The sequence below is a fragment of the Ochotona princeps genome, chromosome 15, assembly GCF_030435755.1.
Source record: "Ochotona princeps isolate mOchPri1 chromosome 15, mOchPri1.hap1, whole genome shotgun sequence".
In the NCBI taxonomy this organism is placed as follows: Eukaryota; Metazoa; Chordata; class Mammalia; order Lagomorpha; family Ochotonidae; genus Ochotona; species Ochotona princeps.
In genome coordinates, this window is record NC_080846.1 from 3,160,308 (window position 1) to 3,436,452 (window position 276,145).

At 59.7% G+C, this 276,145-nt stretch overlaps 8 protein-coding genes across 12 annotated transcripts in view; 5 read left to right on the forward strand and 3 right to left on the reverse strand.

The window, feature by feature from the left end:
- The window catches only part of EFCAB6 (EF-hand calcium binding domain 6), an 85,442-nt gene extending 60,229 nt beyond the window's left edge, over positions 1-25,213 (forward strand). For both annotated transcript variants that reach the window (XM_058673641.1, XM_058673642.1), the window contains 8 exons: positions 442-640; positions 1,804-1,995; positions 14,370-14,597; positions 19,509-19,739; positions 21,662-21,830; positions 23,253-23,437; positions 23,686-23,835; positions 24,874-25,213. In XM_058673641.1, coding sequence (XP_058529624.1) covers positions 442-640; positions 1,804-1,995; positions 14,370-14,597; positions 19,509-19,739; positions 21,662-21,830; positions 23,253-23,437; positions 23,686-23,835; positions 24,874-24,996 — 1,477 coding nt within the window. In that variant the 3' untranslated portion in view covers positions 24,997-25,213. The remainder of the gene's footprint in view (positions 1-441; positions 641-1,803; positions 1,996-14,369; positions 14,598-19,508; positions 19,740-21,661; positions 21,831-23,252; positions 23,438-23,685; positions 23,836-24,873) is intronic.
- Positions 25,214-27,591: 2,378 nt separating this feature from the next.
- Positions 27,592-77,958, reverse strand: MPPED1 (metallophosphoesterase domain containing 1). Of its 2 annotated transcripts, none has more exons than XM_058673391.1 (7): positions 77,705-77,958; positions 66,764-67,074; positions 62,376-62,557; positions 38,640-38,865; positions 29,993-30,108; positions 28,847-28,960; positions 27,592-28,137 (listed from the first exon to the last, which is right to left on the reverse strand). In XM_058673391.1, the coding sequence occupies exons 2-7, from the start codon at positions 66,985-66,987 to the stop codon at positions 28,019-28,021; spliced, it is 981 nt and encodes a 326-aa protein (XP_058529374.1). In that variant the 5' UTR covers positions 66,988-67,074; positions 77,705-77,958; the 3' UTR covers positions 27,592-28,018. The 2 variants fall into 2 exon arrangements, with proteins under 2 accessions (XP_058529374.1, XP_058529375.1); XM_058673392.1 differs by having other exon boundaries at positions 66,764-67,093.
- A 32,699-nt stretch (positions 77,959-110,657) lies between these two features.
- Positions 110,658-196,706, forward strand: SCUBE1 (signal peptide, CUB domain and EGF like domain containing 1). 3 transcript variants are annotated; one of them, XM_004589440.2, is made up of 23 exons: positions 110,658-110,825; positions 113,558-113,689; positions 125,024-125,152; positions 144,456-144,590; positions 158,648-158,773; positions 162,723-162,839; positions 165,459-165,548; positions 174,715-174,831; positions 179,485-179,607; positions 181,042-181,158; positions 182,194-182,316; positions 184,341-184,457; positions 184,660-184,764; positions 185,537-185,653; positions 186,573-186,710; positions 187,626-187,829; positions 188,413-188,574; positions 189,675-189,842; positions 190,425-190,586; positions 191,805-192,002; positions 193,312-193,464; positions 193,837-193,916; positions 196,386-196,706. In XM_004589440.2, exons 1-23 carry the CDS (start codon positions 110,738-110,740, stop codon positions 196,536-196,538), a joined length of 3,054 nt encoding a protein of 1,017 aa, XP_004589497.2. In that variant the 5' UTR covers positions 110,658-110,737; the 3' UTR covers positions 196,539-196,706. The 3 variants fall into 3 exon arrangements, with proteins under 3 accessions (XP_004589497.2, XP_004589498.2, XP_004589499.2); XM_004589441.2 differs by lacking the exon at positions 165,459-165,548 and having other exon boundaries at positions 110,659-110,825; XM_004589442.2 differs by lacking the exons at positions 158,648-158,773; positions 162,723-162,839; positions 165,459-165,548 and having other exon boundaries at positions 110,660-110,825.
- Positions 196,707-203,372: 6,666 nt separating this feature from the next.
- TTLL12 (tubulin tyrosine ligase like 12) lies at positions 203,373-212,555 on the forward strand. Its single transcript, XM_058673514.1, has 14 exons — positions 203,373-203,621; positions 205,079-205,248; positions 205,803-206,001; positions 206,442-206,601; positions 206,682-206,815; positions 207,454-207,530; positions 208,689-208,805; positions 208,899-209,093; positions 209,263-209,374; positions 209,676-209,827; positions 210,420-210,501; positions 211,541-211,609; positions 211,713-211,851; positions 212,120-212,555. The coding sequence occupies exons 1-14, from the start codon at positions 203,460-203,462 to the stop codon at positions 212,269-212,271; spliced, it is 1,920 nt and encodes a 639-aa protein (XP_058529497.1). The 5' UTR covers positions 203,373-203,459; the 3' UTR covers positions 212,272-212,555.
- Positions 212,556-214,654: 2,099 nt separating this feature from the next.
- TSPO (translocator protein) lies at positions 214,655-222,080 on the reverse strand. Its single transcript, XM_058673587.1, has 4 exons — positions 221,937-222,080; positions 216,330-216,539; positions 215,310-215,448; positions 214,655-215,063 (listed from the first exon to the last, which is right to left on the reverse strand). The coding sequence occupies exons 2-4, from the start codon at positions 216,509-216,511 to the stop codon at positions 214,875-214,877; spliced, it is 510 nt and encodes a 169-aa protein (XP_058529570.1). The 5' UTR covers positions 216,512-216,539; positions 221,937-222,080; the 3' UTR covers positions 214,655-214,874.
- A 2,143-nt stretch (positions 222,081-224,223) lies between these two features.
- Positions 224,224-230,942, forward strand: MCAT (malonyl-CoA-acyl carrier protein transacylase). Its single transcript, XM_004589724.2, has 4 exons — positions 224,224-224,662; positions 224,845-224,932; positions 227,886-228,103; positions 230,247-230,942. Exons 1-4 carry the CDS (start codon positions 224,267-224,269, stop codon positions 230,688-230,690), a joined length of 1,146 nt encoding a protein of 381 aa, XP_004589781.2. The 5' UTR covers positions 224,224-224,266; the 3' UTR covers positions 230,691-230,942.
- Positions 230,943-234,315: 3,373 nt separating this feature from the next.
- BIK (BCL2 interacting killer) lies at positions 234,316-238,526 on the reverse strand. Its single transcript, XM_058673727.1, has 5 exons — positions 238,445-238,526; positions 236,912-237,068; positions 235,480-235,578; positions 235,021-235,132; positions 234,316-234,758 (listed from the first exon to the last, which is right to left on the reverse strand). The coding sequence occupies exons 1-5, from the start codon at positions 238,524-238,526 to the stop codon at positions 234,690-234,692; spliced, it is 519 nt and encodes a 172-aa protein (XP_058529710.1). The 3' UTR covers positions 234,316-234,689.
- A 21,050-nt stretch (positions 238,527-259,576) lies between these two features.
- Positions 259,577-276,145, forward strand: part of TTLL1 (TTL family tubulin polyglutamylase complex subunit L1) — a 16,810-nt gene continuing 241 nt past the window's right edge. Inside the window, exons 1-9 of the mRNA XM_004589445.2 lie at positions 259,577-259,693; positions 262,603-262,811; positions 263,891-264,071; positions 265,033-265,167; positions 265,714-265,822; positions 269,998-270,141; positions 271,709-271,795; positions 272,055-272,218; positions 276,119-276,145. The exon at positions 276,119-276,145 is cut by the window's right edge and continues 241 nt beyond it. Of these exons, the coding sequence (XP_004589502.1) occupies positions 259,581-259,693; positions 262,603-262,811; positions 263,891-264,071; positions 265,033-265,167; positions 265,714-265,822; positions 269,998-270,141; positions 271,709-271,795; positions 272,055-272,218; positions 276,119-276,145 (1,169 nt within the window). The 5' untranslated portion in view covers positions 259,577-259,580. The remainder of the gene's footprint in view (positions 259,694-262,602; positions 262,812-263,890; positions 264,072-265,032; positions 265,168-265,713; positions 265,823-269,997; positions 270,142-271,708; positions 271,796-272,054; positions 272,219-276,118) is intronic.

Genomic DNA, 276,145 nt, shown 5'->3' on the forward strand with positions numbered 1-276,145 from the left:
GGCTTGTCCAGTATCGGAGCTCATTGGCCCAGACACACCAACAGTACGGGGGATGATTCCTTGACATTATCATTCTCCTGTACTACTTCTGTGCTCAGCAGATCTATTTGTTGAATGGCTAAGTGATTTTTCAAAATAAGAGTTAATACTCTAGGGGGTGGCGTTACAGCCTAATGGCTCAAGTCACTGCCTGCAATGCTGGCATCCCAGAAAGAGTGCTGGTTCATGCCTGCTCCTGCTAACGATGCACCTGTCAGAGCAGCAGAAGGTGGCTGAGGTGCTGGGGCCCTGCACCCAGTGTGGGAGACCGGGCTGGAGTGGCAGGCTCCTGGCTTCAGCCCGGCCCAGCCCAGCCATCTGGGGACTGAAGCACTGGGTGGGAAGACTTCTGTGTCTGCCTTTCAAATAAAATGAGATGATGTTCCTCTCTCCTGGGACAAGCTGGGGAGTGAGCTGGCAGGACCGTTCCATCAACCATGCCGACTTCCTGGGAGCGTTGGAGAGCAGCAAGCTGAGGCCAGAGCCACCACCCATGGAGAAAGGCCAGGGTGAGCCACCCGACTTCTCCACAGTGGCCCTCTCGGACGTAGTGAGGAACATCCAGGAAGTAGTGGGCGCTTCCCAGGCGGCCCTGTCACAGGTAAGGGAAACGTCCCAGCTCTCGTGTCTTCCCTGGGCTCCCGCAGCCACAGGCTGATACGTGCACAGCACTCTGCAGGTGTGCAGGTGTGCGTGTAAGGGACGCCAGGCATGAGGGCGTCCGTGGAGGCAGGACTCTCCACGGGAGAGGATCGTGGTGTGCCCTGGGGGCCGTGCGCGCTGCAGCCTGCCATGGCACAGAGGATTAAGTCACCCCCGTGCTCAATCCAGGTGTCAGTTCAAGTCCTGCCAGCTCCACTTCCGATCCACCTCCCTGCTAATGTACCTGGTAAAGGAGCAGAGGATGGCCCACATGCTTGAGCCTCTGCCTTCCACGTGTCCAGCCCAGCAGCTGCAGCCGTCTGTGGAGTGAATCAATTGATGGGAGATCTCTTTCTCTCTCCCTCTCTCTCTTTCTCTCTGTAAAATTGCCTTTGCCTTTCAAATAAAATCTTAAAAAAAAATACGCAGAGCCCCATATTTGAAGAGCCCAGCTTCCACAGCCCCCCCCCCACACACTTTTCCTGCAAACCACCAAGAGCTCAAAGCTGCCCAGCTGCCCAGGGCCAATGCACTTGTCCATGTGCCACCACCTGAGTGGGCCCAGGGCGGGCCCAATTAGCCCTGAATGAAAATTAACCATGAGGTGACTTGGTTTGGAGTCTGCAGGCATGTTAAATTCTTATTTTTTTTTAAAAAAAAGATCTTAATCTACCACTTGATACAGATCTAGTGCAATAAAAATGAATGGTTTTGTTCCCGACAGATGGGGGGAAATGTGCTTGCTTTTTATAGCACGTTTTGCACTTTTTCAGTTTGACTGCAAGCTGCTGGTTCTACACTGGGTACCCCAGCCCCTCCAGCATTGAGGGCTGGGGAGGAGGAGTCTTCCAGGGCTGTGGGTGTGGGGTGAGACCAGCGGGGGTCTGTCCCCGAGTCAGGCCAGGACGGCAGCCTGTGGTCTGGCCACTGCCAGGTGCCCAGGCTCTCAGACCCTGCCCAGAGCCAGCTGGGTGGGTCCCTCGGCTACAGTGGCTTTGGTCAGCGATGTGGCCATCCCTACACGGCTCTCATGTGAGCAGAAACACAGTGTATGGAAAATGCGGCAGGTGCATAGGCCATGCTGTGCACCTGCTACCTTGTCATTACTTGTCTGTTGTCTAGGCCTTTGCTGCGCTGGACGCAGAGGACACAGGGTTTTTGAAAGCCATGGAGTTCGGGGACGTGCTCAAGGCGTTCTGCCCCAAGCTGACGGACAGCCAATACCACTACTTGCTGAGGAAGCTGAGGCTCCACCTGACGCCCCACATCCACTGGAAGTACTTCCTGGAGAACTTCGGCTCCTTCCTGGAGGAGGTAAGGAGTGGTCACGCAGGAGCATGGCTCCGGGAGAAATTCAGCTGCTGCCTGGAGGGGGTACGGAATGACCTGCAGGGGGCGTTGCTCGGCAGAACCAAACTGAGACCCTGCGTTTCCAAATGGCCGGTGTGTTGAGACCACATCAGACACCCTGGCAATCACCTCCGGCCATCAGCTCGCTCTGGAGGAGGGATGGATGGCTCATCTCCACATGGGGCACTAGAAGATGTGCCCTTGACTTTGTCGAAAAGATTTTACTTTATTGGAGATTATTTTATTTATTTGAAAGAGAGAGATGGAAAGACAGAGAGGTCTTCTACACGCTGGCTCACTCCCCAAATAGCCACAGTGGTCAGTAGTGGGCTAGACCAACACCAGGAGCCAGGAGCTTCCTCCCGGTCTCCCACGCAGGTGCAGGGCCCCAAGCACTTGGGCCATCTTCTGCTGCTTTCCCGGACATTAGCACGGATCTGGATGGGAAGTAGAGCAGCTGGAACCCAAACAGGTACTCACAGGGATATCTTCATTGCAGGTGGAGGCCTTACTCTCCCTACCACCATGCTAGCCCCTTGCCTCATTTTTAAAGATGTGGGCACTCTTGTCTGGTTGGTTTGAGTTGTAAGCAGTCTTAGCTCCTGGAAGAGCCTATGACATCTGGAGACATGAACCACCTGGTGTGGAGGCCTGGGCTGTGGGTGGGTGGGGCCTGGAGCAGGTGCACCTGTTCCCAGGGTTCTAACAGGAGACTCTGTGCAGAGGGGACAGCCGTGAGGGCAGTGACGGTGGCCTGAAGGAGTCTGGCCTGCAAATGTCCAGGCCAGGGCACTTTCCTCCGAGGATGATCAAGCCACTTGCTCCTGGGCCGTCCCTCACCACTGAATGCAGATACCTGATGTCTTAGCAACAGTCATGGTCACGGTGCAACCATTCCTGGAGCCTCCGGTCGGCACCGCATACAGGGTGCTGTGCTGAGTGACAAAGCTCCCTCCTGTACAGGAATGGCCACAATGTGGGACTGACACATGAGGATGGGCCGGCATGTGGCCAGCCTCACTGCACTGGACCCTCCTGCAGCTCCTGGTGCTCTGACAGAGTGACCGGTGACCATCACAGTCACAGGGCCTCTGTGGCTTGTCACAAGGCCTCTGTGGCTTGTCCCGGGGATTCTGGGAGGTGAGTGCAGGGCAGGATGTGCAGTGTTCATGGAGGGCCAGCCCCTGCCTGAGGCCGGGGCGTCTGTTCCCCGTGTGATGGGTGAGGACCCCACATGCAGACCCTGTGTTGGTGCACCCTGGGAGTCCAGCGCCCACCTCAGCGTCTAGACCCTGTGCCTTTTTGGCCTCTGTCAGATTGCCATTCGTGTTCTAGAATGTTGCATCTCTGTGAACTTCATACAAATGGCACCGTCTTGAACGCTGCCTTTAGCACTCTGCTGCCCATGTGCCTGTGAGCACTTCAGGCCTGTCCCTCTGCGGGACTCGCTGCATCTGTCTAAGCCGTCGTGAAGCTCGTCTCTTGGGTGGCGATCTGCAGACAGGACCCGCGCCAGTGTGGCCAGTGGCGTGGCGAATGGCCTCCTACTCCCGGCAGGCATGTCCCCCCAGGCGCCCGCTTGGCTTGCTTTCCACCCCTAGTTTCCGCCAACCCACTCTTGTCGACAACTGCACTTTGGGATGATTTTAAAAGAAAATATATTCATTGCAGTCCAGCTAGAAAAAAGGCAAGGGAGGCAGTCATCCTGAACCAACCCGGATGATGGGCACAGCCTCAACTGCTCTTCGTGAGCACCCGCCATGCCCCAGCCCCGCACGCAGCTTACCACTGCTAAACTGGGGGGAGCGGGTGGGCTAGGAGCCAGACGACCGGGCCGGGCTGAGGGCCAGGGGCTGCGTGTGCACGGGTGCGTGTTGCAAGTCACGCTTTCTGGTTGCAGTGAGCAAGCTGGAGTGATGCCGTGTGTGTGTGTGTGTGTGTGTGTGTGTGTGTGTGTGTGTGTGTGTGTGTGTGTGTGCGTGCGTGTGCCTTCTTACCTGTCTATCAGTCAGGGTTTCCCAAGCATGAGTTACAACAGCTTCAAGGTCGCGGTGATGCTGGTTGTTGAAGTGGCCAGGTTCTGCCCTGCCCAGCTTTTGCCTGTTTGTATGTAAATCTACTCACATTTGGGAATTTTTTTTTCTTAAAGAAATAAACCAAGAAATAAAATAACTTGTGGGGGAGTCTCCCAAGTAAGGAGTATATTTTATTGACTTTGAACGCATCCCTTTGGCGTGTTTTTTCAGAGTATTGTTTTCCTATTGGGCTGAATGACGTGAGGTCACCGTTCTTAGTCATCTGAAGCTTAGCGGGGCAGGGTTTGAGCTGGTGTTTGCAGAAGTCGTCCCTGCCCAGTGTTTGGGAGGCGCTGGCCAGTGGGGCGGAAGGAAAAGCTGACCTCAGCACTGTGATGCACGTGTCCCTGGTCTCGCCAGGGGTGGTCCCTGGGGATCGGGCCCAGAACGCACCAAGGGTATGTCCAGCCAAGGCTTGCCAGGGCCTCACAGGCCCCTGCGGTCTCCTTCCTGGCAAAGTGAAGCACATGTGGGCTGTTGGGCAAGAGGTGGAGAGTGCACCTGTTCAGCCCTCGTGCTGCTCCCCAGCACAGCCCGAGTGGCTGCCGCTCCAGGTGCGTCCTCAGGGCTGCTCACTGCCCTGGTGGCCGAGGAGGATTTAGCTGTGTCCTGCAGTAGACCCGGGTACACCCTCTCTCTCCGAAGCAAAGGTTTCATTTGCTGTGCGTCATGGGATCCCGCTCTTTCTTCTCTGCATTCCCTTTTGTGTCCTGTGGACCCACACTGATCAGGCCCCGCGTGGGTGCCTCCCAGGAGCCTCCTTTATATCCAGGGAGACGGAGGCTGTGGCGAGCTGGATTGTAGGTTCAGGGCCATTTAATTGTTGTTTTCCTCTCCACTTGGCATTCTTGGCCCAGCCTCCCTGGATTGATTGATAGCAGGCTGAGCCACGGACAGACGGGAGCTGAGAACCCCAGTAGCCATGGAGAGGGCCTGGCCCAGGCCTTGCACCCCTGAAGAGTGTCTAGCCGACTGTCAGCCTGGGACATGCCTCCAGGGCTCCCAAGTGGGTTTATTGGCCCCAATTTTTTAATATTTATTTTTATTGGAAAGGCAGATTTTACAGAGGGAAGGAGAGTCAGAGAGAAAGCTCTTCCATCTGCTCCCCAAATGGACACATTGGCCAGAGATGAGCTGAGTTGAAGCCAGGAGCCAGGAGCCTCGTCTGGCTCTCCACACAGCTGCAGGGTCCCAAGGAGTCGGGGCATCCCCCACTTCTTTCTCAGGCCATAAATTGGGAGCTGGATAGGAAGTGGAGCAGTGAGGACACAAATCAGCACCCTTACAGGATGCTGCCACTGCAAGGTGGAGAATTAGCTGCTGGAGACAGCGCCTAAAGGCCCAGACTCTTGAGCCGCCTTCCACTGCCTTTCCAGTCACATTAGTGGGGAGCTTGGGAACAGAGCAGCTGGGCCTGCAGCCTGTCTGTCACATGTGGCTTAGCCTGCTCGCTGTGTCCCAGCACCAGCCCCTTGTGGTGGAGAAATCTGCACTCTTGTGTTTTTGGTGGAGTCTCTCTATTGGAAAAGAAGTGACAAACAACTGGACCATTCATGCACCACCTTAACACTGAATGGGAAACTACCAGGGTGTCGTTCAGACGGCCGGGCCTCTCTGGGCACAGGAGGCGTGCCGGGCTCCATCCCTGGCCAAACCGGCTGAGTTCTTGGGCAGGGAGGATTGTGGCCCAGGCCAGGTCCAAGTCCCTGGCTGGATTGGAAGGACGCAGAGGGCAGAGGACTGTCCCTCCCAGTCTGTCCTCACCAGCGTCACCTGCTTCTGCGTCCCAGGTGGCCACGCCCCACCGTGAGAAAGTGTTGGAGCTCAGCTCCCAGCAGGTGCTGCGGCAGGGCACTGCATTCTGACTCCTGCCTGCTGCCTTCAGGCATGGGGATTCCTCTCTGAGGGGAGGCTGTAGAGCTTCCTGAGCCTTAGGAGATTCCCTGGGTGCACCACACTCAGGTCTGAGGACTGGTCTTGGGGGGCACAGAGAGTAGTGAGCCTCTGGGGAAGTCAGTGTGACCGTGGTCTTCCAGGGAGTGAGGCGTTTGCCCACGGCACCTGCAACCCATCATGCACCCCTGGTCCAAGGTGAGAAACACCTGTACAGCAGAAAGGGAGGAACGAGGTTGAGACAGAAGTGCTGCCTGGCAGATGGAGGGAGGAGAGCACCGCTCCCGAGTGGTGGGGTCTCCTGCCCACGGGCAGAGGCAGTGTCCACGTTCGTGTCCTCGGCAAACCTTGCTGCACTTGGAAGAGACGTTCCGCATGCAGAGTACTCTGTGCTGGGTACAGAGAATATCGCCACATGTTGAGAAAATCACTCCTGTTCCGCGTGTCTGACAGCTTCAAGCACAAATCTCCATGTCCTCCCTGAATGGAAAAAGACCGCTCTGAGCGAGGAGGTTTTCAAGAAAACAGAGCAGAGACGGGCCTGGAGAATCCCTGCACTTCATCGCCATGGAGATGATGGTGTTCCACAAGGAGACACCTCCTTCTTCAAAGCACAGCGATTCCTTTATCGCGCTCAAGCAGGCCGAGAACCAGCAAGACATGCCTGTGCTTGGTGTGCGTGATGCACGCGTGGCCCATGGAGCCACTGAGCTCAGCGTTAAGGGACTCGCAGGGGGTTTCTCTGCCGAGAGAACCAAAGAACATCATTTCTCGGGCACGCCTCGTGTTTGTCATCACTCACGAGCGCTGTGTGTATGTTGGTGGCCACCAGTGTTGTTTCCATTTTTCTCCTCTCCTGCTGTGGATACAATGATGTGTGTGTTCTTGTACCCGTGGTGGAGAAAGGCGGAGGCCAGGGCTCCAAGATCATGGGCAGTCCATGAGGTACATCGCCCCAAGATTGTCGCCACTGCCATTTACTCCCGCTCCAAATGGACACAAAAGCCACGTCCTCTCCCTGTGGTTTCCAGGATCCTAGATCCCGGTCACCCCTTGCCAACCTGCTGATGGCAGTGCTTGCCACCTGCTGTGCTGTGGGCCTCTGGGGCTGGGCGAGGCCTGAGGGGCACCTTGAGCTCTGGCTGGGCACTCCAGACAGCCTTGGTGACTGTTCAGAGCAAGCGGGTCGCACCTCTGCTAGTGCTGACGCCCAGGTTTGAGTGATCCAAGCCAATGAGCTAAAAGGAAGGAGCCAGCCACCTCTGCTTGTCCTTTATGGCCAGGCAGATGTTGTCCAGAGAGTGGCCACCAGGCTGTGGGCATGTGCCACAAGCTGTGCCTGGCTCCAGGCACTTTCCAGCTAGGAGGCTGCTGAGCTTCCTAGCAGCCCCTTAAGATGTGGCTGCCGCACCGGAGCCAGGCACGGGGCCTTCCACGGCACATTCGGCATCTATGCCGCCCGCTCGAGCCCGCTGCCCTGGCTGCGAGTCGGGGGCTCAGTAGTGATGTGATTTGTGGTGTAGTTATCGAAGCAGTCACTTGGGTCATTTTACAGACGGCTTCACCTGGCGGTTATTGCATCAGTAAAGGGGTGGAAAGGCGGCAGGGTGCTCTCCTTTTATTTCCCTGCTCCAGGAGGATTTGGGAATCGGATGTTTCCTGGACTCTTGCCCAGAGCCCTGGGGAATGCTGCGATGCGTCTGGAAGGAGGTAGTGGAGTGGCAGCCCAGGCAGGTGCCGGGCGAGGGGCTTCCGGGGGCACTGGGCCTGCACCCCACCTCAGGCAGCACCAGAGTCCATGTCGGGGCGGGGAGGGCCACTGGCAGGCAGCTGGACTTCTCTCTGCTTGCCTCCACCCTGTGAGTGTCCCAGAGCAGCAGCTTCTCCAGGGTGGAAACTGGGGGTTGATGGCTGTTCTGTTGCTGCCACCTGGAACAGCACCTTGAGCACAGGGTGGCACAGTCAGGAGCCCTTGTGTGGTTGTAAGCAAGTGTCCTCCCCCTCCCCAGAAAGCTGGCTGCACCTCTGGGGTCTTGGAGCAGCTGCCTCCTCAGGCAAGCCACATGCTAGATTCTCCGTGCCAACCCAGAGACTGTGCCCACAGCTGGGTGTGTGGCAGCATCAGTCCTCAGAACCCGCCATGGAGGCCTGGCACACCTAGCACACCCCGACACACACACACACATTCAGGGCCTCCACTTTAATCTCCTCAGGGTTTGTAGATGCATCTTTTTTGACAGGCGGTTTTACTACTATTGATATTTTTAGCATTCATTTATTCACTGTAAATACAAATGGAGATACAGTACAATTAATTTCTTTGCTAATCATAATATTTGATCGAGGGAAGCAGTTTTTCAATTTCTCACAGTAATTACCCAACAGGTTCACTGAGGGGAGGGCGCTCCGGTGTCCTGCTGCCTGACCAGGGGATTCACTGAAGGGAGGGCGCTCGGACATTGGGTATCCTGCCACCTGCTCAGCAGCGTCTGTCCTGGTCTCCCGGGGGCTGTAGCACAGAACTTTGGGGGTGACTCACACCGTGTGCCCACTGGTTGTGCTGCGTCCACACACGGGTGCATCCATGTGATCCGGCAGGTAGACAGGACCACCCCCACCCCCAAAGAGGAACTCAATGGCTCCTTCCCTTCCACTGCTTAGGGGTCAGAGAAGCAGCGTGGTGCCCCTCGGCTGCAGCGGCGGCACGTGGTGGTGGCTGCTGCTGCTTAACATGCAAGCCCAGAACCACAGGGGCGAGGGCAGAAGCAGGTAGCCAGCTCTCTACCCGTGGCACAGCTGGTAGCCAGCTCTCTACCCGTGGCACAGCTGGGCACAGCTCTGGTGGCCTGGCCGGCACCTGTCCACTCCCCACCTCTCTCTCTGGACATCCTCCCTAGACCTGTCTCATGGCCACTGCTGCTAGCCCGGATGTGCAGGCATATCCAACCTCCCTGGGCACGTCCTGTAGACAGCTCAGGATATTTTCACGCAACAGTGTTTGCGCCTGACGCTACCATAGCGGGTCAGGGGCTTTGGAGCCTCCGGAGTTTGGATTTTGAGATTGGCTTTCCTCACAGGCCAGGTCACGTGGTGCAACCTAGCCTCATGGCACCCAGCAGTCGCCAGGGCAGCCACTCAGAAGAGGCCTGGCCAACTGAGGTGCTCAATGTGTGAGAGTTTTGGTGTACTATGGGAGGCCCTGCCGTGTGTCAGGGCATGTGTGTGCTTTGACAGCAGACATTGAGCCAAAACCAAGGTCAAGGGTAGAGAAAGGCCCTGGGTCTCTTGCATATAGGGGACCTCGAGAGCTGAGGGCGTGAGGGCTTGGGTGCCTTCACTGGCGGGGCAGTGTGTGTGTGGTACCCCCTGCCTGCCTCTCCCACCACTGCCTCCGTTCACACACGCTCTCCCCTCTTGGCTGCGGAAGTCGTCGAGGATGTGATGTGTGACATGGTGGCAAAGCGCTGCTGTCCACCAGCTGGCTGAAGAGAGAACAGCGTGGGTGCAGCCATCAGTGGGCCACTTTCAGTGGGCAGGGACGGACCTCAGCCGGCCCCAGCCTAGCCCACTGCCTGGCGCAGCTAGCTCAGCTCTCCCTTTGTGTGGGGGCTGCAGCCTGGGCTTAGGCTAGGCACGAAAGCCTGTGGTTCTGAGCCTCGTCCCTGCATTCCCGACAGTGGAGCCTCACACATCTGCCCCTCACGGAGACATGCTGGAGGGTCCTGGGCGTGGCACGGAGCTGCTCCTCCTCACACACTCACAGCATGAGACCCCAAAGCACAGAAGGGCTAGACGCGAGCTGGAAGTCCCAGCATAGCACTGGCCACCAGGGCCCTGCCAGGCTGTGCTCACACGGCCATGCAGAGCTGCACCGGGCTGGATTGGACTGGACTGGACCAGCCTTTGAGGGAGTCAGCCAATTCTAGGCCTCAGGCTACAGGAGGGAGCAGAGCTGAGGGGCAGGGCTGTGGGGGGCACAGTGAGGACCCCGAGGTAAGCTCTGGGGTAATCCTGACATCCTGGAGAGTTGGAGCCCCAGGCTCAGCCTGCGTCCCACCTCATGCCGCATCTCCTGCTCCCTGGGCAGGTGTGACTGTGATGCCCATGGGCACACTTGCCCAGCACGTGGCATCATAGTTTTGGGGGCCTTTGGTTGTTTATTTCCTGTTTCAGGGCTTTGTGTTTCATCTTATCGTGTTGTCTCCTTTGCCCACGTTCTGGTGCGGCCTCAGTGGGGCCCAGGCATTTTCTTTTGGGGTCCGTAGTGTCACTTTCTCTGCCACACTTATTGGCTCCGTGAACACCTTCTAATAAAGAACATGAAGTGAGTGAGTTGCTCTCCGGCTGGGCCAGGCCTGGAGCTGCAAAGACACCACGGCTTGCTCCCCCTGCTTCTGGAGGCAGCCAGGTGGGACAGGGGTCTGCTGAGGGCAGGCGGGAGGTGCTAGTGTGGCACAGCTCATGTGGACGAAAGTGGGCACCCAACGCCTCTTGTCTGCTCGTTCCACAGCTGGCGTTTCTGTCCCAAGAGGGCCTTTTGTGTGAAGTGAGTATTGGAAGGTGTGTTTGCATCCGAAGAGCCCGGCGTCTCTTCTGATTGGCAGCAGCATTTCTTCTAGTTACATGGAAAGAGCGTGATTTTTCTCCCCCTGCTCAACATGGAGCAATCATGTGCACCACACAGGGGACGCAGAAGCGCCATTGCGGGGGCCCTTTGTTCCTTCTGTCACTGGAGCGAGGCCGGTGGAGGCCTGTGCCATGGCGTAGCCTCCCAGCCAAGCAGAACGGGAGCTGGGACAGGGGCTGCAAGGCTGGACATCTAGCTTGGAGTTGGCCAGTGGTCTCTGTCGAGGAACCAGATGCTGCTTCTGGGTCTCCCACATGCATGCAGGGGCCTAAAAACTCACACATCCTTTACTGCTCGCTCTTATGCATATCAGCAGGGGGCTAGGTCACCTCCAAGGGCCACCACGAGACTGTCCCCGTTGCTACGGGTCCCAGACAGCCTCAGGGGAGCTTCGCCTGCGGCTCATCAGAGAGACTGCCTGGGGTAGGAGCTGGGAGAGCTGCAGAGAGGTGGTGGTGGAAGAGCAGGTGAGGACAGAGCCCCCTCCCCAGTGTTTGGGGGGGGTCAGAAAGTGTGGAGCGGGAGGACGGCTCTTGGCGTGCAGGCGACCACCCTGGTGTGGCGGTGTTTGTGTTGAACATGGCACCCCTTTGCACGTCCTTGGTGCTGTGGCATGCAGATCAGCGATGTCACAGGGCAGGCCCGATGATGTCGCAGCTCGGCCACAGTGGCCCTCACGCTGCCATGACACTGACAGGCCCCCTGGCGTCATGGCCTGGCCACGGGAGAGGCCACGTGGCCACCTCTCTAGGCTCGTGTCTGCTTCCAACCCCAGCTCCACAACCTTGACCACACCATGTCTCTGGCAAGTTTTAGCACCGGTGGGGAGGGGGGTCAGAGCCCTTCTCTCACTTGAATTTTCAATGTCAGTGTTAATATCGCTGCACCTAGCAATCCCCCCACATATCTACTGAGGTTTTCTTTATTGGAGTTTTATTGTAACCGGAGAGAGGTTTAATCTTTTGAAATTAAGTCTTTGTATCCAAGAACATACCCTGTGTCTCCAGTTCATCCCAGCCTTGTTTTAATAACTGCAATAAGATATATATAGATTTCTGTGTATAGATGTGGTGCCGGGTGTATGGGCCGTATCCCCCGGCGTCTGGTAGCTTCATTGTTCCTGTGGGCGGGTGTATTTCACAGCATCTGGTTTGGGTGGAAGGCTCGTGCTGCTCTTGTACATGTTGATGCTGGACCTGGGTGCCGTCTGGAAGCAACTCCCCAAGATGTGCTGGTCATACAGTCGTACCTTCGAGTAAGAGCAAGTGTTGGCTTTCAGCAGTGGGATTGTTTGTTTCAATTTCTTGCTTTATTTAAAAAATCAGATTCTGTAGCAATGTGGCCAGCAGGGGTGGCAGCCCATTTTGTACCTGCGTTCAGTGGTTTAATAGTTTCCCTGCTTCACATGAGGTTTTCAGTCTCTGGTTGAGACTCAGGCTTCGGGTGTTTGTTTTATCTCTATATGGTTTATACATTCCACACCGTTCCGTTCCGTTCCGTTCCGTCCTGTTCTGTTCTGTTGTCAGCCAGAATGGCAGCATTACTCTGCCCAGTGTCATCCTAAAACCTACTAAACAATTCTCACATTGTAGTGTGGAATTTTTGCACCAAAGACCATAAATTATTTCAGTTTTTCTTAATGAAAGGTATATTTATTTCAAAGGCAGAGTTAGAGACAGAAACAGAGATCTTCCATCTGCAGTGTCACTCCCTAAATGGTACAATGGCTCAGGACGGGCCAGACTAGTGCCAGGAGCCAGGGGCTTCTACCAGGTCTCCTGCGTGGGTGCACAGGTCCAAGCACTTGGGACATGTGCCATGGCCTTCCCAGACACATCGGCAGGGAGCTGGATCAGAAGTGGAGCAGACTGGGCACCAGCTCATGCCCATATGGGATGCTGGCTTCTCAGGCAGAAGTTTACATGCTATGACACATCACTGCCCCCTATTTTTCTTCCAGTATATTTTCTTCATCATAACACACAGTGGACTTGGGACCTGGTGATTCTCTTTCTGGAATATTCTGCTCTTGTAAAATCCCTCTGTTCCTTAAGGACTGCTTGATGGCGGCCCAGGCTTGACCTCTCTGGAGAGGTAGGCCATGACTCTTGTAAGAGCCTCCACCTGGGGCCTGGAAGATGTGACACGTGCAGGATGGTGTGGGACCAAGGCTCACCTCATATTCTCTCGATGCCCACATCCTTTAGAAGCAGCGCCCCACCCACCCCCAGGGACGGGTGGGACTTGGTCCTGCCAAGTGCATTTCCAGCTGTTTGGATTCTAGAAAAATGCATGACACATCTCAGGAACATCACTTTTCTATTCACCTTGCAGATACTCCCTGTTAATCTGGGTGTGGCCGCTGCGATGGCGGGCTGACGTCTGGTCTGGGGTGTGTGTGTCCCTAGGGTGATCCCCGCAGCATCTAGTGTCTGCCGCAAGCTCATAGAGTACACAGACTGCCCTGCCCAAATGGCTGCTGGCACACGAGGACATTGCTGTGGGACCACTTCCTGTCTGTTATGGCCCAGCGGGGAGTTGAGGGCTGGAGGGGGGAGATGTGGCAGAACAGGAAGTGAGGTGACCAGAGCCACCAGCACATCCCAGAAGTTCTGAGAGATACAGGGCATCTCTGGTACACCGTCATTCCTGAATGCCCATGTTGCCTGTCCTCTGAGGCTGTCGCAGAGTCCCTTGTCCCTTCTCACATGCCAGGAGGTGACCTGAAGATGTAGGGACCTCAGACCCAGCTTTAGGTGCAGCCCCACCCTCTCCCCCGACCTTGCAGGGGGCCCAGGACTCAGCTACCCCTACCAACTTCATCCCTTGAGCCCCCAGTCTCCCAGGCCTGGATTTCAGTCTCCCCTGCACCCCTGCCTGCCTAGCCCCAGGATAAACTCGAAGCCCTTCATCATTTCCAAAACGGCTTTTCCTTGCTTGCTATTCCTGGTGTGCTGGTCTGATCACCAGCAGGCACTGAAGCTGGGGTGCAGTTGCCTTGGGCCCCTCACAGCTCTGCTTTCCACAAGCGTCCTGCCTGCAGAACCCCTCTTTATGCAGGCCACTTCTTCCTTACCCCAGGAAGTCGCTAAGCCCCAACCGAGGTGCTGGTCCCTCACTGGACACTTCAGCACCATGGACAACACCATAGGGCCTGGAAGCAGCTGGTTTGTGTTGGGAGAGATTAGGGGATACCTGTCTAAACTCGCCAGAATTCAGCCCTGTGGGTCTCAGAAAATGCCAGGCTCAGGATTGCTGAACCACCATCAAGACCCCCGTCAAAAAAAAGCCTTCCACACCGCACCTGCTGCAAGCAACCTGACTGAACTGGTGCTGGGACTCGGTCAGCAGGCCTAGGCACCATGCCATTGGGGGATACACAGAGGAGAGTCCACGGCACACCCTGCCCAGGACCAGGCTCCTGTTGAGCAGCCCCACCTCTCAGAGGCATTGCCCTGACCCAGTAAGACGAGCCCTGTGGCCAGGAACAGCCTCTGTCAGCCCTGTTTGACCTGCTGGTGGCTCCTGTAGATTTTATCGTGTGTGTGTGTATCTGCAATTTGGGATCCCGTTGGTTCTGTCAGTGTGGGTTCTTTGGGATCCTTTAGGTTTGCTGCTGTGTATGTCATGGCACATTTGTCTCCTGGTCTCATCAAGTGGGGCCTCTGTACAATGGTTCTGGGGTCAAAAGGAATCCATGTTGGTCACGTCTTCGATGGATTGATCCATTGTGTTTCGTGCAGACGGCTGATGAGTGGGCAGAGAAGATGCCCAAAGGCCCGCCGCCCCCCGTCCCAAGGGACCCGAGCATCAGAGAGACCCTGGTGCGGCTCCACAAAGCGGTGGCTGCCTGCGTCCATGCCATCACCCAGGAGTTTGAGAACTTTGACACCATGAAGACCAGCACTGTCTCCAGGGATGAGTTCCGGGCTGTGTGCACTCGCCACATCCAGATCCTGACGGACGAGCAGGTGAGGTGCATGATGGGTCCCCGGGCCTGGGCGGGACCCACGGGTGTGGCACACGATGGGTTGGTCCCTGGGTCCAGGCGGGACCTGAGGGCAGTCCCCACCCACTGCTCCCCAAGCAGGAGAGGCTTACGATAGTTCTGAACTATAAACTGCTGGCAGTTTTATCTGTTTTGTGGTTTGGAAATCTTAAAAACTGTTGAGGCAGAAACTTGGAATTGCCTGCCTATAAGGGTACAAATGGTGTCACTTTTACTTTGAAAATCCACTTAAACTCCAGCTGTCCCTCTGCCTCTGCTTCTCTTGGGCGGGGCTTGTGTGACCCAGCCAGGTGGCCAGCCTCTCCCCACCCCAGGGCAGGGAATGTGGCCCCTGGAAGATGCTGGCCGGGCTCCTTCCCCTTCTCCTTGCACTTTCTGGGATGCTGGTGGCACCTTCCTGTGCCCTGGGCCACTGTCCCAAGCCAGGGTCATGCCCTCGCCAAGGCCTCTTGACTTAACACAGCCCCTCCTAAGACCCTCCCCATCAAAGGCCCCTCTCCCTCCCAAGCTGGGGCTCCCTGGAGTCTCCTTCCCCATCCTCCCTCTGCTGAAAAGAACTTGGTTCTTTCTTAGCCTGAAAGCTCTGACAACCTGCTGGCCTGGGCCTCTGGGCCTCAGGGGACCTTCCACAATGGGATCCGGATTGTTGCCACCACACCCCACCCCCTCTAACCTCCCACCACTTAGCAACTCATTTCTGGGCAACAGGAGTTCAGATAAAATAATAGTAGTAGTAGTAGTAATTCAAGAAGACATCCGAATCCTAGCAAAGCAGCACCATCTACTTCCTCTAGTACTGGGCAAGCCCGGTCCCAGGAACTCCCTGCACGTGCTGGGTGGCAGTGTTGCCCTTTCCCCTCCAAAGCTGGCCTCACTCCGATGGAGCTGGGCACTGAAGCCCAGCACTGGTGGAGCCGGAGCCAGTGGCTTGGCAGGCACAGGGGCGCCATTGTTGGGCGCACTTTCAGAAGCACTGAGCAGCCAAGCCGTGGACCTATGGCACCAGCATGTAGCTAACTCCTGCTCTCCACCCCGTCCCTCCTGCCGTGGTTTGAGGTGACCACAGGCTCTTCACTTCAGCTCTTCTTCCTTTTCCATTACGAGCATCTGAAGCAGCATGATGTGATCATAATTAAGTCGTACAAGTTCTTGGGAACATTTGCGATCCGGTGTGTTGTTTGTATAACCATGTCATCTCTGGTGTGTGGAATGTGCAGCCTGTGGTTATGACTGTCAGGTGAGGAGCTCCATGTGCAGTGATTAGAATCAGTGTGACAGGGCCATCCCCAGAGACTGTCTTCTTGTCTGCTTGGTCTGCCAGTTGCCAAGAGGTAGGCTGCAGTTTCCCACTCTGATGGTAGATTCCACATTGTTTGGAAATTGTGTGCATTTTCATTGCCTATTTTTTAAAAGATCTTAAAGTGCATGCATATTTAACCTCTTATATTCTCCTAGTAAATTGAGCCTTTTATCACTTTGTAATTTCCTTCTTTATGCATGCAGTATAGTTTTTGGCTCAATGTCTATACTTAAGGTTAGTTTAACCACCCCGGATTTCTAATTTATTCTGTTTACTTCCAACTTAAAAAAAAATTCTTTGGCCTTTAATGTTTTTGAATACATTGTTCTAAACAGCCATGTAATGAGATTTTTACAAACCCAACCTAATGCTGTTTGCCTTTGATGTGGATATTTGGCTCATTTATATTTATTGTTATTCATGTGCATTAATTTTGTGATACACCATTGTGTTTTCCACCTAACAGTTTTTATATTTTAAAATCCCTTTTTTGGATTGAGCATCCATCTCAGACCGGAGTCATTCCTTACCCTTTGGGCTTGTCTCCTAGAATCTCTTTCTCCATGACGGACATTCCTCAGCCACAGTGTGTCAGTGGTAAACCACCTAAGCTTTTCCCTCTCAGAAAGCCCTGATTCTTATTCTGTGGTGGTTTAATAAAGTTATTTTTCTGTGCGGGACTGTAAGTTGGCAGCGGTTTCTTCCCAGCACTTCAGCAGCGCCATCCTAACATCCTCTGGCTTCCATGGACAGTGCTTGCAGGGCCATGTCTTTCCTTGGTGTCCTGTGGGATGCCTCTGGGGCCCCAGGTGCCCCAGGCATGTATGCTCACAGCCTCTCCGGGGAGCAGGCGCCATCCTGAGGTTCACCATCTCGCTCAGCTGTGCGTAGGGCATTGCTTCATCTATATATCGATTGTTTTAGTCTGCTGAGTGTTCAGGTGGGTTTATTTTAATTTCAAGGAATTCTATTCACCTGCCATTTCAGATCTGCTGATTCTGACCTTTGCTCCATGTTTGTTTCATTATTAATTTCCACTACTGTATTTTATGCATTGCTTTTTGTTCTTTATTTTTTAAGATTCATTTATTTGTTTGAAAGGCAGTTATAGAGAGAGAGAGACCAAAGGGAGACAGATCTTCCATCATTAGCCCATTCCCCAGATGCTCACAGTGGCTGGGACTGAGAACAAAACCAGGAGCCAGGGGCCAGGGCCAGGGCCAGGAGCCAGGGCCAGGGCCAGGGGCCAGGAACCAGGAGCCAGGGGCCAGGAGCCAGGGCCAGGGCCAGGAGCCAGGGCCAGGGGCCAGGAGCCAGGGCCAGGGCCAGGAGCCAGGGCCAGGGACCAGGGGCCAGGAGCCAGGGCCAGGAGCCAGGGCCAGGGGCCAGGGGCCAGGGCCAGGGCCAGGATCCCCCTACCCCATCCAGTTCTCCCGTGTGGAGTGCAGGGGACCAGCAGCCTCCCAGGATACATTAGCAGCAGGGTAGAATCGTTAGCTGGAGTGGGGCAGACACCCCATCCCTAATGTGTGACACAGGTGTGCTTACTGTGTCCTCGCTGCCAGGTCCAGTGGCCACCCCTGGGTGGACCTCCAGGGGTGTGTCCCCCACCTGCTAAAGTTAATAGCTTGTCTGGCCTGTGATGGTCTCCTGTACTTCCGGTGGACTCTACAAAGCACTTAAAAGGGGTGTGTGTGTGCACAAGTGTGCATTTAAGACTCATTTTAATTGAAAAGATGACATAGGGAAGCAAAGACAGAGATCCTCCATCTGCCAGTTCACTTCCCAAGTGGCTGCTCTGGCCAGAGCTGGGTCAGCCTAAAACTAGAAACCAGGAGCTTCTTCCAGGTCTCCCCTGTGGGTGCAGGGGCCCAAGGACTTGAGCCATCCTCCGCTGCTCTCCAGGGCCATACGCAGGAATCTGGATTGAAAGTGCATCCGGCACCCATATGGGATGCCAGTGCCACAGTCAGGTTATTAGCCTGTTCCACTACCACACCAGCCCCTAGAAGTATGTTTTAAAGAGCACTTATTGGGACTGGCATTCAATGCAGGGGAATGTGTGTACCAGTCCTGGCCCCACTTCCAATCCAGCTTCCAGCTGGCAATGAGCCACAGATGGTCCCAGGGTGTGGCTCACTGCTGCTCTTGTGGGAGGCTCAGATGGAGTCTCAGCCCGGGTGGCCGAGATGGGGCTGAGGCCCTGAGGAGGAGGAGTTTGGGAGGTCAGTCACCCAGCTTGCCAAGAATGACCACAGAGGTGGCGACAGATGGGTACACAGGAGCCTGCAGGATGTGGTGTTCCAGGTAAGGAGGTCCCAGCTCTCCTGTGCCCGAGTTACCTGGCCTGTGGGTGACCCAGCAGCTTCATGGGGGATCTTCAAGGAATAGCAGGCTTCACTGAGAGCCCAGAGTTTCCAAGGAAGCTTGGCAGATGTGGGGTTTGCCACTCGGGAGGGGTCCCAGAGGGCCACCATGGAAAGATATGGTTGAGGGGGGCCCTGCTATGCAGAGCAACCCGCGAGGGGCTTGCTCACAGAGCAAGCAGGCAGAGCAGCTGCTTGGCCGCTTGGCCCTGGGGCATGGGTGCCCTGAAGCCAGTTCTAGAAGTTTCTAGAAGTTTCCAAGCCTGCAGTGACTGGCAGCCCCAGAGGAAGGAGGACTGTTCTCATGGCCCATTGGAGCCTGCAGCCCTGAGTGTAGGCCTTCTATCTATTTCGAAAAATCTCTCGCAGTTTTAGCAGAAATTCTAAAACAGAGATGCATTCTCGGTGCCTCTTGCCCCCACCCCCGCATGAAGCACCGGGAACCATTCATTCCCTATGCGTCCCTCACCACATGAGGGAGCAGAGGGTAGGTCCTTCTGTCCCCACGTCATCCTGGCAGCCAGGCCTGGAACTGGACCCCATTGTGTCAAAGAACGACATGGAGTCAAACCAGGAAGCCAGTCCCCGTTCTCCTGGACTTGCGATGGCGCAGAGCAGCCCGCCAGGGGCACCCAAGTCCCCAGCCCCATCCATGCCGCGATGCAGCCAGCGGCCTCACAGCCACCATGCTGAGCCCACAGACACCTCCTGGGCGTGCCACACACCTCCCCTCTCATCTAGCAAGATAGATGTGTTTTTTGTTTTTTGTTTTGCCTGAGGGTGAAATAAATAATCCCATGGCTGTGGGCTGTGTGAGCTGGCGAGCCCCTGCCAGAGTACAGGTGCACCCACAGGGATGAGAGGCGCGGATCCGGGACCCCCCACCCCACGCAGGGTGAAGGTGGGCCAGGGTAGGTTCTCCTCTCCTGCAGTATCCACGCTGCGGCTCCCGAGCCCTCGCTGTGGCTAATGACATGATTTCCTGTCCTGAAACAGCTCACACAGGACCCAATCCAATCAAGAACTATCAGGCAGAAGCCATGAATAAATCCTCTTGCTTTGCCTTCCCAGTCTTCCAGAGGCTTCTGTCCCATGGGGAGCCCCCGTGGTGTGTGTGTGTGTGTGTGTGTGTGTGTCTGACACCTTGGACCCCAGCCCTGGGTCCCACCTCCCCACCTGGCCGCTCACGCACCTGCTTCCCCTCCAGTTTGACAGGCTCTGGAGCGAGATGCCCGTCAACGCCAAGGGCAGGCTCAAGTACCTGGACTTCCTGAACCGGTTCAGCTCGGAGCAAGTGTCCACCCCAGCCGCCACGGGTGACTCAACCAGGGCCCAGAGAGGCAGCAGCGTCCCCGAGAGCTGGGAAGGAACCGGAGTGGCCGCATCTTCGCCCACCCGGGACCCGAGAGCGGGAGTGCGGTCACAGTGCCACTCGGGCGTGAGTCCTCACCCCGCCCAGACCCACAGACCACCCACCTCTGGTTCCCGGGGTACAGATGAGGAGGACAAGGCTGGGCGAGGTGCAGGCAGGGACCACTGCGGGTCCTGGGTGCCTGCTGCCCCATGGGGGTAGACAGGAAGGGAGGGGTGTTCGGGGGCTAGAAAGGAGGTAGGGGAGGGAGGGATAAAAGGGGTGGAGGGCAGGAGGGGGTAGAAGGCTTGGTGGGCAGTGCTGTGGGCAGATGCGACATGCGGTGGTGGTGCAGGCAGAAGGCAGCAGGCGTGGGCAGTGCTGGTGGCAGAAGGCAGCATGCATGGGTAGTGCCGTGGACAAAAACGCAGCAGACGTGGGCAGTACTGTGGACAGAAGGCAGCAGGGGTGGGCTGTACTGTGGACAGAAGACAGCAGGCGTGGGCTGTACTGTGGACAGGAGGCAGCAGGCGTGGGCTGTACTGTGGACAGAAGGCAGCAGGCGTGGGCTGTACTGTGGACAGAAGGCAGCAGGGGTGGGCTGTACTGTGGACAGGAGGCAGCAGGGGTGGGCTGTAGCATGGGCAGAATTTGGCCACTCTGCGTGGTGCCTTGGGTCTTTGGAAGGCTCGTGCCTGGGGCAGACAGCTGTGGGTAATGGTGATGCACCCATTTCACTGTGGAGTGAGCGAGGCTCCTGGAGGTGACCCCAAGGCCCCTCTGACCACAAGCCCCGGCCTGGAGCTGGCACAGAGGGAGGCAGCCAGGTTCACTGAAGCCCTGGGCAGTGTCCCCAGGACAAGTGGCCACGCATACACACGGGCCACTCAGAGCTCAACATGACCCTCTGCCCAGCACGCACAGCCCTTTCCCGCCTGCTGTGCCCTGGGTGTTTCCTGCTGAGTCCCTGCTCCCGTGCAGTGGATGTCCTGGGGGCGATGTGGGCTGGTTTTCAATCCAGGGTCTTGCCCCTCACAGAGGTGGTAATTGTAAGCAGAGATACAGCCCTGTGCCCAGGTAGGAAGGGGTTTATTTCACAGACTGGCATGCCCCACATGCGGTGTTCCTTCCTGAGTGGGCCAGCAGGTTGCTCAGCAAGAGAGAGTTGGGGTGACAGGGCTACCCCCCACCCTCAGCCTCTTCTCTAAGACAGGGGTTGGACCTTAGCGTGCACAAAGCTTTAGGGGTACCTCCATGGGTGGTCCCAGAAGAGACACAGGTGTGACCTGGCTCAGCACTGTGAAGGCTCCACCTTGCACAGGCCTGCTGCTCCGCCTGCTGGGGGCAGGCAAGCCCAGCAAACACAAGGAGGATGCAGCGAGTTGAAAGGTGGGGCAGGGGCACCCCAAGGCAGCCTCAGGCCAGTCCCTGGGACCTGGGTCTTTGTCCCCTGCCGCAGCAAGCAGAAGGACCAGTGTCCCTCGACAGGTGGCTAGGAACACCTGGGCAGGCTTGGAGGGGCTCCAAAGTGGGGGACCCGGAGGCAGAAGGGGAAGTGTCAGTGGACGCTGAGGTGAGCTGACAGAGGAAGGGGGCTCAGGAGGCCCCGTGGAAGCTGGCACCGCAGAGTGCTGAGGGAGAAGTCGGCCCAGCTAATGACCCTCCATGGCATCCAGGGGGCATATGCAGTCCAGCCAGAACTGGCTTGTCCCTGGTGTCTGTGTTGGCCCCTTTTGATGACTAGACTTCGTCCGGTGAGAATTACATCATCACTTCATACACACACGACACAGGCACGCACACATGAACACATACATGTTTGAACACACATGTAGACAGCCACAGAGCAGTCACCTGGCTGTCAGCGTTGCTGCCAGGACAGCCTGCCAGGGGGAATAGGAGCCACCAGCTCTTTCACGTTGGTTCCAAGCTGCCGCCTCAAGGCCTGGCCATCCGTGGAAGGTGCTGGCTTTGGGCAGGTGGCAGCCATGCCCTTGTCCTGCCCACAGGCGGCCCCGAGTGCAGTGGCCACGCCGGACTCCCCCCCGCTACAGAACTGTGAGCCCATCGAGAGCAAACTGCGGAAGAAGCTGCATGGCTGCTGGCGGGAGCTGCTGCGGGAGTGCAAGGAGCGGGACGTGAATAGGCACGGCGAGATCACCGCAGCTGACTTCCTGGGTGCGTGGGTGCACCCACCCTCCAGCTGCAGCAAGGGAGTTGGAAACGAGGGAGCCAGCTGGGAACTGGGGATCAGATGGTGGGCAGGGGGCACGGAGTCCCCACCCCCAAGAGAGAAGTCTCCTGCCTGCACCCCCGCCACCAGAAGGCAGAGCTGGCGGTGGCCGCTGAGCAGGGTGCGAGAGGTGGTAGCAGAGGACACCCTCCACGTGACCCCTGCTCTGTGTTGGGGATTCACTTGGCGCCCCTGTGCCGCTCTGATGAGCTTCAGCCCGTTCAGTGCAGGCTGCCTCGCTCTGTAGCATCGAACCCCTCAGGCCCCTGCAAACCCCTCTGAAGGGGAGGGGTCTTCCCGAGAGCCCCCCACCAGCATCAGTCACCTGTAGCACAACCAGGGCTGAATGTGCTTAAGGAAAAGCCTCAGAGTAACAGGCAGAGAATACGGGAGGCAGTGTGACCCAAGCGCATCCCACCGACTTTGCTGATCTCCTGGGAGCCACCAGCCTGGCAGGGTCTGCAGGGCAGAGCTCCACACAGCGGAAACCACGCACCAGGAAGCCGCCCTGCATGTCCACCCACTGCCTACGGCCCCAGGTCATCCTCAGAGCCCTGGCTGCTCCCAGCTGTGGGTTCCCCTGCAGCTCTCCCTGCCAGTTTGGTCTGCAGGTGCTGCTCTGAGCAGTCAGCCTCCCCACTCCCACCCCGGCCCTTGTTGGCCTTGATGGGCAGGTATGCCTCCCGAACCCCACGCTTTGCTGCATGAAATGTGTGTTTGGGGTTGTGCACGCACAGGCCATCACTTCAAGGGCTGTGATGGTTCGCTGGCAGGGGAGAGGAGTTGGCACGAGGCCCGAACTGGGGTGAGTGTCGGGGGCAGACAGGCTTGGGCCTCATGGCTGCCTGGACACCACCCCCCTACTAAAGTGGCCAGCCTGTGATCCTCGTGGACAGCCAGACAGCCCTCAGCTTGCATGCACACCTCGCAGAGGGATTCCCGGGCCCCCACAACGCGTGCTCTGTGTGTGTTGCCATCTCTGCAGATGGCCATGGCCTTGGGGCTCAGGACCAGTTGACCACCAGCTGGGCAGAGGGCCCATCAGAGTCCCCTTTGCAGGGTGACCCCTCCCCCTGCCACCTCACACCAGCCAGTCCCCGCCCTGTCTGTGGGACCACCCCCACACCTCCTTATCCTCTGCCCCGTGTTTGACCAGGGTGGTGCAGGTGGCCCGCACCAGGGTCCGTCCCAGGGACACTTGATGTCTTGGGAATTCTGGGAAGCAGGGACACGGCCAAGGCACAGCAGCCAGCATCTCAGCAAGTGAACACGCCAGTGAATGAGTGCAGGGTGGGAGTGACTGAAGCGAGTGAGCGGGCAGCCAGCCCTCCGCCCGCTGCCGCCCTGAGCCGCCCCTCCCACCGCAGCACTGGCCGACAGCTTCGGCCTGGACCTCAACACGGAGGAGAGCCACCGGCTGCTGCTCAAGTACGACCTGCACGGCCACGGCCGCTTCGCCTACCCTGCCTTTCTGCAGAGCTGCGTGCTGCTGCTGCAGGCCAAGGAGACCTCGCTGCTGCAGCGCCTCAGGATCCAGAACGCGCACAAGATGGTGGGCGCGCCCGCTGCCCTGCCCACTGAGCACCCCACTGCACCCCTGCTGCCTGCCCTGCCCACTACCCACCCAGCTCCCTACCCTGCCCACTGCACACCCCACTGCCTGCCCTGCCCAATGCATACCCACTGCACGCCCCCAGCCCACAGCAAGGCCCAGCTTGGCTCGGTGTGCCCTGGTCCCTTGTGGCCAGGGGTTGTGGGGGACAGGGCCAGGCACTCACCCTCCCCCTCGGTACATTGCAGAAAGAAGCGGGTGCGGAGACAGCCTCCTTCTACTCAGCCCTGCTGCGCATCCAGCCCCAGATCCTGCACTGCTGGCGGCCGATGAGGCGCACATTCAAGGCCTACGACGAGAGCGGCTCAGGGCTCCTCAGCGTGGCCGACTTCAGGAAGGTAAGCACTGCTCTGCCAGAGCCCCCTCCTCCCTGGGACCCCCGAGCGGGCAAAGCCTGAGGCCACTTGCCTCACCTGCAGAGCTTCCAGAAGCCCCTACTGGCCACTCCCCAGAGCCACCAGGGCTCAGCCTGCCAGCAGCCCAGAGGGCACCTGCTCCTGAGCACTGCACAATGTGGCTACACAGTGAGCCTGGGGCCCTGCCACACACAGTGGGCCTGTAGCCTGGGGCCTGGCCGCCATGCCATGTGCACACAGCTCTCCTGTCTCCATGGTTTGCCCTGGGCCTTTGGCATTGGGCATCCCAGCCAAGGTTCTCTACCCTCTAGGTGGCCTCCCCAGAGCTCAGAGGGATCCGATGGGCACAGCCACAGGCAGCCTCAGCTCTCTCTGCTGCTTTTTTCCCACCAGGCTGGCAGCGGGGATCCTCCTGACCCTCTTAGAAGCCAATTGTAACACGCAGCCTAGGCATGAGACGGTTGTTTTGCCACTAGGTTGAGCTGTGAGTTTGGGCAGAGTAACAGCAGCTCGCTCAGGAGGCAGGATGGCCAGAGCTGACCTCACACCTGGACCAAGGCCCCCTCACAGTACAAGGTGGCTGCTGGAACTCCAGCAGCTGTACCATATCCCAGGCACAGCAGAGGGCTTGGAGAGGAGGTGTTCTGGAAAGTGCATGTAGCATTCCCATTTGGAATCCACTGGCCAGGGATCCTGGGGGTGGTCCTGGGTAGTCAGGCCTGGAGGACAACCGGGACTGTGTCACAGAGGAGGAAGGGCAGGCCCTGCTGCTAAGTGTCCAGCGGGCCTTGCCACTGTACTGTCCCAGCAGCTCTGTGTCCCGTCCCAGCTGCCCTGGCAGGTCCACCTCAGGCCTCCCACCAGGCCGAGACCCCACGGCTAGGTCTCCCCTGCAGCCCTCTCCACCTGCTCTCAGGTGCACTCGGGCTGGGGGGGTGTTCGACTCCCCTCTGGGAGGACAGGGTTGGGGTCCCCTTGCTGGCAGCAGGCCCAGTGCCCTCCAGCCCCTCCCCCACACAGGTGCTGCGGCAGTATAGCATCAACCTGTCAGAGGAGGAGTTCTTCCACATCTTGGAGTACTACGACAAGGCGCTCTCCTCCAAGATCTCTTACAACGACTTCCTGCGTGCCTTCCTGCAGTAGCCCCTCCCTCAGCCCTGGTGGGACACCCCTGCCGAGGGGTTTCAGAGACCTCTGGCAATGAGCCCGGAGACCAGGAGACCCAGGAGCACCTGCAAGTCCTACCTTGGCAGGCTCCAGCACCGGTTTTCCCCAGCTCCTGCAGGTGGCTGTGGGCAGCCCCCACCTGCAATGCAGGCCCCTCACTCGTTCTGAGCAAATAAAATGGTCTTTGTCGCAATGGCCCCTGAGGAAGGGGTTGCTGGTGGCACAGAGCCCCTGGAGTCTGGGGGTGTCTGCCACGGCTGCTGGCTGGGCATGGCCCTGAAGAGCCACAGTGCCCAGGCAGTGCCTCCTTCCCCATCGCCAGTTGGAAGCAGGCACCTGCTCCCTGCCATACTGCTCCACAAGGCTGGGCTTTGGCTGCTGGGTATGGGCTCTGCCCACCTGGCCCTGGCCCTGGCTCTGACCTCCTCCCACATTCAGCCAGGCCCTGAGGAGCAGGTCAGCAATGGGGACCTGTGACAGTGGCCCAAGAGCAGTCTCCTCCTTGGAAAAGGCTGGTCTGATGGCTCCAAGAAGTCAGGGATGGCCATTGTCCCTGCCCCCAGCCATGGGGCAGTGGTTGGTCATGTCCTGGTGAGTCCCCAGAGGGGCTTGGAACCAGATGGAGGATGCGGGTCTAGAAGGAGATGATGGCACAGCCTGGTCAAGGCAGGCAGCGTGGCCGTGCGGCAGGTGCACGGCCCAGAGGTGGTCCCTTCGTTGGGGACATGTCCAGCTGTGTCAGAGTCACACGAGCTCCGGCTGCACAGCCAGGGTGTGAGCTCCAGGTATGGGTTTGCCCGGCCACCTGTGGGGCAGCAGGGCACTCATGGGTAGACCAGGGTGACCCCTATGAGGTAGGGGCCTGGCCCTGTGAACCCACCCAGGCCCTGCGCAACAACCCAGGCTTCATGGAATGAGGAAGTGGGGTGCAGAAGCCCCATTCCAGGAGCCCCTGTCCGCTTGTAGATCAGCTGCGCAGGTCCCAGAGATGTCTCCCTGCCACCCCGCAGGAATCTCACTATATGTCCAGCCACTCCCCACCAACCCAGGCACCTCGAGCCAGACAAGTAGGCCAGGGCCCCCATGTGGCTGAGGTGCCTGGCTTTCTGGCTGCTGCTGGTGGGGCTGTGCCCCCAGAATGAAGGAGCCCCACCCCCAGCCAGGAGAGCCCTGGGTTGGTTGAGCCTGGGACAGGCCAGGCAGGTAGGTGAGGCCCAGGCCAGCTGCCGCACAGGACCACTGCAGGTTGGGTTCTCCCCAGGAGTTTTGGTGAGCCCAGAGCGAGGACTCACAGCGCAGGCCCAGGCAGCTCTAACTGGCCGCCTCCTGCGGCAGATAAAAGGGACCACACTCTACCTGGGGAGAGCCGGTCGGGGAGGGTGACATGGACCCTCCACACGCACCCCCCTGCCCCACTCCCTGAACACTGCATGCCCCATCCATCATGTACACTGTACTCTCCATTTGGGATCTGCTCCCCAGAGACGCCCCCCACCACCCCCGCATCCTTCCTCTCCCCGCAGGGCAATCCCGAGTCCAGCAGTGCACATGCGGCGTGTGGATGCAGGCGCGTCTCTGCAGGGCACGCACCCTCCTGTGTGGCCAGCCCTCCCTGCACCAGCCCCGTGCTGAATCTTCTGTGAGACAAGCCGGGTGCTTGATGCACGGAAGCAGGTGCCACCATATCACTGCGACGTCCAGGCCCAGCCAGGCCTGTGCCTCTCGGAAGCCCTCCCTGACCACCTCGTATGCTGTACTTGTCCCCCGGGACCAGGTCTGAGCCTGTCTACCCCCTGTTGGGTAGGCTCCAGGAACCTGCCAAAGTGCACTGTGAGTTTGCCACCACTTCCCAGTCCAGGGCACACCCACAAGGGTGTCCACTGACCGTGCAGCAGGGGGATGGATGCATGGATGATGAACAGGTGGGTGGAGAGGTGGTGTGTGAGCAGATGGTGGAGGATGGATGAACGGAATGATCCCTGCCCCTGCCCAGCTAGAAGCCGCCCAGCCCCACCCACAGCACCCAAGACCCAGGGAGGTGCCTCTGGCTCTTTGTACAAAGACTTTATTGTCTGACATGCTGGACAAAAGCCTCAAAGCCCAGGCCGGAGCAGGCTGCCGCCGCCGTGACGTGGCCCACGCCTCCTGGGGAGTTTTGCAATTTCTCTTTGCCACATAAAAAAAATACACCGTCTCCTGGAGCTCCCCTAGGAAAGCAGTTTGTAAAGTCTGCAGTCTGGATTGCGTGGAAACCAGCAGAAGGGCCGTGCGTCTCCCAGGCCACCACCCCCCCATCCCAGCCCACACCCCGCGTGGCCCCAGCTGGAGCCGAGGCACCCCGGAAGCAGCCCAGCTGGCACCAGCCCCTGCCTGTGGGGCCAGCACCCTTAGGCACGCTCCTCCCTCTTCTGGCCTCAGCAGGGACGGCAGCGCCCCCATGGCTGGGGTCCTCAGAAATGAGATGTCTGCAAAAGCGTGCAGAAGGCTGGGTCCCCAGCAGGAGCACAGTGAGTAGGGGACGTAAAACCTGGTGGGGGGGCCACAATGGGGTTAGGGGTCACGCTCTTGAAAAGCAAACTCCGGGGATGGGGGGAGAGGCCACAAGGGCAAGGCTTTAACCATAGAGTGGGACTCTGCCTCTCCCTGTGGCTTCCGCAGGCAACCCCACCAAGGGCATGTGACTGCTCAGTCCTGGGCGCCCCCAGCAGGTGTGGCCCCCATTCCTGAGACGCCCCTAAGGGAGATCCCAAGACCCAGCGGTCCAGGCCAGGAAGGTGTCAGGCGCACAAGTCAGTCACTGCCCAAGCAAGACGGGGCCGCAGGCGGCAGGGCCCTTGGCAAGGACACGCAGCATGGAGCAGTGCCGGGTGCACGGGGTCGCAGGGCACTGCCAGACCATCCTGAGGCCTCACCATGGTGGCCAGCCAGGCAGGCAGGTGGGTGGTGGGGCTCGGTGCTCTTGGCCACGCAGGTGCAGCTGAGGTGGACGGGCAGGCAGTCAGGAGCTACGGGGCGTAGGCAGGTCGATGACAATGGGCGGGTTCACGGGCTGGTAGTTGACGGTGCACACAGACGCGTTCACGTAGGTGGTGGTCCCATCCGCCATGACACCATATCCTGGAGAGGAAGCACCTGTCAGGCCAGGACCTGCCCAGCACTAGGGTGCCACGGGCTGGAACCCTGCAGCTCGGCCTCCTGTGTGGTACCACTACCAAGCCTGCTGCAGAGACCACGTGTGCACGGCCTGCTACATGGAAGGCACACGCCCTCAGCATCGTCTTCCTCACTGCCCATCTTCATCACCACCACCACCATCCTCCTCTGCACATGGTGCTACATCACTATCACCCTGGCCATCTCTGCCACACATTGGTCGTCATTAGCATCGTCACTCTTAACTGCTGTCCCTGTGTCTCCCTCAGGGAACCATCCCAAAGAAGAAAAAGCAGGCTTGGCTGCAGCTGTGTGGGGCCTCCCAGGGAAAGCCTGCAGGGTTCAAGGGCCCGGCAGGACAGGGTAACCTTCCCCACGACGGCCACTCAGCCCAGGGTGCACATCATCTAATCCACCACCAAAGCATCTCAGGCAGGCCTGCTGTGTTTATTAAGCACCTACTGTGTGCCAAGCCCTGGAGACAAAGGCAACAAGATGGGGCCGCCAGCCTCAGGGGCCCAGTGTCCTCTGCACAGAGCTCCTGCCCATCCCCCATGGCTGTTCCTGGAGCTGCTAAGGTCTCAGGATTGGCCTTTGTCTTCCTCACAGCCCGGGTGCAGGTCAAAATCAGGTGAGGCAGGAGGTGCCCCTGCCCTGCCCGCTGGACACTGACCTTCGTGGATGTGGCCGAAGACGTGCAGCCGTGGCTGCACGCGCCTCTGCACTGTGTTCAACAGCTCCACACAGCCTACACGCTGCATCTTCTTAGGGACCCAGTCCAGGAAGCCTGTGTGAAAGATGGCATGGGCAGTGATGGTGCCCAGAGGGCCAGGCCAGGGCACAGGTCCCTCCACCCCAGCCCTGCACTGCCTCCCTCTGCAAGTGCCAGGCACCGACGTGCACTGGAGCCCAGCCTGCAGCCCAGGAGCTGGACTTGTGCCCAGGTGGCTCAGGATGGACACAGTATCATGCTCTTGGCATGCACCTGCACTGGCCATCTGGCAGCCACCTGTGGGCACCAACAGGCTCCAGGCGCTTGGTCCTGCTCTGCTTGGGTAGGTGGATCAGGGGATCGGGACTTCTGATCTGGAGCTCAGGGGCTGCGATGCCAACTTAAAGCTGAGAGACATGAGGAAGAGGAGGAGCAGGCCCGGGGCCACCTCTGCTGCCCCAGCTGGCACTCGACCTCCCTGTGGCCCCTCTGCATCCAGCAGAGAGAGGGGCTGGGCGAGGCCCCTGGCCAGTTTCCAGAGTGTGTGCTGGGCTGTGGGGAGGGACCCTGGGGTAGTGCAGCACACGGGGCTCCCCATGCAGAGCCAGGCTGGGTATGCTCAGTGTCGTGGGGCGGGTGCCAGGAGTGCAGGGGTAGGCGGCAGGGGAACGGAAGCACACATGCAGGGCAGGGAATCCTCACCCAGGTGGCGGGCACTGAGGGGGACATGGTCCTCGTGAGGTGATGGGGACCCCCTGCTGGCTCTGCATGCTGCCGGGCCAAGAGCCTGGGTGACAGGCTTGGGATGAGCAGCTCCAGCAGGGTCAAGAGCTCCTTTTTGTTGTAACTATAGAGAGACAGCACCGGCTCACTCCCCAGGTGCCTGTCACAGCTGGGATGTGGCCAGGCCATAGCCTGAAACTCAGTCCAGATCCCCCACGTGGCAGCCGCAGGAGCCTGACCATTCGAGCCATCACTGCTGCTCCAGGCTGCTGGCATGGGGAGCCGAGCTGGACTTCTCGCAGGGGCTGCCTCCCCACCCAGCGTCCCCTCCCTCAGCCCACAGGGCCCCCCAGAATGTGAGAGGCTGGGCCATGCCTTCCTTACCCAGCGGCGGTCCGTGTGTGACCAGCACGTCCACGCCTTCGGGGATAAGGTTCCACTTGTCCAGCAGGGCCTGGCCCCGAGGCAGGTTGAAGCCCCAGCCGTAAAACCAGGGCTGCCTGTGAAGGGGACAGCAGCTGGTTCAGAAGGGGGCGCCCTGGAGACAGCCCTCTCCTGGGGAAGGGGCCCGCCAGGCCAGGGACCCTGCTGCTCCCCATGCCCTCCCCATGCCCTCCTCTGCCCAGCTCAGCCCTGAACAGCCACGGTGCATGCGTGCCACACGTGCCTCTCGATGGCTCCCTGGCTGAAGAGGAGCTGCTGGGATTCCCTGAGGTCACACTGTGACCCTGGCGTCCCCTGAGCTGGGGTCTCCGTCACTTGCCACCATAACCTCAGAATCCTCCATGCATGTGCAACCCCATAGCAATGGTGCCTTCAGCACCTGCACTGCCCACGTCCACCAGTAACCCTTCCTCAGCACCCCTGCGTGGGCATGGAAGCTGCCACCCTTGTGCCCATGGCAATGATACCAGGAGCTGGGGCCTTGGGGTGAGGGAGGGGCATGGTTTTGAAGGAGGAGCTTCGCACCTTCCTGAAGCGGGTCCCTCCTCCATGGGGGGACATGGTGCTGTGTGAGCAGGAAGACCCAGCCAGGCTCCCGACTCATTAGCATGTGGGGTCTCAGACACCATCCCGACCAGCCTCCCTCCCAGGCTGAGGCCAGCACAGCTGCCACCAGGACCGTGGGAGTCACTTTCCCCCCAAAGCAGCCCCTTTACCCTGAGGACCTGCAACCCTGACCTTATTCTGGAACAGGGTCTTTGTGCTGAGCTCGGGTAAGGCAAGGTCACAGCCAGCCTGGTGTCCACCTGAGCACAGACGCGGGCAGGAGCAGGGACCGACCCAGGCGCCCTATGGCCACCACCAGTGAACCCCCAGGGCTGGCAGGAGGACAGGGCTGTGCTCTGTGATGGCGATGCCCAGTGCCTTAATGCAGCCATGGCCTCCCCTTCCAGCCCCCCAAGGCCAGGCTGGCCCCAAGGGGTGTCCTCTGTCCTGGGGCTGGGGAAATTGAGGCCAGGGATTGGGGACGAGGTGCCACCAGCCCGTTCTCGTCACCACTCCCCTGCACTGTCCTTACACGCACCCCTACACCCTTCTGAGCTCCCTTGGAGCCCAAGAGTTAAACCTGGGACCCAGGCAGATTAGTAGGTGCAAGCCCAAGTAGGAAGGGGACCTGTGTGGCCTGGGTTCCCGCCCAAGCCACCTGTGTCGGCTGCTGTGCTTTTCAAACATCTAACCAAGCACTTGCAAGGCAGGCGAGCCCTCGCTGGTATGGGGAGGAGGCTTGTGCCTGCGAGTGGCCACAGAAGTGGGGCTTTTGAGAGAGACACGTTCCCTGCCCCCAGATCCCTAGACCGAGCCCCAGGGGAGGCTTCCTCCAGGGCTGCTCGTCTGCAGACTTCAGGGAAGCACAGCGCTGGATTGCCCAGAGAGGGTGGTTCACTTCTCAGAGTCACACAGCAGTCCCTGGGGGTGGAGGGAGGAAGTGGGGGGTGGGGAACCCAGCTCCACCAGGCAGCTGGTGCGAGCAGCTCCCACAGCCCAGCCCCTCCCTGTCCCCGTCACCCACTATGTCTAGCTGCCTCCGGGCAGGACGGGAAAGGGCAGGGAAGGTGGCAGCAGACATGGCCCTGGGTCAGTCACTTCACGTCCCCAAGCCTCAGGCCCCTCCCCTGTGACATGGGGTGATGAGGTCGCGGCCCCCAGCACTTGGCCCGTGGGGGCAGGGAGAACCTGGCCTGATGTGCGGTGAGAGGACAGCCCCCCCAGAATCCCAGCCACCCCCAGCGGAGCAGATAGGGGCAAGTTTCCCAAGCTGCCCCAGAGTGGAGGTTGGGGCAGCAGTCCCCAGGATTGGGGCAGTCCAGTAGGTGGCTGCACCCTTTGCCACCAAAGGGGGAGGAGAGGAGGGTCCTTCCCCTGGGGAGCCCACCACACCCCAGGCTGGTGATGATGTGACCCCTCCCGTCGGGCGAGATCCAGCACCATGGGATTGTCCTGGGGTTCAGAGCCGGGCTCTCCAGAGCAGCCCTGACCCAGCATCTCCCCTGCATGCGGAGGGCTCCCTGGCTGTGGCTGTCCTGAGAGCTGTCCTGTTCCAGCCTGGCCTGCCCGCCTGCCCTGGGAGGCGGTGGGTGGAGCAGGATCCCCACGAGCCTGGGAGGCGGCTCTTGCAGCCGCGTCCCCATCTTCCCGCTCTGAAGGAACCATTGGAATAATTTCCTTACAGGATGATGGTTACCGTGGCAACCGGAGCAAATTTTCCTTTTCTGAAGCAGATGTCTCATTTAGCTGAAAATTAGAATGTGAACAAACCCCTGGGAAAAATTAATTCAAACTTTAACAGAGCGCTGAATGCAATGCGAGCGCAGCGGTTAACCCCTTAACAGCTTCCCATGCGCCCGGGGCAGCCCTCAGACCTGGCCCATTAAAGCCCTCCCCAAGGCCCACCGGAAGCTCACGCAGGCTCCCCGACAGCACCTGTGGAATACACCGGAAGCAGGGCCTCCCCCAGGCCAGAGGAATCAGCCTGGGGTACACTCCTCCCCCACTGCTCCTCATTTCCAGGGCTGCTAGGATCTGGGATGAGGCAGCCTTGAGGGTGCCCAGGTGGGATGGAGGGTCCAGTGGTGTGGCCATGCCAGAGTGGGGAGAGCAGGTGGAAGGGGCACCCTCAGACAGATGCAGCTCGCCCCCAGCCACACCAAGGGCCAACGGCCAGCGCAACCCCATAGTATAGGCATAGAGAGTGAGGGGCATGTGGGCAGAAATCAGGCTGCCCTGTGTGGCCATGGCTGCCTCAGGATGCCCTGCTGGTCTCCCCAAACCCACTGCAATATTGGGGTCCCATCTCGGAGAGCAGGGCTCAGCAGAGAGGCCAGAGGCCAGCAGCGTGTCCAAGGACATTCATGGGCGGTCCAGCCAGCGACCATCGAACAACCACTCGGGGTGCCATGGCTTCTCCCCACTTCCCATCCTTCTGAGTTTGACTAGACAGAGCTGGCATCTCTCATGAGCCCAACTCCCTCATCATCCATGGTGCGGAGCCGGCTCAGTGCGGCTTGCTCGAAGTGTTCAGACGCCCCGCCCCGCCCCCACAGCAGGCAGGGGAGGAAGTTACGTGTCAGCCCCTCCCCTCCTCACCCTCTTGGCACAACCCTCACCCCAAAAGCCCTGACAGTCCCTTGTTCACAGACAAGGACACCAACCCTGCCCATCAGCTGAGCCTCCCACCAGCATGCCCAGCCAGGGTTAACATGCCCATTTCACAGATGTGACCTCAGAGTCAATCCCCAATCCAAGATGGGTGTGGGGCTTCTGTCCTTGGGCCTGGGACAGGGGGCAGGGGAGTAGTGCTCAGTGGTGCCACCTCCGATGCCCACAGCCCTGCGGGAGCCCCTGGTGAGACCTGCCTGGGCCAGGAGCTCTTGCACCACCGCTGAACACAGCACTGGGACCTCTACCTTGTACACCGTAGGTTGGGGCAGAGACACAGCCCAGCCTGGGCTGTCAGGTGAGCCTGGCCTGGGGCCCCCAGTGCTGGTCAAATGCTCTCAACCCCAACCCCACAGAGCCGGGGTTTCCAGGAACCACTGCCAGGGTCTTGGGTAAGGATCCCACTGCAGGCTCCCAGGCCCAGCAGCAGGGAAACTCAAGCGTTACTCAAGCTGTGCCAAGACCAGGCCCTGCCTCCAGGGCCATCCCAGCTTCCGCTGCTACCTGTCCGCTCTGCCTGCATCCCTCTGAGCGGCTGGGCACAGGCATGGGGCAGGGCGCAGAGGTGTACGGGGGAGGGCAGGTCCACCTGCAGCCACAAGGCACAAGGTTGCTCGCTGCAGGGCAGGGCCGCACTAGGCCCGGAATCCTGTCCGTCAGCACAGCACGGGCCTCACTGCAGCAGCAAGGCGAGTGGAGCCGCGGAGCAGGGTCCCTGTCACTCCCGTCTAAACCCCCAGACACGGAGAACCACTCGTCTTTTGTTTGCTGGGCTTGTGCGGCGGTGGGGCGGGGCAGGGGGAGGCCACTGATGCTCTCAGACATCCATCCCATGTAGCAGACCATGTATGTGTGCCAGGGCCCTCCATATGGAGTGTCCCCGAGACCGGGGGACAGAAGACCAGGCTGGGAGAGGACAGAAGTGTGTGCATGTGTGTACATGTGTGGGACGTGCTGTGTGAATGTGTGCACGTGTGCAGCTGTACTTATGTGCATGTTAGCATGCGTGTGCCTGACGAGCATGTGTGTCCAAGCGCATGGATCTGTGTGCTGTGAGGAGGTGAGTGTGCTGGGCACTGCATGCTTGTGTATACTGTGTGTGTGCTGGAGTACACACCGTGTGTGCACGTACAATGTGAAGGTGTGTGGCACAGTGGCACTCAGGCCTAGGAGCCCAGTAGCCCAAATCTGTTCCCTTCCGGGGTCTGCAGCCCAACTGGGGTCACCAGGCGCCAGGCCCAGGATGCCAGCCAGGACACCCCAGCTGCAGAATACCACTGCCTCTCCCTGGGCACATGATGCCCAGGGCTTGCCATCTGTCCTGGACAGGTGATGTGGAACAGTCCCTGAGAGTCCTCTGGGCACCACGCCGTGATCCCTGGGAACCTGCAAGGAACAGGGAACCTCACTAGAGGGGTGTTGCTGCAGCCTGTGCCACCGGGGACAGAACCCAGCGGCTGTGCACAAGGGGGCTGCGAGAAGAACCTGGGCGCTAATCACAGGGCCAGGCTCCTCCACCAGGGGGCGCAAGACCCTGAGTGCCAGCCTCAAGTCACGGGGTGTCCTCCTATCTGACCCTGGACTGGCCTGGAACCACCAAGCCAGGAACCCCGCCTCCGCAGCCTGAAGCACATGCCAAAGGGCACCCCTCAAAACTGGCCTAGCCCTAACACCCCAGAAACGCCAAGGAAGCCGGGGCGGCTTAACTGAGGCAAAGCCAGGCCCTGGGGACCGGGTCAGGAAGGGCAGGCAGGAATCCCCCCACCCAGGGGCCACTCTAGGGACCTCGCCCATAACTGGGGAGTCTCCCATTTCCAGAGCAGGGGTTCAGGCCAGCCTCCCACCACTCGCCAGGTCCGCTGGGGGCAGCCATCAGGACAGAGCCCCTCACCCAGCCCCAGGCCCGGCCACCCCGTATCCAAGTTCACTGTCTCAGCAGGTTTCAATTCCTTCTTTCAAAATACCAGGAGCGATGGGGCCAGATGGACTAGCTGCATGCCAATTTCACCCTCTCCCTCACTTTTTTTTTTCCTCCAAATCAAGGCCGTTCTCAGTTAAATGAGAACAAAAAATGCATCCAGAACCCATAAATGCACGCGGTATGGATGTGGGTTTGTTAACTCTTGGGATGCTGCCACAGCTCCGCTCTGCGTCTCTCCCACGGCGGCCTCAGGGCTGCTTGCAGCAAAGGCCCCACGCTGCGGCTGCACCACGAGGGACCAGCAAGGACCGACTGAGCCCTTCACAGCCCACCGTGCCCTGCGAGTGGGGGCAGAGACAGGAGGGTGGCAGCACACCCAGCCTTGCTGAGGGCTTCTGCCCTCCTGGCATGCCTGGACCAGGCTGGGGACAGCAGACCAAATGGGGAGCCCAGTACGCAGGAAGCAGCGGGAGCCTGGATCAAAGGCCTGCTAGCAGCCCAGGACGAGGCCACAGGAAGAACGGCAACTTCTGGGATTCCCACTGCCTGGCACACAGCCGATCATTTATTCATTCAACAAACATTTGTGCTGAGCCAGACACTGTGCTAGGTACCAGAGTGAAGGGCCCTGGCCTCAGGGGGCCTCCAATGTCCTAGAGGGACAAAGGGAAGAAGCAGATTGCTGGCCGGCTGGGGACACAGGTGGCAGTGCAGAGCCACAAGGGTAGCAACTATACACTGTGCTGTGCAGAATAAGCCCACAGTGGGATCCCTGCCTCACACCATAGCACAGCCACTGGACCCAACACGGTGACAATGAAGGCGCGACACAGAAGCCCCACCCCCCCTGCCCCGGCCTCAGGGGGGCAACGGACACTAGACAGACCCACGGCCAGGCCAGAGAGTGTGGTATGGTCACCCAGGGGGCCAGGCCAGTGCACGGAACTGCGGCAGGGCTTACGGTGTGTAATGCTGTGTGACCTAACACATGGCACACCACTGCTGGTGTGTGCATGTGGCATGTGTGTGAACATACATGTACACATACTCTGTGTGTGCAGGAAAGCATGTATGTGGTGTGAACATGAATGTGAATGTATATACATGCGAGTATTCGACAGCATGTGTGGATGCGTGTGTAGACTTGTATACATGCTATGAACATGTGTGTGGGCTCTGTGTGTGTATGTGCAGCAGTACGCACCTCGGTGCTCCATACTAGAACGTCCGGCGCCTGGTGGTTAGCTCAGCCAGCTGCGTGCCCGGCAGAGCACCCACCTCCATTCCCAGCCCCAACCCCACGCAGCAGGGCTGACCAGGGCCGCATTCCCGCATTTGGAGAGGCCCAGCCAGGGGGAGCTCTGTCTCTCTCATCCCTTTCTCTCCCTCTCTGCCTCCCTGCCTCTCCTACAGTCCATGGTGGATAACAGACGCTGCTCTCGGGAGCTGTTGCAGGGACTGAACAAGAGCACACACCAAAACCTCGCACTGGCGCTGACCTTCTGGTCCAGGGCGTCCTGGCAGTGGGTGCCAGCGCCTGGACAGCAGAGCTAGACCCTCCCCCTGGGGTGCAGGTACATCACCTCCACTGTAGCCTTGGGGCCCGGAGGCTGAGGGGACAGGCCTCTAGGGCATGGCGACACTGAGCAGTTAGGCTCCTGTCATTTGCCCACCACAGCCTGCAGGGTGCTGTGCACGGGCAGGCTCCCGGGACTCTGCCCATGGGTCCCCGTGCACAGGTGACCTCCAGCTGTGGGCAGAGGAACCATGCCTGCTGACATGGCGGGAGGTGGAGGGTGCGAGAAGACACCTGCCCCTGCCCCAGGGGGCCTGTGCCTGCTTAGTGCTCCTGCCTGGCAGGCCCACTAAGGCCACCCATCAGCTCCCGCTGCCCTTGTCACAGCCTGGCTCGTCACATCTAAAGCCACAAGGACCAGACCTGCACTTTGGCCCAGGTACCCTGAGCTTGCCCAGAGCTGCAGCTCCTGCTGTCCCTGACCTCGGCCCGCAGGTGCAGCTTTGCCTGAACCCCACACACAGCACCGCAGCACCCCACATGCCAGCCAATATGCTGGGGGCAGGGGACAGAAAGAGGGAAATCCCAGCCATCTGAGCTTCAGCATGATCCTTGTCAGCTGTGCCACCTGCCTCTGCCACACGCCATATGCCAGGGCGGCTGGTGCCGCAGAGCTGCGTGCCTGGTCCGGACTTGGCAGACAGTTGAGGGGCACAGCCTCTAAACCCTTCGCCTCTCTCCCAGCTCAGCCCTCACCCTGTGTCAGAACTAGCAGCCATGTTGGGAAGGCCTGTGACTGCGAGTGGCTTCCTGTAGCAGCCCCCAGGGGGAAGACCGCCACCGAGGCGCCCTGTCCACCAAGGGGACCCTCGCAGGGCAGCGTCCCCCTGCTCCAAACACCTCCATTCACCTGCCCGCCCCTCGGCTTGTCGAGGGTCCGCAGCCTCTCGCTGAGGAGGGGGGCCTGACAGCCACGCAGGTTGAGTTGCACAGCACTGCTCAGAATCCGTTTCCTGGCACCACGGAAGCAGGCGCCATCAGCTTGCACAGTAGGAAGCTCAGTGAAGGCCATGCAGCCCACAAGCCCGGGCTCCCCAGCCACGCCCGGCTCCCCACCCCGAGGCGCCCGAGGCACTCCACAGCCTGCATGGAGGAGGGAACCCGGCTGCCGGTGAGCTGTGGGCACTGGGGCTGCTGGCGACCCCAGGCATGAGTCGCTGGGTCCTCTCCTGCTCCTCCTCTCCTCCTGTGGAGACTACGCCCCCTCTAACAGGGAGCCCTCCTGGATCTCCCCAAGCCCCCTGGGCTCAGCTCTCCGTCCTGAAGCCACTCGCTCTCATGCGCATACCCCTTGTTGCCCGGCCCACCCACCTGCTGGCTGTCCAGGCCCACCAGAGCCAGCTGCTCTGGGGGAGTCATGAGCGATTCAGGGTGGCCCCTGTCAGCCTTGTTCTCCGCACCCACAATCCTGTGTCCCACATCCTGGGCTCCTAGCCAGGCCATGTGGGAAGGACAGACGGGAACCTGAGAGAGCTGACACCTCAGCCTGGGGCCGCCTCCCCACCCCACGGACGCCCACTGAGGATCAGGACACATCCTCCCGGGAGCTGTCTGGGACCCGGCCACACTGGCACGGACCCGACCCCTTCCCTACACCCAGCGCCCTGTGGGCCTGCAAGGGCCAGTCAACATGTCCATCTGCGTAATGGGATGAAACCAACCCTGAGCAAGGATTAGCAGTGACATTGTTGGAGCCTTTAGTTCATGGGGAATTGTCCAGAAATCATTCGCTGCCATGGCCACTATCACAACGACATGATCATCATCGTGGCATCCACCATTGTCACCATCAGGCCAACGCCACTCTCACCAACACTGTCCTCACCACCTCCCTCCCAGGGGCCCCCACAACGCAGGCCCCCCCGGACACTCACCAGGGGGCGCCGTAGACCCGGAAGCCACGCACCGTGACCTCCGAGTCCTGCAGGTAGACGCAGTTGGTGAGCAGCGACTGCACGTTCTCATAGTTCTCTGGCTTCAGCTTGGACACGGACGGGAAGTAATAGAAGTCCTGCTTGATGAGGTCGGCCATGAACTCCTGGTCGAAGGTCAGCTCGTGGTTGCCCGCGATCACGATCTTATATTCGTAAGGCAGGCTGCCTGCAGGGGCGACACACACACACACACACACACACACACACACACACACACACACGCTGGCACTGGACTCCATTGCACCTGCTTCAGAGCCCTCTGTGGGGACAGAATTCCAGAAGCCCCACAGCTCCCCACCCGAGGCGGGCCTGTCTCCTGGACACTGAGGCTCCCACACGGGAGCAGACCAGGGCAAGGCAATGATGCTGCTGGCCACAGGACACATGCCCTTCAGCGTCCGGCACGCACCACCACTTTCCAATTTAATCACAATCAAGAACCCCTCCAGGCACTCCTGCTCACAGCCCTTCTGGCTATGACCTGCACAAGCCACCCAGCCACGTGTCCAGCAGGATCTCCACACCGGTGGGCTGCAGGTGTGCCCCCTCCTCTGCAGGTGTGAGATGACACGCTGGCCACGAGGTCTCGGCCCCGATGTGAGCCTCCCAGGGAAACAGAGCACAAACACCTGCCCTGCCAGTGTCTCCCCACGTGACAGAGGACAGAACGTGGGGACACACAGCGACTTTTATGTTAGGAAAGAAGGGGCCGGCCTGCGGCGCAGAGGGTTACCCCACCGCTGCAGCTCCAGCATCCACACAAGCATCGTGCCGGTCTGGTTGATCTGGGGCAGTTCCCTGCAAATACCCCTGGCAAAGCAGGGGCTGCGTGCGTGTGGAGCCCCTGAGCCCACATGGGAGGGCCAGAGGAAGCTCCAGGCTCCTGGCTTTGTCCTGGCCCAGCCCCAGCTTTTGTGGCCATCTGGGGAGTGAGCCAGACACTGCTCTCTCTGAAACTCTTGCCTTTCAAATAAATGTTTTTTGAAAAGTCAGCTTCTCCGGGCCAACTTGCCCACAGATATATTTTGTTTGGCACATTTTTATTTAATTTAATTGTTGCCAGTGTTAAAAATTTGAAAGATGCCCAATCAAACTTCATCCTTTCTGCTTCTAAAATAAATAAAACATAGCATTTGGCCATCCTGGCCCAAGCGGGAAAAGCTGAGTGATGTGTCATCTGTGGGCAGGATGAACATATCCACTTTGCCACAATCTCCACTGGCCCCTGCTGTCCCCCACCTGTCCACTTCACTGCTAGAGGGATTGCCCACCCCTGGGCAGTGTCGGGCCCTGAGTGTTGAGGGACTGCCCACCCCTGGGCGGTGTCGGGCCCTGAGTGTTGAGGGACTGCCCACCCCTGGGCGGTGTCGGGCCCTGAGTGTTGAGGGACTGCCCACCCCTGGGCGGTGTCGGGCCCTGAGTGTCGAGGGATTGCCCACCCCTGGGCAGTGTCGGGCCCTGAGCCTCGCACTTGTGCCAGCCACAGAAGGAAAGGGACCAAGTTCCTGGCATGTGGTGCTCCCTGCTGGTCCGGGGGGGTGGGCTCATCATGCCCATCCCCCTCACTGCCCCTCACCACAGCCTTCCTATTGGGCCAGGCTCAGGGGTTCCTACTCTCTGCTTGGGGTGTGTGGGCTGGCACAACTGGGAGACCCACTGGAGGACAGAGCAGAGGCCCGGCCCTTCCATGGAGCCACCTGTGTGTGCCCATGTATGGGACCCTCTAAGGTAGCTGAGGACAGTAAAGCTGAGAGCCCCCTACCCTACTGGGGGAGAAGTGACCTGGGCAGGGGTCCCCCCAGACAGTGTGGTAGAGCCCACTGCCTTGGTGGGGGGAGGCCCACTTCACAGCACCCACCCATCCCCTCCAAGAGCCCCCCAAGTGGGGGCTGCAGTTGCTGTCCACATCTTCTCTCTAACTGACCGCAGGCGTATCTGGACACAGGAGCACCCAGCCCCACGCCACCACTGCATCTTTCAGGCGCTGCCTCGGACCTGGGGACTCGCCAGCCGCACAGAGCCCACGTTCAGGCTTGAGCCACCTCCATGACCTACAGAGTCCACACGCGGGCCTGAGCCGCCTCCACCATCCACAGAGTCCACACGCCGGCCTGAGCCGCCTCCACCACCCACAGAGTCCACGCGCGGGCCTGAGCCGCCTCCACCACCCACAGAGTCCACGCGCGGGCCTGAGCCGCCTCCATGACCCACAGAGTCCACGTTCAGGCCTGAGCCGCCTCCGTGACTCTCAGAGTCCACGCACAGGCCTGAGCCGCCTCCATGACCTACAGAGTCCACACGCGGGCCTGAGCAGCCTCCACCACCCACAGAGTCCACGCATGGCCCTGAGCCGCCTCCACCACTCACAGAGTCCACGCGCGGGCCTGAGCCGCCTCCACCACCCACAGAATCCACGTGCGGGCCTGAGCCACCTCCATGACCCACAAGGACTAATATCCTTGTTTCATGCCTGGCAATGGGCTGCCCTGGTTACACAGGTCAACAACTCAGCCATCAATAGCCTTAGTGCCAGAGGGACGCCAGCCAGCCAGACCCTGCGGTAGCATCCCAGCTTAGCACACTGGGGCTCAGCAGGTGGGCAGGGCACACGCATATCCCAGACAGAGCATGCCAGTAGGGGTGGGGAGGGGGCTGCACGGGGGTGGAGGGGCAGACGGGCACATGTGTGCTTACCCACCAACACAGCTAAGTATCCCAGTGCCCAGCAGGAAGCGAGCTCACCCTATCCTCAGAAGCTGGTCCCTGTTCTAACTCACTTGCTCGGGTCAGCTCTCCAAGGCCTGGCTGGGCCTAAGCTGTGACGCAGCCCCTTGCTGAGGCTCTGTGGGGTACCCAAAGGTCGGGTGACAAGTCAGTCAGAGATCAGAGAGGGGAAGGGACTTGCCCAAGGCCACACAGCAGACAGAGGACGCCAAGCCTGGGAACCCCAGCCTCCCGCCAGGCTCTGGAAACAGGCTGACCTACAGCCATGGGCTGGCCAGGTAAGGCCAGTCTGGATGGCTGGGCCAGGGAGCCATTCTCCCAACCTCAGACGGGGTACCAGCTCTTCGACCCCAGATCCCTCCTTGCAGGACTGGCAGACACTGCTTCGTGTGGGATTCTGTGTGAGAAGGCGGGGCTGCCTTCCCAGCTGGGATCCTCGCAGATTCTCAGTGACTCAGAGCTCAGGGAGGGGAAGGATGGGGGTCTGCTCTGTGCTTTGATCCCTCACTTGCCCCATTGCCCCAGCAACCCAAGCTGCAGGAAGCCCATGCAAACCCGGCTGAGCAAGATGGACCCAGTTGGAGCCGGCTGCATCTCACTGCCCAGCCCCAGCAGGTGCCTCCCAAGCAGGTCCCTCCCGTGCATACGCCAAGCCTGCGCGTGCTCCCTCCGCACAGCGCCATCCATTAAACCCAACCAGCTCTGCGCCTGTGCAGTCCGGCAGGGCACCCACACTCTCCAAACACAGGAGCTGCAATCAGACAAATGCCCACTTAACGGCTCCTTCCGCCCAGAACGCAGCCAAGTGGAGGGAATAAGAAGCCGGTGGAACCCAGTCAGATGGCGTGTCTAGTACATCGTTGATTGGTCTGTGTTCAGAGCCACAGGCACCTGGGAGCAGCAGGTGCTCTGGGATAGCCTGGGAGCTGGGGAGGGTCGTCCAAGTGCACCCGAACCTCAGTGGAGCGCTGGTGTCAGAGGCAGGCAGCCAGGGGGAGCCACAGGTACACACCCGTGGCCCTGCACCAGCACGCCCCTGTACCTGGCAGGGAGCAGCCACTGCAGTGACGCTCGGCTCAGGTGAGAAGCAGGAGGGTGGAGACGGGGGACACCCATCCCTCCCGCCCTCAGCAGGCACCCAGAAGTAGGGCTAGGGCCACTGTGACAGGCCCCTGGGTCCAAGGGGACAGGCTCGCCTGTCTCCCAGGAGTTCGACTCTGCCCACCCAGTGCCCGGGGACCACACCTTGCAGGCCCAGGCTAGCAGACCCTGCCCCCGTCATGGCAGCTCTGCGCATCCAGCGTGGGAGGCTTCTGGATGCTGGCCGCCCACATCTAAAAGGCAAATGTGATTCCTCTTCTGTTCAGTCCTAATAGCCCAAATGTTTAAGTTGGGAACATTTGCTTTCCCTGGGCAATGTTTGAGCAACAGGCACACCCAGTCCCGACCGTCTGCAACTGCTGGTCTCTGCCACCTCCGCAGGGCACATGTGCCTAGGGCTGGACGCACCAAGATCTTCCGCTCCTAAGAAACAGGGCTGCTGGGAGTCACAGGGATTTGGGGACCTACTACCTGGGAAGCCACCGCAGGCCCCTTAGTGTCCCTCAGAGAGACCCCAGCTGGCAGCCATCCCCCTGGGAAACCCGCTCAGAGTTCCAGGCTTCTGTGTTGGCTCAGCCCAGCCCAACCCCGGCAGCCGCTGTGGCCATTTGGGGAGTGAACAAGGAAACACAAGATCTCCCTCCAACTTTTCACTCTGCCTTTCAAATACATTTAAAAAATCAATCTTTAAAAAAAAAAAAAGAGGCCAGGTTAGACTCAGGTCACTCCCAACTCACTGTGCATTGGGGAGCCAGGCCAGACCCCTCAGGCTCTGTGTACCCCTCTTCAACAAAAGGAGGTGAGGACCACACCCCTGGCAGGTGTGTGCAAGGCTGTGGACAGGGCCCCCTGGCAGGACCCACAGGCACTGCTTAATGGAATGGGCCCAGGCAAGCAGGGCGAGAGGGAGGGGCAGGACAAGCCTACGACCGGAGGGTTGGGAGCTGGGGAGAGGCCCAGCTTGAGGCTGCGAGGAATGGCAGGCCCAGGAGCCAGTGGGGGGCTGGAAGGACCCAGGCCTCCCCTTGTACCTGCCCCATTCTCCCGAGAGGGAGGGGCTCTCCACAAAGCCTCAGCAGGAGGGGAGGCGGGAGGCAGACCACTGGAGCCACAGGAAGCTGAAACAGCAGCTCAGAACTCCTCGGTCCCCCTACTCGGCAATCAGCTCCGTGGACCAGGCTGGGACAGACAGCGGGAAAGCGGGTGAAGATGGGTCTTGGAGGAGAACCAAGAGGCCAGCATCAGAGCTCACCACCTAAATGGGAGGCTCCCGGGACTGCAGCCAAACCCACATGGCACACTACATACCATATACACACACTACACATGTGTCCCATACACTATACACTACACGCATGTGCCACATACCACACACTACACACTGCGTATACTGCATACATACAGTGCACGTGTGTCCCACATACTACACACATGTCCTACATACCACATACTATACACACCACACACTACATGTAGCATGCACCACGAATGTCTTGCACTATGCTACACACTACATGCTATACACATCGCACACACACTCAACACACTCCATATATACCATCAGCTACACACATCACACATGTACGGCACACACCTGCACAACCCCACAATCCCATGTCCTGCACACACACAGTACACAGAGAGGACTCAGAAACACCCAGATGCCTACGTCCCCCATACACAGACACACACACACACACGTGTCTCAGAGAAAAAAGAACCCAAACTGAAAGAGGTAGAAGCCAAACAAAAAAAATGAAACCAGAGAAAGGGGGGCTGAGGCAGCAAAGAGAAATCTGGCCCTCGGTGAGATGAGAGGCCACTGCCCCCATGTGTCCCAGAGCACCACCATCTAACAGACACTCTGGGAAACAGGCAAGAACGGAGCAGGCTTTAAGGTCAGAGCTATGACGCCGCCCCAGGGGACACACGGAAGAAACCAAGAGGCCCGGTCCCAAGTCCAGCCCTGGGCCACACGCTGCAGAAGATGACAGACTGGGAAAACCAAGAGGACCCAGGGAGGTCCTACCTCGCGCTTGTTCTGCCAACTGGGTCACGGTCAGGACAGATGGCAAGGCAGGAAACCCAGCTGGGCCACTCCTCCGCGGTTGCAAGAGCTGTGGTCACTCACTCAAGCACGGGGCCTGGGAAGCCGTGGAGGCCATCCCAGCTGCCAGGAGTCAAGGAGACACCTCTTGTGCCGCTTCTAATCCCCACACAAAGTGTCACTGGCAGGTGAAGACAGGTAAGTGCCTGCCGAGACAGGTGGAAGTTGGCACAGAGAGGTGGGGATTCAAACCCAGGTCCACCAGGGCCTGTGAGTTCTCCCTGTCTGCCTCTAACCCAATACTCCAGGATGGTCCAAATTCGAAACTTTCTGAGAACTAACACAAAGCCACAAATGGAAAGATCCACATCACGACACAATGATGCACGGATCGCTGAGAACAGGAGGACGTTTGGGGAAACTTGTGAGATAACCATATCAAAAAATAATCTGGATACAGAAAAACTGGAAGCCATACACAGCTTTCCACCATATGCAATTTTTACAAATTCCCAAAGCACCCTTGTCTGTGTGGCATTTCCAAAAGGGCTTGCCCCAAGATCAATATATCTTTGAGCCTCATTTTTGAAAGCAAAATTTTTAACTGTGCGAGGTACCCTCCAGTCCTAAAATGACTTCAGGCTACATGCATAAGATATACATGAATTCATGCTTGGACTGGGGTCTCCTTTCCTGTATAGCTCACATATGTTCAAATGCTCCAAGATGATGTTACAACTGCTTCCAGTCCCAAGCAGTGCGAGTCGCTGGGAGCGCCAGCATGTCGGGGAGTCACAGGTTTGAGACACAGAAGATCTCTTCCCAACTAGTGGCAGACAGCCAAGCTGATGGAACAGAAACATGAGTGACCACACAGGACCAAGAGCACAGACTCCTGACCTGGCCCAGAAATGTCACCAAGAGCAAGAGCTAGGGCGAAGGGGCTGATTTCCTTAGCTGGAAAACTGCTTTAAAATATCCAATTCCAGGCCTGGCACGATGACTTAGTGACTAAATCCTTGCTTTGCAATCACCAGGATCCCATATGGGTGCCAGTTCATGTCCTGGGTGCTCCATTTCCCATCCAGCTCCTGGCTTGTGGCCTGGGAAAGCAGCGGAGGACAGCCCAAACCCTTGGGACCCTGCATACATGTGCAAGACGTGGAGGAAGCTCCTGGCTTCAGATCAGTTCAGCTCTGTCCATTGCAGCTTGGGGAGTGAACCAGCAGATGGAAGGTTTTTCTCTCTGTCTCTTCTTCTCTATATAAATCTACACATCCAATAAAAATAAATAAATCTCTTTTCAAAAATCCAGCCTCAGGGACAGCATTGTGGGATGGAAGGTTAAGCCTCCCATAGAAGCACCTGTGTGAGCCCCAGCCACTCCACTTCTGATCCAGCTCCCTGTTAATGCACCCAGAAAGGGAGAGGAAGGTGAGCCAAGTGCTCAGGCCCCAGTCACTTATGTAGGGAACCTAGAAGAAGCTCCTGGCTTCGGCCTGGACCAGTCCCAGCCATGGCAGTCGTTAGGGCAATGAATGAGTGGAAGATCTCTCTTTCTCTCTCTTACTTACTCACCCTCTCTGTAACTCTTTGAAATAATATTTTTAAAAGCTCAGTTTCAAGGGCCAGCACTGTGACATGGTAGGCTAAGCCTTCACCTGTGACACTGGTATCCCAGATGAGCAATAGTTCAAGTCCCGGCTGCACCACTTCTCGTCTAGCTCCCTGCTCATGGCCCGGGAAAGAAGCAGAGGATGGCCCAGGTTCTTGGGCACTTACACCCTCATGGGAGACCCAGAAGCTGCTCCTGGTTCCTAGATTCAGGCTGGCCCACCTCCGGCCATTGCAGTCATTTGGGGAAGTAAACCAGTGGACGGAAGACTTCTCTGTCTCTGCTTCTCTGTAATCCTTCTTTTCAAATAAAAATGTAAAGACTTTGTTTTATTTGCGAAAATGACAATCTGGAACAAGGAGGCATGGTTGATTAAGGAAAAAAAAGTTGCTACATACTCTTCCAGAGGAAACTCATATAGTGAACTCACTAAGCTATGTCTTTGGATCACTAGAAATACATTCAAGGACTGAAGGAAGCTACATATAAAGAAGTCAAGGAAATTATTAGGACGATGCTCTGTCAAAAAGAGACTATAAGGAGACTTGCAAAAAAAGAAGCAGCAAGTTCTTCCATTTGTATCATGCAAAGTGTAACCAACTGACAATTTCATCACAGTCTCAGCAGGTGGTACCTTGCACGAGGAATAAGTTCAGAGTATCCAGTCTCGAAGGAATGAGAGAGAGAGAGAAACCGCTTCAGCCCAGCTTCAGGGATCCAAAGAAACCACAAAGCCAACCCCACGCACAACAGGAGTCCCAGAAGGAGAAGAACAGAGGGGTGCAAAGAATATAAGTCAAATCCACACATCCACGAAACTGGACTAACTCGAAGCAGGATCAATCCAGGGAGACCCACAGTTACACTAATCCTAACCCAACTGCCGAGAAGCAGGAAGAAACAATTTACTCATCACACACTACAAATCCTAAGCGTAGACTGACGGCTGACTTCTTCCCAGCCACCATGGAAGCCAGCAAGCAGTGGCACAAAATGGGAACCTTCCGATAAGACAGCCGACTAGGCATTCTACATCGAGCCAAACTGTCTCTCAAGCCCTTCTCAGATAGCCCCAAACCAACAAGATCCATTGCCAGCAGGAACTGATTCTGAGAACTATGAGGGGCATTTCAAGCTGAAATGAGTGGGCACCAGACGGTCACTCAAGTCCACAGGAAGCAGCAAGCAGAACTATCCAGAAAAATACAAAAGACAGCATGAATGTATGACTGTCTTACTCGAAGAGAAAATCACAGAAACAGTCATGGATACATAACTATGTGACTTTTATGATGACAGTGTAAGCGAGAGGAGAGGCCATGGAGTCTGTTACAGCACACTTCCCTGTGATAACAACACTAAACTGCTATTCATGCAAAATAGATCGTTACAAAGTAAAAAGGTACATTACAACCCATAGTTAGGGAAATGGCTAAGGAAACAAAAATGAGAAGAAATTATCTTCTATTACTGTGTAAACAGAAAGATTTGCTTCCAGACTGAGAGTGAAGCCTAGGACAGGACCCCGCTCTGTGTAACTCATGTTACTCCCACACCTACTCACGGTAAAGTCGAATCTCTAAATTGGGCAATACTAAGAGATGAACAGTAATAACAAGCAGTGAAATAGAACAGTTTTAACAATACCCCATAATAGAAGTCACACGTACAGAGTCTCTCTCTAGTTCGCTTTCCTTGTGATGTCCATGGGATAACATTCGGTGTGGTGGGTGAGGCCCATGATAATGCTGTTACACTGCCACTGACCTAGACAGCGAGCCAGAGCGGTGCTAGCTAACCACAGGTCACCCTTCTCGCTGACACCATAAGAAGGTGCCAGAGAGGACCAAGCTGCAGGAACTCGCTAGGAGGCAATCAGAGAAGACCGGAGGAACAAAAAGACAACACAGAGCCACGTGGCAGACATGCAACTGCCCATTCAGGCCTTATGGGAAACATCCAGTCCTGCCATGGAGAGGCAGAAATGAGCAGGCTGCTTACAGGAAATATACGAGACAGCCAAAGACGCAGAAGTAAGGGGAGAGGTGACATGCCCCAGGCCACCACCCAAGACGGCTGGGTGACGGTGCCAGCATCAAGCAGGATTGTGACTACAGAAGAGGCAGAATATTCTATCAAGACAAAATTCCAAGTCCCTGGATGGCTCCCCTGGTCATTGACACAAAAGAGCTTGAGAAGAATGAACACCAGCCTTGGCAAACTCTTGCCCAAATACCAGAGGTGGCAAGACTTTCCAACTTGCTCCACCAGACCCTGACACCAGATGCCTCCCCGGAAACCGGAAAACCCACACAGAGTCCCATTCCTCTTGAATACAAGGGCAGAACCCTGAGTCCAAGACCAGTGAACCAAGTGCAGCCACCTGCACGGCCACCCTGTGGTGTGAGCCTGAGACCAGCGACTCAAGCACGGCCACCTGCATGGCCACCTGCACAGCCACACTGTGGTGTGAGCCTGAGACCAGCGACCCAAGCACGGCCACCTGCACGGCCACCTGCACGGCCACACTGTGGTGTGAGTCTGAGACCAGCGACCCAAGCACGGCCACCTGCACAGCCACACTGTGGTGTGAGCCTGAGACCAGCGACCCAAGCACGGCCACCTGCACGGCCACCTGCACGGCCACACTGTGGTGTGAGCCTGAGACCAGCGACCCAAGCACGGCCACCTGCACAGCCACACTGTGGTGTGAGTCTGAGACCGGCGACCCAAGCACGGCCACCTGCACGGCCACCTGCATGGCCACACTGTGGTGTGAGCCTGAGACCAGCAACCCAAGCACGGCCACCTGCACGGCCACCTGCATGGCCACACTGTGGTGTGAGCCTGAGACCAGCAACCCAAGCACAGCCACCTGCACGGCCACACTGTGGTGTGAGCCTGAGACCAGCGACCCAAGCACGGCCACCTGCACGGCCACCTGCATGGCCACACTGTGGTGTGAGCCTGAGACCAGCAACCCAAGCACGGCCACCTGCACGGCCACACTGTGGTGCGGCAGAGACGAAGCCCTCTTCCTGTAACCTGCAGACAAGGACTCCCACTCCCTGCCCCACCGTGCGGCTTCTCCAGACTGAGGAGACAGCCTCAGAAGGAATGTGCCTGCACACACGCACATGGTGGGCTCCAGGCCTCCAGCACTCTGGGACAAATTGCTGTTTCTTTGAGTCACCCTCCGTGGTAATCTCAGCAACAAATACAATCTCCACATGGAAGACAGCTTACTCCAGGAACCTGAACACAGATTTCCACATGGAAGGAACCAGCGCTATGCTGGAGCCAACATGCTGCTGTTATAACGGCGGCATCCCATGTGGGCACAGGTTCAAGTCCCTGCTGCTCCACTTTCAATTCAGCTTCCTAAGGAGCCTGGGGAAGCAGTGGAGGACGGCCCAAGGATTTGAACCCTGCACCCATGTGACTGCCTGGATGGAGTCCCTGGCTTCTGGCTTCAGATCAACACAGCTCTCTGGCTCCGGCAGCCATTTTGGGGAGTGAACCTGAGGACAGAAGACCTCTCTGTCTCCTCCCCCTTCTCTGTAATTTCAAATAAGTAAACAAATCTCCAAAAAATTTTTCATAAAACAGGGAAATAGAAGAGTTTATAAATGATTTTAAAATACATGAATACGGTTAGATTTAATATTATAATCATCTTGATTATGAAAAGCAGAGTTTACATAGAGAAATCTTCCACTAGTTCACTCTACAAAGAGTCCCAACAGCAGGGGCTGGTCCTGAACTCCATCCAGGTCTCTCATTGGGTGGCCCATGAACTTGGGTCACCTTGTACTGCCTTCACGGGTGCTCAGCGGACAGCTAGATTGGAAGTGGAGCAGTCAGGACTTGGACTGGTGCTCCTAGAGGGTCCTAGCACTGCAGGTGGCAACCTATCCTTCTCTACCACCATGCCAGCCCCTGACATCATTATTTTAATCCTAAACAGTTCCATGGTCAAGTCTGGTATTGCTTCTCTGTCACATCACCATAAAGCAGAAGTGGGGAATGTCCTCCGCACTGCCCACGTGAGGCCCACGAAATCACTCAGTCTGGCCCTGCCAAGGCCACAGCAGGTAGGATTAGAAGTTCAATACATCCACAGCAGACTGGTTTTTGAGCCAATCATTCCATGTGGCTGTGAATAATGCTCTAAAGATCCAAAAGGCCCCTGGCAGAAAAAAAGAAACTCCCAGGCCTGCTACAGCAAAGGTCCATCTCCAATACATCTTAGACGTGAACAGCCAGCACTCCTCCAGCAGTCCCGCTGACAAAGGAGCGGGTGGACACACAGCAGCTGGGGTCGGGGGCATCCTGGCCTGCATGAGGAAATCCTGGCGCGTGCTATGGCACAGGTGACCCTAGAGGGCACGCTCAGGGAAGCTTGGCACAGGGCAAATGTTGTGTGACTCTACTTCTGGGAGGAAATTGGGATGATCCAAGGACGCACACAGAAAGGGTGGGTGTCAGGTGCAAGGGCAGGGGAGCAGCCAGCGCCCAGCGGCATCGCAGCCCCGGCCTGGGAAGACGAGAAGCTCTGGAGGTGGACGGTGGCAACAGCTGCACGACTTGCGTGTACTCAACCACAGCATCCTTCACACAGGTGAAACAGGGTGGGTGTTGTGGGGCGGAGGAGCCACCGTCTGCCAACCTGACATGCCATGTCATGGTGCCCACCGTACTTCTGACCCAGCTCAATGTTAAGCATCCTGGTGGCAGCCCAAGTGTTGGGCCCCTGCCATCCAGGATGGAGTTCCTGGCTTCTGGCTTCAGCCCAGGTTGGCTGTTACATGCATCTGGGGAGTGAGCCAGCTGATAGAAGAGCTCTCTCACTGCCATTCTGCCTTTAGGTAGACAATAAATGGGTTAAAATGGTAATAGCATGGCTGGCACTGTGGCCTGGCAGGTTAAGCAGCATCTACAACACTGGCCTCCCATGTGGGTACCAGTTCAAGTCCCAGCTGCTGCACTGCTGAGCCTGCTCCTTGCTAATGCGTCTGGGGAAGCAGCAGCAGAAGGCCTGAGCGTCTGGATCCCTGCACCTTGTGGGAGACCTGGATGAAGCTCCTGGCTCCTGGCTTCAGCCTGGCCCAGCTTGGCTATTATAGCCATCTGGGAAATGAACCAGAAGATGGAAAATCTCTCTCTCTCTAATTCTATCAAATAAATAAATCTTTTATTAAACAAAAAAATGGTGGTGGTGTGTGATGTGGCTAATTTAAATGTGTGATTTGAGCTGACCCAGTGGGGCTTGAGACCCTGAGAGCCATGCCCAGCACTAAGACAGTTCCCGGGGCAGCCTCCGGAGCTGATACTGCCCAGCACGTGCAGACAATGAACAGAATCGATTCCTTGCAAACACCCGCAGTGCTTTCTCCTTCCGCCCCCGCCCTGCCCCAGGGAGTGGTGATAGGGCTGGAGTCACAGTGGACAGCCTCTCACCAGCGACCCAGGTAGGGGAAAGCGCACCCGGCCCCTGCCCACCCTGGGCAGACAAAGGAGAGGAGGAGAGGCAGGTTGGGCGGAATGGGGGAGCCGGAGCAGAGGCCCTGTCCGGCAGGTGGGAGGGTCTGAGCCACACAGGATGCAGCAGGGACCCTTGGACAGCTCCCCTAGGAGGTGGGGGGAAGGGGATGGCGGTGACAGCTGTGTCAATGAACAGACCAGTCCTCACGAACACCCATGTGACAAACGTTTGGAAAGCAACTATTTTGAGAGGCTGGGATGTTCCCAAAGAAAGCCCGGCTTTGTCAGCTTCCCCTTCAGTGTCGGTGCTGTCAAACCAGCCCGGAATTAGCTCGGCAAGGCCTCTGCCAGCTCTCAGATCTTCATTTGCATGGAGCACCCTGGGAAAGGTGTGAAATTCCTCTTCTTAAGAAAAATCAAAGTAACAAACCTATACACTTTAGAAAATCTGCCTTTCTTTGAAAACACATCTCAAAGAACTACATCCTAACTTTTAAATGTGCAATTAAAAAAAATAGTAAAAACTAAAGAGACAGGCATCCTTGGGTAACATTAATAATGGTAATTAAAGCCACATGCACTGAGCGAATGTGAGCACCTGCCTTGTGCGGGGCACTTGGGTGGGTTCAGGACATCAGCAGTCCAGCAACGGCCATGATGACAACAGCTCCATCTCCGGGCCGTGCACTGAGTCCAAATAGCCCGCTTTCTCGCACAGCTCACTTGCTCGGGGTCAGCTCCCTTTACTGACTCAAGAACCAAGGCTTGGTGAGGGAGCCATGAACATGAAACCAGGGTCCCACCTGCACCATCTCTGACCTCACAGGAGCCCCAGCACCCAAGGGCACTGCCCCCAGCTTGCAGAAGACAAGAACAAGGGTGCTACAGTGCTGCAAGGGGTCTGACCTCTCCTTCCCACTGGCCCAGCACCACAGTCATGGCCACATCACAGCTCCCTCCGAAACCCAGACAAGCCCTGTGATGACACAGACACTGAAGGGACCACAGGGCACATGGCACACAGAATGGAAGCGAGGGCTCCATCTTCCCAGGACCTGTCTTCAGACCAGCTCTGTCTTTGTAAACTGCAGCCACCTGACCGGGCCTTACTGACCAGCAGCTTCGTGCCTTCTGCTTCGTTCTCTCCTCTCAACCCCATAGAGCTCACTGCAATCTCTGCTACACTAAGACCCCCTACCCAAGGTCACACATGGAGAAAGCAAAGGGACCCGGGTTAAGTGCAGTACCAAGTCCGAGCTGTGTGTGTGTGCCCCTCGCCTGTTCACTCCCTTGCCTGCTAACGAGTGGCTGCAGGAGGTCCAGGGTCAGGATTAAGACAGGCAGAGGCGCAGGCAGCACACCCACAGGGACACCCACAGATGAACACCTTTAACCAACCAATAATGGCTGGCACAGGACAAAGTGGGTGCTCTCCATGGTGCTGAATTTCTTGTCTCCGCCAAGTCACTCAAGATCCCTGTGCTCCAGACCTGGGCAGCCTCGGGAAGCTGTGTCTCCCACTCTGGACCTGGCATGCTCCCCCTGTAAAGTGGGGGCCACATTACACAGGACACAGCCATTTGCCCAAGGGAAGAATGAGACGACAACGTGGCTGGGTCTTTAAGTTGAGAAGCGTGATGTGCTAAATGCCCCGTCAACTTGCTAACCCCCATGTGATCTGCGTACAAGGCTTGGAGCAAAACATATTTTCTAAAAATGAAGTTCAGGATGTTGGAAATTCTCATATCTGAGCAGCCATGGAGCATGACTTGGGTTTTGCTCCTTCAGGCCAAGTAGTGTACCTTTGGACCATGGATTTCAGAACTGTCTGGGAGAAAAATGGGCAGGGCTTTCCAGACATACAAAGGGGCAGTTCCATGTGGAGAAGGTGACTTTGGGCTTTAAGCCAAGTCTTAACAGCTTCAAAGACGATGAGTTAGAATCCAACTCCCCTTGGCTGCAAGAGCTCCCATCAGCTGGCTCACTCCCAAACACCCACAATGAATGGCCAGGGTGGGCAAGAACTAAAGCTGGGAGTTGAGACTTCAACCCAGGTCTCCTACCTGGGTGACAGGGACCCAGTGACTTGAGTCATTACTGCTGCCTCCCAGGGTCTGGCAGGGAGAAATCAACCCAGGCTGCACTCTGATGTGGGCTTCTAGCACCTTCCCCACCAGGCCAAACGCCTGCTCCTCTCTGGCTATTTAATTTCAAATGGGTTACAATGAATTCAAGCACAGAGGCCAGCTTCTGAGTGACACTCCCTACACTCAACAGGAGGGGAAGATGTGACAGCCACCGGGCTGGGCAGCCATGGCCACAGCATAGCCAGTCTGTGCCATGGCTGCCCCGCCACTACCCTGGAGCTGCATAAGATCTTACATAACCTCCAAGAAAACCTGCAAGGTATGCCTGGAGGCTGCTGGGGATATGGCCGAGGAGAAGTTGGCCAAAGATTTTGATGAAAAGCCACCAGAAGTGAATGAAACACAGGCAGAGATGGGGCGGGAGCTATACTGTGCTTCCTCCAAAACCCAACACAAGGACCTTGCCAGACGCCATCAGGATGTGGGAAGCACACCTCTAACAGAGGCTTGGCACACTTCACAGAGAAGGAGCAAGTGAGCCAGCTGCAGTGTCAGTGTGGGTATCACTCCAGTCAGGCACCGCAGGGCTGAACTGGGCCACCCGAGCACTGAGCGTTCTCACTGGATGACCAGAGACTGACCAGAATGGCTCAGAAATCACACATAAGAGACTAGCACTGTGGCGAGCATGTGAAACCTCTAGCTGCAGCACTGGCATCCCATAATGGACCAGATCATGTCCTGGCTGCGCCACTTCCGATCCAGCTCCCTGCTCATGAGCTGAGAAAGCAGCAGAGGATGGGCCAAGTGCTTGGGTCCCTGCACCCACATGGGCAACCAGAGAGAAGCTCTAGCTCCTGACTCCATCCTGACCCGGCTCCAGCCCTCTGGGGAGTGAGCCAATGGATGGAAGGCCTCTACCTCTCCTAGTGCTCTCTCTAACTCTGCCTTTCAAATAAAAGCAGCAGCAGAAAAGCTAGGATAGCCACGAGACCAGCTGGAATGTCCCCAGGGCAGCCTGGCACACCCAAGTGAAAACCTGAGCAGAAGTTGAAAGCTTCTCTGTTCAATGCCCAGAAAAGTGACAGCTCACAAGCTGCCGCTCTTCAGCGCCATCCTGCTGAAGCTGGCATCCCGGGAGGCCCGGTCTATTATAAATTCTTGTACACGCATCCAGCTTCCCACAGGACAAGCGCTCCGACCCAGAGATAAAAGCTGACCATGCAGCCACGGTGTGGGAGAGAGGAGGAGACGCAGGGCCATAAGACCACTGACACACCAAGGTGTAGGTGTGATCTAGGACTGTTTGAAGCAGTGGACAGCATTCAGCCATCAACGCGTCGGACAAGAGGGCCGTGCCCCAGGAGTCTGGCAGAAACGCAGTCTCAGTCCCTGGACAGTGGTCCAAGGTTCTCCCTCCCTCATGGTCTCAGCAGGACTGGTGGTGAGGAGCGCTAGGAGGGAGATGCCCCGGGGAAGGGACAGCCTGTAGGGACAGTGGTGACACCGACTGGCTCTGCCCCCTACATGGCCACCACAGAGCTCCTGATGAAATCCAGGTGCGGGAGGCTGGCAGGGGAAACGGGCACGGGCAGGGAGAGGCTGGGGAAGTTGATGTGCATAGAGTGACAGAATATTTTAGCTCCGTGCTGGCCAGGATTTCCTGGCTGGCTGAGTGTTCCTATGCCGGAAGAAAATCTAGGATGAGGATGACATTTTAGAAGCCCACAGGCTCCTCACACACGCAACTCCATCTCCCGGTGTTTGCGAAGAAAGCACCGCGCCAGCCAGAGCTTGCTATCCTCCTTGGCTCTTGAACAGCCAGCCAGCTACTTCTCCAACGGCCCCACAGCCTTGAACTTGAAGGAGCACAGGCACCCTTCAGCTCCACACTCCCTAGGGAAGCCCAGACAATCCTCAGACCACCCATGTGGTGCTCCCACCCTCCTGCCTGGGAGAAGGCACCTTCCGAACCCTACCACAGAGAAAGATACCCACACTTGTGGGCGGCAGTGAGGCACAAGACAACTGGATACTCGGGTGGCCCTCGGCGGCCACGTCCCCCTGCTCCGTCTCCATCACGGCCTCATTTCCATCGCTCCAGGCAAGTCCTGAAGATCGCACTCCCACCTGCTGTATCCGGGTACCTGGCTCGGAACGTTGAACCAAGGAGGAGTCCCTCCCTCACGATTTACTGCGGGAAGGGTCGAGTACAGGCAACAGAAAGGGGCCCCTGTCCCTGCGCCCTGGCTGGCCTGTGCTGCTGCTGCCCCTGCCCTGGCCAAGCTTTGCTGCATGTTCCGGGCACTTCAACAGCTACTTCCTGCAGGAGGCAAACCGTCTCCATATTCAGCCCCAGACCCCACCGGGCCTCATTTACTCCACTCGCTCCAGCTCCCATCCTCACACCTGCCTCCACCTGGCCCCACCCCCACACCGCAGACACAGAGCCATTCTTGGGGCAGCAACGGAAGCAGTGATTAACTTTAGACTGTGTTAAGTCTGCATTAAACATTCATGAGTAACCAGTAAACAAATCAAGAGCGAATGTAGAATTTTCAAACCAATAGAGAGGAAACAAAGAAACTTGTATCAATGTACAAGACGGCAGTGTGGGGGTGGGGAATCACAGCGCCAGAGGACCGGCAGAGGGACGCGCTCACCTACCCGCAAACACGGAGCAGCCTCCCACACTGCCATCCGATGCCAGAGTCCCCAGCCAGGGCCTCCTGTGCAGCCGTGAGGCAGCGAAAGCCAGACTTCGGGGGTCCTCGCAGCTGAGTGAGATGAACGCCCCCACATATAAAGGACGTGGAGGGCAGCTGAGGGGTAACAGCTCTTGGCAGGGGAGGCATTCGCGGCAATCAGAGCCATCAGTCCTGCAGTTCGGCTCTTTTCACTTTGGCTGCCAGGCAGCTCAGATCCCCCCCCATCTCCACCGCCAGACCCAAGATGAAACGAAAAACTCCACATGGAGAACAAGATACAGAAAACGAAACCATGCAGGAATTTCCAGAGCCCAGGCTTCCAGAGATGTACCCTGACCTTGTTCAAACAGTTTAAAAACTGTCTCTCATTAAAAGATTTAGAATAGCAGATATGTAGAATGATGAAAAATGCCCCTGTAAAACATGTGTGAAACATAAATACACACACATTCACATGTAAACACATGAACACACATGCACATACAAACGTGTACATAAGACATGTGCATGTGTGTGCACACATGCTTACACGCACGGACACACAGAAACATTGCACAATACGCTCACATGTGTATGTGCACAAGAACACAGAAACACATTACACATGTATTACATCCATGCACATGACCGTGTACATGAACATGTGAGCTCACTTGTGTGCACACAGCTCACCAACAGTGTGCACACACGAGGACACAGACACACCAACAGTGCACATGTACAAGCCAGAGGTCTCATTTCATTTCCCAACCTCCTTCGCTGTAAACAGATAATTAGCACTTAAGCACACCTTTCAAGGGGCTTTACATTAACATGAAAATGCTGTAATTACAGCTGGCCAAAACCACTTGACTACCACTTAGATTCTTCATCTTTATTAGAAGTTAATTTTCTCCCTTTTAGCCCCTAAAACATGGCCTGGGCTTGTGGGGGATTTGTTGGAGGAAGGATGTGGAAAATTAGTTTCTTCCACGGCCTGCAGCCTTCGGCTGCCTTGCTCATTGCCCTGGATCCAAGCCCAGCCTCATGCACTCTTGGCGACCACTCTGCCGGTCAGCCCCCAGCCCGCTGGCCATTGTGACTTCATGTCACCCAAGTCCCGCCACACTGGCCCATCCCATGGGTGCCAGAAAGAACACAAGTGCTCACAACCAGAATGGGCAAATATCTCATCCTGAGCCCACTCCAGCACAGCAACAGGACCACCCAGACTGAATGTGGCACCTGCTGGTGAGCGAGCAAGCCAGCCCTTCCAAGCCCACTGCACCCAGCCACGGGGCCTCAAACAGCGGTGCTCTGGTGGTTTGGATCACAGCGGTCACACCCCAAAGTGCATGTTTTCTTAACCGGCACCCAACCTGTGCCAGGCTGGGGGACATGGGGGATATGGCGGCAGCAAGCCCCTCCCCTCTGCAAACCCTGGGAACTTCTCCTCCAGCCCCGTGGTTCCCCGGCCCCCCACCTTGGCCACCTCCAGTTCAATCACAGCTTCCCAGCCCTTGTGACACCCACTCCAGACCCAGGCCGGACTCCAGCTCTGCCCCGCCCTGCCAGCCCAGACTCCGCAGGCCGCTCTCAGCTGTGGACCCTTGGCTCAACCCCTCTCCAAGGTGCCTGCCCAGCCACATTTCATCAACAAGTACCCCACCCCACCTCTGCATTCACTATCACTGCCCCTTTCACAGAGCTGACTCAGTGACCCCAGCCCTAACACAACCCTGCCAGGGCCCCGGGCCCACTAGGTATCACTCTGTGCCCACCTACAAGCCACCCCAGCAAGCTGCAGCCCCATCTCACCACCTGGCCTCAGAAGCACAGCTTGCCACAGGCAGCAGACAAGGTCCTGATGGCCGAGGCCAAGGGTCAAGAGAATGACACAGCGCTGGGCAGGGAGAGGGAGGAAGGCCACAGGTGGCGCTATGCTGACGGCCAGAACCAGCAGTGGCCTCAGAGCCCAGTCTGGTGGACCAAGCTGTGAGGCGCCGCAGCGCAGCGTGGAGGTGGGAGGCTCGGAGATTTACTGTAAGTAAAGAAATGAGAGCCAAGCAGGGCCCTGTACCCATCGGGTACCGAGAGCCGGGGACTGCAGCACCTGAGCTGGAATTCCCATGTCAGAGGGCAGCAGCCAAGGCAGCAGCCAGAGCCAGGGGTGCATGGGGGCGGGCGAGCCCAGCTGTATCTGAAATCATTTCCCCCACAAACCATCATGGTTTCTGTACCTGCTGCTGCCACCAGGGAAAAGGGAGGCCCATGCCTGCTCCTCGCTTCCCCAAGGCATACTCCATGCCCCGCTACCAGGACCACCCCCAGTGGCCCCCAGGCCTTCAAGAAGCCCAGAGGCAGAGAACCTGTGGGGATTGCATTCTCCCTCCCCACTCCTCCCCTCCTTCCTCACAGACTTTAATTAAGGGTTTCCTTGCAAAAGACCTCGCTCTACTTAACGAAATCCTTGGCCCCCTTTCATATTGTCTCTTACACTGTTTTGTGCTACGGCGCCAGCAAAAAGTTAATTATAACTTCAGAACACTCACTGCAGGCCCCTGGCTTCCTCTCTGCCGGATTCTGCCAGGGGAGGTGCCGCTGAAGTAACTGGTTCACCTGTGGCTTCCTGCACCATGCCACACGTTCTGCTACACCCACCTGGCACCTCCAGGCCAGCTGAGGACTAGGTTCACAGAACCCCGGCAGGTTGACCAGCCTGGGCGCCCACAGGCCTCGGCAGATGCGGAAAAAGGGAGTGTAGGCGACAGCAGGTGGGATGACAGAACCACAGAAGAAGTCGACACCAGCCTTGGGCACTACCAAACAGGCACAGGAGCTTGGCAGGGAGAGTCCCAAACACCACCCCGCAGGCTAGGGTCAAGGCCTCACGCCGGAGGCTGCCCTGTAGCCAGCAGCATCCTCGGCAGTGGGTTGCTAGTGGGGGCCCAGCCTCTCCCCTGGCCCCTCATGTCCTCCTCCAGGAATGCCCCCACAGTCACTGGCACATCTGGCCTCTCTGACAGCAGCCAGATCACCTGCTCCACTCAGCTCTGGCCTGCGGCTCAGGACTCCTCCTGCACCCCCAAAGGTCCCTGGCGGCCATAGTGAGGGCTCACAGCAGCCTGCCTCACAGCCTTCCCCTCCACAAGCCCCCAGGCCCTGCCCTGCACCATGGAGGTGGGCACGCCAATGCCCGGAGGAAGAGCTGTGGGTGCCCATGGGGAAGAGGCATCATAGGGCTGGACAGGATGCTGCTGGGGACAGCATTCCCCGTGACGTGGATGACAAGTGTGGCCACCAGTGTGGCAAGAACCGAACAACCTTGGTAACCGACCAGCTGGCCCTCGCCAGTGGCACCCCCAGGCAGCTTTCACCAGGAAGGCAGACCCAGATGGGCCCAAGTGAGCAAAACAGCGGTAGCGCACACAGCCCTGGTGGGAGGGGTGGGCAGCGAACAGGGCATGGGGCCGAGCCCCCAATCACCTGCCCATTCTTGTGGAATTGTCATGCCCTTACCCATGTGTTTCTCTCCTCCTCCCTGTCTAGAATGGTCTTACAGGATTTTCCACGAGATGAATAACCTGGAAGCAGATGCGGTGAATGTCCAATCTGCCAGTTGAGGGGAGAGGGGCTAGGCCCAGGGAGCTCTGGGTGGGTGGGGCCCCAGGCTGGGGAGAGGCTCCCAGGCACCCTGGGCTCAGAGCTGGATGGCACTGGGGTAGCCCTGAGGTCAGTGCTGCTCTGAGTCCGCTCCTGCAGGCTACACCTACTGCAGACACCCCTGAGCCCAACTTCCCTTTAAAAATGCTACTGTGGTGTTTACCAGGACATAAACTTGCCCTTTAAAAACCAGGCTCTCTCTGGCTCTATGCCTAATTCATTAGTTTTTTAAAAACCATACGTGGTGGGCATCCTGCTTCGTGGTTCCAAAGGCTGCGTTCCATATGCAAGGGCTGGGGTTCCACCCCCGGCTCCAGCTCCAGCAATAGTCCAGGCTCTGGGTGTCAGCCTGGCTCCGTCCCCAGGCATCAGAGGCAGCTGGAGGGTGAACCAGCAGAGGGCAGATGTCTGTCAGCCTCTTAGGTAAAATTGTTTAAAAATCAGAGAGAGAGAAAGAGAGAGAGAGCCATACACTAGAAAATAAGCCCCCATGATCCAGACGTCAGCTCTGGAACAGTGTGGATCCTGTGTGCCTACTGCCCTCCGACGAGCTTTCTAAGAACTCCCATCACTCAGACCCCGTCCTGAAGCCTTCTTCCTGGTCCACGAGGCCACGGGCACTGCCCTGCCCCCATCCAACACCTGGGCTCCTTGCTCCCACTCTGGGCTTTGCAGTAGCTTCAGGACAAACCGCCTCCTCCTTCTCATCCTCAGCCCTACCCAAGGACACCTCCTCAAGGAGGCCCTCCGAGCAGCTACCGCCACTCTACCTGGTGGGCCCCTGTGAACGCCTCCTGCTCCCTCCAGCGTCCACATGGCCTCATGTGCACCTGTGCACCCCCACTCTCACTTTGGGCCTGCTTCCTGTTGTGCTGCGAGCAGACTGCAGGTGGTTATTCCTCAGCATCTTGATTCCCTACAGACTCAGCCTCAAGGCCTTGGGTCCCCTCCTGTGGGAGCAGCCATCACCCCGTCCCCTCCTGCGGGACCAGCCATCACCCCGTCCCCTCCTGCGGGACCAGCCATCACCCTGTCCCTTCCCTGGAAGCCCCGATTTGCCACGTGGGAGCAGTGACGATGACTGACACAGCACTCTACAAAATTCTACCAGAACTGCTGGGGCAGGCAGGACCTGTGGGAGCTCCTTCACAGTCCCTCAAATGCCCAGCTCTCTACTGATTTGCAGGAAAGCAGCAGAGGATGGCCCGAGGGCTTCACCCCTGCACACACATGGGAGGCTCGATGCAGCTCCAGGCACCTGCCATTGGCTTGGTCCAACCTTGGCTGCTCAGTGGCTACTTTGGGAGTGAACCAGTGGGTGATATTTCTCCTCACCCTCTTTCTGTGTCACTTTGCCTTCCAAATACACACACACAAAAAAAATCTTCTTTAAGATTTATGTATTTTTATGGCAAAATCAGATATACAGAGAGGAGAGACAGAGAGGAAGATCTTCCGTCCATGCTGTCCACACACAGCATCACATGATCAGTTAGGTAAGAGGAGCCCAGGGTCAGAAACCCGAATTCTCCCCCATCAAACGGGACAGCCCCAAGACTCAGCGGACAAGCAACACTGCAACCCCAGTGCTTAGCCTGGCGATGCTGCTGCCTGCCTTGGGAACGTACCAGGCAGAGCCCCACAGCTCATATCCGGGGCCCCACAGAGCAAGGACAGGCAGGCATTCCCTCCCGCCCCGGCCTCCATGTGAGGCAACCAAGCCCAGCACTGCAGGTACACTGCCTCGTCTGAAAACTCCATGTTTGAAGTTCTGAGCCTGTCGAACTCTGCCCCCGCGAGCAATGCCAGCCTCCACCAGCCCTCTGCTTGCACAGGGAGAGCAGCCACACGGGCACCCACGCACCCCAGCATGACAGCTGGCCTGCCCCCTCCCTGGCAAAGGCAGCTGAGCAGCGGTGGTGGGTGGCCGAGTTGGTTCATGCAGCCAAGTACCCACCCTGACTCTGCCATCTGCAGCCATTCACTCCATCATGCCACTCATTCATTCATCAGCTGCCACGCGCAGACAGGGCAGCCCCCAGCCGAGTCCCTCCGGGAGGGTCTCCCAGGTTCCCCAGCTCCCACAAACAAGAAGTCACAGCTGCAGCAGGTGTAGAAGGGAGGATAGGGGGTGGGACGGGGAGGGCCCAGGGAAGGCTCCCCTCTGAAACTGCGGAGAAACACCCGGGAGGGGACCTGGCAAGGACAGAGGGAGCACCGCTGGGCCAAGGCACAGCCCAATGAGGCCCTGGGTGGGCGGGGACCTACCGAGCCACTCGTTGAACTTCTTCACCTCGCTCGGCAGCCCCAGCTCCGTGAAGTCTCCGGCGTGGATGAGCACGTCTCCGTAGGGCATCTGGATGGGATCTGTCCTCGAGTGGGTGTCAGACACGCAGACAAAGCGGGTGTAGCCAGGCGGCTTTGGAGCATCATGAGGCACCGGGTCCACCCTGTAGGGAGTGAGGCCCCTGTGGGTCACGGGGTCACAGAGCCCAGGGGAAGCAGCCACCATGTCAGCCCCAATCGGATCCAACCCCACAGGGACCGAGCACCCAGACTCCCTGCCTCACTAGCCCTCCAGGGGATGGTAAGGGAAGGGGCAGGTGCAGGATCCAGGCAGCATTGCTGGGAACATGGGGTACAGAGGCACCCCTGGGGCACAACCACTCACGGCATCCCAGGTATTTGCAACCACTTGCTAAGCACAATGATTCAGAGACTTCTGGGGGCACTGTTGCAGGTCCTGGTGCCCAGGAGCCCTTCACGGCCCACAGGGGTCCCCACCCCACTCCTGCTGGGACCCCCATGGTGACATTTCCCCAAGACGCCCCTCCAGACAAGCGTGTGCTGGAGGAGTTTTCATGTTTAAATCTAATTATGCGGCAAACCGAGAACCGTGGCGCATTGGTTACATAAATACTTTTAAAGACATCTTTCTAATTATCCTTTTTTTTTTCAGACAATATACTTCGAAGAAATTTAATTAACACCTTCTGAGAGCCACGGGTTCGGCATGCTAATGTACAGGAAGTATTAGGGCACAGCGCCTGCAGAGCCCGCCTGCCTTACCCCAGGCCACAAGAGGAGGGGCACCTGGGCCCTTCCTCCGGGTGGCTAAGCCGGGTGGAGCCCACCAGGAGGATGCTGGACCCGGCGGAGGCAAGGACCATCCAGGCAGGTGCCCAGAGCACCTCCGCATCTCTCCAGGGATTCGTACCTTCACTCGTCCTTTCCACACACCTGAATCCCCACTGGGCCCCAACTCTGAGCTCAGACCTGTCCTGCCCTAGGGCCTGCAGGAAGCCTCAGACAGAGTGGAAGCTGGACTCTCCCTCCCGGCCATTCTCCTCTTCCCTGGACCCCCATACCCCCTTCTCAACCACAGTCTCACAGGCAGCTGGCTGGGGCTCCACCCACACACCTTGCTCACGCCCATACAACGGATTGGACCAAGGGCCGCTAGCTGAGCCCGGCCTATTGGCTGGCATGGGCCCCAGGGAGCCTATCACATTCATTCATTCATTAACTCCTCCCCCCCACACACACACACTTGTTTTGAAGATGGCACTAGGTAGCAAAGACCCAGGCAGAGAGGCGGAGACAGAAGGAGGGACGGGGCCAGCAGACCAGCCCTGGAGCCCAAACGTCCCAGCCTCTCTACTGAGCCAGCCACAGGTGCCCCTGCAGCCGCCGCCCACCAGCTCCCAACAGCACACCTGGTGAGGGTGTTGGGCCAACTGGGCCAACCTGCTGCTGGAGCCAGGGCTCTTTAATTAAGTGTACTCTGGTTGCCTCCACCCTGAGGCTTGGGAGCCTGCAGAACATGCAAACCCAGCAATCCCAGAGGAAGAATCGACTCACCTCTCCAGGCAGGGCCATCTGCTGTGTGGATTCTAACAAACGCTCAACCTTGAAATCCCACGGGGTGGCCATGAGGCCTCCCGGGAACAGGAGCTCGGTGTGTGAGGCTCCTCCAGGCACTGCTCACGACACCCATGCAGGCTAGGGACCCGCCCTTTGTATCGGGGGGCACACCACGCAGAGATGACCCAGCTGCCGTGGAGGAGTGTGGCTCAAGTTTGAAGGCAGGCTTAGGGTCTGGAATTCACACCAGCTGGCCTCTTGGCAGAGTCTGGGTCCCTATTTCCCACTTCCTGTATGTGGGAAACCTGGAGAGGCCCTTGGTTCCTCGCTTCAAGCTGACCAGCGCTGGGCGTTGTGCTCATCTGGGGAGTGAGCCAGCAATTGAAATATGTCTCTCTCTGTGTAACTCTTTCAAAATAAGTAAGTCTTTTAAAATAAAGTTAGTCCCCTGGGCCCAGCACAGTGTCCTAGCAGCTAAAGTCCTCGCCTTGCACACCCGGGACCCCAGATGGGTGCTGGTTCTAATCCCGGCAGCCCCACTTCCCATCCAGCTCCCTGCTTGTGGCCTGGGAGAGCAGCCAAGGATGGCCCAAAGCCTTGGGACCCTGCACCCACATGGGAGACTTGGAAGAGACTCTGGGCTCCTGGCTCTGGATTGGTTCAGCTCCAGCCGTTGTGTCTGCTTGGGGAGTGAACCAGCAGACAGAAAATCTTCCTCTCTGTCTTTTCTCTCTCTCTCTCTCTCTCTCTCTCTCTCTATATATATATATATATATATATATATATATATATATACACATATATATACACATATATACATATATATGACTTTGCAATAAAAATAAATACATCTTTAAAAAAATAAAATAAAATAAAGTTAGTCCCCTGGCTCAAGGTCCTGGCTGAAGAGTGAACTTGAACCCAAGTCTTCATAAACTTGGGCACATGACCTCGGTATCTTGGGTTGAGCAGTGTGGCTGTTTCCCAGGGACTCTGCAAGGACCAGAGAGGGGCCCAGACAGCAAAGCTCCCTGTCTCCTGGAGGAAGATCTCATCCACATAAAGCTTCTACCTGCTGAGGTGGCTTGGAAGCCTGAACCCCATCAGCAGCACTCCCAGGCCAGCCTAGCACTGGGTCCCCCCACAGGCAGCGCGGTGGCAGGAACGGTACAGGATTGAGGACGTCACCCCCAGGTCCCAGACCCTCACTGGTATCTGGGCTGGCACCTAGGCTGGGTGACCCCCTCTCCTCCTGCTCCTTGACCCTCCCAGGCTGCAGGTCAGCTGTGCAGTGGGGGATGGGGCAGGGGTGGGGCTATGAAGACTGGTTAGGTTCCTATCACATCCAAGACCCTACAGTGTCCCCCCATCTCTGCTCACCTCCCTCTATCCTTCTTCCCTTCACTTCCATCCTGACAAGCCTCAACTTATACACGGGCATCGCAGGCAAACCCCGTGACCCTGTTCCCAACGACTTGGGTACCTGGGAGGCACCACTCACCCCTTCCGTTCGCTGGGAGATGAGGGCCAGGCAGGGAGAGCATCCTCCCTGCAGACTCCCCCACTGCACCCCTGCACCCCTGACCCTGCAGCTGCTTTTGCTGGCCCCCTCACTTAGCTCAAGGCATTGCTGGTTCCCTGAGTGTGAGACGGCACCCCTAGGAAGCCCTCCCTGATCTTCTGCGACCTTCCTGATCCCTGTCCTTACCACATTCTTGACCCTGGTCTTCCCTTCTTCCCATTCGCTGGGCCAGGCCCCAGAGACAAAGCTCTGTGCTGGTGAAGGCCAGGGACGCCCAGGGCGTCACTGAGGAGGCAAGGCACAAGCGTGATAGCGCAGAGCAGCCCGAGAAAGGCAAGGGGCCGACTGGGTACAGAGTCAGCTGGATGAGAGAGCTGCTAGGCAGACACCTTCCCCCCCGACCCCTGGCACTGCCCCTGTATAGGCCCCATGTGCTAGCTGAGTGCCCACAGGCCAGCAGGCAGGTGCGCAGGCGGCTCTAATCACACCAGCCTTGGCCGCGGCCTGGCACAAGTTCACAATACAGACTGCCCACTGCCCGCCCGGCCTGTAGTTCAGCAGCCTAGGCCTGAGGCGGTTGGTCGACAGCCTGGACTCAAAGCACTTGCTGGTCATGTGCACCTGACAGGGTCCTGGGACCCACCCAGGGCCTTGCCCTTCCTGTGGTAAGGCTGAAGGGGACACCGGGAGAGTGAGGAGGTGGGGTCCTCCCACAGCGCAGGTCCAGCGCTCTGCTCTCCTCCACCCTGTGCCTGGGGGCCGGAGGAGAGCCAGGGAGGAGCAGGAGTAGGGGCCTGCTGTTGGCGTCGCTCCAAGGGGGTGCCCAACCCATGTATGCGCCCCTCCCAGGCCCTGCCAGCACAGCCCCAAGGGGCACGTGATCTCCGAAGGCTCTGGGAAAGCCTGCTTCCCCACTGGCTGGCACAGAGCCTGGCAAGCCGCGGAGCCAAGGCGAGACCATCAGACCCAGACTGTGGTCCCAGCCAGGCAAGGACAGACGAGCCTGCAGTATCTCCCTTCCTCTCTCTGGGACTCTCCCTCCACCCTCCAACACTGAGTTAAGGCCATCATGCTGGGGTCACCACCCCAAAGAGCCCAGGGTTGGCGGGAGGGGGCAACTGAACCCCACCCCACAAAGTTACAACATGGCAGAGCAGACTCAGGGCCTCCACATCTGGCCTTCCCCTAGCCAGTCAATACCCACTCCTCAGGTTGCCCACCTGGCTGTCCCGGCCCCCACCCCAGCTGTCCCAGCACCCCCCCCACTTACATCTGCACGTGCGGTGGCTGGAAGCGGCCCTGGTTGATGTTGTAGAAGGTGAAGGCCTGGGTGGGGTTGGAGCTGTACTCGTCCACCTCGACCAGGAGCCGGCTGTGCTGGTGGCGCCGGGCGCTCATCACGTGCGACTGGGAGAAGGCCATGCCCAGGCCGCAGGGCAGGAGGGCCAGGGCCTCGGCCTTCAGGACGCCGGCATCCCACCTAGGGTGCCACATGGGCCTGGGCGGGCTTCCCGGGCATTGCCCACTGCCGCCTTCTCCACCACTGCTGCCGCCCGGCCCCCCGCCAGACCTGCAAACAGCCTGGGGAGACGGAGCAGAACTGTGCGACAGTTAATCTGTTTGGGATTTGCTTTATTTAATGTCAGATGAAGATTTAGAAAGAAGGAGAGGGCTGGGAGGGGCGGGGGGGGCGGAACCGGGGGGGGGTGGCGGTGGGGAAGGAGAAGAAAAAAAAACATAGTCGTACAGCTCAAAAACTCATTACAAATCTTTCCAACTCAGCAGTTTGATGAATATACTTCGATGAAAGAAAAGAGAAGGGAGAGGGGGCAGGGAGCAGAGATAAATAAATAAATAAGAACCCGTCCACCCCAGTGCAGTTGGTCGGTGGCAGCGGCGGCAGGCAGCAACCAGTATGCCAAAAGATTTCAAACTTTCTTTTTTCTCTCTTTTTTTTTTTTCCTTCAACGAGATCCTCCTGCCCTACGGCGGAGGGGGTGGGGGCAGGCAGACAATGATGGGTGTTTTGTAAACAGGCTAAGTTAGGCTTCTCAGCAGTGGAGAGGCGACCCAGTCCCCCCTCCATGCCGACCCCTCCCCGGGCACACCCACCGGGCCCCAGGCCCACACTCCAGCAAGCCCAAGCAGGTGCCGGTGAAAATTCATTCCTCGGCATCAGATTTTGCCTAAAGAGAAGGGACTTCCCCATCCGCCTCGCTGGCCTCCTCCACCACCCGGAGCTTCACAGAAACGAAGCAAACCCTCATGCAAGAGGCCTCCCCACCCCTAACCAGGACCTGGAGTTTCTCATTCCACTCGGCCCGGCCCTGGGGTGGAGTGCTCCCCGCTGGCTGCCAGCTAAGTCCCACAGCACCTTGCAAATGCAGGTGGCAGGCGAGACCCGGCACTGCCCCTCACAAGGCCACCAGGCCCACAGGGTTCCCAGTTCCTTCCCATAGTGATTGCAGCTTAAATGACATGACTCCATACGAGTGTGTGTGTGTGTGTGTGTGTGTGTGTGTGTTCAGTCTGTGGCCCTCCAGAGCCCCCTGATGATTCCATTTGCATTGTATTTAACCAAGGAGAAAATAATGTCATTTGAACTAGCCCTGGACAGTCACATCCCAATCATGTTAAGGGAAGAAAAAAAAAATTCCCTCTGCTTTGCGCATGGAAGAATCGACACAGTCAGAAAACAAATTAGATTAGGAAAATGACAAAAAATTAGAGACTGGAGAACATTTTAATTATGTGCAAAGCAGAAATGGGTTATTAATTTTTTCAAGAATCTCCAGCATCCCCCACAGAAGCTAAAATCAGAGTGATGCCCTCCTGCAATCCCCTCCCAAGATCACACCTAAAGCCCCAGTACGAGGTCCTCACCCTGAGCACATGAGAACAAGTCATCCTCTTACACACCAGTGTGTTCCTGGATGAGTGTGAGGGCCCCCCGGCCGCGCACAGGAGGCCTCTGGGGTAGGGGAGTCCTGGGTCTGCCGTGCAGCAGGCCCACTCCCAGCATGTCCACGTGGCTGCTGCCTGGCTCCTGGAAGCCCCCGAGGGAGGCTCCAGGGTACCAGATGCCCACAGCTCTGCCAGCCAGGATCCAGCCAGGGAGGCAGCACTGTGTGAGCTCAGGTCATCTCCCAAGCTTCCACTCGCAGAAACGGCTTTGACCAGATCAGTGCCACCCACCAAGGCCTCTGATGGAGGAATTCCCATCTCTCCCATGCAACAAATGCCAAGGTGCCTCAGACACGGAAAGTTTCAGTAAGGCACGGTGAGGACAGAGCTGAGCCCTGCCCAGCGCCTGAGTCCCGCCTCCTCCACCTGGAGCCCCCTGCCTCCTTCTGGCTGCTGGCACCAACTCTCTTCTCTGCCAAGCTGCAGCCTCCAGGGGACCTCAGGCCAGGATTCCGTATTGCTTGCTCACTCTGCCAGCCCAGGACCCCTGAGCGAATGGCTTCACCTCCCGGAGGCTCTGTTTTCTGGTTGACAGGGCGTCAAAGAGTGGAGAAGGTGAAGCGAGGTGACTGGTGCAGCACTGTTCTTGGAGCCCAGCAACCATAGCTGCTGACTCTGAGCATTCTCACGTTATTATCCACTCAAGATGTGTCCCTGATACTTCTCAAACACTGAATTGCTGAGCCATGGATGGATGAAGGGAGACAAGGAAGATGGAGAGAGTGTGAGGATGGAGAGAGGGAGGGATGCAGAGACAGATAAACCAAGGATGTCTCTTTCTGGCCGTCTTGAACTGATGGAGGGTGGGTGCTAAGAGAACTCAACTGTGGACCGAAAATTTGCCACCCTCTGCCCTTCCTTATTCAGGAGGCAGCCAGGACGGGCACAGCCCTTGTGAAAGGTGAGTCCCAGGAGCCTGTGCCCACCCCTGGCCCAGAAAGCAGGTGCCGCCCGCCCGTGGCACCGAAGGACTCAGGCGGCAGAGGCAAGGCAAGCAACACAGTGTCCCGGAGGCGCTCGGAGACGCTCGGCAGCGCAACGCCGCATTTCACATAAAGGAGGATCCAACGGGGCCTGCTCGGAGAAACCAGGCACACTGGGAACACAGAGGCTTCTTTTAATACCCATTTAATATTTATAGAGCCGCAGCAACACGGCAGCCACCATGCGGAAATGCGGCAGCTTCAGCAGTACAGACATCTGCTGGGGGGTGGGGGGGCGGAGAGCTTCCCAAACAGACGGCTTTCCCAGGAAGCACGGATGCCCCCCTTCCCACACTGCCCACAGGCCAGCGCACCGGGACCTGTGGCCAACCGGCCAGCCAGCCAGACGCCTGGGTTTCCAGCCTAGCTCTCTGTGCCATTCTGGTGGGGAGCTGCAGGTGCATGTCTGAGAGCGGAGAACAGAGCAGCAGCACGAAGGGGGGCTGGGACGAATGCACTGCAACACTGCTTATCCTACAGAGACCGCCAGGAGGAAGCAACCAAGCCCCACCCCTCAAGGAATAAGGGACAGGGTGGGAGGATCACAGTAAACAGAAAAGACCCCCTCTGAGCAGACTCCCCCAGCACCACAACATGTTGATGGGAAACTGAAATTAAGAGGCGCATTTATTTTGGTGCAAAAAAAAGAAAAACCAATGTATGCAATGCTGTGTGCATATGCACCTGCAGGAAGACGCTGCAGGGTGATGTGGCTAGGCGGGGATGGACGGGGCAGAGGAAGCAGCAGTGCAAAGGCCAGAAGGCGGCACCGACACAGCGCAGCTGCTTGCCGTCCCTGCTGCTTGCTCGCTCGGGGGCTGTGGGCTTGACTGCAGGAGGGAGCAAGTCTGCAATTCAGCCTCAGAGGCTGCTCTGTTGTGGATTGCTGGGCAAGTGGCTTAACCTCTGTGTCGGCTTTCTCCTTGGCGAGTGTTCTCAAGGTTACACACGGGATAGAGAGAACCTCACGCCTGCCCCTCCAGACAGCCCAGCCTGAGGAAGTTCCAGGTCTCCCTGGCCCAGTACCAGCTCAGAAATTGCCTCCATTTGTTCCTGAAGTATTTTTATTATTATTATTATTATTATTATTATTATTATTATTGTTATGATTAAAGGCAGAAAAAAAACCAGAAAACTCCCACCTGCTGGTTCCTTCCTCTGAGTGTATGTTACAGGAAGTTGGAATCAGGAGGGAAGTACAGCCAGGACTCGAACCTAGGCACCCAATGTCAGGGGCAGGTGCTGCAGTGGGAGCCATAACAGCTGCACCAGGTGGACCCCACCCTCCCAACACTATCTGGGATCCGGTGCATTGGCTCAACTCGCTAATCCTCCACCTGCAAGTGCCAGGATCCCAGATGGGCTCCGGTTCCTGTCCCGGCTGCTCCACTTCCCATTCAGCTCCCTGCCTGTGGCCTGAGAAAACAGTAGAGGATGGACCAGACTTGGGACCCAGAAGAAGTTCCTGGTTTCTGGTTTCAGGTGGGCTCAGTTCTAATCGTTGTGGCCTCAGGGGAGTAACGTAGCGAATGAAAGATCTTTGTCTCTCCCTCTCTCTGTAAATCTGCCTTCACAATAAAAATAAATAAACCTTAAAAAAAGATTCCCTCTTGAAGGCCCTCACCGGACAGTCGCTGGGTGCAGGAAATCCTGTCAGGCTGCGCTCGGGAGGACCCGGATGTTGCTGTGGGGCGCCATGGTGGAGGTGATGAGGGGGAGAGCTGATGTCTCAGTAAGCAGCATGCCGGGAGGGGATGGCCCCAGCCTTGTCCTGCCTTCTGCTGTGGTGGCCTCTGTCACCAGGCCACACCGCACCTCCTCGGGCACATCTACCACCACCGGGGGAGGCCCTGCTCCTGGAGTGGGCTTCAGGGGCAGCCAGGCCGGACCCTCCAGCCTCCCTCTCACTCCCCAGGCCCAGCTGCAGCACGGGGGTTAGCAGGGAACCTCCCTGGTACAAGGGGAGCTCTGTGCCCTGCCCCGCTCCGCTCCCCACTCACAGTCGCATCTGTCCACTCTGTCCAGGGCCTGGGAGCCATCTTCCTGGACCTCCCAGGAACCCGCATCTGACCCAGCCCGCATGCACGGCAGAAGAACAAACGGCCTGTAAAGTCATCCCAGCTGAGCAAATGAGTGAGGCTGCACTGCTTCTGCGTCTCACAACTGGGGTCTCAGAGACCCGTTAACTTCCCAGGGTCTCAGTGTGGCCCACAAGAAGCAGGCAGAGGCAGAAGCCCCGCTGCCTGCCCCCACCCAGGCTGCCAGGAGGAGCAAGGCCCAGCACACAGCAGGTGCTTCTCTGCTGAGTGGCAGAAGCTCCCCAAGGAACATTCTAGGCCTCAGCATTCTCAGGTGATCAAGCCCTGTCGTGCCCCCACCCCGGGATTCCTGTCTCCTCTTCCCTGGCCCTGTTTGGTGATGATTTTGCTCCTGGAACACAGCTGCTAAATGTGCCTGATCGTCCGTGGCTAGGTACCCAGGGCACATGTCACCCTGCCCCACCATCGGATGTCTGAGCGTACTGGGCAGTCCCAGACATCACTACTCTTCCACTGGACAAGCCCTCACTCCAGACTCTAACTACACAGACACAAAATAATACCTCAAAGGACTTGGGACCCATGCGAGCTACCAGCCAGACTGGAGGGCATCCTCAGAGCTCTGTCACATCTGACAGCGAACAGCCGACAGCCAACAGTGAACAGTCGACAGCTCGCAGTGGACAGCCGAAGCAGACAGCCAATAGCCAACAGCCCACAGCAGACAGCCAAAGCAGACAGCCAACAGTGGATAGCCGACAGCTCACAATGAACAGCTGAAGCAGACAGCCACCAGTGGACAGCCCACAGCAGACAGCCCACAGCAGAGCAGTCTGCAGGCCCCCGCTCAGGAAGGAGACACTGGGAAAGGGCTTGTTTGACAAGTGTCTCAGCAGCAGGTGCATTTTTGCAGAGACAATGCCTGGGTCACTAAAGCAGCCCAGGCCTGTCCCAAGGACACTTAGGAATGTCTGTACCACCCAAACCAAGGGCTGCTTCATCCAAGGTTTGAGGCACCCACCTTCATCCCACCCAGGACCCCAGTGTCACCTCCAGCTCTCAAAACCAGCAGGGCAGGATCCTTGATGGCACAGTCAGTGCCAAAGCCACCGTCGCTTCTTCTCTGTTCGCTGAGAGACCAGAACAAAACCGTGCTGTCCCCAAACTCCGTGACAACCAGGAAGGCACAGGCACAGCTGCTCGCTCAAGCCCCAGGACAGACATCACGTGCAACAGCCTTCAGGCTCCCAGCCTCTCCCCCAGCTCAGCCAGAAGCGGGGCTCAGAGCCTCGCACAGAGGAAGGCTTTTGTGGCTGTGTGGGGACATTGTCCCACCTGGCATTCCAGACCCCTGAGCACAACACAATGACAAGAGACTAAAATGGGGGTGTGGACCTAGGGGGTTCCTTTCACAAGTCACGCATCCCCATGAACTCAAAACATCCCCGCCGGATTGTGTCTGCTCTCCTGGTCTAGCCTGCACCTGAAAACATGCAACTGACTGAGTCGGTAGTTTGAAATGTCATAAAGGATAAAATAAATACAAATAAATAGCAAAAGAATGCAAAGTGAAGGGCCAGGAGCAAACAGCCCAGGAGGGGCAAAGAACCCAGACGTAGGCCTGCCATGAAGGAGGAGGAGGGAGCGAGGACGCAGCCAAGGCCGGGCCTCCTGTTTCAGCACCCCGAGTTTGCAGGGAGAACGCTGGCCTGCAGCTGGGATGAGCGGCACAGCTGAACAAGCAGATGAGCTGGGAGGGATGAAGGAATCCACCAAGATGGGGAAAGGAGACATATTCCCTGAAAAAAAGGATCACCCACAAGTGACTTTAAAGCATTTACCACTTAAAAACCTTTTAGCGGGGCCCCATTTGAATGATAACTACAGGATTTTAAATTACATTTTCTAATTCCTCACCACGGCAGCCCCCGGCCCGGCACTCACTGCCACCTCATTTTCCAATTATGTACTTTGTGATTTTAGAACGACAAAGAGTGCTACTCCCCGTAAATAGCTGCTCACTTATTCCTTGCATTTGAAGATAGGCAGGTGACGGCTCATCCGGCCTCTCTTTGGACCCTCAGTCTCCTGTGTTCCCATTACACAGGAGGAGGCGTGGGTCCCCAAGAAAGCCCCGGAGCCTGGACTAATGCAGGGCTCCTTGCCCTCAATGCCTGTAACCACTGAGCAGGGCAATGATGGCACAAGTGAGCTGATTTTTCTCCCTTCTGCAGCATGAATTTCATATTCAAGCACTCGAGGTACCCATGCTCAGTGGGGTCGGAATGGAAAGCTGCCCAGATCGGCTGCCAATCAGTGCCCAGGCCACCCACGCCCAAAAGCAAGTACACAGTCCCAGTCGGCATTCACCAGCCCCTTTCATGGACACCTTGGGGTCACACCCTCCAGAGTTTCCTGGGCCTCGGGGAGCGGGGAAGAGGCGGAGGGTCGTCGTGGCTCAGCCTTCCAGTGCAATGTGCCAAGAAAGTAAATGCAGATTTACAGTTCTGGTGGAAATCTATTAAACAGATGTCGCTGAAGCATCATCAAGTCGGCTCTATGGTAATGCTACACTTAAGTCTGAGATTGGGGCTTTGCCATTTTTATGATCAGCTCGAGAATGTCTTTTCTGATCTTGCAGAAATCTGCAATTAAGGATTAACCCCCCTACAACACACAAAAGTATGATCAATTAAATACCGCGTCTGAATGACAAACTCACAAAAGCCCGTGTTCTGCTCCCTACCTGCTGGTATGCAGGCAGCACTCGGAGTGCATGAGGGGTACAGGCGACCAGCATTTTGCTTTTCCCATAAATACAGCAAGCCCCTCCTTTCCACCCCCCGCAAAAAAAAGCCCAGGTTGATACGCAGGGACAAGGCAAGGTGGCTGGTCGGGCAGCCACAGCCTGCGAGCTGCAGTATTGTCTCAGAAAAGCAAGAAGAATGAAGTGGAGGGAAACCGTAAGTGTGTTGGAAATTGGAAGCAGGCATCATTTCTCCTTCAAGTGATGAAATAAGCATGGGCGATGCCAAAAGTCTTTTCGTGTGCAGCAGCGCCGAGCCTCCGATCCTTCGTGCGAAGCGGGATGCAGATGCGAAGCTGAGCCAGACCAGTCACCTTATCGCCGATGCCAACTTCCCCAGGGCAGGCCAGGGCAGTGGAGCCACAGGGTGGTGGCCAGGTATCTCTGGCTCTGAATAAGGTGCAAGTGGCAAGGCAAAAGAGGGAAAAAAAATTTTTCCTTCCTCGTCTTGTGTTTTGACGGTAGCTGCTTCAATGCAAGATGAGTGTCCAGGCTGTGGCTCGGAGCTCGCCAACCCAGCTCCCACGAAGCCCGGTGCCCCCAGCTCCCACGAAGCCCGGTGCCCCCAGCTCCCATGAGACCTGGTGCCCCCAGCTCCCACAAAACCCTGTGCTCCCACCTCCACCCCAAGCTGAATTCACAAAAAGACGAGGAAGATCTGGATTCAAAGTGTGAGCTCAAAACCACTGCAGGGACCCTGCACGGATTCAAATGTTTTAAAATGAGATCAGGCAGCCATAAGTACTTCAAACAAAACCAGAGTATAAGCAAGTCTTGTCTCATTAGGGGAAAAAGGGGAGAAAAAGTCAAAATAAAAGCAAACATTAGTATTAGCAGCAGCCAGAACAGGGGAGGAGACATCCTCCCAGCCCCCTCCTCCCCGGACTGCCCCCTGTTCCCCAAGCCTCGGGCACATCCTGAGACTTGGAAGACCCCCTTGGCAAGTCTGCCTCTTGCGGGTGGTGGTTGGTGCAGGGACCACCACCTTTGCTCTGAGGGGCACCTCCCCACCCCGTCCCACCACGGCCCCTTGCCCCAGGGGTACAGGCAGACAAAGCTACTTATTGCCGAGCCAACAGGCAAGATCGCAAGGAGAGGAAGGATGGAGAGGGGAAAACATTTTTTGTTCCAGCAAGGGAGGGGCAATGGCAGAGACACGTCGTGTTGTTGTCACTTTAAAGATTTCGACAGACAATCTAGGGGCCAGGCAGAAATTCCTCCCAGAACTGCTACAGCTTGCAAGGCAGCAACTGCCCTCTGTCTATCACATGTTTGGCTGGGCCTCCTCCAGACCAGCTCAGAGCCTCTGCCTGGCTGATCCATCTCGCAGGCCCACCAGTCGTGGCCAGCGCCAAAGCCTGCAATTGGGAAAACGAAGTCACTTCCAGTGAAGCAAAGTCCAGGAGTGTGAACCTGCCTCTGGAACGCTGCAGTAAAATCAAGCTGCCATCCTTAAACTCTTCCACCCAGTGGAGACAGAGAGAGGAGGGGCGAGAGATGCGTCCTAGGTGAGGCCTCTGCCTGCCTGCGAGCATCAGGTTCAAGGCAGAACCAATGTACTCCCATCACTTTCACCGGATGAAGACTGCAAATCTTCCGGGTACACCGGGCACAATTTTAAAGGAGGCATCTCTGAAATGTTCCTGGCAGAGTCGGGGCCACAGCAGAAACCCCGAGACTCCTGGCCTGTACCAACACCTCGTCCTGCTCCACATGTCCATATACACGTGGGCTGTGGGCTGAGCATGCCACACAGTGGACAGCTGAGAGCAGGTGACACAGCAGCATGCCAGGGCTCCAGTCTGAGGCAGGCCTTCCTGAATTCCTGGGGCTGAAGGAATATGTGGGAAGGCAGCCACAGAATGGAGCCCTTTCCCGGGGTGAGGTCGGGAAGCTGGGAGCCGGTCACTGTGGGCAACCCAAGTTGGCAGCACTGGAAGTGATACAGCCAGCTCGCCCCAAATCTATCTTGAGAAGAAAGATTTTAAAAGAGCTACAAGTTCATCACTCGGAAGCCTTTTGCAGGGAGGTGGGCACCAGGGGTTCTGTGCAGCGTGCACCGTCCCCCTGTTCAAGAATGCCAAGGCCTGGGGGTGCCCCAGCCTCAGCCCACCCAAACACAGGAACCGTGTCGCTGGGCTCCTGTGACCCAAGTCGGTGGCCTCTCCTATTCTCCCCAAAGCATTTTCAGCCGTGCCACAGATCACACGTGAAGTTGGTTTAGTTTTTTATCTCTCCCCTTTAAAGGCTGGTCGGGTATGGACCACCAAGGGGGGTCTGCCTGCCCCTTCCTCAGCATGGCCACTCCCTGCTGACAAGTCTCCCAGCACCATCCAGTGCCCACCTGCACAGCCAGCTCAGGCATTCAGCAGTGGCTCACTGTTGTCCCCCCAGTTTAACTAGCTCTCTGGTGGGCTGGTCAATGGAGTGAGGACCATAAAGAGGGCAGAGACAGCCCAACTCCCAGAGGAGGGTAAAGGGGAGAGGGGCCAGCCCCACACTGGCAAATGGGTCAGCCGGACACAACCAGGGTGATGGCAGCAATTCCAGAACGCATGATCCTGACCCCAACTGGGCCACCAGCCTGACCCTGGGAGGGCTGGGGGTGGGGATAGGAGGAGGTGGGTCCAGGCCCTTCATCCCCACCCCAGTTCACCGCGCCCTCCCCAAGCTGTGGCTGACAACACATCCGTTCTCAGACTGTCACCTGTCCCTGGCCAGGGGGAGGCTGAGCCAAAATTCACTCCCCTCTGACACATAGGCCTTGGGGTACATGCACCATAGTAAGGGGTACTCCACAGGATCGGCTGTCATGAGAATACTGCCTTTCAGAGTCGGGACTGTCTGGGTCGCCCCTGAATCCCCGAGCTGGGCAGGCAGCGGGTAGCGCTCAGCAATGGGTGGACGCACGAGTGGACGGACGCAATGCATGAAGTTTCCACCAATACCCAGCGGAAGTGGACAGCCCTGCTCCTCCCCTGAGGACAAGAAGGGGCTTCGCCGCGCACAGTAGGAGCTCCAGCGCCAGCAAGCACCATTGTTAGCACAAGCCCCCCCACCCACCCCCGGCTTCGCCACTGAGCTCCGAGCCCTCAGCCCGCTTCCCTCACCGGCCGCTCAGAGCCGCCGGCCGCGACTGCGAGCCAGGGAAAAGTTTCGCTGACCCCACGGACCCGGCCGGAGTCCCGCGCCCAGGCCGAGGCCCCTCCCACCCGCACCCGCTCCGCCAGCCCAGCAGCCCGGGTGTCCGGCCCGGGCGCGGACACCGGGCAAAGGCGGCCAAAGTAACTTTGCGGGTGTCCCTGCGCAGCGCCGCGGGCGTCACCCCGCGCTGGACAGGGGCCCGGCCGCGCCCCCTCCCGGCTCGCCCCCCGCGCCCTCGCCGCGCCGCGGACGCGCCCCGCTCGCCCCGGTCCTACCTGGCCCCGGGCTCCTCTTCGGCGGCAGCGACGGCCGCGAGCAGCAGCGCGCACGGAGGGAGGCAGGGGCCCGGCTCCCGGGAGGGCGGCGCGCAGGGGCGGGGGCTCCTTCGGCGGCGGCCGCCTCGCCGCGCGTCCGAGGCTGCAAGTGGGAGCCAGACTCCTCCTTCGGGGGGCGGGGGGCTCCCCGCGCCCCCTCCCGCCCCTCCCGCCGCCGGGCTCCGAGCCGCCCCGGCTCCCCCGCCCGCCGCCGCCGCCGCCCCCCACCCGCGCGCCCGCCGGCCCCGCCTCCCCCGAGCCCGGGCGCCGGGAGGGGCGCGCTCCCGGCCCCTGCACCGCGATCGTCCGCGGGGGCCCCCGCCAGGCCGGCCAGGCCTCGGCCCTCGGCCCCCACCCGGGCCCGGCGCCCGCATCCCGCCGCGGTGGGGCCGGGAGAGGGGGAGGCAGCGCGGAGCTCCGCGCTGCGGAAAGGGAAGGCGGTCGCCCGCCGCGCCCGCCCCCAGCCCCAGGGACCGAGCTGGGCCGCGCGCGGGCGAGGCGGGGGCGCTCTCACCTCGGGATCTGCGGCCGCTGCGCAGGGCCCCGCGAGCAGGGGTGCGCGCAGCTCCTTCCGGGGCGCTTCGGCCCCCGCCTGCGGCCCGGACCCCTCCCAGGGCCTCCAGGACACCCTGCTCGGCCCCCTCCGGGCCTGGGTCTGGGAGCTCCCTGGCTGCCCTGCTTCTGCGGGCCCCAGCTCCTAATCTGGAGGGGCCAGGGTCTTCCCCCTGGACACCCATCTCTTCCCCTACCCTCAAAGGCCAGCACTGTGGGTGACCGCAGGTGGGGTAGGGAAGCGGCTCAGGACTATGGAGAACCCAGTGACTGCGGCCTTGCCCGAGTGCCCAGTGTGCTGGAGTGTTTAGCCAGCGTCCCCCAGACAGCCAGATGAGAAGCGGTGTGGCCCCTCAGGGGCCCCTGGAGGAAGGCTTGTGGATCCCCTCCCCCAGCCGGTCACCTGCTGCTCCCCACTTCTCCCACCGTCAGACTAGGGGCGGGAGGCACTGCAAGCCTGGGCTGCTCTGGGGAGGCAGCAGGGAAACAGGTGCAGGCCGGACATGGGTACAGTTACCAGGTGTGACTCCCTGGAGGTGAGACACCCTGGCTGAGCAATTGGGCAAGGTACCCCATGCAGAAGGAAAGGTGACTTCTGTCACCTGGCAGGAGTGAGCTCAGAGGGGCAGAGCAGGGCAGGGGCAGGCAGCCTTCCTCCCCTGGGGGTGGGCTTCCAGGGGATGGGGGCGGGGCAGGTTTTGGAGTAGGGTGTGGCCTTGGCAGAGGAGGAAGGGCTGGGGTGCAGCACGCCCCCAGGACTGTGGATGGGCCAGGGGCTGACCAGGGCACGTCAGCCTGTCACCGCTCTCCTGCTTCCATGTCTTGGGACCCCATCTCTCTCTCCAGGGTTAGCCTCTGGAGCTTCTCTCCTCCTAGGGCTACCCACGATGACAGGAGATGGTCCCTGCAGGCTCCACCTGCTGTCTGCCGAGGACAAGGTCCTAGCTGGGCCAGAACCTCAGGACTCTTCAGATGGGGTAATTGCAAAGAATTACCCTCCCTGATCCACAGGTGAGTGTGAGGAAATGATGTGACTCTAATCTTCCACCACCCCCAATCCTACCTCCTGTGGCCAGGCATCTGTGAGGCACAGGTGCCTGGCAAAGCTCCCGCCAAGGGCACCTGCCAGGACCTGCACTGCCCATTCTCAGGCACTGGGCTGTGCTCTTCACCCGCACTGTCTCACAAGATCCCACATCTATCCTGCTTGCCTAGGCTGCACCTCAGAAGTCAGGACTGCATGCCTTGGGGTGGGGGGTGAAGCTGGGGTCCTGTAGGAGCCCTGTGAGTGGGCTCTGGAGATGGGCAGCATAGGCCCACTCTTAAAAGAGAAACCAATCTGGCAAACACGACAGACATTCTGCTGCTAGAAAAAAATCTCGTAACAGTGGCAGTTGTTCCTGGACTAAAAGAACCCCCACACAGTCCGCCCTGCTGCACCTACCAGGGGACGGCTCGAGTGGCTGGGAGACATTTCCCATGCACCTACCGTGTGCAGGAGGCCAGGGGAGAGGAGGGAGGGAAGGCAAGCTGTCTGCCCAGAAGAGGGGGCAGCTGGGGACAGGGAGGGGCAGGGACAGCCAGGATGCCCCAGAGGAGCTGCAAGGACCAAGGGGAGCCAACAGCCTGGCAGGAGATCATCCTGCAGCATGCTCGCTGTGCTAACAGCACTGGTGATTCCCCCACCGCCAACATACACACACACACACGCATACCCGACCCCATCCAGGAAGGGGTCCTGCCCAAGGCGGTCACCACAGCTGCTTGCAGCAGCCCCCAGTTCAGAGCAGACCTAAATGTGCAGCTGAGGGAGTTGGTGTGTGAGGGGAACCTTGGGAGCTAGATTTTGTCACCAGAACTCAGCCCATATCCCACAGGGAAAAGGGGAAGCCAGCAAGTACAGAGAGCACCTGGCCCAGGGTCCTGAAGGAAAGATGTGTGTGTTTGAAAGGTAGAATGAAAAAGAGGGGGAGGGAGAGAGGAACAGAGCGTCTCCTCAGATGTCCACCACAGCCAGGCTGAAGCCAGGAGCCCGGAATTCCATCTGGGTCTCCCACGTAAGTGGCAGGGGCCTGAGCACTTTGGCCCCCATTCGCAGCCTGCCCACCATTGGCTGCAGGGAGCTGGATGGGAAGCAGAGCAGCGGGGACTCCTCTGGAATGACAGTGTCACAGGCGGCAGCTTAACATACTGCACCACCAGGCCCGGTTCTTTGTTCTGCCTTTTCTGCAGTCATCAGATTAGGATGAGGGATGAAGATCCTGGGACCCGGAAGCTGGTGTGAGAGCAGGTGTGGGGCAGGCCCAGACACCCAGAAACTCACTGACAGAGTGACATAAACTTCTGTGACCTTCCAGGGTGCTCCACGGGCACGCTGTCACCAGCACGCCAGCACGTGAGCATTCACACACATGTGTGAAGGCCTGGGAATGGCTGTGGCTGAGGCAGAGAAGCCAGAAGAGGCCAGAGGCTGAGGTCAGCCTGGGTGGGTGCATATCCAGAGGCAAGCTTCGTATCCTTGCTTCTGTCCCCTGTGGTCTGGCCAAGGTGTGGACCAGCCAACCCAGGTTTATCTGCATCCTGGGCCTTGCAGAAGGCAGGGCCCACAGCAAGAAAGCCACATTCGGTCAGGGACCCAGTGTACCCACAGGAGGTTCAAGCGCAGACAGGACTACCCAGCTCCTGAGCCATGCCCCGAGTGAGGGTCCTGCCTCCCCTGCTTCCGGCTCAGGACTCTTCCTCTGTCAAGGGGGAAGTCAAGGACAGTACACGCAGAGCACCTGCACTCTGGTCGTTGTCCAGTACGTCAGGAATCTTGCTCTGTTTGATTGTATTTGACAATGATTTTCTATCTGCTAGGTCACTCCCCTATTGCTGGCAACAGAAAGGCTAGGCCAGGTCAAACCAGAAGCCTAAGCCTCAATCCGGGTCCCCTGTATGGCACTGGCTGCCTGCCAGGATGCCCGTGGGAGTGGGACTCACATCCAGCCACTCCAATATGGTCTGCAGCATTCCAAGCATCAACTTAGCCACTGCACCAAATGCTCGCCAAACGAAGAGAGAATTACAGAGCAGGTGGGCAGGAGGGAGAGAAGAAGACTAGGAAGAGATAAAGACCTTCTACCTGCTGTGCACTCCCCAGACAGCCAGGATGACCAGGCCAAAGCCAGGAGCTTCTTTCAGGTCTCTCACTCGGACAGTGGGGTCCAAATGCTCAGGCCGTCTTCTGCTTTTCCGACTGCGTCAGCAGCGAGCTGGACTGGAAGTGAAGCAGCCAGGACATGAGCTGGTACCCACATGGGCAGCCAATGTCCTAGGCCTCGGATTCTGACCCAGTTCCTTTGCAACATTCTCTGAACCTTGGTTTTCTCAGCCAGAAGGGGAAGGAAGTGCCGGCTCCCTACGGGCTTGAGGTGTGCAAAGACCCGCTCCTTGTTGGAGCTCAAGCCAGGCTGACGGTGTCTAAGTTAGCCCCCACACCATGGCCCTCCTCCCATGTGCGCGCTGGCTGGAAGGGGCCATCATGCCCCACTCTGTGGTTCTGCAGAGAGGAGCTCACTGTATCCGAGGCCCCACCCCAACAGGTGCCTCTGAGTCCTTTCCCAATGCCTTGGCCAACCTTACTGGCAAAGGAAGACTAGAGGACCCATTTTACAGATTAGGAAATTGAGGCTTCCAGAAATTTCCAGAGCTGTCCAGCCCGTGTGTAGTAAAACCTGGCCTCTAGGACACCTGCCTCCCCCTTCACTCAGCCATGAGGGCACCAGGCTGGTTCCGTCCCAGTCATCCATCCCCCACACCCATCCCCCCGCCCTAACACACACACCCAACAAGGATGAGTTACTGTCCAGAGTCCTGGCCAGGCCCAGGTCTGCCCCCACACACCTTCTGCACTCTGCCTGGTTGCCCTGGAGAGCAGCAGAGGCCTACGACGTCGAGCCTGGCCACCCCTGCCTCGGGCACCACATGCCCGTAGACACCATGCTGCAACTCTCCAGGTCTCAGATTGTTTTCCTGGTGGTGCATACTCAGTAAACTCCTGTCAGTCTCTGCTCCCTCGTACTGACCAGGTCCAGCCAGACACAGCGACCAGGGCTCAGGGGTCCAAGCAGGGTGTATCTTAGAACCTGCTGAACAGTGGGACCTCCTAAACCTCCTGGAGGGGTTGGGCAAACCCCGGGGAGAAGGCAAAAGGGGCCAAAAGCCGAGACCTGGCGGTGGGAGCCCTGAGTGGCCCAGTGCCACCCTATGAGACACTGGCAAGGGCACCTGGGGCCCTAGCCACGCCTGGGCAGGTCCCTCAGGGAGTAGGTGGAGGCTGAAGGCCAAAAGCTCAACACAGTGGGAGTGAAGATGAGGAGGCTGGGGCGGAGACATGGTTCCCTGACAGCAGCTTGGTGCCAATGCCCAAGAGCCAGCAGGTGCTGGGTGTCGCTCAGCCCAGGCACCCACGTCTCTTCATTCACTCCTGTAATGGCCCCTTCTGCTCCGGGGTGCCGGGCAGCAGGAGCTGCAGAGCTATGGGGTCCTCAAGCTGTCTGCAATTAACAGAAAGTAGAGACAAGGGCAGAGAGTACAAGTCCAGTGGCACACACGGCACAGCGCCAACGGATCCAGGAACGCTGGGCCCATCTCCCCAGGGGTCTCTGTGCCAGAGTGAGCCTCCCGACCCATCCCTGCCTGGGCCAGGAAATGGGCCAGGTCTTGCATCCGCCCTCATGTGCCCGCCGCAGATGGCACTAATTGACCCCTGCTATCCTCACACAAGACTCCAGAGCCCCTGGGAGGGGCTGGCACTGGCAAGGGTGTCCGCCTGAGGCTCTGGGCCAAGCCAAGTCTCTCTGGGACCAGCTGTTCCGTGCCCTTCTTCGGCAGAGCATCAGGCCTTCACTTCCCTGTAGTTCTGGAGGCAAAGCTGCCCTCCAGCAAGCTGGCTTTCTCCCCCAAACACCCATGCCTCCTCCTCACTCCGCCTTGAAGACGGTCATGCATTGGACCCTGCTGCACCATGGAACCCCTCTGCCCTGAACCCCAAAGCCGAAGCCCTGTGCTCCTCTTCCTCCAGTCCGCCTCCCTTGGGCAGTCCTCTAACCAGAGCCCTGCCCCCTCAGGGCACCAGCCCTTCTCCGAGTGCACTCGCCCATGCTCCCAGTTCCTCCACCAATTTGCCTGAGCTACCTCTAACAGTCATCCGCACATGCCTGTCCCCAGGCCAGGATGGGGTCTCCAACAGCCCCCCGCCTCTCCCCCTACCCTCAGCATCTACGCAGGCTTGCCAGGATCCCATCCCTCACATCTCGGGCTGGAGAGTCCAGCTCAAGGGCATGACCCCCCTCAAGTCTCTGTGTTGTGGTCCTGGGATGGAGCCTCATGCCACGACCCCTCCCCCAAAACTTCTTTTTTCTTGACTTGGGATTCCCTGCCAGCTTAACAACTACAGCCAGGAGGTGAACCTCAAATCCTCCAGCCACACTCACCCCCTGTTACCACCTCCTGGTGGGCCACTCACCCCACAGCCTCAGCCCCTCACCACCAGTACCGCTTTGTTCTTCTCCCCCTACGCCTGGGAGCCACCCCCGCCCATCGTCCCCAGCACCCGGTAGCCGGGAGCCGCTGCCAAGCCGTCAACTCCGTCATCACCTCAGGCAGCCAGCACTCTTAGCGTCCCTCCCCACCCGCAGGAGTGGCCACCCAGCCCCAGGCCCCCTCGTTGTGGCCAGGGGAGGGGAGGGCTGCTGCTGGCAGAACCAGGAGGAAGCTCCTGGGTCAGATTCGAATCTGCAGAAGGCAGATCCTCCATGATCAACCTCCCAAGCCCGGGGGGCTGCCGAGCCATCAGCCCAGGCTGGACGCTTCACAGAGCAGCCAGCAGTGGGTGTGGGGGCTGCCCAGGGTGCCCCCGTTCTCCACCTGTGGGGCTGCCGGTTTTGCCCCTGCAGGGGCCTGGGGCTGGGTCCCCCTCCGTCAGGTCTCTGCCTGTGTCTGCGGCCTGTCTCTCCCCCTTGGACAAGCTAACTCCAGCTGGCAACAGGTGAGAGGATGCACGCAGCCCTGCTCCTCCCCCACCCCATGCCCCTCTCCCAGGGAGAAGGCTGCCAGGCGCGGGAGGGCCCAGGGAAGCAGCCGCCTGCCCTGTCTGGGGCCCCACAGGCATTTGGCAAGACCCCTCGCCGTCTGCCACTTCAGGGCGCCAAGAAGCAAGGCGGACGGGCGGCGCCAGGGCCCTGAGGAGGGGCTGCCGTGGGAGCCTCAGCTGAGGAGTGTCAGGATAAAGGCCGCTGGCACCGGGAGGGCGGCCGAGGGGTGGAAAGGCCGAGAAACAAGCCGTGAAAAGGAAGGCCTTCGGCCCCTCGGCCCCTCGGCCCCTCGGCCCCTCGGCCCCTCGGCCCCTCGGCCCCTCGGCCCCTCGGCCCCTCGGCCCCTCGGCCCCTCGGCCCCTCGGCCCCTCGGCCCCTCGGCCCCTGCTGTCAGCAACCCTGCCTCCAGGCCCCTTCCGCATTCAGAATAGAGGGAGAGAATCCCATTGGAGGGCGCTGTGGCCAGGTGTCCAATTTGGACCAATCAACCACAGTCTGGGCGGAGCCCCAGAGCAGGAAAACCATTGGATGGGCGGGGCAGCAGCTGAGGAAGGCTGCCCATTGGCTGTGCCTTGTGGTGGGAAGGGCCCAGCTGTGTTCTGAAAAGAGGCCGGGTGGGAGACTGGCATGCCCGGACCCCTGAGAGGCCTGGGTGTCTCCTCCAGGGTCCGTTCTGGGACGTGGCCCACAGTGACCCCGGCATCGTCCACAGGCAGACCTTTCTCAGCCAAGACAGGTATAGCGTCTGAAATCTGTTGGAAAATGGCCGCCTGGCAGAGTGGCGGCCAGCATGTCTCCATCCCAGAGCTGGGCTAGGCCAGCCCAGGCGCCCCAGGTTCCCCCAGGCCCCCATGCCTCTGCGGGGTTGCACCCTGGGCTCCTGACTGCTGTGTGTCCCTTCCTTGGTGGCAGTGCCACCCAGACTGAAGCTCGTGTTCTTACTGCCAGCCCCTGGTGGGCACCCGTGGTCCCTGCGCCGGGTGCCAGGAAGGCCTGGCGGGCCCAGGGAGCCGATGTTTACACTGCAAACACGGGCTGAGACGGGATTGCGCTGTGGATTCAGCTCCAAGGCGGGCGCAGACAGCCAGGTGCCGGGCTCAGAGCTGGCCTGGCCCCGGGCCCCAGGCGGGCAACTCCTGCTGCCGCTGCCACCCACAGCCACAGAACCCATCACTCAACACAGGCGGCCATGCTGTGTGTGGGTGGCAAGGGACATGCTGCCTCGCCAGGGACGCGGGGCTTGGCAGGGTCTGGAGGCTGTCGCTGAGTGCTCAAGCCCTTCCTGGGCCCCGGAGCCAAGGCTGCGCCCTGCTGCGGCCAAGGGCCCTACTGGGCCATCGCCCCCCTGGCCGCAGCCTCACTTCTGTCAGTGAAGGAGGGTGAAGGAGCTAGGCCCCGTCGTGGTGGTAGGGGACTCCCAGCAGCACCCACGTGCAGGGGGCATGGCCTCCCCACTGCCCTGGCCTTGCAGCTTCCCTAGTAGCACTGGGAGATGGCCACAGCGGCCAGCTCCCAGGGCCATGCTGGGACATGGGGCATCAGGCACTGTGGGCTCAGGGATGGCATCACCCACGTGGAGACAAGGGGTGACACACGCCGTGTCCACCTTCACAGAGCCCAGCTCTCCTCCCTGGGCCCACCTGTGCCAGCCCAACTCCCCTTGTCCCAGCAAGGACACCCACCCCTCCTAAGCCTTCTGAGGCTGCTGCCCCCTTGGGACTCCTGGCTGGGTAGGGCCTGTGCCTGGCAGGGGGAGGGACGGGGTAGCATGTAACAGCTCTGGCCATGTTTATGTGTCTTGGAGCCCTCCACCGCACCCCACCCCATGGTCCCCAGAACTCCCCCTGACGCCCTTCATCTCCATGACTTGTCTGTGACCCAGCAGAAATGTTGGGGTGTGCTGTCGGGAAACCCAGGTGCCCTCCTGCTGCCCGGGACCCAGGAGCCATTGCTGGGCCCAGCTTCCCTCCTTGGTCTGCGCAGCTAGAGCCATGCTGGCGGGGGCGGGAAGGGGTGCTGGGGGCCTGAGCCTCAGTTTGCTCATCTGTCGGGGAGCCCACCAGGCGCTAAGCAGGGGTAAGCCCAGCTTGCTTGCTCTCCCCAGGTCCTGTGTAGGGACCAGGTTGAAAAAGGTACGTGAATGGATACCAGAGATGCCTGCACATAGCAAGAGCCTCATTGGTGCCCATCCAGTGTCCTCAAACCTGCCAATCATAAAGAAAGGATGTCAGTCATACCTTGTGTGATCTCCCCTCCTCCTCCTCTCTGTCAGCCACAGGTCTGCCGATTGCCAGGGAGTAAGTATTGTGGCTTTTGCCACGCCACGCCCTCTCCTCTGATGGCTGTCCCCTGCTCCTGCCACCGCTGGCCTTGTATAGCTCCCCAGGTGTCAGCTCAGACACCACCTCTTCCAGGAAGCCTGTTATTAAAACAGCTTCCCCTCCCACCCCTCTTACACTGCCACTCTTGGTCTGCAAAGAGTGACACACATGGGCTGTGGCCTTGCCCCTTTGGTCTAGGTGCACGGCAGGTGCTCAGACAGCATCCACGGTGGAGACCAGTGTCTTCCCAGGCCGGACCTGACCCACACCCCTCCCCCTCCCCAGCGGCCCCCACCCAACAGCCCTAATTGGCACGGGTCCCATTGTGGAACCTGTAATTGCAATCTCCCCACCCCCATCTCCTCTTGAGCGGAGTGTGGGCCAGCCCTATTGTGTGGGACGACCAACACAGGGATGACCTCACCGGGGCCTCCCCCGAGAGGGGGCCCAGGAGGGGCTGGGGGCCCCGGGCCCAGGTTGGGAAAGGCCTGGAGGCCTCGGCCTGGGACAAAGCGGGTGCGGGTAAGACAAGGGCGCTTTCATCGGAGGGAGTCGCTGGCTAATCCTTAGGCAAGCCCCCTCCCCCATCCTGCTCCCCAGGGAGACTGGACAGGGGCCGTGTACATGAGCAGCATTTGGGGGCCTGGGACCCGCTACACCCCTGCCCTCCCCCTTGTATCCTCTTCTGTGAAACAGGCGGGACCCTGGCCAGCCGATGCTGTGCACACAGCACATGCTCAATGAAGACCCACTCCCCTACCCTGTACTTGCCGCTTCCTTCCCAGGCCCTGTTCAGTCCCCCTCTGCCCGCCTTCCAGCTCAGCACCCCCAGCACTGCTTCAGGCTGCCCAGAGCAGAGCCGCACCTCTCCATGAGCCCAGGTCCGAGAGGGCGGTCGCCTCTCTGCAGCCAGGCCTCTCTGCCTGGGATCTCCCTCCCGCCCGCACAGCACCCCAGGCTCCTGGGCAGTGCTGGCTCTCTTCCAGGCCATCAGGTGCCCCTCTCTGGGTTCAGGACCGACTGTTGTCAGCAGGAACACAGCAGACTGGAGGAGCCAGAATGCAGCATGTCCATACAAGGAGCCCCGTGGCCATGGGACCTGCGCAAACATTCCCCCAGATGTTTTTCATGTCGCAGCACCTTGGTGAATTCTAGCAGGTGGCCTTCAATTGCCTCTCCTTTTTAAAGATTTATTTATTGATTTGAAAGGCAGAGTTACAGAAAGTGAGAACAAATGTTCTGTCCATTTGCCACAACGATCAAAGCTGGGCAGGCTGAAGCCAGGAGCCCGGAGCTCCATCCAGGTGCAGGCGCCCAAGCACGCGGGCCGTCCTCGGCTGCTGTGCCAGGTGCATCAGCAGGGAGCTGGACAGGGCATGGCGCAGCCAGGACAGGAGTCAGTGCTGGGGATGGCTTAGCCCACTGTGCCTGGCCGCTGGCCCCTGACCCATTCTCCTCACATCCATGCCCCTGGAGTTTGCTCCCTCGAGTCCCATGCTTGGCTGTGGAGTGGGCGGCTCCCACTGTAGTTCATGCTCTCCTCCAGTCTCCAGCCACACCCTGTCCACCACGGCTCTGCCACTAGGGGTTCCTCTACTGGCCATTCACATCCACCCCTTGGCCAAGGGCATGGGCCATGCGGAGCCCCGGAATCTGGGAGCCTGGAGTCCTAAGGAGGCCATGTCCTGCCAGCGGAACCCAGAGGGGAGACCAGTAGAGCGCTCCTGGGGGAAGGTGGTGGGGACCCGGAGGACAGGAGCAACCTGTCATGGCCGTCCCCCAGGACCTGGGTCTCGAGCCCACCAGGGACACGGCTGCTCGCCTGGGTGCTGCCCACCTGAGTTGCAGATTTGTCCTGTGATTGTTAGCATTGCTGTAGTGAGGTGCAGCCCATGTGGGTGCCTGAGCAGGAGCAGAGGGGTCACAGGGCCCCCCCATGGGAGACCTGGAAGAAGCTCCTGGCCCAGCCCTAGCCATGGCAGTCATATGGAGAGTGAACTGACAGATGGAAGAATTTTCTGTCTCTCCCTTTCTCTGTAACTCTGCCTTTCAAATAATAAATCTTTATAAAAGAAAAAGGACGCGCATGGAGCCTGCTCCAAGCTGACAAGTGGCTGGAGACGGGCGGGGTGGCACCCCAGACAAGGGCGGCCACCCAGCTCTCTCTGCCATCAGGGCGTGCCTCCGTCACACCACCCAAGTGACCACGCACGCATCAGCACCTGTGCAGCATCTTCCTGCAGCGGATCCCTGCACGCAGGGTGTCAATTTCACCTGCCATGTTAATAAGCGTTTCTCTCAATTGTCTGGCAGTCCACTTGCCCGAGACATCGAACCACCCGATCCTGTCTCCCTTCACCTGCCTCCACAGAAGGAGATCCGATTAGAACAATCTAGCGCTAATTGGAAAGCTCTGATTCTATAATTTCCTACCAGGAAGACATGTAAGTTGTGTGTTATTTAACACCCTTTTCTGGCAGGTGAGTTCCACAGGGGGCAATCAGATTCCTCTCTCCATTTTACAGATTCTGACATGGGGGAGGGAAGCAGGAGAGTAGAGCGTAGCCAGCAGCTCTCCCCAAGAGGTGAAGGAGCCACGGGCTGCCCGCCTGCGCAGGCACTAGGCCAGGGGCTGCCCAGGCACTAGGCCAAGCTCCCGTGGCCTCTGGCTTTCCCCTGACCACCTGGCAAATGGCTGCAGTGGGGAGATGCAGCAAGGATTCCCCAGGTCCATGCCAGCTCCTATGTCCTTGCCCACCTAGCCCTGGGCCCCACATGGGCAGCCCCACAGTCGAACCATCATGAGGACTGACCCCAGCAGCGTGAGCCCATGGCAAGAGGCTGGGGGACACCATCTCCAGACCTGCTGCCTACACCTTGCTAGGTGGGGCTGACCCCCACTCTCCTGGATGGCCTTTCTCTAGTGGGACCCAGTCTTTCTGGCTTGAGGAGGGGGAATTCAAGATAGCACCATTTCCGCCCCCACAAACAGGCACTGTTGTACCCTTGCTCACGACGCACAGACCTGGGGAGGTGTCTCTGGAAGAATGTTCTAGAAACCGAGAATGCAGGGGACTAGAGTGGGAGTGGAGACCTGGCGCTGGCTTGTGGGCTTGCATCCTCTTCCTCCCTCCCATCTCCCTGGCGCCCTCCTCTCCTCTCTCTGCCTTACAACCCAGCACCCGATGCGTACTCTGATGCATTCACACATTCTTTCATTTGTAACAAATGAATCTCGTGTCCCCAGGCCCATTCCCAGGCCTACCTTCTGCCTGGGCCCAGGGACCACCACGGGACACCCACAGGCAGGCGGGCGCCACCTGCTGGACGCAGGTGGGAAGTGCGTGCAGGCGCCTGCCCAGCCCCTTGCAGCAGGTGCATCTGCTAGCCAGAAGCGGTGGGACGCTGCCCTCCCCAGGGTGCTTCGAGGGCCTGTTCTATGCTGGGCACCCGTGACGCGGCGATCCAAAGAGACTCCTGGTCCCTGAGGGCTCTAGATGTGAAAGCCGAGATCACAGGGGGAGCCGCTGCACACCAGCCGGCAGGTCAGGGGTGGGAGCAGCATGGTTTCAGGGGTTTCCCTGTCCGTCCTGCTGGCCAGAATTGATGCTCTCTCACAGGTGGGGTTTGTGGTGTGTCGGGTAGCAGGAGGCCGGAAGGGGGTAGAGGCCGGAAGGGGGTAGAGCCCAGCTTGGAAAAAAAAAAACAGCCCTCAGTTTCCCCGAAGGCGACCCAGCGTGGTCAGTATGACCCCTCCGGCTGCATGGCGGTCAGCACAGGTGCCGGGGCACAGGGTGGGGACGGGGCTCTCTCCCACCCTCCAGGGCGCTCCTTCCTCCCAGGTTGTACCTACAGAGCTCCTTAGGGAGAGGCGTGCACTTGTGGAGAGCAGGACCGGGTCACCCCACACCCACCACGACTTCTTACCCCGCAGGCCACGTGGCACCACTGACCACCAGCCTGTGAGGTCCAGGGCTGCCCTGCAGAAGCAGTATCCACCTCACGCTGGCATTCGCCTCCTCAGCCACAAGGGGGCAGCAGCAGCCCGGCCATCCAGGCTCCCTCTGCTCCCTGCTATGGTGTCCATGCCTGGCCAGGACTGCGCAGGGCCCAAGCCCTCCAGGGGCCTCCCTGTCGAGGTGCAGCCATCACAGGCAAGGCTGGGCAGAGCAGGTGGGAGGCCCGGCTCCGGGTAGCAGCAGGTTACTTGTGTGTATATCCTGCCTCACTTTGCCGCCTCTGTACAAGTGAATACAAACACACAATGGCGGCACCGTGCATTAAAACTTGGAGGAAAGAATTGATTTTTTTTTTAACGATCTGTTGTTTCTATTTGAAAGCTTTATAGAGAGAGGAGAGACACAGAGAGATCTGCCTTCTATTGGTTCACTCCCCAGATGGCTACAGCGCCTGGAGCTGAAATGGTTCAAAGCTAGGACTTCTTCCAGGTCTCCAATATGGGTGAAGGGGGCTTAAACCCTCAGACCGTCCACCTCTGCTTTCCCGGGCCATAAGCACGGAGCCGAATCAGAATATCAGAAGCCAAACGCAATACCAGCACCACAGGCAGACACTCCAACCTGCTAGGCCATGGTGCCAGCCAGAAAATTAAGATTTCTGATTGGCTGGCATTTGAACAAATTGTCATTTGTTTGAGAGGCAGAGAGAATTCCCAGGGGGTTACCTCCCAGGTGCCTCTAATAGCCAGGTAAGGCCGCACCATGACCCAGTGTCCATGACTGAGTTCTGATGCCATCAGTCCACTCAGCCAGTCCCGCCCAGAGCCAAGGAGCGGGTCCAGGAGCACTAGGACATCACCCCCCACTCGTCTCCTGAGTCCCCTAAATGAGCTATGGGTCCATCAGGGAAGCCATGGGAGGGGCAGCCGGAGACCAACAATGGAGACCTTGCCTCACTGACCTCAAAGAAGCGATGTGAGATGAAGAGACGCTGAAGCCAGCTACCCTCCGATGTGGGCACAGAGGCAGGATCACAGGCAGAGCAGCCAAGCCTCAAACAGGAGCTTTGCTATAGGGGTCCCGGTCGCAGGCGGCACTTTGACCCGCTGAGCCACAAGACAAGCCCCTCCTGTTGACTGGAATCCTGGACAACTCAAGCAGGTCCTGCGTTTGTACTTAGGATTTGTTAGTGCTTAAAAGTGTGTGTGTTGTGCACATAGACGTGTGTAGGTGACGTGGCTGCTGGAGATGTGTAATAAAACGTTCAGCTTAGACTCCCGCCTGGGTCAGGACGTGGAGCTCAGCCCTGGAAGTTACTGCTGGGCTGGAGTCCCCGTTTGCCCTGGCCTTTTTCTCCTTTCAATATCCCCCACAATCAGTTTGCTTAATTGTTCAGGGTTTCTGTATTTGGCACTGGGGCTGTGGCATGGTGAGTAATGCCACTGCCTTCAGTGCCAGCATCACAACTAGGCATCCGTTCAAATCCCAGCTGCTCCATTTTCAATCCAGCTCCCCGCTATGTGCCTGGGAAAGCAGCAGAGGACGGCCCAAAGCCTTGGGCCCCTGCACCCGTGTGGAAGACCCGGAAGAGGCTCCTGGCTTCTGATCAGCGCAGTCCCAGCCACTGCAACCACCTGGGAAGTTCATCAGTGGACGGAAGACCTCTCTCTCTGTCTCCTCCTCTCTCTCTGTCTCCTCCTCTCTCTCTGTCTCCTCCTCTCTCTCTGTCTCCTCCTCTCTCTCTTACTCTGTCAAGAAAATACATCTTTTTAAAATAAATTCATTTATTTCAGTGAGTAAATGAAATTATTTTCAAAATATCATCTTAAACAAATTCACTTCTTCAAATAAAATTATTTCCTTAAAAGGCAAAACAACGGAAAGCAAGGGAGGCAGAGCGATCTTCCCCGTGCTGATTCATCCCCAGTCACCTGCAACAGCCAGGGCTGGGCCAGGGGGAAGCCGGGGCGCCCAGGAGCTCACTGGAGTCTCCTATGTGGACGGCAGGGCCCCAAGCCCTTGGGCCATCCCCTCCTGCCTCCCAGGCACGTTAGCAGGGAACTGGATCAGAGGTAGAACAGCGGGGACTCAAGCTGACATTCCCACATGAGATGTGGGTGTCCCAAGGGTTAGAGTTGGGGTTAGGGTTAGGGTTAGGGTTAGGGTTAGGGTTAGGGTTAGAGTTGGGGTTAGAGTTGGGGTTAGGGTTAGGGTTAGGGTTAGGGTTAGAGTTGGGGTTAGGGTTAGGGTTAGGGTTAGGGTTAGGGTTAGGGTTAGAGTTGGGGTTAGGGTTAGGGTTAGGGTTAGGGTTAGAGTTGGGGTTAGAGTTGGGGTTAGGGTTAGGGTTAGGGTTAGGGTTAGGGTTAGGGTTAGAGTTGGGGTTAGGGTTAGGGTTAGGGTTAGGGTTAGGGTTTTAGCCCACCGCACCCCATGCCTTCTCTGAACTCCCCCACCCCCAATTTTTCGATTATAGTAAAGTTCACAAGACACAAACCTTGCCTGCATAGCCTCGCGGTCGGGAGCACCGAGTCCCTTCATGTGCCTGGTCAGCTCATCTTCCACCTCCAATCTGCCTTCATTTGAAATGGCTTTTTCTGGAACTATGTTTCTAATTGACTGTCGCCATTGCCGTTAGGATGCGGTTGCTTTTTTCCTGTGGCCTTGGACAAGATGATCAGACTTTGTTAAATTTTCAGATTTTCTGGGTGAACCATCATAGCATCTGTGGGCTTTTCCTGTTGCGTATTTTTAATTTGTGCTGAAGTTTTGTTTGACCATTAGAGAGAGACAGAGAGATGGTCCCCCTTCTGATTCGCTCACCAGCTGCCTGCCGCAGCCTCAGAGCAAGGCCTAGAGCACGGAGATTTCTCTGGGTCTCCCCGAGGGGGGACAGGGCCCCACCTGCTGGAACTAGCAGTTGCTGCCTTCCCAGGGCTGCACCGTGAACCAGGCCTCTCCTATGGGACGCGGGGGACCGAGTGGCGACGCGACCCCCGGGGGCAGACACCTGTCCCCACAGCACACACTGGCAGGTTACTGAGCTTGTTCCTCTTGATCCTATGTTACAAACCTGGCTGGAACCCAGACTGTGAGGTTGAAAGCTTACCTTCTAAGATTTTTACCTTCTAGTTATTTTAATTAGAAAGGTGGATTCACAGAAAAGGAGAGACAAAAAGAAAGACCTTCCATCCATTGGTTCACTCCCAAAATGGCCACAAAGGCCAGAGCTGAGCCAACCCAAAGCCAGGAGCCAGGAGATTCTCAGGCTTCCCACACGGGTACAGGTTCCCAAGGGTTTGGGCCGCCTTCTGCTGCCTTCCCAGGACACGAGCAGGGGGCTGGATAGGAAGCGGGGCCACCGCGGTATGAACTGGCACCCATATGGGACCCCAGTGCATGCAAGGCTAGGACTTTAGCCGCTAGGCTATTGCGCCAGGCCCTCGGCTTTTATCTTACTGCTATTTTAATATGCATGATTCTGCTTGATACCATCTGGACCTGTGCCAGCTCTCTGTACATATTTCATTCCCTCTTTTTATTAAATGTTTCATGTGTCTGTTTCACTTGAGAGATCTTGCTGTCACGGTTCACTTTCCAAGAATCTAACAGGCAGGCATAGCCAGGCCAAGTCCCTTTCCACACCACATGCCTTCAATTGCCTTTGTCTCTTGCAACTGGAATGTTACCCGAGGTGTTTTGATTTTCAGGCAACATTTGTCCTTCCTGCTTGCGCTACTGTAAACTCACGTGTATAACTCAACCGTCTTAGATTTTTCCACTCATTCCTTTTTCTTCCTCCTTTCTTTCCTGTATTTGACTCCTATGTTCTTTTCATATTTTTTTTTCTAATTTTACTTTCTACTTGTTTTGAAGTTATGTGCCCTCGGACTGGTTTTCAGCCCTCACAGGTGACGTCACACAGCTCTCTTAACCAATGAAACCTAAACTGAGTTGAGATTTTTGCCCTTCTCCCAAGCGATTGTGAGAATTTTAAAACTTTATGATACCAAATTGTCCAATATTTTAGTATTAGCCTTTGCTTTCCGCCACACACTGTACATTAAACACTAGCATTGGGAAGTCATTTAGTCCAGGTTTATTTAATTCTACCAAAGACTTGCCAAAACCTTGGCTCCTTTGGTGTCTGCTTCCCCTCTGCGATGATTTTATTCTGTTTAAACCACTTTGTGATCACAATTTTCTTTAGCAAGGATCTTTGGTTGATCAAATTCCACAACCCCTCCCCATCTGAATATGCCTTGTTGGGTTCTCCAAGGACGGCACGTGATTCTGAACTGAGTTTATTCTGTTTTTTCCCTTGGCTTGGGGAAGATACTGTTCCACTGTCTTCTGGCTCCCATTGGCAACCGTGAGAAGTCAGCTGTGGATCTGAGCCCAGCTCCTCCTCAGGAGGCCACTGGCTACTAACATCTCATGTTCTTCGATGTGTCCACATGGGAATGCCTTCTGCACACCCATCCCAACACCTGCTGCAGGGTCTCGAAGGCATCCTGAGTCCTCTCACTGCCCCTCCCGGTGGTCCCTGTGGCTCTGCCATGCCGCCATCCTCTCTCCAGCTGTGCCTCATCTACCATCCTGTCTGTCCGCTGAGCCCCCATCTCAGCGAGTGCATCCCTCCTTCCTGTGAGTTTTATTGGGTTATGTGTTCTGCAGTCTCTTATTTCCCACTCACATTCCTGAACAGTTCTTTAAACCTTCAAAAACACTGATGTGGTTATTTCAAGTGTATGAGAGTCCAGAGCTCAGGCCTCCGCCCCACCACCTCCCACGTCCCTAGCACCTCTCTCTTTGTTTCTTCTTCGCTGCAAGCTGCCCCCCTTTGCCATGGAACCTCCTGGGTGTGCGGCTGTCCCTGGAGGCTGCCTCTGTGTCTCCCAGCAGAGGTCTGCAGTCCACGCTGACTGGGGACACTCACTTAAAAGTCTCCACTTGAGTTCTTTGGAGCCACGCACACAGCAGCAGTTCATGCTGGGGCGGGGGGAGGCTGGCACACTCAGGGGTGACTCTCTGTTTCTTTCAGCTTAGAAAGATGTTGCTCCCCTGTGCCCTCATTCTCCCCCAGTCTGGGGGAACCCTGCACGGGTCTCCTCTCCCACCCTCCAGGATGGAGCCCAGATGTTGTCTGCTGGGCCTGGCTTCTGTGGCTTTGGAAGTGGTCAGTCAGTGTCTGTGAGGCTACTACCTTCCCCTTGCTGTGGAGAAGCCGTTATTTCCTTCCTTTCACACCAGTTCAGCGATGTGTTTAAAAAGGAGGGGGGTATGTTTTTTCCAGCATTTTAGTTACAATCTGGGGAGTTATTAAAGGTGCTCGCCTGGCAGAGCGCCCGAAACAGAAGTTCTGTGAGAACTTTCCATGGCTTGCTTTGGCCCCCAGCCCACTCTTCCCTTTTAGCACTCAGTTTGGAGAAGCTGTGTTCATCATGGGCCATCGTGCTTGTCACCGTGTTGCCCTCACGTGGGGCTTCTCTGGGGCCAGGAGGGCGAGGCAGAAGTGAAGTGTTCTCCAGGCGGGCAGGCAGTGAGAGCTGCACGGAGCTAACCAGGGGACACTGGGGTCACCCATCAGGACACCTGACCAGCTCCATCCTCACCAATTGAGGCCCCAATGCTGTCCCGAGGTTGGGGGGGCCTCTCCCCATGCACTGAGGCCAACGCACGCATCTGTGCAGGATATTTGCATGTCACGCACTGCTGCCTGCCCTGGCTTCCCCTGTGCACAAAGTGCCTTGTCTCAGCAGTAGGCAGTCATGGGAAGCTTCCAGAACAAACCTGTCAAAAAACGCCCCGGTACCACAGAGTGAAAATCCTCTACCAGCTGGAATTGCACCAAGCACATCTTAGTCCTGCGGATCACGGCAGCCCAGGGCAGAGAGCCCTGCACATCTGAGCCGGGCAGAAAGCCCAGTTGGCTGGGCTCAGGAGTCTGGGCCCTGCACATCGCGGCAGCCCAAGGCAGAGGGCCCTGCACATCTGAGCCGGGGCGCGGAGCAGACAGTGCAGCCCAGGGAGAGGGTGGGAGCTGGAAGCGGGGAACGTGAGACACCTCCACCCCCTACCTCTCTTAAAAGGGGGTCAACCTCCCAAGCCTCCCCAAATCTGCTCTGTCCCCCACTTTCTTCACGCTGGTGAAACCGGCAGCAGTTCCCTCCTCCGAGGGTTGTTGGCAGCTCTGGCTCCTTTTTGCAGCTGTGTTACTTCTGATTTCCATCCTGGCAAACAGAAACTCGGAGCCACAGTGACGGGGCGGGGCGGGGCGGGGGCGGACACACCGTGGGGCTGGGCCAAGCCCAATGCTCTGTGCAACGCTCAGTCTGGGTTGCCAGGTCCAGCTGCTGGGTACAGTGAAGTGCGTTTTCACTTTACAAGGACTGCCTTCGTCTGGCCATGGGAGAGCAGCGACAGATGGGGGCTGGGAGGGTTTCCATATGCTCTGAGTGTGGTGGGCGGCAGCCCCTGGTAACATAGGAGGTCACTTGCCATGTGTGCTCCTGGCTAGGGGTGGGCAAGGCCATGCTTGGGCTGTGGACTGGCATCCTTCCACAGGCATGTTCCTCTGCTGGTACCCTCCGTGGCTGTTTTAGCTGTCTGGAGGGTGGCCCAACGGTAAGTAGTGAAGAGTGGCCTGTCTTGCATTGCCCAGGGAACTTGGCCAAGGGAACGGGCCAAGCTTGGCGGAGCTATCACGGGTTTCAGAGAAACTTCCAGGAGGCACAGGGCTGTCGGCCATGAACAACGTAAGAATGAGTCAACCACAGTGACGTCACCTAGCAAAACCACTGGGAGATGAGGTCAGGAGCCAATGGGTAGAGGACCCCGAGCCTGGGCCCTCTCTGGAGCAGTGGCTCCATTCCAGCCACTTGCCAGTTAGTTCTCAATGACTCCCGGACCCTACAGTGGCAACCTGGCCTGAGGCGAGGTCCAGAGCAGATGCCCTCTGGAATAGAGAGAGCCAGGTTCAGGAATCAGGAAGAAGTGAGGGGAGACCCCAGGCTCTGCTGGAGCTCAGGAACCCCAGGGTGATGGCTGGGTGTCCAGCCAAGGCCCAGACACACCCAGGCCACCACAGCCAGAGGGGAGGGGAAACGTGTGGATGCTTCCCAAAAGCTTGCAGAGGAAGCTCCGAGTGAACTGGCATTGGTCAGGAACCTGGAACTCCACCCGCATCTCCTCGTAGGTGCAGGGTCCCAAGCACTTGGGACAGCCTCACCTCCTTTCCCAGATGTGTTAGCAGAGAGCTGGACCAGAAGTGGAGCAACTGGGACTCTAAAAGGCATTCATACGGGATGCCAGCATGGCAGGTGGTTAACCCTGGGTATTGCGACTACAGCCCCACAAGAGCTGGACACTTGGTCCAGGGTCTCCAGGAACTTCTGAAGACAGAGCCTGCATGGGCCTTGTCTGTTCCACCCTGGCTCTGCCCCATGGCCCAGAGGCACTGCAGGGCAGGGGCAACATTTGCCCTAAGGAAGGACCCACATTGGTTGAAGATAGCAGCAGGGACACCCCCACCAAGTCCTGCCCCTCAAGCCCCGAATCATTCAGGAACTGCCAGCAGTGACCCGTCAAACAACAGCCCACCTCCCAGACCCAGGCCAGGGTTGCCGAGGGTTGTGACCTTGCAAGCTAGGACAAGAGTGCTGCCACTTGGGTTCCCCCACCGACACCCCCAGCTCCTGGAGTCAGGCAGGGGGACCTCAGGCACACATCTTGTATCCATTCCTGACCTTGTGCCCACCCCAACCGGATGGAACCCCATCCCCTCCTCTCTGCAAGCCCCACAACAAAGTGACAACTCCCAGAGTGGAAGAGTGGACCCCCTGACCCCAAGTCCTTGTACTTCCCCACCTCCCTCCCTACCCCCTCAGCACTCCCCACCTCCCTCCCTCCCAGCCACAAGCCCCCTCCCCACCACACTCCCCCACCTCCCTCCCTCCCCACCACACTCCCCCACCTCCCTCCCTCCCCACCACACTCCCCCCCACCCTCTTCACACCAAATTCAACCGCTACAGTTGCTGCCTAACGAACAGAGCTCCCTGAGAATTATGATCTGAAAATGCACCTTTTGGGGTGTGGACTTGGGAAGCCTGCATCAGAGTCCCAGCCCTGCCTCTTGTCCTGCTGATGGGCACCCAGGAGGTGGCAGGTGGTAGCTGATGGATGGAGCTCTGGGGACCGACTATAGCCTGGTCCAAGCCCAGAAGTGCAGCCAAGGGAAGTGAACCAGCAGATGGGAACTCTCAATCTCTCTCTCTCTCTTTCAAACAAATAAATCCAATACATGCGTGAGACGCCCAGCTCTCCCCCTGCGGCTGTGACAACCGCGGCTGTTGGTGCCCCGTCTGACCCTCACTGTATTCATAGCTCATTGGCTAATCACTCCCTGCCTCCCTCACTGGGCTGGGAGGCAAAGGGAATCACACATGTCCCCCGGGGCAAGCTGGGACTTGGAAAGGTGAGGAACCCAGGGAAACACAAGCCAGCAGCCCTGTACATGTGGGAGCAAATGATGAAGCTGGTGATGTGGTGGCAGAGCAGGCCTGAATGGAAGCAAACATTTAACAAAGAAAGCAGGGGGCGGGGTAAAAATTTGGAAAGTGCAAGTTGGATTCATACCTCTCCTCCCAGCACCACATACTCTGCAGAAAGAATCATTTGTTTGAAAGCAAAGTAAACCCGAGGAAGTCGGCCAAGAACGCTGAGGCCGGAGCAGAACCGTGCAGACCCGCAAGGAACTAGAAAAAAAATGATCTCAACTTTCATCTGGAAAAACAAACACGTGGAACCTGGCAGGCAAATTCTGAGGGGAAAGGAAAGGAAGGGAGGAGGGGTGGCTTTCCCAGAGGCTTCAGACGCCCCTGAGCACGCGGTCCTGGGAGCTCCCGGCTGGCAAGGAGAGAACCAGGCAGCCCAGCCTCCTCAGGGCGAGGGAAGCCAGGGCACGCCTGGCAGGCTGAGGGACCAGCCATCTGGAAGACATAAACTCGAATCCCAACCTCATCCCCTTATGCCCCAAGAAATTCCAGATGGATCCAAAACCTACACATACAGAACTGAAATGTTAAAAATGGGGGGAAAAAAAGGTTTAAAGAAAACATAAATGAATTTATAACCTTGCAAGCAGGATCCAAACTGCAGAAGCCATACTCAAACTCCTTTAGGGGAACAAACGGCTGACAAATCCAAGCAGGGGTCGGGAGAGGAGGAGTGAGTCCTGAGGCTGCAGGTCATGGTAAGCGCAGAGTCCTTCTGCCCGTGAAAACAGTGCTTTGTTCAAACACGGACTAGGGACATTAAGAAAAATCCAAGTTCCCACAGGTACTGAAGTCTGAGTTACTTTAAAGCAAGTCAAATTTTGACGAGGCTGGCCAAACTGCAAAAGCATATTGCGTGGGTCTCTGGAGAGCTGAGACGGGCTGGAGGTTAAAGCGACTGAGAGACCACAAAGGCGAGAGCAGGGCCAATCCAAATGAGAATGCTCTCTTCTGAGGGCAGGTGTGTGGTGTCATGGTTAAACAGCTGCTGGGACACCCACAGTCCATGTCAGGCTGCCTGGATTCATGGCTCCGCTCCCATCCAGTTCCCTGCTAATGGGCACCCTGGCAGGCAGCAGGTGAGCTGCTAGATTCCTGCCACCCATACGGGAGACCAGGACCGGGTCAGCTGTGCCCTGGCCTGATCCAGCTGTGAACGGGGAACAAAACAGCAGACGGAATCAGTGCCTCCTGCTTTTCAGATAAGCAGAAATTAAATCAACCCATCTTCTAGACTAAAAAGTCAAAATAGTTTTGACAACATGAAAAGTCTGAATTTCCAAGAAGGAAGCATGAACAAAATCAAGACAAAAGCCAAACAGCGGCTGGCATTCATGGACTCAATTGGCTTAATTTAGAAACTGCTCAACGAGGCAATAAGAGAAGGCCCACGGAGGCCAGCATTGTGGTGCAACAGGCGCTTGCGTTGTGGGCACATCTCGTGTGAGCACTGCTCCAAGTCCTGGCTGCTCCACTTCCCATCCGACTCCTCACTAACGTGCTTAGGCAGGCAGAGGAAGGTGATGGTCCAAGGTGCTCGGGCTGCTGTCACTCACTGGGACGTGGGTGGAGTGTCAGGCGCCTGGCTTCTGCCTAGGGCAGCCTCAGCCACTGCAGTCTCTCTCTCTCTCTCTCTCTGTTTCCCTTTTTCTCCATCCCTCTCCTACCTGTAACTCTACCTTCCAAACAAATCAATACACCATTAAAAAACAAAAAAAGAAAAACCTAATAGAAAAGTTGCAAAGAAAAAAGGAAATTCACACACGTTTTACATGAAAAACTTCCCGTGATTCATAATCATGGGAGAAAACACTCACACTCATCTTAAGAAAGGGCGCGTGCCCTCTGTGACCTGACCAAACTGACCAACCTCACCAGCTTGAAAATGCCCTGAGTGCATGGAGAAATGGCCAGTCTCCAATGGTTACTAGGGGCCGGTGTAGATCTCACACACACACATACACACACACACACACACACACACACACACACCTTCTACTGGCTGTATAATACTCCATGTGTACAGGCCACCGTGTTATCTGAACCAGCCTGCCTCTATAGAGTCACTCTTGGTCACACCTGCCTGCAATCATGTGCAAAGAGCTTGGAAGCAGAGATTCCTGGCAGCCAAAGTGCCCCAGGGATCAATTTTGGAAAAACATTTTCCTGTGGGTTCCGTGCTCTGTCCTGCTGTGTGTGACACTGCTGGGGTCTCAGGTCTTCCCCAGCACATAGAGTCCCAAGGTCCCCAACCATCTTTTAAAAAAACAAAAATGCTAGAGGGTGGAGCGGGAGGGCTAGAAACTGCTACGATGGGACACAGGTGGACAGCTCTCTTGGTCCCGCTTGGTCCCTTCAGCCATCCTGAGAATCCCCGCCCCCACCCCAGACACGTCGTCGGAGTGACCAGGACGTGTGAGCAGATCTCACCTATGGGTGTCGGGGCACTAGCCTGCCCCATTCCAAGAAGACAAGGCTTCCCAAAGAAGGGGTGGTGGGTCAGGAAGGTGACGTCCTCCGAGGGAGAAATGGCTGCTCCCCAAATCGCCCCCAGCACCCTCAGAATCTCCCACAGCCCTGCCTGGCTCAGACCTGCGGCCCCAGGTGCCGGCTCTGGACTGTGGCCTCCCAGGCCTCGGTTCACCTGTGTCATCCGGCCTCCCTCCCCTCCCTCACGGCTTCTTTGGCCCAGGAGCAGCTGCCCCGTGCACGTAATTTGTCATGCGCCCCCACATGTGGGGATGAGAGGGTGTGGGCCTCCCGGCTGGGGAAAGTCCCCCGCCCGCATCAAAGCTTTCTTCCTACAGAACTGAAGGTCCTCGGGGGAGCGGAAACATGCAGGTTCCAAATAGCGCATCTGTAATTATTACTCAGTTTGGGTGGGAATGATGGGGGCTGGGGGCGGGGCAAGGCTGGGAAGAAACACAGGGCCCTCAAGTGTTCCTGGGTTCAGGCCTCAGCAAGCGTCAGAACGGATGGTGAAGGCCTGCAGGCTGCCCGCCTTCCAGATGAGGCTCCAGGCCTCCCTTTTCTTCTGCTTTCTTTCCCACCTCCCACCCCTGGGCTCCTAGCTGCCTCCAAGGGCTCACCCCATAGGCTCTGGGCTCAAACCCAGGTGTCCCTGCCCACTCACTGCCAGCAAAGTCAGGGGCCTGAACTCTGTCAGACCAGTCCTGATGCTGCCCCGCGCGCGCGTGTGTGTGTGTGTGTGTGTGTGTGTACAGCCCTGTGTGAACTTGGCTGAATGACCCTTCACCCACGCCTGGGGTCCCCCAATCTGTGACCCCACTGTGAGGTGTGCCCCCTTCCTCCTATGCAGGCCAGGGTAAGAACGAAATGAAGTGTGCTGACTCAGGCACACAGGACCTGGGTGCTGCCTGCAGTGGGGAGCAGTCACGCAGGACCTGGGCGCTGCCTGCAGTGGGGAGCAGTCACATAGGACCTGGGTGCTGCCTGCAGTGGGGAGCAGTCACGCAGGACCTGGGCGCTGCCTGCAGTGGGGAGCAGTCACATAGGACCTGGGTGCTGCCTGCAGTGGGGAGCAGTCACGCAGGACCTGGGCGCTGCCTGCAGTGGGGAGCAGTCACGCAGGACCTGGGCGCTGCCTGCAGTGGGGAGCAGTCACGCAGGACCTGGGCGCTGCCTGCAGTGGGGAGTGGGAGTGCTTGCTGGCCGCAGGACATGCAGGACCTGGGCGTTGCCTGCAACGAGGAGCCAGGGTGCACGCTGAGGGCACACAGGACCTGGGTGCTGCCTGCAGTGGGGAGCAGTCACGCAGGACCTGGGCGCTGCCTGCAGCGGGGAGTAGGGGTGCTTGTTGGCTGCAGAGCCAGCAGCCCCTCAGAGGAGTGTGCACGTGAGGATAGCCTCTGGACGCAGGCCCAGAAAGCAGAACACGGGAGGAGGCAGGCTCTGAGTGCCTGACCACGCAACACAGTCTGTGATGATGCTGGGGTGTGGGGGAGGGGGCTAGGCCCTGGACGATGGGTACCCCTGGGTATCCCCGATGTGGGCTATAAAACCTTGAGGAGCTGTTATGTTGGGCATGTCGCTGATCAAACAGCTGGAAAACTAAGTATCCCTTTAAGCAGCCATCGCCCTTCCACCTGGATGGGGTGGAGTGGGACCCACTGGTCGGGGGCAGGGGAGCCCACGCTGTCAGGTTAGATTGAGTGGAGACCCCTCTGCAGGCTCTGAGTGCGGGCCAGGGGCTTTCCTTAGCAAATCCACACATTCTGCCCCACCCCCTCCTAGCAACCGAACTCTTGAATTTCCCCCAGTTCTCTCCACCACCCCACCCCCAGCTCCCTGAATCGCCCATTCTTTCATTATGTGGAACTAATGAAGGCCTGCACAGGAATAGAGCCCTTAAATAAAACATGTTTCATTGATCAACTTCAAAAAGTCTTTGGCGGAGTTGGAGGTGGGAGAGGGAGAGGGGCTGGGGTGGGGGGGAAGGGGCTGCCTGGAAGGAGAGGGGCCTTGCGGGGGCTGCGCCTGGCTGGGGACGCCCGGGGAGGAAAGGGCCCAGCGGTGCGGAATGTCTGCTCCCAGCTCCGGTCGGTTTGTTTGTCAATGGTGCGGGTGCCGGCCGGCTGCCTGGAGCTGCCTCATCACCCACACAGTCCATGGCAAAGGAGGGCTGCATCGTTTTACATTTTGTGTTTGATTTTTCTCTTAATCTCCCACAGATAAAAATGTTGGCCAACCAAGTGGAGCTCTGGCCTTGGAGGAGTCCCCAGGGACGCGCAGCTGCCAGCCCCAGGCCTCCCTGATGTCCATCCAGCCACTTCCCCAAGTCACGCAGTGGGATGTTGGGATGGGGGCTGGGAGGCTGCACAGAGCAGGGGCGGGGAACCCTGCCTGCTGCCGAGCCTTTGGGAAACACCTATTGTGTGCCAGCACCTCTCTGGATGAATTTTATTCTTGTGCATTTTTTTGCAAAAGCAGCGACTGCTGACGGCCAGAACATTCCCAGGCCACGTTACGGGCACAGCAAGCCGTGCTCGGGAAGCACCTCGCAACCCCCAACTGCAGGAAGGGCTTTTCAGTTGGCTGCATGTTTGCAAACATGAGATCCCCGACAAATCCTCACGCTGCTGGCTGCGTGTGTCCCTGCCCTGCAGGGCCAGTGAGTTGCACCCTCAGCTTGCTCAGCCGCTCCCCTTGGGGAACACACGTGGGTTCCCCAGTCCTCCTTGCTCCCCATCACTGTGCCCAACACCCCTGGCTGACTGTCTCTGCCCCCGGCAGTTACGTGGGGACTTCAACATTTCACAGGAAAGCAGAGCTCAAAGGTCATGTGAATTTTTCATGAATGCTTTCCTTGGCCCATAGCAAGGCACAGAATATTACAACACCCTCAGAGCCTCCCTACCTGTCAGAAAGGAAGGAACATTTTTAAAAAATAGTCATAATAAATGAGATTTACTTATTTATTTATTTGAAAGGCTAGTCATAGTGCAAGAGAGAGAGGGAGAGAGAGAGACCAAGAGAGATCTTCCATCTGCTGGTTCACTCACCCGACACGCTACAACGGCTGGGGCTGGGCCAGGCCGGGTCTCCCATGTCGGTGGCAGGGCCCCAGGCACTGAGCTGTCCTCAGCCTCTTTCTCAGCTGGCAGGATGTGGGTCAGCAGCGGTGCAGCTGGCACTGGAGCAGGAATTCCATGCGATGCCGGCACCTCGGGCAATGCACCACAATGCCGATCCCAGACACTGCGGGCTAAGCTGGGACAGACAGCCCTTTGGCAGACAGTCCTGTGTCCAGCCAAGCCCAAGGCTGCTTGGCTCCCAGAAACTTCCCCGGCACTGCGTGAACTGATCGCCTTGGTGCCGGCCCCTCGGGGCATGTGCCTCCTTGTTGGTTTTGCTGGCCAATTGGATGGGAGTGAAGTTGCAAGCCTGCCGCTCCACCTCCCATCCAGCTCCAGGCTCACACCTGGGAAGGCAGCAGAGCGTGGCCCAGGTGTGAGCCCCTGAACCCTGTGGCCGACCTGTACGGAGCTCCCAGCTTCTGACTGGCCCATTCTTGACCATTGCGGCCATTTGGGAAGTGAGCTAGCAGATGAAAGATCTTGCTTTCTTTCTATTTCTCTCTGTAATTCTGACTTTCAGAATTAAGAGGAGGTGGAGGGAGTGACACTAAACTTTCTTTCCCTGCACCTACTTCCCTGCAAACTGCCGGCTCACAGGCCTGGCTCATTTACCCTGGAGTTCCTCCGCCTTGCTCCTGCTGGGCCCCTTTGCATCCCTTCTGCTGTATTGTGAGCAATGACCTCAGCCCACACCTTCAGCGCTATCTCAGGAGCTCAGCGGTTCGTCCAAGCCCTCCTGGCTATGTTAAGAGCTCAGCCTGAGCTAGAGGACCCCTTGCCTGTGTGGCCATGTGCTCTCGGCCCTCGCCGGCCATGGTCACTCTTGGGTTTTAAGCTTCTTCCGGCTGTCGGACCCATGGACAGGCCCTCTTTGTCCCCCTCCGAGATCCCCGTGTCTCAGTCCACGTCTTCCTCCTCTTCTTCCACACTTCCAAGATGTTCTCCTCACTGATGACAGAAGACCACCCCCTTCTCCCTACATACCCACCTTCCTGGGTGGGCACTTTCGCTGAAGACACTTTGCCTCCTGGGTCCCCCGACTCTGCCTCCCGAGCACGGGAGCCAGCCCCATGCTGGGGGAGGCAAGAAGAGGGTGACCAAGTTGGCCCTTGAACTAAGAGCGTGTTCTTGCAGCCTTAGCTCAAAACAGGGAGCCCCCTGGAATCGAATCCCTGTGGCTTCCAGGTCAGGCCAGGCCAGGGTCTTGGCAGCTCACCACGGTGGATCCCCCACCCTGCCCTCCAGGGTTTACATTAAAGTAGTTTTGCCTGAATCTGAGATCAAAAAGGTGCTAGACTGTTCCTCAAACAGACAAATGAGGGGGTGGGGAAATGTGCTCAGGCCATGCAGGTGCACAGGGCCAGGCTGAGGGCACGCATCGCCACAGGGGCAGGGCAGAGGGGACTCCCCCAGAGCAGGGGGTTTCCCCAAGGATTAGACCCCGGATGCCCAGCAGGAGGAACCCCTGGGGAGCTGGCTGTGCGAGAGCCAAGGCACAGGCTCAGGGCCGGGGGTTTCCGCTGGTGCCTTCGCCCTGTGGGCAGCGTGCACTCCCAGGTCCAAGGGCTCTTTCCAGCAAAGAGGCCTGCCCCTGTAGTCTCCCAGCTCCGAACCTGTCTGTGCCTCCCACCACTGCCAGCTCCACATGCACAGCTCTGCCTGCAGCCCACCCTACAGTGTCCCTTGCATTCCAGAATGTTCTAGGCCTCCTCTTCCACGTGGACTGCTCCTTGCCCCCAAGTCTCCTCTTGACTTCCTTCTCATCCTACAAAAATCCCACTTGTCTCCTCTGTGCAGTCTCACCCGCACATCTTCCCTCACACGCCCGGCCAGCCCTCCTGTTATCACAACAATGCGCAGGCCTCAGAGCCAGCGCCTAGCTCTCCAGAACGGATGGTGCTGTCTGGAGCATTCCTTTCCTCATCCCCCAGCCTTGGCAGGGGGACGGCTGACATTCTTTCTGCCCTTCAAGGCCCAGGGCCAGCGCCACCCCCTCCAACGCTGGAGGTACACGGCCGGTGCTCAGTGGAGACTTTGCTTCCTTCCTCCTCGCGCTAGCCTGATGCGCCCGCAGCCCGGCCTCCAGCGCCCCTGCTAGCTCGCAGAAGCAGCTTTGGAAACTCCCCAGGGCTTGCCCAGCTCTGCCTTGTGTCCAAGGTGGGCCCTCCCCTCCAGCTGAACCTCCGAGGGGCAACTCATTCCAAGAGGAACTGAATGTGAGCTCCAGGGGTCTGGAGTACAAGACCCCCCATTCCTGCCACCTGACCCCTGGGCCACCTCTGTCCCATCTTCCTGAGGCCAGATCCTAGGCTGTCACTCAGTGTGTCCCCTTCACCTGGGCCCGGCCAGAGCCTGGGCCGCCTCACAGCTGTGGCCTGTAAGCCAGGGAGCATGGGGGGTGAGCTGAGCAGAGGCCCCAGCAAGGCCATGGCATGATGGTGACTGTGTCCACTGAAGTCCTGCACAAATGCCTGTTGTCACTGTCACTATGAACGGCTCCGGGGACATCACCACCAAGGGTGTAGAGCTGTCCTTGGGGAGCGAGGAGGGCCAGGCCCGGGGCCGGGCTCTCCCTGCACGGCCCTGACTCCCCCCGGCATTCCTGGAAGATAAAAGCTGTCAGCAAGAGGCCCCAGTGGCTCAGAGCGCACAGAGGGCTGCATCTGCCCATCTCAGGGGTGCCTCTGCTGTACCAGCCTCCTTCGTGGACAACCCTGGAGTTAAACCAGACCAGACAAGGGCTGGTATTTTCCAGATGTGTTCCCACCCCCACCTAGAAGTGACCCATGGCAGCCAAGCCCATGGACAGAGCCTCAGGAAAGGCCAGCAGTGAAGCCTGGAAGCAGATGGGGCAGTTGAGGCCCAGTTCCCAGATCCTCTGCTCCTTGGATACCTTTGCCTGGGCCCCCCACCGGGGCCCTCAGCTTCTCCTGCCTTAGCCTGCTGCTCTCAGGTGCCCCTGGCCCTGGATGAGGAGCCACCCTCATCCCCATGCCCACCACTCCTTCAGTGCTGCCCCGTCATGTCTCTGCACCAGCCTCTTGTGGAGTCCACGCCAGCTCTTGCTCTGGGACTTTCAGGAACTCTAACTCAAGCCTACCTCGATAAGGTCAGTGCTGGACCCCTGGAGCCAGCGCCCTGTGGGTCTGCCCACCTCTACCCTCCGCCAGGCATGCCCCACACTGCCTCATGCCTGGCATTCCAGCTCACATCCCACCTGTGACCCCCAACAGGCGGCCTTGGTCCCTGCCTGCTCGCAGGATGGGGACAGTGGCCCAAGATGTGGTGCCCAGGGCTGGCCCCCACAGGGATACCTGACATGGGACGGGGCAGTGACCACAAGTACCACACCCAGATGGGCTCCTGCAGCCTGAGACTCTGCATGTCTGTGGCCCAGGGTCACTTAGGGGTTGCCGGGGAAGACCCCACTGGATCCCCAAGCGAGCACTGGGGTGTTAAGGAGCAAATCCAAGTTGAATGTGAAAGGAGACGGTCACCTCTCAGGTGGCTCCTTCAGCAAGGAGCCTCCTTTCTCGGGAAGCTAAACAACAAGGCATTTGGCTCACCAGTGTCTATGGCCACAAGCAGAGGGTCCCGGCAGCTACCCACACCCCAGCAGCGTGTCCCAAGGTCCGTGTGCAGCAGGCACGCTCAGGGGGCAACATCTGATGTAGCCAGCACAAGCATATCTCACGTTACTGATGGGCAAACCCACGCCACAGTGACCCTGAGACCTCCAGATGCCCCAGGAGCATGACTGAGTCCAGCTGCCTCCCGAGCAGGTAAGGCCCAGCCCAACTCCAAGTCCAGGTTCAGCTTCTGCAGTCCTGTGAAACAGGGCAGCTCACTTCCCTCAGAATGTCACCAGGGGGCGCCAAAGGGCCAGGTGTCTTGGCCAGTGGACTGTCTTGGCCAGTGGCTTGCATGGACCCGGACTACTGCGGAGGAGCTCAGTGTGCCATGAGAGGTCATTGGGAAGGCGGTGGGGATCACCGAGCACCCCTCAAAGGACCCCCGTTCCCCCGAGCTGCTAAGGCATCCCGAGCTGCAGTCCTGGCATTACGGTGCTCACCGGCCCAGCCACAGACCTCTGTCATGATACCGCCACCCACACACAGGGCTCTATGGTTTGCACAGAGCTTCCAGAACGTTCTCTAGTTCCTTCACTTCCTCCTCGCCCGCTCTGGCAGATCTCAGTCCAGCTGTCCTTCCTTGACTGTCAAGTTCTCTTCTTCATGCTTGATCTTAAGCCACCTCCCCTGGGAGTCCTGACCACACCTCCCAGGTGGACACGGCCCACAAGCCTCCTCCTCGTGCGCATCTGTGAGAAGCCGGCGTCCTCCCGCCCCGTCCCTTCTCCCGGCACCAGCGCAAGGCGGGAAGCCCTCTGCGAACGTCACGGGAAGTGTCCATGCCTAGCACACGCAGCCGACATGGTTCCTCGGCTAGGGCAAGGCCTCGAGGTGAGAACAGCCTGACCGCTCACCCCGCACCGGGGTCTGCCCCCACGTACACATACACAGCTCTCCCCTCCAGCCAACAGCAGCCACGCACAGGGGCATGTCTGGAAGGCCGAGGGAGAGTGGCCTTGCTTGGTCACTCACCCGCACACGGCCCCAGAGCCCAGGCTGGTGCCCTACGCTCACGTCAAGGGGGCTCTCAGGGAGGCACATTGGCTGGAGCTGAGGAGGTGGGCTATGGAGCTGTGTGTGTGTGCAGGGGGACAGTGTGTGCGTGGTGTGTGCAGTGTGCGAGTGTGTTGGGGGAAGGGAGGAGCGGCTGTGCAGGGAATGGCTGGACACACACTGGTGCAGGCCGAGTGGACAAAAAGAGGAAAGTCTGGTCTTTGAGTGGGGCCCTGCGAGCGCAGAAAAAAAGGCGCTCTTACTGCTGGTTGTCAAGGAGATGGGCCTCGGCCGCTCCGAACTTCCTTCCCTCCCCGTGTCCAGCCTGCAGCTCAGAAGGGCCATTTATGTCCGGCGGGGCCTCCGCGGCGGCGCCCACCACACTTTGGGTGACAGACCTGGCCAGGGTGCGGTGCACCCACTGCGATGCTTCCTCTGCCCCCCGTGGCCACCACCCCACGTCGCAGCGGAGACTGGCCCTAGAGAGACTCAGGCCCCGCACCGCACCGGCGGTCAGCGAAGGCTGCCGGCCAGCCGAGGCCAGCCCACCCAGTGGCTGCGCCCGCCGGGAAGGGGCGCCTGGGCAGCAGTGCGTGGGGGGGGGGTTCCAGACATGTGTCTTGCGCCCGCCCCGGGACGGCCGCGCGCCGGCCATTGTCCTCTGGGCCTGCTGGAAAGTTCCCTTGCGTGGAAGGGGCGCAAAGCGATCGTCCCGACCACCACGGGGCCCCGCGGGGCGCGGCGTCCACTGGTGGCTGCGCCGACGGCTCGGCCGCGCGCCCCGGCGTGGCTCTCGCTACAGCTGGATGCCGCGGGGTCCCCTTGGACCTCCCGGAGCCGCTCGCAGCCCCCCTCCTCTGCTCCCCCATGTGAGCCGGGGCGGTGCAGACAGCGCTGCCCCAGAGGGGCGTCCACCCTCGACGCTGCGGCCACGGGTGGCCGGGGGCCCACTCGGCGGGGGCAGCCTCCGAGACACCGCGCACCCGGCTCACCCCGAGCCGCGCCAGCCGCCCGGCCCCCACCCCCCACCTGCCGCCCGTCCCGAGAGGAGGGGGCGGCCCGGCCGCCCCGGCCCGCCCCTTCCCCCGCGAGCCGGCGTGCGGCGTCCATTGGTCAGCCCCGCCAGCCGCCCTGCCCCCGGCGCCCGCGGCCCAATGGGCGCGCGGCTGTCAGCTCGTCAGCCGCGCCGGCTCGGTGGCTGGGGAGCCCGAGCGCCGGCCGAGCAGCGAGCACCAGGAGCGCTCGCGGCAGCGGCCGGTAGCACCCGCGCGCGCCGCACGCCCCACGCCCGGCCGGGCCCGCAGCGAGCATGGGCGCGGCGGCCGTGCGCTGGCACTTGTGCGTGCTGCTCGCCCTGGGCGCGCGCGGGCGGCTGGCAGGGGGCAGCGGGCTCCCAGGTAAGCGCCCGACCGCAGGCAGGGGCGCGGTCCTCGGGGAAAGAGGGGTCCCCCCACCCGGGCGCGCCTTCGAGAGGGCTGCTGTCCGCCCGGGTCTCGGCCCCCGCGCCCGCCCAGACCGTCGGGCAAAGTAACTTACGGGGCGGGTCTCCCCCACAACCCGGCGGCGGGGCTTCGGAGCCCGGCGGGGCCGCCGCAGGAACGCGAGAGGGAGCAGAGAGCGCGACGGCTGGGCCTGGGGGGGGGCGGTGCCCGCCGCCGGGAGGGGCGCAAAGGGGTGCAAAAGGGCGCGCGGGCCCTCGGCGAGGGAGAAAGGACGCACGCCCCGAAGGAGGGAGGGACCGACGGACAGGGAAAGGGGACAGACAAAAGAGGCGGACAGACGGACAAAAGGGGCACCACGCGGGAGGGTGGGCAGAGCCCGGGACCCCCGTGGGGAACGGGAGGAGGCGAAAGGCAGGTCCGAGGAGAGGGCTGTGGGATAGTCCCCGGAAGAGAGGGCAGGTGAGACTGAGGCGCCCGGAGGAGGGAGGCAGAAGGATGGAAGGCCTGGAAAGTGACGGACGGATGGACAGAGAGGAGGCGGGGGAGACCAGAGCGGGCGTCAGTAGGGAGCCAGCCGCTGTGGTCAGGGCCCAGGTGGGGGGCCCAGCCCGTGCCTCGTCTCTGGTGGTGGGAAAGGGACTCTTTGGCCAGGTTGAAGACACTGCCTCCCCTCCCCCGACTGTCTTCCCAGGAGTTGGAAGATGGGGCTGGAGAGGTGGGGGGATCCTCCTGCCTCCCATCCTGGCTCTGGGAGCACTCTCCTGCCCCCAGCGAGAGCACCAGGTGGTGGGCCCCACCCATGGCTGGAACCCAGCTTTCTGACTCCAGCTCTGATGGTTGCGTGTCTGGGGGTGTCTCTGCCATCTTTGGGTCCTGGTCTCCCTTGCTTCTCGGCTCCCCTGTTGCTCTGGGATGCCCCTGCCTGCTGCAGGTTCTGTGGCTGTGGAGCGCCCTCGCCCCGCCTGCCTCCCCCGTGAAGGTCAAGCCAGGTTTCCAAAGGCAGCAGAGCAGCCTGTGGTGGGCGCACTGGGCTGCCCTGCTGGGGGAACCCAGCCAGGCCAGGGGAAGTGTGGCTGGGGTCCTGGGTGTTGTGAGGTGTGTGTTGTTGGGAGATGGTCTCGCCCAGTCCTCAGGGTGTTTGCCTCCTGGTGAGAGCCCCCATCATCTGGCCAGGGTGGGGGTCAGGGCACAAGAATGGAGCTCCAGATACTCCCCCACCCCACCCTCTCCCTGTCCCTTTCCTACCCTTCCTGGTCCTGTCTCAGAATGGCTTCAGCCCACCCTGGCCTCTGGCCTGTCGTTATCCTGGTCATCCGGTCACTGCCTCTGGTTTCGGCAGTAACTGGCCACTAGCCCCCTTTTCCATCCTGCCTTTGGCCTGGGCTGCCCACCCAAGAAGGCACGTCCGCTCTGAGAAATGACGCCACGCATGCATGCCTGTGTGCGGCTGGGGGCAGGTCACCCTGCCCTCTTTGCGCTGTCTGTCTCCCAGTGAGAATGGGCTGCAGCCTGGAGCGCCAGGGCAGAGGAGGGAGAATCTTGGGGTGAGGGAGTCTCAGAGAGGCCCACATGCAGATCTGGGGCCCAGACATTCAGAGTGTGCACTCTTGGAGACCAGCCACGAAGGGTGGAGGTCCTTCTGTTTGCTCCTGAGGAGTGCCAGGCAGGGGACGGTGGCGGCCTTCGAGGCTGCCCCAGCGAGTGCCCTGTGCTGTCCTCCTGTGTCCCTATGTCTGGCCAGCCTCTGAGCTCATGATAGTTCAGGGTGACAGGGCGGGGTGGATGGCCAATCCTGCTTGGTGTCCAGGTCTGATCTGCCTCGCATGAGCTGCCAGCCCCCATAGCCAAACCCGTGGGACCTCCATGCCGTGGTCTGCAGCCTGAGCGGTTAACCCCGAGTGTGGCATAGTGTTCCGTGCTGCCCTGGCTTCCCTCCGTGCCTGAACTCAGTGTGTACGAGAGGCAAGGGGATGCACACACAGACAGGCAGAGGCAAGGGGGTGCACACACAGACCGGCAGAGTCCAGTTTGCCGTCTGCATCTGAGATAGGGCGGGCGGTGTGGAGTGCCAGGAGCTAGAACTGAGTGTGAATTTCAAAACTGGGCCGCAAGAATCAGGTTGGTTTCTAGATTTCTGAGCTGCAGAGGAGAGGGGGTGGTGGTAGGGGTGCTGGCATCAGAAGGCCCAATGGCAGGGCAGATAGAGCACCCGTGGCCAAGAGGCTGCTGGGGTCCCACATTCGGGTCCCACGTTGGGGTCCCTGTGAAGGGCCTCCTGATGGGCCTCTGCTCGCCAATCCAGCCTGGCCTGCAACCCGAAAGGGTGAGATTTACATGACCCCCAGGACCTTTCCAGCCCCCCGAATTCTAGAAAGAACCAAGTGGCAGTGGACTGGGTGGCATGTGACCATAGAGAGCTTTATCCAGTTGTGTCCTTAAGCCTCGGTTTTCTCATCTCTGTAGTGGGCATGGAAGCCACTTGTGAAAATAAATGAGTCGTATGTGTTGGTAACGTCAGGCCGGCACAGAGGCAGAGACGCTGCCTGAAGATGCTGCCGGTGGCTGCCTGTCTCACGGCAGCCGTTACTGTTACTAAGCTCCAGGGTCAGTTGGGGGGGGGGGGGGAGGCAGGGCTTCCCTGGCCCCTCCTGGAGCACACCTCACGCCCCGTGTCCCCCCCCCCGCAGGAGCAGTAGATGTGGACGAGTGTTCCGAGGGGACCGATGACTGCCACATCGATGCCATCTGCCAGAACACACCCAAGTCCTACAAGTGCCTGTGCAAGCCTGGCTACAAGGGGGCAGGCAAGCAGTGCGAGGGTGAGTTCCCCGCCCGGCTCCCTGGTGCAGACAAGCGCTGCGGGCCCCTCCGTGTCCGCCCCACTGCTGTGCATGTCGGCTGGGAGGGAGCCCGCCAGCCTCCCAGAAACGGAGCTGCCTCCCTCAAGGGCGGGTATGGGAGTCCTGGGTGCCTGAGCCTCATCTGGGTTTGGAATTGTGTGTGTTCGAAGGAACTGAGGTGCAGCATGGCCCATGCGCACTTTCCTCTGAGTGGACGTGGGGGTGGAGAAAGGCCGAGCTGAGTGGCGTCTTTCCCAAGGCCCCCTTGCTTCCCAGTGGTGTAGGGTAAGGGGTTGACACCACAGCCTTGCATGTCCCATTCAGCACCTCTGGCGTCCCCCCTTCTGTCCACGCTAGAATTTGGCAGGAGCCGCAGCACCGCCTTCCAGGGGGCTGAGTGGTCTCAGCGTGGTGTTTGGTGGGCATCTCCACGCAGTGCCATGCTGTACATGCACATGTGTGCCATCAGGTGCACAGGAACACACAGGCACACTGGTCTGCCCACCAGGCGGGCCGCTGGAAGGGCTGGCGAGGTAAGGAGCGGCACTGGGGAGGGCTTGTCCTTCACTCTGCCTCGTGAGGCCGGGCCGCCTGCTGCTTGGGAGCCCCAGGGGCAGCCTGTCCAGGGGCAGCCCATCTCCGAGGGGACAGCTTGGATATTTGTTCTCTTGGAGCCTCAGTTTCCCTTTCGGGTGTGTCTGCCAGCACAGCTCCCTCTGTAGGTTGCGTGAGTTGCGCAGTGGGCACTGGGCACCTGCTTGGCACAGCACACAGGGGACACTTGCTCAGCAGTGTGGTGCCATCATCACCAACATCAGCTTCTGTTTTCCCTGCCTCTCTGAGTGGCTTCACGCGAGATGGTGACAGCCGCTCAGGTGCCGTGCAGTCCAGCCCTGCCCTCCCTGAGCTTCTGTGCCGTGAACGGAAGTCAGTATCAGGGGAGTCTCTGTGGGTGGGCTTAGGCCAGCACCGGCGTGAATCAGGGCCTATGAGTTGCTGCATTACAATAATGGGAACCGACCAGAGGATGCTACATGGTCACTTGCTCCAGAATCCTCCATGCGTGAGAGCCGTGGGTGCAGGGCATCCCTCTCCCACTTGCCCACAAGCGCTCACATCCCTGGGGCCCCAGCCATAGTCATCCAGCCCCCGTCCCCTGGCTGCTCCAGGACCATGCTGCAGAACCTTCTGGGGCTTTGACATCTGCTGTGGCTGCTTGGAGTGCAGAGACTACCTGAATGTCCACTGCATTGGAAAAAAAAAAGAAGAAGAAATCTGAGAGTGTGGGCTTTTGCCTGCAGCCAGGCCAGGTGTGGGCTGGGTTCTGCAGGTAGGGATCCCTGGTTGGCCCCTTGCTTTCCTGGGGTGAGGGAATGAGGAGCCCACGTCCTGTTGAGGGTGGCGGTGCAAACGTAGACAGACCCTCGGTGTTGACCCCACCTGTGGATGCCCTGGAGGACTACTGAGACGTAACTGTTCCGAGATGACAGCTCACAGTGCGTAGGCGGGAGGCGTGCTCGTTTCAGTTAAACCTGCTGGAGAGCTGGGAAACCTCCTGCCGCTCTCCCGCAGCCGACTTCGTAGTACATCTCTAGTAAACAAGTCTGATTTCCGGCCCTGGCCTCCTGCATCCGCAGTCGCTGAGGTGCCGCAGCGCCCAGGGATGGAATGTGGGGTCCCCCGAGGACCCCGTCCTACAGCTCTCAGAGTCTGCTGTTGAACGGGATGAGCACAGAGGGTGGGTGCCTGGCAATGTGGCCTCAATAGGCTTCCCACTTGTTAGAGGCTGTAGGATACCACCAGGGGGCTGAGAGGACTCTGCCACAGGTTATCTTGAAGCTGTGGTTGTGAATGCTCCAGGCATATCTGGGCACATGGTGTGCCCCCGCAGCTCCTCTGAGATGGGCATGAGAACCCCAGGAGCCATGCAGACAGTGGGCAGTGCAGCCCCAAGCCCAGCCCAGCCCTCAGCACAGCCCTGGGAACCACTGCTGCTTCCCAGCCCTGACTGCCTCCCTCCAGCAGTGGTGTGAGCCCTTCCTACCTCAGGGCCTTTGCACAACCTGTTCTTCCCCCACCCCAGCCATCCCAGCTCGTCATTTAGCCAACCCTGCACACCCGCAGCTCACCAGGCTCCTTGGGCACAGGCCGCCTGGTCTGAATTAGCGGGGCCTGTGTGTGCTCATTTTGCCGAAGGGGCAGGCCGGGGCGAGGCCAGGGCACTGCGTCCCCTTTAAATGCTTCAACTCATGTAACCTTAATTGCCTTGTTTTCATAGACATTTGCTGAGGAAAAGGACCAAATTATAGCTTGAATTGGGTCTCGCTAATCTTAATTAAAAGCTCTCGTTCGTAATGAGGACCAGGCCTCGAACGAGGAGCAAGCCGCCCTCCGCTGACTTGTTTAAATGGTGAGGGCCCTCCTGGTAGTCACTGTTTAGTCTGGGTCCAGGGCGCACATCTCCCTTCTAGGAGGACCTCATTTTGCAGGCCATTTATTCAAGTGGTTTGTTCCACTGGCAAGTTCCAACTGAGCCTGTTCCAAAATGCTATAATTAAAACTCTGGGTGGGGGAAATTGCTCTTTGTTTTGGCCACAGTATATCAAATATATGAGTCTTATCCTTTTTTGGTGTGAAAAGGGGAAAAAAATGACAACCTCACAGCCATCAGAGATCAGCAAATTAACATGTATGTAATGAAAGTAAATAGTCACTTCCTGAATTTCCTATCCCCCCCGGGGTCGGCCTGTCCATCACCAGGGTTAGGAGATTACAGAGCTTGTTATTAAAGCGTTTGAACAAAACCCCCAATGACACACCCAGCCATCCGCTTGGTTTGAAAGCAGACCTCACAACCTATTAAGGCAGCCTTCTTAGGGAATGACGGCGATGCCCAGTGAAGACGCTGCCCCTGGGGAGGCCAGGGAAGGTGGCAGAAGGCAGGGGTGGAGGGCAGGTGCCTAGCTTTCAGGTTGTAAAACTCTCAATTGCACATGCTGTAGTGCGCCCACTGAAGAGGAAAGCGCTGCGGGGTCCGGCAGACCAGCGGTAGGAAGAAGCTGTGAAGGACCGATGGCCAGCTCCCAGTTGCTGTCAGCCAACAATTAGGTCGTGTTGCGTACAGCCAGCCCAGCTCTGCAACGGGGCCAAGGCGTCGCGGCCCGTGTCTGTGTTTAGGGGTCGGGGGGAGTTTACACTCTTGGCACACAAGCATCACAGGCAAGTCAGTCTCGCCCTGAGTCCTAAAACGTATGCCCTGTGCCTGCATTCAGCGATGTACCGGGGAGTGCTCCCGCATAGCTCCTCTGTGCCCTGTGCCTGCATTCAGCGACGTACCGGGGAGTGCTCCCGCATAGCTCCTCTGTGCCCTGTGCCTGCGTTCAGCGACGTACCGGGGAGTGCTCCCGCATAGCTCCTCTGTGCCCTGTGCCTGCATTCAGCGACGTACCGGGGAGTGTTCCCGCATAGCTCCTCTGTGCCCTGTGCCTGCATTCAGCGACGTACCGGGGAGTGCTCCCCCATAGCTCCTGTGTGCCAGGATGGGTGCTGGGGCCCATGTGCACATATATCCTGTCCCAAAGGAGATGGACTGGCAAAGAAGTGAGGACAGTGGCATGCGGCAAGTGCAACAGACAAGGCTGTGGTGGGCATGAGGAAGAGAGTGTGGCTCCTCCTGAGGAGGGGGAGAAGTTAGGGAGAGGTCCTGGGGAAGGGGGCGTGGAGCCGAGCAGGTCTGTGAGGTTCAGTGGAAGCCCTCGTGGCCAGGATTTCGAAGCAGCTGCTCTGGCCCTGCGAGCAGCCTCGTCGACTCTTCTACGTGTGCATGGCAAGCATGTGAGGTGCCTCAGGGAAGACTGGAGGCCAGGGCCTTCCGGTCCCGCGGAGTGTGTGGGAGGCAGCATCGGGGGCCTGCATGCCGTTCCTGCTCTAATCTCTAAATCCCCACGTCTCCCAGGGCCAGGGGTCTCTGCCCCAGCCCAGCCCCAACCCCGTGTCTGCCAGCTCCCAGCCCTCTTGCCTCCTCCCGGCCGCTTCTTTTTACAGTGGCCATATTTGTTTTTCCATCTGAGGAATGCTAACCAGCAAAAACCATTATTTCTAAGAAAATAAACTGTGGGCTGGTTGGCCTTTGAATGCTACTGAAAGGGATGGTAGCCTTCCCCCAAGGCCTTGAGACAAAGGGGGCCGGGGCTTGTGTGTGCGGGCAAGGTCAGGGGGTCTGGGAGCGCGCTCCGAGGAGCTCCTCCAGATGGGCCCGCGGCTCCCTCGGACTTCTGGTGGGCTAACAGCAGCCGCGGGCTCAGCCATTCCTCACAGACCTCTGGGGTTTCCCGCACGCACCCCTTGCCCCAGGAGCCCCGTGCCTTTCGCCTGGGCCCTCTGCCCTTGTGGTCGAGAGGAGTAGCACTGGGAGTGGTCCCTAGAGAGCTGCGTCCTGGCCCTGGGCCTGCAGACATAGTCTGCACAGTTCTCTGCATGCTGACTGGAGCCGAGGAGCAGGGAGGGGTCCAAGGCCCCTGGGGCTCCTGTTGTGGGCAGCCCCCAGTTCAGGGCAATGCTGGCTTCTGTGGGGCCGTGGCAGGGGCAGGGGAGAGGCACAGAGGGGGTGCATGTGGCTGCTCGAGTGGCAGGGAGGCCTTCTGACACAGGGTGCATATGTGTGTGTCTGTGACATTGTGCCCTGCAGGCTGGCGGCTCTTCATGGCCAGGTTCTGGGGGCAAAGGCCAGGGTGGCCACGGTGGTACAGGAGGAAAGGGGCTGGGGTGTGACTTCATCCTGAGCGGAACCTTGGACCGCTAGCTGGGTCTGGATAAAGGTGCATCAGTTGGAGTGCAGAATCCGGCCTGCACCCACCTGGTGGGCCCTGGCTTTGCCATTCAGCTTCCGGGGTGGTTGTGGGCACGTCACTTCCTCTCTCTGGGCCTCCATTCACTGTTCCATGTGGGAGGCTCAGACTTTGCCCTTGGGCTATGGCACTGGGTAAACCACTCCCCAGTAAGACAGGACCTGCTGTGGCCATTCTCATTGCTGCTGGAGCAGAATTCCACAGAAGGGGTTTGGAAACACACACACACACACAAAACAACCACTGCGTGGCCCAGCACAGCGGATGGCCGTGGGGCCAGCTCAAGGTGGTCATTTGTCCCCAACACCTAAGCCCTGGGGGGCCAGGCTGCCCGGCGTGTGACCACACAGAGTGGCCGGTCATTCATGTCCCATGCACTTCACCCCTTCAGAGGGTACAATCCTTTGCTTTTTATGGGATTCAGAGCTGTTCATCCATGGCATCTCTTTCTTTTTAAAAAAATATTTTGAAAATCGGAAACAGGCAGAGAGATCTTCCATCCACTGGTTCACTCCCCAGAACGGCCAGGGCTGAGCCTGGCCAAAGCCACAATCCCCAAGCTTTCCGTACGCCTTCCACATGCACCACAGGGACCCACACGTCTGGACCATCTGCCGCTGCTTTTCCTAGCCTGTTAGTGGGCAGCTGGATTGGTAGTGAAGCAGGCAGAACTCGGGCAAACTCTCATTCGTCCCGGGCAGTGGCGTTACCCACCATGCCACAATGCCAGCCCCTAGAATTGTTTTTGCTACCCCCAAAGAAAACTCAGCATCCTCATCCCTCTTCGCTGTTCAGCCTAAGAAACCACTCGTCTTGACACTGTCTCCACCAGCTGGCTTTTCCTGGCCCCTCGCCTCAGTGGGCTCATCCAGCACGGTCCTGACTGTGAAGTCAGGTGGCCTGTCCGATTGTGCTGCCTGCAGGGAGTAGGCTAGGCAACATCTCTGAGCCCGCAGCAGCTGTGGGCACCTCCTGCACCTGCTGATGGCTGTCTTGAGTGCAGCATGGCTCAGGCTTGTTCCACACATGTTGCAAAGGCCTGAGGTTTGCAGAAGCACACCCGGTTCCCATGCCCCTGCTCTGGCTGTGTGCAAGGACACATCCAAGCCGCTGAGGCCAGCGAGAGGAGGGTCCGGGGCTGGGGAGCTCACTCGGGTGTTCGTGGAGGCAGATGTTTGTGAAGCGCAAGAGACAGCCCAGACCAAGGTTGGCAGTCTGAAGCCGCGGGGAGACTGGGAGAGGTCACGGGGAGCTTGAACCCCACGGTTGTTGCAGATGACAGGGGGGAGGACCTTCCCACCCTCCAGCGGAGCCACGGTCATTGTGTGCAGTTAGGAATGAAAAAGTATATGGATTTGTGTTGGTTTTGCGCGACCTCTGACCTCTCCCGTAATTAACTGCTGGGCCCACTTCTGGCATTGTCTCAGCGGACAGGAAACCTGATCAATGGCTGTGGGGGTCTGCGCTCATTACTCCATCATTACAAACCTGGAGCTTAACCCTGCGCCCCCGGACACAGGGCCTTAATCCTTCCTGCGGGGCAGCCGGAGAAAGCCCCTTCCCTCGTGCGTAATTAGCCGACAAACTGGATTAAGATTTATTCACTAATAAGGACTCCACTTCCTAAGCCATGCATCTCTCCCCAGAATGGTTGCTTGATCTAAGGAGTGCACAGCTTTCCCTAAAGACCCAGACAAAGGCAGTGGGGTTGGGGGGGGGGCCTGCCTGCGGGTGCCCAAGCGAGGAAGGGGTCTTTGTTAGCACTTTCATCCGGCCCCCACCATGGAGGAGGAGTGTCCGGACAAATGCCAGTCCTGGGGGGAGTGGGAGCAGGGAGAGATGTGAGGGCGCCTGCAGGAGGCTGGTCTGGGGCCATGCCTTGAGATGGGGTTAGAGTAAAAAGAGGACCTCTGGTTCGTTGCAGTGGAGTTGTAAGAGAAGGCGGGCATCACAAAGGAGCGGGCACCTCGCAGGCATGCCCGGAGTCGGTTCCTAATTAAATGAGCAACCATTCCCGTCTGGCTCGGGTTCCGGGCAGGCCCGTATCATTAGCACGCACCCACAGCTGCGGGATTGTGTGCGCACGCTGCCACTTTTAACACAGGAAAAGTAGGGTGGGGTAACTTTTCCAAAAATCCCATAATGAGCAGTTCCCTGAGCTGTTCCTCTCTGCTCCATTAGATGTCGGAAGCTGTCGTCTTCGGTTGGAAATTGAATTTCCATTATTTAAAAAAAAAAAAAAAAAAACAGGCTGGGGGAGGGGGCCTGGATGGACTCCTCCAGTGCGCAGAGCTCCAAGTGTGGCCCAGCTGTTTGTCCTGTCCACTCTCTGCCTTCCTGGAGGCCGTCCCTTGTCACCACCCCACAACCCCAGGCCAAGTGGCAGACTGTGGAAACCCAGACGGCGCTGCACGAGGCGGCCTCTCTCCTTAGGGGTGCTTTGCAGCATGGAACAGCTTTTAAGAAAGTGTCCATTTCCGGCGCCCAAGGGGCCAAAGCTGTCTTTGAAGGCGGCTCCCGGCAGGGTGTCTGGAGGTGAGGTCTTGGGCCAGGCTGTGCCAGGGCCCCACATCAACAAGAGCATGGCAGTGCTGGCACCTGTGCCCGCATGGCTGCACTGTGCCAGTCTCTACTTCTGGCATCACGCGGCTGTCCTCACCGTGTCCCCCTGTCTCTGTGTGTCCCCATCTCCCTCTCCTCAGAAGGGCATGGCTGCTGAACTAGGTCCCACCTCATCCCATGCAGCCCTCTGTGAGCTTGATTCCATCAACAGCGACCCTCTTTGCAAACCAGGTCATGTCTCAGGCACTGGGGGTTAGGACTTGAGTGTCATCCTTCTGAGCGACACAGTTCAACCCGTGATGGTCCTTTAAGAATCCCTGTCCCTCTGACGTCTCTGCCCACGCCTGCCTGTCCTTACTTTCTGGCTAAAATACTCCTGGAGTCGCTGGAGCCCAGCAGAGGTCTCGGGGCGCTGTGGAGCCTCTTCCAGGGGTGTTGACTTGTGGGTGTGGCTTACCAGGGGTAAGTGCTTTGGAAGAGATTGCTTGTCCTTGAGCTGTGTGTTTAAGTAAAGGAGAAGGCACCCACCTTCATGGAACCCCCCAGGGAACACCAAGGAAAGTCTGGGTCATGGGCAGAGGCTGCCACCAAAGCGGGTGCTGGAGAGGCACAGGATCCAGAGAGAAGCTGAGGTCTCAGGGAGACATTTCAGGAGCTGGGCTCCAAAAGGTCAGCAGTGGACCCTGTGCCTTCGGGGTCTTTGGGGCCATTGCTGTCCCCAAGGCAGGCAGAGGCTGGAGTGGTGCCACTCTGCCATGCTGGTCATGTCATGGCTCATTCGGAGAGTGGAAAGGTTGGGGTTCACTCCTCTGCCTGGACACTGGAGCTGGAACTGTGCCCGGCAGCTCACCGCCCATGATTTGTCTAATCAGAGGTATAGGCAGACCCCTGCTTCGGAGACATCTGGGGTTCTCAGACCTCGTCACCAGGGAAACAGCTGGCTTAATTGCATCTTATGGATGCAGTCACTCCAATCAGGATTTTTTTTTCCTTTGCTTTTGGCTTTTAGGTAGTTGAGAGCTGAAGTTGTGGCCCATGATTTATAATTGTGTTGGTACCCCAAAATGTATGGCTGCATCTGTCACTGCTTTATCTGAACCCCCTTCTTTCTCTTCATTGTCTTCATAATTCTTATTCTTTGCATTTTGTAAGCTGCCTGGGTAGATGCTGTTTGGAGGAATGGGCGGGTAGGTGAAGCGAAGCTTGGGTATGGAGGAGTGAATGGAGAAACGACTGTGAGAGGAGTATGTGTGTGTGACAGAAAGATGGGGTTTGCAGCGATGGCTTTGGATGGAGGTTAGGAGGGGTGCCTGGATAATGGGGAGATGAATGGGAAGATGGCTTCCAAGTGACTGGAACTGGATGGCTGGGCAGGTGTGTGTCTGGGTAGCGTTGATCTTAGGTGAGATGTGTGGATGCGTGAGTGGGCGATTGGATGGAAGGAAAGTTGAGCTAAATATTTAGTTGAAGATGGTAGCACAAGTAGACAAATGGAGAGATAGGCGGGCATGTGGATGGGTTATGGGGTAAATAGCGAGTGGGTGGAAGAGAGTTTGTAAGAGTGGATGCAGGGATGCCTGGTATGAATGTGTGTACAGATGGACAGATGTGGGATAGAGGAAGGGCACGTGGGCGAATGAGAACTTGGATGATTGGCTAAAACTTCCTCTGCATGCAGTATGAATGTTCCAGAGGTGAAATGAACCATCTAAAGCAGTTTGCTGACGACTGGAGGGTCATGGACTTTCTGACTCATGCGAAAGGAAGTGGGTTTTATAGACAGAAAGCCCTTGGTTCTGATCCTGGTCCTCCCACTTACTGTGTGACCTGGAGCAGTCACCCAAGCTCTGTGCTGTCTGGATTGCTCAGCCCTAAAAGGCAGTTAAAACACCGACTTGGAAAGGCTGCTGTGCGTCTCAGGAGTGGACAGCATGTCCTCTGTGAATAGTCTGGACTCTACCCCCAGAGGTAGAGCCGGCCTGCTGCCGCTGAGCCACCTGCTGGAAGGGAAGGAGGACCAGAGCAAGGGAGTAGTTTGGAATCATGTGAGAGGACATGCTGTGGTGGACAGGTGGGGGAGTGGGTGACCAGCGCACAGGCCACAGCCATGTCGAGGGCGCAGAAATACGCGTATCTGTGTGATTGGCTATCGTGGATGGAAGACATTACTCTGGGATAGGGTTCCCCAGGAAAGGGCGGGTTGGCGAGTGGATGCTGGGTGAGGTTGCCTTTGGGATGTTGGGGAGATCTGCAGTTGAGAGGTGAGATGAGGGGATTGGTGGATCTGGGCTCTGGACAGAGGTGCCGGCTGCCAAGAGAGACTGGGCAGTAATCCAGTGTCCCCTAGCCTTCCTAGGCCGTGTGCCCTTTCAATGCACGTCAAGTCTAGCCTCCGTGTGTTTTACCCTGTTTCCTGCAGCGTTAGCACGATTAAGCACAGCCAGAGGAGGCACAGTCGGCCCGCTTCCAGCCGATGCAGTCACCGCTGCACAGGTGGCTCAGCCCTGGCACTGCTGCCTCCGTGGGGCCAGATACTTCCGGCCCTGGCTCCCTCCTTTGCCTGCCCATCCTGGAGATTGTGGAGATTAGGGTGGGTTTCGGGAGGGTGGAAGTAAGTGGACAAACCGAGGAGTAGGGACACTAAACTCTGGGCTGCCAACAGCAGGGTCGCCTGTGTCCGCTACTGCCCTGTCAGTCGGTGCGCCGTCCCTCCCAACAGGCCGGGTCCACGGGGATTAGGCTCCCCGTGGTGCTTCCGAGGGGTGTGACCTCGGCCAGGTCTTGGCCCCTCTGTGTGCCTTGGTGGAAGTGGCAGCACCGTGTGCAGCCCCACCAGAGCGTGCAAGTTGAAGACAATGGCGCAACCTGGGACAGTGCCTGGGTGCATGCCTGCCGCTCCCCCAGGTCTCCCAAATCCCCATGCTACTCGAGGCCCCATGGGCTGTCTGACCCCTGATGGGAAATGTTGAGAAAGATTTGAAACAGCGAAAAGGGTGACCTTTGCAAAGGCTGCCGGCCATTGTTTATGAGACAGAAGCCTTTGTTATAACAAGGAAGCTGGGCTGGTTGAGTCAAGCATGTGGAAGGAGACTCTGGTTGGGGGAGGGCGCTGCAGGCTCTTCTTTCATTCCAGGGGTTCCGCTTTTAGAGGCGGGGGTTGGCAGGCAATGTTGAGTTCCCTGAGAACTCTTGCTTTAGGAGAGCTGGTTTGGGGTGGGCATTACTAGTAGAGAGAGCCCTCAGAAGTGGTGAGGGCGGTCGGGGTGAAGGGCACCCTCACAGATCCAGTGCGTCGCCCTGCCCCTCGCAGGGATGGCCAGCCTCGGTAATGGCCCGGGGTCTTCACTGTTCTGACCCTCGGCTCCCCAGCCCTCAGGAAAGGCTTCAGAGACTGTCCACTGTATCGTCCCCTAACTTCAGTGGTGGTGGGAAAGGAGATCCCCCACTTTCCCCTCTGACATGTCCTGTGGGAGAGGGGACCTCCACGCTCCCTGCTCTGACATCTCCATGGGAGAGGGGACCCCCACGCTCCCCGCTCTCACGTCCCCCGTGGGAGAGGGGACCCCCACGCTCCCTGCTCTGGCATCTCCATGGGAGAGGGGACCCCCCCCACTCGCCGCTCTCACGTCTCCCGTGGGAGAGGGGACCCCCACGCTCCCCGCTCTCACATCTCCCGTGGGAGAGGGGACCCTCACGCTCCTTACTCTGACGTCCCCCGTGGGAGAGGGGACCCCCACGCTCCCTGCTCTGACATCTCCATGGGAGAGGGGACCCCCACGCTCCCCGCTCTCACATCTCCCGTGGGAGAGGGGACCCTCACGCTCCTTACTCTGACGTCCCCCGTGGGAGAGGGGACCCCCACACTGCCCGCTCTCACGTCCCCCGTGCCCTCTTCCCGTTGCAGACATTGACGAATGTGAGAACGACTACTACAACGGGGGCTGTGTCCATGAGTGCATCAACATCCCGGGCAACTACAGGTGCACCTGCTTCGACGGCTTCATGCTGGCACATGATGGACACAACTGCTTGGGTGAGTAAGTGCTGCCCTCCCTGCCGGTCTCATCCCAGTCGGCATCTGAGTTGGGAGCTGGGGAAGGCCAGCTGCTCTTGGTCAGTTCCTGGCGTTTGTTTGCTGGGGCTCTCATGACAACAGAAATGTTATTTCCTCATGGTTCGGGAAGCTGGAAGTCTTGAGACCAAGTTGTCAACAGGCCGGAGCTCTTCTGACGCCCTGTCCTTGGCTAGTGGATGGTTGGTCGCACCTTGCATGTCACCTGGGCCTTCCTCCGTGTGTGTGTGTGTGCAATGCAGTCACATTTCATCTTGGGGATTGAATTTCTCCAACATAATTCTGCTCATAATCCTTTGCCCGTCGTGCATTTTAAACCAATGGTAGAAGTTTATAAGTGTAGTCCACTTATGGAATAATAGATGAGTCCAGAGGAGTAGGGGAAACAGTGGAGAACATTGGGGTTCTCCTCGTCTGTGTCCCTGGAGTCTCCGTGCCCGGCGTGGTTTCCCGAGGTGGTGAGCCGGCAGTCGGTGTGGCCTCAGGCGCGTCTTTGGTTCCTGGAGGGGTTCTCCCTGTGTCTTTCAACCTTGTTAGCATTCTGTGTATCTCCGTGTCCTGATTTCCCTTTGTGACCAGGACACCCATCCTATTAGATGAGGGTCCACTCCTAAAGACCTGTTTCCAGACAAGGCCGCTCTGGCAGGCATGGGAGCTAGCCCAGCACCAGCCAAGGCTGGGACGTCATGCAGCCCCTAACAGAGGTTGCTTGCAGACCGGAAGTGGGGGCGAGGCAGGGGAGGAGGACAACCTCTCATGGAGCAAAGCCAGTGGCTCTCAGAGGCCACTCCCACGAGTCACCGGCTGCTGAGTGGCCGGGGCCTGGAGCATGGGGACACGGACATGTCACTGACATGTGTGGACACCAGCCCTTGGTGATGGGCAGGCAGCGTGCAGTGGCACCCTTACAGAGCTGTGGCAATCAGCAACCCAGAACGTCCAAACAGCTGAAACATGAGCCTGGTGTGGAGGACGGCCACTGCTTGCCATAGTTGCTGTTCTCGGGGTCTCTGGGCCGTGGGGGAGGAGCGTGAGGAGCACTTCGGGTGATGTGGACCAGCAGGAGGTACCATTGTGGCTGGTTCTGCTACTGCTTTGTGACTGGACATTTGCTTAATCAAAAACATGTATTTATTTATTTGAAAGAGTTGCAGAGAGATGTATGTACTCGCCAATGGCCAGTGCTGGGCCAGGCTGAGGCTGGGAGGTTCATCCAGGTCTCCCTTGTGATTGACAGGGGCCCCAAGCACGTGGGCCATCCTCTGCCTTCCCAGGAGCATTAGCAGGGGGCTGGATGGCTAGTGGAGCAGCCGGGACCCGAACCATCCAGCTCCCGTATGGCAGGTCCACACACCCCACCACAACACTGACCGTGCAGCTGGGCAACTGGACATCTAGAGTTTAAGATTTATTTTTATTTTTATTGCAAAGTCGGATATAGAGAGAGGAAGAGAGACAGAGATTTTCCGTCCATGGATTCACTCCCCAAGTGACTGCAACGGCCAGAGCTGAGCCGATCTAAGCCAGGAGCCAGGAGCTTCTTCTGGGTCTCCCACGCCGGTGCAGGGTCCCACAGCTTTGGACCATCCTTGAGTGCTTTCCCAGGCCACAGGCAGGGAGCTGGACGGGAAGTGGGACCAGCAGGAAGTGGGTGCCCATATAGGATCCCAGCACACACAAGGCGAGGACTTCAGCCACCAGGCTACCGTGCCGACCCTAGAGTTTGTTTTCACACTCAGAATCCAGAGGGGATTCCAGGCCCTTTTTTTTCCCCTCTTTTTCTGTTTTCCCAGTTGTTTCCTTAGGAATACTTCCTAAGTGCGGGACTCCTGGATCCAAGAGCCGTTTGGAATGTTAAAGGCTCTCGACATGGCTTCCTGTGAAGGGCTCGGCTGACCTTGGCTCTGCCTGCGTGTAGGGGCTCAGCGTGGCAGCCCCACTTCCTGCATGCTCTTGTCCTTGCCTCTCAGGAGCACGCTCGCCCGAGTCCCCGGCCTGGTTTTGTTTAATGCATGTTGGAGCGCAGATGAGCTGTTATGGGAAACAGATCTGTGAACATGTAATTACACCCCAAATCACTGCCCAAGCGGAGGCCTGGAGAGCAGGTTATTAAAGCCCAGAGGGGCCTGTGGAAAGAGAGCCCCAGACGGGCCAGAGTGTGGGTGGAAGCAGGACTCAAGGAGGGGCCTTACAGAGAAGGTGCCAGACCCCCTGAGGTCAGGGAGCACGGAGCTGTGAAGGCTGTGAGCAGCACTGGAGGAGGCTGGGCTCGGGGCATCCGGGAGGAGTAGCTGGGAGAGGGCTGCAGTCAGGTGGAGCCTTGGGGCATCCGGGAGGAGTAGCTGGGAGAGGGCTGCAGTCAGGTGGAGCCTCGGGGCATCCGGAAGGAGTAGCTGGGAGAGGGCTGCAGTCAGGTGGAGCCTTGGCTTAAGCCCTAAGGAATCGCACAGCTCCTCACGTGCAGTGTAGAATGAAATAGTCTCCAAGTGTCCTCTCATCGAATCCTCCCAAAAGCCAGGAGCCTCACCTTCACAGATGACAGGAGAAGCCAGCTCGGTCACCGCTGGTCATGGAAGGCAGAGCCAACAGTCCTCGATGGCCAGTTGGAAGCAGTGTCACCCGGTGGTCAGGAGAGCAGACCCTGGGAGCCGTGGCTCTCAGCAACGTGACCTCTGACCAGCCTCCGGGTCCTCACAAGTGAGCTGGAATGCATGGTCCCTCTCCTGGGGGGCTCTGGGGAGGAGTCAGTGAGATCCCAGGCACAGAGCAGAACCGGGCACTGTCATCAACTTCCAGGTGCCCCGTGTTGGCGCAGGCTGGTTTGATACCTGCAAGGCCTCTGGGGCCTCACTGGGGACAGAACTCGCGCCGTCTGCACTGCCAGGGCCCCCTTTGCAGCCGTAGCACTGGTGTGTCCCTGTTTGTCAACACCCTTGTCCTGCCTGGGGCATGTACATCCAGTGTCCCCAGGCCGCCAGTGTCCCCAGCCTCCCCTAGCGGTGTTGTTTGCGAGGGGGGTCTTTGTTCTGATGAGCTGTTCCTGACCTGGATTAAGAGCTGGGGACAACTCCCCTGACTGTGTAGCTTGCACCTGTGGCAGTCAGAGACCTGCTCCCTCCCTCGCCCCCGCCTTCGGCTCTGGGTAGGCCCTTCCCAGCCGCCATCTTTGTATTTGATCATTTTCCTTCTCGAGGCAAAACTCCATCTCATGCAGCCGATTGCCTGTGTGACATTGAAGTGCTCAAGGATGTGGCCTGTGGGAGGTGTCCTGCGTGGGAGGCCCCGGTGTGGGGTCAGCGTCCTGGGGCTGGCTCAGCGTTGAACCGGGTCATGCTGGAGGAGCAGGCTGGGTGGAAATTAGACATTGTATGCTCAAATTCTGGTGCTGTCACTTGGGAGTTAGCGACGGGAGTTAGGCCAGATGTTCCAAGCCTGCCTGCTTCAGCTCCCAGAACGATGAAACGGAGCAGAAACTCACAAGTCAGAGGCTCCAGGTGACCACTCTGAAGTGTGTTGAGCTGTGCAGGCAGGTGGGAAACCGTGCCCAGGTCCGATGGGGTCACCGTGTCATAGCACAGGTCTGTAGCTGCCAGCCCACAGGCCTTCTCAGTGCGTGATTGCAGCCTTCCTCCCTCTGGGCCACAGCCAGTGTCCAGGTCCCAGCTCCTGGGCAAAGCTGGGGATGGAGGCTGTGTCCCACTTGACTATGCTCAGACATAATTTTGAAGATCCTGTCTCCCGACCTTGGCCAAGGGTCCTTCTTGATGACTAGAGGCTAAATTAGAATTCGGAAGTTTAGCACTCATTGGAGTTTTGCACCCAGAAGTGGTTTCATGGGTGACACTGTCCCCTGGGTACCTGCCACACCAGAAGGAGCCTCAGGACAGCCTAGCCAGAAGGGCTGAGCTCTGGCCGCTCTCCACCTGTTGCTAGTTAGACTCAAGTGTCATCTGTCCCTCTGAGAACTGCCAGGCTTGGGTTGTTGGGAACGTGGTCTACAATAGTGGGGACACCCATGACCAGGGAGCCATGCTCCACTCCCAGCTGATCCATGAACTTACAGCAGGGGGAGGGCTGCCGTCGTGGGGACCCTTCCCGCTAAAGCGTGATGCCCACGGCAGGGCCATGTCCCTCCCTGCTGCTCATGGCCGCAACCCGCTGGATCTGTGTGTGTGCCACCTGATGAGGCTGCCAGCACAGGGCCCGCCCCGGCAGGCTGGGAGATGTTGAGTTGTCAGAAGGTTCGCACTTCACTCTGCCTGTGCAGGCCTGGCCGTCCCCGGGCAGTCACAAAGGCATCACCCGTCACACGGTCAGGCCCTTGGCGTCCTCTGGCTGGTTGATCTCCGGAGTCAGGGTCAAGAGTCTTGTCGAGTCGAGACGTTTCCTGCATGACTCTGGGTGAAGACCCTGTCCGGGTGAGCGAACCAGCAGCCACGAGGCTGGTGGCTTCAGGGTTGTTTTCCTGCCTGAGTGTGCACAGTTGAACCCTGTCTTTCTTTTTTGAGTAAACGGGGTTATTTTCTTGTGGAGATGGCTTGCCTGGGACTGCGTCCCAGAGGACGTCCAAGTCCGTCCTTTGGAGAGCGAACCCTTCTCTCTATTTGACATCTTTATTGAGGAATTTCTCAAATATAACAGAAAATGACACCAGAGGGAATTGGAACCAAGATGAAATCTTGCTCAACCCCAAATGGCTGCTTTTAGCTATGTAATTACTTGAAATAGCAGTAGTTCTGTTTGAAAAATATTATTCCAAACTCCATGCAATTGGACGGCAGAACGATATTTAGGCTAATAGAATAAGATTTTTTTTTTTTCATCTTAAATGAGAACCAGCAGTGGGTGATCTCCCCCCTCCCCGCCCCGTCTTCACAAAGCAAGGCTCCTTTTTCCCCAGAGCCATTAGTTCACCAAGCCAGATGTTTGCTCCGACCTCGCTCTTTCCCTGTCTTACTGAAAACCACGTCTCTCCGGTCACTCACAGTTTGAATTCTGGGCTGGCCTCTCAGCACTTTTTTCCCCCTGATGAAGACAAGTTATGTGCAAGCCAGACTCTGCAAAGGATCAAGTTACGCACCAGCTCGCTGCCTTCCCGTTGCTGTCCATGGAGCGCCCCTCCTGTGCTTGTGTCCGGCACCCGTGGACAGAAGCCTCTAGTGTGCTTCCTATCCCCACGAACCTGGGAGCCTGTCTGCGTGCCCACCTTCTGCCCCACAGCACCGAGAAAGGAGAGCAGCGGGTCTATGCTGCTGGGTCTGGGCTGCTGGGGGTGCCCTTGTTTGTGTGAGCCGGGGGACTGAGAACCCCAGCGTCTGCTGGCCGAGGGCTGGCTCACTCCAGGGCGCGCATGTCCAGGGGCCTCGTCCCTGATAGCTTGTCGCCTGCTGTATTTGGGTACCACGTGTGGCCTTGAGCCACTCTCAGGACATCATGTCACCCTGTTTGGCTGTGCTGAGCCCTCTCTTCCAGAACCTCCTCTCGGCTCCTTGTCCTGCCACTGGCTCGTGAGGCCTTGCAGGCCAGGACTCTGCCAGCTGTGCTGCCCCTGGCCCTGGACCAGCTTGTCTGCCCTGTTCTGGGGTCCTGTGTGGCCCACCCCAGGCCTCGCTTTGTGCTCTGTCTTGGGTCCTTGCCGCGTGCCCTGAAAGCATACTTTGTCTCATCCGCCTCTGTCTCGCTTCGGAGCCCAGTGCGGTGCCAGGCAGGACTCAGGCATTTGATAAGTACTTGTGGAATGAAGGAGCTGACGCACATGGCCCAGCACCTTGTCAGCCTTCTTCCCAGCAGACCTCCATGTCGGGCCCGCACAGAGCTAAAGGTGAATCAGACGAGGGTGCTTTCTGTGGACACCCAGGGTCACCAGGAAGACAGGTCCCCACAGCTCTGAGAAGGGGAGCGTGTGCTCCGTGACCAGGAATCCCTAGCCTTCCACCTGCGCCTATGTTCGTTTTTATTTTTAAAAATGTTCTGAGCCACACACAGTGTTAAGCGCTCAGCACTGCACCCACTCGACAAGGTGCTTGCACAGTAAGTGGAGCAGGACTTTCTCTAAGTAAACTCGTAAACTCGGTCAAGACGTCTCCGGCCAGATCCACTGAAAATGAAATAAGAGAAAGTGATGAGATAGAAGGTGCTGGAAACGTGACAGCCTTGGGCAAGGGAAGACTCCAGCTACTGTGGTTGCATTGAAAAAAAAAACAAAACAGGACACACACACATACTGGTGGGTGGTGAATACCCTCTGCTCAAAGATGCTGCAGGTCCGGAATCCTGACAGGGCATAGCAAGACGACTGCTCTCCACCCCACAGTGTCTGTGGCCTCGGGGAGGGAGCAGGGAGACAGAAGAGGAGAGGAGCTGGTGGTCAAAAGCTGGAATCATCTGGAGGCAGCCTTACTTGCGTCTAATGATCGGGACTGGCTGTTGGCCTGGGTGTGGACAGGTCATCTTGTTATGTGATCTTTGCACAAGAGCTGGCACGAGGCTCTTCCCCACACAGTGACTACGTCCCCAGGGGACAACGCCAAGACCATGGAGTTTCTCCAGGCTGGCCCCAGAAGTCATGTCCCCCAGACTGTCCCAGAGAAAAGGAGACACCTTCAGGAAGGGGCCTCCATCCAGGAAGGAGCAGGCTGGACACATGCAGGACCCTGAGACGGAGACAAGCTGGGGGCCTGTCAGTGGCCCAGAGGGTCAGGAGTGAGGGGCAGGGTCCGAGGGTGACAGGGAGACAGGCAGGAAAGGGCCTTACCAACACTAGAAAGGCGTTTGGATTTAAGCCCAAATTCACCGAAAAGCGTAGAGACTAACTCATCTAGCTGACTTTTTAATGCGGCGGACACTTTGGGGCTGCCAGGTAGGGAATGCATGACGAGGCATACGGCATGCTGGCATCAGGAGACCCCTGTGGTGGTCTTGGTCCGAGGTCATGGTACCTTAGCATAGAGTGACCGCAGGAGAGCGGAGAGCGGGACTCGATTTGGAAGGCAACTCGTGGGAACTGCTCGCCAGTGTGAGGAGTGCAGGGAAAACAAGATGGGGCCACCACTGGGCTTTTTCCTGCCGTTTCGGCGTGCGGAGGGTGCGGCTGGAGGTGCCGCAGGCCTCGCGTGGCTTTGGCTGGGCTGTTTGAGATGACGAGCAGGCAGTCTACTGGAGCCAGGGAACCCGTTCAGACATCTGGGGAGCGGCCAGCCCCCGCACCACCCCCCCACAGCTGCTTTGTACGCCAGAGATCTTCACAGCGTCTGTCTCATAAAGCTGATGTGTGCACCTGCCCTGTGCCAGGCCTTGGCTGAGAGCTCACAATTCAAAAGGCACCAGGAACTGAGCTGCTTGGATCTATCACTTCCTGTGTGACCCGAGAAAGTAGCTTAACTTCTCTGGGCCGACAGCAGTCACATCTGTGACACAGCGCAGGTCAAGGCTGGGTGAGACCGGCCTGGCACGTGGAGAGGGACCAACAGGTGGCACTCCTCCTCCGAGGAGCATTGATTCCTGCCATGCAAAGTCAGAACCCAGAGAACACCCGTGGAGTGGTGCCAAGGACGTGGCTGCACCGTGTGTGAAGCTCTCAGGCCGGGACTTGCTCCAAACTGCCCCCAGTTGAGGGTTTCCTGCTGCCGCCGCCGCTGCCACCACCACTGCCACCATGACCAGAATTTGAGCCTCCTTCTGGAGAGCCTCGGTCTGGGGCCCTATGAAATGGGAATGACTCCCGTTCAGCAGGACCGCCTGAGAGGGACATGCAGGTGACAAGCAAGGCTGCTCAGAGGAAGGGGAGGGGCAGCAGGGGCGCCCGGAGCCTGCTCGCCGGCCTGGAGCCCAGCTGCCACCAGGAGGAGGCCGACGCCCTGGTGCACGGGGCAGGCCACTCCCGGCACGATGAAAGGCCTCTCCAGCTGGAGACGATGTGTTGCTCCCTTGAACCCCAAGTGGAGGCTCGAGTTGCCTGTGTTTATTTGTCTTTGTGCTTCGACAGCTCCAGCTCAGATGTATTTCTTGCTGGGGCGGTCGGGGGCTGGTGGGGGAGAACGCTGACCGTTCTCATGTAAAACTCAACAGCCTCGGACCGCCAGAGACTCCTGCTGTAAACAGCCACATTTTCTAAGGTAAACTCCAGAGTTTTCTTCCCACCTTGCATGTGGTTGCCGCCCCTGGCCCCACGCCATCCCCACTCGGCCCACCACGCTCAGGTGATATAAACACACGGCGGTCGAGGGACTGGCCGTGAGTGGACAAGCCGGACTTGGGCCGGCCTCTCCCCTCGGCTTTTTACAACTGTTAATCTGATGGGAATGCATTGGCCTGAGAAAAAGAAACAGACTGCCCAGTGGTGTTGGTCTCTGTAAACGAGCGTCCACCCGTCCGTCCTGGGGTCACTGCTGCCGTGAGGAGACCCCGGGCCAGGCGGAGGGCGGCCTGCGTGTTTGGCAAGCGAAGCAGGCCTTCACGGCTTTGTGCCCGGGGCCAGCTCGGGAGCTTAGGCCAACACTGGGTGGGCTGCATCTGACAGAGGGGGCCAGAGTGGAAGGAGCCGCGAGCTGAAGGTCAGCGACCACTGGGGGACCTGTGTGGGCGGGAGTCTCCCCGCCGCTCTGTGAAGTTTGGGCCTGGGACTCGACCAGACTGTCAGAGTCAGGCAGGTGGGGGGTGTTTATGGCAGAGCGCCGATTTCCCAACCAAGTCACATGGGGCGGGGGTCACACTGCCCTGGCAGAAACAGGCAGCAGGTCTGGCCAGGACCAGGGCCTCACTATCCCCCCTCAGTGCATCCCCCCTGACTCCCTGGCCATGCACCTTGGAGCCCCGTGCCTGGGCCTTCACATCAGCCTGCTGGGCTATGAGGTCAGGCTCTTTCCAGGACCCCCTCACCCGGCCAGCTTGCAGTCCCGTCTCCTCCTCTCCTTGTGGCTTGCAATCCAGGCTCTGGCATGTATAGTATCTTTCACTTCCTCATCCCACAGCCCCTGCCTTCTCTGGGGCGCTCTCGCACCTGCTACCCAGAGGGCTCCCCGCTCGTCCCTCAGCACTGAGCAAAGGCCCCGTGCACACCCTATCCCAGCTTCCCTCACTTGCACCGGGCCCTCAGACAATGGTCCCTACTTCCTTGGGAGTTCCCAGAAGTTTGACCAACTTGGCTCTTCGTTCCAGGGCCGACTCTGTGTGTGTGTGCGTGTGTGCATGTGTTTGTGGCATAATATTGGAGCGTGTTCATTAGGTCAGGGAGGACCAGCCGTGCACAGGCCACCCTTGGGGGCACACACACAGAGCTGGGCACCTCACTCCCCCAGGGCCCACGTGCATGCCCAGCTCCCCGTGGGCTCTGTTCTGGTCATGGAGACACAGAGCCACTTGCTAGCTGTCATTGTGCTTACCTGAACAGGAGGGCTGCAGGGAGACAGCTGGTGGCCTCTGTGAAGGCACATTGCTCACGGTGGGCGGCAGGGCATCCACCCTCTCCCTCACCCTCTCCCCTTGCCTGTGCAGTCAGGTCAGGGGTGGCACCTCCACCCAAGACCCCCTTCCTGTTGGCAGGAGAATTTAGTAATGGCCAGACCTCTTCCCACAGGGCTGAAAAACACCGTCACTCCCCCTGGGGCCAGACCCTGCAAAGGTCTCAATTTGGTGGCCCCAGGGAAGAAGTCCTGCTCTGTCACAGGTCGGAGAGGCCAAGTCCATAAAAAGCCAGAAAAACCCCAACCACGGACGATGAGCCGACTCCGGCCCACTGCTGCTCCCGTCTGCAGAGCCCTTGCCAAGGGCTCGGGCAGAGCTCTGAGAAATAAACAGAAAATAAGTGTGCTTTGAAGCCTCTTTAAAAATACCCTAGCCCCAGGGCACATGCCCCACGCCAGACACAGAGCCGTGTGCCTAAAACGGGCCAGTGTGTCTCTGCCAAGAGTCCTGCTTGTGTTGGAGTGGCCTGCAGCCTGGACCTCAGGCGGACCTGGGCAGATGCTACAGTGGCCTCCTCTCTCTGCACCCCACCCCGACAAGGACGGGCCTGACTGTTTACAGTGTCCATTAGCCAGCCCCTGTGCGTTAGCCACCTAGCACCCCGACCGTCACCCACCTCGCCCCTCCACAGGCAGCAGGAAACAGAACACCAGCAGAGATGCTGTGCAACCCGGATGGCATGCTTCATCTGTGGCAAGTGGGCAGCTGTGGCAGTTGCCCAGACACTTGGCTTGGGGTCTTTAGGAACCTCTCTGGTACTTGCCCTGCCCGGCTCACGGGAGGCAGCTGCACGGGACCGGACCCCTGCCTCCCCTTCAGGCTTCCCCAACAAGTTCAGTGTGAAGGCCTCTCGGGGCATCCATGTCCTCCCAGCCCTGGGCACGAATGGCCCCTGCCTGGGGAACCTTCCCCACGCCAAGCAAAAGTTCCAGCCGCTCCTCCGCACTTCCCCCAGGCAGGGCACAGTGACCGAATGACCAGGGCCAGTTTACGTCACTGGAATGAGACCCCTATCCAAAAATGCTCCAAGAAAAAAAGGCATAAAATCACTCCCCCTGTATCTGGCTGCCCCGGCAGGTGCACAGGTGGCATGGTTTGCTCCTGTCTAGCTTGGCCCGGGCGCAGGCGCAATCCCACGTGGGTGTAAACATCATACTGCCACCTGTACACACCTCTTCCCACCCACTACCAGAAGCCCGTGGCCGAGGTGGGAGAGCGTCACTGAGGCCAGACTGTGGGGAGGCCCGGCCAGGGAGAGCTGCTGCCCTGCCCTGCCTGTCCGGCTGGGCCCCTGGCTGGATCACATGGCCTGGCGCATGCCTGTCTGCCAGGGTGGGGCAGGTGACTGACTCACTCTGCCTGGAGTGAGTGGCAAGCCCTAGGTGGGCGTGGGGCGACCAGGCAGGGCCAGGTGTGAAAGGCCACCTCTGAGGGCTGAGGCCTGCGTGCTGAGGTTCCTGCCTTCGACTGCAGGAATAGCAGACTGGCCAGTGGCCGCACCCAGGGCCTGCATGGCCTGAACCTGCTCCCAGCATCTGCTGAGGGGGCCAGGCCTGAGCCGCTGTGCAGTGAGGCAAGGGGCGGGGATGGGGTGGCGCTGCAGACCGACCGTCCAGGATGGTGCTTTGCAAGGAGAAAATGCCTGCGTGGCACGAGACAGAACGCAGATGCTCCCGCATGCGGGTGTGTCTTGGGCGTGGGAGCGCCGATCTGTTGCTTCTCGCAGATTCACAGAATGTCCTTGTAGGGTCAGACAGCGTTGCCGGACGCGCTGGGGTCTGGAGGGGCAGTGTGCCACAGAAAGGAAATAGCTACATCCTCGGGCTGGAGAAGATGGCTCAGCTGTGTGGAGTCCCAGTGACTTTTCAGGCCCCCTGACTTGGCCAGAAAGCCCCCTGCTGCCTGCTCACAGCCCTCTGCCAGGGCTTCCTCGTCAGCCCTGACAAGAGGCTCCTTCCTCAGTCCTGGTCATGGCTGCGCGCCCCAGCCTAAAACCTGATGATGAGGGGCATCCCAGGACCCAATAACATGCCAGGGGAGTCCAGCCGAGGGCCACCCCTGCGCCCGGCCAGCCTGGACAGTGACGTGTCCTTGCAGAGCTGTCACACAGAGGGCACAGACCAGATGAAGAAGAGGGAGACCAACCACACAGCCCAGCAGGCTGGCAAGGGGAAGGCGTGGACTTTACAGCTAGCTGTAAGGTGGGAGAAAATGCCAGAAGAGTGAATGCCTGAAGGTTAAAACTCCTGGTGGTACTAAGGCTGGGGATCCATGAGTTTGGCTGGACTCACGTGGCACAGACCGGCCGGACCAGCCTCTGGAAATCAGGGGCCTCTTACAAGGAGCTGACACCCCTGGCGCCCAGCCCCCGGCCATCACAGCAGCCACAAGGCCTCCTGAGCCCCAGGGCAGCCCCTTGCAGATTCGCTCAGTACAGTTGGGCACTCCCAGTGCCCCCGCTTGGCTTGTCTGGTCCTGCGCCTCCCCTCTGGCCAGCCCTCCAGGTTTAGAACCATCGAAAGGAATCTTGACAAACTCCAGGGCCTCCCACAGATGTCCAGCGTGGATCACACAGCTGTGCAGAGGCCGGGAGGGGGAGGGGGAGGGGGCATCCAGTCCCCACCGTGGCTCTGCCTGCCGCCACAGCCACTGTGTAAGAGATGACTCAAAACACATGGACGCAGCCAGGGCTCAGCCGTCACAGCCCTGTCCTGGCCTGTGCTTGGAGCTGAATGGGGGGCTCAGACAACAGTCAGTCAGGTGTCACCCAGAAGGGGTCTGGCTCGTTCCAAACTCCATCTTTCCAGCACTCACCAGAAACACTGCCTCCCTTCCATGGAAGCCTGGTCCTCCTCCTCTTGGGAACGCGGCTGGCAAAGCAGGACGCACTGGACTGGTGGGTCCGTTCATTTTCTAGACAGTGATGGGCAGCCCTAGGCACCTAATCGTGGGCAGGCCGTGGCAGGGAGGACATCGGGTCCGTCCCCCCTGCCCTCGGCTGTGGTGGGGTTCACGATCAGGCAAGGTGGAAGCAGGCGACTGAGGACAGCTCAGCTCTCCTCAGCTGCTCAGGCACTTTCTGCCTGACCGTGATCTACACATCCCCCACCCCACCCCAGCCTCCAAAAGCCTGTCCCTCCGCTGCAGCCACTGCTTCCCCGGGATCCTGGGAGCGCAGCCAGTGCTTTGTAGGACGCTGCCCCAAAGGCCATGCAGCTCACCTCTGGTGGAGCAGGCCAGAAGCCAGGGCCGCAGGGAGCCAGGCCAGGAGCTCCACTCCCCGAGTGCATTTCTGTGCTGCTCCGATGGTTGCACGGTCCACCCACAGACACCCTGGGACCCTGTGTTGTCTTGGGAGAGACGGACAGAAGGTCACACGTCACCAGGTGGGGAGAAGGAAGCAGCACAGAGCTTATTGCGCTCTCCGTTGGTGGCCAGGGAGAGTATCTCGGGCGGTGGCCGCATGCTGAGATCCAAAGCCCTGAACAGAAGTGGATGGAGTCCCACTGCAGCCAGGCCCTGCCACACACTGCAGCACAGACAACGCCGAGCACAAGGAGGACCCCGGGGGAATCGGCTGCTGCCAGAGGTCCAGAGCAGGCAATCCTGGAGGGTCAGGAAGGGGTTGGGAGAACAGAGGATGGGCACAGCTTCTGGAGTGGTAAGAATGTTCTGGAATGAGACCCCAGTGATGCTGGCACAACCAAGTGAAAAGCCACGGGGACGTACCAGTGCATTTTCCGTTACAGGATTATAGGCACAAAAGACGGTGTGTGCGATGTAACAAAAGGCTCATCCCACAGCACAGCGAGCTGCCCACGCACCCAGCTCCTCAGCCACTTCAGGCCCAGCCCCAGTAGGATGGGAGCCCCAGCAAAGGTCCCCCCCGGTGGTATGCGGGCTGGAGGTAGCATAAAGAGCCAAGACCGGAAGGCCCGTGCAGGGCACAGGCTGCCTTTGGACTTGGCACGTTGTCCCTCTCCCAACATGGAGGGGCGTTCCCATCCCAGAGCCTGCCCACCCCCTCCCTGTCCCCCATGGTGCTTGAACCGCTTTGCCCTGCAGTTAGCTCTGCATTACAGAGAAGGAAGCCCTGGGCCCTGGAGTCCCAGCAGTTTACTCTCTGAGGTTTGGCCCTATGCCTAGATTGTCCCAAGAAGCACTGGTCAGCAGTCAGCTGTGGGGCAGGGCTCAGGTGGGTAGGCCCCAAAGGCCAGAAGCTTCCGCAGAGCCTTCCCTAGGTAGCGGTCCTGAGGCTGCGGACCCATGACTGTGGGCCCCCAGCTCGTAGGACTGTCGCCACTACCTGTGTCTCCCGCTCACAGCCAACCTGCGGGGGCATCAGGCCCCCCAGAGAAGGCCTTGGCTGGTGTGTGGAGCAGGAAGCAGACAGGTCCTGGGGGACCCTGCTCTCCCTCCTGCCTGCCAGAGCCGGAGCTCTTAACAGCTCAGGGAGTGTTCTGGAACCACCAGAACCCAGGCCCCGAAGCCCTAAGACCTGTGTGTATTTTACCCGAAATCGAATCCATCTGGTTCTCATTTATTTACACTTAACTCATCAAATGCAATTTTGCAAGAGCCGCTCGATAGCCAAAAGGCTTTTCTCCCTAAGCCGCCCCTTCTGAGAGAGCAGAGGTGGGGATGTGGGGTGGTGGGGTGGGGGCACAGCCTCAGGGACCAGGTGGGAGCCCTCAGTGCCATGGGGGCGGGGAGCAGTGGGTGGCTAGGCTGCTGGCTGAGATGGGCCGGGTGTCTTGGGCACCATGCTCCCCAACACACCCCACCACCATCACTACCACCCTCCCTAACACACACATACACACCCCTCCTTGCCCAGAACCAGGGCAGAGTGACACCTTGGAGGCCCCTGACGGCACACACACACCTCCCCGCCCCGGGCCAGGGCAAAACTGACTCCTTGGAGGCCCTGGCAGCCAGGCCAACACAGGTGGGGCCTGCGCAGAACACGGAGTCTCTGTCACGTCCTGCCACACTCGCGGGACACAAAGCCACCAAGACTGGACCCAGGGAGTCATGCTGAGTTATAAATACAGCAAAACCTGGAGCCTCGGTGCAAAGGAGGACAAACAGCAGCTATTCACGAGAACAAACACCGCACCCTGGGTCACGGGCAAACCACAGGCCCGCCTGCCAAGGCAGCGCGGAAGTAGCCTGCCACTGTCCACACCGGAAAACACCCGTCCAGTCACAGCACAGGGGCCCACCCCAGACATGACCCGTGCGGACGGGGCTGTGCTGTGAGGAGGCAGGCAGCTCAAGGCCTGCTGTGCAGATACTGGGGTCGCACCTGAGGGCTGGGGGCAGGACAGGAGCTGAGCCCAGGGACCCCAGTGGGAAATGATCCTTGGTGCCAGAGTACAAGCCTACTTCCAGCAGTGACCATCATCATCCAAAGAAAGCACTGAGCCAAGGGGACTGAGGGCCAGGGGAGGCAAGAGACACCCCGGCAGACACCTGCGCCAGGGGTCAGAGGAGGCCAGGCCAGCAGCAGCCTGGAGACTACATGGCGGCACAGAGTTGAGAACAGGGACTTTGAGAGCCAGGTCATGCACCGGCCTGGGTGGCCGTGAGGGTTAGGGCTGGACAGTAAGGCAGATGAGGCCCCGTCTGCCAGCCAGGCATTCGTGCCTTGCTTGGTGCCCTGGTCTCTCCCTCCCGCCTTCCGCCCCCGCACCCGGGGAGCACAGCCCCTCTGTCTCAGCCCAGTCCTTGTTGTGGTTTAACCCTGGGGACAGGTGCCTCCCTTCCCACCAGGAACCCAGCACAGGCCTCATCAGCTATTGACCTTCTACTTGTCAGGGCTAGGGGCACCACGGCAGGGCTGGGTCCAACTCAGGCTTGCCCCCATGCCCAGAGCAAGGATGCCTCTGCTTGCCCTCGCCACAGTGGGGACCCCGCAGCCACCCTGCCCTGTGTGTGCTGTGCTGGTCCTGTCTGGGAGCTTTGCTTTCGGAGGGTCCCACCCCGCCTCCTGCCTCGGTCAGAGACCTCCCTCACTCCTTGGCTCCGCGCCTGTGGCTGCTGGCCTCCTGGAAGCCTCTGGGCCAACGTGCAGGCCACCTGCCGAGTGCAGGGAGTTGGGCAGCCTCAGGGCAGCGTGGCACACAGGCCGTGATGGGTGTGTGGGGGGATGAGTGACCAACAGTAAGATTTTCTAGGGGCCCACAGTACAAGAAGAGCCAGGTTGGGGTGAGGAGCCCTGTTCCAGATCAGGGTCCCGAACCACACTGAGAGGTGAGCAGGCTGTGGTGCCCTGTGGTACATCCCCTGTGTGCACTCCACCCCAGAGCCGGCCCCCTGGGATCTGAGCCCCCGGCCCTGCCATCCCTGACCCGGACGTCAAGCACTCGCACTCACTCGTACCCACCCCAGGCAGGGACAGGACAGGCAGAGGAAGGAGGTGGGGTGCAGGGGATGATGACACAGAAGGGGATCCTTAGTGCTGGTTTTGGGGAGCTGAGGGCTGAGAGCGTCCGTGCTCAGGCAACTTCCTGTTTTAGCCACACAGGGTCTGATGCCCATCAGAGGACCCGAAGTCAGGCCTTTGGACTCTGACCCTTTGGGTTTTCCTGTCCCCTTTCAGTTTCTGTGAATAGCTTGGCCAACCTCAGGCCCTGTCTGCCTCCAACTTCGCGTCTGCTTGATGACGAGGGATGGGAGCCATTGTGGAGGTTTGTAGGGGCTGGCCAGTGAGCACCGCTGTTGTGAGTGGAGGCCAGCCTGGTGCTCACCCCCATGGAGCACAGTGTCCTGGCCGCGGTCTTCTTCTCAGACCAGAGCCAGTGCCAGGTCTGGCAGGGGCCTCCGCCAGCGGAGCCCAGTCTTTGCTGCCCCAGGTGGTCACTTTGCCAACCTCCCCAAGGTCAGAGACACACAGCAGTGCCTGGGAAGATGCCCTGGCCAATCATCCATCACCCTCAACCTCAGGCTGCCCACGGCGCCGGGTGTGTGGGCATGCCCGTGACCCGCTGCCCCGCTTAGGGGAGGGGGAGCCTTATGTTTGGACCACAGTGGGAAGAGGGAGCAGAGGGGCAACCCTCTCTTCCTGCCTGCTTAATCTTGGGGCTTTATCATTTGGGAGTGGGGGAAAGAAGTGTTTACAGGCCTTGCATTTGTTTCCAATTATTCATCAGTATTGGCAAGGCATTGTTCCCTGCTCGTGTAAACAGCCGCAGCCTAGGCCCTGCCGTCCTGCCAGGACCTTGAACGCCCAGCGAGGGGCGCAGCTGGGCCAGGCCAGATGGCCACAGATGGGTGGCACCCGAAGGGCACCAAGTCGTGCATATGAGGGCATGTCTGTTTTGTTGGCTTTAGAGGGGAACCTTTGCTAGGGGTGCAGAGCCAAGACTCCACAGGAGGAGTGGTGGCTGCAGTAGGAAGGGGCTGATGCTGGCGTCTGGATGGGGTGCCTCTGTGGGGTGCTGTGGGGCCAGAGGACTCAGCCCAGGGGTGCTGGTGCAAGCTGCCTCAGGAACCCATGAATTAGCATGGGTCTGGGTTGACGCAGGGTAAGGACTGGCCTGCTTGTGATGGCGTCGCCTGGCCTAGCCAGCTCAGCCAGGACACAGACCCAGGCCCTGCAGCAGAGCTCTGGCCCAGTGTGTGACTTGGCCTAAGTTCCTCAGTCCCCACTCCTCCCTCCTAAGCCCACAGATGTCCCACAGCCCAGCAACCGAATGGGTCACAAGAGGGTGCTGCGGCCTGCTGAGAGCAGCTACAGGCAGACACCCCCCGACACACACACACACACACACACACACACACCCCAGACACTTGCTGTACCTCAGAGTTACCCCAGCAAAGGCGAGCAGAGGTGAGCTGCCCAACAAATCCTTTCCTGTGGTCCCCGGGCTCCAGGGCTCAGACCCCAGGCCTGCTGTGTCATCCCACCACCACCCCCCTCCTGGCAGGGGCCGCCTTTGCCTTGGAGCCCTGTGAACCCCCGATGGCTTTTAGACTTCAGAGCGCCACTTCCTCCTCCGGCTGCCACACGGCTGACATCTGAGCCGGCTGGAGAGTAATGACCCTGCTCACAGCTGGCCTCAAAGGCAGCCGCCCGCCTCTTGGGTGGTAAGGCGGCCTGCCGGCCTGCCGTCTGGCAGCCTCGGAACGCCAGCTGAACTTGCCCCGGAGCAGACGCGGCTCCTGGGTCAGGGCTGGGCGTCCACTGCCCGCCTGGCCTGGCCTTTTTGCATCCTTTTGGTGCCGACAGGGAGAGGGGGTCGTGTGAAAGGAACCACTCTGTGTGCCCGTGCATGTGTGTGCCGGGGTCCGGGATCAGCCGAAAGCAGCCAGTAGCTCACGTTTGCCTCTGTGGTTTTATATATTTGCCTATTAAAATGACAATACAGACATGGAACATTGAGGCTTCAGAAGCCCTTCTTTCATTAAACAAACTGACACAGCCGCGGGTTATGGCTGCAGTAATTGGAACATGCTGGTCTGTTCAGGACCAGAGCTCCATAAAGAGGCTCCTCAGCCAAGGGCCCTTCGTGCCAGCAGCCTCCAGGCCAGAGCGAGTGTGGGCCCGAGGCCCATCTGCCCCAGGCAGTGGGAAAGACCGCTTGGCCGCCTTCCCCGTGTGCTTGGCAGCCAGAGGTCAGGACCTTGTGCAAACCTCCCCACACACGGGGATGTTGGAGACGAGCCCACAGGGCCTCAGGGTGCCACGGGACACCCTGGCCTCCAGCCGTCCTTGGCTCAGGGTCCTGTAGGCACAGCTGCAGCATGGGGCTGGCTGGGGGCTCGGGGTGCTCCTTGGGATGGAAGCTGAACCTCAGGCTGCTTCGTCCTCTCTGAGAGCCTGGCACTGAGGCTGCTTCGGCCACTTGCTGCCTGGGGGCCCTTGGAAGCCCACCTTGCCGCTCCCTGTCTCAGTCTGTGAAGTGGAGCTATTGCTGGGTTTGACTCAGGCTCACTGATTCAAGAAGATGCTTGAACTGTGCTGGATACAGAGCAGGTGCCGAGTCAGGGTCCCCAGCATCGCAGCACCGTGGAGTACCGCCCCAGGGTAGCACTGTGCACAGCACCGTGGAGTACCGCCCCAGGGCGGCACTGTGCACAGCACCGTGGAGTACCGCCCCAGGGCGGCACTGTGCACAGCACCGTGGAGTACCGCCCCAGGGCGGCACTGTGCACAGCACCGTGGAGTACCGCCCCAGGGCGGCACTGTGCACAGCACCGTGGAGTACCGCCCCAGGGCGGCACTGTGCACAGCACCGTGGAGTACCGCCCCAGGGCGGCACTGTGCACAGCACCGTGGAGTACCGCCCCAGGGCGGCACTGTGCACAGCACCGTGGAGTACCGCCCCAGGGCGGCACTGTGCACAGCACCGTGGAGTACCGCCCCAGGGCGGCACTGTGCACAGCACCGTGGAGTACCGCCCCAGGGCGGCACTGTGCACAGCACCGTGGAGTACCGCCCCAGGGCGGCACTGTGCACAGCACCGTGGAGTACCGCCCCAGGGTGGCACTGTGCACAGCACCGTGGAGTACCGCCCCAGGGCGGCACTGTGCACAGCACCGTGGAGTAACGCCCCAGGGCGGCACTGTGCACAGCACCGTGGAGTACCGCCCCAGGGCAGCACTGTGCACAGCACCGTGGAGTACCGCCCCAGGGCAGCACTGTGCACAGCACCGTGAAGTACCGCCTCGGGGCAGCACTACGCACAGCACCGTGGGAGGTACAGCCATAGCCTAGCACCTCAGTGTTGCTGTGTGGTCTCTGGTTAATTCCCGTCCCTCCAGCCCTGGTGTGACTTTCCTTCTGCTCCTCCCACAGATGTGGATGAGTGTCAGGACAACAATGGAGGCTGCCAGCAGATCTGTGTCAACGCCATGGGCAGCTACGAGTGTCAGTGCCACAGTGGCTTCTTCCTCAGCGACAACCAGCACACGTGTATCCACCGCTCCAGTGGTGAGTGAGGCGTCCGGGGCCCTTGGGGTCCGGGCAGGGCACTTTGGAGGTGGCCTGAATGGCTGTTGCATGCTTCTGATGTTGTTAGGGGGGACCTGCCAGCTCCCTCCTCACACCTGCCACACCTGGGCTGTTGGTGTGCACGGGAAGAGGGTGGGTGGGGGACCGCAGAGGGCTGAGCAGGCAGCAAGGCTGTCTTCCATTCTGAACTGGGAACTGGCCGGGGTCAGGCAGAATTAGGCCCCTTCTTTCCATGGTTCCCTTCCTTGGGGTACTTGACCTCTTTCTGGGCTCTGCCAGTTCCCCCAGTCCCTGCTGTGTGGTCACCAGGACAGCAGCCATTTCAGGAGTCTTGTGGTCAGACCCAGTGGTGGCAGGCTGACTTGGGGAAGAGTTAGGGACCAGGAAGTCTTGGGCCAGCTGGGTAGTCATGAGACAGACTCAACTGGGACAGAGGCTAGCCCTCAGCCAAACTCAGCAGGTGGAGGCCCTCGGTGTGAAGGCTGGGGGTCGTATCTGAAAGTGTGGGCCCTGTGAGGAGGGCGCAGCTGTCCGGAGGCTGGGACACGTGTGCCAGAAGGAGAGTGCCTTCCACTTGGAGGGAGCAGCGGGTGCCTCGAGAGGGGCAGCTCTTGCTCAAGATGATGGTGGCTCCTGGAGCTCCGGCAGCTGTGACTGAGCATCGGGCAGGAGCAAGGCCAGAGCAGTGTGGTAGGGAGGCCCATGGAGCTGGGGCAGGCATGGTGAGGGGCTCCCAGTGGGGCCTTGCTAAAGGACGTGGCGCCAGGAGACGGCTTGTGGAGGGAGTCGCACTGCAAGTCATGACAGGGTGTGTGCTGAGCCCCAGCTCTGCAGGACTTGGGGGTGGGGCAGCTAACCTGCTGCTGGGAGCCCCAACTCCGTGCCGCCCAGCCAGGAGGTGCAGAGACCCCCAGGGGTGAAACAGCTGCCTGGAGAGGCAGGGAGGCCTGACATGACCTTCCCTGGAGAATGGCCCGTGCGGAAGTGAGGAAGGAAACTCCATGTCATGAGGCTGAACCAACTGCCTTGAGTCTCTGCCTCCCAGCCAGGAGTCTAGGCTGACCCTGACTGGCCGGGAGGAAGGACCACGGGGCTCAGCACTCCTGAGCAGTCCTGCTTCCCAGGTGCCAGCCCAAGCCCTGGCAGGGCATGTGTGTCTGGACTACAGGTGTCGGGCCCTCAGCATCAGTTCCCCGTGGGACATCCACACCGTCCCTTGTGTCCAGTGGCTCCCTAGGTTGTTGAAGGGCCCAGGCAGCCTCCCTGGAGACAGCCAGAGCTGTGACTAGGGAAATGCTCTGATGTGGTCACCTACATGTGGACGTGCCCTGGGGTGGCCACCAACCAGGCAGCACCATGGAGCTTCTGAGCTCAGGTATGGCTTGGGCCAATAGCCAGGCTGCTTGTCTGCCCACACAGAGAAGGGAACCTGGAGGCGTCGGGATAGGACCACTCTCCCTCTGCTCCGTAACTGCTCCATCCCCAACTCGCTCTCCTGTCTTAGTGTCGTGTCGTGTTTATGCTGCTGGCAACCTGTGCCGCCAGGATTCAGAAAGGCCCCAGCATGGCTAGCTGTGTGCTCCTTCATTCCTTGTGTGCAATGCTTAGCTGGTCCCTGGGGACGCTCTCAGTCTCAGGGATTGAGTGCCGAGTGAGGGGTCCGAATTTCCGTGTCATCGTAAGCTGCATAGACTCAAGTGGTGTGTCCCGTGTTGATCTACCAAGAGTCGAGACACAAAGCGGGTGACAGGACTCTGTCGCTCATGAAACTCCCAGGTCTGGGGTTCTCAGCCCGCCCCATCTCCCCACTGGGCTCCCTTGTGAGTCCCAAGTGAGAGTGTCCTGTCTGAGCCCTCTGGGAGAATCGCCAGCCTCTGCTGCCCTGAGCTCTGTCCCCTGGCCCACTCTGCTGCAGGCCACAGGCTTCTGAAAGCAGCACCCCTTCCTGGTGGTCTCCGTGACTCCGAGGCCCAGTACTGACCTGGGCCTTGGAAAGGACAGAGGAAAGAGAGGCCAGGCAGGTGGGTGGGTGGTGTCAGCATGGGAGGGTGACAGCAGGCCAGCGTGAGTGGCGTGGAGAGCCACAGTGGCGCTCAACTGGCGAGTCCTCAGGCTGCACGGTCAGCCTTGGCCAGAGCATGCCAGCAGTCAGGACACTGGGGGTGGGCCCGGGGCAGGGCGCCAGAGGAAGTGTGGCCACGCCGCTCAGATGCCTGCTCCACAGCCGCTGTCCTGGATCGATGGTCTGCCCCAGCCAGGGACCCGTAGCCCTACAAGTATACTTCCCCTGTCAGGAACCTTCCTCCCTGTTCCTGAACCCATGCTGCCCTACGCCTTGTCCACAGAGCTCCAGTGAGGCCAGCCCCCACCAGTCAGAACGAGGACATCTTCACACCCCGAGCAAGTCCCCTTGCATGGATGATGCCAGCCGCCATGGCGATGGTCACAGCTGCCTGCAGTGGCCACTCACTCTGTGCCTGGCCTGCTAGTGCCCTTGCCACACTGGCCCCCATTGTGTCCTCACTGGAGCCTGAGTTCCAGACCAAGCACACAAGGTCCCAGCAGCTCAGGGCTCTCACACAAGGTTGCCAAGGGCCATGGCAGGACCAGTGCTCTGCCAGTCTGGTCCCGGGGTCTTGGCTCCTGCCTGCTTAGCAGAAGGCAGATAATGCAGAAGGTTCCAGAACATCCTCTCAGTAGCTGGCCTAGGCATGGTGAGACCCAGGAGAGGCCCCAGGATTCAGCAGAGGTGTGCCTCTTCAAGCACCCCACATTCAAAAATCCTTGTGTGGTAGAAATGTCCCACGCGAGTTCCTACACTTCCTTTCCTTCAAGGAAGCAGCTTGAGCTGGCTCGGTGTCTTCTGTCCTACGATTGTCCGCTTTCTGTTGCCTCATCTTGGAGACAGCCACCTATAAGCATCCGTTAACCTTTGTCCCCGTCCGAGGGAGGTAGGGCACGGCTTGTCTTCAGCTGCCACTGTGGAGATAAAATGTTGGGACTTTTGAAAACTTTTGCAAATAATAGTAGGAGTCCAAGGGTGGGCACCTGACCCAGAGTCAAACCGCCAGTTAAGACCCTCGGTGTGCCCGATGAGTGGTCAGGAGCGTCCTGTGGACGTGGGTACTGGGAAGCAGCAGGTGTCTGGGCCTCTGCCTGCCCTGCGGGAAACCTGGACCATGTCCCTGGCTGCCAGCTTCAGCGCCAGCCCCTGTCCTCGAGCCATCCTTGGCAGCCTTCTCCTAGTTTTTTTGGGGGGGGAAAATGATGCCATTGTATGCTTCATGAGCACTTGATGAATTCTACTAGAGAAAAGAGATTATTTGGAAGCAAACAAACTGACATAAAAACATCAAAACCTATGAGATACAGCCAAAAGAGCCGACAATCACAAAAAAAAAAAAAAGAAAAAAATACTTTTAAATACTTTTTTGCCAAACAATGTGACAGAGACTTTTCCTGTCTTAACCAGATGGACTGCCCACGCCAGTACCGAAGGGGCAGACCATCCCAGCCACACCAAGATACCCAATCCCTTTAATGAACCTGGCAAGGTGGACACCGCTGCTCCCACGTTAGGATGTGTGTCATATGCCCACAGAGGCCAATGCTGTACCCCGATCCCTGGCTCCCCGGGGTGCTGGGACAGAAGCGATCCCTGGCTCCCCGGGGTGCTGGGACAGAAGCGATCCCTGGCTCCCCGGGGTGCTGGGACCGAAGCGACCTTCCCTACCCGCCTCTGTGTGCTTCTTTATTGCTTAGTTATTACCTCAGAGACAAGGTTCAACAAAGACAGAGCTCCCTTCTTTTGGCTCACTCCCTAGGCTAGCAGTGACCAGGGGACTGGGCCAGACCGGAAGCAGGAGCCCAGAGTTCCACACTAGGTGTGGCAGAAATTCAAGCCCTGAGGTCATGACCTGCTGCTTCCCAGGGTGCCACCTAGCAGAAGGCTGGAATTGGGTCTGGATCCTGGCCTCGAACCCAGGACCTCCTTAGGAAGTCAGGTGGAGCTTGCCAACCTCTCACTGCTGGGCCCTGGGTTTTGCCCCTGGTGTTTTCAGGCGTGGAAGCAGAGAAAAGGGACTCCTTTGCCCCATGAGCTGGTTAGCCTGGATTGGGGCTGTGCTGCCCAGAGCTGCAGAGGCCTGGTAGAGCATGCCTCGAGGGGCAGCCCCGGGGACTTGGCCAACGTGTTGTTGAGAGCAGAGGGGATGAGCTCAGCCTAGGGGCTAAAAGGCTACAGGCGAGTGACCCGGAGATTGCTGGCACCCAGTCAGCCAACAGAAGGCCGGCCTCAGGAACTGAGGAGGACAGTGAGGGGACAGGAGGACAGTGAGGGAGGAACGGGGGACAGTGAGGGGACAGGACAGTGAGGGGACAGGGGGACAGAGAGAGGGACAGGGGACAGGAGGACAGGGAGGGGCCAGGAGGACACCCAGTGGATATGAAAGTCCTGAGAGCAGCAGTTTACAGAGGCCCTTTCTCTCAGGGTTCCCCTGGGAGGACCTGCCCCTTCCCTTTTGGGGATGGTCGCAGGGTTCCCCTCTCTGGTGGTTACAGGGAGACTGTGTCTCTGCAGCCATTGGAACTTCTGGGGTTCTACAACCTTGGGGTCAGTAAACAGGATGTCCCTCACTTTAGCATCTAAAAATGCGAAGTCCCTTTCCACCCTCACAGTGCCCTGGCAGGGCTGTGCTAAATGGAGGTGCCAGAGCCTGTGTCCTTTTACCTGGCCCCATCGGGAGGACCCATTCTCCATCCCTGGGAAATGAGTGGCTAGCATGAGGAAAGCTCTGGAATGGGGTCTCCTGGGATTAGGGCCTTAGATGCTCTTCAGCCAGGATTGTCCTGCAGGGTCCTGGGCCTTGGGACAGCAGCAGCCAGGTGCCCAGCTCGTCCCAGCCATAGGAGAGGGATCCCAGCCTCTCGCAGGTGAGGCTGGCCAGAGGGCCCAGGCAGGCCCATCTCGGGCTGCGGGAGTCCAGGAGCACCGGCACGCTTGCTCAGGCCGTCAGCAGGGAAGGCCTCCTTCTTGGGGTGTGGATAACGGGTGAATCACAGCAGAGATGTGTTCCTCACCACAGGAGGCCACCAGACCCAGTGTCTGGGGGAGGCCCCATCCTTGCTTCTCAGATGGCAGGCAGAACGGCTCGCCAGCCCCTTGCCATCCCTACCACGGTGGGTCCCTCCTGGCTTCACACACCTCCCAAAGCCCCACCTGCTCACACGACTCCTCCAGAACCCAGTCTCAACCTGGATTTTGGAGCAGCACGAGCATTCAGACCGCATTGGGCACGTGCTCGCAACGTGGTGGACTTGAAGGAAGATGGTTCCCTGAGCTGGCACGGAAGGGCCCACGTTGGGGGTGGACAGGAGGCACTGCACATGTGCCCATTCCTGTCAGCCACGTTGGAAGTGGTGCCCGGGGCCTGGCATGCCCTGCCTCTGGGACCCACCACTCCAAGCACTAGTGAATTCGGGGGGAGAGTCCCTGGGGTTGGGCCAGGGAGGAGAAGTGATGATGTCCCCTCAGGAGCAGCGTTTGGGGGCAGCCGCTTTCAGTGCCCTTCTGGGTGTGCCTTCTGTCCCAATGTCCCCAGGATTGTCACACCCCGCCTGGTCCTTCATGTTCTGCATGACTTTGTTTTCCTCCCAGTTCTGCCTAGTCCTGCAGCCCAACGGGACACCATCCTCCCACCAACCTGCAAGGCCTATACCCCCGACACACACATGTCCCCACACACACGTGTCCACCCACACATGTCTGCCTAACACATGCGTCCCCAACACACATGTCTCCACACACATGTGTCCCCCCACACGTCCGCCTAACACATGTCCCCAACACATGTCCCCACACATGTGTGTCCAATAACCACACACATGTCCCCAAACACATTTCCCACTCAGATCCTCACACACATATATCCACATGTGCGTGTTCCTGCACATACATATGTCCACACACATGTCCCCACACACACATACCTGGCCTTTCTGCTCAGGGTCAACCCCTGAAGTGCTCAGGTGTGCGCCCCCTCTCCCCGCCCCTGGAGCAGGAGGAAGCCGCAGGGGTCCAGCAGGTACAGGGCTGACTGGCCGATGCCGAAGCCATGGTACCCAAACTCCCACTCCACTCCCAAGCCACCCCCCAACACACACCACACTGCATGCCAGCAGAGCTGCCAGGCTGCTGTTGGCTCCTGGGATGGGATTCCTACAGCGTAAGCTGGGAGGGGCCCAGGATGGCTCCCACATGGATGGATCCCCTGCCCGTCCAAGGCTTCCCTGTTGTCAGCTGTCCACGCTCAGGCAGCCTGCGAGTGTGATGCTTGAAACAAAGGCAAGTGGTGAGGCCTGGAACGTCCACCGCTTCCCATCACCCCCCAAGGTGCAGCCACTCAGCACGGGGGACAGGTCATGCAGTGCCACAGGTGCCCCTCTGCTGTCTGCTGGGCAGGAGGACGACCGGCCCTCGCACCTCACAGGGCGGCTGACAGTGCTGCTGGAGGAGGCCTGTCCTGGCCCTGTGCGGGCCGGAATGGCCCTCCGGGCAGGGACAATAAATCCAGCCCATTATTTTTTTACGAGCCTCCCACCCCATAAACAACTCGGGCTGGTGAGCCGGCTTCACGCCCTCCTCCTGGCCTGGCCCCAAGCCAGGGGCACCCCAAAGTGGAAGTGCCCCCTGCCCCCTGCAGAAACTTAGGGTCTCCTGGAGTGGACACACTGCAGGCCTGGGGTGGGAGGTGGCACTAGGAGGGGACCAGGCCAAGGGGTAGGAGGCAAATAGTCGTCTCTATGACAGAATTGTTGGTAAGAATTGAACTACAGGGATGTCTGGGACAGGGTGTGCCCACTAGCGAAGTGGCTGGCATGAGGTCGGTAAGGCTGTGCCAAGCCACCACCATAAGCTCCAGTGAGCCAAGCTCTGTGCCCAGATGTGGACACAGGTCATCAAACCCAGGAGTGGCCGGGGCCCTGGGGCTGCTCTCGGCCCCGTTCCACAGGTGGGAGAGGGCACAGGCGTGTCTGAGCGCCTCTCAAGACCAAGGGCACTGGACAGACGAACAAAGAAAGAAGGTGTATCATGCCAGGGCCCCCAGGACACGGGGCACCCCTGCCTCGATGTCCCGCCCCTGCCCACTCCAGCTGAAGCCTTGGACTGCTCGGGCCCTGCCCCAGGCTGCCCCACAGGTGGCAACTCTGGTCTCAGCAGCCCTGCGTGCCACAGTGGGCTCCCAGTCCCTTCTGCGCACTGGCTCTGTTGCCCCAGAACACGGTACCTCCACACAACGCCCTGCTGCTTCCTCAGGCAGAGCCACCAGCCCTGTCATGTCCAAGCTGCACCTCGGTCTCCCAGTGCAGCCCCTCGTGTCTCCAACCCTAGATCTTTCTCCCTCAAGGGCAGTTTTGAGCCCCCTGTGCCTCTGGGGTCCAGTGTGGGGCCTGTCAGGGATCCTGCAGCTGGAACAGCTAAAGGGTACCCGATCTGAGAGGACCCCTCTGGGATGCAAAACAGGCCGGCTTACCTGTTCTGAGAGAGCAGGTCTGAGGCCTCGGATGTGTTTGGCCAAGGTGGGTTTGCCCCAGGCCTCTGGACCCCAAGGCAGGCTCTCCTCTACCCCAGCTCTGCTGCACAGGCCCCCGGGTGTGAGAAGCCCTGCAAAGCCAGGAGTGCACGTTCAGAGTCATTGGGCAGGTGTCTGCATGGCTGGGTGGGCCTGGGCCATCCAGAACAGAACCTGGGCTGACCGCTCACCCAGCAGCTCATCTGAGCTGTCTGGCACTTCAAGGCCAAGGGCGGCCATGGACAGCCAGGCTGTCCCCAACCCCAGGTTTCCTTTGGAGTCCCTGTGGGGGGAGGGGGAGGGCTGACGAGCGATGCCACAGGTGCCCACTCAGACTGAGATCTCAAAAACAGAGCAGTGTTAAGTGTGACCTACCCTTAGCCAGCACATGCTCGACCAAGTGCTGCTCCTGGCCTGAAGCCCACGGTCACGGGCCAGTCTGTGGTCTGACTTGCTGAATCTGGGAAAGAAGACAGGCAAAGAAATCTCTCCACCAGAACTTCCCAAGCCCCTTCTGAGGGACGGGCAGGTCACACCGGGCTTCTAGTAACAGCCCTCCACCCTAGAGACTTGGACTTGATCGTGGCGACACCTAGTGGTCGGTCAGGGGACTGACAGGAGGCAAAAGAGGCACTGCCCAGACCTTTAATCCTCCCCAAGTCACAGGAAACGGCCAGCGGTGTGGATAGGGCTGGCACGGGTCATGGAGCCAGAGAGATGCCAGCCTCGCGGGCATCACTGGACAGCCTCTGCAGACCTCGCCATCAGTCTGTACAGACGGCTCGTGTTCCTCCCTCTGTCAGGGCTTGGACCACCTCCCAATCAAATTTGGTTCCCCCAAATTCCTCAGGCCTGGAGACAGGAGCCGAAGGTCCGAGGTCCAGCCTGGCTTGGTCCAGCCCAGCCTGGTCCCGGCTCTTGTGTGGCACAGCCTCAGCCTGTCCATCCATTCCCTCCATGTGCCCAGTCCCTTCCCACCTGGGGAGCAGCCCTGGCACACGAAGGTGTTATGAGAGGGAAGACAGGAACAGTCAAGTCCCCTGAAGGGACTGTCAGAGCTGCCGAGCACTGGAGGGGACCGGGAAGGGGCCCTGGGGAGTCGGTCCCCTGCTCTCCCAGCCTGGTTGGGTACCCTGGGCACATCTCCATCTCTCCAACCCCAGCGTCCTGGCTGTCAGCGGGGGCTGCAGGCTGCTCTGTGGCCTGAGCGTTGGCCCTGTTCCCAGAGTCTCAAGCCCAGGCCCCCCCCCCAGCATGGCTGGGTGAGGGTGCTGCCCCCGCGAAGCCCCTGGCTGGCAAAGGCTGGGGGTACAGTGCATGACAAGATAGTGTTAAGGAGTCTGTCTAGTGCTGTGAGCAAGGGGAAGACAGGGGCTGGAGTCCCCAGGGAGAGGGTGGATACAAGGAGGGCTTCCCAGAAGAGGCGGCACCCAAGCAGAATCCCACATTACTAATTCAGAAGTGGCTGTCCAGTGAGCAGGGGTGTGTCCGGGGTGAGAAAGTACATTCCCAAAGCAGGGGTCATCTCCTTGGGCTCACCTGGAGCCACGAGGGAGCCGGCCCATGTGAGGGCTAGGAAGGGCTTAGAGCACCACGTCCTGGCTGGGAGGCATTGAAGGAGATTGCTGAAGACAGTTGAGATTGTATGAAGACAGTCATACTTGCCCTGTAGAAAGTTCCTGTGCAGCTGGGGCAGGATGGAAACTCAAGCTGAGCAGGTCAGGTTTAAGAATCTGTCAGCCCCTCGTGAGCGCCTACAGCTGACTGCCCCGTCTCAGCAGCTCCTGTGGCTGTGGGGTAAGCTGTCTGCCCCGAGTCTCCATGCCAGGCCAGCGTTGGGCCCTAGAGAGGTGGGACTGAAGTCCCCAGTGGATCTGAAGAGCTGGGAGATGCCACCCCACGGCTGGGACAGGGCAAGGTGAGCAGTCGGGGGCCGTGGCGAGAAACATTTGTTAATGCAGAAGGAGGAGAGAGCCCCAAGGCAAGGACAGAGTAGAGGGCTGTACAGGCCAGCAGCCGGGGCGTGCCAGGCCCCAGCTCAGAAGTGGGGAAGCCAGAACTTGAGAAGGGAGAGCCTTCAGACTGTAACCGCCTCGTGGGCACCAAGCACTCCATGCCTGACCAAGTCCCTATTCTCATAACGAGTTTCCCAGCCCCACCTCGCCGGCTCTCCTCCCTTGTCAAGGGAACAGCCGTGCCTGCTCTGCCAGGTACCTTGAGGTTCTGAGCAGGCGCTCTGGAAGTGCAGCCCAGCGTGGTGGCCATTCAGGCCCTGCCCCGGCGTGAACCCCCTCCATCCTCCAGCCATTCCCCTTCTGTGTCTTGACATTCCTGTCTGTGACATGGGCATCACACCGTAGCACACCAGCTCTCCTGGGCTTGTCCTGGGGACATTGAGAACACAGCAGAGCACAGTGTGTGTGAGTGGGGTGTGTCCAGGGTGGCAGCTCCCGCGCAGGTGCGGCTGTGTGGTGGTCACCCATCCCCATAGCCCAGGCCCTGCGGCCCGGCCCATCTGTGTCTGGTCCCTCACAGGACCTTTCTGAAGGCTCTGTTGGTCCCCTCGGAAGTTCACGGGAGCTATGTTTGTGTTTGTTTTCCCTGCATGGCCTGGCCAGCCAGCTGAGCCTGGGTTAGGGAGGGCAGCCGCCTCCGGCTCCACCTCCCGCCTCCGGCCCAGTTCCCTATTGATGAGGTGAAAGGAGGTGGGGAGGTAGCAACAAGGTCATTGTTCTTTCTGCCCTGCTCTGCGTGCCCGTCCTCCCCTGGTGCTTGGGGGACAGGGGTATGAAAAGTGGATTATTGATGCAGTCACCTTAGCAACGACCCTGGGAGGCACACACTCGGCTTTGTCATCCAGGTCCCGGGGGCAGCCCAGGGTTGGGGGTGCAGGGCTGTGAACGCCTGGGAACTCTGTGCTCAGAGTGGGATGTACACAGGCCTGGCGGAGCTCTGTGCTCCTTGCACTGGCGCGAGAGAGTGTCCACAAGTGACAGCCTGTGGGGATAGGCTCTGGTGGTAAGGAGGGACACTGTGGGTCCTGCCGGAAGGTCCAGAGAATGCCAAGGCTTACGGGCAGGGAGGGCCACTCCACCCTGCCTCTGACCAGGTGTGGCCAGGTCTCCCCCCAGCATATCCTGTGCTTGGGTATGGCACAGGCCATGGCCACTCCCCAGGCTTGCTGTGAAAGCGCAGTCAGGCCCCTGGGCCATGTGTCTGCAGGACCTGAGAAGCGCCCAGTCCTGCCTTCCTGCCCGTGCCCCTCATCCCCCTCACCAGCTCCCTCTGCCCTCCACTAAGATCCTCTGCTACAGGTGTGTCCCTCCACCACTGATGCCTTGCCATGGTGCCCACCTACACTGATGGGACCCCTAAGGCTAAGGGTGAAGGGAGCTTCCAAGGTCACATAGCACGTGGCACAGTTTTGAGTCCAGCCCTGGTAATGTGGCAGAAAAACATCAGTGCCTCATATGCCCTGGACCATCCTGGGCCCCCTTGGCGACACCATGTCCACATTCACAGAACGTAATTGGGTTTGGACGGGGTAGATCAAATTAGCTTTGACCTGCCAGAGAGCCCGGCCAGCCCGACAGGCACCAGGGTTTCTGGGAAGGAGTCTGTTTCAGCTCACTTCCCCTCACAAAGAGAGGGTGAGCGAGGCTTTCCGGCCAACGCCTCCCTCTGTGCTTCTGCCCACATCTCAGGCAAGATACAAGTGCCGTAGGCCAAGAGCAGGGGTGGTGCAGGGTGGGGAGCCTCAGGATAGAGCTGGAGCCCACGGCCCCTCAGTCCTGAGGCTCTCAGAGACCTGCTCAGTGCCAACCCTGGGCCGGGCCTCCAACCCCTGCTCCTGTAGCGGACGCACGCTGGCCTTAGTGAGTCCCCGAGTGTAGCCCAGGTGGGAGAGCCGAGAGAGCCCTGCATGTGACTTGGGGCCCCCAGCCCCTACCTCAGAGCTCCCAGGGGGCCCAGGGCTGCTCTGGATTGGGGGCGGAGGGCAGAGGGGCTGAGTGATCAGTACCCAGAAGCCGCAGGTAACCTCCAGACTGGTGGTCCCCTCCACGGAAAGCAGGTGCCTCAGGAAGTTACCATAGTAGGAGAGAAGCCTGCCTTACACGCCAGGTGAGCTGGGCTCCCTCCAGCCTGGCTGTGGCAGATCTGCTAGGCTGCCCTCACAGGGACCACCTCCGCTTGTTTTGAAAAACACAGTTTTTCACAAAAAAGTAAATTCTTTATGTTCACCTGGTAGTTATTTTTGAGTAAGTTCAAAGTCTGCATTTCTTTCCACTGCTTCCTGGTGCAGTAGGCACCATGGCTGCAGTGTTGTAGTCCTTCTCTTTAGCAGCAAGGCGTGGGCAGAGCCCTTGAGGTCAGCCCGCTCAAGACCCCCAGGACAGGAGGCAGGGGGTCTGAGAGCCTGTCTGGGGTCTTCAAGTGGCAGCTGGAGGCCCAGCCCCTCCCCTTGCCCCCATAGTTACCAAGAGGACTCCCACAGAGACCTGCGAGCCTGGCTCCTGCAGGTGGGGCCGCGTTGCCAGCCAGCTGCGGCTGTGCCACCGTGGCGCATTACTGAAGTCCATTTTGCTTGACTTTAGTCTGCTGCCGAGGGGACACACCATGCTTTCTGAAGTGTCATTCTCCAGTTCTGGGTTCAGGGACATGTTGGCTCCCCTAGTGACAAATTTATGGCTGGCGATGATGAGCGGGGCTATTCATAAATTGTGCCGAGTTGGCTGGGAGCAGGAAACCTGATCCTTTCTCCATCACATCGGAGCCTGAGCTACACAGGCCCCGGCTCCTCCCAGCCCAAGAAGGAAACACATCACAGTGTCAGACCTCTCACCCCAGCCGTGGGACAGGCCTGGAAAAGCAACACGGTCACGGCGGGAGACGTGGGGAGCAGAACCCAGGAGTCAGGATGCTCTGGGGCACTGAGGGAATGGAGATAGGCCTCTAGCTTCACCTAGGGGAGGCAGGAGGAGGGCGGGAGGGTGAGCAGAGTGTGGAGTGTGGGGTAGGAGAAGGAAGCCCAGGCTGGGTCGGGGAGGCCAAAGCAAACCCCCAAGCAGGGCGCACGGGATGACCCCAGACCCCAAGCCCACCACTCCGCCTCTGCCCGGCTCCCCCATCCACACAGAGCAAGGCGCCTGCCCTCGCCCGGTTCCCCCATCCATACAGAGCAGAACTCCTGCCCTGGGCAGGCAGGACCCCTGTGGAAGCCGGGCCTGACACATTCCTGTCTGTAACCTCATTTAAGCTGTGCAGCAACTCCAAGAGCCAGAGCTTGTTGAGCAGGACACTCCGGAGGGCAGGTCCTGCTGCTCGGCTTCACCGTGACTTGTAAGAACCCATGAGCCCACCACATGCACACTTGTCCCCTAGCCTGCCTTCAGTAACACCTCCCCGGCAGCCCCAAGTGGGCCAGCTTGTGATAGTCACAGCACAGAACTCAACAGGTGCTGCAGAGCAAGCCCCACCAGCCCTGTTGGCCAATTCTCCCATCTGTCAGGGAATGAAGTGGGCGGGTCCTCTAGGCGTGAACTTGCAGTGGCCTGTTAAGGTGTTTACTTTTCCTGCCCCCAGTTCACTGGTAACCCTGTCAGTCTAACAGTGTGATTTGTGCAAATGAGACGATCCACCTCCAGCTGTAATGACGGCAGTGACGTCGGGCGAGTCAGGAGTTAGGGTGCTGGGCGAAGTGTGGCCCTCATTCATTTTCTTTGTTTGTTTGTTTGTTTTGTTTTGTTTTACCTCCAGGAGATTTTTGCCTTTATTTTAGCTGCTGAGGTGTTTAAGTACTTGCATATCCTAACTTTCTACACACCCGTGTTAAAAGTGGACAAGGTCAAGACTGACCGCTCACCTGGAAGGAGAGGCCCCTGGGAAGAGATCACCTTGTACACCCCCTGCCTCCCCCCAAAGCCAGCTCCACTCCCCTCCGAGCGCAGGGTGGACGGAGATGGCCGCTGCGTCCCAGGGCCCACGTGTTGGCCCCACAGCAGCTCTTCCCTTCAGTTGCCTTTGACCTCTTGCTGGATTGGTGACCACATGGCTCTCACCCTCATAAATTCTGGAAACTGCTTACCAGTCCCCAGAAAGCTGAACAGCAGCCAGGGCCAAGGGCAGGAGGCCTGAACACACGGCGAGCAGAAAGAGAAGGCAGGCTGTGTCCACTGGGTGCGGGGTACAGAGGAGAGGGTCGTGCTGACCAGGCCCGCCCTGCCCGCTGGCCGAGAGCCCCCCTCCGTGGTCCTGGGCTGTCGTTGGCAGTGGGGCCACAGAACGCTGGACTTAGGCCCAGTGACTTGCCTCCTCCTGAGGGAGACCCGGGTGGATCTGTGTGTGTGCGCGCACGCATGTGCACAGCTTGGTAACCTGAGAGCAAACTGTCTGATGGTGTCGCTTTGCAGCCTAAATGTTCTCTCTCCCTCCCTGGTCCCCAACCCCGCTCTTGTCTCTTCCCAGAGGGTATGAGCTGCATGAACAGAGAGCATGGCTGTGCCCACATCTGCCGGGAGACACCCAAAGGCGGGGTAGCCTGTGACTGCAGGCCCGGCTTTGACCTTGCCCCAAACCAGAAGGACTGCACACGTAGGTAGCTGGAGGCAAATGGGCCTGACACCCCCACGCGCCTCCTGCCATTGCTGTGGGGGAGGGGAGGGGAGGGCCTGTCCAGCCCACCGACAGTGTCCAGGGAGGGTTCTTAACCCCACGGGCTGGAAAGAAGGGCAGGACCCCCTAAGGGGGCCCAGGGACAAGGTCTTGAGGTCTCCTTCACCTGGCACGACCTCAGGGGCCAGGCCAGGTCTTGCAGGGGTGGAAGGGCTGGACACAGAGCTCAAAGACCCAGGTTTGCTGACGGGCGGTGAAGAGTATAGAGAAGGGATACTTGAAGAATTGAAATGGGGCAGGTGCAACGAGCTGCGAAGGGGCTGCGCTCCGTGCTGAGCTGATGGCAATGCCAGGATCAAGGACCAAAGCTGGCCGCTGGGTGACACCCCAGGGGCAGCAGGGCTGAAGGCGGACCCTGGCCAGAGGCCAGAGGACCTGTGTGGAACTGCGTGGACCTGCAGCCTCACAGCACGACCTCCAGCTACCCTGAAAGAGTGGGAATTGAAGGACAATGCCTGAACCACTCAGCCGCTGCGTGGCAGTCGTGGCCTCCACAGGGTGCCCAGAGTCACGTAGCTACGTTGCATCTGTCCCTTGTCTGTTGGGAGTTAAGGGAGACTGTGCCGTGCTGAGTCCACTCTCTGATGGAGGGTTTCCAAGCCAGCTCTTCATGGAGAGTACCCCCCACCCCAGATGTGGAGGAGGGACACTGAGGCTGGAGTGGCCCTCCTCAAGCCCGAGACAGCCGGCCCCGTGGCCTCGTCCTGCAACACAGGGGCTCCCGCCAACCCTCGTGGCCTCCCGCTGGCCCCCATGGCCTCATCCTGTGGCACAGGGGCTCCTCCTGCCCCTCGTGGCCTCCCGCTGGCCCCCTTGGCCTCGTCCTGTGGCACAGGGGCTCCTCCTGCCCCTCGTGGCCTCCCGCTGGCCCCCAAGGTCTTGTCTTGTGGCACAGGGGCTCCTCCTGCACCACCAAAGTCAGCCCTCTCAGCCACAGCTTCCCCAAGCCACGCTCTCCGGGGCCCTCCTGCTTCAGGTGCATTCCCGTCTCTAGGGGAGCCTGCCCCAGCCGCTGTCCATGACCCAACCAGTCCCCAGAGGGGGTAGCTGGGTCTGAGGCATACACCAGCCCTACTCTTGGTTCTGGATCTTTCCTTGGGACAGAGAAGACAAAGTGTATGGGCTGTCACCAAGGGCACGACCAATGGGGCTCGGCACCAGCCAGGACCCGTACAGCACCCACACACACACACAGAAACACCACTTCTCCATCTCAAGGTTCCTCTAGCTGCAGACGCTTGTCCTGGATTTCATCATGGGACAGACCATCAGCGGAGCAGTGGTGGGCTGCCAGGATTAGTGGGTAGAAGGCATGTGGGCTGTTCGGGTCAGAGGTCAGGCTGATGTACGTCCGGAGCCAGTCAGCAGCTGGCTGCTAGGAGTACTGTCAGCCAGCATGACAGGAGCCAGTTTGCTACCCAAGTCCGTGACCCACCTGGAACAGTTTGCTCAGTGCCCTCTCCTAAGGAACTGGCCTGGTCTGAGAAGTCAGGGCTCCATGAGTGACAAGGATACCCCAGCCAGCCCCCAGTCTGAAGTCGGCCGAAGCCCTGCTCTGACGCTTGCCAAGTGGCTGCCCATTGCCAGGGTCACAGAGCGCATGTCAGCCTTGGAACCGGGCCAGTACTCGGTTAGGGCTCAGGTGTCCCCTGCCGTGTCAGCTGGGCCAGGACCAGGGTTCATCACCTCTTTAGACCGGCGGCCACACCAGCTCTCTCCCCACTGCGGCACCAGAAGGGGCTTGCCTGCCCTTGCTTCCCAGAGCCCAAGGCTCCAATGTTTCCCTGTACAAGGGGGCTTCGGGGGACTCGTGGGAATGCAAGGTTAACTTACATTGGGTCAAAATCTTTGGAATCCATGTGCAGTTTCTTCCTAATATATATTTCCTGTGAATTTGTGGAAGCCCCCTGTACAGCTGAAGGCTTTCCAGGTGCTGGGAGGCTGGCCCTTTGGGGTCCCCATGGAACAAGACATAGCCATACCCAGAGGCAGACAAATGCTCCCAGGGCCCAGGGCTGCCCTGACTGTCCCCTGGCCAGAAAGCTCAACTGCCCTGAGAAGAGATCACCAGAGGAGGGTGGGCTCCACCAGGAGTATGAAGAGAAGAGAGCGCTCACCAAGGCAGGACCAGCCCCGGCTGCACTGCGGGAAGTGGCGTGCAGGGACTCCCTGGGACAGCCAGCCACTCCTGGGAAACAGGAGTCAGCCCAGGGGCACCCGGGACAACAGGGTCTGGGCTGATCCACGTCTGCTCGAGCCTGTCTATAACTGCCGCACTGCTGTGGAAATCACATGGGACCAGCCGCACAGGGCCATCAGTCATCGCCGAGGACGGATGTGGCCAGAAGCTTCGGTCAGCTGTCACTGAGGAGTGCCTAAGACACGCAACGACCAGAGTCAGCTCTGAGAGGGCAAAGCTCTGTCCTGGGGATTGTCACCCGGCGCTCCCCATGGGACACCCGGCGCTCCCCATGGGATCCTGGCTCTCCTGTGGGCCAATCGGGACTCTCCATGGGACATCTAGCACTTCCTTTGGGGCAGCCAGCCCTCCATGGGACACCCATCACTCCCTGTGGGACATCCAGCTCCCTATGGGACACCCGGCAAACCTGTGAGCCAGCTAGATTCCCGTGGGACACCCAGTGTCCCTGTAGGACAGCCTAAGAGAACACAGCTGATTTGGACCCCAGGGCTCAGGCTCCGTGGCCCTTTGCAGCATAGTCCGAGATTCACTCACGTATTTGATCATCGCCAAGGAAATGAAGACTAGAGAGATTCTGTGCAGATGGCCCAGGTGTCCAAGAGGACGCCCTGCACTGTGCACTGTCCCCAGGGCCCAGAATGCCACATGAAGCTGCCTCACCAGCCTCATGAAGTGAGGGTTCTCTGACAACCCCCACGACCCTGCAACACACAGACCAATTGTTGGTCACCTTGTCCTGCAGCCACGAAACTCACCCTGAGAGTGACGATGCGCTTTCCTGCCAAGGTCAGCCCGCATGCTACTAGACTGGCTGCCTTGTGTTCAGCCGCCTTGTCAGCCAACCTACGCTGCACTTCTGGCATGCAGGATATAGTGGGTAAAGCTGCCACTTGCAACACCAGCGTCCTACATTGGCACAAGTTTGTACCCCAGCTGCTCCACTTCCTGTCCAGCTCCCTTCTAATGGTCTGGGAGAAGCAACGGAAGATAGTCCAAGTGCTTGGGCCCCTGCCGCCCACGTGGGAGACTCAAATGCAGCTTTGGTCTGACCTGCCCTGGCCACTGTGGCAAATGGAAGACCTCTCTCCCTCCCCCCCCCTCATTTTGTAACTTTGGCTTTCTGAATAAGTAAATAAATAACAGAAACCTACTTTGTGTTGCTTCTAAAACTGCACCTCAGATGGCCTTCGTCCATACGGAGTTCTCTCTGGGAGGATGGGGGCTTTCAGGGTGGTCTGAAATGACCTCGGGCACATCTGTGGAGACAGCTTCCCCTATGCCCCAGGACACCACACAGCGCTAAGGAGATGGGGCATCACTTCGTGCCCCGATTGCCGAGCAGGCCCAGCTTCTGGGGAGCAGTAGGGACATGTGCCTCCCAGCCCAGGGAGGGTGAGACCATCTGGCTCAACTCATCCACAGTGGCTGCACATACCAGCCATGCGCCAGCTCTGCCCAGAGCCCAGCAGCCCAGTCCGTTCTCTGGCCCTTGCCAGTGCATCTGTCAGGGGCCGATCACCTGCAGGCCTTTGTGACCTCTATTCCCAGATCGTCAGGGCCATGCTTCCCGTCCCAACCCCTGCACGGAAACACCCAGCCCCAGCCAACTAACTATTTGTTGTTGTTCTGTTTATACACACGTGTGTACACTTTGGGCCTAACTAGTAACCTGTAACTATGGGAACGGAGGCTGCCAGCATAGCTGTGAGGACACGGACACGGGCCCCACGTGTGGCTGCCACCAGAAGTACTCCCTGCACTCAGACGGCCGGACGTGCATCGGTGAGTCAGCACCCGCCTCGCCTCTGCTGGCCCCCTGGCCACCTCCCCAGTTCCTAGAAGACCCCGAGGGACAGCAAGAAAGGGAGGTCCCAGGGCAGCTGGGGGGGTGGCAGGGTCCCCGAGGAGAGCTTTCCAGAAGACTCCCAGGGTCCTGCAGTTGCACGGCCCCGCCTCCTCCCTGCTTTGGGTCGCTGGTGTGGCCTGTGCTGCCCGTGGGCTGGTGGCGGGGAGAGAAGCAGTGTTTCTCTGGCGGGCGGGGGGTGGCAGGGAGATCATGGTAGGCCTGCCCTGTCTCAGGGCAGAGCCACCACCATTGGTTACCTGAGCTGCCCAAGTGTCTGGGAACGTGGTGTGAACCACTGGGGCTGGATTTTAACCGCTTCCATTCTGAGCTAACAGGGTTCTGTGGGACTTCCTCTCCCACTGGTGTCTGCCCTTCTCAGAGGCACCCCCATCCATTACACAGATTCTTGACTGACGCTCCGCCCCTCCCACCTCCTGGCCCATATTTCCAAGGGGACACAGGAGAGCTCGGGGTTGTCTGAGGCTGTAGTCAGTAGGGAGTAGACTCTCTGCTCCCCCAAGAGTAACAGCACATTTTTAACTGAGGAAAAAAATCGATTGGTATTTCAAGTTTGCACACATAGTTCACCTTCTTCTTTCTGGTTAATGTTGGCAAATTTTATTGTTTTAAGATTTATTTATTTATTTGTTTGTTTATTGAGAGGGAAAGAGGGAGAGCGAGAGAGAAATTTTCTGTCTGCCATTTCATACCCCAAATGCCAGAACGGGCAGGGTTGGGCCAGGCAGAAACCAGGAGCCTGGACCTCAAGCCCAGACTCCCACATGGGTAGCAGGAACCCAGCCACGTGGGCCGTCCTTTGCTACCTCCCTGGCACGTTCGCAGAAAGCTGGCTAGGAAGCAGAGCATCTCAGACCAACCAGGCGCGCTGGGTCGGGGTGAAGATTCCCAAGGGGCAGCTTAAGCCGCTGTGCCACAACTCCCGCCCCCACCACACATCAGCCCCCATGTTTATGTGCGCTTGGACAGGAGTAGGCCCTGTTTCTTCTTGTTGCCCAGGAGATGTTTCTTGGGGGAGCTTGGCAGAGCTGGGAGGGGTCGGTGAGCAAGCCTGCAGAGCCCCGGTCCTGGAAGCCGGGCGGGGGCCGTTGGCGCTCTGGCCACAGGGTGCTGCTGCCTGCCATGGGCCCTCCTCTGTGTGGTCTCTTCTCTCAGCCAGCCATTTTTTTTTTTTAAATGTCATTGTATCTCATTCCTCCTGCTTCTCTGGTGATGGTCCCTGATTGCCTGTCTTGTCTGATAACGAATGTTCACAAATTTCAGAACCAAAAGCCAAAACCAAACCAATCAATCAGAAACAAAGCCAATCAAAAGCCAAACCCGGTCTCAGACCAGTGTCTCTATTGCAGCCTGATCCCATCTAGAACTCCTGTCCTCCCTCACTGTCCCTCCGCTGTCCTGCTCGGGGCTCTCAGGGGCCGCCTTGCCCCCCATTGTCTTGTCCACTGCAGGTCTCCCTCGGGCCGACAGCTGCCGGGCTGACACCCAGCCTGCGTCTAACATATCTCGTCTGTGTCCACCTCACTCATCCCTTCTCATTTTTTAATTTTGATTTATTTATTTATTTTACTGTCTGCTGCATGCAAAGGCCCCCTGCTCAGGTCTGCTTCCTGCAGTAACACCCGAGCTCCTCCACCCCTCCCGCTCTGGGTAGAAAGCATCTCCTCCTGTCCCTGGCTTCCCCTTCCTGTCCCTGCCTCCACTCATGGCTTGGGGGGGGGGGGTCAAGCTTCCGCCTGAGTTTGTTCAGGGTTCCTCAGTTCCCCTTGTGGAGCAGAGGACTCCCCCCCTTACACACTCATGCACACACACAGTCCCCGCCAAGCAGAGAACTGCTTCCGCCCTCCAGCTGATGTGCCCTCTAGCCCTGGGCCACTCCTGATATGCCTGACCCCTCCTTGCAGCCCCTGCGGACCACCTGACCGTTGAACTCTATTCCTCTCGAGACAAGCAGGCAACCAGCGCTGCCCAAGTCCATCCCGCGGCTCCTCTCTGTCTGTCTAGTGGGCTCTGTCACCGTGTGCCCTTCCACGTGGGTTCTTTATTTTGCATGAGTGTTTGGCACTGCCTTCCCAGCCTTGTAACAGGGCATCTGCCATCCCAGACCTCACGCCCCCAGCCCCTTGTCTTCCACCTTGTGCTGTGCCTGCTCTCCCGCCCAGGCCACAAGCTCTGCACCTGCCTGTGCCTCCAGGGGCACCACACTGGTGCCGTCCACTCTGTGGCCCCGTCTGCTCTGATCCAGCCACCTCCTCTGTTTGCACCTGGGCCCCATGTCCCCTCTGTGTCCTGGGTCATCTTGTGGTCATCCCCTTCTTTCCTGCACAGCCCCACCACCACCCTTGCTGCCTCTTCGCTTTGCCCTGACCACACCCGCCCTGGAGGTTCCTGGGATCAGCCCCGGCGAGGCCGCCGTGCTGGCCCGGCATGCTGCGTTGGCTATGTGTGTGCCACGCCGAGAGCTGACTGTCTTGGGCCGTGGGAAGTGGGCTGTCATTAACCACAGGCTCCGTGTTTGTCCCTTACTTGTGTTTTAGAGAAGGATGAGGCTGCAATTGAGCGCTCTCAGTTCAATGCCACGTCAGTAGCTGATGTGGACAAGCGGGTGAAACGGCGGCTACTCATGGGTAACACTTTTCTTCCACTTCCTTTGTCCTCCTTGCCCTTTGGTGGGTGTGCGTGTGTATGGATGAGTGGGCGTGTGCTCACGGGTGGATGTGAGCAAGAGAGTGTCGGCTTGTGAGTGTGGGTGGGTGTGTATTTGTGTGCGTGTACTGGTGTGTGAACATGAGCATATGTCTACGTGGTGGTGTGTGGCCATGGCCAGGTGTGTACACTGGCCTGTGGGTGTGTGCTGAACAAGTCTGCATGCTGGTGTGTGGATATGAGTGTGTGCACGTGGGTTTGTGTCTATGTGTTGCGTCAGAGAGTGGAGGGGCTCGCTGCAGATCAGAACTCACTTTTTCCTTTGTCAAATGTTGATCCTCCATCAAATATGCGTTTTTCTTTGGGTGCCTGCAGCAAAGACTGCAGAGCCCAAGCCTGATGCCTGTGTGCGTGAGGAGACAACCCCCTTACTTCCGCTAGCTACCCCCTACGCAGCAGGCCCCAGCAGGCGGTGCGCCTCTGGTTTTCAAGGGGACATCGTTTTCAGATGCTGCTCGCATTGTTTCGGCAGGCCTGCTGGCAAGGCTGGCCCTGACCCAAGAGGATGCAGAGGCGCAACAGGTCAGAGCAACAGGGCTGTCTCCTCTTCGCCCAGACCTCTGCTCGCCAGGCGCCCCACAGTTCCTGGGGGCTGACCCCTGGGGTGAGCCTCCAGTGCCTTCCAGGCATAACTGTGGTCACCTGGACTTGTCCTGGCACTTGTGGCCCTCTGCTGGCTCCCAGCAGCCTTGGCAGCCTCGGGGCCAGCTGGGCACACGGGAGGCAGCAGGAGCCCACACTGAGCCTCCTCCCAGTGGACTCTCGGGGCAGGTGTGACCCAGGCAGTCTGCTTCAGAAGAGCTGGGAATGGCAGAGGGAGTAGAGTTGGGGGTTGCTGCAGGTGGGCCCCAGCAAGCAGGTGCAGCCTTGTCCCCCTGGAGGTCTTAGTCAATGAGAGAGGCAGATGGGTGGGGCCAGAGGAGGTCACACTCAGCCCTCGGCTTCACATACTATGAGGTGTGGGCACTGCTGAGGCTGGAGCCCCAAAACAGTCAGGACCTGGAGCTGGCCCCACATCCCCAGCTCTGCCCATTGCAATCAGTGGGGAATAGCCCTGAGCCGGACCATGGAGCTGGGCAGGGGAGGGAAGGAGGACGGTGCCAGGATTCAGGGCTGACCTGGGCAGGCTTGGAGAAGCAGGCATCTGTGCCAGGCATCAGATGAGCAAGCCACCACGGAGCGGCCTTGCCCACATTCCTACTGCCTGTGCCCTCGGAGCTGGCCCTGCCTGCAGCAGAAGGGCCTCCTCTGCTGTCCCTGCAGCACCTAGCGTGGTGAGCAAGGTCACCATCCAAGGGAGACAGCCCCCCCAGAGCAGATCCTCAGCCTTAGAGGCCCCCCTAAAAGGCCACACACATTTAAGCCCTGTGCTTAGGAGTTCCCAGTGCCTAGCACCCGTCTCCTCCAGGAGCTGTCTGCATGGTTGAACTTCAAGCCCTACTGGTAGCCAACCCCGACCCCCAGCTCCTCCTAGGTTCCATTAACAGAAATAAGATACGGATAACAGGGGGTTTGCCATTCCCCAGCCTGCCCCTGCGGGTCAGGGCGTGCCCAGCTGACCCCCATGGAGAGAGCAGCCTAGCTGATGAGGGCTCAGGCATAGGTCAGCCTTGTTTGACGATTCTGTCTGTGGGGTGGTGGAGGACGGGACCAGTGACCCCAGAAGATCCTGGGCAGGTAGGACAGGTGGAGGGTTGTTGGGGTAGGGGAGGTGGCCAGCAGTAGATGAGGACAATGAGATACTGAGGAGTTCCACACAAGGTCATGCCCTGGGTCATCTGGCTGCACAGTCCATGCCCTTGACTGCCCTGCTGGCCAGCTCCCCGTGCAAGGAGGGAACTCTGAGCAGCTAGCTTGCACTGGGGTGCTGTGATGTGAGCAGGCCCTCTGCACTTGTGGCACCAGGTTCCTCTGTGGCTGACAGGCACCCGCCTATGCTGGGGACGTGTGAGGCTGAGGTGCCAATCTCCTGCATCTGCAAGGCTTATTTCTAGGGTAGGCAGGAAAGGGCAGGCGGAGGGCTCCCGGGAGACCCATCGCCAACCCATGGGCACCTGCCCAGGCTCTTCACTCTCCATGGTCTGCCCCTGGGGAGCAGACATGAGCTGCAGCTTCAGGGTGAGCGCCCTCTCCCCTGTCCCCATAGGGTGTCCGGTGGCGTCTGGACAGAGGAGTCACCATGGCTCTGAGAGAGGAGGTGGCCCAGGAGCCCAGCTCTTCACTGCCGCCACCCTGCTCCGAGACGGAGAAGGTGGATCTCATGCACTCCTCACCTCATAACAGTTTGCTCCAAATCTTTTTTTCAATCTTCATTTTTTAAAAGATTTATTTATTTTTATTGGAAAGGCAGATATACAGAGAGGAGGAGAGAAAGAGAGGAAGGTCTCCTGTCCAATGATTCACTCCCCAGTGACCACAACGGTTGGAGCTGAGCCATTCCAGGAGCCAGGAGCCTCTTGCAGGTCTCCCATGTGGGTGCAGGGCTCCAAGGCTTTGGGCCATCCTCGAATGCCTTCCCAGGCCACAAACAGGGAGCTGGATGGGAAGCGGGGCTGCCAGGATTAGAACAGGCACCCATATGGGATCCCGGCGCATTCAAGGCGAGAACTTTAACCTCTACACTATTGCGCCAGGCCCTGCTCCGAATTTTTGAAGAGAGAATTTTGGCAATGTCTGGCAATCCCACACATGTCTAAGTCCCTGCATTAACAGCCTGTTTTGCTGACACAGCTCAGGGCCAAGATCATAAATTGAGGCACTTAGGCCATGCTTGATCTTCTGTGTTCCTTGTGCAGAACCTGCCTGCTCTATTCACCCAGGCCCTAACTTCCTGGCTCCAGGTTCCCAAACGTAGAAGCCGGCAGATGCACAAACACTGCCAGCCTTGGACAAACCCCTCAGCTCCCTGGCAGGAAGGCACTGGCAGCCCAGAACTGCCAGCCACACCAGGCCCTGGGAAGCCCCACAGAGCTGGAACCCCCAGGGGAGGCCACTGTGGTAAGGGAAAGGGGCTCTGTCCCCCCATCTTCACCCCGAGAGGGAGGACGCTCCTGCATGGCAGCCAGCAGTTGCTGTGGGGAGCAGTCACCCTAGTCGCTGAAGAACAGAGCAACCGGTGTTCCCAGAGGCCTCCACGCACAGTGAATCATTGACTCCTGTCACGTGGACGCAGGTGTGGGATTTAAAGATTGAAGTGACAAATGTGTACTCTCTGGCTGACTTCCTCAGGCCCAGCCCTGCGTGCAGACCACTGGGGGCCCGCCCACGGCAGGCTCTACTCTGGCTGCCTCGAGTCAGACCTGTCGGCTCCGGGCTCTCCTTTCTCAAAAGCAAACTCAGGCTTCCCATGGCTGCCATCAGCAAGTTCCTGGGGTAGGGTGGGCAGTGGCCTGCAGGCCGAGCCAGGGGGCGAGCAGCTACCTGCCCAGGCCTCTGTGGGTAGTTCACCTTAGCTGGCTTACTGGGAGGACCTGTTGCTCCCCCTCACCCTTCTGCTCCTGGGCCAGCAGGGCTGCGCCCCAATCCTTCCCTCCTGCTTCTCTCTGTCCTTCTAACCCAGAAGGAAGCCTCCCTCCAACATCAGGTCCTGGTTCTATGGATTGGGACACAGACATTGGATAGCAGGTGGTCAGGTGTAGGCTGGCAGCAGCCTCCCTAAGGGGGGCCGCCCCCACCCTCTGTGCCGGCTTGGCCCAGGCCCATCCATCTCCCAGCACACAGCTGGGCCCCCCAAACCATGTTGTCTATGTGGGATGCACCTGACACCCTCAGGCTGTCTCTTTGTGCCTCCCACCCAAGCCCCACCGTGACAGTGCTGTGCCCTCATTTGCCAAGTACTTCCTGGTTAGTTCTCCCATGAGTGCCCCCACCTGGGGAAACAGATGTCCCCACGCCCCACGCTGCAGGTGCAGAACCAAGGCTCTGAGAGGGAAGACCGCATGTCTGGCAGCAGCCAAGGACTGAGCCCTGCCAGCCCCAAATCCCCCGGGAGGACCAGAGCAGACCCATGGCAATCCCAGGCTTCCCTAACGGTGCCCCGTGGCAAGGCTCACACCCAGGGGACCAGGGGGGTGCAGTTCCAGTCAGGGGAACCCCTAGTCCCAGCCTTCTTGCTTTCTCAGGATCTTGAACCTCATGGCCACCAGGGGCTGGCCTGAGCATCAAGGCACCCAAAGGTAGCCAGGCATTCTTTCCCTGGGCCCCACCTCTGGCTCCTGCCTGCCCCCCGTACCCCAGCCTGGTTCTGTCCAGGCTTGTCTGCTTACTTGCAGGGTCTCTAGAGACGTGGAGCTCGATGGTGGCCCTGGAAGTCAGAGGCCCTGGTCAGTGTGGCAGGATCTGAGAAGGGCCTGACGTGGCTGTGCTCAGGGAGTGTGGGGGTGTGCGCTCCTGCCTCCTTTCCTCACTCAGGAGGTGCTCTGGGCAGAAGAGTCTGAGCCCCAAGTCTCCCCCAGCTGCTGTGGTCAGCTTGCCTGGCTTCCTGGTCCACCAGTCAGCCAGCAGGCTCCCCAGCCCCTGGCTGCAGACCCACAGGGCTCCATCTTTCAGGCACATGTGGTTTCTGCTTAGCAGGTCCCAGGAGGAACTGCCCGCCTGGCTGACAGCACTGAGGGTATATGCCACTCTCCCAGTCCGGCTGGCACTCCTGGGAGACAGCCCCCCAGAAATGTCCTTGAGCAGGGCAGATTCCAGGTAGATGGAAGTCCCCGTGTGGGGAGGGGCAAGGCCTTTGATCCCTGCACAGTCGAGTCTGCAGGGGGCCTTCATGGGCTGCAGAGTTGCCTGGGCATGTGCCGTGAAAGCAGAGCCCAGGACACAGCCGAGGCTGCCACCAGGCCTGGTAGCCCCTTGAGCACCATGAGCAAAGGGGTCCAGCGGGCCTCAGCCAAGGGCAGGGGCAGTGCCAGTGCTGGGGCTGAGCCTCCTCGGCCTCCTCCCCCTCGGGCCCCTTGACAGTCCTTGTGGACACCACTGTCCTGGCCTTCACAGCCCCGCTGCCTCCAGCTGCCCAACCCCGTCCCCACCCCTCATCTGTTCACCAACATGGTCCCCAGCACCTCTGCGGTAGGTGATCGTCAGGGGTGGGCACAGGGCCAAGGCAAAATGCAGGGGCAGTGAGGTGAACACCAGGCACTTGGGCTCAGGCCTGCACTCCACCCTGCCTGCTGAGTGGGGAGATAGCAGGAGGCCACTCTCTGTATCTGGCCGGGCTAGGCATGGCCTACAGGTCAGCACTAGCAGGGTGTGCCAAGAGGCCCCCTCAGGGGACCAGGACCTCTGTCAGAGGCCTCACCAAGGAGTGCAATGGGGACCAGTCAGCAAGGGAGGAGAGTCAGGGGTCAGTCACTGACCCCTTCGTGGCTAATTCTAGGGGCAGTAGGACTGGGGGACCTCCAGGGCCTTACAGGGCCCAGTGCATGGCATGCAGGCACTGGGCCCCCAGGGGAGGGCTGGGGGACCACCATGGCAGGGTGCATGCCAGACAGGCACTGGATTCCCAAGGAAAGGCCAGGGGACCACCGGGACCTTGCAGGGCCGGGTGCATGTCGGGCAGACACTTACCCCGGGGAAGGGCTGCCCTTACACCAGTGAGGAGTTCATTCCTTTCTTCCATGGTCTCCACAGTCCCTGCAGGTTAGTGACCCCTGTGTGGGACACTGGGCAGGAGGAGCCCTGATGTAGCTCCAGAGGGTATGTGGTTAATGGGGGACCCACCGCGCAGATAACCCGTGCTGTCTGAGGGGTCCGAGGCTGAGGCAGGGCCCAGAATATGGGGAGCAGGGTGAGACAGCAGAAGGCCTGCTCACGGCAAGCTGCGGGGTGCAGGCTGGAGGCAGCCAGTGGAGATGGGCTTTGCTTTGCTCCCATGATAATGTGGATAGAAGACAAGGCATGGCAGTTCCAGCTCCCCTCTCCCGGCCCCATGCCCGGAAACGGGCTCATTGCAACCCAACCAGAGCCTGTCCCCAGGGCTCAGCAGTGAGAGAAGTTCAGCAGCCTTTGCTGAGTTGGGATGGCCCCCACACAGCGCTGCCACTATGTTTGAAAACTGAAGAGTGGCCAGGCTCATACAGCCGGCCGTGTAGCCCTAAGACTGGCCTTCAGTGGCCTGGCCCTGGCTGAGGGCAGAGCCAGCATGCAGTGCCTGCCTCAGGCATCCCCATCCCTTGGCCCTGCATCCTGCAGGCATGTCAGCCACCCTAAAAGTTCCAGCCCAGTGCAGGAACTTCCCGCTTTGGAGCCCCAGCTATCCCAGGCTGGCCTTGCTCCCCCTGGCCTCCCGCAAAAGTGTCGCCAGGGCTCCCCTGCCACAGGCTGGCTGCTCTGCTGCCCCTCTGTGGTCAGCCGAGGATGCCCACCCAGCCACCGGCTATCTGGGTTCAGATACTGGCCCCTCCTGAGCTGCCTCTGACCCAGACGCATGGTGCAGAGGATGCCCCACCCGTAGTTAACACTGCCCACGCACATCACTGTGCTGCCAGAGGGCCGCTGGGAGGCCTGGGTGGCTTTAGGGGCTGTCCAGGGTGGGAGAGTCAAGAGGACCCACAGCTCCTGCAGCACACTCTCCCCTCGGACCCTTGGGAGCAGACCCCAGGAGGCCTGCCTTCGTCCTCCTGTCCTTTGTAGTCACACTGCCCGGCCCGGGGGATCACACTTAGCCTCGAATGCCTTCGGCCTACCTGCTCCCTGGCCCCTGGGTGGACCCGGAGGAGGCCCGGAATCCACCGCTTCCCTCCCCCAGGACTGCCTGGGTGACCTGTGTAGGAGACACCCACTGGGAGAGGACAGGGCTGAGGGTTCGAGGCAGCGACAGCTGCCTGTCCAAGTGGGACAAGAAGGTGCCCAGGGATGGGGGCCAGGCGGTCCCCAGGCTGTTCGTGAGAGGGCCTGTCCAGCAGTGCCCAGGAAGCTGCAGCCGCTCGTAGGCCAGCCCAGCATGTACTTCAGGCTGCGCAGAGCCAGGAGGGTGGCTGGAGGCTGTGACGTCACATGGTCCACAGCGGCCCGAGCAAGGGCTGACGCCGATGGCGCTGCACTAAGGGGGTAGCAGGAGCAAGCCCTTGGCCCTGTGAGGGTTCAGTCAGGGTCCTCAGGAGCTGAGCTGCCTGTTGGTGGTCAGCCCCATGAGCAGACTGTTACGGGCTGTTGGTGGACACTGCCCTCACCCTGCCATGGGGTAGTCAGCCTGTAAGACTCTAGGTACCAGCTCCTGGCCAGAGGTGTGGAGGGTCATGAGCTATGAGGGTGGGGCACAAAAATGTGTGGTTGACACCACAGCCACGCATGATAGGTGGGCTACTCAGCACCTCTACCTGGGGATCAGGAGCTCTGACACCCCGCGTTCGAAGCCTGAAACAAAGAATCGGCAGTGCTGCTGTGGGTTGCCATCCAGGACGGCCTCAGCCCCGTCTGCCCAGTAGGCAGGCCCCTGAGACCCCCTTGGCTCTGGAAGGTTGGATTCAAGTCCCGTTGGGCCTCCCAAGCAGGGCAGGACCTGCAGGCTCGTGGGGACCCGTTAGGTTGGCTGCGTTTCCAGAGATGCAGCCCCGTGTCTGATGCCCTCTGCTTCCCCCACAAAGGATCCCCTCCCCCAGGCCTGACTGAATGAGCTGCACCTGGAGAACAGGTGTGCTTTCTGAGAGTCCACAGGCAAGGCTGAAAAGGCCCTGGTGGGAGACTGGGGGGAGGGGAAGGTCCACTCATCTTCCGCTCCGGGGTGGGGAGGCCAGATTTCCCCCGCCTGTTGCAGGCGCAGGGCGGGGAGACAAGTGTTTGTCTAGTGACTGCGCGTCCCAGGACCCTGGGCCAGGGACTCTTCAGCTGAAAGTTTGTCTCCCCCCCCAGGTGCGGGTGCTGGGAGTGGCTGGGACACTGATTGATAGCTGGGATAAGTTTCCTTGCTCCAGTCGCTGTCCCACGGAGAGACAAGAGGCACGTCCCAGCCCGGGGAGGGGCTCGGTCTCCTCTCTGTGTGGGGGGCCCCAGGGAGGTTCCTGGTACAGGTGCCTGTGAACTGGGCTTGGGAGAACCGCCAGCACACTGCACCACGGGGAGGAGGGTGGCGCCAGACAGCTCCCCACTGGACCTAGGGTTTGTGGAGACCCTGAGTGGCCAGCAGATGTCAGGGTCAAGGTGCCCATAGCTCATCCTTTGCCAGCCAAGCCACAAGCAGGAGTGTACATGCAGGCCACCACCCACAGCAGCTCTGTGGGCGCACTGGGCACACCCCCAGAAGGCTGAGCCTACCTCTGCCCTGCACTCGCCAAGGTGAAGTTTCAAGGACAGTCCCAAGCAGCGGGAACTCCTGGCAACCGAGGCTTTCTGTCCATGTGTTCATCTCCAGAGTGGTCCAGAGAGCACAGCCCCTGGCCAAGGGAACCGGCCCCCCGGGGAAGCAGGCGCAGCAGGCCGGGGCCACTGGCCTAGTTCCCGTGGGACCTCCTCTTCCTGGCAGCAAAGAACAGCACGTGCTTAGGCGCCGCATCTGCAGGAGAAACGGCTGCCAGGTGCTGGGAGGACACCCAGATGGCCATGTTCTGAGGCCTGCAAGAGGGGCTCCCCCAAAACGTGTTCTGTGCCAACCGCCCCCCTTACCGCTCAGCCCCTTCTCCAGGCCTGGGGAGCGTCACTCTCACCACGCAGTGTCTGGAGTGACCCCGGTTAGGCCTCCAGCCACTCCAGCCCCTTTGATTTCTGCCAAGGGGGTGGAGAACAGCCCTAGACAGGCTTCAAGTGGACACAAACCAGCTGCCTCGGCTTCCTGCTCAGTGAGAACAGATGTTGGCCCGAAAGCCTCATCAAGCTGATGGATGGGACGCAGGCCCGAGCACCTCCCATCCACCCAGGCTTCCCGGGCCTGGGGCAGGGCAGAGGTGTAGCAATCGGGCCCTGGGCCGCTGAGCAGCGGCCAGGCCCTGTTGCATGCTTGTCCCAGGAGTGACTGGGGCAAGTGGAGAGGCCTCCATATTGCAGGCCTTGCCCTGGGCGGCCTCACAGACGTGGAGCCAACAGCCCGAACCCAGGGGGTGGGGTGGCTATGGCCACGGCACCAGGAGACCGAGCCCTTCCGTGTATTTCTCTCCCCAGAGACGTGTGCAGTTAACAACGGAGGCTGCGACCGGACATGCAAGGACACAGCCACCGGCGTGCGGTGTAGCTGCCCAGTCGGATTCACACTTCAGCCAGACGGGAAGACATGCAAAGGTCAGCTCAGCCCTGGAGCCCTGGGCGCACGCTCAGCTGGCTCCGGCCACTGGCTGCCAGGTCCCTGCAGGGACAGTGACAGCACATGGCTGAGGGGAGGCCATGGAGTGCCAGGTCCCTGCAGGGGCGGTGACAGCACGTGGCTGAGGGGAGGCCAGGGAGCCCCAGGCCCCCGGCTGCCAGGTCCCTGCAGGAGCGGTGACAGCACGTGGCTGGAGGGAGGCCAGGGAGCCCCAGGCCCCCAGCAGCAGCCCTGGGGCTGGATTTGAGTGTGTGATTGTCCACTGGGGTCAGCCGCTCGGCAGGACTTCTGGGGCCTTGGCTGACACAGGCTCGCCAAGGCAGGTGGAGCTGGGCTGATTTCCTCAGCTGAGGCTGCCCTTGGAGAGCTGCAGGGGCCCTTGGGGGTGTGTGGGGGTGTGGCTCCTCAGAAGCAGCGACAGAAGGACCTGTGTGTGAGGGGAAGGACAGGCCAGGATGCTGGCACAGTGAGAGGAAGGCGAGGTTTATCATCTTCCCACATGGAAGACAGAGTGACAGGGACCCTCCGTGAGGAGGTGGCTGGGTCAAGTTGGGGATTCCCTCAAGAAGCCCAGGCCCCAGGGACACGAACACCAAAGCTCCCTGCAGTACAGGTGTAAGGCGCAGCCCCTCGGCGCTGCACCCCCCGGCCCTGGCTCCTCTCCCCTCCCCCCTCAGGAAGCACACTGGGCCGCCAGGGACAAGGCTGGAAGGGGACAGGGGGCTGGAAGGGGACAGGGGGCTGGAAGGGGACAGGGGGCTGGAAGGGGACAGGGGGCTGGAAGGGGACAGGGCTGGAAGGGGACAGGGCTGGAAGGGGACAGGGGGCTGGAGCTTCTGGGTGACTTCAGGTAGTTCCAGATGGACTTCTCCAAGCCCACACAGGACTTCTTCCTCGCCAGCTCGCTGGGAAGGATCTGCAGTTATTGACAGAAATACCCATTCTTCCGCCCGTTTGTTTGAAAATAAGGCCCTTCTGTAGCTACTGCCCAGCCGGTTAATAGCCCGGATGCCTCCCTGCCAGGCAGACGGGCAGGTGGCGTCTGAGTCTTCACCACAGGCACTTGGGGCCGAGGGCACCCAGCAGAGCCAGGGAGACGCGGGCCTGGCATGCCCTCAGCCCAGTGAAGTCATGGCAGGCTGACTGCTTGCCCAGTACCCTGGGCCAGGAGAGTGTGGCACTGGCCATGCCACCTCCTTTCTTCCGAGGTGCCCGCCTGATCCAGGGCCAGGACAGGGCCGAGCTGAATTCCTGAGGGGAGGCCAGGGCGCCAGGAACAAGGAGCTGAAAGCCAGGAGCTCACCACTGGGAGCCAAGCTGTCTGGGCCGGAAAGAGACTGGGTAGGCATGCTGCCCAGCAAAGGCAGCTGAGGGGGCACCTCCCGCTGCCCCTGCCACACCCATCGGTCACCCAGGGGACACACACACCGTGTGCTATCCCCAGGATGACAAGGCACTAAGGGGAGCTCTTCCTGGGCCCCAAGCCCCCCTAGCCCTGGCCACCCATACCTGTTACTAAAATAACAGGGTCTTTGGCCAGGCCTGCCCCTACCCAGCTGCTGGACACAGAACCCTGGGCCTGCTGAGGGTCTCACTGCCACTGGACAGACACTTAGCAGGTGGATTTTCTAAGCTCTTGAGGTGTGCAGGTACAAGGGGAGGGGGCAGTGAATAATAGACCCTCCAAGTCCCCAGGGCAGAAGAGAGCTTTGGATCTTTTTGAGTCACGAAAAGAGCAGGCAGCATGGACAGCTGGACCTGCCCTGGGCTGCAGCCATGGGCAGAGGCATGAGTCAGGCCAGGACAGGGGCTGGCAGCATCTCCAGCTGGGGCCAGGCAAGGGGCTGGCCAGCTCCCATGGGCACCAGGCAGAGGAGGGGCAGGAAACTGTTCTGGGCCACAGCCAGAGCAGCATTGAGGTGGCTGCTGCAGCTACCTAGCTCCACGTGCCAGTGCAGGGGCAAGTGTGGCGGCTGTCAAAAGTGAAGGTTGAGGGGCTGGCCCATAGCTGCGGAAACAGGTGGTCTCCAGGCTACTTCAGGGTCACCTGACTCCCAGCTGGAGTATGGCCAGGGCGAGCCCATCAGGGGATTCCCAGGCCCTGGGATCCAGGCTCTACTGTCAGAGGGTACACCCTGAACTTGGCAGGGGTCCAGCGGAGATATCAAAGGGGATGGTTTCAAAGGTTCTGTGTTTCTGTGGCCACCAAAGAAGTCATTGTCGAGCAGACAGACGGTAGGGGGGAGATGGCTTGGAAAACCCAGGGCTCAAGGCCCAGGGCAGGTGGGATGACGAGGGCAGGTGGGAAGGCGACGTGTTCCACCCAAGGACGTGAGCAGCCTGGAAGGCACACCCCAACCCAACCCAACCGGGTAAGGGTCCTGGCTCGAGGCGTCCCACTTAGTGCTGTGGCCTCTGTGGATATCAGAGGTAGGCCCCTTGCTGGCTGATCCCACCAGGATCCCAGCCCCCTGCAGAGGAAGGAGCCCGAGTTTCCCTCGGAGAAAACTGCTCAAAACCGACTGGGAGACCCCCCACACACACACCCATTGCTTCCTCTCCCTCCTTGGGACCCCAAGCCAGGCAGGGTTCACGGGAGATGAAAGGAACCCTCCACCAGGCCAGCCCAGCCCCTTACCCTCCCTGCCAGGCTCAGCAGGGTGAGCAGAGAAGAGCAACACCCACTGGCCTTTGCTGCAGCTCACCCCGTGCCCTTGTACCCCTGTACCCACTCACACCTGTAGCATTGGAAGTGCCCCCAGAGCTTCCTCTCTGCAGCTCTGGCCATGGTCTGGGGTCACCTGATGACTGCATTCACCTGGGAAACCCTCCTAGGCCATCGCCCCCCTGGACCGTAGGGCACCAGACAGGTCCTGCTCTGCGGCCAAGGGCAGCGCTGTGATGAGGAGCACCCCAGAGGACAGTCCTTCCCAGTGCCAAGGGGGTGACTAAGTCCAGGCTGCCAGGCCAGGCAGCTGGGGTCCCGCCTCAGGAGCTGGGCCTTTCTCCAGCAGGACATGGCCATCTACGGGGGAGGGTGTCGCCAGCAGCCTGGTGCTGGGAGTTGGAGGGAATGTCAGGAGCCGCACCCATTGGCGGCCAGCGGGGGGAAGCCAAAGGGCCAGGAGCCCAGCCCCCGCTCTATCCTGGCCTGGAGCTGGAGGCTGACCCCCAGGCCACTGGCTAGGCCAGCCTGGGCCCAAGCAAACATACCACCCTCCATGTGTCTGGTTGCCGTGGCAGCCCCGTGGCTGACTGATGGGGAAGGGGCAAGGACTAGAGCTTCTGGAAGGCCTGAGACGCTGCTGAGCAGGCTGGTGGCGTACCAACAACCCTTTCATCTTAGAAGTTGGGCTGTGAGAGGCAGTGGAACCCAAAAGCACCCGCAGCTGCAGCCCAGAGAGGCCCCTGCCTTGGCCCACAGTCACACAGCTGAGCCACCATGGCCTCTGCCCAAGGCTGCTGGCCAGACTTTGTTCTTCCTGTGACCTAGGGGTCAGAGGGGAGGGGCACGGTGCAGTCTCCAGCTGGCGCCCCAGCTGAGGTCACCCTGCAGACACAGCTGGCCAAGGTCCTCTCCAATGTGGAGCTTATCTGCTTTGGGGAACTGACGGGTTCGGGGGGCTTCCTGGGATGTGGACAGGAAGTACTCAGCAGGGACCCAGGAGGCCCATGTGAGACCCCAGCCCCAGCTTCTGATCCACCCTCCCCCACTGCCTCCACACAGTCACTAGTGTCACTCTGTCACTGGGGAACATCGAGGGAGCATAGACAGTCGGTCATGCAGCAAGTGCCTGTCCAGCCTGCGTGGTTTGGTTTGCTGAGGGACTTCGTAAAGGCCAGACCTGCAGGGCTCTAGGCCCTCTGTCCAGAGGTCACTCCCCACCCTCAGCACGGGGTCCCGGGCCTCTGGCCCAGCGCCCAGCCTCAGGATGGCCTCCAGTGCTCAGCACAGCAGCAGCCTGCCTGCCCCAGCGCTCTGCTGAGCCCCGGCCACAGCCAATGGGGAGAACTCAGTCTGTTTTCCTTGCTGGCGCGCCCCTCCCTTGCCTTGTTTTTCTTCCACCAAATCGGGGTGAGCCCACCAGCCTAAAGCTCACCTCTCACTGTTGCCCCACACAGGCTTGTGTCTGGAAGGGTGGCTGGTGGGAGCCTGGGGGCCCCAGAAGAACTGATGGTGGGAGGAGGGACTGACTGGGCTGGGTCTCTCAAGGAGAGCTCCCTGGGGGTCGCGCAGAACGCCAAGCCACGGGGGTCACAGCTGTGCTCCGGCCAGGCTGTGAGGGAGACTGCTCCCTGCCACCCTGGGGTGTGCTCAGGGACTACACCCTTGGGATTGAATCAGGAGGGTTGTGGCCAGCTGACCGTCACAGCTAGCTGCCGCTGGACTGCTAAGTGAAGGAGCTTCAGACAGGCAGGCGGAGCTGGCACACGGCCATGGCTGGGGCCTGGGACAGCCCCGTGCCCCACCCAGCAGCTGGTGCCTCCTGAGCCCCCGTCTCCCCCACCTCCCAGCTCTGTTCCCAAGAGCCAGTTCCTGTGGCCTGAGTCTCCAGGACCTCCGTGTCCCCCACGTCCAATAGGAGGCCCAGGTCAGTCTCCTGCCTCAGCCCTGTCTCTCGCTCCCACAGACATCAACGAATGCCTGGCTAACAACGGGGGCTGCGACCACTTCTGCAGGAACACCGTGGGCAGCTTCGAGTGCGGCTGCCGCAAGGGCTACAAGCTGCTGACCGACGAGCGGACGTGCCAGGGTGAGCCGCTTCCAGGATGCACACCTCTAACCCTTTCAGCATTGGACACCTCCCAGGCTGGCCCCTCGGCCGTGCTGGGTCCCAGGATGTGGGTGCAGTTCCCAGTCCTCAGCGTGTGCCCCTGTCCGCCCTGCCTGCCTTGGCCTACTGGCTGTAGAAGTTGTCCAGGTGGCCGTCCACTGGCTTCCCGCCTCTGTCCCACCGGAGCCCTGCCTCGTGGGCCTGGAGCCTCCTCCAGGCTGTGGGCTGAGATGCTGCCATCTAGTGGATGACGTAGCATATTGCACATATTGTCCAGGCCCTGGGACTCTGCACTTGGATGTCTTGCCTGACCTTGTCCAGCTCTGCCGAGGGCTGAGGGGGACCCTTGCCCAGGCCACATCTCCCTCGGCTCGACCTGTGTCCATTCACTCGCAGGCTCACCCAGGAGCTGGGCCATGGCTCCTGTCCCTGAGAATTCCATTTCCTTTGCTTGGTACTCCGGGCCCCCTGACTGCCAAGCTCCACACGGTCCCCTGGAGCCCCATGCTGCCACCTGCCAGGCTTTGCTTGGGTCACCCTTCCTGCTGGCACTTTCCCTTCAGCCCAGGGGTAGCCCAGGTGCAGCAAATGCCTAATGATCTCCCAGGCCACCCCTAGGCCACATTCCCCTACACCTGAGCACCCATGGCACCGCGCCTTCCATGGGGCCTCTCGGAGAACGTGCGTGCTGTGTGTGATGTCACAGGACTATCACGTCCAGGGGTGGACTCGGAGCTGCTGTGCCTCATGTTGGGCCCAGGGCTGCCTTGGCCCCATTCTGGGGGTGGACTCGGAGCTGCTGCGCCTCATGTTGGGCCCAGGGCTGCCTTGGCCCCATTGGTTATCTCACAGAAGGCAATGTCCTCAGAATTTATGCTCAGAGCAGAATTGTCTTCTGGGAGCTGTGGCTCACTTCCTCCTTTCCCACCCCACACCTTCTGGGTCCCTTGTTTCCTGCTGACCCGGGCAGCCTGGGAGTTGAAGGTCAGGTATTATAGACTGTCACCCTCCCTAGCTGACGGTCATGGGCTACAGACCTGACCGTCAGCACATCCTGGTGGGGGGCATGTTCTCGTCACCACCTTCCTGTTTGTACCAGTCTCCTGGTTTTTGAATCAGTTGGGGTGGTGGGCTGCAGCGGGCAGCCTCTGCGAGAGGCCTGCTCCGGCGTCCCAGTTTTGCAGCCTCCTAAGGCCTCAGGCTCCCCACAGGTGTGGCTTAATTACAGGGCCGCCTGTTCTATCCAGAATATCCACCTGCCAGAAGCCACGGTCACCAGACATGCCTGGAAGACGAGGCAGCGCTGGGCAGCCCTGTGGCCCTGCAGGCTGGCTCCACAGCAAGCCTCATATCCGGGGCCAAGGGTGCGGGGCTGCACCCAAGCCCAGCCCTGAGACTCCTCCCCCTCCACAGACATTGACGAGTGCTCCTTCGAGAGGACCTGCGACCACGTGTGCGTCAACTCTCCGGGCGGGTTCCAGTGCCTGTGCCACGGCGGCTACGCGCTCTATGGAACAGCCCACTGCGGAGGTCTGCAGCTCGCCCCCGAGGCACGCGCCTGGCCACACGGCACCCCACACCCCAGTGCTGCCGTTGACCTGGTGGGCCTGGGAGGGGCCTCGGCAAGGCTGGACACTGACGGGCAGCAGAGGGGTCGGCCCGGGAGGAGGGGCAGCAAGTGTGGGCAAGCAGTGGGTCCTAGACACTCCTTTATGGGGTATGCTCGTGCAGCAGGGCCAGGGAGGGTAGGGGGCGGACAGTGGCTAGGGCAGGGCAGGGCAGGGTGTCAAACAGGCAACAGGACTCCTCAGGGGCTGCTCAGGCCCAGACTAGGGAAGCGATACAGAGGGCTTTGCCTTTGCAAAAGCACTGGGCCAAGAGCACACTGAATGCTTGGAGGCGGCGCATGCTGGAGCCTAGGGTGGAGGGAAGGGCCTGCCGGGGGTGTAAGCGGCGACCCCACTGGCTGGTGTGGAGCTTCCTGAGTCCCAAGGGACCGCAAGAGGTTACTCCAGGTGTGCTGAGGAGCCCCTGGGGCTCTGGCTATCGTGTGGGAAGGAGAGTGGCATCCAGGCATCTGGGGTGGGAGGCTACCCGTGCAGGGGCCGATGCAGCATTACTGATGAGCTGAGCTGAGGGCCTTGGGGGACAGTGGGGACAGGGCAGCCATACTCTCGGGCCTGCCTGCTGCTGGGGGTGGCAGCAGGAGTGGGCTGTGGCGTGTCAGACCCCGGGCACCACCTCCGCCGGTCTGCGGGCAGCCTGGGGGCTTGTCCAGCGAGAGGTCCCAGTCCTGCCACATCCTCTCCCACAGGACAAGAATGGGGGTTCCTGCAGTCTCCCCATGAGCTGAGGCCCCACGATCCTGGGGGAGGGACGTGAGCTGTGTCTATGAGGAGCCTCGTGCCCGTGTGTGTGCATGCGGGAGTGGGCATGGCAGAGACCTGCACTGCCTGCTGGAGTCAGGAGCTTCCTGACTATCCATCCCGGGCAGCCCCGGCCCTCCAGCGCCACGAAGGCACGCTCCCACCTGCCCTCACTCTCCCCCTCCCACCGTGCTTCCAGATGTTGACGAGTGCAGCATGGACAACGGGGGCTGCGATGAGGGCTGTGTCAACACCAAGGGCAGCTACGAGTGTGTCTGCCCACCAGGGAAGCGGCTCCACTGGAACAGGAAGGATTGCCTGGGTGAGTGGGAGAGGGGGGCTCCTCCGCTCTGTCTGCTGGAGCCCCCGACATGCGGATGAGGGGACCCAGGTGTCAGCGTGCAGCCAGGGCCACAGGGCCTGCTGCCTCTGTGGTATCTCGAGCCGGAAGCTGGGGGCAGGAAGGGGGTATAAAGGCCTTGCACAGCACCCCGTCCTGGCCTGCTGAGGAAGCAGCAGCTATGCGGAGGGGTAACTCGTGTCCTTGCAAACTTCACCCTCAGGGAAATCACAGTGGGGTCCCAGCCTCTGCTGAGGGGCCCCAGGCATTGTAGGTACCTCCAAGCTGGATAAGACCCAAAGCCCCTGGCAGCAGCAGAGCCCACCAGTCCCCCCATCATGTGTGGGCCCCATGCTGGGCACTGCAGTCTCTTGCCTGCCCTCCTGGCAGCCAGCCTGAATCTCCAGTGACTCCACGGGTCCCTCAGAAGCACAGCCGCGTTCTCTGAATGGACCAAGGCTGTGGCCTCCCGGCCTGGCAGCTCTCCCCAAGCCCTCCTATTCCCCTGACTGCTTCCCCACCCCACACCTCATCCCCACGCCCCTCCTGACTCTCTGGCTCCCTGGCCCTTGGAGCCAGCAGTTTCGTGTCAGTGTGCCTGTCTGCCCCCCTCCCTGGGACACATCCCCTTGGCACTGTCACACAGGTCCCTGCTGTGTCCCCAGCACGCAGTATGGAGCCTGACAGACAGTCGTCAGTACTGTGTGACTGAACAAGGGAGTCCCTCCCTTCGAAGCGCAGGCCACAGGGTCCTGTGAGGAGCGTGAGGAGCACAGTGCTGCTGAGGTAGTCGCTGCACCAGCTGCTGTTCTGGAGGGCTGTGTGCGGTGCAGGGCGGGGCCTGGTGTCATCGGGCTGGCTGTGTGTGGTTCATTCCTGCCTGAGAAGCAAGTGACTGGGTTGCACTGGTTCCCAGGCTGGCCAAGGCTGTTGGGCACCGTGGAACGGGCTCTCCGAGGCATGCCCCTGCAGCAGCCACCCTGGCTGAGCGTCAGGGCTGTGCTGGTTATGGTGTTAGCTGTTTGCAGGCACCGCTGTGTTGTCCCCACTCAGGGCTGTAGGAGCAGCCACGGGGCTTGTCCAGGCCACACTGCTGTCCCCGGGGCTCCACAAGGAGTTGTCTGTGGAAGCCTAAGCCCTGGGTCATCCAGCAGTTAACACGATTCGATCCCAATTTTGTTGTTTATTTATCTGAAAAGCACAGTGACAGAGAAACAGCTTCCATCCACTGGTTCACTCCCCCCAAGTGTCTGCAGTAGCCAGATCTGGAGCAAGCCAGAGCTAGGAGCTCCACCGAGGTCACCCACAAGGGCAACAGGGGCCATCGCCGGCTGCCTCCCAGGGTGCCCACGACTGGAAGCTGAGCAGAAGTGGACCTGAGACTCGAACCAGGCACGCTGATGCCTGATGCAGAAGCAGAACTCATTCACCACAAGCCCCTCCTTCCTGCTCCTATCTCTGTCTCCGAGTCACCTGCTGGGTCCATGACTCTGTAAAATCCTGTATGATTCTGGACAGCAGAAGGCCAGCTCAGACCGCTGGAGGGTCGTGCACAGCCCATCACTGGGCAGCTGAGGGAGGCTGCCACAGGTGTCCCAGGAGCCGGCTGACCCACAAGCCACCTGTCAGTCAGCCCTGATGGGTGCCACGGAGCTGCCAGCCTTTCCCAGGAGGCTGTGCAGCAAGAGCTGTGTCTGGGACACCTGCAGCAGGTGGGGGTGCCCACGCCCCCACCCAGGAGTCCATCGCTGGCAGTCATGCCTCTCCCAGGTGGGCGCCACACCTGCTCTTGGGGCAAACCCTCACAGAGAGCTAGGACTACTTTGGGAAGCGACTAAAGCCAGCCCCCAACAGGCTGACACACCCTGACGCTGCCTTCCCTGGGTCACTTCCCACCAAGTTGATCTGGACACAACACAGAGGGCAGCCCGCACTTCAGAGCCCTGCCAGCCTCGGGGGACAAGCACCCTGGCTCCTCTCAGGCCCTTCTCTTCCTTCTCCCCTAGAGATGGGCAAGTGCCTCTCCCGGGCCCAGAGCACACAGGCCCAGCTGTCGTGCAGCAAAGCAGGAGGCGTGGAACGCTGCCTTCTCTCCTGCCCAGCCCACAGCCTCTTCTTGCCAGGTAACCCTAGGAACCCCTCCTCCCTGGCTGGGGTCCAGCCCCAGTTCCCACCAGGATGACGGGCTCCGGTAGGTTCCAGTCCTTCTCCATGCACGCTGTTGGCTCAGACACAGACTGAGGCCCCAAGAATCAGCAGCGGTGGGGGTGTGTCTCGGGAGGGGAGGTGGGCAGAGTGCACACTCCACTTCTCTGTCCTCCCCAGACTCGGAAAACAGCTACCTGCTAGGCTGCGGCAGTCCAGGCCTACAGGGCAAGGCCCCACCGAGACGCAACGGCACCAGCCCCGGCCCCGGGCCAGGCTGCTCAGGTGGGCCCTGCGTCCTCCGCCGTGCTGCCCGTTAGGTCACCGTGCCACAGGAGTCAGCGGGGGTACTAGGCAAACACCCATAGGCTGCAGGCTGGGTCCCGGCTCTGGGCGGGGGTGCTAGAGGGGGCCCTTCCAGCTGCACGGTCACGACTCCAGGGTGGCTATGAGTCCTCCAGGGCCAGACGTGATGGGAGCAAAGTCCCTTTCCTATGCCTGCTGGGTTTCAGCAGCTTCTGGAGTCAGAGCTGCTCCCCTAAAGTGCCTAGATGTAGCCACTGCCCACACTTAGGGCCCAGCCCCATGGGGCTGGCCAGCACCAGCTTGGGACAGGGCAGGGAGTGGCCTCAGTGGCTGCGTCCACCAGAACGGGTCACTGTGCACACCGGGTGTACTGAATGTGCTAGGTGTCTGCTTAGAGCTTGTGAGTCCCATAGCTGCCACCAGCACTTCAGGGACTCAGCAGCCTGAGCTGTGACATCTCCGGCCCCTCCCCTGCCTCACGCCCTCTCCCGTTGCCCCTGCTTTCCTAGAAGCCCCTGCTGTGGGCAGACAGGAGCCAGCCCTCTGCCTGTTCACAGAAGACCTTTGGCTGCATGGTCCCAGCCCAGGGTGTGACCCCACCACACACACAGTCACCTTTTACAAGCTTAGCAGGGAGAGGGGGAAATGAGACAGGGCAGATTGTCTACACAGGGGCAGGGCAGCCCTGTCCCCCACCGTCTCCTTGCCCACTGGAGAAGCCACCAGCCGTGGACGCTTTGGCTTCCCACAGACGCCCCTGGCACTCCCATCAAGCAGAAGGCCCGCTTCAAGATCAGAGATGCCAAGTGCCACCTGAAGCCTCGCAGCCAGGACCCCACCAGGGCAACGTCACAGCAGCTGTTGCTGGGTGAGAGGGGTCGCCCTACCCCTGTCCTCTGAGTCACAGTGGAAGCGGTCTCCTGGGAAGCCAGCTTCTGAGTGGAAACCCTGGCCCCCCCGGGTGGCCAAGGGCTACTGTCCTCATCCCCCACCCAAGCGAGGGCTTTTTTCCTGGCCCACTGCACGGCTCGCCTTAAGCCTCTGCCCAGCGGGAGGGTGGCAGAGGGGAGCCGTGGAACTTGCCACCCCAACCTGACACAGCCTTCAAGGCTCAGCTGCCTCACCCTGCCCCCTCCCATCCTCATGGCCCAGGGCTGGGGCAGGGAGGTGTGTCACCACCCTGCAGCGACACTAAAATGACGAGGAATATTCTTGGAGGGCCGGGCAAAAACTGGCAAAAGCAGCTGCGTTTAAAACCTTTCTCTGCTGCTCCTGTCCCCGTCTGTCTAAGCTTTCCTGCCCGCTTCTTCACCACCCTTCCTCCCGTCTTCCACCACCCTTCTTCCCAATTCTTCCCGTTTCTGTATTCCCCCATTCCCCACGTAAGAGCCACCAGAACGTCACGAACCAAAAACAGCTTTATTGCTGAAAAACGGGCTGCTTAAATATAGTTCTTCCACCAATCACTTATGCACGTGGTCCACGGGGCGCTATCTGATAGGCCAGCAATCGCAGCGAGGGAGAATTAGCCTATCCTTGTGACTTCCTGCCTGCCTCCTGGCGGGAACAAGTCCCGCCTCCTGGCACTCGGCCAGCCGCCATCTTGAAGCCCCTCGTCCGTGTGGGGCCGGCCGCTCCCCACAGAGGTGTTTGTCCTTGATGAGTAGGGCAAGGAACGGGAGAGTCGCCAGCCCTTTGGGCGCCAGGCCAGCTTGCCCATCGGTGCCCCAAGCCGTGGAGCCCTGTCCGCTGACCACCTTCACCCCAATGCTCCCTTCCTTGTCCAGACAACTGCCATGTGACGTCTGTGACCCTCAAGTGCGACTCCACCAAGAAGAGGCGCCGGGGCCGCAAGTCCCCCTCCAAGGAGGTGTCCCACATCACGGCCGAATTCGAGGTGGAGGCGAAGCTGGACGAGGCCTCGGGTGCGTGGGCGCAGTGTGGCTAGGCAGGCTGCAGTCGGGCAACACTGGGCGCTGCAGGGTGCAGAGGCCAGCCAGGCAAGCGGGATGGACACCTGCAGCCAGGAAGGAGAAGGTGGCCCCGAGTTGCCCAGAGGGACATGGGCAGGGCACAACAGAGACCCACAGTCCCTGCCTCCCCTCGGGGCCTAGGAGGGTGGCTGTGTGGACCCTGCCCTGCCCCCAGAGCCTGTGAGCCCAGGACACACTCTCCCGGGTTCCCCAGGGACCCTGTCAACAAGGGGTGCAATGTGAGCCTGGCCCCGGCCCTCAGACCATGGCCCCTGCCCTGAAGACCTGGCGGCCACTCAGTCTGGGAGAAGAGCATGGGGACCGTGTGATGGGGATCAGAGAATCAGCAGGGCCCGGAGCTGCGATTCCTCCCCAGAGGGGTGGCTCCAGTAGCCTTCATGAGAAAGACCTGGTCCAGATGAGAGCTTGCAGTCCAGGAACAGACCAAAGCGGAGATACATGGCAGGAGAGGGAATAGAATAGGCCAAGGCTCAGAGGCCAGGGACTCACGGCCAGCAAGCAGGAAGTCAGGCAGAGTGGCCAGAAGGTAGCGTTCACACGGAGTGTCGGAGTCCTGGGGATGGGGGATGGCCAGTCACGTAGGGACCTTGCATTCAAGGCCTGAGGTCAGGATCGTCTTGTGGGGACAGTGTCTGCTTGAGTGGCAAAAGCAGCCCCCACCCAGAGGGTTGTGCCATGGCCGGGGGGCTGGTCACAGGGCAGAGGCCTGGCTGGTGCTTCAGTGTGCTGTGCAGCCTCCGGCGGGTCCTACGTCTCCCGCCCTCGGTCTGGGTTATTGTGTGACTGCCCCAAGGGCAAGCCTGGCAGGGTCATGGGATCACAAGCTTCTACGTGCCGGCCCCACAGACACCTGCGACGCAGAATGCGCACGGAAGCGCGCAGAGCAGAGCCTGCAGGCTGCCATCAAGGTCTTACGGAAGGCCATCAGCCGGCACCAGTTCTATGTGCAGGTCTCAGACACTGAGTATGAGGTGGCCCAGCGGCTGGCCAAGGCCCCCGAGGCACAGGGGACCTGTGCCACGGGCCAGGTGCTGCAGGATGGCAAATGCGGTAAGTCCCCGCTCGTGGCAGCCAAACATCCACCTGGCTAACTGTCCCTGTCCTTCCCTGTACACGTGGCCATGTTTGTGTGGGCATCTGGAGAGGACAACTCACAAGGGAATAGGGGGATTCCCCAGGTCTGTCAAGGAGAGGAACCCTGGCATTGGGCATCACTGTCACCCCTTGGACCTGGACCCTGCCCGGGACCCGGGACCCAGGACTCAGCCATATTTCCAAAGCCTCCTAGCTGCGTTGGAAGGAGATGAAGTGTGGAAGCCTGGATCATTGCTGCCAGAGTGTCACAGCTCGTGGGCCCCCTGGTTAGACAGAACTGGAGAGCGCCGCTGTGCACCCACACGGGCACCTGCCCCTGCACTGACCGCCTGGCGGGTGTGTGCCACATCTCTGCATCATCCCAGCGGCTTCCATCCTCCTGCCCGTGGCTAGGGGCACCCCTCCTTCCACAGGGCCCTAGACTACACTGTCTGAATTGAGTGCAGAGAGGGCCCTGCAGGAGCCTGGGGCAGGCACTGAGGAGCTGACTGCCACCCCCGACCCCCGCGTGCCATCACTGTCCGCTTTCCCTCTGCAGTGGCCTGCAGGCCTGGCAGCTACTTCAGCGGTGAGTCCAGCCAGTGTGTGCCATGTGCAGCAGGGACCTACCAGAATCTGGAGGGCCAGCTCAGCTGCACCCCGTGCCCCAGCAGTGACGGGCTGGGTCTGGCCGGTGCCCGCAACGTATCTGAATGTGGAGGCAAGTATGAGCTCCCTGGGAGAAGAGGCCAGGGTTGGAAAGGGGCCCAGGGCAGGGGCTTCACCTGCCTGCCAGGCTCCCGCCACAAAGGCCCACATGTCTGGTAGCGACTTGCAAAGCTCGTCACCACTTCCAAAGCCCTTGCCAAGTGTTGTCTGTGTGGTGGCCCAGCTCAGGAGCACCCCATCTTGGGTGTGCCCACCCACATGCAGCGCACATTTTGGTGTCTGTGGGACATAGGGTGAGGACTGGACAGTGCATGCCCTGTCCCATCTGCAGATCAGCCCACGGCATGCATGCCACCCTGAAGACACTGGGCTAAGCAGCCTTCCACCCACTGGAGCAGCAGCTTCACTCTGCACGGGTCATTGCAGCTGGCCTCTGGGTGGTGGGAAAAGCCCGGTTTTGCTGTTGTGTCATTTTCCAAGCATAACTTGATCTGCAAAAAGCATTTCCAACTATGCTTGCACTGAACACCTTCTGTGACACGGGCTTAGAGTCTCCCTGGAGCCGAGCGGCGTTCACCCTGGAGAAGCCTTGGGAGGAGGCACAACCTTTGGGGTACGATGCCCAGAGCAATGGATGAGAGGAGCAGGGACCTGCAGCCTCCCCCGGACAGAGGGCCTTGTGGGCGTGCAGGCACCACCTGCCCCTGCCCCCCAGGGCAGAGGTGGCTTCAGAGACCCGGGGTTGAAAGCTGAGAATCCCAAGATCAGTGCAGAGGGCCCTGCAACCACCAGCCCTCAGAGCTGGGGCTCTCTATGCATCTGGGCTTTCTGTGGAAATTCCAGAACATTCTGGAGTTGCCTTTCCTGTGACCCCCATGCTGTTTGCCCAATGGTGCCCTGGAGCTTAATGGACCAGTTCCACCAAGGAATGGGGGTGTTCCCCAGGGACAGCCCATTTGGAATGCCTGAGCCCACACATATGAGGGTGGGGGAGGGGATCAGTGCCCAACCAGACTGGGCCAGTATCTCACAGGAACCCCCAAGACTGCCATGCTCTCCCCACCCCACCCAGCACCTTTTCCAGGGGCATGGCCAGACAACTGCGAGCCCGCCCCCTACCTTGCAGCCTGAACCATGCCCTCTGACCTGCAGGCCAGTGCCCCCCAGGATTTTTCTCCACTGACGGCTTCAAGCCCTGCCAGGCCTGCCCCGTGGGCACATACCAGCCAGAACCCGGGCGCACAAGTTGCTTCCCCTGCGGAGGAGGGCTGCTTACCAAGCAGGAGGGCACCGTGTCCTTCCAGGACTGTGAGACCAAAGGTAAGAACGGCCCACCCAGGGGAAACGTGAACTGTGCAGGTATGCTTTCCTGGACACCCCTGATCTCCTTTACATGGACACTGGGTGGTGCCCTGGGTAGCTGGCACCGCTCCACATACCAGCACAAGCACAGCAGTTACCAATTGCCGAGTTCCAGCAGTGCCAAGGAGCAGCCCAGCTCCTAAGGAGAGCCCTGAGGACAAGAAGGGCCTGGCAGTAGCTCTGGCCTGGAGCTCCCCTTTTGCACTGCCAGCCCTCTGACTCGTGACCCCTCCCCAAGGGTCTGGATCTCCTCAGGGACCCCACCTCCCTCCCTGTCCATGGGCGCCCATCTGTGTGGCTGGCAAAGGCCAGGCAGCTCACACTCGATCCCACGGGGCCTGCTGCATGGCCTCACGGCGCCCCAGACACACAGACCTCTCTAAATTGTCTCTGACCAATGCACGTGGCCTCTCTGGCCGCAGGCCCTGCAGCTCCCACCAGGCTCCTGACCACACACCACGGGGACAGAGCAACTTGCTCCCTCGACTTCCCACGCTGGCCGTCTCCCATCTCACCGGCCCTTTCCCCACCAATCCACAGTGCACTGCTCCCCCGGCCACTACTACAACACCAACACCCACCGCTGCATCCGCTGCCCCGTGGGCACGTACCAGCCCGAGTTCAGCCAGAACCACTGCCTCACCTGCCCAGGCAACACAAGCACCGACTTTGACGGCTCTACCAATGTCACACACTGTAAAAGTAGGTGCTGCTCTCCTATTGGGAGGGTCACCCCCGCGGTGCTGTTGACTGTCCTGTTCGGTTCCCTTTGTGACACTCTCGGGAGCCCGTCACCAGGGGCAGCATGACTGTACCAGTCACCACTTCCTCTGACCCGTCACATGCCCTGCAGTAGTTTCCGGGCCCCTGGGGAAAGCAAGCAGCAAAGCCGGAGAAGGGGGCACAGGCCCTGAAGCCCCCGCGTGGCGGACATCAGCTCAGCTGACCAATGACACGGGGCAGGAGCTTAGAGCCATGGGGGCGGGGCCAGAGGGACTTGGAAGTGTGCGTCCCAGGGAGCAGGGTGATGTGGCTTGGGTAGTTCCCAGCGATCCTTTGGTCGGCTCTGTTTTCTGGGTGAGTCTCCAGTCTGCTCCCCGTTTCCAGGGCTGCTGGTCAGGCTGGGGAAGCCTCCAGGCAGCTGCAAGAGGGGCTTTAGCCCTGGAGGTGGGGCTGGCCGTGTGACCTCCAAGGCCGCCAGGCCAGTGCAGAGGATGGCTCTGCAGGCAGGGTGCTCAGTGTCCCAATGGGTCAAGTAGGGAAGCCAGATGAGCTGGAGGCCTGTGGAACACTCAGGTGGGTGTGGAGTATTTTCCAGAAATTTTGACGTGAGGAGAGGAGCTGTGAATGAGAATGACCAGAGACATGAGATAGATGAAGCATTGGCTTCCGTGTGCTTCTTGCACAACTGAGGCGGGGACATCCCTCAGGAGTTCAAAACCAGGAACTGTGTGGCCCTCAATAGTCACGTTGGGCCTCTGCAAGGATTCATGATTCCCAAGAAGCGAAGCAAGGCATGGCTTCGCCCTCCCTGGGGTGCTCCTGGGTCATCCCAGGCCCTGAGAGCAGTACAGCAGGATGCCACTGTCACTTGGCTGTAACATGCTCCAACGAGTGGCAGCAGGGCCAGCTCCGGAAGGTGACAGCCTACAGTGGCCCCCGCTAGAGGCCTGATGGGACAGCGTAGAGAGGGTGGGCTGGAGCCAGGCAAGGCAGCCCAGAAAGGAGTCACATGGGCTGGGCCTCAGGGAACATCAGGCCCAACTTGGGACATGCCTGGCCATGGACGGCGCTCAGGACCTGGCCGGCTGGCACAGGAGAACCAACAAGGGGACAGCGGTAGCGGCCAGCCCCAGGATGCTGCTGGGGACCCAGCTGGCCGGGGACTCTGACCAGATTCTGGGGCCCTGGTGCCCGCAGACCAGCAGTGCGGTGGTGAGCTCGGCGACTACACGGGTTACATCGAGTCCCCCAACTACCCTGGCGACTACCCGGCCAACACTGAGTGCGTGTGGCACATCGCACCTCCCCCGAAGCGCAGGATCCTCATCGTAGTCCCCGAGATCTTCCTGCCCATCGAGGACGAGTGTGGTGATGCCCTGGTGATGCGGAAGAGCGGTATGTACCAGGCTCAGGCGGGCAGGCAGGGCAGGGACAGCCTCAGCCCCATGCCCACCCCTCCCCCGGGGCCGAGCAGGACTGAAATCTGCCTGGGTCTGACTCTGAAAGGTGGGCTTTACCAAACTCAAGGGAAGACCCAAAAATCTTAGCAGGTACCCTAAGCACAGGACCTAGGACCCGGCCAAGTCCACTCCCCACTGTGGCCACAAGCCAGTCTCTCACCCCCAGTTGTCCCTCCAGCTACAAGTGCCCCTTTGACCCACTTCCTGTCACACCAGTCGGAGCAAGGCCCCAGATCACCCTCCCCTTCCTCCCTCTGAGGCTTGTGGTGCCAGCACACACCCTTGACAGTGGGTGCCCCTGCAGGGGCCACCCTTGGCAAGTGGGTGTTCCTGCAGCCCTGTCAGGCTGGGGAGAGGTTGCCCTTGGCAATGGTGGGTACACCTGAATGCCTGTCAGGTGGGGGAGAGGTTGCCCTTGGCAGTGGGTGCACTTGAGCATCTGCAGGGACCTGCTTTATTCCTCACAGCGCACATGGCCAGAACCCTCACTGAGAGCTGGGAGTTCTGGTGGGAATGTTACAGGGGGAGAAAGTCCCCACATGCCCGTGGGGGCCCTATGGGTGCCCTGTGGGTGCTTGGAGACTGGCAGAGGATGGTCAGGAGGAGGGGGTGAGCTGCTGTTTGCTTCTCTGAGATCCATGGGAATTTAGAGCCATATGCAGGCAGCAAAACTGCTAAGCCAGGAAGCCCTTGCATGCCAATGGGGGCTGCCCAGGGCTCGGGACCACCTGCCTAGCAGCAGCCCGTCACCAGCTGCCCAGCAACTCAGCCCGACATGGCCTCAGGCACCTGGGCCAAGCTCTCAGAGACAGGGGGCTCCGCGAGCTTGACTTCCCCACCCCCTTCCCAGCAGTGTCTGCTGCTCACCTGTAGTGAACCAGAGCGCCCTCCCACCCTGTCTGCTGGCTGCTGGAGTGGGCCCTTGTGCAGGCACATTTGTCTGGAGGGACAACTGGGCAACTCAACAAGGGGCTGTAGAAACAGGTGCATCAGAGCAAAGCAGGACCAAGGTAGCAGGGAAGGGAGCCGTCCAGGAGTCTTCCTGGAAGAGGAGCCACAGAAACACGTTGCAGAAAGATGAGGGAGAGCAGACAGTGCAGGTGCTGGTGGCTGGTGTGGGGAGGAGCGGGGCCAGAGCCAGTGGGCAGAGAGTGCGGGTGCTGCTGGTCGGCATGGGGAGGGGTGGAGCTGCAGGCAGGAGGCCAGAGCCTGTGGGCACAAGCAATGGCGTGGCGCCCCCGCAGCCTCGCCCACATCTGTCACCACCTATGAGACCTGCCAGACCTACGAGAGGCCCATCGCCTTCACCTCCCGCTCCCGGAAGCTCTGGGTCCAGTTCAAGTCCAATGAAGGCAACAGCGGCAAAGGCTTCCAAGTGCCCTATGTCACCTACGATGGTAAGGACACAGTGAGCCTGTCACAGGTGCACTGTCACAGGTCAGGGACCGGGAGGGTGCGGACAGGCTGGGGGTGTTGGGGGGTGGCTGGTGCCAGGAAGGAGCTGTCCATGGTATCTGTGGGCCTCAGCATGAGGAGCTGGCCAAACAGAACTGTGGCCCAGAGAGGGACAGCGGGTGGTAGCAGGTGGGATGCAGCCTGCAACCGAGGGTGCCAGGGAGGCCAGCGGCTCTCAGGCCATCGCCTGCCCCCATCCAGAGAGGGCTAGAGGGTGGTGGGAGATGGGGTGCAGCCTGAGGCCAGGGGTGCCAGGGAGGCCGGCGGGTCTCCAGCTGTCACCTGCCCCCTTCCTGCTGCCTGCCACTTGCCAGAGGACTACCAGCAGCTGATAGAGGACATTGTCCGTGACGGGCGCCTGTATGCCTCTGAGAACCACCAGGAGATCCTCAAAGTGAGTAACTTCGCCCTGGGATAGCAGCCTGCAGTGAGCAGGGCCAGCCCACACCCACCATCCCCAGGACCCTGGAAAAGGGCAGAAGGGAGGGAAGAGAGAGGGAAGGGGCCAGGGACCAGGGGCATCTGTCTCCCCAGGGATGGCAGCGAGCTGACAACCTCAGCCCCTACCCCAGCGTAATTGGGAGGCTGCTGACTGCCCGACCATTGCTGGCAGCCCCAAGGCCCATGGCCATGGGGGCTTCTGTGCCAGCTGTGTGACATGGGGGCAGTTCCTTAGGGTGGCACCTTAGCCTCAGGGGACCCCACCGCTGGCCCTGAGACAGGATTCCCTCCTCTTCCTGGCTGTGGCCTCGGGACTTAGAGCTGGCTTGTTGAGAGGCCAGACGCAGGGACCAGGCTGTCACCCCACAGTGTCCTGGGAGCCCACGTAGTGTCCAGGACAAGGGCAAAGCTAGACTTGGCCATCCATGGTCGGCTGTCATCACATTGAGAAGCAGGGCAGAGCTGGAGGAAGATTCTTCTAGCCTCGGCAAGGCCCATGTGCAGTGGCTCTCAGCTCACAATGGGCACTTGGTCCCCAACAGCTGTTCTCAGGAGTCTGTCTCCTCACCAGCCCCCGGCACCCAGGCCCTCTGTCCACAGCCTCTGTTCCAGCCAGAACTCTGCCCCTTGTTGCCCAGAGGGCAGTGCGTGCCTCCCACACCTCCATCCTGAGCACACGTCGCCCACGCCTCTCTCCTTCCTCTCTGCTCAGGCTCCCTGTCCTCTGGGCAACCTGCCCAGACCTCCTTCATCAGGTGACAAGCAGTTACAAACTGCTGGAGCACCTGTCAGCTGTCAGCCTGCCATGGCCTTGCCACAGGGTAGGGAGGAACTGCCAGCCACCTGCTCAGCTCACTGGCAGTCAGCGGCGGGCGACTGTGTCTCAGGGCCATGGTGGGGGTGGCTCTGGGGTGAAGTGAGTGTGAGAGAGAGGAACTGAGCATGTGCCTGGACAGTCCAGCCAGTGAGTGTGAGGCGACCTGAGCATATTCCCCACAGCCCAGACCACAACAATGAGGTCCTACGCCCGGGAGGAGGTGGTGCCACCCTGGCTGAGGCCTCTCTGGGCTTGGGCTGCAGGCCCACACAGCAGGTCCTGCCTCAGTTTCCCCTACAGGGTGGCTCTGCTCCACGTTAGGGGTAATGACAGGGCCAGCACTGTGAGCATGCCAGCATCCCCTGCAGGCACCAGTTCACATCCTGGCTACTCTTCTTCCAATCCAGCGCTCTGCTTATGACCGGGAAGGGAGCAGGAGATGACTCAAGTGTTTGGGCTGCCACACACATGTAGGATGCCCAGATGAAGCTCTTGTCTCCTGGCTGAAGCATGACCAAGTACTGGCCATTGTGGCCATCTAGAGTGAACCAGCACTTGGAAGATCCCTCTCTCTATTTTTCTCTCCCCTGACTCTTTATAACTCTGACCCTCAAGGGCCCACTGGGACCAAAGGGGCTTCCCCACTGGGGCGGAGGAGCCAGCAAGTGGGCATAGGGCTCCACGTGGCAGATCTGTTTTATTTTATGATGTATTTGTTTATTTGGAAGGCAGAGATCATTCACCATTCTTGCTGCTGGGTCACTCCCCAAATGGTACCAGTAGCCGGGACTAGGCCAGGCCAGAGCCAGGAATCCAGACCTCCACCCAGGTCTCCCATGCGGGTGCAAGGGCCTAATCCCTAGGCCAGCTCCACCACCTTCTGAGGTACATTTGCAGGGAACTGGATCCAAGAACTGCAGGACTTGAACCAGCGCCCATACAGGAGGCTGGCACTGCAGGTATTGGCTTAACCTGCTCACCCCAGTGCTGACCCTGGACGTCAGCCTGAAAGCCAGGCCTGCAGTGTCCCACACCTGCGTCCTTGGCTCCAAGCTGTTTTCTGTGTTTTACAGTAGAACTTTTTAAAGATGTATTTATTTGAATGGCAGAGAGAGAGAGAGAGAGAGAGAGAGAGAGAGAGAAGTCTCATCTACTGGTTTATTCTCCAAATGCCCAAAATAGGCAGAGCCAGGCCAGGGCAAAGGCAGAGCAACAGCTCCACGTGAGCGTCCCGCATGGGTGACAGGCACCCTGGTACTGGGGCTGTCCTCTGCTGCTGACCAAGTGTGTTATTGTGGAGCTGGATCCAAAGCACAGAATAGCCAGGACTCATCCCAGCACCCAGGGGATGTGCCTGTCCTGAGCGGCAGCTTGACCCACTGTACCACAAGCGCCCACCCCCAGAACCCTTTATAATAGAATCAAGTTGGAGCCCCAAGCTTTAAAACCCACAGAATAACCTAAAAGCCAGCTACAGTATTAAAAATGGAAAACTCCACAGTGAGGCAGGGCCATGGGATCCTGAAACCCACCAGCCAGCCCACCCTTTTCCCCTCCCCTATACCCTCAGGGTCTCTGGACACTCAGCCCCGTCTCTCCCTGCAGGACAAGAAGCTGATCAAGGCTCTGTTTGATGTGCTGGCCCACCCCCAGAACTACTTCAAGTACACAGCCCAAGAGTCCAAGGAAATGTTCCCACGCTCCTTCATCAAGCTTCTGCGCTCCAAGGTGTCCCGCTTCCTGCGGCCCTACAAGTAACACTCTGCCCTGGTGGTCCCCGCAGCTGAGAGCGAGGGAGTCCCCCGCACCTCGCCTTGCGGAACCCAGGGCACATGGCCTGCACAGAGGTGGGCCTGGGCCATCTGGCGTCCACCGCCTACTAGGAAACACTGCTTCTCACCTCTCCAACTCGCTCACTCCCAGGAAACCACGAAGGCCCATGCCTGCCTGGGCCAGCTCCAGTAGGAGAGACGCCGCCGGGCCAGGGACACACATGCCCACCACGTGGGCAGGAGCGCGGCCTACGCTCTCCCCTGGAGGCTTGGGCCCTGGACCGCCGCCCACAGAAGGAGGGGTGAGGAGGCCCCCGCTGGGGAGGGCCTCCTCACTCAGTGGCTGCGCCTCCAGCCACGGACACGGGACCAGGCTCCAAGGCTCCAAGGCTCCAAGGATTCTGTAATGGGACAGCCCGACCAGAGCTGCTAGTGGAGAAGACTGTGCTATCCCCTATGAGAACAGCAGATCCATCTGTACATACAAATATAAATATAAAAGATATATATACACACACCTCTACGTGTGGGTACTTTGGGACAGCTCCTGGTCACTGAATAGCAATGGCAGCCTCACCCCTTTTCCCAGGAGCCCCCCAGCCTCCCTCCCCTCTGCCATGCCCTTACCACCTCTGCCCCGGGGCAGCCTGCCTGCTCCTGCTGGCTTCCCCTCGGACTGCTCCATGGGTGACGGCACCCCCTGTGGCAGTGACCCTGGGATCTGCACGGTGCCCTCATGTCACCAGGAAGGCCTCTCCTGGGAGCCCGGGCTGAGGATACTCAGAAAGTGGCCGTTGCCCACGGAGCCCAGCCGCAGTGGGCAGAACAGGCGGCTGTCAGGAGGCCTGTGGCTGCTTCCTGAGGGGCCTGTGCAGAGGTTCCCTTCCCAGGTAGGACTCTGTGTGCAGCCATGGCCCTCCCAGGGAGCCGTGCCCAGATGCCACAGCTCTGCCTCTGCCTGAGGCCAACTCAAGGGCGAGGATCTGAGTGGGACCTCTGCCCTTGACTGGCAGGCCGTGTCCCTGCCCCTCCTGGGGCCACAATCCCTACAGACCAGCCTCTGCAGAAGGAAGCCCGCTTGCTCTGTCCAAGCTATCACAGATGCCCTTTGGGGTGCCCTCTGGAATGGACCCCAGCAACAGCTGCCTGAGGGAAAACGCTGGAAGCCGGTCCCTCCCTTTTTAGGGTTCCCCAGAAAAGCACAAACAGTTAGCTGTTTGTGACAAAGAGGACTTGTGCATTTCTGGAGCCCGGGGGCATGGCAGCCTGCCAGCTGCAGGCCGGGAAGCCTGACTGGGCTGTGACTCAGGCTGCGTGCAGAGTCCGGCAGCTGGGAGGATGCTGATGGGCACCCAGGGTCCAGAGGCCTGAGACCCGGGGGCACCCGATGTCTCAGCTCCCCTGCCCAGCATGTTGTCCCCCCCAGGCCCTTAGCAGGCTGAGAGAGGAGGGTCGTGCCGTTCCAGGTCTGTGGATGCTGATCTCTTCTGGAAACACCCAACAAACATACCCACCGATGACGATTGGCGGGCACGTGGGCTTAAGTGTCCACTCATCTCGGGGCCTTGCCAAGCAGAGAAAAGCCCCTGCTGTCTCAGGGGACACAGAGCAAGCACACAGCTCCCTCCTGGACTCCAGCCGTGGGCAGTGTGGACCCTCAGCAGTGGCTGGTCCATAAGCTCCCAGCAGCTACTCTGCACCCTGCGCTCCCAAGAGAAACAGCAAAGCAAGAAGCTTCTAGAAGAACAAGAATTTGCCACTTGGCCATGACTGAGAAAGGGAGCCCAGGGCCCCAGGTTCCTCAAAGCCGGGTGCAGCTCCTGGCACAGCCTTGGTGGTGTCTGCCTGGGCCCCACAGTAGAAGGAGCTCCGGTAAGGACCCAGTGCGGAGGAGCGGTAGTGGCAGGGCCGGACGAAGCCTGGCCCAGACAGGAGGAGGAGGTGGACAGGCCCTGCCGCCATGGGAGCCAGCCAGCCCTCTTCCTTCATCTGGCAGCTCCTCGGGCCCACCCCCACCCCACAGGCCTCTGCTCCTCCCCCACTCCTGTACCCCCAGCGGCAGACGTCCCGTTGCTGCTGCCCGTTGGTCTGGGACACACAGATAAAGGACAATGGAAATATGGGCCAGAAAGTCCCCAGATAGCGACAGTGGCAGCAGAGGCCATGTGTGAAAGCCTGGTAAGGATGCTTTTCCCCACAGCCACGTACCCACAGTGCTGAGGCCTGCCAGCGCTCCTCCACCACCTGTTGGCTGCCTCACTGGTGTTTGGCAAGGTGAGCTAAAGGACCTCTGCTGGATGAGCCAGACCATTTAACAGATAGCTACCGTGTACATAACCCAGACTCAGAGGCGTGGCCTGCCCGGGATACCGTCTATCTCCACGGCCGCCCACCCACCCACCTCCCCGTGCAGCCAGTCCCAACAAGAAAGTACCAAGGACCGTCTCCACGCCTCCTCCGTGGCACACCGAGAAAGCCTGCCCAACCTCACATGCAGCCTCTCTGACCCAACACACAGGGTGCCCTTCTGAGCAAGGGGGCCGCGCCAGGCCGAGGTCACTCAGGCCTGAGTGGAAGCACTGGGAAGACAGAGCTTGAGCCGAGCATCCTGCCCTCCGTGACTGCCCCCCAAACCCAGGAGTGTGCCCCTGCATTGGAGGTGGCTGGCATTTAACTTTACCCTGCCCACTTTGCTTCTGAGGATGGTGCCAGAGGGGGCATACTCAGGGCACCCTCCACCAGCACCCTGCCCCAACAGCCCCGTGCCAGCCCAAGCCAGGCCTCCACCAGCATGCAGGCCCCTGGGTGGACCCTTGGAGACTGGCCAGCCTGGAAGAGAGACGTGGAGGGTGGGAGGAGCTGGCACTGGCCCATGCAGTACCTGCTATGTGCCACCTCCACCCACGCATCTGTTCAGCCCCATCTGCAGACATGGAAATGGAGACTGGCTGGCCGAGGGACACAGTGGATGGCAAAGAAGGCAGTCAAACCCAAGCCCCTCCAGTTCCCATGGAGGGAGTGTCTGTCAAGTGTTTCTGTGTGAGTTGCATCCATTCGAATGCCAGCCAGGCCAGCCTTTGCAGCAGGGTGCAGGGAGGAGCTGGGGATCCAATGGCAGGTACCGAAGGAGCGGGAGAGTGCTGGCCTCACTGGCAGTCCTGTCCCTCTTAAGGAGCACTAACCCTCACTGTGAGAAGGGCCAGGCAATGAGCAGGATGCCTGCCGTGCAGATGTGAGCTGGCACTGTGACACTGATAAAATCCGTGCCCCCTGCAGATCAACAGGAGTGCCCATGCCCCTGCCACACAGGCACGCTCCATCCCGACAAGGGCAGGGAAGAACAGGGGCTGAGAAGGCCCAGAGCCCAGGGACGGGGAACAACAACAGAATGCCAGCTCGAGACCACTGCCCTGCCTGCGCTGCCTACACAGTGAGGGCGCGAGTCAGTGCCCAGCGCTGTCCTGCTGCCGGCTGTCTCCGTCCAGGCTGCACACTCCAGAGTCAGTGCCCAGCGCTGTCCTGCTGCCGGCTGTCTCCGTCCAGGCTGCACACTCCAGAGTCAGTGCCCAGCGCTGTCCTGCTGCCGGCTGTCTCCGTCCAGGCTGCACACTCCAGAGTCAGTGCCCAGCGCTGTCCTGCTGCCGGCTGTCTCCGTCCAGGCTGCACACTCCAGAGTCAGTGCCCAGCGCTGTCCTGCTGCCGGCTGTCTCCGTCCAGGCTGCACACTCCAGAGTCAGTGCCCAGCGCTGTCCTGCTGCCGGCTGTCTCCGTCCAGGCTGCACACTCCAGAGTCAGTGCCCAGCGCTGTCCTGCTGCCGGCTGTCTCCGTCCAGGCTGCACACTCCAGAGTCAGTGCCCAGCGCTGTCCTGCTGCCGGCTGTCTCCGTCCAGGCTGCACACTCCAGAGTCAGTGCCCAGCGCTGTCCTGCTGCCGGCTGTCTCCATCCAGGCTGCACACTCCAGCTCCTCCTCCAGGTCCCCCACGTGCATGTCATTCAATGTTTGTGAGAATCACTTTTATAATAAACAGGAAATGAACATAAAGGCCATTCCTCTCTCTTGTTAAGATCATGACCAGGGATGGCAGTAAAGTAAACCAGAATCCAGAAAAAGCTGGAAGGCCTGTGGGGTTGCTGCAGGACGGCCCTGAAGGAGCTCCGGCAACCTCGCAGGATGTCACTCAGCACTTGTGGTCCACCGGTAGAGAACAGACCCCACCCAGGGTGAAATGGCAGCTCAGAGCTTGTGCCTCCTGTCTAACCTCATGGGATGAGACGTGCTGACACCGTGGCTTCCGCCTTCAGTCAGGCCCACAGCGAGGAAGCAAGTGCACAGGGCGTGTGTGCACGCATGCACCTGCATGTGTCTGTCCTGCTGGAAATACAGCCCATGGCTTTCACCAGGTTCCAAGAGCCCAGAGCCCTGCCTCAAGTGACTGCTGTGGGTCCACCCCCTCTAACACTCCCAGCAGGTGGAGTCCAAGGTCCTCCGTTGATTGCCACATTGTCCAAGGAGCTGTTTGCATGTGCACCCAGCACAGGTGACAGCAGGGCCCAGAGCAGAGCAGAGCGGTGATGGTGGCCAAAGGACAGAGACAAGGCCAGTGTTCAGACACAAGACGTGGCCAGGGCTGCCTTCAACAGAAGCGGAAGCCCAGTGTCTCACGGACAACCCCTGAGGACATGATGCTGAAACATGCAGAGAGGGCCAGCTGCCCTGAGTGGGCCCCTCCACAGACACCCATGGTGGTGTGGCAGTGGGTGGGGCTGGGGTGGGGCTGGGGAGGGGCAGGTGGGTGGAGATTCCAGGAAGGGGATAAGGTGCCGCCCCCCGCTGTCCCTGTGTGGCCATCAGGGCCAGATAGTGGCTTCTGTGCCTGTTTGTCACCCAGACCAGAGCAGGCGCAATGTCTCCAAGCATACACCGCTGCACTCAGTTTGGGCCAGAGTACCACAGTCACAGGGGGTTCTCGGGCCTCTGGGGACTGGCTAGTGCACTGTGGCCTCACTGGGCTCCGCAGCAAGGGGGAGGCACAGGGTACACCAACCCACTCCCCACATCCAAGACCCTGAGTGACCCCCACCCCCTCAGCCTGGCACACCCCAAGGCTGCAAGACTTAAGAGGTCACATCCGGTCAGGCTAGGACCAAATTGTCCCTGTGGCAGAATTTCAGGACTTCCCACTGCCTGATCCAAGTTAAACAGCTTAGTGAAGATGAGGCATGCGTGGCCACCCTGTCCACTCAGGGGCAGTGAATGTGTGATGTGCCTGAATCAATACAATGTACGCCTTAAATTCCAGCATCCAGCAGGGAGATTGATGGGAAAGATGACACCAGGAGACCTGATAGAGAAGCACAACCAGACAGCGTCCTAAGCACTTGTCCTTTAACTCAGAACTGAATCTGCAGCTCAGAATTTCCTCATCAGTTTGTGGGAAAACGATTTAAAAACGTGCGATGGCTCAGTGGCTAACCCTCACCTGACAAGCACCAGGATCCCATATGGGCGCTGGTTCATTTCCTGACTGCTCCACTTCCCATCCAGCTCCCTGCCTGTGGCCTGGGAAAGCGGCAGAGGATGGCCCAAAGCCTGGGAACCCTGCACCCGTGTGGGAGACCGGGAAGAGGCTCCTGGCTTCAGACTGGCTCAGCTCCAGCCATTGTGGCCACTTGGGGAGTGAGCCAGCAGGTGAAGATCTGCCTTTCCAATAAAAATAAATAAATCTTTAAAATAAAATTTTTTTTAAATGGCTGAGAGCCTTCCAGAGAGCAGCACAGGAGGCCCCTGTGCCCCACTCTGGCCCCAGAACATGCTCACGGCCAGCTGCCCAGGGACACTGCCCAGGCAGTCCTTGTTGGGGGCTGGGCAGGAGCCGTGGACAGGCGCAGGTGTTCCTGTAGTTGGGTCAGAGAGACAAACCCAACTTGGTGAATGCCCAACAGCACTGAGTGCGGGTATGTCTCCAAGGATCGGAACATTACATCTTTACGCGAAATAGGTAGCAGGCTACTTAACACACGCACATCTGGGGTCTCCGCAGAGCTCATGAAGGCATCCGGGTTCAGCCAGCAGCCAGACAACCCCAGCCTCTGGCAGTGCAGGCCTGGGCCACAGCAGGTGACCGTTCAAGGCACTGGTTCCTCCCTCCCACCCCTTGAGGCCCCAGCTGCCCCCTGGCCCAGGACACGGGGTGCACTCAGAGCATCCGGTCCAATCAACAAATGGGACCATCATCACTCTCACCACCTCCCAATAGGTTTTTTTCTCTTAATGTTCATGGAAAATGCACATTTTCTTAAAAAAAAAAAAAGCGCATGGGTTACACAGTTTTGCACTACTACAAACTTAGTTTTTTAAAATATATTTATTTTTTTGAGAGGCCCAGACAGGAAAGAGCGCGCGAGAGCACTTCCATCTGCTGGTTCACTCCCCAGATGGCCACCACAGCCAGAGCTGAGCCCATCGGAAACAAGCGTGCAGGGGCAGAGACTAGGAACGCGCGTGGACAGAGCCACGCTGAACTGCAGATACACAAGGAGGGTGGCAGGGCCACGACTCAGCTCCAGGCGTGCTCCGGGCCTCGACCGCCGCCCCGGGCTGTCCCCGAGGTCTCTTCCGCCTCCGACCGCGTGGAACGCCTTCACCCCGCGCTCTCCACACGCTCTCCGTCAAAAGCAAAATCAAAGATGGAGGGCGGGAAGCGAAAGGGAAAAAAAATAAACCACCCGCCTCGCGCAGGCGCGCGTGCGCACTCGCCGGCCGCGCCTCCCCTCACGCAGGCTGAGGCGCCGGGCGCGGAGGGCGGGCCCGGGAGGCGGGCGCCGCGGGCCGACGGGCTGACGGGCGGGCTGGCGGCGGCGGGAGGGCCGGGCCCTGGGCTGCGGCGGCCGCTGGAGGAGGCGCCATGGAGGCCGAGCCGGCTCCGGAGCGCGCCGGCCCGAGCGGGGCGCCCGACGAGGACGCGAGGGCCCTGGACGAGTTCGTGGCCCTGCACGGCCCCGCGCTGCGCGCCTCTGGGGTCCCCGAGCGGTACTGGGGCCGCCTCCTGCACAAGCTGGAGCACGAGGTGCGGAGACGCGGGTTGCTGGCAGCCGCGTGAGCAGAGGGCGCCAGGGCGGGCCGGGGAGCGGCGCGCCCCAACCCTAACCCTAACCTGGGGCTTGGGGTCCGAGAGACCCACGCGTACCTGCGGCCCCTCCGACCGACCGGCAGGGGCTGTGCGGGGCACCGGAACTCGGACAAGTGTGGCCGCCTTGTGGGTCTGCCCGAGCCAGCGACCTGCGGGCAGCAAGCCCCTGGGCAGCGCACTGGGAAGGGAGCTTCGTCACCCCATTGCACAACTAGGAAGACTGAGGCCTCTCCGCAGCCGAAGGCGGTTTCATGGGAGCTCCCTCCTACTCACCCACCTGCCTTCCCAGACTGGGGCAAGCCGGGAGCTGCAGTGGCAAGACCTGGGCACGGGGACAAACCCCACTCTCGCAGTTTTCCGCTGCAGTCGGGAAGGGTGCTGGCCTGGGCCCAGATGACTCTCCCCCTCGGTGTAAGATATGTCCTGGTCCCAGGCTTGTGAACCCCCTGTTTGCTGGGGAGGGCCTAAGAAGGGCCCCCCACTCCCACAGGTCTCTCCCCAGCTGAGCCCCGGTCCCCACCTGCACAGAAGGGCTGATCCTACGGGACACCTGGCTCCCAGGGGCCTCGGGGTGGCCGTCACCGGGGACCCCAGGTACCCAGCTGCTCCGCTCATTGCCCCTCTGTGCCCCGAGGTGGCCAGTGTTTTTCCATGACCCTTGCGGGCCAAGCTGAGTCACCACATTGCCAGGCACAGACCTGCAGCCGTCGCTCCTGCGGGTGGCCTGGGTTTAAGGAGGGCAGGACGAGCCCTCACCCTACACCCCACAGAGCTGAGGGCCCACACAGTGCCCTGAGGTGGCAGGACCCCTCCCCATCTCCTTGGGTTCACCTCCAGCACTCCCAGCAGGGGTTTGGGTGAAGGCTGGGGATTTGGGGTGCTGGGGCAGAAGCTCCCTAAACCCCTGTAATCCTTAATTACAAGGAGAGGAAGGCGGCCACTGGGACTGCCAAGAGCATTCAGGCCTAGGTCGCGGATGCCCATCTGGGGCTGCCACCCTGGTGCACCCCGTACAGCGCCCCCTGGGCATTGGCTGTGCCCTTCTGTCCACTCCCACCCCACAGCCACAAGTTCAAGTCTCCCCCGTCCTACTGAGAATGCCTCCCCGTCTGGGAGCCTCTTAGGGCCCCTCGATTTTTACCCCTGTGTGCCAGGGGGTCCAGGTGCCCACCCCACCAGTCCTCCTGTTCCCACTGCATTTGGGACTGACTTGCCCTGCAAAGCAGGGGTGCTGACAAATAGGAATCCCTGCCCTTCATGGTCTGGGTTCTCGATGCGGGCAGCCAGGCACGTGCATGATGGCACAGGTGGGGGCAGATGAATCCTGAGGCCTGAGGGTGGCACCGTGCCACGAAGGGGTGAGGTCTCCCACCAAGCTGCACTGTCTCCCCCAGGTTTTCGATGCAGGGGACTGGTTTGGAATAATGCAAGTGGAAGAGGCAGAGGAAGAGGAGGATGAGGCGGCGCAGGAGGTGCGGAGGAAGCAGCCCAACCCGGGCAGCGAGATGTGCTACAAGGTCATTGTGACCAGTGAGAACGGGCTCCAGGCTGCTGACCCCAACAGGTAGGGCCAGGCCAGCGTGGTGCCCACACCCACCCAGTAAGCCCCTGGGATTGTGCGGGGTGCAGCGCACGGGAGCCCTTCTCAGCTCCTCTCCGTGTACTGCCACTCAGGGGAGTTCTCGTTGTTTATTGATGAGGAAGGACCAGGAAGGCAGCCCGAGGTCAGACAGCTGGCTGAGGGTGTGGCTATGTTGAGGCGCCAGCTTTCCTGGCACCCAAGCCCTGGCTGTCCACTGCCACGCAGTCCCCTGGGCACAGGAGCAGGGGGACACCTTCACTCCCCTGGAATTGTAAACATCATGGAGCAGAGACCAGCACAGTGAACTCAGCAGCAAGCCTGGGGACAGTGCTGTTCCCCCAGGGCTGGGAGGGAGGGTGGCTCATCCTCCGCCCTCCACTCTCTCTAGGAAACCAGGGTGTGTGGGCCGCAGTGCCCGTGCTGGGGACGGGGAGCCTCCACAGGACTGGCCACTGGTCCTCCCTTCCCCCTCCTCCGGGGGACCCTTCTTCTCCATTGCCCTGCTGGCAGCTCACAGGCGGTGGCTTCTCCTGCAGCATCTTCCTCATTGACCACGCCTGGACGTGCCGCGTGCAGCACGCCCGCCAGCAGCTGCAGCAGGTGCCAGGGCTGCTGCACCGCATGGCCAGCCTGATGGGTGTCGATTTCCATGGCGAGCTGCCCAGCACGGAGGCCGTGGCCCTGGTGCTGGAGGAGATGTGGAAGTTCAACCAGACCTACCAGCTGGCCCACGGGGTAAGTGGGCTAGGTGGGCGCTAAAGGGGGGCGGCCACAGGGAGCTCCCACAGGCCATGCACTCGTGGGATGCGGCCCGCTCAGATCCCCATCTCCATCCTGTCACCCTCAGAGGTGAGCCGAGACCCGCCAGGACCCCCTTGGGCCTTCATTACCCACTTGCAGCCAGGAAAAATGCCAGGCTTGTGTTCCTTAATCACAGCTTCCACGCCACTTCCTCTGGGGAAGTTACGAACTCAGTGTCTCACCACCCCCCAACCCGGACATGTCCTCAGCTTGCCAAGCTGAGTGCCCTGCCCCTGTGTCCTCGCCTGCAGGGTCAGGGCTCTGTCCAGAGGGCCCCGGGGACTGAGGGTGCATGTGGGACATGCATGGAGAGCCAGTTGAGGTTTGCAGGTACAGGAACGGGTGGGACAGGCTGCCACCGTGCCCTCCCCCAGACCTCCGAGGAGAAGGTGCCAGTGTGGTACATCATGGACGAGTTTGGCTCACGGATCCAGCACGCGGACGTTCCCAGCTTTGCCACTGCTCCCTTCCTCTACATGCCCCAGCAAGTGGCCTACACGCTGCTGTGGCCCCTGCGGGACCTGGACACAGGCGGTGAGTCTGGGTGGGGGAGCCCCTGCTGTGGAGGACAGCCTGCCCCTGCTGTCCCTAACGTGCCGCGTATCTTGGAGCAGAGGAAGTGACCCGGGACTTTGCCTATGGAGAGACAGACCCCCTGATCCGGAAGTGCGTGCTGCTGCCCTGGGTCCCCGCCGATCTGCTGGACCTCAGCTACTCCACGCCTGAGCCACCTGCCGGCTACTACCAGGTATGGCCCCCTGCCTCCGCCTCTGGCCAGGGCCTGTTGACTTGGTGGATTCCAGAATATTCTCTACCCAGTGACCGAGTGAGAGGCAGGGGTCAGTGTGATCATGAACTGCCTGTAGAGGACTGTCCTGTCCCTCCAGTGAGGGCAGGAAACGTTTATTCTGCCAAGAGCCACTTGGAAAAGTGATCAACTTGAACTTGGGCCTGCCGAAGGCTCGTTAAATTCCTCATCCTGTCCGTGATCACCTTGGTTCAGGTTGACGCTCTCCACACCTGCATCAAGTTGGCAGGAGGCTGGGCTGTGGCCAGTGGTGTGGCTGGCCCTCAGAAGGCAGGTGTAGCTGTGCGGCCAGGCTTGCACAGCTGATGCCACCACGCATGGCTCCCACGGGGCAGGAGCAGGGGGGACACCCCGGGGATCCTGGCTCCGTGTGTCCAGTCCCCTTCCATTCTGGGCCCTCCAGGGCCCAGCCAGCTGCTGCCACCACACAGGCCGTCCTCACACACTGCCGCATGGAGTGACTTCTCTCAGAGCAGGTGGACGGGGTCCTCGTGGAGTCAGGTGTATGGGGTGGGTAGCCACGTGTTCACCTGCTCCCTTAAACTGAGGTCTGTTCCTCACTCGCTGTGTCCCCTCAGGCCATCCTGGAAGAAAACAAGGAGAAACTGCCACTACCCATCAGCCCAACAGCGCGTCCCAGTGACCACATCTTCAAGTACGCAGCCCCTCCCTACTAGCCGGGACCCCCTCTCGCTGACCCACCTGCGTGGTTCCTTGGCCCCGGGGCAGGGCCTGGCACACAGAGTCGCTCAGCAGGTCGCCTGCGTTGCCACCTAGGCAAGACAGGGATGGAAGGCAGGAACAGAGAGAGCAGGGAAGGGAAGTCGGTGCTGGGGCCAGACCCTGCACATGCTGCTGGGAATAACAGCCCGCTGGGCAGAGATGCCAGGCCAGCCCGCTGTGTCGGGGAGCCTGTTCTGCTTGCCCAGGAACTTCATTTGGCAGGCCCCACATCGGCCCGCTGGGTGCCCAGGGACACCCCCCCCCCGGAGGCTACAGGCGTGGGCTGGGAGCTGTAAAGATGAGTGAGCAGGTGCAGGCCAAAGCCTGGCAGAAGCAGTAACTGTGGCAGAGGGGGACGGGCTGAGGTGTGGGAACCCTGCCACGCAGTACAGTGCTAGGCCTAGGCGGGGTCCCTCACACAGGTGGTCCTCTGCTGTCACAGGAACCCTAGTTCGTTCAGCCATCCACACCTGCACCTGGTCCAGCAGACCCCCCAACACCGGGCTGTACCTGCCCCCTCCCACCAGCTCCTGGGCCTTACCACCCTTTGCTGGCCAGCTGCCTAGCCCAGAGACCCCTGTCCAGTGTCACACCTCCCCTGCTACGCCCAGTCTTTGGGGGCAGTGGTCACTCTGCAGTCAGGATGGACTCAGCTGACCTGAGTGGGTCAGCATGTCATCTGTGGGCCCTCCCCTGGTTGCCAGATGCCCAGTTCCCCTGTGAGAAACCTGTCCACTCACCTTAATATTTAGCTGTCACCTAGTGGGTACCTAGTGTCAGGCTGTGGGCACGCTCAGCCCCAGGCTGGGCTGGCAGCTCCCCAGGGTTCTCCCAGGGCCCCGGCCCCCTCCCTCCTCTGGGCCTGGGCTCCTGTGTCCATAGGAGGTCAATGCTGTTGGCTCCGCTCATCTCACACTTGTGGGAAAACAACACCCAAGTCCTCCTGTGATTCCCAGTTCACAGGGCAGGTGGGTGCCTGGGGCATCAACACAGATTGCTCCTCCCCTGGCAGACTCAGAAGTGCGGGGCTAGTGCCAGATCTTGTAAGACAGGCTGGGGCAGGGCCAGCTCAGCAGGGCCTCTTCTGCAGGGTCTACACTGATGTGCAGCAGGTCCTCAGCCACCTCTCCCACCCCCGCTTCGTCTTCACCCAGAGCGAGGCCGACGCCGACATCCTGTACAACTTCTCCCACTTCAAGGATTACAGGTAACGGGGACTCCAAGGCGGTGGCCAGGGCTCCCTGCCCCCCACCGCAGCTCAGCCCTGAGCTGCCCCGTGGTCTACCCGCCCCGGCCACAGGAAGCTGAGCCAGGAGCGGCCAGAGGTGCTGCTGAATCAGTTCCCCTGTGAGAACCTGCTGACGGTGAAGGACTGCCTGGCCTCCATCGCACGCCGGGCTGGGGGCTCCGAAGGGCCCCCCTGGCTGCCCCGTACCTTCAACCTGCGCACAGAGCTGCCCCAGTTTATCAGCTACTTCCAGCAACGGGAGAGGCGGTGAGCGCCCCACCCACAGGGAGCCAGGTGGCCAGAGACCCGTCCTGGTCTGAGCCTTTGCTGGGGCTGGGGGTTCGTTGCACCATAGCCCAGCTCCCCTCCCCACCCAACATCTCTGCTGCTGGGAGGGAGCTGCTGGGTGTGGCCTAATCAGCGCCTCCACCCGCAGGGGCGAAGACAACCACTGGATCTGCAAGCCCTGGAACCTGGCCCGCAGCCTGGACACACACATCACCAGGAGCCTGTGCAGCATCATCCGGCACCGGGAGAGCACCCCCAAGGTGGGTAGAGCGGGCCTCTGCAGGTGGTAGTGCAGGGGGGTGGCTAGAATTGGGGTGATCCGAGCTCTCTCCAAAGCCTGAGGTCAGTGGGCTTTCTCACCCCTTGTTAAAGCAGGCATGGCATAAAGCACTCACCGTGACCCCAGGCAGGCTGAGGAGGCAAAGGAAGGCTTGGGGGCTACTGTGGGGCAACCCCTGGCGTGCCCCCGCACGTGGGGTTGGGGCTGTGGGCACTCCAGGGTCCCCTCTCCTAACCCGGGGAGGCGAGCGCCACAGGTGAGCCCACACCTGTGTCCTCCAGGTGGTGTCCAAGTACATCGAGAGCCCCGTCCTGTTCCTACGAGAAGATGTGGGCAAGGTCAAGTTCGACATCCGCTATGTGGTGCTGCTACGGGCCGTGCAGCCCCTTACCCTATTTGTGTACAACGTTTTCTGGCTGCGCTTCTCCAACCGGTGAGGGGCACTGGCCAGGAGGGGACCTGGTGTGGACAGGGCCAGGTTGTGGGACCTCATTCACTGCACCTCAGACAGGGTCCTGGACAGACGAGAAAAGTCCCACATCTGGGGCGGCATTGCAGGGGGGTCTCAAGACCACGGAGGGCACAGCTGGGCATGTGAGGGCACAGCTGGGCTGGCTGTCCCAGCAGACTACCCCGTCAAGCCATCCCTTCCATCTGGGCAGTGAATGCTTGGCAGCAGGCAGAGCCCTCCAGAGCCCAACGGCCTCGTGAAGGCCCCTCCCGGTGCCCCCCGAGGGTCCTCCACGACCACTAAATCTACCCAGATGTCAGGCCGATAGCACCTGCACGGCAGGGACCGAGGGGCCTGTACTTGATGCCACCCGTCTCTCCCAACCCATGCAGACAACACTGGGAGCCCCTGCTCCTACACACTGAGTGGGCCGGGTGACAGACACCTGCACACGCATTGTCACTGCATTGTGGGGCCCCAGCCCCAGCTCTGATGGAACCGCCCCACCCGCAGTCAGACCATGGCCACTCGGTCAGGGAGACCCACGCCGTGTCTCCGGCTGCTTCTCCTCCAGGCCCTTCGCCCTCGACGACCTGGATGACTACGAGAAACATTTCACTGTCATGAACTACGCCCCAAATGTGGTGCTTAAGCAGGTAGGGCCTGCTGGGGTATGGGGAGGTCAGAGCAAACGGGCCTGTCCCCAGCTCCATGTTTGAAGGTGATGTTTAGAATGACTGACTGTGCCAGCGGCCAGTGATTCCTGGGCTCAGGGTGACTCCTAGGCCCTACAGCAAATCAGAGCCTCCCCACCGCCCCGGGCGAAGTTTCCCTCCTCTCCCCCTGCTGACACCCTGAGCCCGGGCACTGGGCAGCAGCTCTGTCCAAGCGAGGCCGTGAGGGGGCACTATGGTCGCAGGCCTGCAGTCCTGTGGCTGTCCTGGTCTGCCGGCCGGCGGGGAGCCTGCATCGAGCTCCACTGGCCCTCCCTGCCCCGCTGTGATGTCCTGAAGGGGCGGGCATACTCTCCAGTCGTTCCTGCACAGCTGTATCTGCACTGTCCTTGCGTGCGTCCAAGTCCGTGAATGGCTTAGGTCACCTGGCACAGCCTGCTGGGCACCCAGGGTTCAAGTGTTGCTGTTAGCACAGCGTCCACTCCTCCTGCGCTTTCCCTTGTCCCTCGCTGCTCACAGCCACGTGGCACATGATGTCTGGGGGGGTGCCCACTCCCTCCCCGGTGGTGCTTGACTCCGAGGACCACACATCTGGAATGTGCTAGAAATCAGCCTGGGGTCCTGAGCCCCTTCCTGGACATCCGGCCTGTGTCACTGCAAGATGCCCTGTTCCTGGGGTGCCAACACTGGGGCTCCACAGGGACCTGTCCCCACTTGTTCTTCTCACTCAGGCATGAAGTCAAGTTTCCCAGGTGTTGCTGTCCCTCAGGCATTTGGGAGTCTGCTGGGCAGATGGCCATGAGCTGCCCCTTGGTTGTACTGCTGGCAGCTGGGTGTGGTAGCTGGCCCCGCAGTCTTTGAGCCCTGGCACTACAATTGCAGAGTGAGATCCGGAGGCTACCCCCAGTCTCTTGCCAGGCTCTGTAGCCCACAGGGCCGGCACTGGACCCCCCACGGCATCCGAGGTCCCCCTGCCACCCAGTGGAGGTCCAGGCCCCGTGTGACAGGGGGTGTCTTGCAGGTGCACTACGACGAGTTCATCCCTGAGTTTGAGAAACAATACCCAGAGTTCCCCTGGAGTGGTGTCCAGGTGAGGCTGTGGGAGCAGGGAAGCAGGTGTTGGGGCTGCCTGGGGCCGGGGCTCAGGCAGGGACCTTCACTCAGGTCCCACAACTCCACCTTTCTGTCCCCAGGCCGAGATCTTCCAGGCCCTCAGGGAGCTGTTCCAGATGGCGTGTGCCCGGCCCCCGCCCATGGGCCTCTGCGACTACCCCTCCTCGCGGGCTGTCTACGCCGTCGACCTCATGCTCAAGTGGGGCAGCCAGGCAGATGGTGAGGAGCAACACTGAGAGCCCCCTGCCCCACCAGGAGACCAGGGCGTGCAGAGGCCATGGCTCAGTCCCCACACATGGGCAGGGGGTGGGTGGTGGGAGAGCACGCCCAGGACGGAGCCCACGCAATACCTGTGCAGCCCTGGTGGGCCCACCAGGACCTCCCATGCTGGCTTGTGTCACTGCCACCCTGCCAGACTGCAGTGACGACCTCCCCAGGACTATGGCCACCGGCCCTCAGGCCACCCGCTCATTTGTGTTGCTCGCAGGGCGGCAAGTGATGCGGCCACAGATCCTGGAGGTGAACTTCAACCCAGACTGCGAGCGGGCCTGCAGGTACCACCCCAGCTTCTTCAACGATGTCTTCAGCACCTTGTTTCTGGACCAACCCAGTGATTGCCATGTTACCCGCCTGCTCTAGGCGCTGGCAGCCAGGGTCCCAGCCCTCCCACCTCTCCTCTCTGCCCCTTCTCTGGAGCCCTCAGCCCTGCTGTACACCCTGGGGGTGCAGGGTCCTCCCCTGGGCAGCTGAGCTGCTTCCAGGCCTACAGTCCCCAGCTCAGCCGAGGACTCTGTTCTGGATGCCAGTAGAGGCTGTGTTGGCAGGTACCCCTGGGAGGCGCGGAGCACTCTATGGGACAGGCAGGCCAGCCCAGCTCTTCTGGCATCCTCTTTGGTGCATTGCTACCCCGGGTTCTGTGGCATAGCGGCCCCAGCAGAGCCTTAGCCCCCATCCCAGCTCTACCAGCAAAGCTCCCACCAGGCTCCAGCTGGGAGGGGCTGTCCCCTTCCTCTGGGTAGTCAGCCCATATTGTCCCTGCCTGGCAGCCCCCCGGGCACACCACCAGGCCCAGCCTTGTCTGGGGGTCTTGGGATGCCCCAGGCAGTGGGCAGCCAGGAAAAGCTGCTTCTAGGGCACCTTGGTGCCAAGGCCAGCAGCCATCTATCAGGACCTGGAGTCCGAGTGTAGGGCTCTCATTAGTGTTTATTAATGGGGGAGAAGGTAAAATTCTGTTGTTTCCTTGTCTGAGTTCGAGGCAGCTGCCAGCGTGTTGTGCAGCCAACTCCCCAGTGGGCAGGAGCTGCTTCCAGAACATTCCAGGAGCAGAAGGGTGGGGCCTGGTGGCAGTAGTTTTATTTTTGAAGCAAAATAGTGTTCCTCCTGTAGTAAAACTGGACATGCCTGCACCTCCCAAACCTGGGTTGGCTGGGGCACCTTGACCACCACAGAGCTGCCCCCTGCTGGGGCACCTTGGCCACCACAGAGCTGCCCCCTGCTGGGGCACCCCTGCCCCCAAGCCTTCATTATTGTTCCACAATAAAGCGTGCCTTCTTTTACAGCAGCTCTCCTTCCTTGGGCCCTGGAGGCACGGACCTGGCCCCAGGTGCCTGCCAGACTCTCTGCTGCCAACCCAGGCAGAATGCTCAGGTGTGCGTTCTGGGCAGGGAGGCCCTAGCAGCCTTGGGCAGTGCCCTGCTCGGTGTGCCTGTCCCCTCAGCCAGGGGGGTACGGGGCGGCAGGCAGCAGCTCCAGTGGGACCTCCGCCCTTTAGAGAATGAGATGTATGGACGCAGAGCTGCTCACGGGACTCAGGAACCCTGGGACAGGCGCCCCTGCTCGTGCCTGCTTGCTGCCAGGAGGTGCTGGGAGCAGGCCCGGACAGCCACTGACCACTGGGCCACACAACCCTGACCTTGATTCCCACCTGGCTGCCCACCCACTCACTTCTGACAGATAGGGACTGTGCACCATTCCTGGTGTCCTCACAAGAGGGCAACCCTAAGGAATGCTGTCGTCCAGGAGCTCCTAGTGCCAGGGCCACTGCCATGGAGACAAGATTGCCGGCATGCAGCCCCAGGAGTACCCTGTGGGGCCCAAGAAGCCCGGACAGGAGGGGCTGGCAGGGGTGCCAGAGCAGGTCCTCAGAGGTGGCTGTGGCTTCGTCACCACCTTAGGCTGTGGCTCTTCCGAGGCCACTGTCCCCTTGCCCAGGCCCGGAGGCCCCAGGAGCCAAGTGGTGCCGGGGCCAGCAGGCGGGCAGGGGCCTGTGCCCTGTGGGCTGTACCCACAAGGCCTCTGGAGCAGGAACGGCCTGGCCTAGTGGCTCAGCACCATCAGGGTGAGGTCATCTGGCTGTCATCAGGGTGAGGGTGAGGGTGAATGTCCCAGGCACAGAGCATGAGAGAAATGAGGCCCTAGGAGGACACATGACTGTAGGCTGAGGAGCCGCACAGAGAGCTGGCCGGGTGGCCTGTGGCATGGAGTGCTGTCACCTCTCCCACAGACCAGCAGCAGCCACCTGTCTTCAGCCAGGCCCAAAACTACAGACCCCCACAGCCCTGGCCCTGGGGGGCTATGCTGTCCAGGGCTTGGGGGACATGGCAGTGAAAGGGGAGCAGCAGCTGGGGTCAGGCACCCCCTCCTGCCAGCTGAGTGGTCTGTGGAGCCACTGCACAATCAGAGACTAGCACCAGCTAGTCCAGACACCTAGGGGACAGTTCTGTCAGCTCTGTCCTGGGTTGGACCAGTGGTGGGCACTACAGGGTCCTGGGCAGAGTCAGTGCCAGCCAGCCAGAGAGAGCTTCCAAATGCACACATCTGAGACTTGGCCAGCAGGAGCCTGGGGCCCCAGCTGAGTCTCCCACCAGGAGGGCAGGAAGCCAGCACTGGAGCTGTCGCCTGCTGCTTCCCAGGGTGCAAGCTGGGATCAGGTGTCCCAGGGAGCATCCGAGCTGCTGCCCTGGGCACCCAGCCCTCGGTGCTCTCACCAACAGGAGTGGGGGTCCCCAGGACAAAACTCTGGTCTAGGTTAAAACATTTTATTTGACTTTAAAAATCCCACACTCCAGGAGCACAGTGTGGACAGTACAGAAAGCAAAGGCTGCCATCCACTTGTGAGGGCTCCCAGGCCACCGCTGCAGCCGCTGGTGACCCTTGGGGTGGGATCCATGCAGATCGGTAAGCCCCGTGGCAGTGAACCCGGCCTGTACCAGCTGCAGTAGCCAGCAGGCAGGTTATGATCCTCATTCTGCGAGGCGCCGGTCCCCACGCCGGCCAGGATTGTCACGCCATATGCAGTAGTTGAGTGCGGTGGCAAAAGCCAGCCAGGCCACGTAAGGGTACAGCAGCCGGGCAGCCGGTGGGCTCACACGATGCCAGGCCACAGCCGTGGCCGTTGCTGCCCCGCTGACCAGCAGGAGGTCCACCAGGGCCTGCAGGGGGGCAGGGGCGAAATGGGCCTGTACTTTCCAGCCACCAAGGCCCCATCTCCAGGTGACTTGGCCCTACCCTTCCAAGCCCCAACCTCCATCTCCCCAACTGTAATGAGGGTACAGGCATCCTTGTTGAAAGGAGCTTCCTACCACAAGGTGCCCACCCAACCCTGGCTGGAAGGTGAAGCCCACCCCCCAGTCCCATGAACTGCAGTGAGCAGGGGCACCAGCCAAGGCTGCACTCACCCAACCCATCTGTCGGGCCCCAAAGAAGATGGGGGGCCACGCCCAGTTCAGGGCCAGCTGCCCAGCATAGAGACCTAGAGGGACTACCGCCTCTTCTGTGAAGCCCCCCAGCTCTCTCCACACCAGGTAGGAGCCGTACCTGAAACAGAGGCTACCAGTCAGGGCACCAGGGGACTAGGGGAAGCCAGGAAGCTCACCTGCATGCCATGCCACTACTGCCACGTGGCCGAGGGACGTGGAGGGCACGACACACAGGACCCCAGCGCCAACTGTTAGAATTACCATGGGTGCCATGGTGGGACGAGTGGGATCAGCAGAGGCTGAGGGGCAGGTGCCAGACCCCAAAATCTGCGTGAAGCCCAGGGGGCCCTGAGGAGGTGGGTGGTGGCCCAGTCACATGGCCGTTGGCACCAGGGCATGGAGATGTGCCAGGGGGAGCCTGTGAGGAAGGAGGCTGGGCCCAGTGTCAGAGGAAGGGGTGTAGGACACACAGGAGCAGGAGCTGAATGGGAGGATGAGAACGACCTGACGGGCAGGGTCTGGCCTGCGGTGGCTCCAGGGTCACGTTCCCACAGGACCTCAGGCACCTGACCTGGCCTCTGTTATGGGGACACAAGGGCACAAGGGCACAGTTCCCATGGCAGCCACCAGGACACATCCTGCCCTGCCCAGCACTGTCTCTCCCTGCAATGCAGGGGCATTTTGGGGGTCTCACAGGAACCCTGAGGCCCAAGGGGCCCCAGCAGCATCTGCTGGTTCTGTGTCCCTGGGCAGTGCCTTTGTCACATGGGGTGTTGAGAGGATTAACCTAGATACCAGCTGGCCCAGAGCAGGTGAACAAAGACGCTCTTGTCCCAGCTGGGGGTGTCCTTTCCCTTGGAGTAGGACCCTGGGGGCATGACCTCTGACCTCTGCACAGGGGGCACTGCCCTCCCCTGATGCCAGTCACTGAATCCCCAAAGGGACCCGTTGCCCCACCCCATCCTTCTCCCCTACCACAGATCTCTGAGTACCACCTACCCCATGGCCGAGTAGAGTGTGCCCCAGATGGGGGCCAGTGTCCAGCGAGGTGGGTGCCAGGAGGGCTTCTGCAGGGAGGCATGCCAGCGCAGACCCTCGCCGCGGACGAAATGGGAGGCCATGAAGCCCCCCAAGCTGGGCACAAGCGTGAAGCCCACAGCAGGCACCCAGGGTGGCGCCATGGCTCTGCAGCAGCTGCTCTGGAAAGCTCTGGAAGAGGAGTGGACAGCCACAGGGGCGTGAGGACACTCACAGAGAGGACGAGGCTGAGCTCCCACCCCAGCTGTGGGCTCAGCAAGCCGCCTTTCTGTCCAAACCCTTGCTGCCATATCCCAGTGCCCCGATGGACCAGGAACAGGGTGGCAGGTGTCTCCTGGTGGCTCCAGCCAATCTGCCCCTTGACCTTGGGCCTCCTGGCAGTGAACTGTCCTGCCTGCTGCCTCGAAGAAGGGCAGCGGGAGCTCCATGATGGCAGTGTCACTCCGCATCATGCATAGCAGGTACGTCTTAGCAGCGCCCACGTCACTCATCCTGCGGACAGCTGGGCTCATTCTAGTCCCAATTCTCTGCCCACTCCGGGAACCTCAGGCAGATCATACCACTTCCCTGGGCCTCAGCCTGCCCCTTGCAGAATGGGAATGGCAGCACCAGTCACCTGGAGCCCAGCCCAGAGAGTCTGTCCACAGGCAGTTCACCAGCACCTCACAGGCCGACCCCTTCCCTGTGTACCAGAGAGGGGATGCCACCTGCCTGAGAAAGCCCAGCACTCTGGGCCGGGCCCCGCCCCAGCCACAAAGCTGCTCCGGGCACCTAGAGCCTTTGAGATGACCAGATTCCAAGGCTGGGCTTGGGAAAGACAAACCTGATACTGCTCGGCTGGGGCTGGAGCCAGGCCCCCCTGGTGGGGCACAGGGACCCCCACCACTGGCTCCCTCTGTTATGCTGGGCAGCCAAACCCCTGGCCCGTCAGTCCCACAGCTATGCCGTGCCAAGCTCACCCATGCCAAGAATCTACTAAACACCAGTGTGGTGCAAGGCTCCCCACGGCTGCAGGGTCACTGAGAGACAGGGGCACTGGGCCAGCTCTGCCCACACGTGCTGATGGATCCCCGGGCCTTAGTTCCAATATCAGCACAAAGCCACGTGTGCTCTGGTCTGCAGCGCCAGAGTGGGGGGTAAGCCGTGAGGGAGCCCTGACTTTGGAGCAAGGGCTTGGGAGGAGAGGGGGCAGGAAGGATGCCAGGGCACCAGTGGGATTGGCAGTCCCCGCAGGGGAGGCGGCAGGAGGAGTCCCTGGTGCTTCCTGGCCAAGGCCACTGGCCTGAGGGGAACACAGAGCCAACCTTGCTGCCTAGCCTCAGCGAGGCCAGAGACGGGTGAGACATCCCCCATGTGGAAGCTTGAGACAGGCACTCTGCCCAAGCACGGAATTTACTGCAGGAGACACGGTTTAGCAGAAACTAAAAGGATACAAGAGGCATTGTTAAATGTAACCAGTGCACCAAGACAGATGGTGACGGGACAAAGCTACCCTGCCCCTGCCGACAGCCACAGCCCAGCGGGCAACAAGGCTCAAACCCAGAGCCAGCCCTACCCACCAAGGAAGACCCAAAGCCCTATGCAGGCAGCACCTGCGCAGAGCCCAGCTCAGTGACCTCAGGCAAGCCACGCCACCCCCACCCCCGCTCACTCCTGCCTCACTTGTCTAATCGTGTGTAAAGGGCACCACCGCCGAATGCCAGCGCCTAGGCAAGGGGCAGCCCTTGGGCTGTGACCTGCTGGGCCAGAGAGGGAATCAGAGCGAGGGGTAGGGCTGGGGTTGCGCACTGAGCGCCAGGCCCCCGCACCTGTGCCCACTTCACCGCACACGCAGGCCCCAGCTCGTTCTTACAAGTGACCACAGCTCATGCTACTGTGTGACTCACAAAATCCTGGGGTTTTCTTGTCCGAAGTGCCAACCCCCAGGGCAAGCAGAGGCAAAGCCGTGAAGGGCCTCAGGAATACTGTCCACAGCCGCTGCCCAGGCCCAGCACCCTTCAATGTCAAGATTGCCAAAGGCATGGAAAGATGCCACAAGATGTCAGCAACTGGGCAAGGAGCGGGGAATGAGGGGGTGGAGATGGGGTGTAACTTGGGGAGCAGCAGTGTGCCCCAAGGAGAACCTCCCGCTGCTGGTAACTGCTCCCAGCGGAAGCTGCTGGGGAAACACAGGAAGTTCCTGTACTGCTTTTTAACTTCTCCAAGCAAAACACAGGTTCAAAATGTTTTAAAAAGTGTCCAGGGCTGTTGCTCAGGACACTGGGTTCTCCACAAGAGCACCTGGAGACAGTCCCCTGCCCTTCCAAGGGCCCAGGTCCCTGCACCCACGTTGGGCAGCGGGGACCTAGCTGGAGCCCCCCCACTCCCGCTTCAGCCTGGCTCAATCCTGGCTGCCGTGGCAAACTGGGGAGTGAAGCAATAGCTGAAGATCTCCATATATGTATAGTTCTGCCTTTTAAATAAATCTTTCTTCTTAAAAAAAAATTTATTTTATTTTTATTGGAAAGTCAGTTATACAGAGAAGAGGAGAGACAGAGAGGAAGATCTTCTGTCCATTGATTCACTCCCCAAGTGGCCATAACGGTCAGTGCTGAGCCAATCTGAAGCCAGGAGCCTGGAGCCTCTTCCGGGTCTCCCACACGGTGCAGAGGCCAAAGGCTTTGGACCATCCTCAACTGCTTTCCCAAGCCACAAGCAGGGAGCTGGATGGGAAGCGGGACCACCGGGATTAGGACCAGCACCCATATGGGATCCTGGTGTATTCAGGGCGAGGACTTTAGTCACTAGGCCACCGCGCCAAGCCCAAATCTTTAAGTGCACAATTCAGGAACAGTATTTAGGCACCACTTTTGACACCAGTGTCCCATAGGGGTGCCTGTCAGTGTCCCAGCTGCTCCACTCCCAATCCAGCACCCTGCTGATACACCTAACAAAGCAGTGGAAAGTACCTAAGTACATGGGTCCCTGCACCCACCTGGGGGGCCCGGATGAAACTCCTGGCTCCAGCGGGGCCCAGACTGGGCCATAACAGCCATATGGGAATGAGCCATCAGACAGAAGATCTCTCTCTCTCTCTCTCTCTCTCTGTCTCTCCTTCCTTTTGGCTTTCGAAATCTACTTTCAAAGAAAGAATTTCTGGGCCTGGCAACGTGGCCTAGAGGCTAAAGTCCTCGCCCTGAATGCGCCAGGATCCCATATGGGCACAGGTTCTAATCCCGGCAGCCCCACTTCCCATCCAGCTCTGTGGCCTGGGAAAGCATTCGAGTATGGCCCAGAGCATTGGGACCCTGCACCCGCTTGGGAGACCTGGAAAGAAGTTCCTGGCTCCTGGCTTCAGATTGGCTCAGCTCTGACCGTTGCAGCCACTTGGGGAAAGAATCATCGGAAGATTTCTCTCTCTGTGTCTCTACTTCTCTGTGTGTATCTGCCTTTCTGATAAAAATAAATAAATCTTAAAAAAAAAAAAATTCTTTTCTCAAAGTGCACAGTCCAGGGGCACTGGGTACTTCTACATCGAGGTAGATCACGATCCTCGCTGGTACCCACCAGCAGTCACCCCTGCGCCCCTCACCCTCCCCTGCCCCCAGCTCCTCCAGCTCCCACTGCTTCTTTTCATACTAATGGGGGGCTCAGTCAGCGATGCCACGTTGAGCATCATGGTTTGCATTTGCCTGCTGGACAGCCTGCGAACACAGGCACCAATGCTGTTGGCACGGGCAGGGCTGGAGCTCACCATCCAGGTCTCAGACTGCACACAGAGGCCGTGGGGGTGGAGACCCACCCAGGGTTGCAGGGGAGAGCTGGGTACTAAACCAGGCTTCACCTGGAACTGCTACCCCAAAGGCCAGAAAAAGGCAACTCCATCTCCAACCCCGGGGCACCTGGGTGGGGCGCTTCCTGGAGCCTCTTAGGATAGCACTGAATCACCCAATCTGAGCGGGTGGCACCCACAGAGCTGAATCACCCGGGGCAGGTCTCCGGCTCTGCTCTGGCATGGCACCCCAGGGAGGGCCCAGTCGCCTTCCTGCCTGGATTCCATGCCCTGCAGAGGGGGGCAGGAGTCCAAAGCTGAGCTCTGGCCAGACCTCCAGGTCCTGCCCAGCCCTGGACAGTCAGATGGTGAAACCTGCACTGCACACACAGGGGCAGGGGGCTGGGAGGCTAGAGGAAGGGGCAGGACAACAGAGCTCCAGGGGGACCTTCCTGCCCTGTTCCACCTAGGGCAGTAGCTACCACAGGCCCAAGCCCTGTGGGCCCCTGGACCCTGGGAGGGTCCTACTGGGTCAGCACTGAGAGCAGAGAGGGGAGGCATCAGGAAGTGGGGGCATGGGGGCAGGAAGAGGCTCTGGCCTCACTCTCCCTGGCAGCCTGCAGTCCTTAGGGAGGGAGCAGGGCCAAGCGCGGGCTGCAGCAACGGTCATTGCCACATCTGTCCTGCAGGGCAGCCACCCAGCAGGAGCCAGCAACTGCCCCAGGTCTCTCCCAGGGCCCTATTCGAGCCCCACGGGGAGGGGGGCTCAATATCTGTCCCCTCTTCAACACGTTCTTGAGCCACAGAATGCCAAGGGCCACCTACGCTCCAGGCCACATGGCCACTCCTCAGCTGTGTCACTTCCCCAGAGAGCTGCTGGGCTGAGGGCTGGGCCAAGCCCCAGGCTGCCCCCACCCACCCTGTCCAGAGCCAGAAGCTTCAGGACTCGGTGTTCCCCTCTTATTGCAGTGGCCTCGGGTGGCCAGTTGGAGCTCTGAGCCCTGCTCCTCCCCATGGGGGGCACCCAGATGTTCCCCTCCCGTGATCTTGACCTCTCTGTGAAGCACGCTGCCCTGGGGTCCCGGGGGAGGGGGGGTTTCCTGAGTAAGGGAAGGTGGAAATAACAGAGAAGGAGCCTATAACTGTGCCCCTTGCAGGCCCCAGCCCAGCCCCTCCAGGGCCTGCCTTGCCTTCACACCACTGTCCCGTCCCTGGGTGACCAGATTCGGGCAGACCTGGAGGGATAACAGCCAGCGGAGCCTGCAGGCCGGGACAGGGGACAGGTGGGGGTACTTGGTGACTCCCTCTTTAAACAAGAGCAGGTGGCCAAGCCCTGCCTGCTCAATCAAAACTCAGCAAAAGAAACGGACTCCAAGAGAAAGCCAAGAGCGGCCCCTCCCGGAGCCTGGGGCCACTGGCCACACTCCTGGGAGATCCAGAGCATGGATGTGTGCACACCACAGGGCGCGGCGCACACACACTCCACATCGCACAGCGCTCCGGGGTCACCCTCTGGAACACAAGGTTTCCTTCCGTGCGCGCGCGCCTCGCTCCCCCAGTTCCATGAACTCCCTTGGGCCTTCCGGAGCGGCCTTCCCGCCTCCCAGCTCCGCCGGTGCACACGGCCCCCGCTGCCCGATCCGTTTTCCCCCTCCGCTCCCCACGCACACGGCGTCCCGCGCGCACCGCCGAGGCTCCCAAGTCCCGGCAGCCAGAGCCCAGCCGCGCCCCAAGCGGCCTCGGTCCCCAACCCCGGGCCGGCGCCCACGGCGGTGGCGCTCGTGGGGAACCCCTGGCAGCTCGCTGTCCCGACTCACCAGCGGCCAAGAGTCGCTCGGGAGGGAAGGAGGGATAGTGCGCAGCGGGCGGTGGTGGCTGCAGTCCAGTCCCGCCCGCCCCTTGGGGTCCCGCCCCCATCGGGCCTCGCCCAGCTAGGTTCCGCCCTATTCCCCAACAGTCCTGCCTACACTTTTGAAAGTTCTACCCCATCCCTGACAGCTCCGCCCGGTCCCTGACAGTCGCGCCCAGCCGGGCTCCTCCCCAACGAACCAGGCCAGGAGCCTGGGGCAGATGCTCTGGCGGTAACCCATCGTCTGCCCCTGCTGCCCCGGCTCCACAGGGTCCTGCAGAGCCCGGGAGAACCGGGGCTACCCCAGCCTCCCCTGGGGGTGCAACCAGGGCAGCGGGTGGCCCTTGTCCCCAGCGACTCTTGCCCAAGTTCGTGTTCTGCTTCAGTGCGCCTGGGAGCGATCCTACCCCTTTTTCCCTCCTGATTTGAGAAGCAATTGAGACATTTGCTTCTCCCCTCTAAGGACCACGGCCCTAGGACAGTGCCCCTGTTGAACCGTTGCCCACCGCCCACTTCCTGCAGGGAGCTGCCAGGCTGCCTGCTGTGTGACAAGCTCGCCAACCCGGAAGGCCCATGGGAAGGAGGCGGTGTGGCTCTTCCCAGCTGCACTCCTGCAGAGCTGGGCACGGGGCTGTGGGGCGGTGGGCATCCTGGAGGCAGGGATTTGTGCCCCCCAGCACCTGCTGCTCGCTGGTAACGAAGGGAGCAGCTGGTAGTCAATGGCCCTCATGAAAGTCACAGAGCAGGCCACTCAGGTCACAGGACACAGACGGGCATCTCCACCTGCTGTGCCTAGCTGCCTCCTGGTGACTTACGTCTCTCTGTCCCCGTGGGAACTGGACACTGTCACAGCCCCTCCGCTTTATTACAGGATACAAGTCTCATTAAGAGACTGCGTCCATGCTAGGCTTGTTGTCTCCCCCAGGCCGCCCCAGTCCTCTCTATGCTAACACGCATGTGGCTGCCTTTCCTGATTAGCCTTGGGATTGTTCCAGGCAGAAACACATCAAAAGTCTAGGTATGCACTTCACAATGTGGTTAATTTACGTATTTGAAAGGCAGAGAAAGACCTTCATCTGCCAGTTCACTTTCCAAGTGCACACACAGCCAGGACTGACACACTGAAGCCGGGAGCTCCAACCCAGCTCTTGTACATGGGTGGCAGGGAACCATGCACTCAGGCCAGCTTCCACTACTTCCCCAGGCACGTTAGCCGGGAGCTGGGCCAGAAGCTGGGCAGCTGGGACTCGAACCAGCCCTCCGATATGGGGTGCTGGGCATCAGAAGCCACAGCTTAGGGTGCTGGGCCATGCCAGCCCCTCGATGCTGTGCCCTGTCACCAGGACTGGTGCCTACACAGCCTGGGGCCTTTCCTCACTACCTCCCTGGGCATGCGCTGCTGCAGGGGAGGGTCTCTCTCCAGGGGACATGGCCGCCACAGTGTCACTGTCCTCCAACCCCCAAAACTCAGGTGGGGTCCTGGAGAAGTGATTGGGCCACAGGGGGTGCCATGAGAGTGGGTCTCCTAACAGCTGGCTTGGCTCTGTCCCTCCCAGATGCCCATCTCACCACGGGGCACTCTGCATGGCTCAGACAGTGCAGATGTCCTGCCGGCAGGTACAGCCCCCCCACCCCCGGAGCCCTCCAGTCCTCAGAGAAAATGCGTGCAGCAAACTGTTTCTTTAGGAAGTACCCAGGGGGCAGGCGCTGCGTCTCGACGGGCTAACCCTGTGCCTGCAGCGCTGACGTCACATGTGGGTGCCAGTTGGGGTCCTAGCTGCTCCACTTTCCCATCCAGAGACCCAGAGGAGACTCTTGGCTCCCAGCTTCAGCCTGGCCCAGCCCTGACATCCTGAGAAGGACATTCCTGCACATTAGGTTTTCTTCTGAGGACAAACCCAGCAGTTTTGCTGTGGACTGAGTGCTGTGCCCTTCCTTGTCCCCCAACTCCAATGTTGAAGCCTCAAACCCAAGAGGGATGGTATCGGGGGCAGGGGCCTTGGAGGTGATCCCAGGCTGAAATCCTTGCTTTGGGGGGAGTGGGGACGGATGTCAAGAACGCGGGGAGGGGGCACGTTCTAGGCTTGGCTGTGGAGACTCGGCCCAGCGGCCCCCTCCCTCAGCCTGACCCCACACCCCCACCCTGGTCCCAGCATTAGCTTGCCGGAACCAACGACTCCGGAACCTTTCTTCCAGCTCCCCGGGTTGCCCCCGGGCGGGAAACGAGTCCAGGACCGCGCCGCCGCAGTCGGGCCCCTGTCGCCAGGGAGACGAGCGTGTCCGCCCGCAGCCTGCAGCATGAGTGTCCGGGCGGCGCGGTTCGCCTGGGCCCGGGGCTGGGCAGCCGCTGGCCGGCCTGGCGCTCCGGTGCCCCCGCCGGCCCCCGTGGACGTGGCGGCGCTGCTGCGAGAGGCGACGGTGGAGGAGCCGCGGGCGCGCCGGGCGCCGGGCCAGTGCTCGGTGCTGCTGTTCCCCGGCCAGGGCAGCCAGGTGGTGGGCATGGGCCGCGGGCTGCTGGGCTACCCGCGCGTCCGCGAGCTCTACGACGCCGCGCGCCGCGTGCTGGGCTACGACCTGCTGGCGCTGAGCCTGCACGGGCCGCAGGAGGACCTGGACCGCACCGTGCACTGCCAGCCCGCCGTCTTCGTGGCCTCGCTGGCCGCCGTGGAGAAGCTGCAGCAGCAGCAGCCCGCGGTGAGGCGGGAGGAGGTCGGCGAGGCCACGGGCCTTCGCGGCGTGGCCGGCACAGCTGCCTGCGAATGCCCTGGGATGGGGTGAGGGGTGGGGCAGCCCCGGGCGGCGCCCTCCAGAAGCAGGGCCCTCCGTGGGGACCGCCCCGGCCAACTCAGCCTCACCTTCTGCACCTGTTGCCGCAGGTGATTGAGAAGTGCGTGGCTGCTGCGGGCTTCAGCGTGGGAGAGTTTGCAGCCCTGGTGTTTGCCGGAGCCATGGAGTTTACTGAAGGTACCCAGGAAGGGGTTGGAGTGTGTGTGTGTGTGTGTGTGTCTTGCTGGGATCCCCCGGGACAAGGAGCACCGCGCCCGGTGAACGGGAGTGATGGCAAGGGAACTAGGATGGCTGGGCCCTGGAGGATGCTGGGGGGGGGGGGCAGTTTCCTGTCCCTCTGTGAGCCCGTGCAGTTCGCTTGCAGGACTGGCTCACACACAGTCCTTGCATAGGGAACTACAGGCAAGAGACTTGAATAGGCATTCCTCCCTTTATTGTCATTTGAATTTAAAGATAGGCCATGGGACAGGGAGAGGCAGCGTCCAGTGGCTCACACTCCAGATGCCTGCAGCATCCAGGACTGGACCAGGCTGAGGCCAGCAGCCAGGGAAACTCCATCCAGGGGCCTTCTGGGCGGCAGGGACCCAAGTACTTAGCCGAGCACCTGCTGCCTGTGAGAGTGTGCACTAGCAGGACTCAAAGCCAGCTGCTGCTGTGTGGGCAGTGCCCCAGCCTCCCCCCGCCATGCCAGTTGCCTGCATCCCTCCTCCCCCCAGTAAACATGTCACCGAGGAGAAGATACAAATGGCCAGCAAGCAGCTAGGCAGAGCAGGTCAGTGCCCAGAGAGCAGACCTTGGTGAGTGCCAGGAGGGCTTGTGGTAAGAACAGTGAGGGCTGGTGAGGATGTGCAGGTGCGCTACAGGCGGGAGGGCAGCGTAAGAGCCGCTGCCCAGGGGGGTGGCTGGTCCGAGGTTCCCGCAGGACGGGCGCGGGGCCAGTCAGTCTACTCTTCAGCGTGTACCTAAGAAGCTACAGAACACGACCAAGCAGAAAACCCATGGCCAGGTGTTTCCGGCGCTGCGTTCACGGTAACCGACAGCAAAGCAGCACGAACGTTCATCTGGCACGTGCACACAGTGCAGTGTGGCACAGCACGTGAGGTGCCCTTGGTCGGCGTGCCTGGGCATGAGTCCCAGCTGTGCCAGCTTCCTGGAAGGCAGCAGGGGGCCGCTCGGTCCTTGCGTGGAGAGCTGCTGACTGCAGCCTGGCTCTGCCCTGGCTGTCAGGACACCGAGGGAGAAGCAGGAGATGAGATCTGACAAACACATAAAAATGAGTGTGAGCCTCCAGGCCACTCCTGCGGGTTGAAGCCAGGGAAGGGAGTGTCTTGCAGGACTGTCTTGCTAGGAAAGGTCTGGAAGGCAGATGGGGCATGGACAGAGCAGCAGTTCCAGGGTGTAAAAGGGATGGGGCCGGTCAGCTGGTGAAGACAGAGGTTTGCTAGGTGATAAATGTTCTGGGCACTGTGTAGTAGTTTGACTGCCTGATCCTCCAAGCACGCGGCTGCTCCACTTCCCATCCAGCTCCATTTGTGGCCTGGGAAAGCAGTCGAGGACGGCCCAAAGCCTTGGGACCCTGCACCCGTGTGGGAGACCTGGAAGAAGCTCCTTACTTCTGGCTTCATATCAGCTTAGCTCTGGCCCTTGCGAACATTTGGGGAATGAATCAGTGGATGGAAGATCTTTCCCTCCTTCTCTCCATAAATCTGCCTTTCCAGTGAAAACAAATGAATCCTTAAAAAAGAAAAAAGACAAAGCATGCTGAAGCCAGCGAGGCAGCGGCTGCTCACGTTGGTGGCTGCGCCGAGCGCTGCTCACCTGTCCCCCTGCAAATGGGGGCAATCGCAGAGTCTCAGTTTTTAAACTAAATTGTGATTTTCATCTGAGTTATTAAGAAAAAATCTCACTGCATTAGGGCAGTAACAAGAAGGGAGTTCCATGTTTGCATATCCCAATGAAACTTTTAATACAAACTGATTTGTTCAGTTGAAATGCAGAGTTAGGAAGAGAGAAATCTTGCATTTTCTGGTTCACCCCCCAAATGGCCGTGACAGCCACAGCTGGGCCAGGCGAAAGCCAGGAGCCTGGAACATCACTGGGCTTCCCATGTGGGTGGCAGGTGCCCACGAATTTGGGACATCCTCCACTGTTTTTCCAGCCCATTAGCGAGGAGCTGATCAGAAGTGGAGCATCTGGAACTCGAATGGCGCTCACATGGGATGCCAGCATGGAGTACATCAGCTCAACCCACTGTGTGACACGGCCACCCCTCCATGTGTGGTTCATGTATAGGTGACTTGCAGAGTTGGGGTTCAGCCTTTGCCCTTGACGTTTGCGCAGTGTCTGCGAGGGAGGGTTTCCATGTGCTCCCGTCGCAGGTGCTGGATGAGCTGGCTGCCCAGCAGTCTTGGGTACCAGGCTAAAGTGCAGTATGGGTACTCCAGTGCGTGCTGAGTAAGTGAACCTTGTCCCTCTTGTCGCAGCACGCTCTGGGTTGGTGCCTGGTCCCGCCTTGGTCTGGGGTTTTCCTGCTGGTCCATGCAGCCCTCTCTGGTGACTTTGCCCTCGAGCCATGCTGGATCAGGGGCCCACATAGTCCACCCCCCTTGGCAGCGTCAGGTTGGCCAGCTCCGAGCATGGAGGACTCTGACGGTTCCTGTGTTTCCTTTCCAGCCTGCCAGCTCTGAAATAACAAACTGTCTGCACCACTCAGGCAGATGGGTCATTGTAAACCTCGCTTTTCTAAATGGAAACTGAGCCAGAGGCACTGGTGGCTTGGCGTCTGTTCCTCTCGGCCCTCACCAGGGGGCTCAGCGATTGGCTGTGGCCTGTGGCGGAGGCAGGGGGGCTCTGCAGCAGCAGCCCAGCCTCTCCCCTCGCGTATCTGGGGCCACCCACTCCCATACTGCACCATGAGAGCTGCTGCCCATGCCTGCCCGGCCTTGGGCCGCACGCTGCAGTATTGGTTGACATGTCCCACAGAGCGCCTGCCTTGGACGTGGCAGTGTCCCTGGCGGCAGTGGAGCCAAGTGTCCATGTCTGTGGTGCGGAGGGGCAGCGTGTGTCATGCTTGAGACCTGCCCTTCCACCTGGGTGCATGTCCTCACTTCCCGGCATTCCTCTTGCACAGGTCTATATGCGGTGAAGGTCCGGGCTGAGGCCATGCAGGAGGCATCAGACGCCGTGCCCAGTGGGATGCTGTCGGTCCTCGGGCAGCACCAGTCCAAGTTCACCCTGGCCTGTGCGGACGCCCGGGAGCACTGCCAGTCCCTGGGCATCAAGGACCCCGTGTGTGAGGTGGCCAGCTACCTCTTCCCCGACTGCAGGGTGATTGCGGGGCACCTGGAGGTGGGTATGTCTGGGACCTGTCCCCAGACACCGTGGGGCCGGCGTTGCACCTCGCCTCCTGGGGCCCCCACAATGCAGGGGTTGCCATGCTGAGCAGGGGTTCGAGTGCTGCAGAGGGAGGCGAGAGGCCAGAAGCTCTCCACCTCTACCATGCATATCAGGGGGTCCTGAGCACACTGCCTGGCCCGTGTCCACCAGGGCATCCTGAGCATACCACCCGGCCCGTGTCCACCAGGGCATCCTGAGCACACTGCCTGGCCCGTGTCCACCAGGGCATCCTGGGCACACCACCTGGCCTGTGTCCACCAGGGCATCCTGAGCACACCACCCGGCCTGTGTCTGCTGAGCCAGGGGACCCTGGACACACCACCCGGCCTGTGTCTACTGAGCCAGGGGGCCCTGGGCACACCACCCGGCCCTTGTCTGCTGAGCCAGGGGGCCCTGGGCACACTACCCGGCCCGTGTCCACTGAGCCAGGCGGCCCTGGGCACACCACCCGGCCCGTGTCCGCTGTGCCAGGGGGCCCTGGGCACACTACCCGGCCCGTGTCCACTGAGCCAGGGGGCCCTGGGCACACTACCCGGCCTGTGTCCGCTGAGCCAGGGGGCCCTGGTCACTTCGCCCAGGCCATGTCAACTGAGCCAGGAGGCCCTGGGCACACCACCCGGCCTGTGTCTGCTGAGCCAGGGGGCCCTGGGCACACTACCCGGCCCATGTCCGCTGAGCCAGGGGGCCCTGGGCACACCACCCAGCCTGTGTCTGCTGAGCCTGGCACCTTGTTGCCTGCCTGCGACTGTCCACCTGACGACTTCCCAGAGAACAGAGCTGTTTGCTGTTTCTGCTGCTCTAAGGTGTGTGTATTTGAAAGGCAGAGTGACAGACCCTCCATCCAGTGTCTCACTTCCTAGCTGCCTACAACAGCCAGGGCTGGTTAAGGCTGGAGCCAGGAGCCAGGAGCTCCATGTGGGTCTCCCACATGAGTGTCAGGCCCAGGCATTTGGGCCGTCTTCTGGAACCTAACCAGGTGTTTGTGCAGGCAGCTGGATCAGAAGCCGAGCACCTCTAACCGATGCTCCAGTTGGAAGTGGCAACTGACCCTACAGCGCTACAGCGCCCACCCCCGCAGAGCTGCCTTCTGTGGGATGGCTCTGCCCCGCGTTTTTTGAGGGCATGTATTCTCCTGTCCATTCACTGCTTCTGCTAACGTTGATCAGGCAGCTCCCTGCTGACCTGCATGGGGTCCCAGTTCCCAAGCCAGCTGGGAAGACCAGCCTTGAATGCTGACCGCGGGCCAAGGAACAAGGCAGGGCTGGGCTGAGTGTTCTGGGCCTTGGCAGGTGAGCGGGAGAGGCGGAGACATGATGGAAAGGACAGCTGGAAGCCAAGGGCCTGCTGAGTGAGCAAGTGTAGACTGGAATTCTTGTGAGAGCAGGGCCAGCCCTGGGCAGTGTGGCAGGGCCAGCCCAGGCGTGTGGCATGGCAGGGCCAGCCCTGGGCAGTGTGGCAGGGCCAGGCCCATGCTGCTCAGCTTGCAGGCGGTCAGGGGTACAGCCTACAGAGCCGTCCATTCCCTTGGGCCCTGGTGGGGCTGGGCCTGGGCTGTGTCCTGGGTCCACGTGACCCCTTTTGAGATGCTTGTTGATAAAATAGGCTGTCCCCATGACCGGGGCTGTGTCTGAGAGAGGTGCCCTGCCAAGCAAGGCCTTGGGCCTGTGGGTGCTGAGCTGGCTCGGCCCTGCCTCCTGCTGACTTATGGTCGTAGAGCAGCAGCAGGAGCTCAGTGGGGAGTGGCAGGATTGTGGCAGGACCGTGCTGCCGCTGTCCTGGTCCCTTCATTTGGTCCCTGCGTGACCTTGCTGGCACCTGTGTGAAGCCAGGGCTGTCATGCTTACCTCAGAGGGAGAGGTGTGAAGGCACCGACAGCGTGGGACAGCTGAGCAGAGTGACCCTGGGGCTCGCTCTGGCCAGGGTGTCACATTAGTGTTGGGATCCCCAAAGAAGGGGCCCCCAGGCCAGTGAGGACATTCTAGCTTGGTGCAGCCATGGGAAGGTGGCTGTTGTGTCCCCCAGCTGGGCGCTGGCCCACATGCCACTCCCCACATTGGCATGGCTCACACGTTCATCCCCGCCCTCCCTCCCACAGGCGCTGCGGTTTCTACAGAGGAACTCCTCCAGGTACCACTTCCGCCGCACCAAGATGCTGCCTGTGAGCGGTGCCTTCCACACGCGCCTCATGGCGCCGGCGCTGGAGCCGCTGGAGCAGGTCCTCAAGGCCATCGACCTCAAGACGCCATTGGTATCTGTGCACGCCAACGTGAGCGGGCACCGGTACACAAACCCCGAGCACACCCGGAAGCTGCTGCTGCAGCAGCTGGTCTCCCCAGTGAAGTGGGAGCAGACGATGCACAGCGTCTACGAGCGGAGGAAGGGCGTCGAGTTCCCCAGAACCTTCGAGGTGGGCCCTGGGAAGCAGCTGGGAGCCATCCTGAGGAGCTGCAACCTGCAGGCCTGGCGCTCCTACAGCCACGTGGATGTGCTACAGGCCAGCGAGGACCCGGGCCCCGAGCCCGTGGAGACCCCGCAGTGACCGCCAGCGGCTCCAGGGGCTGACCCGGCTGCCCGCCCTCCTCACCTGCCCCTCCGACGGCAGTGACATCAGAATGTGCTCAGCGCCTTGCAGCACAGATACGAGCACGACACAGCCAGTCCCTCTCCCCGGGGGAAACAATAGCCGTGTTGCTTGTGGGGGAGCCTGGTAAGCCCAGGCAGACCCCGACTCCTGGAGGCCCACCAGTACAGCCTCAAGCCCGGCCAGTGCCTGCGGCCAGGGTCTCGCTCCTGGCCCTGAATCCCAGAGGCGTTTGGCCTCTCAGTATGTCTCAGTGGCTGGAAAACATGAGGCCTGCACTCATGTATGGAGCCTGGAGTTGGGAGTTCCAGGGAGCCGCTGGCTTTGGGCCTGGTATTCGGGGTCCTCGAGCAGGTGGATCCTGGACTGAGGGGAGAAATGCCAGCGGGCCCGTGGTCACGTGGTGTTCACACAGTCGGCTGTATAGGCCCTCGGCAAGCTTCTGCCCCTCACTCTCCTGGGGAGCCAGGCAGACAGGCTACAGCTCCCGGCAGGCCATGAGCTAGGTGCAGCAGAGGCCAGGCGGCGGGGCATGGGGCGCACAGAGAGGAAGACCTCCGAATCGGTCTTCCCGTGTGGCTGCAATTGTCACCCTGGCCTGGGGCAGTGTTCCCTGGAGAGCTGCCCTTGAACCTCACTGCCAAGGAGCTTTATCATTTTCTAAACAAGATTTGTTTATGAAAGCAGAATTAAAGAGAAAGATCTTTCATCCGCTGACTCACTCTCTCAGTGACTGCAGGGGCCAGGGTTGGGCCAGGCTGCTCTCCCAGGTGCATTAGCAGGGAGCTGGATTGGAAGCAGAGCAGCTGGGACTCGAACCTGCAGCCATATGGGGTCCCAGGCAGTGGCTTGTCCCTGTGCATCATCATTTTAAGTCTTGGCAGCATGAGAGACACAAGGACCTCAGGCCCTGGCCAACCTGGGCAGGTGCAGGGCAGCTTCGTCCATGACAGCGCAACTGGGCAGTCAGGGCCCTGGCTTACCAACCTCTGGCCCTCTCGTGGTCCACACCACAAAAATGGGGAGGAAATGGGAAGAGGCCTCTCAGGCTGCCCGCGGGAAGCACCTGGTCTGCTGCAGTCCGTCCCCAAGAGGTGGGCAGCAGGGTCACACTCCCACTGTGCAGTGTGTCCCCCAGAGGTGGGCAGGCAGGGTCACACTCCCACTGTGCAGTGTGTCCCCCAGAGGTGGGCAGCAGGGTCACACTCCCACTGTGCAGTGTGTCCCCCAGAGGTGGGCAGGCAGGGTCACACTCCCACTGTGCAGTGTGTCCCCCAGAGGTGGGCAGGCAGGGTCACACTCCCACTGCAGTGTGTCGCTCAGAGGTGGGCAGCAGGGTCACACTCCCACTGTGCAGTGTGTCCCCCAGAGGTGGGCAGCAGGGTCACACTCCCACTGTGCAGTGTGTCCCCCAGAGGTGGGCAGGCAGGGTCACACTCCCACTGTGCAGTGTGTCCCCCAGAGGTGGGCAGCAGGGTCACACTCCCACTGTGCAGTGTGTCCCCCAGAGGTGGGCAGCAGGGTCACACTCCCACTGTGCAGTGTGTTCCCCAGAGGTGGGCAGGCAGGGTCACACTCCCACTGTGCAGTGTGTCCCCCAGAGGTGGGCAGGCAGGGTCACACTCCCACTGTGCAGTGTGTCCCCAAGAGGTGGGCAGCAGGGTCACACTCCCACTGTGCAGTGTGTCCCCCAGAGGTGGGCAGCAGGGTCACACTCCCACTGTGCAGTGTGTCCCCCAGAGGTGGGCAGGCAGGGTCACACTCCCACTGTGCAGTGTGTCCCCCAGAGGTGGGCAGCAGGGTCACACTCCCACTGTGCAGTGTGTCCCCCAGAGGTGGGCAGCAGGGTCACACTCCCACTGTGCAGTGTGTCCCCCAGAGGTGGGCAGCAGGGTCACACTCCCACTGTGCAGTGTGTCCCCCAGAGGTGGGCAGCAGGGTCACACTCCCACTGTGCAGTGTGTCCCCCAGAGGTGGGCAGGCAGGGTCACACTCCCACTGTGCAGTGTGTCCCCCAGAGGTGGGCAGCAGGGTCACACTCCCACTGTGCAGTGTGTCCCCCAGAGGTGGGCAGCAGGGTCACACTCCCACTGTGCAGTGTGTCCCCCAGAGGTGGGCAGCAGGGTCACACTCCCACTGTGCAGTGTGTCCCCCAGAGGTGGGCAGGCAGGGTCACACTCCCACTGTGCAGTGTGTCCCCAAGAGGTGGGCAGCAGGGTCACACTCCCACTGTGCAGTGTGTCCCCCAGAGGTGGGCAGCAGGGTCACACTCCCACTGTGCAGTGTGTCCCCCAGAGGTGGGCAGGCAGGGTCACACTCCCACTGTGCAGTGTGTCCCCCAGAGGTGGGCAGGCAGGGTCACACTCCCACTGTGCAGTGTGTCCCCCAGAGGTGGGCAGGCAGGGTCACACTCCCACTGTGCAGTGTGTCCCCCAGAGGTGGGCAGGCAGGGTCACACTCCCACTGTGCAGTGTGTCCCCCAGAGGTGGGCAGCAGGGTCACACTCCCACTGTGCAGTGTGTCCCCAAGAGGTGGGCAGCAGGGTCACACTCCCACTGTGCAGTGTGTCCCCCAGAGGTGGGCAGCAGGGTCACACTCCCACTGTGCAGTGTGTCCCCCAGAGGTGGGCAGCAGGGTCACACTCCCACTGTGCAGTGTGTCGCTCAGAGGTGGGCAGGCAGGGTCACACTCCCACTGTGCAGTGTGTCTCCCAGAGGTGGGTCGCAGGGTCACTCTCCCACTGTGGTAGCCCTGCCCGGGTCTGCAGACTCAAAGCATCAGCACAGAGGGGTCTTCCCAGCAGCCCAGTGTCCCAGGGCAGGGCCACGTGGGCCTGAGGCTTGGGCCTCCGGGTGGGGTCTCAGCGGAGAGAGCTGAGGACGCCCTGGGTCCCAGCGCGCAGAAACACTCCTGCCACACCTGTGGAGAACCCGGCTGTCCATGCCTGCCTGGGCCCCGGGCACCTTCCTGCCAAGACTGTGCTGCCTGGCAGAAATGGGTAGGGGCTGTGTGCAGAGAGCTTTGAAGCAGAAAGGATGGCATGGCCTTGCTCGGCCTAGGCTGGGACAAACCCAGTGCTGTGGGAGCAAGGGGCATTCTGGGCAGGTGGGCACGAGGCAGGGCCCCGGGTGGCCACTAGGTGACCGTATCCTCTCCCATGCTTGGGAGGGACAGCACAGGCTGGGGAGCAGTGGCTAGAGCTGCCAGCCAGCTTCATCTGTGACCGGTGGCTCTCGGCTCTCGGCCACATCCCACTTCAGTCCAGAGGTGACGGGTGAAGTCCGGTGTAGGAGACAGGAGTAGGCCCACAGCCCTGTGTAGGCCCACACTGGGGGAGGCTCGGCCTGGACACCCTAGGCCCTTGCACACAAAGCTCCTGCTGTGCTGTCAGCCCACAGGAAGTAATCCCCAACCATAGGTTCCAGCCAGGGCAGAAAGGGCCAAAGTTGCAAACGGCCATGCCAAATCCCAAGATGGCACCTGCAGGCCTCTTGTGCCAAGTAGGAGCAGGCACCGGGCTGTCCCCCCACTGGGCCCTGCCCACACTGATGCCACTAGCCCCAAGACAGCACCAAAGACCTGCTGGAAACCAATGTTTTATTAAGCCCTCCCAGCCCCGTAGAGATCTAGTCCAGTAGATTCTCTGTCCCAAAAGGCACAGACGGGGGTGTGGCCAGCACTCCCCCCTGCCGCAGACCGCTCCCGAGCAGGCCAGGGGTGCCAAGACAGTGGGTGGTTAGCCAGTAACGCACCCAAAGTATAAGGAGTTCATTTTCTCTTAAAAAACCGAAAAAAAAACTGGAGAAGGAAAGCTCGGCAGTGACCCAGCACTGTCTGGAGTTTAAATACAAAATCGTGTCATCAGGCAACAGTTAAAAAGACAACAAGGCAGCCAAGGGCCCCGCGTGGCCCCCCACTTGGCGTAGGACAGGGGCCAGCCCTGCCCCTCCGGGAGGCTCACTGCAAGAGCAGCAGCAGCCCCCCACCCAGCAACAGCAGCAGCAGGGGCATCGGCTCCAGGGACGCCTGTGGACGAGAGGGGCGGGGGGTCCTGCATCAGCCACACAGTGGACGTTGGGGGTTCAGGGGCAGTGGGGGAAAGGTGAGCGAGGCTATGGGAAGTGGTCCCAAGGGCATGGCAGAGAGGGGAAGACGGCCAGCTGGGGGTCAGCTGTCCTGGCAGGAGCTGGGCCTCCCACAGGCTCCGCTCCACCCAGCCAGGCAAGGGGTGGGCACTGTGGTGAACCAGGGAGGTTCGTGAGCAGCTCCCAGGAACCCCAGCTCTTACCCAGGGACTGGGAGCCCCACGGCGACTCCGGAACCTCAGGAGGCTGGCGAGACGGAGTGCCAGGCTTGCGGCCACACCCCTGACGCCCCTCCGGCTGTAGGTGAGGGCCAGGCTGTAAGACACGAGGGAGCGGGCTGACTGCAGGAGACACAGCTTGGGCATCCCCACCACAGCCAGGTCCTCTCCCAGCCCCCAGGGTTCCAATGCCTTCCCACCTGTTGGTCATCACTACGGCATATGCCCCGCACCCTCTCCACAAAGGGGTTCCTTCCTTACACAGCGTTTCCGTTAGTGACAGAACTGCCTGGGCTAGAGGAAGGTGAGGGGAAGAGTCTGGGGGCTCCCTCCAGAGGCATGGCGGGAAGGGCAAAGGTTCAGGTCCAGCCCTGACTGGATTCTGGCCTCCCCTTGCCACCCAGGTCCTCCTTAACCACCCTGGCTGGGCCATGGGCTCCTCACCTGTGCATGGCCATCCCGGGCAGCTGGGCCAGCCGGGGGCCCCGCACACGCACATCCATCTCATCCCCGATGCGGGCCAGCCTCAGGGCCACTCGGTTACTGTGGAGAAGGCAGGGATGGGCAGGCCTTGCACACACAGACCCATTCCCAGCCACTGGCTCATGGGGCAGGGGGACTGGGTAGGCCTTGCACACACAGACCCGTTCCCAGCCAGGGGCTTGTGGGGCGGGGGGACTGGGTAGGCCTTGCACACACAGACCCGTTCCCAGCCAGGGGCTTGTGGGGCGGGGGGACTGGGTAGGCCTTGCACACACAGACCCGTTCCCAGCCAGGGGCTCGTGGGGCAGGGGGACCTGCTAGAATGACCCAGGCCAGATGTAGAAGGACCAGCAGGTATGTGGAGCTGGCAGTGGGCACCTCCGGCCCACCTCTGGCATTCCCACTCTAGGGTGCCCTCAAGACCCCCTCCACAGGCAGACCCTGAAGGTCAGGCCCTGGGAAGCGGGTCTCTGCCAGTGTCTGGGGTGTCCCGGGAGGAACCCAGCTGATGGGAATGGTAGATGAGGGGACTCATCTGGCTCCCCTCTAGTGGGGGGCCTCTGAGACCTGTCCCCTGGTCACCAAGACACCACCGTGCCGTCACTCCTCCCAGAATGGAGCAGCTGAAACGCCCCAGCTGGGGCATCCTGTGTAAACCAAACCCTCAAGTGTCGTGGGTGTGTGGTACAAGTCTCCCCTTCCACACACCCCAAGTTCCATCCTGGTGACAGCTGCTCTGGGGGGTCCCTGGGCACTTGGCCTCTGGGGACCGTGGGCTCAGATGCACCTCCACCTCAGTCTTGGGGTGATGGGAATCACTGGCTGATGTCAGGGGTGGGGTGTGGTACCCATGTGCCACAGGCAGTCATTGTCCCAGGGCTGGGGTCCCTGATGCCGGGGCCGGAAGTGGGGAGGCAGTCAAGGATCTTGGGCCTTTGGTGCTGACACCCACCCAGTCTGGGACCTCAAAGACAGGAGCCCGAGGCCCCTGCAGAGGAAACCTACGGAGCTGTGGAGCTGGGGCAGGAACGGGGGCACGGAGGCTGGCACTTGCAGGGCCGGCAACAGCCAAGCCCCACCGGCCAGTGGGGAGGCCTGGGCTGGGTGCTGCAGGCTAGGTGCTGGGCTCAGGTCTAGCCTCAGAGGTCCCCAGGTCCAGGGAGGCCCCTTCTGCCTCAGTGGTTTCTTGAGCCCATGCCTGGCATTTCTGACTCTGTATCTAGATTCATCTCCCCAGGAGGCCAGCAGGGGAGGGGAATCCCCCTTCCAGTGCCCTGGGCCATGTTGGTGGCCAGCGCCACGATGGTGGGGGGGGTGTGGCCAAGCTGCTGGCCTCGGGACGGGAGGCAGCTACCCCACCCCAACCACCAACCAGCAGAATCCTGGCGCCCACCTGTGCTCCAGGCACTCCATGAGGTCCAGGTCCACCGTGGCGTCCCCGTCCTCCGTGGGGCGGGTCAGGCCGGGAATTTCTGTCGAGGACAGTTCTGGCACCTGTTCTTCCTGGAGGTCCCTGGAGCCAGGTCTGACTTCAGACATCTCTGCGTGGGCTGGGGGGAAACAAAGGTGACTGAGCCTGGGACCCCACAACCCGGTGGCTGGAAGGCCCCGGAAGCTGAGCCTGAACCATCCCCTGCCCCGCTGCACCCCTAGACCTGGACTGTGACTCAGGCCTGCTCCCTCAAAGGCCATCCCCACAGAGGGGCCACTCCATGCTGGCCATCTGCAGGCGGCCAGGCCACAGACCCTGCGTGGAGCCGCACTCCCCAGGGATGGCCAAAAGATGGCCACCCCATGCTGGCTCCGTGCCCCTGGGCAAGCCGCTCAACCTATCTGTGCTTGGCAGACAGCTCTGGAGTGAGGGACGGGGCAGGTTCATAAGGGCCCCAGCGCAAGACGGGATAGGGCCTGCAGCTCCTGGGCAGCCGACAGGGGCCATCAGCTTCATGGCCAAGCCCGGAGCACCTCCTGGCCAGAAACCCTGCTACTTCTTTCAAACAAGGATCGCCAATAAGTAAGCGAGGAAGAGCACAGCACACTCCCCGGGACCCACTGCTAGACCCCAGGCTCTCATCTAAGCATGTGCAGCCCTGGCACAACAGGACCCAGCTCACGGCCTCTTCCCTCCCACTGCCCCCCGACACACTGCTCCACTGTTCCTGGAGTCTTGTGAGCAAGAACTGCCTGCCCCCACTTCCCCAGGGATGGTCCTCTAAGCCAATCATGACCCCTCATGTCCTTCCTGTCCCCAGCATCCTTTGCAGCTGGGTGTGGCTCCCCTCAGAAGTCTGGGCAGTGTTGTAGTTCAGTGGGTTAAGCTGCCGCTATAAACGCCAGTCTCCCCCCTTTGGAGCAGTAGTGCTAGTCCCAGTCCCAGCTGCTCTGCCCTCCATCCAGCCACCTGCTCCGGCACCTGGACCCGGTGACCCTGCGCTAGCCCCACCTCTTAGAGGGCCCACCACTTCTCCCATCACCACACTGGGACCAAGCACCCAACCTGAGTATGCTCTGCCCACACCGCAGCCTGGCGTGCTGGAATCCCAGAGCCTTCCCAAGCACAGCAGCTGCGGATCCTCCCCATTAGCAAGCGTTGCCTTCACTGCGAGGGCTGTGTGGGAGCCCGTGGCCAGAACTGCCACACTCCCCTCTCCCTTCCACCCGCCCCCACCGTGCGGGCCAAGCACAGTGTGCCGACACTACCACAACGGAATCTGTTTCCGGCTCGGGGCCACAGAAGCCAAGCTGCCAAGACCCCCAGACACCCTACCTGCAGCTTACACACTGTTGGAGTGATTGTGTGCGTGAAGCAAAGCTGGGACCATCTGACGCTCGGGGTCATCCTGGCACTCCGGGTTTCAGAATTCGGAGCTTTTGGGAATCAAGCTGCCCTGCCTGTGCTTATCCCCGTTACTGCCTCACAGTATACCTCTGTGCCACAGCCACCTGCACGTGGCAGCCTCCACGGCCTGCTCCTCAAAGTCTGCCTGCAAGGGGTCACTGTTCACCATGGAGCCAAGGAGGGGAGCCAGGCCTGGCATGCCCTGCCCCGGGGGGCCCTGAGGCGGGCACAGAATGCTGTACTCCCATCTGCTGCACGCGCTCCTGGCTTACAGCATCCGAGAGGGGAGCGGCCCAGGCCAGGTGGAGGTTGCCAGGGACAACCCCTGGGTGTCACGCAGGTTACCATTGACCAGACGTGGGCCTGATGTCAGCCAGGCCTGGGCTGGGGACATGGGGAAGGGCACTCGCGTGAGCCTTTGCAAGAGAAACCTCAGAAGGACAGCTGCATGGTTTCCCCTAGCCTGGAAGACAACGAAAAAGAAATGCCCAGAACTCTTTTTCCCAAAAGATGGCTGGCTGGCTGCTCGGGTTCCCGAGAGGCACCCAGACGCTGGCGCTCTGCTTAGTGGAGAGCAGGAGAGGCTGGGGGCGTCAGACGGTAAACAGCCGGCCTGGCCACAAAGAACCCACACCTGCCAGGCACCACCTTCCCCCGCAGGCACCAGAGCAGGGAGCAGCGGGGGGAGGGGTCCCACCTGCAGGCCAACACTGTTAGAGGGAGGTCTGGGCCCGGACACAGGCACTGGGCCTGGGCAATGCCCCTAACCCATAAAGCTGGGGCACAGGGTGGGGGTGAGTGGTCCCAGAGACAGCTACAAGAGCACCAGCACCCCTCCAGCTGCGGGCACCTTGGCCTCCGTGTCCCCGGGGGTGCCAGGTGGCAATCAGAGGCAAGGCAGATAGACAGCCACCCAGAACGCAAAGGTGCAACACCGATCCAGGAGATGCAGGTGACAGACAGCCGCCTGGCACCCTCAGGCCCGAGGTGCACTGGGCAAGCGGGGTGACCGGGGGGCTACCCCACAGCGGAGTCTGGCTCGTCCGTCCCTGCCTGCTAGTAAGACGGATGGAGGGGAAGGGGTGGGGTGCTGGTTTTCACACAGCAGGACAGCCCACAGAGGACCAGGTGTAATCAGGCCCTCACTGACACTGAAGGGAAGGCTCTAGGTTGGAGAGTGATGGGCCGTGCACCCCTCCAACTGGTTCAACCGGGGAACAGGCACACATGCACATGAATGCGAGACTTCACAAGGTGCCCAGGTAGGAACTTTTTTAACACTGTGTTGAGGTCAACATTGCAGTGCAGCAGGTTAGGCCACTACTTGCCATGCCAGCTTTCCTATGCCAGAGCACAAGTTCGAGACCCGGCTACTCCACTTTGGATCCGGCTTCCCGCTGACGCACTGGGAAAGCAGCAAAGGATGGCCCAAGTGCTGAGGCCCCTGCGCCCACGAGGGAGACCCACATGGAACTCCACATTCCGGGGTTCAGCCTGGCCCAGCCCTGCCGTTGTGGTCATCTGGGGAGTGAACTGACAGAGGAAAGACCCTGCCTCAGTCACTGACACGCCACCTTTCAAAGAAAGATTTTCTAAAACTTTAGTGCAAGAAGTTTTTCCAAATTCATGCCTCTGAGGAATCTTTATAAAGTTCATGAAAATGCTACGTGTGGATCTCAGAAAAGCTTCCTGGGCAGCAAAACAAACTTATCTTCAATTCAGTTTTCCACGGACTCTGCAGTGAACACCTGAACTGGGACAAAGAAAAAAGCACACAAGGTTTCAAGACTAAAATTAAGCTAAGGGCCCCGCACAGCAGCCCAGTAGCTAAAGTACTGCACCCACGTGGGAGACCCCGAGGGAGCTCCAGGTTCCTGGTTTCAGATCGGCTCAGGTCCAGCCATTGTGGTCACTTCCATAGGATGGAAGATCTTCCTCTCTGTCTTCTCCTTTCTGTATATCTGACTTTCCAATAAAGGTAAATAAATCTTTAAAAAATTTAAGCTAAGAAAGGATGCATAAGCTTTTTAAAGATTTATTTATTTTTATTACAAAATCAGATATACAGAGAAGAGGAGAGACAGAGAGGAAGATGTTACATCCAATGGTTCACTCCCCAAATGGCCACAGTGGCTGGACCTGAGCCGATCCGAAACCAGGAACCTGGAGCTTCTTCCAGGTCTCCATGCAGGTGCAGGGTCCCAATGCATTGGGCCGTCCTCGACTGCTTTTCCAGGTCACAAGCAGGGAGCTGGATGGGAAGTGGGGTTCCGGGATTAGAACTGGCACCCATATGGGATCCCGGTGCGTTCAAGGCATTAAGATTTAAAAAAAAAAAAAAAAAATCCGGGTCTGATGCAGTAGTCTAGTGGCTAAAGTCCTCGCCTTGCATGCACCGGGATCGCATATGGTGTCAGTTCTCATCCTGGCAGTCCCGCCTCCCATCCAACTCCCTGCTTGTGGCCTGGGAAAGCAGTAGAGGACGGCTTAAAACCTTGGGACCCTGCACACCCCTGGGAGACCTGAAAGAAGCTCCTGGCCACGTGGGGAGTGAATCAATGGACGTTAAATCTTCCTCTCTGTCTTTCCTCCTCTCTGTATATCTGACTTTCCAATAAAAATAAAGAAATATTTAAAAATTCCGTTGAAGGGTGTGGAAGTTGAAGGTGAGTGAAGGGACATCTTCAGGGATGCTGCGTGGCTGTGTGTGCAGCCCAGGCTCCCGGAGGGGCTGTGTCTTGCAAATGCTCATTTCCCTGGGAAAGCAGCTCCAGCCCTCATTTGCATTCCCCTGCCCCTCCACAAGTCCCCGAGGCTGGGGTACCTGGTGGGGTGGCCATGGTTGGGGGCGGAGGTCTGGTCCAGGGTCTCCACACCCCCTTCCTGAACTGGGCCACACACAGAGTAGCAGCGCCTAGGAGCTGCCTGACTCATCTTTGGTCCGCAGAGCTGATCAGTGTCTGCTGAGCGACGGAAGGCAAGGTCTTGCCCGAGGCTGGACTTTGAAGTCACTGCAGCTGCAGTGCCAGAAAGCTGGTCTGGGTTTTCAGCATGATTTTTTTTTCCAGTAAATTTGCAAACAAGGAGTTGAAAATCTGCTGTCTGTCAGACCCTGCACCCATGCACATCGCCACCTGGGGGCAGGCAGCCCACGCAGCCCCTCCTACACTTGGTGGAAAAAACACCCCCATTCCGACCACCAGGAGCCCCATTCTGCCCCCAGAGGTCAGGATGCAAATCAGGAGCAGGTGCCACGCCCACGGCTCGAGGGCACCTGTGGGGCAGGAACCTGTGGTCCAGTTCTCCACGAGGCTGCTGGCCCATGGCCCATTCGGGACATGCCATCTCCCTGCCACGTCAGGGCAGAGAAGCAGTCTGCCCAGGAGGACTTGGTGTGTGTCCAGCAGGGGCCCAGGCTGAGCCGGGAGTGGGAGGTGAGCCCCTGCACCCCTCAAATCTGCATTACACTCAGTCTTGTTGAAGCCAAGCTGGCGGGAGTCTGCCCTGCAGCCCTGTTCCCAGACAGGCAAGCCCAGAGTGGAAGTGGTCAGATGGGGGTCACGGGAGGCTCAGCGGGGTGGACCCTGGTGAGAACCCTTGGCCTGGGCCTCCTCCTCGGAGCTTCCACGGCATCTCTCTTGTCACCTGGAGTGTGCCTGAGGGTGCGGGGCCACAAAGTGCCTGGAGCAGGCACCGCTCACTGTGCAGCCTGCGCTTCCCAGTGCAGCTCTGCCAGGCATGGCTGTGTAACTGCAGGTCAGTCATCTGTCCTCTCTGAGCCTTGCAGAGCCATCTCCTGCAGAGCTGCCTCTTCTAGCTGCATAGATTGAGAGACACACTGCTGTGTACTTGAATGCTGGTGAGCTGGGGGTGGGGGCTGCAGCATAGCCCACTAAGCACTCGCCATCCGTACAACCCTGCAGGCACCTGACCAACCACTTGAACACCTGCAACAATCGTGCACCAACCTGCTGGGCTGGGACCCGGAGGAGCAGAGAGAGTGAAAGAAAATGCTTTCTTGGAGGGAAAGGGGTGGGATGGGGTGGCTATGTGCAGGCCCCGTGTTTAAGCCAGGAGGGGTGGGCTATGTGCAGGCCCCGTGTTTAAGCCAGGAGGGGTGGGCTATGTGCAGGTCCCGTGTTTAAGCCAGGAGGGGTGGGCTATCTGCAGGCCCCGTGTTTAAACCAGGAGGGGTGGGCTATGTGCAGGTCCCGTGTTTAAGCCAGGAGGGGTGGGCTATGTGCAGGTCCTGTGTTTAAGCCAGGAGGGGTGGGCTATGTGCAGGTCCCGTGTTTAAGCCAGGAGGGGTGGGCTATGTGCAGGTCCTGTGTTTAAACCAGGAGGGGTGGGCTATGTGCAGGTCCCGTGTTTAAGCCAGGAGGGGTGGGCTATGTGCAGGCCCCGTGTTTAAGCCAGACTGGGGGAGGGAGGATGAAACTGGTTTGTACTGCATACTTGGGGTTAGTAACATACATTCAAACTTACAGTGTGGCACACAGCTTGACTGTGAACTTGAGCCGTCTGTCTGTGAGGGGCTTGAGCCTGCAGCCCCACACCACCAGAGATCTGCAGGAGCCCAGCACAGCTCGCTGTGGGGCTGGGTGGGGCTTAACTTCCAGCAGTGATAGAGAAGAAAGTTGGGGGAAAGGTAGAGAAAGGGAGGAAGGGGAAGAGGAAGGAATTTTATTTATTTAAAGAAAGCTGCACCTGTTATTTGAAAGGAAGAGCAACAGAGAGGAAGAGAAAAATGAGTGTATCTTTCATTCAATGGTTCACTTGCCAAATGGGCCCCACAGCCAGTACTGGCCCAGGCTGAAGTCAGAAGCTAGGAGTCCCATTCTGGTCTCCCACATGGGTGCAGGGGTCCCAGCATTTGGGCCATCCTCCGCTGCCTTCTGAGGTGCATGACCAGGGAGCTGGTTTGGAAATGAAGCAGCCTGGAGTCAAACCAGTGCTCTGATGTGGAACGCTGACGTCACCCATAGTAGCATCACCCACTATGTCATCAACCTGTCTAAAGAAAGACCCTCCCCAGCCAAAAGCTGAGACTTCCTGTGTGGGTACAGGTGGCCTACAGCCTCCCAAAACACACTGACCAGCAGCGTGGGCTAACCACACAGGCTCTGTGGAAACACTACCCAGACCAACAAAAAGCCTATTTCTGAGGCCTGGGAACTGAGCTGCGGAGGGGGAAGGCGCTGGGCCGGGTCAGCACCTGGGACGCCGGGGGTGGGAGGGGTGATGCCCTTGCGGGAGCCCCTCCCCGCTGCCCTTGCCCAAGCACAGAGCCCAGCATGAGAATACAGGGAAACGGGTCCTATGTGGGCGTTGGCAGCTTTGCCTTCTGGGAGGAGGCACACCAACCTTTACACTGAGGGTAGCACCTGGTGGAGGGTGGTCCCAGGTTCCAGCTGAGGACCAGATGGGGAGGAAGACGCCAGGCCATCATCCAACAGCTCTCTGGGCCTCCCAGGCAGGTCCCCAAGCCTCAGCCCAGGCCTGTTGCAGGACGCCTTGACAATAATGCAACACCAGTGTCCAAACCCACGCATGGGAACCCGGCAAGTGCACTCAATGCTGCCACCCACCACACATCTTGCTTCTTAACAACCCACGTTTCCCGTGACCCCGTCGGAGATCCCTTGTGTGCGCCAGTTTCAATTTTTTTTTCCACCAAAATGCCCTAATCTTCCATTTTAGTTTCCCATGTGTGGCACTGCGACACCATAGAGGCTACATAGAAGACACAGAGCAGGCAGGGAAGGGTCCTGCTGGTCCAGATGGTCACCCTCCCTGCGTGCCCGACGCCCCCCCACATACCCGGATTCTCTGTACCCAAGCTTCCTCCTCTGTAAAATCCACCTGCCAAGAAGGCTGTAACAGGTACAAGAGCGACAGCGAAACCTGAGAAACGTGACCTGTCACTTTTACCACAGGAAAGCCAGGGGCCGCATCAAATCCGTGACCAGGAACAAACCGACACCACCATCGCATGTCAATTAGGCAAACGCTCACGATCCGCTGGTTCCGGGTGAATGAAGGGGCATGGACATACTCGGGTTGGGGGGCTTTGAACTAGGCGACGGGATGGGGGTGGGGACAGCAGACGTCCACCCTTCACCTGCGCTTTTGCACTCTGCACCAAGCACATGCTGTTGTTTCTCTAATTAACCCTGAGGACGCCGCTCAGCCCAGCCCCCTACAGCCAACACATCTGCCCCCTCCTCTCTGAGGAGCCCAGGGCCCAGCTCACTGCCCGAGCTGTCCCAAACATGAAGTGCTGTCTTAGAACCTGGCACCCTGGGTGGGAGCCGGTGGGGTTGGGGGGTGGGCTGTGACAGCGTCACAGGACGAAGTGGGGCTCTCAGATCCCAGCCAGCTCTCGCCCGGTGCAGGTGCACCAGCTCGGGGCGGGGCCCAGGCAGTGGGAGGGAGAGGTTTTGGTTTCCTTTTCGCCAGGCTCTGTGGGGCAAGACACTCTTCAGTTTGCTTTGAGGCCCTTCCCTTCTAACCTCTGGGTCCTGGTCCAGCTCAGCTGTGTGACTCTCGACAAGATCCTGAGCCCCTTTGGGTTCCTGATTACTGCTTTGTAAGATCTTCCCTCACACCCCTGCCTGTTCACACCATTGCACAAATACTCAGATTCCTGGGGGAGGCTGATTAGCCACTCTCTGAAATGACTGTAAAAATGAGCCCAACAAGGAGCCCTTGGGATTTCCTATCCGCTACCTGGGGGCCTCAGCCTGCAGGACTGCACAGTGCTTGTTGAGGATGCACTAGGATGAGCAGCAGGTGCACGGAGAGGCAGCCCAGGTCTCCCGACTCCTTCCTCCTTTCCCCACTCCTGGGTCACCCCAGCCCTGCCCCACCCGACCACTCCCCACAGCTGGCACCCTCAGGCCAGCAGGCTCCATGCTCCTCCTCCTCCCCCACTTCCCAAGACAGAGCCAACTGCCAATCGGCGTCGCCCTGGCACCTCGGGTCAACAGAGCTGGGCTGGGTACCTTTTTGGTCCCGTTCCATGTTTACCTGTCTGTCTGCCCCAGGCGCCCAGGAGCCTGCAGAACTTGGCACAGAGCAGGGACGCAAGAACCCGGCAGCTCTCAGCAAAGCCAGGCAAAGGATACGGTGAGGGGGGAACGGGCTCACAAGGATAGGAAATGCCTGGTCAGAGGCTCAGGACTGGCCAGAACACTCCAGCCCTGCTGGCCCTCCAGTCACCTGCACCAGGACATGGAGGGCATCGCAGGAGCCCAGAAGGTGGTGGGCTGCAGGCACTGCGCGCTAAGGGCTCACCAAGGGCTCCTCCAGTATGCCTGGAGCTAGGAGGAGGACGTACACCCAACCCACATGTTCAGGGGGAATCTGTGCACCCCTAAACCAGGCAGCTGGCTAAGCCCAGGCCTCCAGACAGAACCGTCTCTCAGCTCCAGGCTATGGACATGGGCAAGAAATGTCAACTGCAGAAACCCTCCTTCTTGGGGTATGTGGCCAGGCCCCAAGGGGCGCTTCTGTGTTGTGCTTGCTCCCAGTTGGGTCACAGGGTGCAGAGTCCTCTCCCGCCCCCAGGAAAACAGGTGTGTGGCGCGCAGGGCCTGGCAGGGCCCAGTGGGTGTTTTGTGTTGTCACATCCCAGTGTTGACACTAGGAACATCAGTCGCCCTCCTGCGCCCGCCCCGGGTCTTAACTGCCCTCAGGTCACACAGAGCCCAGAAGCGTGGGCTGTGGCTGAGGGGCGTCCTTTCTGTGTGCCCCTCAGGGCCAGCATGACCAGCCAGCCAAAGGACACAGGGGAATTCTGGACTCCCCCCACCCTGCACATCCACCTGTGGCCACCAACACTCTACTGTTGAAACAGCATATTCGGACTCTGGCGGCCACCCCAGGTCTGGGACAGGGGCAGCTTCTGACGTCCCTCGGCCCTGCAGTCCCCCTCCCCTGGCTCCCTACAGTCAGCATGCTTTCCCAGGGGCCATCTCAGGGGACCTGGACACTGTACTCCATTTACCGCTCACCCACCTGGAGCCCACAGCAACAACCAGGTAGCGCCTGCCCAGCCCAGGGGCAGGGTCACCCACCACGGGAAGCTTCCTCTCCCATGGAGCTGGCAGGCCAGTGTCAGGAGCACCCAAGGCCCGAGATGGGATCTCCCACAGCCGTGGCATCCTTGGGAGAATAAAGCCAGCCCTAGCACAGATGCTGAGGACCGGATGGGTGCAGCCAGTCTCAATCAGAAAGCAGCACCAGCCAGGAGTACCCACTGCCAGCAAGGCTGGCCACAAGACCTGTGGCCTTGAAGCTCAAACACGGGGCTCCGGCTTGGCCAGGCTTCAGGTGCAGAATTTCACACCTGCAGCATCACCGGCTCTAACTCTAGTGCCTCTGGGACCCCATCACGGTGCAGCTCCAAGCTGCCACTCCACCTGGTCCTAAAAGAGGAGTCACTTGGGGCCTCCTGTTCAGCAAGGCTGTCACCCCAGGCCTTGCACCCTCAAAACTGTGGGCCCATTCTGCAGCATCAGCAACAGACAGGACTCTCACAGATGGGACTTCAGAGAGATGAAAGCAACAGAGCCACAGACGGCCACCACCAGGACGCTGGCATCCTGGCCCAGCACCAGGACTGAGCTCTGCCTGTGGGGACACCTGGCAACATGTCAGACGCCCAGGCGTTCCCAGCACACAACCCAGATAAGCCACCTGAAGCATATTCCCAAGTTCATTGGGCACCGAATTGGTTCAGTAAAAACGGGCACATTCGTAGGAAAGGCATGCATGCGAGCGCCCGCTTGCCCAGACTTCACTCTGGGGGGGGGGGGGTCTGCCCCGTTCCTAACGCGGAGGCAAGGAGGCCTCCTTCCAGAAAAGTGGGCGCGCAGCCGCAGAGTCCCATCGTGAGAAGGGTAGTTCCCTCTGGGAAAAGCAGCGCCTTAACGTTTCACAAAGCCACCCGCATCCAGGAGCGCCAAGCGCGGCGGCTGGCCCCTCGCCCATGCCCGAGTGCGAGTGGCAAGCCCGCGAGGGGAGGCACCTGTGCAGGGGGCGTGGACAGATGCGGGCCTGCCGGCGCGCCCAGCACGCCCTGCAAGTTCCTTTTCCGCACTAGCCGCGCGTCCCAGAATCAAGCTTTCCTCCAACCCTTCCGCAGGTGCTCTGTGCTTCCCAGCCCGAAGGGCACAGGTGCCCGGCGCCATCTTCCCTCCTCCGGGGCACACGGGAACTGTGTCGTGACCTCTCTGGGCTGGCGAGACAGCGCCGCGATCAGGCCCGGTCCGCATGCTCTCCTCCCTCCCGCGCCCTGTCGGAGGTCCTGGCCGAGAACCCGGAGGCCACGTAGGAAGGTGAAGGAGGGATGACCACTGGGCATCTGGCCGCGGCTGCGGGCCGGCCCACTGCACAGATGCGGAGACTGAGTCAGGCAGGGGTCGCGAATGGCACTGTGGAGGAGCGGGGACCTGGAGCCACCGGCCGCAGAAGGGACGCCCTAGGCCGGAGTCCCCATACGTCGTCCTGCAAGCGACTTGCCCAGGACTGGCCAGGGCGCAGGCCCCCAGGGTTCCCGGAGCTCAGCGCCCAGGGTGGGGGCCCGAGCGCTTCCCTGACGCTAGCGGACGCCCCTGGAGACAGCGAGGAGGGGGCGCGGACTCACCTTCTGGCAAGCGGCGAGTGGCGGGCGACGGGAAACGGGCGGCGGCTCCGGCTCGGGCTCCGGAGAGGTATTGTCTGCCCTGGCGGCCGGCTCGGGACCTGATAGGCCCGGAGCGCCCCGTCCGACGCGCCCCGCCCCGGGAGCGCCAGCCCCGCCTGCCCCGAAGTCAAGCCGGGGCTGCGGCGCGTGGGGCTGCGGGCGGCCCCAGGTGGCGCGGGCGGGTCACGCTGCAGGCCACAACCCCAGCGCGGGTCCTGGGGGAAGACTAAGCACCTCCGACGTGGAGAAAGGTTCAGAAGGAATGGCCCGCAGAAGCCGGCGCTCACGGAGACCTGGGTGTCCCTAAGCCGATTGGGGCACCCCTGGCGCTGCATACAGGAGGCCTGGGGGGTGAGGGGGCTTTGCGTCCCCGCCCGCTGCAGCCTCAGACCTGCGCCCCCCTCCCCGCCACACCCACACTCCAGTCCCTGCTCTGCACCCTTGGGCCACGGGCACTGAGGTCAGGCAGGGGGAGGAGGCGGACAGTCCACGTGGAGACCCCGGAGAGGGGCAGGATCTCAAATCCCCAGAGCTAGGAGGGAGCGAGAATAACAAAGTAGCCCAAGTAACGGTTTTCTCCAGCACAACAAGCTTGTTTACCTCGTCTTGCTCTGGGGTAGAGGAGGGACACGGTGGGGTTACGGGAGCTTGGGGGTCTCCCTCGGGGTCTCACCTCTGAAATGGGAGGGGCACTGCGCCTTGGTGGACCTGGTGGTTGGGGGTGGAGGGCGGGAAGAAGGGGTCCCCTTTCCTCCTGATGCATTTTGCAGGTGAAGAAATGGAGATTGCAAGAGAGGGGCATGACCCTCAGAGGGGGTCTCTGGCCAGGGCACAGTGCCTTGCACACAGGTGGAAGAGGCTGGTAAGGGGAGGGGGCTGGACAACTGGGACCCTGAAGGACCCTGAGGAGACATGAGTGAAAACACCTGACTGGCAGGGTCCCAGGTAGGACCCACCCACCCACCTGGGGCAAGAGCGGGCATAATGCGTTTGCCTAAGAGCCCTACAGGCCACAGAGCTCAGTGGCCTGCCTGCCGTGACCAGGAGCCTGGTGGCCGCAGCTGTGGCTGTTCAGGCAGCTCAGAGTTACTGTGGTTCGACAAGCACCCTTCTGCTGACCATAGTAGTCCTGATGGCTGCCCAGCCCCGGCAGGTGGCCCAGCTCCAGAGGATGGATTAGAAAGGGGGCCCCCAAACAGGCAGGAGAGGGCCTGCGCTCACCGTGCCCATGAGTACTCCAAGGCCGTGCAGTGAGCAGGGATTCTTGGGAGCACACCCACAACTCCGCCAGTCCCACACCTCCTGGGCCTCCATTTACGGGTCAGGGCTCCTCGCCTGTAGGAGCCGCCCCTTCTACTGGGGCAGGGCCACTTCCAGCCACTGTCAGAGGTGCAGGCCTTCCTGCCCACCACAACAGGCTTCCCTGGTCTAGGCTGCAGGCTCAGCCTCCTCCTTGGCAGGACTTGTGGATTCGTTCATTTCGCAAGCATCAACAGTGGCTCCGTATGTCCCACAGGGTGGTGATGAGGACAAGCCCCCACTAGGTGGCAGTGGACAGAGAGCTGGGCAAGGCCTTGGCAAGGGCTGACCTTGGCGCACACTTGAGGGCTGGTGGTTCCTGGTGGGTGTGGGCCCTGGGCCCTGGTTTGACTGCTGACCCTCAGGGCCATCCTCTGAAACTGCCCGTTCCCACGGCACCTTCATGGGTAGAAGCTTTGGGGGTCCTGAGCGTCGGGTCTGGCACACAGCAGGTGCTTTCTAAGTGCAGGATCTGACGGGGTAGGAGCTGGTTAGGCACTGCTGAGGAAGGCTGAGCATTGTGTGGTAAGCCACTGCTGCTGAGACGTCTACACTCCACAGTGCCTGGTTCTTATCCCAGCTGCTCCACTTCCCATCCAGCTCCCTGCTTGTGGCCTGGGAAAGCAGTCGAGGACGGCCCAAAGCCTTGGGACCCTGCACCCGCACGGGAGACCCAGAAGAAGCCTCTGGCTCCGGGCTTCAGATCAGCTCAGCACCGGCTGTTGCAGCCACTTGGGGAGTGAACCAGTGGACAGAAGATCTTTCTCTCTGTATCTCCTTTATCTGTATATCTGATTTTTCAATTTTTTTAAGATTCATTTATTTTGTAGTGAGGAAAGCAACAAAATGCAAGCTCTTGGAAAAACAGACAAAATGATCTCGATCCCCAAGGGATCATTAGAGGAAAGAATGGAGTTGCGGCCCAGTAGAGACAGCGTGGGGACTCACACTGCTTGGGAAACATGGGGCCCTCTGGCAGGGATCACCTACCGCCATGGCCCTAAGCATGCTGGTACAGGAAGACAGCCCCTGTGACGTCCAGTGAGACCTACAGAGGACAGACTCATGTCTGTGACATGCACTGCTTGCACCTGGCAAGATGCCTTGCTAGGAGGGTTAGAGCCACACAGAACCGGTAGCCTTGGAAGTGATACTGGTGGCTGCCTCGGGATGGGGTGGGAGGCCTGGGGAACCTGCAGGGGAGACAAGGGGATAGGCCTTGCACTAGACACGTGACATTTGCTACTTTTTCTTATGTAAATTAAAAGTCACTGTTAACAAAATTCAAATCAAGCAAAACAAAGTCCCATGGATAGGAGCGCAGACAGCCGGCCAAGAGCCAGGAGTTTCACCCACATTCCCTGTGTCCACAGCAGGCCCAGGCCAAGGTGGGGTGGGAGCAACTGGCCCTGCAGGTGACCAGGGGGCCAGTGCATTCCAAAGCAGGCTACGGAAGCCCCCAGCTAAGTGCCACGGTGACTTTGTAGGCACGCGTTCCAACGGCGGCTGGGACTGAAATAACCTAATCTCTGGCAGCCTGTCAAGGAGACAGAGACCAGGCCTCTGTCCTCCCAGACAATGCCAGGAACCCTGGGTCGGAGGAGAGCCCATATCAGCTCCGGTAGCACGCAGAGGCGGCTTCAGAAACCAGTGCACAGCCTGCGCCAATGGCCACTGCTGTCGCCTGCCAGAAGCAGGCGTGAGGGCCAGGTTATCGCTGGAGTCAGGTTGGCAGTAAGGACACGATACAGGGGTGCAGTGACAGGAAGGAGTCTGATCCTGCGGAGTTTCCCCAGGCCCAGAAATAACATGGCTCCTGACAGCCCAGCTTATCAGAGAGAGAACAGAGATTTTTCCAAACAATAGTACTTAGTACTAGTTGGTGCTCCTGCAGCCTCATAGGCGACCCGTCCTCTGGGAGGCTGGGCCAGCCCAGCAGTGGGCAGTGCTGCTGTCCCCAGCTCTGCTCATGGGGGCACTCTGGGAAGGGCTGCTGGGTTGGAGGACCAGGGACAAAAGGCCTGGGCTCAGGTGGCAGCAAAGGGCAGGCATCATGGGCAGCAGTGGATGGGCAGCAGGTGCAGAGAGAAGCGGAGGGAGCGGCATGGTGTTGCAACAGGCTAATCCTCAGACCTGTGATGCCAGCATCCCATAAGGGCACTGGTTCATGTCCCGGTGCCCCACTTCCCATCCAGCTCCCCATCTGTGGCCTGGGAAAGCAACAGAGGACGGCCCAAAGCCTTGAGATCCTACACCACGTGGGAGACCCGGAAGAGGTTCTGGAAGCCTGGCTCCTGGTTTTAGCTCTGGCTGTTGTGGCCATTTGGGGAGTGACCAAAACATGGAAGATCTTTTTTTTTTCCTCTCCTTCTCTCTTTGTAAAATCTGCCTTTCAAATAAAAATAAATAAGTCTTAGAAGAGTGAGAAAGGAGAGATTGCTCTTTTTTTTTAATCTAGATTTTGGTTTCTTTTTTTCTTCTTTTTAAAAGACATTTCCTTATCTGCAGGCAATTACAAAAGGAGAGAAGAGACAGAGAAGTTAACTTGTACTGGTTTACTCCCCAAGTGGCCTGGCTGGGCTAGGCTGATGCCAGGAGCCTGGAAGCCCATCCTGGTCTCCCACGTGGGTGGTGGGGTTCCAAGGAATTGAGCCATCTTCCACTGCCTTCCCAGGAGACTTAGCAGGGAGCTGGATGGACATGGCACAGCTGGGATTGAGCCAGCACTCATGGGGGGTTCTGGTGCCAACCGGCTGCACCACAATGCCAGCTGTGACTTCGTTCTCGGTGCTCTATCACAGTTAAAGAAGACAAGAATAATACCAATTGAAAGCCTTGTGAGGACTTCTGGGCCAGGGGCAGGAGGGGTGATATTTGGCCTGTCATGCCTGCTGCATGCTCCTGTGGCCTGTGTCACCTCCCAGGACCCCACTCTCCCCGGGGGGGGGGTCCCTGCTCTTGGTTTAATGCTGCCCACACTGTGTGCTTTACGCTGCCCCCCAACCCCCAAGGCTGGTGGTTCTTACAGAGAGAAGCCTGATAGAATGTGTCACCAGCTTTGGGGGCAGGTTCAGGGAAGGATTGTACCTGGTGAGGATGAGGGTGGAAAGACAAGTGGGGGTCATAGGAAGACAGCGCCCCTCTCAGGGGATGGGGAACAATGTGACCACTTGCTCTGCAAGGTGGGGGGCCCAGGCCCTTGCTCACTGGCCATGCACCTCACAGACAGCAAGGACTAGGAAGGGGCCGGGGCAGCTTGCCTGCAGATGGAGGCTGCATGACACGCAAGCTGGCGTCTCCAGTCTTTCTAGGCCAAATTTAATGCCCAGGAACCAACCACAGACTGGCCACTGTAGTTAAGATCTTACCCAGGGAGCCCGTGTGTTCAGCACCTTACATGTGCGAGGCAGCAGGGCCCAGGCCTGGGGGACCTGCTGTAGGGTCTGGGTGCTGTGTGGTGCTTCTCTTACCTCCCCCAAGGAGCCAGAGTCTGGGGACGGGAGAGGGCTTCCCCAGGCCCCTCAGCTGGACGCAGACAAAAGCCTCTGTGTGTGTGTGTGTGTGTGTGTGTGCAGCGGGGCCAGTGCAATGGCTTATCACACTAATCCTCTCCCTGTGACAGCAGCATCCCACATGAGCACTGTGCTTCAAATCCCGGCTGCTCCACTCCCCATCCAGCTCCCTGCCTGTGGCCTGGGAAAGCAGTCGAGGACGGCCCAAAGCCTTGGGACCCTGCACCCACGTGGGAGACCTAGAAGAAGCTCCTACCTTCAGATCAGCCCAGCGCCAGCCATTGCAGTCATGTGGGGAGTGAACCAGTGGATGGAAGAGTCTTTGTTTCCCTCCTCTCTGTAAATCTGCCTTTCACATAAAATTTTTAAAAATGACTAAGTATAAACTTGTTTCATAATAATCATCTGTAATGAAAGAAAAATATATTCTTTCATGGGGAAAGGAGGAGGAAGAGGATTAGATTTTTCTTCATTGAGGCTCAAGACCAGTATGGTCCCCATCAGTTGCAGGTGGTCGTGGTTGGAAACCCCCCCAGCTGGGAGCTGCTACAGAGAGAGGTGGAAGGCAGGGCTTGTCTGCAGCTTGTGACTGTAACTCCTGGCCTCGACCTGGCTGCGTCAGCTCCCTATGGCCCTGCCCGCCTTGGCTTCATCCTGGGCCTTTCGGTGGCCGGTTTTCCTGAAGTCTGCAATATGCCATTCTCCCAGCTTCAGTCCAGACATGGAGACTAGGGCTGCTCCGTGCGGGGATGGCTGCAGTCCACCTCTCCACTGGTCTCCTGGGCAGAGAACTGCCCGGTCAGCTCAGGCTCAGTCCAGCGCTGGGCACGGGTTCTCAGCCTGGAAGTCCTCTCGTGTTCCAGGGGCACTTCACTTACCATGGTGGGCAGCTTCTTTTTTTTTTTTTTTTTTTTTTAGATTTATTTATTTTTATTACAAAGTCAGATATACAGAGAAGAGGAGAGACAGAGAGGAAGATCTCCCGTCCGATGATTCACTCCCCAAGTGAGCCGCAACGGGCCGGTGCGCGCCGATCCGAAGCAGGGAACCAGAACCTCTTCCAGGTCTCCCACGCGGGTGCAGGGTCCCAATGCATTGGGCCGTCCTCAACTGCTTTCCCAAGCCACAAGCAGGGAGCTGGACGGGAAGTGGAGCCACCGGGATTAGAACCGGCACCCATATGGGATCCCGGGGTGTTCAAGGTGAGGACTTTAGCTGTTAGGCCACGCCGCCGGGCCCGGTGGGCACCTTCTAACTGGGCTGTTCTTTTGTCTCGGGGACTGTCCTTCCCCAAGTCCAGCTGCATCGTAGATGCTCACTGAAGCGGAGGACCCCACCTGCTCTGTTCTGTATCAGAGAGCATTCCTGAAGTTTAAGTTTCCTCACACCAAAGGAGAGGAACGTTCTGGAAAATACGTATATTTAAAATATTTATTTATTTTCATCAGAAAGATAGATTTACAGAGAAGAAGAGACAGAAAGATCTTCCATCCGCTGGTTCACTCCCCAACTGGCCGCAACAGCCGGAGCTGAGCCAGGATCCAGGAGCTTCTTCTGGGTCTGCCACTTAGGTGGAGGATCCCAAGGACTTGAACCATCCTCTACTGCTTTCCCAGGCCACCAGCAGGGAGCTGGATGGGAAGTGGGGCAGCTGGGACAGGAACCGGTACCCATATGGGATGCAGGCACTGTCATGTGGTGGCCTAGCTCACTACGTCACAGCACCTGCCCTTTGAGCTAGGCTTTGTAACATGAGGAGAGGTGGTCTTTGAATGGGTCAAAGAAACCAAGCTGGTATACAGGGCAAAGGTGAACCACAGCACCACGAGGAGGCTGAACTTCTCTCTTGAGGCCAGTGAGAGTCCTAGGAGATCGTTTAAACAACTTCTCCACGATGCTGAACATCCCTGGCTCCCTGGAACTACCTCGCTCCAATAAACGTCTTTCCGGTTCTGTTCAACATTTCTGGTCACACTGGCCTCCTCCCGCTAGCTGGGTCACAGCTTTCCGCAGGAGTCTGAGGAACAGCTGTGAGGGACATGCGGTGGCCCTGGTGAGGCCAGGCCCCTGCATGGTGACTTTGAGGCCATGTGGCCCTGGTTCTCTCCCAGTCTCCTTCCTTCAGTATGAAGGTTCTTGCCCCTGCTCTCAGAGTGCAGATCTGCTGCTAACAGCTGCTTACCTGCTGAGCTGAGGAGCTGCTGTGCAGTTAGCAGCCTCACCAGGTTCCCGGGGTCACATTTCAGTGCTTGGAAATCCCGTACAACAGGTGCAGCCACCTGCTAACTGCATCCAAAGAACATGATGTCATCCACCAACCAACGGACGGCCACAAGTCCAGTGATGAACCAGAGACCTGCACCCCAAGGGCTGGGTCAGGCTGCAGCCAGACACCAGGAACCCCATCCGGGTCCCCCACGTGGGCACAGGGGCCCAGGCACTTGGAGTCATACTTCACTGCCTCCCAGGAGCATTAGCAGGGAGCTGGATCAGAAGTGGAGCAGCTGAGACTCAAATGGGAAGCAGATGTGGCTGTGCCGCTATGCCCACCCATGGGTGGGCGGAGCATCAACTTTGCCAGGCAGGTGCTTCCCACAGGCCCTGTTATCTTGACCCCTAACTGGGTGGTAGGTGGGTTAGGCAGCAGGCCGGGCTGGAGGCCCCATCACCACATCGGTTTATTCCTACTGATCAACCTCCTGTCCGCGCCCCAGCCCCTTCCCAGCCTCATTCTGGGTCCCCAAGAGTACGAGGAGGGGACGGGCCCAGCAGCTCCTACCAGAGCCAGTTCCGAGCTTGGAGCGCCCAGAGGAGCCCTAGAAACCTGACTCCGGAAGTATCCGTGGCTCCGGCGGCAGCGTCTCTGGTTGCTAAGGCGCTGCCCCGGAAGGACAAGCCGGCTCCCGGCGGGCCGGTGTGCCAGGCAGCCTGCGGTCTCGGTCCGTGCGAATGTCCAGCGGGACCGGGGCGCGGGGCGCGGGCGGCCAAGGCCGCGCTCCTCCTCCACGCGCAGCCCGCAGCAGAGCGCGCAGGGGTCGGGGCGCCGCGGGTGTGGCCGGCGCCGAGCGCGCACGCGCGAGCGAGGGTGGGCGCGCTGGGGTCTGGGCGGCCGCGACCGTGAGGTGGGGGACCCCGCGACCCGCGGGACGTCTGCCCGCTCGTAGGGCCTGGGGCCCGCCGGGGTCGACGTGCGGCTGTCGTGGAGCCGACCTTGTGTTCCTTGGTCCTCCCGGACTCGCTTTGTTCTCCGGAGGACCCGAAGTGGAGGGAGGTGGCCGGCCACCCCAGGAGCCCGTCAAGCGGTCAGCCAGGCACGTTCGTCGCTCCGGACACGGTCAGTGAGTGGGGCTGGTCAAGGATGGGGGCGCAGCCCTCGCCGGAGGCGAGTGAAGGTGGAGGGGTCATACACTGGCCCTGCCACCCTCTAGGGGTGCAGAGGTGGGCAGCGGTCCCCTGGCGTTGGCCTTTAGATGCCTCTTGTTCCCCATCTTCAGCCCAGGCGTGCTGGGAAAGCCAGCTGTCGGCCCCTGGTCCAGCTGTGACTGCACTGAGGCGGGGAGGAGAGCAGGGCAGAACCCTGAGGGGGTTGCACAGTCCCTTGTGTCCCCTGCTGCTTTTCCCTGCTTGCTGTGTCTGCAAGCACCCGGGTGGGGTTGTTAGGCCTGCTCCCCGCCTGGAGGTCTTCCCACACCAGGGCGAACCAGCTCCCGGCTGGGCATTGTGAGCGGGCGGCTCCCCTGTGGGGAGAGACACAGAGAATGAGCTCACTTGCGTCTGCTGGCTCATTGTCCAGGTGTGCACCGGGGCAGGAATGCAGTCCAGGAACCCCATTCCCCTAGCCGTCTCCGCTGCCTGCTCTGCGGGGTGTACACTAGCAGGCAGCTGGAGATGAGGGCCGGAGGGAGGACTGTCCGGCTGTGCTAGGCAGCTTGTTCTGCACAAGGCCCCACCCCCACACCCCTGTAACTCTTGGAGGCCCTGGCGCCCTGTGCCCCGTCCCCACCCGGGCTACCTGCAGCCCTGCTGGCCCTGGGCTCTCATGGGGCTCCAAGGGAGCTCAGCTGTACCCCTGCTGTGCCGCGTCTTCCTGCGTTGGCAGGGCTGTGGCCGTACACACCTGGCCCTTGCCGCAGGCGTGTGGCCTCCACATGGATTCGGGGCCTCTCTGGAGAGTGCTAGCCTGTCTCTGCGTCCCTCTCTGTCCTGTAGATGACCGCCTCACCTGTGCTTCCGCGTGGGCTCTGCCCTGCCCTCCATCACACCCCCAAGAGTGCAGCAGACTCACCATGGCTCCCAGACCCCAGACTCTCGGGCTGTCTGACAGGCCTAGGCTGCGCAGGGCTGTGCTCGCTGGAAACCCCCCAGGAAGGCTTTCTGGAGGCTTCTTTGCCCTCAGGATCCCTCGGATAGCCTGGGCACTCTCAACTTGGGGCGGTGTGGTGCAGTCTCTTCCTCCAAGCCGCCTGGCCACCATGTCCTGTCTCTTCACGTGCTGTTGTCCACCTGTGTGTCTGGGGTTCGGGTTTCCCACTGACGAGGATGTCACCTGTCTCAGGCCCCTCCCAGGCAGCCTGGGCGGAACCTGATATCCATGCAAAGACTTCACTTCCAAATGAAGGCCAGGGCTTCAATACAAATAAATCTCTCTCTTTTTTAATTCATTTATTTTTATTGGAAAGTTAGATTACAGAGAGAAGGAGAGCCAGAGAGAAAGATCTTCCGTCTGATGGTTCACTCCCGAGGTGGTTGTAACAGCCGATCCAAAGCCAGGAGCCAGAAGCTTCTTCCAGATCTGCCTTGTGGGTACAGGATCCCAAGGTTTTGAGCCATCCCCTACTGCTTTCTCAGGCCACAGGCAGGGAACTGGATGGGGAAGTGGAACAGCTGGGATATGAACCAGAGCCCATATGGGATCCAGGCCCATGCAAGGCGAGGATTAGCTAGGAGCTTCATCTGCTTGTCCTGCGTAGGTGGCAGGGAGTGTTGAGCCCTCACCTGGGTCTCAACAATATATCTTGTTTTGGCCCCCTGTGTGGCACTTGGGGGATCCTCCAGCTGGAGGACAAGGGGGGCGGTGTCGTTGGGAGCACAGGAAGTGGCAGCAGCTGGGGTCCGTGAAACCAGGGGACGGGGTGTTGAATGGGCATCTCAAAGGTGTGGTCCGACACAGGCTGCCCAGGTGTACCCTCTGCACACACACCAGTGCAGCAGGATGCCGTGCGTGTCCGTAGACTTGCTGGGGTATTTCTCATCTGTGCTTTGATTTGAACCTGTTTTAGGTGAGGACTAGAGAGGCGGCGGGCAGACTGAAGAGAACCCAGGCATCGGTGGTTCCGGGCGTCCCTATGGCAGGTGCGACCCTGGGTGGAGGGAGTACCAGGGCTGGGAGGAAGCCTGTGATCTGGCCAGGAGAGGCTCCATCGGCTGCAGGTGTCGCGACCGTGAGCATCCTGGGTCCCATACTCAGAAGCACACGTGGCTGGTCAAGACCGTGGAAGTGAGGTGGCCATCTCTGCTGCCCAGGTGGTCACTGCAGCTTCCACATCACCCTCGGGTGGCCTGGTCCTTCGGTCCCACTCTGGGTGGAGTTGGGGGCAGAGCAAGAGCAGGCTTCAGCCGGGACTGCGGGCTCTCCCAGTGCGGCACGTGGGGGTCCTGCGGTGCAGGTGGGGTGTGGGCAGCAGGAACTTGCTCCCCTTTGGGCTTGTTTTCTGCCTCGTACTTCTGCCTTCATTTTCCTGTGGTGGCTGTTGATGTGTGTGTGCCATGAGCAGTCAGTTGGATCCAGGCATTTATGCAGCACCACGTGGGCTTTGGGTTTTTTTAATCAATTATTTATTTGAAAGGCAGAGTTAAGAGAGAGGGAGAGAGAGACAGAGAGGTCGTCCATCTGCAGGTTCTCTCCCTACATGGTTGAAATGGCCAGTGTTGGGGGGCCAGAAGTTCAGGTGTCAGCCACCTCCCTGGGCTCCTACCAGGGTGCTGGCTGGGTATGAAAGATAGAATTATGGAGTGCTGAATTTCAGGGTGCTGTTTGGAGAAAGAGACATATCTTCACTGTCAAGTGACTGGGCGGTGGCTTTTCCAGACAGACAGGGAGGGGTGAGGGTCGCAGGCAGGGACCCGTATGTGCCAAGGCCCTGAGGTGGGAGAGAGAGTGGACAAGTCCAGTGCGGCAAGAACACACGGAGCGAAGGGGACAGGTCACCTGGAGGAGCAGGTGGGCAGGTGGCGGCGTGTGCTGAGCACCTGGGGAGCCGTGAGGTTGTGAGAGGCCAGTCCCTCCATGGCCTGGCAGTAGGGCCAGTGCAGGGCTGCACGAGATAGCGGAGGTGGGCAGTGCAGAGTGGGTCAGCTGTACCTGGCCTGTCTCTTCCCACCCCCCTCTGCATAGTTGGGCTGGCAGGCCTTCACCTGCTACCTGTATCCCAGTGTCCCACCCCGGGCTTTTCAGCATTGTCATGGCTGACATCTGGGCTGGGGAGCTTGTGCTGGAAGTTGTCTGCATTGTCAGGGGCCAAGTGGCACTCCCAGGCTCCCCTCAAGATGCTTGGAGCAGCCCCTCTCCTATGACACAGCCTGTCCCCAGGGGACCAGGGGCTTCTGGCGGCAGCCGCTGCTGTGTGCGTTCAGGAACCGGAGCTGGTGTTGCTTGGTGTTTGAGGGAGGGGAGCCAGGGCTGAGGCTTCCTGGAGGACCTCACATTGCCGTCTCTTGCAGGAGAATGGCAGGCAAAGTGAAGTGGGTCACCGACATTGAGAAGTCTGTGCTCATCAACAACTTCGAGAAGCGAGGATGGGTGCAGGTGACCGAGAACGAGGACTGGAACCTTTACTGGTGAGTCAGGAGCCAGTTTCCGGGCAGGCTTAATTCCGCCCCACTGCTGCGGGAGCAGCCTGGAAGGGACGGGGTCCCTGCTGGCGTGTTCTGTCCCCTCTCCCCATGTCCCTGTCCAGGCACATGGTGAATGTGTGGTGGTGAAGGCATGAATGAGTGTGTCCCGGGGCTGTCACCGAGAGGCCACTGCTCCACCAGGAGGCCACGCTGCCAGTGCTGCAGCATGGACATGAGCGGATGATCTCGCCGAGGCTGGTGAGGGCCGAGGCCCGGCCTGCTTGCCCATGTCCAGCATGTCAGGGACTCGATGGGGCTTGCCCACCCCGTGCCTCCCCCAGCCCTGCCGCTGCGGCCGCTAGAGGTTCCTCGGCCACGCCCCTCCTGTCCACTGCTCTCCCCTCCCACCCACTTCATCAGGCTGCCGTTTTCCCTGCTCACCTACAGGTGTCTCTTTGTACTTTCTCTGCCCTCTGACTCCTGCGCCCACTGGCACACACATACTCCCTCCTGACACACACACCTGTGCACACACATGCACTCTATTCTCACACACAGCCTCCTGACATACCTCTGCACACACACACTGTTGCACACACCTGCAGGCATACACACACACCCTTCTGACACACTCACACTGTCCTCACACACACTCTTCACACACACCCCCTCGTGACACACATAAACTCTCTCACACACACATCCTCCTGACACACACACCTGTGCACACACAGACTTTGCCCTCACCCACACACCTTCCTGAAACACTCACACTCTGTCTTCACACACACCTGCAGGCACACACACACTCTTCACACACACACCCTCGTGACACACATATTCTCTCTCACACGCGTCCTCCTGACACAAACACACCTGTGCACACACATGGACTCTTCCCTTACACACCCCCTCCTGACACACATACCTGTCCTCCTACACACTCTATCCTCATACACACCCTCCTGACACACTCATTCACACAGTTGCAGGCACACAAACACACACCCTCCTGACACTCACACAGTTGCAGGCACACATACACACACACCCCTGACACACTCTATCTCACACACACACGCACACACTCATCTCATGTCCTTTACAGACATGATGCTTGCAGGGGTTCGGGGCATGAGGGAGGCCAGAACCCTCCCCTCAGTGAGTCTGTCAGCTCTTGGAGCAGAGCCTGGCGTGCCCACCCTGGCCTTTGCCCCAGGGCACCTGGACTGCCTGATCTGGGTGCCACAGTGGCAGTACCATGTGCTGGACTTCTTCATGTCCCTCCTTGTTCCTCCTCACGTGACCAAGACCCCTTAGAGAGTGAGGGTCTTGCTGGCTGCATTGCAGGGTCCTCAGAGCCTGGCCTGGGCTCCGTGTGGACCACGCCCACCCCCAGCTTCTGTCTGCAGGAGTCAGGGCAGATGGGACTGGCTTTGCACCTAATGACAGCGATGGTCACTTGTGCTATCTTGTTAATTTTGAAGGCTTATTTCTTTATTTACTTGAAAATAGAGTAACAGAAAGTTTCTGTCCTCTAGTTCACTTTCCGAATGCTCACAGCAGGTGCAGCTGGGGCAGGCTGCAGCGAGGAGCCAGGAGCTTCATCTGTGTTTCCTGCCTGGATGGCAGGGAGTCGGGCATCGGGGGCATCTTATCTGCCTGGGTGCATTAGCCAGGAACGAGGTCGGAAGTGGAGTATCTAGGACCCAAATCAGCCCTGCGCTATGGGGCGTGGGTGTCCCACGTGGCAGTTTAACTTGCTGTATCACAAAGCCCCATCTTTCTTTTAAAAAAAAAGTGTTTATATTTTCCATTTTATTTGAAAGAAAGAGCAATCCCCCATCCACTGGTTCAGCCCCCAGATGCCTGTGACAGGCTGGCCGGGCCAGGCTGAAGGCAGGAGCCTGGAACTCGGTCAGGCTCTCACACATGCGTGGCAGGGACCCAAAAACCTGAGCTGTCACCTGCCACCTCCCAGGCTGTGCATCAGCAGGCTTTCTGACATGGGGTGCAGCTGTCCCAGCGGCCTGCGCAGAACGCCCTCTTCTGCCTGCCCTGTCAGCATCTCGGCTCTCTCCAGGCGCATGGGGCACACATGGGGAGTGTTGGTGACACAATTTTGGTGTCTGGCTGGTTTTCTGATGTCTCCATGGAGGAGGAAATAATTGAACGTGAGGTTTGCCTCACAGAGGCCAAAGCCAGAGGAAGCAGGGTCATGGCTCGGTGGGTGCTCAGCAGGCATTTGGAGCTCAGGTGGGAGTCACACATGTCCCTCTCCACAAGAGGGACCCCGGAGCTCAAATGTAGCTCAGCGACGAGAATGCACCTGCTGTTCAGTGGCATCCAATCCCTGGCCTAAGCAGCAGGTGTACCTGTGAGGTCTGAAAAAAATCAGCAAGGCCAAAAACACTGGGTGAAAAACGGAATGTTAAACAGCGTGGCCAAGGCAAAGGGCCTCAGGGGCACGGCTGCTGGAATAGCAATGACGGCTTACAGAGCAGGTTAGAAAACCATGCGCATTTGTCTGGGGTCTGAAAGACACACAAAAATGTGTTTGTGTTGCCATGGCAAGTACACAAGTTCAGTTTCTGTGGCTGAGGGAGGGGGACAGGAGGAGGGACAGGAGATGTGAAAACTGTGACGGCACAAGGGGTGCACACCAGAGCTGCCTCCCCAGCAAACACGCAATCAGGGGCTCCGATGTCCATGCTCGGCACCCGCCACTCGCACTGTGGACAGGGCTGGGCTCCCCGTGCTATGCCTGGCAGCTGTGGTCACCTGGGACTCGGCTGCTTGCTCCACGATGCCCTCAGCTGGGTTAGCCCGGGCTCCCTGCCGTGACTGGCAAGAAATTCAGGGGGGACGGAGGCCACTGCCTAGGCCTTAGCATGCCGCTGTCACCTCTGCAGGATGAGCGTGCAGACCATCCGGAATGTGTTCAGTGTAGAGACTGGCTACCGGCTCGCGGACGATCAGATCGTCAACCACTTCCCCAACCACTACGAGCTGACACGGAAGGACCTGATGGTGAAGAACATCAAGCGGTACAGGAAGGAGCTGGAGAAGGAAGGGAGTCCCCTGGCCGAGAAGGATGACAACGGGAAGTACCTGTACCTGGGTGCGTACCTTCCCCCGACTGGGGCATGTCCGCAGGCTCCTGTGGGAGCCTCTTAGGGCCTCAGGTCTCCAGAATGGGGCCTGGAGCTCAAGTTCAACATCTGTGCCTCTGTCTGGGACATGCCTGGGCCAGAGGAGCCCTCAGGAAAGGCCACGCACTCCTCGACCCTGGGGTGCCATGATGCAAGCCACACCTGGGGGTGACAGCCAAGGCTGGATTGACGGTGTGGGGTCCCTGGGCAGAGACACTAAGCAGCGACTCCAGGCTAACCCGGTCCTTTCTGAGGAGCTTGATGCCCTGACGCTGTGGCTGTGGGGTTGGGCAGCAGAGATGAGGGACATGTACTATGCAGAAGGCCTGTGTGTGTGTGCTCTGAGCTCTGTGTGTCTATGTGAGCTCTGTGTGTGTGTGTCAGTGCTGTGTGTGTCATGTGTGTTAGTCCTCTGTGTGTGCTGTGTGTGTGTGTGTGCGCTCTGAGCCCTGTATGTCTGCGCTCTGAGCCCTGTGTGTCTATGTGAGCTGTGTGTGTGTGTGTGTGTCTATTATGTGTGTTACGTGTGTTAGTCCTCTGTGTGTCTGTGCTGTGTGTTATGTGTGTTAGTCCTCTGTGTGTCTGTGCTGTGTGTGTGTGCTCTGAGCTCTGTGTGTGTGTGTGCTCTGAGCTGTGTGTGTGTGTGTGTGCTGTTAGTCCTCTGTGTGTCTGTGCTGTGTGTGTTATGTGTGTTAGTCCTCTGTGTGTCTGTGCTGTGTGTGTGTGTGTGTGTGTGTTAGTCCTCTGTGTGTCTGTGCTGTGTGTGTGTCCTCTGAGCTCTGTGTGTGTGTGTGCTCTGTGTGTGTGTGTGTGTGCTGTTAGTCCTCTGTGTGTCTGTGCTGTGTGTGTTATGTGTGTTAGTCCTTTGTGTGTCTGTGCTGTGTGTGTGTGTGTGTGTGTGTGTGTGTGTTAGTCCTCTGTGTGTCTGTGGGTGCGTCGCTGGCTGGGCCTAGGTGGTGACTGGCCCTGCCACAGTGGTGGCAGTGGTTTTAGGCTCTGGGCCACTGTCAGGCTGGCCCCTGAGTTCGCAGGGTGTCTGTGTCCTCAGACTTCGTGCCGGTCACCTACATGCTGCCTGCAGACTACAACCTGTTTGTGGAAGAGTTCCGGAAGAGCCCGTCCAGCACATGGATCATGAAGCCGTGTGGCAAGGCACAGGGCAAGGGCATCTTCCTCATCAACAAGCTCTCCCAGATCAAGAAGTGGTCCCGTGACAGCAAGACATCTTCGTGAGTTCACTCCCTGCGCCGCATGCCGGGTCCCGGGTACAGGCCCCTGCCCATCCTCAGCTCATGGGCTCATGCTGGGTGGCCCTTGCAGACCCTCCCTGCCATCTGCTGCAGGCGGCGTGGCACAGGGCACAGGCAGGGCCTTGCAGGCTGCTCTGTCTGTCACGGTGGTTCCTCGGCAGCGAGGCACGCACTCAGGACCAAGGCTCCTGCGTTGAACACGGCCCGGTACTTACAGCTGGCTGGTTGTCGGCTCTTCACCTGAGTGATCGGGGGGCACCGTCACCGTAACAGCACTGCTGCACGGGGGGAGGTGGGAAGGGAACCAGCTAACTCGTGTGTGGTACCTGGAGGAGTGCTAGGTGGGACCCCCAGGCCCGTGGAATCATAGGTCAGCTCACAACAGCCAGAGGCTAGGTGCATTTGAGATGTGCCTAGCTGCTACAGATCACCTCATGGGGGCAGGTGACATCATCTGGAGGTCCTAGGGCTGGGAATACACCTGTCACCGTGTCAGAAGCTTCAGATCTGACTCACTGTACTGCTGAGTGATGGGTGGGGAGCACGGTGTGCTGATGGGTTCCCCTCCTGACAGACGTCCTGGTTGCATCCACATTCTGGCTCTTGGGGGGGTCATGCTGCTGTCCACGTGTGGGATTTTGCATGGACACCAAGGAGTGTGATGAGACCAGGGCTCTTATTTTGGTGGGGACTCACAGTTGTCTCCCCGAGTGGCTCCAGCACCAGCAGCAGGCCCAGTGTCCTGGTTTCGGGGTGCCTGGCAGGTGCACAGAGTTTCTCATCCTTGCTTTAATCCAGGCATCCCTGGGACCATCTGGGGGTGGGGCAGGTCCCTCTGGCTGCCCACCTACTGCTCGTGGCCCTTGCTGGCTGAATGTTTGTGTCTCTCGGGGATTGTACGCTCTGTCCTCTGACCGTGACCACCTCTGACATATCCTAGGTTCGTGTCACAGTCCTCCAAGGAAGCCTACGTCATCTCCCTGTACATCAACAACCCACTGCTGATTGGCGGCAGGAAGTTTGACCTGCGCTTGTATGTCCTGGTGTCCACATACCGCCCTCTGCGCTGCTACATGTGAGCACTCCGGCATCTAGCCCATGGCACCACAGTGCCTGGACAGGCCTGGCCTTGTGGGTGCTGGGCAAGATAAGAATGGCTAACCTGGTGCTAATGTGAAGCTCAGAAATAAGCCTTTTTTTTAAAGATTTACTTATTTATTTGAAACACAATTACAAAAAGATGTGGGGGAAGGGAGAGACAGTGAGAGATTGTCCAACTACAGGTGCACTCCACAAATGGCCACAGTAGTCAGGGTTGGGCCAAGATGAAGCCAGGAGCTCCACTAGGTCTCCCATGTGGGAAGCAGGGTCCCAGGCACCTGGGCCGTCCTTCGTTGCTTCCCCAGGTGCATTAGTAGGGAGCTGGATCCGAAGTGGAGCAGCTGGGACTTGTACCAGGTCCCACCTGGGATGCCGGCATTGTGGGTGACTTTACCCACTATACCCCAGCAAGCAGATCTTTTAAGCTCTTGAGACAGGAAGCCCCTCTCGGAAGAGGGCACTGCAGGGTCTCCACCTTTTGCTTCGTCTGAGAGTTTGCCCGCCCCGGTTTCCTGCCTAGGTATAAGCTGGGTTTCTGCCGCTTCTGCACGGTCAGGTACACCCCGAGCACCAGCGAGCTGGACAACATGTTCGTGCACCTCACCAACGTGGCCATTCAGAAGCATGGGGTGAGTGTGTCTCTTCAGCAGGGGGTCACATGCGCCTGGTGGGGCGCCTCCTATCTCAGGTGGCAGAAGACGGGAGTCCTGGGATGAAATCCCAGGTAAGCGAGGCCTGACCTCAGGCCCTGGCACTGCCCAGGAAGGAGGCTCTGGGCAGTAGGTGTGGCTGACCCCAGGCACCTGAGCTGGGTTTCAGGCTGGGGTGGGAGCAGGGGACACTTGGAGAGAGAAGGCTCAGATTCGAATCCATGCATTCAGTTCTGTGACCTCAGGCAAGCCAACTCCCTTCGTGAAGCTAGTTCCCCGAGTGTAGACGGCTAGGACAGTATCAGTGACGCTGTCTGGTTTTGTTGGGGCTGAGTCGTGATAAAGCTGTAAAGGACTGAAAATAGCCCAGGTGGAAAATCCGGGACCCACTGCACATCCCGGTCCAGGGGCAGTGACCACGGGGGCCTGCGTCATTTCCCGTGTCAGCGGCATCCCAGGAGAGTCTGTGCCACATGGCCCTCGCCCAGCGAAGGATCGAAACCCACCACACGAAGCGTGTTTTCTGCTGTGTGTGCCTCTCTTTCATGCCGTGGAGAAGTCAAGACAATCCTGAAGTTGAACCTCTGTACGTTGGACACCATCTGTGTGCATCACAGGGTCGTAGAAGGCTGCTGGAAAGAACTCCCTTTTGAAGTATTCCCGCTTCACTTGCTTGAAAGGCAGAGGCTTTACTGAAGCACTCCCCAAATGCCTGTAGCAGCCAGGGCTGGGCTGGGCCTCTGCCAGGATCCCAGCATTCGTCCAGGTCTCCCACGTGGGTGCCAGACACACACACAATTGGACCATCAGCCAACGCCTGCGCTCGCACATTAGCAGGGAGCTGAATCAGAAGTGGAGCATCAGGAACTTGAACCTTCACTCTGCTGTGAGGTGTCAACATCTCAAGTGGCAGCTTGACCTACTGCCCCTGAACACCCACAGCCATGTACTGGCTCTCTGGCTCCTTCGTCCATCCTCCGCTCGGCGGACGACGCCTGGACGCTGAGTTGGTCCTGTCCCGAGTGCCGAGGGTACCGCAGTGGACATAAGCAACACTGGCCCCTGCATACGTGGAGTTAGAGCTTAGGGCGGGAAGGTGGCCTTAGGCAACAATGAGTCACTAAAGATCATGCAGTTACACATAAGGAGACTGTGTAGAAGAGCAAGGGACAAAGGACGCTGCTCGGTGCTCGGGAGGGCTGCCCAACACAAGCGCTGAGCTGAGCTCTCCAATGGAAAGAGAGATCTCCATTGGTGGGACAGTGTGCCCCGAGGCCCCGTGGCAGGCGTGTGCCCAGCATGAACACAGCAGTGTGAGAGGGCCGCGAGGGCAGGACGCGCAGGACGTGCTGTGTTTGTGCGGCTCAGAGCCGTCACCCGGCCTTAGTGGGAACCCCAGGTCCCATCTCTGCAGAAGGCTCTTCCATTGGGAGCTTTGGATGCTCTGAGTGCAGGAAAGGTTAGTGTTGGCAGATATTAAGCATTTCCTGGGCATCAGCTCCAGAGTTTGATCAGACAGGCCTGGTCTTGTGCGAGTCACCCACCCGTGGGCTTCACGTCTGTCTGGGCAGCTGTGGTTACCTTGCAGGCCCTGAAACGACAGTGGCCACAGTTTCCTGGGGTGCAGGTGGGCTGCACTTCACCTGCCTGTCGGGGTGTCCTGGAAGCACAGCAAGCTATCATCATTGTCTAGTCTTGGAGGGCAGAACGGGGAGGCCTGGGAAGATGGTCTTCCAGGTAACAGAACACAAAACCACCAACCAGGCCTGGCACGGTAACCGAGTGACTAAATCCTCGCCTTGCGTGCGCCAGGATCCCATATGGGCACTGCTTTGTGTCCCTGCTGCTATGTTTCCCATCCAGCTCCCTGCTTGTGGCCTGGGAAAGCAGTGGAGGACAGCCCAGAGCCTTGGGACCCTACATCCACGTAGGAGACCTGGAGGAGGCTTCTGGCTCCTGGCTTTTGATTGGCTCAGCTCTGGCCATTGCAGCCATTTGGAAAGTAGACCAGAGAATAGATCTTTCTCTGTCCCTTCTTCTCTGTGTTAAGTCTGCCTTTCCAATAAAAATAAATAAATCTTAAAACAAAACAAACAAATAAAAACTCCAGCCTTGGGTGAAGGCCAGGTGGGGACATCAGACCTTTTAGCCTCTTAGCCAGAAAATGGCCATGACTACCACGAGCCTCACAGCGCACCGAGCAGAGGCGCGGTCTCTTCCCTCTGGGCTGCGGGGCTAGAGCTGGGAAGCTCCCCTCGTTTCCTTTGGGGAGAAGCAGAGGGTGCTTTCCCAAGTCCATGGGCGGCCCTCGATCTGACCCCACATGGCCAGGCTTCACGTGTGGTTCTGGGCATTGTAGGTGCTGCACTGAGTCACGTCCCACGGCAGCAACTCCAAGACACCTGCTTTGGACTTGGAGCAGAGACTTCCCTGTTTCGGGACCAGGTGTGGAGCAGATGGTACCTGGAGGCAGGGGGGTAGCAGAGCAGACCTTGGTCCTGGCACCAGGAGCTCTGGGACCAACAGGGCTGACTGTTCACGCCCACGACTGCCCGAGGCCAGGAGTGACCTGCCCTTGCTGCAGCTGTGTCATGGGCCCCCTGAGCAGACAGGAGGAGAGGGCTCAGCAACAGATGAGGGGAAGAAGCTGTGGGGTGCATCCTGGCAATGGGGGGTTTGGAGACTGGGATGAAGGAAGGCTTGGAGGTCATTGTCAGTGATGCTGCCGCAGACATGGACCTGTGCCTGGTGCCTGCTGAGTTAAGGCGGTGTCTCCATCCCTGGTTTTCTTTGTGTCTCCTTTTATAAATTACATGGGCATCCCTGGGAGTGTTAGACCCTGCTGTGCTGTGCAGCTGGCACCACCAGCCGGTTCAAGAGCCTTGTCTCTCTGCAGCTGTGCCGCGAGTTAAGCCACCACCTGCGCTGCCGCTCTTATCCTGTGTGAGCACCAGTTTGAATCCCGACTCCTCCACTTTTTTTCTTTTTTTTTTTTAAAGATTTATTTATTTTATTACAAAGTCAGATATACAGAAAGGAGGAGAGACAGAGAGGAAGATCTTCCATCTGATGATTCACTCCCCAAGTGACCCGATTCGAAGCTGGGAACCAGGGACCTCTTCCAGGTCTCTCACGCGGGTGCAGGGTCCCAAGGCTTTGGGCTGTCCTCGACCGCTTTCCCAGGCCACAAGCAGGGAGCTGGATGGGAAGTGGAGCTGCCGGGATTAGAACCAGTGCCCATATGGGATCCTGGCGCGTTCAAGGTGAGGACTTTAGCGGCTAGGCCACTGCACCGGGCCCTAGGCTCCTCCACTTTCAATCCAGCTCCCTTACTGATGTGCCTGGGAAAGCAGAGGAAGAAAGCCCAAGTACTTGGGCCCCTGCACCCACGTGGGGGAACTGGGTGAAGCTCCTGGCTTCAGCCTGGCCTAGTGCCTGCCCAACTGTTGTGGCCATTTAGGGAGTGGACCAACAGATGGAAGATCTCCTGCCTGTTAACTGCACTTTTTAAATCAATCAATTAAAAAAATGTTTAAGGCAAAGAGAGCTTCTGTTCACTTTCCTTCCCAGGTGCCTGCAGTAGCCAGGGTGGGCTGGGCGAAATCCAGGAGGCAGAAACTGTGGATTCCCCCTCACGGCTCCTTGAGGTGTGCGTGAGGGGAAGCGGGGGCAGAAGCAAGGTCGGGACCGAATCCAGGTGCTCTGACGGGACACAGGTGTCCCCAGGGGCTTCTTCACCACAGCACCAAGCACCTGCCGCTGAACTCTCTTCATAGGTGAACCTGTCTGTAGAAAGAACCCGAGCAGACTGAGAGGGATGGGGCTTTGGCCTCGCCTTTTTCTCAAATTGCTTCTCGTCATAGGTAGGGATCACATACGGGGTTTCCGAGTCTCTCTCCAACTCTGCCTTTCAAGTAGGTGAAGTTTTCTTTAACTCATGGCTGTTAATGGCCACATCTTTCCACACAATGTATGTGTGGATGTGTATATGTGTGTGTACTAGGAGGCCCGGGTCCCGTGGGGCCCACTCGCCTTGGTGCTGGCTATCTCCCCACAGCCAGCAGGTGCTGGAGGAGAGCTGTGGGAGACCTGGAGAGCAAGGGGCTGGTATGGCACCGTGCCCAGCCTGAAGTCTGCCCCTCTGCCACCCACAGGAGGACTACAACCACATCCACGGGGGCAAGTGGACTGTGAGCAACCTGCGGCTGTACCTGGAGAGCACTCGCGGCAGGGAGGTCACCAACAAATTGTTCGACGAGATCCACTGGATCATTGTGCAGTCCCTGAAGGCCGTGGCGGTGAGTGGCTGCCGGGACGGGCCCAGGAGCCCAGCGGTGATGATGGCCAGGAGACACGATGGGGCTACTGCTTTGTCTACTCTGTGTCTGTCAGGGACCAGGTGCTGTTGGCAGTCAGCTTTCTGCCAGGGGTCCCCAGACTGCGTGGGGCTGCTCTCGGCCTCTTTGCTTTACTGTGTGAACTCAGATAGAAAGCCCCAGGGCCTAGTCGTTTGCTGCAGAGGTCTCTTGAGGGCCGTCCTCCTGAAGCCCCTGGTACCTGGTGGTGGGACATGGCTGGGGACAAGTGCGGAGTCCTGGGCTCAGTGTGATGGCAAGTGAGGCCCCACCACACCCCGAAAATAACTTTGTCCCAATTGTCCCAGGTACGTTGTTGGTGACCTGGGACGCTGAGGCCAGTGTGGGCTGTCTGTGCACCATGGCCTGCAGAGGGCAGCGTAGTGCCGGGGAAGAAAGTTAGTGTGGGTGGTTGTGTGGCAGCAAGGCCTGAGTGACCCAGCCAGTCCTGCCCATGTGTGCCCAGCTCCATCTCCCCTGGGAGAAGCGTGTCCCTGCTCCGGAGGCGCCTCCTGGGCCTCAGCTTCCCCAGCTGACACGCCGTTGCATCTTTAGGCCTCTGGGCATCTCCAGAGCAGGTAGTTTGCTTCTGCAGTTCGTATTCACTTAGAAGGGGTCAGCCCTGCTGACACCATGTCCGCAGGGCATGAGGGCCAAGGTAGACCAGGAAGCTGCAGGAATGGATGGCCAGGGCCTGCTGTGGGGGATGAGGTGGGCTGTCGGGCCCAGAACCCAGATGGAATGGGATACCGAGAGGCCCAGGTGGGGAAGGGGGAGCAGGGCCTGTGTTCACAGAGCCCTGGAGACAGCAGTGTCAGGGGGAGTGACAGACGGCTTAGCACAGGCTTCCTGGGCCAGAGGTCTGGGCCCTGGCTGTGGCCAGGATACCAGGCCTTCCAGCCCCTGGTGCCCCGGAGCCCGCTGTCCTCCACAGGGAGTAAGAAGGTGCGCCCAGGCCCCCTCCCTTTGCTGCATCTCCAGCTCAGTGACAGCCGTTGCCTGGGCAGGCCAGCACCAATGTGCCCATGGCCTCACTCCTGTGCCTCCAGCAAAAGTCTGGGTGGGTGTGCAAATAGGGCCAGTGAGGGCCCGGGACTCTGCATAGCAGGCCAGCAGCTGCTGTTTCCCAAGGTCCCTGGGGAGCAGCAGCCCCAGGTGCCCCTGGGCGACATGGAAGGGAAAATCACCCTCTTGGGCCACAGGGACAGGGATGTGCATTTGTCACTGGGAGTGGAGGTCCCTGGTCTCGCACCTTGGTACCCAGCAGCTGGCAACAGGAATATGTCCAGGATGAGGCTGGGAGGGCCTTGGCCCACCACAATCCCCAGGTGCCCACTCAGGGCAGCCTCACATGGTGCCCCAAGGAGTGGGAGGGAGGACACCAGTGACTGCGCCGTGAGCCTCCTTGAGCTGGTGGGGGCCGGGCCCGGCTTGTGCCCTGTGGGAGGGCCTGGGGTGGAGGGGCGGGAGCCCTGGGCACCGGCAGTGACCTGCTGCTCGCTCTCCCCAGCCGGTGATGAATAACGACAAACACTGCTTCGAGTGCTACGGCTATGACATCATCATCGACGACAGACTCAAGCCCTGGCTCATCGAGGTGATGCCCAGACTCCGGCCCCCACAGCCCCGGCAGCGCCCCGCCCCGCGCTCCTCAGGCCAGGACGGACCGCCCATGCCCGACTAGCCACCTGGTGCTGGTGGGCCCAACCCACACGGAGGGGCTGTGTCCGTTCTCACACGGCCTGGCAGGTGCCCGCTGCGAGCGGCCTGAACTGAGCCCTGTGGCCGCCAGCGTTCCCTCTGCTCCCCAAGGAGTAAGTGAAGAAATGCGGTTTTGTTCTTTTTCCCTCTCTCAGGTGAACGCATCACCGTCTCTCACCTCCAGCACGGCCAACGACCGCATCCTCAAGTACAACCTGATTAACGACACGCTCAACATCGCCGTCCCCAACGGCGAGATCCCGGACTGCAAGTGGAACAAGTCCCCCCCGAAAGAAGTCCTGGGCAACTATGAGATTCTGTGAGTGGGCGGGGCTGTGGGCTGGCCTTCCACCTCCCACTGGGCCTGTGTGGGCAGAAGGACGGGTGGGCGCGACACTGGACACTGACTTCCTTGCTCAGCATTAGAAGCACTCCCCACGTGGCAGACCTGTGTCGGCCAAGGCAGTGGGGACAGGGAGCTGGTATCACGCCGGCTGCCCTGGCTGCACCCCATGCTGCGCTGCGTGACAGACGTTGGTGGATTCCCCACGCTGTCCACGCCTCTGTGGGGTCACCTGCTGAGCAGGGTGAACCAAGTGGGAACAACAGCTTGGCAGATGGTGCTCACTGCCTGTCCCTGCAGCTGAGTGGGTGGTGGACGTGCTGGCATTGTGGGTCACATGTAGTCACACACTGCCTGTCCCTGCAGCTGAGTGCGTGGTGGACGTGCTGACCCCATTTTATAGATGTGGGAACAGAGGCTTGGGGCAGGACAGGGAAGTGTGGGTAGCAATAGAGGGGGGAGCCCTGCCTTCCAAAGGGCATGGTGGGCTCAGCAGGATTCCTGGTGCCAAGGATCATGACATGGCTGCCACAGGGACTGCCCCGGAGTGTGCCGCAGGGCCTCGGAAGCCGAGATGATCACAGAATGGGGGTGTGATGGAATGCCCAGGCTCCTTGTGGCCCCTGCATCCGCAGCTGTCTGGTCCTCGTGTGCAGTCCTCAGTCCTCAGCGAACTGCACTCAGGACTATGGAGGGGACCTGGCTTGGTCACCAGCACGGGTGCCACTGGGCAGGGACAAGGAAGCCAGACAGAAGAGGCACAGAGGCTCAGGTGTGTCAGCAGCCCATACCCACGCCCCTGTCAGAGAGAGCTGTGTGCTCAGCTGGAACTGTACAACAGCCCGGGGAGACACATATGCATCTCAGGCTTGTGGCTGGCAGTGGGATTCGAACACAGACCCTGGCCCTGGAGTCCTTGCTTCAGCTGCCTCCACCTCCACCCAGGGTGACGTTGGTGGTTGTGTGCAGTGACTGCCGCCTGGCGGGGGAGAAGGTGAGGTGGGCTCATTGAGAGAGGGATGCAAGGCTTCCCGGCCATGATCGCTCAGGCCCATGGGGCACAGGTGGGAGAGAGGACGGACTTCCAGTGTGGCCTCTCGCCGGGGGCTGAGTAGGCAAGGGTGGGAGTGGTCAGAGAGGGGAGTGCTGGCTGCAGGAGGGTAGACAGCGGGCACTTGACTCTGGGGACGGGGAGAGTTGATAGGAAGTAAGCTGGGGCGAGCTGGGGAGGGCGTGGCACGCCCTGGGATTGGGGGCTCATGTGGGGAGGAGGCCAGGGAATTGGATTCTCATCTGTGTGGTCTCTGGGGGTCACTAGCAGCTGTGACGCTTGCATCTCCTAGGATTGGGAGGCAGTGACCTGGAGGAGGAGCAGAGCGGGCGTGGGCAAGTTGAGCTGCGCTGCCCTGAAGTAGCCAGGAGGCCCAGGGTTGGCTGGTAGAAAACTGCCCCATGAGGACCCCAGGATGTGGGCCAGTGGAGGGCATGGGACTTGCTGATGACATCAGGGAAACAGTATGCCCCTTGGGGTTGGGCTTGGACAGGCTGGCCAGGAGAGTGGGGGCTGGGCAGCTTGGCATGGGAAGGGTGCTGGGAGTGAGTTATGGTCAGGTCTCCTGGGATTGGTCCTAAGCATGGGTGGTCAGGGACTGTGGGTAGGGAGGGGATGGTCTCACCCATCCCTGTGGGCCCGCTGGGTTGCTCTGCAGTCTGCCTGGGCAGGGGACGGTTACTGGGGTTACTGGAGTCCCCATTTCTGCATAGACACAGGGGTCTAGAGCCTCTACTTTGTTTTGGAAAGAATAAGGTGGCCCCTTGGCCACCAATGTGAGCTCCTGTGCGTCCTGGGACTGAGAGCCAGCATGCCCAGCAGGTGGTCCCTGAAGCAGGGTGAGACCTAGTGATGGGTTGGCCCTGGGCCAGGTACGCTGTGTCTCACCCCAGGGTTCCCAAAGGCCTTCGAGAGGTCTGGCAGGGTGAGCTCACATGCGCCAGGTCACATTGGCCCCAGCCCTGGGAGCAAGTGCCCTGGCTGTGTCCCCGGCCCTGGGAGCAGGCGCTGTGGCTGTGTCCCTGGCCCTGGTAGCAGGTGCCTGGGGTCCTGGGAGCAGGCACCCTGGCTGTGGCCCTGGCCCTGGGAGCAGGCGCCCTGGCTGTGGCCCCGGCCCTGGGAGCAGGTGCCCGGGGTCCTGGGAGCAGGCGCCCTGGCTGTTTCCCCAGCCCTGGGAGCAGGTGCCCGTGGCCCTGGGAGCAGGCACCCTGTCTGTTTCCCCGGCCCTGGGAGCAGGTACCCGTAGTCCTGCGAGCAGGCGCCCTGGCTGTGGCCCTGGCCTTGTGGCACTTTACAGCTCACCTCCAGGGCCCTGTTGTGCTGTTGCCATCACAGTTTATACCCCAGCAGCAACCAGAATCTGCCTGTCTGGCCCACAGGTGAGGCCTGTACGTAGGCGAACCCCCAGAACCGCGGGCTGGGCTCTGCCTGATTCTTTTCCCTGTTAGCTCAGGAAGCAGCTAGACGGGCCTGGAATCATTGGTCTGTGTCTGCTGCCAGATGCCCTGTTTTGTTTCATGTTCTAAAAGCTGCACAGACAGCACAAAAGCCTGGTCACAAGGCCAACCCCGTGGGGTCCTTTGTGCCATTCACTCAGCAGATTCTCCCCCAGCCTGAGAGAGGCGCTGGGGGCAGTCCTGGGCCAGCCAGGCAGTCACCCCAGACCCGAGTCATGAGGCAGGTGGCATGGCATTACACCGACAAGGGTACCCCGGGCAAGCAGAGTGCTGGGGCATCCCAGCAGAAAGGCCCAGGAAGCCGACCAAGAGTGAACTGGCAGGAGATGGCTGGGGAGGAGGTGCTGTCGTGGGACGAAGCGGGTCCTCCAGTGTCTGCCCCGTGGACGGCCGGGAGCAGGGTTGGGCTTCCTCCTCCCTTCCCCGACTTGTCTCCTGCAGACATTCTCCCTTAGAAGGTTCTGGTGCACCCCACCTTCAACCACCAGGCTCTGGTTCTGGAAATGCACTCGCCCCCTCTTCCCTGAGCCTGCAGAGTCCAGCTCCTGTTTTAGGAGCCCACAGTTGAGTAGTCACAGGTGCCTGCATATGGCCGAGTGTCCTCAGGAGGGCACTGGGCAGCCGGGAGCAGGGCTGCATCCCCTCTCAGCTCTGCAAGGCATCAGGCTGCCAACTGGGAGTCCCAGGTTTAGTCCTGCCTCTGCCACCCAGTCCTGAGTCAGCAGGGGCAATGAAGTCCCTTCCCTAAGCCCAGTCACTGGGACCCAACCTGCCACCGCCCTTGGGGACACCCTGAGAGAGGGCCGCTGCCACAGCAGGAGAAGTCAGGGCTTCATTCAGGCGTCCCAGCCCAGGGGGTCAGGAGCCCAGGGTCTGATCCAGCTCTCTCAGACGCAGCTCTCCCAGGTGGGCTTCCTACACCACCTGGCTCATTCAGAAGTAGCAGTGACAACGCTACCCTACTTGCAAAGCAGCCAGAAAAGGCAAAGGCGGGCGCCCCAGTGCAGAACTGCCTGCCCATTCTGGCCCTCTTGGCAGGCCTCTCACCCCGCATGCTTCCTGGAATGGGATTGTCGCTCCGGCCTGTGGGTACGTAGGGTTCCAGACACGATCTCATGCCCCAGGCTGACTCAGTGGCGTCTCATGTCATCGATGTCATTACCACATTCCTACTGAGCTGTCAACTGCGGGGAGTGGGGCCCATACGCAGTAACCCAGTGGTCCCAGGTTCTGTGGCCACCTGCTGGGCAGGTGGGCAGGCCAAAGCTGCTTCCCTGGCTGAGGTCAGTGGCCAGGGGTGGGAGGCCTGGTGCTGCCACCTGCTCAGTGCAGGGGTCACAGTGACCCCAAAGACATTCCTGTTTGCAGGTATGACGAGGAGCTGGCCCAGGGCGA

What these genes read in the sequence shown, in the direction of transcription:
- BIK (XM_058673727.1), bottom strand. Translation starts at nt 238,526, where the DNA reads ATGGTGAACAGTGACCCCTTGCAGGCAGACTTTGAGGAGCAGGCCGTG. An exon ending in CCCGGGATGGCCATGCACAG is followed by an intron (nt 235,133 to 235,479) that starts GTGAGGAGCCCA and finishes CGTGTCTTACAG; the next exon opens with CCTGGCCCTCACCTACAGCC. An exon ending in GTGGGGCTCCCAGTCCCTGG is followed by an intron (nt 234,759 to 235,020) that starts GTAAGAGCTGGG and finishes TCTCGTCCACAG; the next exon opens with GCGTCCCTGGAGCCGATGCC.
- TSPO (XM_058673587.1), bottom strand. Translation starts at nt 216,511, where the DNA reads ATGGCGCCACCCTGGGTGCCTGCTGTGGGCTTCACGCTTGTGCCCAGC. An exon ending in ACACTCTACTCGGCCATGGG is followed by an intron (nt 215,449 to 216,329) that starts GTAGGTGGTACT and finishes CCTCTGTTTCAG; the next exon opens with GTACGGCTCCTACCTGGTGT. An exon ending in GGGCCCGACAGATGGGTTGG is followed by an intron (nt 215,064 to 215,309) that starts GTGAGTGCAGCC and finishes GCCCCCCTGCAG; the next exon opens with GCCCTGGTGGACCTCCTGCT.
- MPPED1 (XM_058673391.1), bottom strand. Translation starts at nt 66,987, where the DNA reads ATGTGGCACCCTAGGTGGGATGCCGGCGTCCTGAAGGCCGAGGCCCTG. An exon ending in GAAGTTCAACGAGTGGCTCG is followed by an intron (nt 38,866 to 62,375) that starts GTAGGTCCCCGC and finishes TCGCCCCTGCAG; the next exon opens with GCAGCCTGCCTTACGAATAT. An exon ending in CACACACGGACCGCCGCTGG is followed by an intron (nt 28,961 to 29,992) that starts GTAAGGAAGGCA and finishes TCTTTCACACAG; the next exon opens with GCTTCCTGGACTGGGTCCCT.
- TTLL12 (XM_058673514.1), top strand. Translation starts at nt 203,460, where the DNA reads ATGGAGGCCGAGCCGGCTCCGGAGCGCGCCGGCCCGAGCGGGGCGCCC. An exon ending in TGCACAAGCTGGAGCACGAG is followed by an intron (nt 203,622 to 205,078) that starts GTGCGGAGACGC and finishes TGTCTCCCCCAG; the next exon opens with GTTTTCGATGCAGGGGACTG. An exon ending in TCCCACTTCAAGGATTACAG is followed by an intron (nt 208,806 to 208,898) that starts GTAACGGGGACT and finishes CCCCGGCCACAG; the next exon opens with GAAGCTGAGCCAGGAGCGGC.
- MCAT (XM_004589724.2), top strand. Translation starts at nt 224,267, where the DNA reads ATGAGTGTCCGGGCGGCGCGGTTCGCCTGGGCCCGGGGCTGGGCAGCC. An exon ending in TGCAGCAGCAGCAGCCCGCG is followed by an intron (nt 224,663 to 224,844) that starts GTGAGGCGGGAG and finishes CTGTTGCCGCAG; the next exon opens with GTGATTGAGAAGTGCGTGGC. An exon ending in TGATTGCGGGGCACCTGGAG is followed by an intron (nt 228,104 to 230,246) that starts GTGGGTATGTCT and finishes TCCCTCCCACAG; the next exon opens with GCGCTGCGGTTTCTACAGAG.
- SCUBE1 (XM_004589440.2), top strand. Translation starts at nt 110,738, where the DNA reads ATGGGCGCGGCGGCCGTGCGCTGGCACTTGTGCGTGCTGCTCGCCCTG. An exon ending in TGATGGACACAACTGCTTGG is followed by an intron (nt 125,153 to 144,455) that starts GTGAGTAAGTGC and finishes CTCCTCCCACAG; the next exon opens with ATGTGGATGAGTGTCAGGAC. An exon ending in GAAGCTGGACGAGGCCTCGG is followed by an intron (nt 186,711 to 187,625) that starts GTGCGTGGGCGC and finishes CCGGCCCCACAG; the next exon opens with ACACCTGCGACGCAGAATGC.